The 243793-nt window shown below is 43.0% G+C and overlaps 3 protein-coding genes across 6 annotated transcripts; 1 reads left to right on the forward strand and 2 right to left on the reverse strand.

Moving 5' to 3' along the window:
* Positions 1-21715: 21715 nt before the first annotated feature.
* Positions 21716-38639, reverse strand: CSPG5 (chondroitin sulfate proteoglycan 5). 4 transcript variants are annotated; one of them, XM_031009779.3, is made up of 5 exons: positions 38032-38639; positions 36276-37374; positions 32142-32330; positions 28507-28663; positions 21716-22240 (listed from the first exon to the last, which is right to left on the reverse strand). In XM_031009779.3, exons 1-5 carry the CDS (start codon positions 38126-38128, stop codon positions 22079-22081), a joined length of 1704 nt encoding a protein of 567 aa, XP_030865639.2. In that variant the 5' UTR covers positions 38129-38639; the 3' UTR covers positions 21716-22078. The 4 variants fall into 4 exon arrangements, with proteins under 4 accessions (XP_030865639.2, XP_030865640.2, XP_055238218.2 ...); XM_031009780.3 differs by having other exon boundaries at positions 28588-28663; positions 38032-38335; XM_055382243.2 differs by lacking the exon at positions 38032-38639 and adding an exon at positions 37693-37751.
* Positions 38640-45457: 6818 nt separating this feature from the next.
* SMARCC1 (SWI/SNF related BAF chromatin remodeling complex subunit C1) lies at positions 45458-243040 on the reverse strand. The gene is made up of 28 exons (XM_031009168.3): positions 242720-243040; positions 233847-233966; positions 206364-206449; positions 198492-198573; positions 196495-196587; positions 189485-189554; positions 181134-181203; positions 174896-174971; positions 171081-171206; positions 166822-166943; positions 161700-161824; positions 153619-153678; positions 148174-148211; positions 144837-144958; positions 139857-139928; positions 137621-137734; positions 136051-136204; positions 134904-135017; positions 130064-130123; positions 121468-121726; positions 120430-120591; positions 98189-98244; positions 95510-95624; positions 94676-94830; positions 81719-81853; positions 69596-69857; positions 50121-50297; positions 45458-47746 (listed from the first exon to the last, which is right to left on the reverse strand). The coding sequence occupies exons 1-28, from the start codon at positions 242912-242914 to the stop codon at positions 47649-47651; spliced, it is 3318 nt and encodes a 1105-aa protein (XP_030865028.1). The 5' UTR covers positions 242915-243040; the 3' UTR covers positions 45458-47648.
* Positions 122109-124090, forward strand: LOC101136214 (HIG1 domain family member 2A, mitochondrial). The gene has a single exon (XM_055382244.2). It carries the CDS (start codon positions 122732-122734, stop codon positions 123050-123052), a length of 321 nt encoding a protein of 106 aa, XP_055238219.2. The 5' UTR covers positions 122109-122731; the 3' UTR covers positions 123053-124090.
* Positions 243041-243793: the final 753 nt, after the last annotated feature.

Below are 243793 nucleotides of genomic sequence, written 5' to 3' on the forward strand. Positions count from 1 at the left end.
CACCACCCCACCCCTCATCAGCTTGCTTTTAGCGCCACTGACACTGCACTCTGGGACCAACAAACACACAGGCAGAGAGGAGTGTGACACCAGGTGGAACAGCCAGGCTCTGGGACTGAGACTGGTGAAGGTCTTGGCTGGGGGTACAAAAGGCACACCCAACAAAGGTGCGCATGGCAGGTGGCACTTGTAGTTAGCTCAAAATTCTGGAGGACAGAATTGGAGCTCAAAAGAATTTCAACAGGTTAGAAATATGATACTCAGTTTTTACAAAGGCCAGGTCTGTCCTTGTGCCCCCAAACCCATCTGAACAAATGGAGTAGTACTTCTATCAGAAAAATGACATTGGGGACCAACTCAGGGTGACTAAACTGAGAGATGCATGTGTTAGCAAGTCACTGAGGTCCTCAGACCCGGGCAAGAAGGGCCGTGATCCTCCCCGTGGGGCAATGCTCCTCAGAGGCAAAGGACATGCCCACTCAAGCATACTCACACCATGCTTGGCACTGGGGATCCCAGAATCTCTTGCCCAAAAGGCTCCAAGCCCCTGCTCCCCTAGCGATGGGGTCTGAGAGGAGGCTAAGGGATTGTGAACAAAGCGGGAACATGTGGCCTCAGGGGGCCGCATGCGGATCCCTGAAATCCCCTGCATTACAGGTACAGCCCGGGATACAAGGAGAGGGACCAGGTTGGGGGCAGCAGGGCTCCTCCCCGGCCCCAGCACATTCTCAAACAGAACTCTGAGGAGTCCAAGAAATCTAAATTCAAACTTAGCGTTCCAAGTCATCATGAAGGTCAGAGTGGAGATTTGCTTATTGAATGGTTAGTTTGTACGATTACTCATAAACTTTCAGACATGGCCCTCTGTGTGTCCCCCAGTCCTGCCCTGTGAATGTTCATGTGTGCCTGGGCAAGGAGGCATGTGTGCTCCTCTGAGTTCAGGCAGCACCTAGAGAAGTGCAGCCCCTTCCGAACCCCCACAAATGTCCTAAGAAAAGCACCTGTGACATTGAGGGGCCAGGAGAGCTGTCACGTGAGGGTCAGCTGAGGGGACTAAAGACATTCAGCCAAGAGAAGGTTCAGGAGTGGCACTCTAGTTGTATTTTGTTCTTGGAAAGATGATGAAAGAAAAAGGAGGACTTACTCATTTATTCCAAGCGCTCAGAGAGGAGACTAGGTCCACAGTGTGACTCAGGGAGGCAGGAGGGCTCACTGAAAAAATGACCCATCTAACAAAAGGTGGGGAAGTGGTAGAAGAACAAAACAGGGAGTGAAGCACGGTGGGAAGTCATGAGGGCCTTTCTGCTGGAGGAAGTCCAACTGTGCGAGGTGCATGATCTTTGAAATTTTGCAGGGGTGATTTCAGCCACAGATGGAGGTCTGGGGCCAGCCGATGATCAAGCTCGTCCTGCCCCGAGAGTCTCTCTGAGTCTGCCTGGGGAAAGCATGTTGCAAGTCCCTCACAGACAAGCCTCCTCTGGTCCCTGACATTATGCATCTGAAACTCTTTCCATTTTCCAGGAAGGGTAAATCAAGGCACAGGGCAGGGAAGTCACATGGGTACCTGGTTACCAGCTTGTCCCGCTCCGTGTCAGAGGGGCCTGCAGTGTGCTCCTGCTGGTCATGCTCTCCTCCACTTTTTTGCAGGTTGGCAGGGTCTCTGGGGTGGGTGACAGTTCTCACATGGATAGTTCTCTATGAATGCCAGAAGCTAGAGTCCGGTGTCTGGCATTTGGCAGGGCCTGGGAAGCCAGGGGAGCCAAAGGGAGGTCTTTTTTCCTGTGGGAACTCATTCCAGTTGCCAGCAGAGTGAGGAGCAAAGCCATGGCACTTGGCTTTCTGGTGGTTACTCCTGGCAACCTTGTCGTGGCCTTGGACATGGACCCGGTCTGCCCCAGGGTTTCTGTTTCTCCATCTGTAGAACAAGGGTGAACTTCTGCCCTGGCTGGCCATAGAGCCGGCCGGACCAGGAAGCGTGCTGTCCTCCTTGAGAGGGCCAAGCAGTCACCAGAGTAAAGACAAGTGAGAATCAGGGCCTGCCGCCTCCCAGGAGAGGCCCAATTAGAGCAGCGAGTGGTTCCCACCAGAGGCTCTGGCCGGCCCTCAAAGCTAGCCGCGTGGGCAGGCAGCAGCAGGCTGTGTGATTAACGACGGCAGCTTGGGCCGCCTACTGGGCCTGGCCTCAGGAACTTCCAATGAGCACACATAGTGCCAAGGGGAAAGAGGGCCAGCTCCCTTTCTTCTGCAGCGAAGGGAGGAGGGAGCTGGCCGAGGGAGCACCCGGCAACCAGAGGGCAAACCCAAACAAAGGGCCACGCTTTTGAGGGCTCCTGAGACCTCGGCACAGGCCTCCCCAGGGGCCTCAGAGAGGGGTGGCATCGGGGTCCAGAGTTCAGCTCACTCTACAGGCCCCATCAATACATCCCAAGAAGGCTCAGCCCTCTTCCAAGCCCAGGGCCACGATGCAAACAAGAAACTGCTCCATCCTCAAGGAAACAGAGTCTACCACGCATTCATTCATCCATCCATCCATTCATTCAACAAAGACTACCACCTACTGAGTGCCCTGAGACCAGGTAGTGAACAAGACAATCAGGATCCCTGCTCTCAGAAATCTCTATTCTGACTCCTCAGGCAGAAAGCAAGTAAACCAATGCGGAAAAACTACACAGAGGCAAAGAATGGTTATGGGCACTGACTCCACAGGCTGAAGGCTCTGGGTTCAAAGCCCAGCCCTGGCTCCACCATCTGACCACTGGAAAGCTATTTAACCTCTGTGCCTGGGCCTCCTCCTCTGTAAGGTGGGATAATAAAAGTATCTATCACACAGGATAGCTCTAAGAATTAAAGGAGTTAATATATGTAAAGCACTTCAAACACTACCTGGCATATAGTAAACACCACAGAAATATTGTTTTTCATTTGTTTGTTTGTTTGTTTTGAGATGGAGTCTCGCTCTGTAACCCAGGCTGGAGTGCAGTGGCACGATCTCAGCTCACTGCAACCTCCACCTCCCAGGTTCAAGTGATTCTCCTGCCTCAGCCTCCCGAGTAGCTGGGATTACAGGTGCCTACCATCACACCCAGCTAATTTTTCATATTTTCAGTAGAGACAGGGTTTCATCATGTTGACCAGGCTGGTCTCGAACTCCTGACCTCAGGTGATCTGCCAGCCTTGGCCTCCCAAAGTGCTAGGATTACAGGCGTGAGCAACCACGCCTGGCCAAGTATTTGTTAAATGAAAAATAAAGTAGTTTCCAGTAGAGACATATACTCTGAAGAACCTGAGTGGGAGGGAATGTCGGGGGAGGTGTGGGGTGAGGAGAGCCACATCAGGGAAGGTAAAAATTAGACTGCTTTTGGCTTCAAGTAATAAGAAACCTGGAAACTGGGCAGCTCCAGAATTGGCCATTTCAGGGACTCACGGACATCTGTGAAGAACCAGGCACTTTGCTGCTCTCTGTTCTGTTACCTTCAGCCTTGGCCTCAGGCTGGCGCCCCTCGTAGCCACAAGATGGCTGCCACTGTGCCAAGGATTATATCTAAGGATGTAATGCATGTCAGAGGTCACTGGAGAAGAGATCGTCTATTCCTGGTGATAGAAAAACTTTCCTGGAATACACCCCAGTAAGCTTCACTTCACAACTCATTTACCAGAGCAGCGTCACATGTTCACGCTTAAAGCTGATCACCAAGGCTGAGCGCAGTGGCTCACACCTGTAGTCCCAGCACTTTGGGAGGCTGAGGTGGGCAAATCACTCGAGCCCAGGGGTTTGAGACCAGCCTGGGCACCATGGCAAGACCCTGTCTCTACAAAATTTTAAAAAATTAAAAATTAAGGGCTGGGCACTGTGGCTCACACCTGTAATCCCAGCACTTTGGGAGGCCGAGGTTGGTGGATCACCTGAGGTCAGGAGTTCGAGACCACCCTGGCCAACATGGTGAAACCCTGTCTCTACTAAAAATCCAAAAAATTACTGTGGCGGTGGGCACCTGTAATCCCAGCTACTCCGGAGGCTGAGGCAGGAGAACCGCAGGAACTCTGGAGGTGGAGGTTGCAGTGAGTCGAGATAGTGCCATTGCACTCCAGCCTGGGGAACAAGAGCAAAACTCCGTCTCAAAATAAATAAATAAATAAATAAAAATGTAAAAATAAAACCAATCACTGGCAAGGTGACAGAGATCACCTGGATTGGGTTACCAATTAGGACTCGCTCCTAAACACAGGGGCTCTCAGGGGAGGCATGGTAACGAAACAAAGACAAGGTCCTCAGGAAGGATCACCATATTGTTGTTGGGTAGGCAACCACCAAATTCTGCAACAGAGGGTCAGGGGAGGCCTCGTTGAGGACGTTGATCTGAGCAGGGATCTGAATGATGGGAAGGAGCCATCCATACAGCGATGTGAGGGAAAGACGTTCTCAGCAGAGGGAGCTGCACGTGCAAAGACTCTGAAGTGAGTCTTGTTATTCAAGGAACATAAGGAAGACCACAGTGGTCATAGGATGGATTGAACAAAAGGGAAACAAGACGATAATAGCTTTTGGAATTTTAAATATATAGTGAGAATTTAAAAATATTAACTGTAGCATATATATGAGGAGAGAAACAAATGAGTTAGTGCTCTAAGGTTCTTTAATTGCCTGGGAAGAAGATAACAATAATGTGAAAACCAGACATTGACAAGAAAGGGATGCAAGTTATAATTTCTACAACCATGCTATCTAATATAGTAGCCACCAGCCACGTGACATTGAGGGGCCAGGAGAGCTGTCACATGACGGTCAATTTACATTTAAATTAAGTAAAATTAAACAAAATTAAAAATTCAGTTTCTTAGTTGTATTAGCCACACTTCAAATGCTCAATAGCACATGTGGTTACCACACTGAACAGCAGCAACACCGAATATTTTCATTCAGTACAGAACGAAAAATTGGTCAAAACTCTTCTAGAGAAATTACTAAATGAATATAGAAAAAGTGAGTAACTTTCATTTCTTTTTTTTTTTTTTCTTTTTTTGAGACAGAGTTCTGCTCTATCACCCAGGCTGGAGGGCAGTGGCATGATCTCAGCTCACTGCAACCGCCACCTCCCAGGTTCAAGTGATTCTCCTGCCTCAGTCTCTCGAGTAGCTGGGATTACAGGTGTGCACCACCACGCCTGGAAAATTTTTGTATTTTTAGTAGAGACAGAGTTTCGCCATGTTGGCTAGGCTGGTCTCAAACTCTTGGCCTCAAGTGATCTGCCTGCCTCCGCCTCCCAAAGTGCCAGGACTACAGGCCTGAGCCACCACTACCAGCCTTGAAAAAAGCTAATAACTTTCAAACTGATAGTGGCAAAGCATAAAATGATAAAAATAATCATTTCTTATTTTGCAAACTGGGCAATGGTAATGAATAAAATTTGAAATTTTAATTTTACTCATGGATTTTCAAATGAGATTTTTTTTTTGAGACTGAGTCTTGCTCTGTTGCCCAGGCTGGAGTGCAGTGGCGTGATTTCGGCTCACTGCAGCCTCCGCCTCCTGATCTCAAGTGATCCTCCCACCTCAGCCTCCCGAGTAGTTGAGACCACAGGTGCCCGCCCCACGCCCTGCTAATTTTTGTATTTGTATTTTTAGCAGAGACAGGCTTTCGCCATGTTGGCCAGGCTGGCCTTGAACTCCTGATCTTAGGTGATCCGCCTACCTCAGCCTCCCAAAGTGTTGGGATTACAGGCGTGAGCCACTGCACCCAGCCGAGATATTTTTTAAAAAATATTTTATTAGGTATTAGATAGTAGTGCAGGTCAGGCATGGTGGCTCACACCTGCAAACCCAGCACTGTGGGAGGGCGAGGCGGGCAGATCGTTTGAGGTCAGGAGTTGGAGACCAGCCTGAGCAACATGGCGAAACCCTGTCTCTACAAAAAAAAAACTACAAAAACTAGCTGGGCATGGTGGCACGCATCTGTGGTCCTGGCTTTGCAGGAGGCTGAGGCGGGAGGATCGCTTGAGCCTGGGAGGTCAAGGCTCCGGTGAGCCAAGATCGTGCCACTGCGCTCCAGCCCAGGAGGCAGAGCAAGACCTTGTCTAAAAAAAAGAAAGAAAAATAGAAAAAAAATTCCACAATGTTCTACTAAACATTAAAGGAAGATATGGTGCCAATATACACAAACCCCTCAGGAAAATATAAAAAGGGGTACATTGGCCGGGCGCGGTGACTCATACCTGTAATCCCAGCACTTTGGGAGGCTGAGGTGGGCGGATCACGAGGTCAGGAGATCGATTCCATCCTGGCTAACACGGCGAAACCCCGTCTCTACTAAAAATACAAAAAAATTAGCTAGGCATGGTGTCAGGCGCCTGTGGTCCCAGCTACTCAGGAGGCTGAGGCAGGAGAATGGCGTGAACCTGGGAGGCAGAGCTTGCAGTGAGCCGAGATCGCGCCACTGCACTCCAGCCTGGGCGACAGAGTGAGACTCTGTCTCAAAAAAAAAAAAAAAAGAAGTACATTACCCAACACATCTTTTTTTTTTTTTTTTTTTTGAGATGGAGTCTTGCTCTGTCACCCAGGCTGGAGTGCAGTGGCGCGATCTTGGCTCACTGCAACCTCTGCCTCCTGGGTTCAAGCAATTCTCGTGCCTCACCCTCCCGACTACCTGGGATTACAGATACCCCCCCACCATGCCCAGCTAATTTTTGTATTTTTAGTAGAGACTGGGTTTTGCCATGTTGGCCAGGCTGGCTTTGAACTCCTGACCTCAGGTGATCTGCCTGCCTCCGCCTCCACACCCAGCTACTCAATATATTTTAGAAGGCTGACATAACCTTGATACCAAACACCCAACAAAGATAGGCAGGTTATAGGCCAATCTAACTCATTAACATATATGCAAATACTAAAAATACACTTTGGCAAATTTGATCTAATAATAATTTGAAAGGTTAATGTATCTGACCAAGTTAGGTTTATTCCAAAATTACAAGATTGGTTTAACATTTGAAAAATCAATGTAATTTTCTGTATTAAGCAAATAAGTTAGGAAAATTACATGATTAGCCTAATAGATGTGGAAAAGCTTTTGATAAAATTTAACATCCATTAAAATTAAAACTCTTCAAAACTATGAATAGAAGAGAACTTTAATGTGATAAAGGGTAGCTGCAAAAAAGGCTTACAGCAGGCAGTCTTAATGATGAAATGTTGAAGGCTTTTTTTCTCTTTGAGATTGGCAATGATATGAGGATGTCTGCTCTCACCATATGTATTCTTAAGGTACTGAAAGGTCCTGGCTAGTGTGATATCCAAGAAAGAGAATTAAAACGTGTAAGGATTGTAAAGGAAGAAACAAAGCTATTATTATATGCAGATTACATGATTTTATACATAGAAAATCCCAGTGCACTATGGGAAGCAGAGGAGGGAGGATTGCTTGAACTCAGCAGTTCGAGATCAGCCTGTTAACATAGCAAGACCTTGTCTCTACTAAAAACCAAAAAATGTAGCTGGGCATGGTGGTGGGCACCTGTAGTTCCACCTACTCAGGAGGCTAAGGTGAGAGAATCGCTTGAGCCCAGGAGATCAAGGCTGCAGTGAGCTGTGATTGCACCACTGCACTCTAGCCTGAGCAAAAGAGCAAGACCCTGTCTCAAAAAAAAAAAAAAAAAAAAAGAAGAAAAGAAATCCAAAAGAATGTACGGATGAATTTTTATAAGGGTATTTAGCAAAGTTTGCTGAATACCAAATCAATACTAAAAAATAATTGAGCTTCTTTACAAAAAGCAGTATGTATGTTTCAATATGAAAAGCAATATATAACTAAAAAATTAAAAACTAAAAAGTTGGCTGGTAGTGGTGGCTCATACCTGTAATCCCACCACTTTGGGAGGCTGAGGCAGGAGGATGGCTTAAGACCAGGAGTTCCAGCTTACAGTGTTATTTGTGTGTCACTGCAGTCCACCCTGGGTGACAGAGTGTGATCCTACCTGTAAAAAAAAAAAATTAAATTAAAAAAAAAAACCAAATCAGCCGGGCTCAGTGGCTCATGCCTGTAATCCCAGCACTTTGGGAGGCTGAGGTGGGCGGATCACCTGAGGTCAGGAGTTCGAGACCAGCCTGGCTAACATGGTGAAACCTCGTCTCTACTAAAAATACAAAAATTAGCTTGACGTGGTGGTGGGTGTCTGTAATCCCAGCTACTTGGGAGGCTGAGGCAGGAGGATCGCTTGAACCCGGGAGGTGGAGGTTGCAGTGAGCTGAGATATCCATGATATCTTTTTTTGAGACTGTGTCTCAAAACCAAACCAAACCAAACAAGAAACCCCAAATCATATGGTATGTGGCCTTTTGAGTCTGGCTGCCTCTGCTCAGCTTAAGGTTTTTGAGATTCACCCATTTGATGTAGCTCATACTTTTTTTTGTTGTTAAATAGTATTCCACTGTATGGCTGTACCACAGTTTATCCACCCACAGTTGGCATACTTTGGGTTATTTTTTGGTTTCGGTGATTATAAAGCTGCTAGCCCCATACATATGCAGGTCTTTGTAAGGACATGTTTTATTTCTGTTGACTAAATATTTAGAAATGCAATTACTGGGTTCTGTACATGTTTACCTTTATAAGAAACTGACAAATTGTTTCCCAGGGTGGCTATACCAACTTGCTTTCTAAGCCATGTTCCAGTGGCTCCTCCAGTCCTCTTCAGCACTTATATTCAGCATTTTTTTTTTTTTTTTTTTTTTTTGAGATGGAGTTTCGCTCTTGTTGCCCAGCCTGGAGTGCAATGATGCAATCTTGGCTTACTGCAACCTCCACCTCCCAGGTTCAAGCGATTCTCCTGCCTCAGTCTCCTGAGTAGCTGGGATTACAGGCGCATGCCACCATGCCTGGCTAATCTTTTGTATTTTTAGCAGAAATGGGGTTTCACCTTGTTAGCCAGTCTGGTCTCGAACTCCTGACCTCAGGTGATCTGCCCGCTTCAGCCTCCCAAAGTGCTCAGATTACAGGCGTGAGCCACTGTGCCCGGGCTATTTAGCCTTTTTAATTTGAGCAATTCTAGTAGGTAAGTAGTGGTATCTTACTGTAGTTTTTATTTGTATTTCCCTAAATACTAATGATATTGTGCATCTTTTCATGTGCTTATTTTCTATCCAAATAACAACTTCTTCCCCTTCCCCTTCCCCTTCCTCCTCCTCCTCCCCCTCCCACCTCCCCCTCTTCCTCTTCCTCTTCCTCTTCTTCTTCTTCTTCTCCTTCTCCTTCTTCTCCTTCTCCTTCTCCTTCCCTTCTCCTTCTTCTTCTTCATCATCCGGGTCTTGCTCTGTTCTCAAGGATGGAGTGCAGTGGCACAAAATAGGTTCACTGCAGCCTCAACCTCCGTGGCTCAAGCAATCCTCTCACCTCAACCTCCCTAGTACCTCAGACTACAGGTGCGCACCACTACACCCAGCGAATTTTTGTATTTTTTGTAGAGATGGGGTTTTGCCATGTTGCTCAGGCTGGTCTTGAACTCCTGAGCTCAAGCTATCTGCCTGCTTTGGTCTCCCAAAGTGCTGGGAATAACTTTTTTTTTTTTTTTTTTTTTAACAGGGTCTCACTCTGTTACCAGGCTGGAGTGCAGTGGCGCAATCTCGGCTCACTGCAACCTCTGCCTCCCGGGTTCAATCGATTCTCATGCCTCAGCCTCCTGAGTAGCTGGGATTATAGGTGTGCACCCAGCTAATTTTTGTATTTTTAGTAGTGACAGGGTTTCACCATGTTGGCCAAGGTAGGGAATAACTTCCATGGTGACTTTTTTGTTCAGATCTTTTGCTCATTTGAAATACCAGGTTGTCTTTTTTTTTTTTTTTTTTTTTTTAGGACAAGGTCTCTCTCTGTCTCCCAGGCTAGAGTGCAGTGGAGTGATCTCAGGTCACTGTAGCCTCGACCTCCTGTGCTCAAGTGATCCTCCCACCTCAGGAAACTGCCCCCAACCACCCTGTCCCCGTCTCCCACCAGTAGCTGGGACTATAGGTATTTGTATTTTTTTGTAGAGATGACATTTCGCCTTGTTTCCCAGGCTGGTCTCAAACTTCTAGGCTCAAATGATCTGCCTGCCACACCCTCCCAAAGGGCTGGGATTACAGGTGTGAACTACTGCACTTGGCCTGTTGTGTTTTTATTTTCATTCAGTTTGAAATATTTTCTTATTCTTCTTTAGGAATTACTGAGTGTTTGAACTATAGGTCTAAATGTGTTGTTTAATTTCCAAATGCTTTGAGGTGAAGGTTTCCAGATACCTTTGTCATTGATTTCTAGTTTACTTCTATTATAGTCAGAGAGCATGCTTTGTATGATTTAAATACATTTACATATATATACACAGTTTAAGAGACAGGGTCTCCCTCTGTTACCCCAGGCTAGAGTGCAATGGCATGATAACAGCTCACTGTAGCCTCGAACTCCTGGGCTCCAGTGATCCTCCTCCCTCAGCCTCCTGAATAGCTAGGACAACAGAAATATGCCACCACACCTGGCTCATTTAAATTTTTGAGGAATTATTTTATGGTCCAGAATATCATCTGTCTTAAGTAATGTTCTTTGTGCTCTTGAAAATAGTATGTATTGTGCTGCTGTAGGGAAGAGTGTTCTATAAATATTGATTAGATCATATTTGATTGTCTTAATTATGTCTTCTATATCTTTATTGATTTTTGGTTGCCATGTACTGAGGGAGGGTGTTGAAGACTCCAGTTGTAACTGTAGTTTAGCTATTTTTTTTTTTTTTTTTGAGACGGAGTCTCGCTCTGTCTCCCAGGCTGGAGTGCAGTGGTGTGATCTTGGCTCACTGCAAGCTCCACCTCCCGGGTTCACGCCATTCTCCTGCCTCACCCTCCCGGGTAGCTGGGACTACAGGCACGTGCCACCATGCCCAGCTAATTTTTTTTTTGTATTTTTTAGCAGAGACGGGGTTTTCACCGTGTTAGCCAGGATGGTCTCGATCTCCTGACCTCGTGATCCACCCGCCTCAGCCTCCCAAAGTGCTGGGATTACAGGCATGAGCCACCGCGCCTGGCCTTAGTTTAGCTATTTCTCCTTTCATTTTCATCAGTTTTCACTTTATATATTTTGAAGCTGTCAGGTGCATATACTTTTAGAATTGTCTTCTTGATGGACTGATCTTTTTATCACTACATAATGTCCCTCTTTATCCCTTGTTCTGAAGTCCATTTTGCTGTTGCTGCTGTTGTTGTTGCTGTTTTTGAGAGGGGGTCTCGCCCTGTTGTTGAGGCTGGAGTGCAATGGCATGATCATGGCTCACTGCAGCCTCTTTCTCCTAGGCTCAAGTGATCCTCTCACCTCAGCCCCACAAGGAGCTGGGACCACAGGTGCGTGCCACCACACTCAGCTAATTTTTAAAAATATTTAATAGAGATGAGGTCTCACTGTGTTGCCCAGGCTAGTCTCAAACTCCTAGGCTCAAGCAATCCTCTCACCTTGGCCTCCCAAAGTTCTGGAATTACAGGCGTGAATCACCACACTCGGCCTCTGAAATCTATTTTGTCCATTATTAATATAGTTGAAGGAATTCTTCATCTCCGATTTTGTGGTGGTCTTTTTGTTGTTGTCTATTTTTGGCGTTTTCATGACTCCTTTTTGTAGTTTCTGCCTCTGCTCAAGTTCCCCATCTTTTATGTGTTTCGTTCACCTTTTCCACTGGATCTTTAAACATATTAATTAGTCTCTGTGTGATAGTCCCATCATCTGGCTCATCTCTGGCTCTGATTGTTTTGTCTCCTTTATCACTTGATAAGTTCTTTCTTTTCAAAAAAAAAAAAAAACAATAGAGGCCTAATTAAATAGTATATATGCCCAGAGACAGATGTGTCTCTCTCTTTTTTTTAAGATGGAGTCTCATTCTGTCACCCAGGCTGGAGTGCAGTGGTGCGATCTCAGCTCACTGCAGCCTCTGCCTCCCGGGTTCAAGCAACTTTCTTGCCTCAGCCTCCTGAGCAGCTGGGACTACAGGCACATGCCACCTCGCCCAGCTAATTTTTGTATTTTTAGTAGAGACGGGGTTTCGCCATCTTGGCCAGGCTGGTCTCAAACTCCTAACTTCAGGTGATCCACCTGCCTTGGCCTCCAAAAGTGCTGGGATTACAAGTGTGAGCCACCACACCTGGCCGATAGATGGATATGTCTCTTTCTTCTGTTTTGCTTTCAGTGTAAGGGATTGAGTTGGTCCAGTTGGTACTAAATAGCAGAGCTGGGTTTGAATTTTGTTGTTCCTATAATTCCTCCAAACGTGCCAGGTGTGGTGGCTCACACCTGTAATCCCAGCACTTTGGGAGGCTGAGGTGAGAGGATCATTTGGGCCCAGGAGTTCAAGACCAGTCTGGAAAACATAGCAAGACTCTGTCTCTAAAAAAATAAAAAATAAATTAGCCAAGCATGGTGGGAGACATCTGTGGTCCCAGCTAATCGTACAGGCTGAGGCGGGAGGATCCCTTGAGCCCAGGAAATTGAAATTGAGGCTGCAGTGAGCTATGATCGCACCACTGCATTCCAGCCTAGGCAACAGAGCGAGACCCTGTCTCTAAAAAAGAAAAAACAAATGCCTCCACTGGTAGGCTACTTCTACCTTTTGATTAGCGTGAAGCCTGAGGTGCTGGAGCTTTCTGCTCAGTGTTTCTGCTCTGCCTACACTTTCAGCAGGCCCTGTATGCCTGCACCTCAGAGAAAGAGGCCTTCTCTTTATGCTTTTCCCACTCGTCCAGCTGTAAACTGTCGCTGCATGTTAATCAGGGCCAGTCCTGCGGTGGGAGCAGCTTTTCAGAGTTTTCCTGGTCCAGCTTCAGGCTTAGGCAGATGTTGTGCTCCTGAGTCTCAGGGTGGGACTCTCTTACCTTTTTTTCTTTTTCCTTTTTTTTTTTTTTGAGACAGAGTCTTGCTCTGTCACCCAGGCTGGAGTGCAGTGACGTGATCTCGGTTCACCGCAGTCTCTGCCTCCCGGGTTCAAGAGATTCTCCTGCCTCAGCCTCCCGAGTAGCTGGGACTACAGGCACGCAACACTGTGCCCAGCTAATTTTTGTATTTTTAGTAGAGATGGAGTTTCATCATGTTGGTCAGGCTGGTCTTGAACTCCTGACCTCAGGTGATCCACCTGCTTTGGCTTACCAAAGTGCTGGGATTACAGGCGTGAGCCACAATGCCTGGCCTTTTTTTTTTTTTTTTTTTTTTTTTTTTTGAGACAGAGTCTTGCTCTGTCGCCCAGGCTGGAATGCAATGGCACGATCTCAGCTCACTTCAATCCCCTCCTCTTGGGTTCAAGTGATTCTCCTGCTTCAGCCTCTGGAGCAGCTGGGATTACAGGTACACGCCACCACACCTGGCTAATTTTTGTATATTCAGTAGAGACGGGGTTTCACCATGTTGGTCAAGCTGGTCTCAAACTCCTGGGCTCAAGTGATCCACCCGCCTCGGCCTCCCAAAGTGCTGGGATTACAGGTGTGAACCACTGTGCCCGGCAGGGCTTTCTTGGCTTTCTTGCCCTTCCCTTCCTTGGCAGCCAAACTCTGGCTTGTATCCGTGGAGGGCTGGGTGGGAGAGTTTTCTGCCCCTGCCTCAGTGGTGGCCGGCTTCTGCTTTGTGTCAGGGCAGGGTTCTGGGCCCAGGAAGGTTTTCCCCACCTCCACCAGGTGGATATGTCTTTGCTTTGACCCCTGCCTCTGTGACAGTACCTTTGCTTGGAACTGATGGCAGGAGGGGTTCCTGCCCATCCCCCAACAGTTATTTGTGGCCAGGCTTGTAGTGGGGAGAGGGTTTTGCTGCACCCCTTCCAGAGGCAGTTGATTTTTCCAGGAGGGTTTCTTGTCCCTCCTTCGGCAGCTTAAGGCTTTTGCTTGGATTGCTAGAAGAGTCTGGAAAATGAGTGGGGTTTTCTTCCTGTGCACCTCTGACTGGTGTTCTCAAGTCTCAGACCCATTACCCAGTTTTTTTCTTTTTGTTTTTTGTATTTATTTTTCTTTTGAGAGGGGGCTTGCTGTCACCCAGGCTGGAGTGCAGTGGTGCAGTCATGGCTCACTGCAGCCTTGACTTCCTGGGATTAAGTGATCCTCCCGCATCAGCCTCCTGAGTAGCTGAGACCACAGGCACACGCCATCCCTGGCTAATTTTTTAATTTTTAATAGAGATGGGGTCTCACACTGTTGACCAGGCTAATCCCACCCAGTTTTTCCTGTGAGCACCAAACAGGCTTGTGGAAGAGGCTGTGCATGGCTGCACTCTCCTATCTGGAGCTCCAGGGATTCTGACTGTCCTACTCTTCACACTCCACCTTCACACATGCGCTCGCATCCTAACTGTCTTTCTTCCTGCTTTTGTGGTGTTGCGTCTTCCTCCTGGCTCCTGCCTTGGATAAAGCAGCCCCTGTGTCCTCTCTGGCTTTAGAGGGGCTTGTCATCCTTTGCAATTCAATGTATCTGGTTGCCTCGTGACCTCAACACTTTAATGGGCTTAAGAAGTTGTGATTGTGTAGGTTTTCTGACTTTTTTCTTGCTATTAGGGTACGAGTGACATTCTCATGTGACTTTCAGGTGGAAACAATGCTTCAGGAATGATTTTATAACCATAAAGGAAGATGGATAAATTTGACTACATAAAAACTAGCTTTAATATTAACCTAATAGTGTGAAATTAGGAGTCATAAATAGGAAAAAAATTTGCAACACATATAAAGAATAAAGGGGCTCATAAACAAGATATTTAAAGAATGCCCTTGAATCATTAAGAAGAAGATAACCTAAAAGAAAAATGGACTCAAGAGTTAAGAAAGTACTTCACAAAAGCAGAAATCCAGATTGCTAATAAACATATTAAAAGCTGTGCAACCCGGGTGCAGTAGCTCACACCTGTAATCCCAGCACATTGGGAGGCTGAGGCGGGAGGATCACTTGAGCCCAGGAGTTTGAGACCAACTTGAGCAACATAGGGAGATCCCCATCTCTACAAAAACTTAGAAAATTAGCCAAGTGTGGTGGCACATACCTATAGTCCCAGCTACTTGAGAGGCTAAGGTGGGAAAAGCCTGGCCTCAGGAGGTTGAGGTTGCAGTGAGCCATGATTGCACCACTGCACTCTAGCCTGTGCAACAGAGCAACACCCTGTCTCGAAAAAAAAAAAGCTGTGCAATCTCATTAATAATTAGAGAATGCGAATTAAAATCACTATTACTTGCCACTACATTTTAGCCAACAAGAATCGCTAAAATTGACAAAGTATAAAACTATCAAGCACTGCTATGGATGTGGAGCAAAAGCAGCTCATCTACTGTCGGTGGGAGTCATTCACTGATACAACCACTTTTTTTTTTTTTTTTTGAGACAGAGTCACACAGGCTGGAGTGCAGTGGCGTGAGTTCAGCTCACTGCAACCTCCATCTCCCGGGTTCAAGAGATTCTTCTGCCTCACCCTCCCAAGTAGCTGGGATTATAGATGTGTGCCACCGTGCCCAGCTAATTTTTCTATTTTTAGTAGATACAGGGGTTTCACCATGTTGGCCAGGCTGGTTTCGAACTCTTGACCTCAAATGCTCCTCCTGGCTTGGTCTCCCAAAGTGCTGGGATTACAGGCATGAACCACCATGCCCAGCCTGATACAACCACTTTTAACTATGATCTTGTAAAGGTGAAGATAAGTTAAATTCCACTCTAGCAATTCTGCTCCTAGGTATGTGCTCCAGAATTGCATGCACATGGGTACCAGGAGGTGAATGCCTCTGATCGTCACATTCTTCTTCTGGTTTTGATAAACCATTGGCCAGAGTGTTACTTAGTCTGGCTGGTCATCTGAGTCCTTAGGGTAACTCTGCAATCTTGTTCCTATGTACTTTGTGTCATCTCATGGTTATACACTCAGAAGACAGTATTATTTCCAAGCTTGCTTTAGAGGAGTTCCTCACTCTTTCCCCGTAGCTGGTTGTATGCCTGCAATGAACTCTTGGGCTGAGGAAAGAGCTTCTGCTGTAGCACCCAGCAAGGGCGGTATTCCCACACTCCCTGCTCCTGGACCAGTGAAGCTGCCCCTATTCCCCTGCTGGTACCCGCCCTTTCCCTTGGGCCTGGAAAATCCTGAATGAATTTCATGACACTGAGAAATACACTTCATAAGGCAAAGTTTTTGGTCTGTTTTCTTCATTGCTATATCCCTGATGCCTAGCTAGTCCTAGGAAAAGGCAAAGATTCTATAGATGAAAAGCCTTAAGTTCAGAAAGCACATGGCTCCTAAACAGAGAGAACTTCTAGCTCCAAGTTCAGTGTTTAGTGCTGCTTTCTGGAGCACAGATGAGACTTTTCATCAGGATAAATTATCTGAGAAAGGACAAGGTCTCCAGAGGACTCTTGCCAGGCCTGTGGATCACAATCATCAAGAAGCACAAACACTCTGGCAGGAAATAGGACAGGCACAGATGGAAATCAATATACCCTGTTCTAACACTTCAGCCCCTTCTTTGGGTCAAAGACTCTTGGCAACCTCCAGTAACTCTATTCCACAGGCCTACACCACCTCCTGCTCCCCTCCTGATCTGGGCGTTCCTATCCCTCCTGCATTGTGCTGGGTAGGTGAGACAGAGCCAAGGGCTTTGACACATATTTCATAACACTCTTGTGGCAGAAACAAAACAGAGCACAATACTAAAAAACCGTTATGTCTGGTTGGGATCTAGTATTTACAAAGCACTGTTTTTTGTTTTTTGGAGATGGAGTCTCGCTCTGTCGCCCAGGCTGGAGTGCAGTGGCTCAATCTCAGCTCACTGCAACCTCTGCCTCCCGGGTTCAAGCAATTCTCCTGTCTCAGCCTCCCAAGTGCTTTTTTTTTTTTTTTTTTTTTTTTTTTTTTTTTTTGAGACAGAGTTTCGCTCTTATAGCCCAGGCTGGAGTGCAATGGGGTGATCTCGGCTCACTGCAACCTCCACTTCCTGGGTTTAAGTGATTCTCCTGCCTCAGCCTCCCGAGTAGCTCAGATTACAGGCGTCTGCCACAATGCTTGGCTAATTTTGTATTTTTTCTTCGTAGAGACAGGGTTTCACCATGTTGGCCAGGCTGGTCTTGAACTCCTGACTTCAGGTGATCCGCCCGCCTTGGCCTCCCAAAGTGCTGGGATTACAGGCATGAGCCACCACGCCTGGCCTACAAAGTACTTTTTTTTTGAGACGGAATCTCGCTCTGTCGCCCAGGCTGGAGTGCAGTGGCGCGATCTCGGCTCACTGCAAGCTCCGCCTCCCGGGTTCACGCCATTCTCCTGCCTCAGCCTCCCGTGTAGCTGGGAATACAGGCGCCTGCCACCACGCCCGGCTAATTTTTTGTATTTTTTAGTAGAGACGGGGTTTCACTGTGTTAGCCAGGATGGTCTCGATCTCCTGACCTCGTGATCCGCCCGCCTCCGCCTCCCAAAGTGCTGGGATTACAGGTGTGAGCCACCGCGCCCGGCCCAACAAAGTACTTTTATATCCAGTCCCTCTTGATTGGGCCTTCTTATGAAAGGATCCAGAGGTACTTAACCATGAAAGACAGGTTCCCTAGTTAACAGAGTCCAGGAAGTCCTAAGCAGAACCAACGAGCTGTCCAAAGTGGGTAAGAGATATGGTTAGGAACCCATGACACACGTCCCAGTATGCAGCCCTATGCCACAGCAAAGAGCAGCCTGAGCTCATGGCGCCAGCTAAACACCATCTGGGTAAAAGGCCCAAGATGAAAACAGAGGACTTCTGTTGTTAGTAAATGGGAGGCTAGGTAAATTGTACCAGCTCTTGCACTAGGAGCCAAAACATTTGAAAAGCATCAAAAAGCTAACAAGATACTAAAGAATTACTAGGCTAACATCCCAGAGAGGACACGAATCCAGACAGGTGAGCCCAGCATTTGGGCCACTTGGGCCTGGAGGCAACTGCCCATTTAGCAGAGGCGATGGAGAGAACGGGTTGTGTTTCTGAAAGTTTTGTAGAGCTGGGAAGGGGAAGCTGGAGTACGGGGCCTACCAACGGTGGGATACTGGTAAACCACTGCCTGTTTTGAGGTGTGACCTGAGAGGATTATACCCTAGGGTTAAGGATAAACCAGAAGCAAACCAGCCCTTGCATAGTTTGACAGGTCTGTGGCTTGGTTTCAGTGGCTTAGAAAATCTCCAACCTTGAATCTGGATTACTGTGACCCCAGAATTCTAGAGCTCCTGGGTACCTGACAGAAGCAAATAAAATTCCTCTCTGGAGGGAGAAATCGTCCTAGGCTTCAAAATACTTTAATAAACAGGTTTTCAAATACAATGTCTAGCACAAAGTAAAAAATGAGGCACATGTGAACACACATCAGGGAGAACCAGCAGAAATTAGGTGACAGAAACACACAGGGATTCCAGTTATTGGAATGATCACAGATTGAACACAGGCAAAATGTTCAAGAAAACTCCTCCAATCGTTGGTAAGTCTGGCTATTTGAAATCTTCACTCTCTAATCCATCCCCATTCTACAAACCCCATCCTCAATCTGCCTTACCCACTGTCTCCAGAGTTGTCTTTACACAAAACAAATCTGACCATCCTTCAGCTCTGTGCTTAAATGGCATTCAAGGCTGTTTGTAATCTGTCCTAAATTGCCCTTTTCAGCCTCGTCATACACTCATCATATAGACTACTTTCCTGAGTATTCTACCTTTGCCTTTAATACCCTCATCTCCTATTTTATCCTGAAAAATGCCTCCTTATCCTTCAAAGTGCAATTTAAACCTCCTCTCTTTGAAGCCTTTCGGAAAAATATATATATGTGTGTATATATATGTATATGTATAAAATGTATATATGTGTGTGTGTGTGTACATATATACATATATATATATTTTTTTTTTTGAGACGGAGTCTTGCTCTGTTGCCCAGACTGAAGTGCAGTGGTGCGATCTCGGCTCACTGCAACCTTCGTCCCGAGTTCAAACAATTCTCCTACCTCAGCCTCTCGAGTAGCTGGGATTTCAGGTGCCCGTCACCATGCTCAGCTAATTTTTGCATTTTTAGTAGAGATGGAGTTTCATCACGTTGGCCAGGCTAGTCTCGAACTCCTGACCTCGGGTGATCCTCCCGCCTTGGCTTCCCAAAGTGCTGGGATTACAGGTGTGAGCCACTGCACCTGGCCGCTTTCTGAAATCTTTTTTTTTTCTTTTTTGAGACGGAGTCTTGCTCTGTCGCTCAGGCTGGAGTGCAGTGGCATGATCTCGGTTCACTGCAAGCTCCGCCTCCTGGGTTCACGCCATTCTCCTGCCTCAGCCTCCCGCTTAGCTGGGACTACAGGCACTCGCCACTACGCCCGGCTAATTTTTTGTATTTTTAGTAGAGACGGGGTTTCACCGTGTTAGCCAGGACGGTCTCGATCTCCTGACCTCGTGATCTGCCCGCCTTGGCCTCCCAAAGTGCTGGGAGTACAGGTGTGAGCCACGGCGCCCTGCCCTGAAATCTTAACTCCAACTCTCATAGCTTTCTACACACTGACACACTATTCTAATTATTTGTACTGACACACTATAATACTGACACACTGTTACAATTGCTTGTTTATGTCTGTTTCTCAAGCAGACTACTAACTTGTTGAGGTTTGGATCTATTTTATTCATTTAGTATTCCTAGCATCTAGCATAGTGCCTGGCTCAGAGTAAGTGCTTAATAAACATTATTTTAATTTTCAGAGGCAGGGTCTCAGCTGTGTTGCCCAGGCTGGAGTGCAGCGGCTATTCACAGGCTTAATCCCATTAATGATCACCACGGGAGTTTTGACCTTTTATGGTTCTGAACTGGGCTAGTTCGCCCCTCCTTAGGCAACCTGGTGGTCCCATGCTCCCAGGGGGACAAGATATTGTTACCAAACTTAGTGTGGACACCTGATCATCATAGTGCACTATAGCCCAGAACTCCTGGACTCAAGTGATCCTCCTGCCTCAGGCTCCAGAGTAGCTGGGACTATATGTGTGTGTCATGCTGCCCAGCTTACTAAGCATTTTTGAAAGAATGAAAGTGTATATATTTGTTTGAGACAGAGATTCACTCTGTCGCCCAGGCTGGGGTGCAGTGGTGCGATCTTGGCTCACTGCAGCCTCCGCACCCCAGGTTCAAGTGATTCTCCTGCCTCAGCCTCTTGAGTAGTTGGGACTACAGGTGCCCACCACCATGCCCGGCTACTATATATATATATATATATATATATATATATAGTTTTTTTAGTAGAGATGGGGTTTCGCCATGTTGACCAGGCAAGTCTCAAACTCCTGACTCAGGTGATCCCCCTGTGTCATCCCAAAGTGCTGGGATTACAGGTGTAAGCCACCATGCCTGGCCTGAAAGAGTTTTTTTGTTGTTGTTGTTGTTGAGACAGAGTCTCCCTCTGTCGCCAGGCTGGAGTGCAGTGGCACCATCTCAGCTCACTGCAACCTCTGCTTCCCGGGTTCAAGTGATTCTCCTGCCTCAGTCTCCCGAGTAGCTGGGACTACAGGCATGCGCCACCACGCCCAGCTAATTTTTGTATTTTTAATAGAGACGGGGTTTCACCATGTTGGCCAGGATGGTCTCAATCTCTTGACCTCGTGATCCACCCGCCTCGGCCTCCCAAAGTGCTGGGATTATAGGCGTGAGCCACTGCGGCCAGCCAGAGTATTCTTAATAATAGGTGATACAGACTGTTACAGGTTGAATTGTGTTCCCCCAAAATCCATATGTTGAAGCCCCAGTTTCCATTGTGACTGTATTTGAAGATAGGGCTTTTAATGGGCTAACTAAGATTAAAAAGGTGATAAAGGAGGGGCCCTAAACCAATAGGATTGGTGTCCTTGTAAGAACTGGAACTGACATCAAAGATCTTTCTCTTTCCACATGCATACAGAGAAAAAGCTGTGTGAGGACGCAATGAGAAGGCAGCTGTTTGCAAGCCAGGAAGAGAGGCTTCATAAGAAACCAACCCTATTGGGTTGATCTTGCACTTCCAGCCTCCAGAACCATGAGAAAATAAATTTGTGCTGTTTAAGCCACCCAGTCTGTGGTATTTTGTCGTGATAGCCTAAGCAGACAAACACACAGAACATTTCTGATATTTCAAACATGTTTAAATATACATCTTTGCCAGCCTGGCCAACACGGTGAAACCCCGTCTCTTCTAAACATACAAAAATTAGGCAGGCATGGTGGCACACACCTGTAGTCCCAGCTACTTGGGAGGCTGAGGCATGAGAATCGCTTGAACCCGGGAGGTGGAGGTTGCATTGAGTCGAGATCGCGCCACTGCACTCCAGCTTGGGCAACAGAGTAAGACTCTGTCTCAAAAAAATAAATAAACAAATAAATAAATATAAATAAATATACATCTTTGGCCAGGTGCAGTGGTTCACACTTGTAATTCCAGCACTTTGGGAGGCTGAGGAGACAGATTGCTTGAGCCCAGGAATTTGAGACCAGCCTGGGCAACATAGTGAGACCCTGCCTTTCCAAAAAAAATTTATAGATTAGCCAGGTGGGGTGGCTTGCACCTGTAGTCCCAGCTACTCAGAAGGCTGAGGTGGGAGGATCACTTGAGCTGGGGAGGTCAAGGATGCAGTGAGCCTTGCACTCCAGCCTGGGTGACAGAGCAAGATTCCATCTCAAAATAAATAAATAAATAAACAAACATCTTCAATGAAGGTTACTCAACTCAAACTTAAAGGAGTGGACACAATGACTAAGAAAATGAATAACTTTTTAAAAAGTTTTATTTCAAGAACTTTGTTTTTTACTGGTATTTCAAAAAAAGGTGGGTCAAAGTACAAAAAAAAGTCAGTTGAATAACAGCACAGGTTTAGAAATCACAGCAGCAGAAGCAATGTACAGACAGCACAGACAAAACAACCCAATGTATGCAATTCTGTTCAGTTTCTTTGCTTATTTTAAGTATTTTTTTTGCCTCCTGTACAAAATACATAAAAGCATGCCACGAGATCAGAAAAAGAAAAGAGTTTAACAAATGGTTACAAGAAATAGACTCTGTACAAGAGGAGATAATGTTTCTTCCCCTACCCCCCACCCACTACCCCCGCTTCCTCTCTTCTTGCTCTGCTTTAGGTTAAATTATTCTGAAGACAGTTCACATCCAAGTCAGCCTGGTCACCTTTGCCACCCTCAAGTTTGGGCGACATGGAGTTCTGGATGTTAAATGACTCCTCCTCTTTCAGGCAGGACTTGAGAGCCTCCTGGATTTTGTGGGGAGCACTAGGATCATCCTGGAAGAGGGAAAAAGTTGTGGGGGGGGAGACAATGCATACAGCAATCAAATAATAATATCAGGTTTTTCTATCTGGTTGAAGGAAGCATCACTGAAACAAGGAAAAAGCTCCAAGAGTTGAATGAACTAAAAGGAACCAAAGTAACTCATTAGCAGCAACTTTTTAGGAAAGTCATCCTTACAAGAAATGGCCAGGCAGAGAGGAAAACTTGACAGTAATCAGTTTACAAATAACTTTAATTTGGGCCATGTCCAAGGTTTTCTCTTGGACGGAGATTGGGGAGAAAGAGTCCCTTGGCCCAGGTGCCTCTATAGCCTCATGTGTTGATGAGCTCTGCGGGGCCTGCTGAGCCCGGCCTTCCTCTGGCCTTCCATCCTGTTGAGTTTTGCTTTCACAAAGATGTCTTGGTCAGGGAACATGTCTCATCAGTGTATACAGTGGGGTATGCATAGAACTGGTAAAGTGCAGAACTGCTCCTGGCTATGCTGGGGCCTCTCTCCTCACAGTAAGAGCATCTCCACTGACTAGAGGTCAAAGATGTGTCAGCCTCTCATTGTCACAAGTGAACCTGCTAAAAGATGCTAGCTAAAAAGGTATGTCCTCAATCCAAGCCCGAATGACCCTGGCTGCCTCAATGGCTTGCCACACTCTGCATCACATGATATTCGTACTGCTGATTCTAATGTAATAATCCATGTATATTGCCTACAGCCCTGTGACAAGCTCCCTCTGACAAACTCCTGAACCTGAGCTGAATTTGCATTTTATGTATTTATGTATTTATTGACGTATTTATTTATTTATTCTTGAGACGGAGTCTTGCTCTGTCGCCCAGGCCAGAGTACAGTAGTGTGATCTCGGCTCACTGCAATCTTGAACCTCTTGGGTTCAAGGGATTCTCGTGCCTCAGTCTCCCCAGAACCTGGGATTATAGGCGCTCGTGACCATGCCCGGCTAACTTGTATTTTCAGTAGAGATAGGGTTTCACCATGTTGGCCAGGCTGGTCTCGAACTCCTGGCCTCAAGGGATCCACCCACCTCGGCCTCCCAAAGTGCTGGGATTACAGGTGTGAGCCACCACGCCGGCCTGAATTTGCCTCTTAAAGGTTCTCAGGAAGCTCACACTAGCACATAGTCCTCCAGGTCTACATTCTGCACGTTCAGAGAACTTCTGTGGCAAATCTTGCTTTACTCATTTCCTTTAGGACCATCTAAGGGGAATATACCCAGTGCAATTCAGTGGGCCTCAGTTCTTTCTCTGGTGCCCCAAATAGCTGTTGTAAGTGCTTGGAACTCTGCTGATAGAAGACAGTGTGTAACCACTAAGGCAGATTCATGGATGACAAGAAGGTAGAGAGTGTCCTAATCTGACCAGCTAGCTAAGGCCATTCTTGCTTTAACCACTACCAAAATTCAAGATTACCATCATGCTTAAGGACCAGAGTGTTCTCCATAGAAGTCTGGTGAGCCCTCATCTGTGCTGCCTGCTACCGAGTTTGACCCATAACAGCACTAGGTTATGGGAGTGATGAGTTGGAAAGAAAGTAGGGAGAGACCCCGGGCTTTCCATGGTGCTTGTACACACAGGACACTGGGGCGTCCATGAGTTCTGTGCGTATGGAAATCACTGCCAGCTGCCCACTGCCCACAGCCTCACTCGGTGCTTCTCCAGAGGCCCAGATTAAGGAGGACAATTTAGTAGAGTTTCAAAGACTTCACACATGATTTATAGACAGGGGAACACATGTTTCTTGTTCCAATGAGACAAGAACAAGAAAATGAACTTCATAGAGTACTGAGGCAGATGTCAGGTAAGGCAGCTGCACCCAGCACGCGTGGCCAGTTGAATGGTCAATCACTGCTTAGAATCACAAAACACTGTGCAGTGACATAAATGTCCATCTCCTGAGACGGAAAGATCTCCATCATACACTGATAGAAAAAAAGTAAGGGGTAGAACATGTATAGCAAACTCTCATTTATGTTTTAAAAATATAGATATAGGTGTGTGTTTGTGTGTGTGTATATATATATATATATATATACACATGTGTGTACTTTACGGAGAGGGAGGTGGGGGTGAAGTAGAGCTGCACTTTTTTATTTCGTGTACTTCTGTACTGTTTGGGGGAAACCATGGGCATGAAAGCTGGAGAGCTGAGCTATAAGTATCCTAGGTAGGATGGACTTTGAATCACACTAAAATCTAGAACAGGACAAGAGGACTTATAATCACCTCTCCTCTTACAAGGATACAACTTGCTTTTATGTCTTTCAAGATAACCTCCCACCCTCAACTCCTTCATCACATATTCTCTGGGGGCATACCGGGGTACAGAAACATTCTCATGATGTGAAGAAAAGTGGACTAAGTGACTCCTCACAGACCCTGGTCTCAGAGCTCTGATGCCATGAAGGTGGGCTCCCAGATTAAACCTGAGCCCTCGAGGGCTCATGGGGTCCAGATTAGAAAACTGCCTTCTGAGCCAAGGGATGGAAGAAGCATATCCCAAAAGCAAGAGATATGCAAACAGTGCTATTAGACAAGCTGAATACCTCCAACAAACACAAGAGGCAAAGGAATGTGTACACCAAGATGGGGCTCTCCTAACTCAGGTGTTTGCTCCAGAACTTGATCCTATTAAGCCAAGGGTAGCTGAATTCCACAGCAGGTCCAACAGCCTTTGACTTAATAGAAGTACCTCATCACAAGGGAGCTGGATCAACATCTGGCATATGGGCACCCTTCAACCCAGGGGTCATGTGGGTTCAAGCCTGGCCAGAGGCAAACATCTATTGGAAGAGGGTGGGGCAGTCAGTGCTTTAACAAATACATGCAAGAGAAGAGTCTGGAGAGTAGGAAAGAGTTAAATAGGAAAAAAAAAAAAGCACAGGAACATCAATGGAGAAATCCTAGGAATAAACTGAAATCCCGGAAGGTCTGTCAAATCTTAGCACAACCCAAGTTACCCCCACGGTCTCGACAGCACCATTGTGAGGACCATCAGGGCAGCCCAGTGTTGGGGCAGCTGCCCTGGGTTTCTGGTGGCTTCATTCACGCAGTGTGCCTGGAGCACGGGCAGCTTCCTACATTCTCTGTGCCTCCTGACATACCCTTCAAGGCTGGTTGCTCAGCTATGCAAGACACTCACACAGACTCAGCCTAAGGCCCACCAGCTACAGAGCCGCACATCAGCCTGAGGGCAGAGAGGAGCAGAGGAGGGAAAGAGGCGCCACCGGCACAGATACCAGCCACTGACCCTTCCCTGTCACAGGCCCAAAGCCCCAGACTTTTTTGCTTGCAATCTTTTCCGAGTGTGGCTGGTAGAGGTGATTGCGACAGTGTAGGAAAATGACCTGCTCAATCTATTTTACGTATGTAAAAGAAATAACACCTCGATGCAAATAAATAAAACTCTCCAAAATTTTAGAGAAAACCAATACCAGCAAGGAGTTTGGGGGTGGGGAGAGAGGGGTGGGGAGAAGCCACGAGGCAGGCTGGACTCCGGCGCCCCCTTGTCTCTCCTCCCGTATCATCTGGAGGATCTCTCACTCTCCCCGGCTGCTGGCACCCCTTGCAGGCAGTGAGTGTGGCGGCTGTAGCAGTGAGCAGCGCTTCACTTCACAAACAAGTGGCAACCGTGTTCATCGTCAATGCCCACAAGATCTTGAATATGACTAAGTTTGACCTTTGGGTGAGGTGGAGAGAATTAGAGATGAAGGTAGAAAATCCACCACTACATTCCCTGCTGGATAGGAGAGTCACCCCTCACATCCACAGTGCTTTCAGAGAGGAGAGGATGATGACCCCTTGGGCACAAGCTGACGGAAAGACACCAGCCTCAATCTCCTTGAAGTCTGGGTATTTGGTTACAATAAAAAAAGGCACCAGCCTCAAGATCCAAGAGGAGCCAGGAGAGAACCAGAGCCAGATCTTGCTGCTTCCTAAGGGATGGCTTGAGTGCCGCCCTGGCCACCCCATCACCCTGTCTCAGGCAGAGCCCACTATGGCCGACCAGCCTCACCCGCCCCGTGGCTGACCCCCAAGCCCCATGCTAGATCACCACTGCCTGTGGCCAACCACCCACCGTGGCCGACCACCACCCTCCCGTGGCTGACCACCCCTTGCTCTGCTGTTTTCAGGGCTTGCCATCTTCTGAACTAAGGGTCAGTGGCAGCGTTCAGGTACAAAAGCCTCACTTTCCACAAAGCTGGATCAGCCAAGAACAAGAAACCTTCGCACCGGCTGTGTAGCCAAGCCCTCCAAGAGGAGCTCTTTCTTTTCCCCCTCTGGGAAGAAGAAAGGTGTCTGAAGCTGTGGTATCAGAAACACAAGGGTCAGAAACTTTCCTAAGGATGCTTGCACTCTGTCAAGCAGAGTGGGAGGACTCTGTCCAACCGTGGACAGTGAACATGCTGACTACACGAGCTCCTGTCCTGGCAGACCTGCTGCCATCTGCAGGATGGCAGATCAGCCAGTGGAACTGAGAGCCCCCATAGCCCGCCATCACTCACTAGTATTCAGCAAGTGGTAACTGTGTGCATGTTACTGCAGAGGGTGGGATAATGTGCTCACCGAGACTCTGTCCTGCCCTCTGTGGGTTGATGAACATGGTGACCAATTTTAGAGTTTATAAAACATAGTGTTTCCTTGGTTATAATGTTCATCTTGACCTTACTTGTTGTATCTTGGTACATACCAAGTGAAATAATCTGTTCTTTTTCTACCCTTTACATCAAAGACTTTAAAAAATTATCCTAAGTTTACCTCTTTCATTTCATATTTAAATTCACCATTTACTTCTCCTCTACCAGGCCAAAATTTCCTGTTTTGGGGTTTTGTGAATGAGGCCACACATTTACTCTTATTCTCTCTTCCCCCTTCTGGGGCTGCAATTTCCCCATCTATAAAAGGAAGAAGGCCAGGCATGGTAGCTCACACCTGTAATCCCAACACTTTGGGAGGCTGCGGCAGGAAGATCACTTGAGCCCAGGAGTTTGAGACCAGCCTGGGCAACATGGCAAAACCTCAACTTTACAAAAGTTAAAATAATTAGCCAGGTGTGGTGGCACATGCCTCTAGTCCTAGCAACTCAGGAGGCTGAGGCAGGGGTATCACTTGAGCCCAGGAGTCTAGGTCTGCACTGTGTAATGTGGTAGTTAAAAGAGCTCTACAGCCGCAAGTGGCTAGTGGCTGTTGTAGTAGACAGAGCAGATATAGAACACTTCCATTTCACAGAAAGTTCCACTGGACAGTATTGGTCTAGAGTGCTGAGGCCCCTGTGAGGTCTGACACTCTATGGTCCATGATTTCTAAGAACTTCTTCTAAATTTCCTCTTAAAGTCCATTGCTTCAGTCTGAAGTCTCAGTTTAACTTGCTTATCTGTGTAACAATCTGTGTAAAAATGCATTTATCTTGAAGTATGGAACCTGCATTATATAGAGAATTCTAGGATTTGGATGTGGCATGATTTGAGATTTGGATATGGTTTCTGCCTTGTTTTTGAAATTCTCTCTAGTATTTGACTGGTCAGTCTAATCCAGGCAATACACTAGGCCAGGGTCTTTAGAAAATGGTCTATTAGGATCTTTTGTTGGATTTCAACTGATATTTATAAGCCCATCCTCCTAAGAACAGGATTACTCCTGGACTGAAGGCTCTGCCAGTGTTTTGTATTCGGGCCTTGGCCTTAACCAGCTGTGTATAACCCTGCCAGTTCTTAGGATCCTCAAATAGCAGCAAGGACACAGAAGTCTTTCCACCCATCCCAAAGAGCAACCACTGTTTGCTTCACTGACCACCATGAAATTCCCCGGCAGTGAAAGCAGAGCCTTTCTCCCTGATATGGAAAATAAGACAATAATCAGACTTCTAAAGCATAGATGAAGCTAAAAATCATGAATAACCCTAGAAAAAGATCTTCTCAGCCAGGCAGGTGGCTCACACCTATAATCCTAGCACTTTAGGAGCCTGAGGCAGGAAGACCACTTGAGGCCAGGAGTTCGAGACCAGCCTGAGCAACACAGGGAGACCTCATCTCTACAAAAATTTTAAAAAGAAAAAGACCTTTTGTATCGAAAATTCTGCTTGTCAAATAAGTGATACACCATCAAGTGCTTATTCCCACCTTTGCTGCCCAACTCAGTTGCCCTAGGCTGACCTCCAGAGCTCTCTGGGGATTTCATACTCTGAAATAGACATCAGACATGGGCCAGGGGCCAAAGCATGCATAAGAGGAGAGATGTGAAGAAAACAAGTTACCTGACAGATAACGTTATCATAGTGAGCCAAGGCACGGGCATGGGGGGAGGAGGTACGGGGAGTGTTGCAAAGTTTCCTTACATTTGGGTGAGAGCCCTCGGCAATGGTGGAGAGGGAGAAGTTATCATTGTGGAGCTCAGATGGGGTCCGGAATTTGCTGGTTAGGAGAGAAGAGTGAAGGAAACATGTAAGTGAAATAATCACGGCAAAACATGACAATGTCTCAGCTTCTGGATCAAATACTGTATTTCGGCTGGGCGTGGTGGCTCGCGTCTGTAATCCTAGCACTTTGGGAGGCTATGGCGGGCAGATCACTCGAGATCAGGAGTTTCAGATTAGCTTGGCCAACATGGTGAAACCCCGTCTCTACTAAAAATACAAAAATTAGCTGGGCGTGGTGGCAGGCGCCTGTAATCCCAGCTACCTGGGAGGCTGAGGCAGGAGAATTGTTTGAACCCAGGAGGCGGAGGTTGCAGGGAGCCAAGATCGTGCCACTGCACTCCAGCCTGGCTGACAGAGCGAGACTCCATCTCCAAAAAAAAAAAAAAAAAAAAAAATTACAAAAAATCCCTACAAAAAACAAATACTGTATTTATTTCTTTATTAAAAAAAGTATTTTAAATTTTATTGGTAAGTACAGAACTGTACCTGGTGCTTGTTATCGGTTTTTAAAGGCTTTTTCTTTTTTCTTTTTCTTTTTTTTTTTGAGACAGGGTCTCTCTCTGTTGCCCAGGCTTGAGTGCAGTGGCACAATCACAGCTCACTGCAGCCTTGACCTCCTGGGCTCAAGTGATCTTTCCACCTCGGCCTCCCAAGTAGCTGGGACTACAGGTGCATGCCACCATGCCCAGGTAATTTTTGTATTTTTTGTAGAGATGGGGTTTGACCATGTTGCCCAGGCTGATCTTGAACCCCTGAGCTCAAGCAATCTGCTTGCCTCAGCCTTCCCAAAGTGTTAGCTTTGGGAAGCTAAGGGGTGAGCCACTGCGCCCAGCCAAATACTGTATTTCATCAAATGCCATGGATTGTCTTTTTTTTTTTAATTTTACTTTAAGTTCTGGGATGTAAGTGCAGAATATGTCGGTGTGTTATATAGGTATATGTGTGTCATGGTAGTTGGCTGCACCTATCAACCCGTCATCTAGGTTTTAAGCCCCACGTGCATTAGCTATTTGTCCTAATGCTCTCCCTTCCTTCTTCCAGATTATCTTAAAACAATTTTTTTTTTTTTTTTGTAAAGATGAGGTCTTTCTATGTTGCTCAGGCTGGACTCGAACCCTTGGGCTCAGGTGGTATTCCTGCTTTGGCCTCCCAAAGTCTTGGGATTACAGGCATGAGTCACAGCATCCAGCCAAATGCCATGGATTGTAATAAGATGCACCATTATTTGATGTACCATTAAGAAAAAATAAAAACACTTCCACCACTTAAACCATCATCCAATACTTTCTTATCACCTAGAGCTTTTTTTTTTTTTTGAGACAGAGTCTTGCTCTGTCACCCAGGCTGGAGTGTAGTGGCACAATCTCGGCTCACTGCAACCTCCACCTACTGGGTTCAAGCATTATCTGGCTCAGCCTCCCGAGTAGCTGGGATTACAAGTGGCTGCCACCATGCCCAGCTATTTTTTGTATTTTTAGTAGAGACGGGGTTTCACCATCTTGGCCAGGCTGGTCTTGAACTCCTGACCTCGTGATCCACCCATCGTGATCCACCTGCCTCGGCCTCCCAAAGTGCTGGGATTACAGGCGTGAGCCACCATGCCCAACTGAGCTTTTCTTATATACTTGAAGTAGCTCATTTAGACTTTAGATAAGGGACCGACAACAATAGGAACAGCTAGGAACCCATTTGTGCATGCCAGGGAATTACAACTACATCATAACTACCATATGGCCAACAGTGATCATAAGATGCCAGTGGCTGGGCACACTGGTGCATTCCTGTAGTCACAGTTATTTGGGAGGCTGAGGTGGAAGGATCACTTGAGCCCAGGAGTTCAAGACCACCCTGGGTAACATAGTGAGACCCTGTCTCAATTAAATTAAAAAAAAAAAAAGATGGCAGTGATTGTAAGACACAATCCAATTTCAGAGATGTTAATATGTGGGGAAAAAAGGTATATTTTAGAATAAATAAATTATGGCAGTATCTGCAGTGCACCAGGCACATGTCACACCATCAAAGCAGTAACCAGGCTTGGGAAAGAAAGAAGGCATGTGGAGAAACAAGAGGGCCATGCTCTGTGAAAAACACAGGGCTGGCTAGAGGAGGAGGCCCTAGAATAGGGTCCTGCACCTGGCCTCAGCTCTTGCTTCTCCACTCCCCTGGCTGTTGTTCCTTTCTCTCCCCCATCCTCATCAGCAGCTGCCGTGATTGAAGCAGTCCCATCTCCTGCCCCCTGGATACCCCTGCTCACCCACCCCCTTGGTGTAGGCATGAGAAGCCAGGGGTCCAGGACTGTGTCTTTCTGGAGTGATCACGTGTGTAGATGCAGCCCGCCTCAGTGCACAGGCACAATGGAGAGGCCGTACCAGCCCCGCAGCAGTTAGCTGAAAGGCTGCAGAGAGCTGCTGGCATCTGTACATTGCATGAGTCTACCCAGCAAAGGAGCAACAGATGGTGTTTTGTCCTTTTCCCAGGACCCAGGGAAAGTCCTTCAGTCACATTCTCTAGAGGGAGTCTCAGGTCAAGGGGAGGGGGATTAATGGGGCAACAGGTTGAAAGGGAAGTGGGGGCAGTTCTGCATAAATTGTCTCTGGGGTCCCAAGGAAGCTGAACTCCAATCTCCCTTTTGTGACTCCTGTGACACTTCCAAAAGGTTTTCTAACTTTACTTAGTAATAGGAGTAATTTTCTCATAGCGTATAAGGTCACATCCGAGTGTTCAAGGCATGGGCTTAAAGGCAAACACATGTTGATTCTCACATGCACACAACAGTCACTGCTTTGCCAAGGGAAGAGCTGAAATAAGATTCTACATCCCATATGGCCCTTAAAATCCACAGTAGAGGAAGTTAACCCTAGTTCTCCCCACATAATTCTACTCAGGAGAGGTAAAGAGGATTTTCTTAAGTTTCTTGCACTTCTGATTGGACACAGGCTTGACTAGCTTTCAAAAAGCAATGCAGTGTGGTGCTAAATAAACCCTTTCTCCTCAGTGTTCACCGAGGAGGAGCTGATTTTGGGTGACAGATGTGAAGGAGATGGAGTTCCTCCACGCAGAATTGTGAATGAAATCTCGCACTGGCCGCTGGCTGTCACAGTCCAGGGAAGAAGGGTCTATCAGTCAGGTGGGCAGACTGAGTAACTTACTTGGGGACTAGAGGAGGAGTAGCTACATGCTGGCTGCCTTTTTCAAAGCAGGCTCTCAGATGCCTAGGGCAGGGTTTTGGGAAAGCTGCTGGACAGTGGCAGTGTGCCACAGGGGCTTCACCTCTGCTGCAGCTCCAGCACATTTTGTGTAGGAACAGATGAGCCTGGGTGAATCTTTAGCACAGACAAAAAAGCTGGGAATGGAGCACAGGTGCCAGAAACCCTCACGACAAAGTCCCTGGATCAGTTGGAGGGGTGCAGCAGCGTCGGGGGGCCTCCCACACCCTGACCTGGGTGGATGGGTGAGTGACACAGACTCACTTGGTCCTACGCAGCTTGATATTCTCCGTCTTGAGCAGGTAGAGCTTCTTGGCAAAGAACACCGTCATCATGAAGAGCAGGAGCAGGACGAGGGCAGCCGAGCCCACGGCCACGCACATCACCTGGAAGTCGGTGATGATGGACTCGCAGCGCATCCCCTTGTGCCAGATGTAGTCCTGCGTGTTGCACCTGCAGCAGCGACATTGAGAAACCGTGGCGATGGAGCAGGCAGCCACGGCCACAGTAAGGGCCTAGGCCCTGACCCCAACTCCTATCTCCACAGCTTGTTCCGAAGGCCATCTAGAGGAACTGCAATGCTCCGAATCTGCACAGACCTCAGAGCTGGTGTGATCGCCCCTGCCTTTACAACCATTTTATGAAGTGGGCCAGGGAGCTCTGAGGTCTGTGATATAAATGAGGTAACCGAGGTGTAGAGAAACTGAGTGAACTGGTCAAAGTTCTCTGACTGCTAAGTGACCAAGGAGGGAAGGGAATCCTGGTCTTCTGCTCTGCAGCCTCAATGAAGACACCTACAGGATCCTCTCAGGCCTCTCCCTGCCCTGGGCTCTGGGTGAAAGAAAGATGAAAAACAAGAGGAATAAGAGCTACAGCCACAAAGTCCCAGGACCTGCCCTGCACATGCAAACCTATCTTGCTGCTTTGCAGTCCCACCTAGTTCACGTGGCTGAGAAGACACCTAAAAATAAGGAAGTGACAGACAAGGACAAATAGAAAGATGGATGTAGATTCTTCTATCTCTGCAGCCCCCCAAGTTCTGCCCCTAAAGCTCCCTATCCTAGTACTATGAGAACTGTCATGCAAGCACAGTGAGAATCAACCCTCTGGGTGGGTTTTAGTCTTTTTGTTGAGTGACTTTCTCCTGCCCTTGGGGACATTCCCAGGCTCCAACTCTTCCAATGACATTGCTGTTTCCATGGGAACCAGGCTGCTTCAAAGAGGAAAGATGTGGAAGGATACAGAGGCAGGCAAAGGAGAGAGGACATGAACCTCAGGGTGAATGACAGACAAGAGAAAGGGGTCCAGAAACGGGGAAATTATGCACCAGAAAACTGGCTACTCCACATCTAGAATAGGGTGGGGAGACATGGCTAGCAAGAAATTCTTCATTTTCCAGCTGAGCCTCTGCCATCATGGGGAGGCTATCTGTTTGAGGTTGCCAGGGAATGCAGACCCCTGTAAGTGGGGCCTCTACCCCAGTGTTCTAGAGAAGTTCCGCCACAGCTCTGCTCATTTCCCTGCAGTGGGTCAGGGTGACAGAGACAAAGGCACACTGCAGTCTGCAACCAACGGCTCAGCAGTCTCCTGTGAGTGGAATGCAAAAATAGTTTTCAAGCCGTGGCCAGGCCTGGGTGTACACAGCCAGGGGAGGAATCTGGTAGGGAGGCCCGAATGTGATCCTGGGATGGAAGTTAAGCAAGGGGAACTGGACTGGAGTGGACACGTGGAGAAGCCCTTGTGAGGCAGTGAGAGGCTGGTAGACCCATGCTGGCAGAGCCATGTAGCTTAGTGAGGAAGACAATCTTATTCTTCCACTTGGGAATTTTCTGAGAGTTCCAGGAGATTCTGGGGACTTTTACAGCTCTCTAGAGGCAGCAAGGGCTCCAAATTTCATACTATTATGGGGAGTTCACTTTGAAGGTGAAAATTCCAGGCCTCCAATAGGATGAAAGATGATGATTTTGCAGAGAGGTTGCACAGCCCCCAGGCTGAAATCATCACTATAGTCCCCCAAACTGAATTTTGAGGAGCAAAATCACAGGGTTTCCTCATATTTCTGGTAGCCCTTAATCAACTGGCAAGTTAGTTTATTGCCATATTTTCTTTTTAAAAATAAAATTGCTACAATTTCTTAATCATAGTACCTCCTTCTGGCAATGGCTGGACCACTCCAAGAACTGTGTGGTCACATCCTATGAGTGACCCTAATGTCATGACCATTAAAGAACTTCGGCCGGGCGCGGTGGCTCACGCCTGTAATCCCAGCACTTTGGGAGGCCAAGGAGGGCAGATCACGAGGTCAGGAGATTGAAACCATCCTGGCTAACACAGTGAAATCCCGTCTTTACTAAAAATACAAAAAATTAGCTGGGCGTGGTGGCGGACGCCTGCAGTCCCAGCTACTCCGGAGGCTGAGGCAGGAGAATGGCATGAACCTGGGAGGCGGAGCTTATAGTGAGTCGAGATTGCACCACTGCATTCCAGCCTGGACGACAGAGTGAGACTCCGTCTCAAAAAACAACAACAACAACAAAAGAACTTCATAGAAAGAAACTGGAACTTAAGTTACAACGCCAAGGACAAAATACTCATTGCTTTCTACATGTTATTCTCTGATATACTACATCAAGACCTAAGGAACTTGAATTCGTCATATACTTGCAGAACGAACAAGAACAAGAAGGATGGAGAATGACACTTGAAAAAGAGATACCCTGGCCGGGCGTGGTGGCTCACGCCTGTAATCCCAGCACTTTGAGAGGCTGAGGTGGGCGGATCACTTGAGGTCAGGAGTTTGAGACCAGCCTGGCCAATATGGTGAAACCCTATCTCTACTAAAAATAAAAAGAGACACACAGATGACAGAAATGCTCCACCTAGGACTAATGGAGACAACCCTCAAAGGAGTCTGAGGGCTCTACTCCACTTCTACAGCCTGTAAAGGAAGGAGACAAGCAAACCACCTGATCACCCCAACCTGGGATTCTTCCGGAATCAGGCTGCAAGCTCTCCAGCAAGTTAAATACCTCACTGTGAGGACAGTTCCTAAGAGTGAGGTGAGTAGGGTAATTACTGATGAGCTGCAGACAATGCCCTTAGGAAAACTAAACTCTGAGTCTTTAAAAGGATTATGGATTTGATATCCCAAGGTAGATAAACATCAAAGTAGAAAGAAAAAAGCCACCTCCCAAAGTCAAGAAACACCCGCACATCTGCAATGCGAAGACTCTCAGCTTGATTTTATCTGCGTGAGTGGCTGCATTTTGGGGTCTGTTTCCAAGAAAGTCCTCCCTTTTGAGTTTGCGTGCCTACCTCCCTTCCAGGGAACTGGCCCCTCCTCCCGCCGAGCACAAGGCATGGAGCGGCGTTCAACAGCTGTCTTTATCCCACAGAGTAGGTTTATGGGCCTACCCCTCTCACCAGTACCACCAGAACCCTCCAGCAAACACCCCTCAACCCAGCCCTTTTTCCAAAACTCTTAAAGAAGTCCCTTCATTTTGCCTTTTTTTTTTTTTTTTTTTTTTTTGAGACAGAGTTTCGCTCTTCTGCCCAGGCTAGAGTGCAATGGCGTGATCTCGGCTCACCGCAACGTCCACCTCCCGGGTTCAAGCAATTCTGCCTCAGCCTCCCGAGTAGCTGGGATTACAGGCATGTGCCACCACACCCGGCTAAATTTTTTATGTTTTTAGTAGAGACAGGGTTTCTCCATGTTGGTCAGGCTGGTCTCGAACTCCCAACCTCAGGTGATCTGCCCACCACGGCCTCCCAAAGTGCTGGGATTACAGGCGTGAGCCACCGCGCCCGGCCTCATTTTGCCTTTGTAATTGAGGGTTTGGGTAAGGACACAACACACAGAGGAAAGACATAATCTTATTTCTGAGGAACCTCTCCTAGTGATAAGGTCACAGGAAGTGCATTTTACCAAGTAATTCTGTAGAAGAAGCCTGAGTGAACATTTCTCCACCTGGGAATCCTGCGACTGTACAACCTCTTGCAAGTTGTGCCTGTCACGCTGCCCTCTGTTTTTTTTTTTTTTTTTGAGACGGAGTTTCACTTTGTCACCCAGGCTGGAGTGCAGTGGCATGATCTTGGCTCACTGCAACCTCCACCCTCCGGGTTCAAATGATTCTCCTTCCTCAGCCTCCTGAGTAGCTGGGACTACAGGCGCCTGCCACCGCGCCCAGCTAATTTTTTGTATTTTTAGTAGAGATGGGGTTTCACCAACTTGGCCAGGCTGGTCTTGAACTCCTGACCTTAGGAGATCCGCCTGCCTCAGCCTCCCAAAGTGCTGGGATTACAGGCGTGAGCCAACGCGCCCGGCTACGCTGCCCTCTGTTGAGTCGGCCTCACATACACTCTTCAGTGTCCCTATGCACCTGCCTGCCATGCCCTTACCTGCAGAAGGCCCCTATGTTCTCCACCAGGTAGCACTGGCCGCCATTGTGACAGTAACTTGGGAAGAGGTCGCACACTGACCGGCAGGAGCCGTTATGCCGCACAAAGCCACTGCGGCACTCAGTGCCATTTTCACTGGAGGCCAAGTCCCTGCCTGGCTCTCCTGGGCGGGGCCTGAGGGCGATGCTGCTGCCGGGGGGGACCGACCCCAGAGTGTGCTGTGGAGGGACAGCATGCCACCGACTGGTGGGCTGGCCTGTCCCGGGCCCCAGACCAGGCTTCCCAGTGGGCACTAGAAGCTCATTTTCATCTTCTAGGTCTCCACCTCCTACTGCATCTTTGTCATCCTCCTCTTCCTCCTCCTCTTCATCCAAGTCATCATAAAAGGATGTGGTGGGGTAGAAATCAGATTCATCGAAGGGGGTGAAATCATCGTATAAGTCAAGCAGGCTCCAGGAAGGGGTCTCTCCCTCAGTATCAGGGTGGTTCTCTGAGGTTCCTGGTGACCCTGGGAAGCTCCCCAGATCTGCGCCACGACCCTCACCATCCAGTCCTTCGAAGTAGTCGATGTCAATGATATCTGATGCCGGTTGGGGCTCCAGGGTGCCCTGAAATGGGTAAGTCAGCTCTGGCCCTTGAGGGTCCGGTGTGCTGCCCCCCAGGTTCAGCCAAACCTCCAAGGGGCTCTCCTCGGGGAGTTCAGAAGCTGGGCTCAGCTTGTCGCCGGGGGTGGGGGAGGGTGGCCCGCTGGCCTCTGTAGCCTCAGGAATGGCAGGGCGCATGATTGACTGCCCGAGGACCTCGTGGGGAGCCTGGAGCGTAGCTGGAAGGGCCTGGGCATCGCCGCTGCCCGCCTCTGCGGTCACTCCTCCCAGGCCTGGGCTGTCAGCCTCCAGCCAGGCGGTGCCGGTCACCGCAGCCGACTCCTGCAGCACCTCTTCTGGCCCGGCCAGCTCGCCACCGGGCGCCGTCCACGACGCCACATCTTCCCCAGCCGCTGGTGGGCCGGCTTCTTCCCGCGTGTCGTTGGCACGCGGCTCCCACGCCGGGCTGCCCTTCACCAGCTCTTCGGCCTCAACCGCGCTGCCCGCCTCACGCGCTGCGGGCGGGAGGGCAAGGGGCGGGGCGTCAGGGCGGCGCGCTGAGGAGCCCTGGAGCCCCGGCCCGCCCCGGTCAGGCCCGCTCGCCTAGACCTGGTCAACCCAGACCTCGCCACCCTCAGACCCCACCGCCCCAGTGTGACCCCAGCCACCCGGTACCTCTAAGCCCCGTCCCGGAGTCTGCCCCCAAGACCAGGATCACACCCCGCCCAACGCCTCGCGGCTCGGCCCCGCCCGACCTGCCCCGCCGTCTGAAGAGCCAGGCCAGGGCGGCCCCCAGCTCGGCCCACCCAGAAGTCTCACCCTCGGGAACCCACCCTGAGCCGAGTCCACAGGCGTCCTCCCTCAGCTCCAGGTCCCGCCCCGAAGTCTCACCCTCAGACCCCGCCCCGGCCCCGCCCCCGGCCCCGCCCCCAGTCCGCACCGCGGCCCGCGCGCTTGGGTCCCGGCTACCCCAACCGGGGTCGGCCCCTACGCGGGTCGGCCTTTCCCGGACCCCCACCGCCTCCTGGGACCATTCCGCCGCCCGGCCGCGGCCAGGCGGTGCCCCGCCCCCTTGCCACAGCTCACAGCTCCACCTGTCCCCGCCGCCAGCGGGACCCCTGCCCTGGGTGGGGCACGAGGGCCGCGGGGGTCCCGGGCGCAGTCATACCTACCCGGCACGGCCCCAGAGGCCAGGACCAGCGCGGCCCCCAGAAACAGCAGCAGTGGCGGCGGCCCCCGGCCCGGGCCCCCGCCCCCGGCTCGCCCCATGGCGCGGCGCCCCGACCGCTGTCCGCGGTCCGCCCGGCTGGCTGCGCCCTCGGCTTGCCCGGCCGCCGCGCCTCCCGCCCGTTCTGCGGCCGCCTCAGCCCACGATGGGCAGCCCGAGGAGCCGCATGCCGCCGCCGCCGTCCGCCGCTGTCCCCGGCGCGCCGCGCCTCCCCGCCTCCCGCGCCGCCGCTGCCGCCGCTGCGCTCAGCGCCGCCCTCACCCCGCCCGCCGCGCCGGCCCCGCCGCACGTAGCGGTGACGCCGGCCCCTTGGTCAGCCTGCCAGGGGAACAGACAGACCCCTCGCTGGGGACTAGGAGACACACGGACGGGGAGCGCGGGGCAGGCGGACGGGGAGCGCGGGGCAGGCGCACGGCGCGGCGCGCGGCGTTAGGCGGCAGGTGCACGGGCGGGAGACCTGTGGGATGGGGCCACAGTCCCGCCCCAGGTGAACAGGCGGCACGGGGCCCCGACCCGGAGGAACCCACCCGCCACGCGGCAAGCACGGAGGCGGGGACGTCGCGGGCCCAGTTACCGCAGGGTCGGGGCGGGGCTCAGAAGAGCCGCAGGGGGCGGAAGCACGAGCCCCCACTGTGGAAACAAGCCAGGCCCGGGGCGCATGGAGCCTCTCGGATTCTGCACCAATCCCGTGTTCCGGGCGGGAAGGCTCTCAGGGAGGTCTCCGGGTCTCCACGAGGGAGGGGCGGGCGTTGGCAGAGCCTGGCAAGGGGGCGAAGCCGACCGCCCAGGCTCTAATCGGATCAGATCTAATCCGTTCGCAGCCAAAGCCACTAGCCCAGATCTCGCACAGCCAGGCCCGCCATAACGCATCCCGGGAGCAAGGGGTAAGACCCTCCCTGGGACTGCGGCTACCTCGCCTTCCTTCTAGTCTCCGGGCAGCCTGGGGAGCGGCCTTTAATCCTGGTCCCTTCTCCGGGATACGTCGTCCCCCAGGTGTCTCAGACCACCAAAACTCAGGTTCCTGGGTAGACCAGGGGGGTCTAGATCCCCAGCCGGGCACACATGGATGCCTGGCTTTAGAGTGATCTGTGGGGCCCATTCACAGCTTCAGGGCTCACAGGGCAACCCAAGACCACGCACCAGGAGGTCTGCTTAGTCGGGAGGAGGAACCGCAACCTAGTTACTTAGTTTATTCCCCCAAACCGACCGTCTACCCCTTAATGTGTTACTCACCCAAATGACAGTTCAGGGTATCAGCCCAAGGAGATAGGACAACTCCGGTATTTAAGAGACGGTCCCATTTCTGTCTTAGAAGACCAAATAAGTGACCAAGATGGAGATTCTATCTCCTAATCTTTCTAATACATATCTCCAGATGGAGTTGCCTTGGTTCAAAACCTGTTTCTCAGCAGAACTATGGCTGCAGCCTATTTGCCTAGCCTAGCGTCTCCACCTCTCCTGCCTGGGTAAACTCCTCATGCCAGAAAAGCTCAGTTCTTATCACCTTTCCCTCTATGAAGCCTTCTCAGCAGTTACACTTAATGCCCATCATCTCATCTTATCTACAGTTATTCCTCACTGGACTGCAAGGCACTTGAGTGCACAGGGCTGGTAACAGAGGGAGGCTCCATATCAGACAGGCATAAATGAACGAATGGCAACCACCCACACCCATCCCAGAACTGTGGTCTGGAGAGCCTTGAAAAAAGGGGTAAGGCTCTTTCTTTCATAGTTTCATGCTGCCTCCGGGGACCAAGTAAAATATGTTTGAAACAATAGCCTTCTCTAAACAGGAGACCATGTAGGGCTTTACACTCACCTCAGCCACAGAGGCAGCAACACACCCTTAACTGCCTCCAACCCATCTCTGCTTCCCTTGTGTGCAGCTTAATTCCTGTCACCTTTTACTGTATGTAGACTCTCTGTGTTCCTTTGCTTGTTTCCTCAACTCGGGTTGTGGCTGTCAGAGCGGCCTACCTCCTCCTTCCCTTCCTGAGGCCAGTCTGTGTGGGAAGACCTCATGGATGGGTTCCTTGATGTCTGCGGCATGACAACCACTCACACGTTTTCAACAGGGTTTAATGGAGGAAGTTCTCCCACTCATTTTAAATATATTTTGTTAATTATTTAAGTATCTTCTTCTTCCCTTTCCTGGAGATGAAGTCTGCTAACACTTCCTTCAATTTGGAATTTTTTTTTTTTTTTTTTTTTTTTTGAGACAGAGTCTCACTCTGTCGCCCAGACTGGAGTGCAATGGTGTGATATTGACTCATGCAACCTCTGCCTCCTGGGTTCAAGTGATTCTCTGCCTCAGCCTCCCGAGTAGCTGGGATTACAGGCATGCCACGCCCGGCTAATTTGGTATTTTTTGTAGAGACGGGGTTTCTCCATGTTGGCTCAGGCTGGTCTCGAACTCCAGGCCTCAGGTGATCCGCCCACCTTGGCCTCCCAAAGTGCTGGGATTGCAGGCATGAGCCACCGTGCCCGGCCCAACTTGAGATTTTAAATCAATTGTTGCCACTCAGTTTCATTCTGATCTTCCCTAGTGGATCTCACTAGCAGTTTGAGAACTGAGCATAGCACACTTGGTTGGGTAACACCTCCACAAGATGAATGGGAAAACTCAGTCAGTGGAATGTGATGGGAAGGGCAGGATTCAGCTGCAGTGTGACTTTGAGTTAGCAACCTGTCTCTCATATGTGAAAGTGCTTGGTAACCAGAGCGTCAAATGAGTATTTCTTCTGAGCACAGGACTGTGGTAGGGTAGAGAAGAGATAGAAGATGTAGGAACCACAGAGTGAAAGAAAGGGAAACTGACATCCTTATATCCATGTCCCCATATTTATGTCTCTTGCACCTGGGCATCAGGGATGTTTTATGTGGCAAGTTTCTTCATGCCTCTGAGGTTCTTACTGGGTTGGCAGCCTGCCTCGAGCTCAGGTAGGCTCAAGGTCCATTGCCATGAATGCAGCCAGCCTCCAACTGCATGAAAAGCCCCCGGCTTGACCAGGGGGCTGCAGTCCAGAGGAGTGCTCCAGTTGCCATGGCTGGGGGCATAGCTGTGTGGACTGGAAATTCCTGGCTTTAAGTCCTCAGTATTAACCACTAACATTGATATGGTTTGGATGTTTTATTCCCTCCAAATCTCATGCTGAAATGTGACATCCAGTGTCGGACGTGGGCCTAGTGTGAGGTGTTTGGGTCATGGGGGTGGACTCCTCATGAATGGCTTGGTGCTCAAGGTAATGAGTTCTTGCTTCATGGGTTCATGTGAGATCTGGTTGTTTACATGAACCTAGTACTTTCTCTCTCTCTCACTCCTGCTCTCACCATGTGATGCTGGCTCCCCTTTGTCTTCCGCCAAGATTGTAAGCTTCCTGAGGCCCTGACTGGAAGCAGATGCTGGCTCTATGTTGTGTACAGCCTGCAGAACCGTTAGCCAAACACACCTTTCCTTATAAATTACCCAATCTCAGATATTCTTTATTCTTTTATAGCAACACAAACAGGCTAACACATATTAATGAGTTTTTAGTTTTCCTTGTGCTAATTTGCCTTATTCTTCACAATCACACTACAAATATCTTGTCAGTCCTATTTTACACATCTGCAAACTGAGAGAATTAGCAATTTTGTCCAAGAGTACGCTAATGAAGTGATAAGGACAGGATTTGAACTAAGACCCTGATTCCAAACCCTTTCGTTTTAATATGGAGGCTTTTCATTCCTGCTTGAGAAGAGGAATCAGGACACAGAGGTAGACTATTAATTGGCAGAACAGAGGACCTCCCGCCTCCCCTCCCCAACTCTCCCACCTTCACTTAGCCATTTAAGAAATAATGCCATGATCTCCTACCAGGGAACACAGCAACAAGACCAGACTCCTGGTTCTAGGCTGCATGGCAATCTGATCTGTGACCATTTTACGTGATGTGCCTCTTTACACCATCCCCCAGAAAGGGAAGGGCTAAGAGGTAGGGGGTCTGAGTTCTTTGTGCTGACCACCACCTCTGGACTGCAGAAAACTCTGGATTCTCAGTTGAGCAAGTGCTGTCATCTAAGGACATCACAACCTGAAGGTGGTAATCTTGTTCAGGCAATGGGTCTGCAAACAGATTGGAAAGGCCTCTTGAATTTCATTACCCCAAAGCCAAACCAGCTGGGAGAAAGCCACATAGCACAAGCAAACACAGGGCCTCACCATGTGGAGCAACTTTTTTTTTTTTTGGAGACAGAGTTTCGCTCTTGTTGCTCAGGCTGGAGTTTAATGGCATGATCTCGGCTCACTGCAACCTCCACCTCCAGGGTTCAAGTGATTTTCCTGCCTCAGGCTCCCGAGTAGCTGGGATTACAGGCATGCACCACCACACCGGCTAATTTTGTATTTTTAGTGGAGACAGGGTTTCGCCATGTTGACCAGGCTGGTCTTGAACTCCCGACCTCAGGTGATCTGCCCGGCTGGGCCTCCCAAAGTGCTGGGATTACAGGTGTGAGCCCACCGCACACGGCCAAGCAACTAAGTTTGTCTGCAGAAGAGACCTGCTGCCTCAGCAGGTGACCGAAGCACTTCTCGGGCATCCTGTAGCTACTGTGGAATAAGCTGACTGTAAACAGGGATGCCACAGGAAACTCATCCATGTCTGAACCAAACCAGACACATCAATCAGCCTGGGCCGATTTGGTTGGACCCACCTTCTATCACCTGCCCAGTTGTGAAACTGCTACAGAAATCTGCTAGGGAGGATCAGAATGAAACTGAGTGGCTATCACCATCCAAGACTGCTGCCACTTCCTTACATTCTTCTGGACCAACTGCCCCAAGAGGGCACCTTAGATGGTAGATTACCACAGAACCAGAGCAGGAGGCATTTTCCTTGTCACTTGTCTGAAGGTGGTTGTCACACTGTATTAAGGCATGGCCATTTTCCAGAGGGGCGGTGGGATTATCTCCCCTGAAGGGTAAAGTTGCTGTCAGAATTAGTCAACTGGCTGCCCTCTGTAGGTTAAAAGTGCATGGAAAGGCCTTTGGGGGCAGTGGTAGTAAAGATGACTACAATTCTGCATGGCAGGCAGGGGTTCCATAAGAATTGCAATAGGGCTGGAACAGGAATTGGTGGTCCTAGAGCTAGCTAGCTAGCTGCAGCTGGTTTTGGAACCTCTGTTTAGGTTGATTTATAGCACCTTCTCTATCCCTTTAGTCACCCTTTGGGTATGATAGTCTTGCCTCAACTTTGTCCCAAGGACTTCAGGATCACATGTTTCCTAATGGCCAGAGTGCTGGCATGCCTAAAAACAAACCACAGGGAAATGAAGCTGGGGGGGAGGAGCTGTTCACAAGGAGATCCAACAAAGGAGGTTTGGGCCTGAAGGCAGGTAGCACTTCCTTCAGGGATATACCTTTGCATCCCATTCTGAGACCACCTCCTTAAATGGAGATAATCCATCAACAGGGGATTGAGGGTGCTTTCACACTGTTTCCAGGAAGACATCCCCCTTTAACGGGAGCAAAAGAACTATGCTCTTGGAACTGTAGAAAGCAGGGGTTTTGTAATAGTCACAGGCAGAGCAGTTTGCAGAGTACTCTCACAAACTGGCATTATATAGACAAAAGGGTGCTCTGGGTATTCAGATGGATGTTTTTCTGGAATGAAGGTCAACCCCTCAGGCTACCATATCCAGCAGGACAGAAATCATGGGAGACCACCCAATTCACAGACTATCCACATTGTCCCCAGGAAACTCTTAATTGCATTGTTTCATTTTCTTCATGAACACTTGGATGTAAAATATTATTAACCATTTATGGTCTTGTACCCCACCCCATTAGAATAAGTGGCCTGGATGGCATGGGCCCTGCCTACTGTATTCACAACTGCAATTTCACTTTATTAGTGGATCAATGTCTGGCACATAGTAGCCCCTCAAATGTTTACTGTATGAAAGGTCTCATACAATAAACTGTAAGGAACTATAGGGATCTTGCTCTATCATACGACCTTCTTAACCACTGGTTCTCCAAGGGTGGTTCCTTGACCAGCTTCATCAGCATCCCCTGGGAACTTGTTAAAAATGCAAAATTTGGCTGGGCGTGGTGGCTCTTGCCTGTGATCCCAGCACTTTGGGAGGCTAAGGCGGGAGGATCACTAGAGTCCAGGAGGTTGAGTCTGCAGTGAGTTATGATCGTGCCACTGTACTCTAGCCTGGGTGACAGAGCAAAACCCCACCTCTAAAAAAATAAACTTAATTTTTTGAGATGGAGTCTCGCTATCACCCAGGCTGTAGTGCAGTGGCGTGATCTCAGCTCACTGCAACTTCCGCCTCCTGAGCAGCTGGGATTACAGGTGCGTGCCACCATGCCTGGCTAATTTTTTGTTTTTACTAGAGACAGGGTTTCACCATGTTGGCCAGGCTGGTCTTAAACTCCTGACCTCAGGTATCAGCCCACCTCGGCCTCCCAAAATGCAAGTGCTGGGATTACAGGCGTGAGCCACTGCACCCAGCCTAAACTATTCTTAATTGAATGTGGGGGAATTACTCCATGGTAAGGACCCAGGGAACCTATGTAAGACTGGTTGATCTTGCATGTCCTCCAATATTCTAAAAATAATTCACACACAAGTTTATAAACCAGTCTTTAGTTTGGATAAAGGATTAACCTCCCCCAACATCCTTGAGAAAGTATAGGAATCTGGTGAGACCCAGCTGGCTTTGGCTCTCTTTATTAGAGGCAGACCTTCGTGAAGAGCAGGGCGTTCATCTCATGGCAGACACAGAATCCTCTTCTTTTGCTTCACTTGATTTATAAGCATCCTGAAAACAATCACTTCTTTTTTTCTGCACAGGGTTTATATCTGTGAGTACCCAAAAGCTGTCCCCCAAGGTTCACAGAATCTTCTGCCCTCAAGGCCTGCCTCCAACTTGGGACTGTCTAAACTGCATCCTGACAAACATTATCCCATTCACCAAGCAAAGCTATTTCTCACACCTGGAGGTGCCAGGATGTTGGCCATCATTTTTGGAGAACTTCCACTCATTTTCACTTTGACCATGCAAATGAACAGTGGGTGAGGTACCCTCAAAATGTATGTTCCTTACACATCATGAAGGTGGGCAGTCGGGAAGGAAGCCCGAGTCACAGAATTTTAACTGCTGATCAAACCAAGACCAGGTGGGGCCAAATGTTTAGGTTCTTCATAGGATATATGAAGAAACTGGTGTATGAATGCAGAGAATGGGACTATAATCCAGAAATGGTGTTCCATTTATTCACTGAAAAAGAGAGAGATTAGGCCTTCTTCATTCATTTTCTCCATTCTTGCCAAACTCCCTCCCCTCATTTTTTCCAAAATAACAACACACTGAGAAACATGTTTGTACAAAAACCACGTATTATTCCCCCCCCTCACAAAATCAGGTGGCTGAATTACAGGAATAAAACCAGATCAAAGACATGAAAAGAAAAAGCCACCACTTATACTGAAATATAACAGTGTTAATAATTCAGGTATTTTGTAGAATTATTACTATAGTAAAAATATTTCCACCTGGATCTTTTAAATTTGAAAGTGATCACATTAAAGACCTGAGGTTACAAGGGACCACAGTATGAACCAGAATTCCATTTTCCTTCTCGGACTCCAGGGGAAAAAAGAAGTATTTGGAATGAGTTTCCTTTGGGAAAGACTGGCAGGAAGTAGGTAAAACCCTGGCCATTGTCAAAAGGCACTGGGGTCTTTCTGGAGCCAAATGCATTGGAACTAAGCTCCAGTAGGAATAAACTCATTCTCATTTCCACTCCCAAGAGTCCAGAACAAAAACAAAAGGACCAAGGTCTCCTCGGTTCCCGTATTCCAGTACTCTGATGGTGACCAGGAACACCTGGTTAGAGGCAAACCTGAGGGTTTGAAAGGCAAATCTCAATTGTGGTTTTATTTTTTTGCTTTCTGATATTAAGGAAAAAAGTTCTAAAGTGTTTTATAAACACCTCCCTATACCCTCTCATATGTAAAGCTTTAGAAAATATATAGAAAAAGATACCCAAAAGATGTCCACCTTGCATTCTAAATAATGAAACTGCCACTTGAGAATGTGAAGTGAGAAAGCCAGGCGCTTTGGAAACCAAGCTCTACCAAAAACACCCTTTCCCCACACATGGAAGGACAGAAGGGAGGGAAGGACAAGAGGAAAAAACCGGGAACTCTCAAGTCACTTATCAGCAGGGGTAAATACGAGCTCAAATTAAGGCATTTTTGTGGCTTGTCCTCTGGAATGGCATTCTACCCTCCCAGCCTGAGCACCCCAAACCTCAAAGCATGATGCTTTGACTGCCAAGTGAGTTCCCTGTTACCCTCAGCATCTCTTTGAAAACCCTGTGATAGATGGAATGTGAGATCTCAGAAATGGAAGGGAGAAGGTATAAGGAGCTAATATCCTGCTTCACTTTTCCTGTCCCATCCTAACCTTAAAAGTACCGGTTGACGAAATTCCACTCCCTGGCTACTGTAACAAGAGGTAGTTTGGGGACTTGTACCCCCAGCCATCCTAACCAAGTTTCATGAGCTAAAATATTTAGCACTATCTACTTTTTTTTTTCTTTTAAAGGGTTTTTTAAAGAGGGAGAAAAAAAATGCACACAAAGCAGTGAATAGTAGGCTAGACTCATTGGGGGGTAATTACCCTAGACTCCTAACTTTCCAGGCTAGTTGAGGAAACTAAGGAATGCCTCCCAATATTCCAACCCTCAAAGCTCACACTGCCCCCAGAAAAACAAAACACTCACCCCCAATCCAATGAATCATCTGCATAGAAAACCAGAGCCAGCAGGCCTAGGGAAGGAGTGGATGTTTGTGCCCTCCTCTAGCACATACTAGTTCAGTGGTATGTTCTGCCAGGCAGTGTGGAGGCCCTCAGAGGCCTCACTAGGGAATAAAATCACTGAGATTCTCCTTCCACATCTCGTTTAATTTTCACACATTTGTGTGTGGCAAAAGTCTCAAACTTTACCATCAGCACCATTCTTAGCTCAGAAAAGCAGAAATAAGGTCACTTATAATGCCTTAAGGTTTGTCCCCTGTGGCTATTCCCCCCCTTCTGCCCATCATTATTTTTTGGTTCCTATTAACTTAGGATGCTCTCCTTTAAAACAATAATAACAGAAAGATAAAAAGATAATGATTATATAGCATTATCCATAGAAGCATAAGACAAAGCAAAAAACTGCAAGAGAGCAAAAATGGTAAAGACATAGCATGCTAAAGTTGACAGGACCTGCAGAGAAACTGTCAGCTTACTCCCACACCAGGACAGGGGAGATGCAGGTTATTTTAAGGATGACCAGGGCACACTGTCACCACAGGTTTCCCCTTGAGTGTTGGCTGAGGACCCAACACAAAAAGTGTCAGAGAGAGGGGTGGTAAGAGGAGTGGGGAGGCACTGGACACGTGCTTGGAGTTGTGAGAAGAAAAATCCTGAAAGAAACCCAAGAAAGTTGAGGAACACAAGTCTTGTCATCCCCACTCCAGCTCATGGTGGTGGGCGTGGAGGTTCCCTGCATCTTCCAGGCTAAGGAGCAGCCGAGGCTGGCGGGCCAGGAGCAGGAGGCGGAGGGACCCCATCTGCAAGTGGTGGTGGCGGTGGCTGCTGCTGTGGTGGAGGGGGATCTGCAAACATATCCAAGAGTAACTCGTTATTGCTGGAAATACAAGAGACTCAGGAAAGAGCCTATTCAGTGAAAAAAAGACACAGAAGTCCTTTCCTTAGTGGCAGGCAACCAATGCACCCTGTGAGGCATTGATTCCACTGTGGTCTATGCAGGTCAATTCCTTCTGAACCTCTAGGGCACTGCTCAAGTTGCTTAGCCTAACCCTAGTGGCTGGGGAGTGGGAGGTGTCTGAATTTCCCCCACCCTCCTTCCAGGCCAACTCCTTCTAAGAATCGCTCCAGACCCTTTCAGAAGTTAATTTTGATTGCATTGTATTTCAATGGTTCTAATTTTATTTCTTCAGTTAAATAATAAGCTCCTTCCTGGGACAGTTCTATGTCTTGTTTTTCTTTCCCCCCCCTCCCCCCCACAGTCCCTAGCCTAGCTGGGCACAAAATAGATTATCAATAAATTCTTGCTATATAAATGTCTCCACCAGGGCCAGAGAGCTTCACTTGAGGCAGTTGCTGACAAACTGGATAGTCCAGGGAGGCCTCCACAGCTCCTGAACTGCAGTCCTTCGATTTTTGGCCCAAACTAGGTCATGTCCTAAAGGGAACAATTAGTATGAGTGTCTGGGACTCTTTCCTATTTCAACTTTACCTGCTTTAGTGTACAAAAGAACCTGAGAGATCATTTAATCCGGATTTTAAAAACCCCTAGATCTTGCCAGAATTGAAAACATATGAAATAAAGTGCAGCATTGCTCACCAATCAATTCACCCAACTCTATGCCCAAGAGGTTTCTACCAAACCCTTAAGACTCTTGAAAGCATTCTGAAGCTCACTGATCTAATCCCTTGTGTCATCTTTCAGTGGAGGAAATGAAGGGCTGAAGTGGAGAAGCAACTCATCCAGTGTGGCCTACCTAGTATCCTAGAACCAATTCACATGGTTCAGAATTCCCAGAGCACTGACTTATGGCAGGAACCAGGCAGCAGGTGGGAAGGTTCCACCTGAAACCCTCCACATTCTCAAGGAGCTCTACTGAGGTCCCTTTGGGAAGGAATCCTGAAGTACAAAACATGGGTGACCAGCAGGACATGACAGTGGTAAATTGGTAAAGACCAGTGGTAAAGACCAGTGATACTACCTCTGCAATAGGGATGGAAAACTGGTCAACTCTCTTGATAGGCGAGCTCATTTATGTATGGTCCACAGGGTGGGTTGGCAAACATTTTCTTGCCAAGAAAAAAGAGGTACCTACTGTACTACACAACCACTGACCACTAGCTTAAGGGAGGTAATTTAAAAAAAATTATTGTGATCTTATATACCTAGATAAATTAGTGTCTTTCTTCTGTGCACCTACTTCGTCCCAGACTCTGGGGGCCAGAGAAGAGTCAGACATGTCTCTGTCCATGAAGCCTCCCAGAGTATCAGAGTGTACTTAAGGCACATCACAGTCTCATGTAACCTTTGGTAAGTTCTATATGCCTTCATGTAACATTTGCTAAGTTCTATCCAAGTTTTCATTTCTTGTTTTCTCAACTAAAGCTCCTACAGAGCAAGAATTCTTATGCTTCCTATCTCTCTGAACTATAAATAGTAGCTAAACTTTTGGCCACACGTGAACTTCTACATGAACCTAAGATTACAGATGTGGCTGGGGTACCTGACCTACTACTGGCTGTATTTCAGCATCATCCTCACTGGGAAGGCCTTCTGGAGTAAAAGGCAGGCCAGGGTCTCAGAAACAACCCTCAGGCCAAGGCTGAAGCCGAGCAAGAGCCTATGGGAGAAATGACCTGGTCTCTAAACACAGCCTCAGACAAGTATCACTTAGCAGCACTAGTGTTGTCCTCATTGAGCTTGCTGGAACTTCGTATTTCCTCTCAACACAGCCCCTGAATACTACTTTCTTAGCCTACACAGCCACTACTAATGTATCAAAAATGGCTATAAGAAACATATTTGTTATTCCAGCTCTAAACTCACTTCTATTCTTTTCTTTACACACATCACTTTTGAACCCTGTATCCACAAAAGGCTGCTGTAGGGAAAACCACCACCAGTAGCTCCACATATCTGTTGAGAGTCATAACAAGACAGGCTTAAACAGGTGTGGGAGAGGAATATCTTTATGGCCCCAATGCTGACAGTGCATGCCATAAAGGCACAACCCTGATTAGAAGCATTTTGTCACCTGTGCACCTGCCCATCAGGGGTGCTGAAGAACACAGACTGAAAACTGGTCTTTGAGAAGCCACTGTCACAGACTGCATCATCCATGGACCTGCCAAATCTCGGGGAGAGAACAAAGCCTCCTTCCCTTATCTACAGCCCTCCAGAACGGAACCTGAGATAATGCATCCCCCCTCCATGTTACTTACACATGCCGTTAGGTGCTGTCAGGGGTACCCGGGGTCCTAAGATGTTTACTGGCATTGGCGGCATGCCAGGAGGGGTAGGGCCACTCCCAGAGGGGTGGATGTTGGCTGCAACAGTGGGAATCATGCGGCCTGGCATGTGCTGCCCAGGCATCATGGAACCTGGGCCTGGTATCTGACCTGTGGAGGGAGATTTAAAGTACTGTAAGTATACTAGAAAGGGGTGTAAGAAAGGGATCAACTTAAATCCAACTCCTAAATACAAATATCCAACCTTCCAAAGGATCTGAAATATCAACAGAGCAATAATCTGTAATAATCTCTGTTTAGCTTTTTGTATTCTGGGTTTTTTGGAAGAAGGGTGTTAATGGGGGTAGGTCTGTGGAATGACTGATTATTCTAAACACTGGCAAGAAGGTGGCTGTAAAAAGAAATGGCAAAGGTCCCCTAAAATAAAGCACTCACTCTGGTTAGTTTGGGTGAGCAGTAGATTGTCAGATGTCTTCCTAAGAATATACAATGCCAAGCACAGCCCACAGGGAATGAAGTGGACTTTAAAAGGAAGTCAGTAAGTAAAAGTCAGTAAAAGGACCACAATTCAGTCCAGATTGTGCTCCATGGCTTACAGGGAAGGTTTGCCTGAAAGGGTATTATTACTGTGAAATCACCATTAAAAGGGGATTCTGATTTGAATCCCCAATTCCTGTCCACAAATATTTCTCCCATTAAAAGCCTCATGTATGGTTCATTTAAAAAAAAAAAAAATCATTCCTTATAGAGCCCACTATGAAGCACTGGCCTGATAGACTCATAAGGGAAAACAAAGACAGCTCCATCTCTTCCTACTGTTTTCTCCCTTTCCTTTTCCCTTCCTTTCCTTTTGTTTGTTTGTTTGTTTTTTTTTTTTTTTTGACAGTCTCACTGTGTTGCCTAGGCTGGAGTGCAGTGGCGTGACCTTAGCTCATTGCAACCTCTGCCTCCTGGGTTCAAGCAATTTTCATGCCTCAGCCTCCCAAGTAGCTGGGATTACAGGTGCCCACCACCACGCCCAGCTAATTTTTTTGTATTTTTAGTAGAGATGGGGTTTTGCCATGTTGCCCAGGCTGGTCTTGAACTCCTGAGCTCAGGCAGTAAGACTGCCTCAGCCTCCCAAAGCGCTGGGATTACAGGCGTGAGCCACTCTTCCTATTGTTTTCTAATTAGTGACAGAAGACCCTACAGTATTCAATACTGTTGTTCAATACTGAGAGACATGAACACTAAAGGAATCATTTGAGAGATGAGAACCATATGAGAATCAATGTAGTTTTTTTCTTTAAATCCAGGGGCTTTACTATCTATGTAAGGACAACTGTATGAAACTGAATATAGGTTAGAACACAGTACCAAGACAGCTAGAAATAAGAATGCTTGATCTTGAAAAATGTGGAGATGGGACCATTTGATAGCTAACTGGCAATTAAAATACAGAAAGCAGTATTGAACACTGAAGAACACTAAAATACCTCCTGTATTCAGTTTCACAATGAGCCTTCTGACCCTTTAGAATGTTTAGCCAACTTTTTCTGTAAAGAGCCAGATAGTAAATATTTTAGTCTTTGCCAGCCATATGGTCTGTGTCACAACTATTCAACTCTGCAAAGTAAGCATGAAGGCAGTCACAGATGATACACAACAAATGGACGTGGCTGTGTTCTAATAAATACATCTTTATTTATGAACCCTAAAAGGTTAATTTCACAAATTTTTCATGAGACATAAAACAGTATTCTTCTTTTGATATCCTCCTCCAACCATTTAAACTATAAAAACCACTCTTAGCTTACAACCTGTATGAAAAACAATTGATGAGCCAGATTTCAACCTAGGCTGTAGGCGATCCCTGCTTTGGATATGATGGTAAACATTCACTAGTTCTTAAACCAAGTGATTTGGCTGCTGGGCTTGTTTTGTTTTGTTGAGACAGAGTCTCATTTTCTACTCAGTTTGGAGTGCAGTGGTGCAACCACAGCTCAGTTCACTGCAACCTCAACCACACAAACTCAAGTGATCCCCCTGCCTCAGTCTCTCAAGTAGCTGGAACTACAGGTGAGCACCACCATGCCTGGCTAATTTTTAAATTTTTTGTAGAGATGGGGTCTCACTACGTTTCCCAGGCTGGTAGTCTGGTTTTTTGTTTTTTTGTTTTTTTGTTTTTTTTTTTTTTTTTGAGACAGAGTCTAGCTCTGTCACCCAAGCTAGAGTGCAGTAACATGATTTCAGCTCACTGGAACCTCTGCTTCCTGGGTTCAAAGGATTCTCCTGACTCAGCCTCCTAAGTAGTTGGGACTACAGGTGTGCACCACCATGCCTGGCTCTTTTTTTTATTTTTTATTTTTAGTAGAGACGGGGTTTCACTATGTTGGCCAAGCTGATCTTGAACTCCTGACCTCAAGTGATCCACCCACCTCAGGCTCCCAAAGTGCTGGGTTTGCAGGTGTGAGCCACTGCACCTGGCTGTAGTCTTGGTTTTAAAGAGTAATAAATTAAGAAGAATAGTTTAATGGAAACAAGCAAGGCTTTAATTTTTTTTTTTTTTTTTTTTTTTTTTTTTTTTTTTTTTGAGACAGAATCTCGCTCTGTCGCGATCCTGGCTCACTGCAACCTCCGCCTCCTGGGTTCAAGCAATTCTTCTGCCTCAGTCGCCCGAGTAGCCGAGATTACAGATGTGCGCCACCATACCCGGATAATTTTTGCATTTTCTGTAGAGACAGGGTTGCACCATGTTGCCCAGGCTGGTATTGAACTCCTGACCTCAAGTGATCTGCCCGCCTCGGCTGCCCAAAGTGCTGGGATTACAGGCGTGAGCCACCGCGCCTGGCCTGAAATTTTTTTATGTAGGACAAATTATATTCTCTACAGAATAAGAAAAGAGAATCAATGTAGTTTTTCTTTAAATCTAGGGACTTTACTATCTATGTAAGGACAACTATGAAACTGAATATAGGTTAGAAGACAGTACTGAGACAGCTAGAAATAAGAATGCCTAATCTTGAAAAATTTGGAGATTGGACCAAATTACAATACACAAAGCAGTACTGAAGATAATTCAAATACAGACTCTCTGTCACTATAGAAAGAGGTCTATCTAAACAAAGACATACAAAGCTTCAAACCACACCCTGCCTATCTCCAGTGGCTGTTCCTTGATCTAAGAACCTGAGAGAGGAGCCCCTTACTTCAAGGGTGTCAATGAAGAGAACTACAATGAGGTATGAGAATTAGGAATAAGGGGCTGGGCACAGTGGCTCACACCTGTACTCCCAGCACTTTGCGAGGCCAAGGTGGGTGGATCACCTGAGGTCAGGAGTTCGTGACCAGCCTGACCAACATGGTGAAACCCCATTTCTACTAAAAATACAAAAATTAGCTGGGCATAGTGGCATGCACCTGTAATCTCAGCTACTTGAGAGGCTGAGGCAGGAGAACTGCTTGAACCCAGGAGGTGGAGGTTGCAGTGAGCCAAGATTGCATCATTACACGCTAGCCTGGGCAACAAGAATAAAACTCCAAAAAAAAAAAAAAAAAAAATAGGAATTAGGGTAGTCCAGTCTTCTAGGGACTACTTTTTAAAGCAAAGTACATCAACATTATGACCCAGAATGTACATAATAGAGAGTTTTGGGCCCTCTGGCCCATCTTTCTGCACTCTATAATGTAACGCAAAGCCTAGCAGAGGAGTCTCAGAGATCCGCTTGCTGGAAAATAACTTGGTCAAATCACTTTGGCAAAACCAAGAGCAGCTGCTGGATCTACTCCTATGTGAACACTGCCACTAGGACCAACTGACCATCACTAATTTTTGTCTTTTTGTGCTTGTGCCGTGTATCTAGGACAGAAATAGGCAGTGTTGAAGAGTCTGCCAATCTAGGGACTGATTCAGGATAAAAGGGACAAATGGCAAGAACACTAAAGGCATACGAGGGATGAGTGCACATAAAGGAGTGAAAGGCAAATCAAGGAAAAACTGTGGAAGGAGCAAGCCAAAAAAAAATGAAGACTTTCCAGCTGATCAATAAAAATTTGTGAGTAACTTGGAATTGTGGATGAGATGTAAGTAAAGTGAAGGAAAGGGATTACGGATAGGACTAATCCTAAAAACACCTGGGACAGCAGGGACCCAAGGACTCAGGCATCCTTGTGGTGGGACTGTGAGGCCACATGCTTGTAGATCCACAAACCAGTAAGAAATAACAGAAATCCTGGGTGCCTTGGCCCACCCCCAGGGGATATGCTGCAGCACAGCAGGTAGACCTTGATAAGATCTGCATACCTACATCCCTACAACCCATCCTGACTCCTGCAGCCACTCCTCTATTCTCCATCTCTGACCTGTTGTTGCAGGAATGTTACATAAGTGGAAGCACCATTTGCAACATTTTGGGATTGGGTTTTTTTCACTCCAGGTAATTTCCTGGAGAGTCACCGGTTCTGTATGCAGCCACAGGCTGTTCCTCTCAGTGCTGGGTGGTGCTCCCTGCTGTGGATGGACCACACAGCCTGAAGAGGACATCTGGCGGTTCTCACTTTTTGGCTACTATGAATAATCTGTTAGGAAAGTTTGTGTACGGGTTAAAAAAATTTTTTTTTAAACACACGGCCAAGCGGGCGCGATGGCTCACGCCTGTAATCCCAGTACTTTGGGAGGCCGAGGGAAGATCACCTGAGGTCAGGAGTTCGAGACCAGCCTGGCTAACATGTTGAAACCCCATCTCTACTAAAAATACAAAAAAATTAGCGAGATGCGGTGGTGGGCACCTGTAATCCCAGCAACTCGGGAGGCTGAGGCAGGAGAACTGCTTGAACCGGAGAGGTGGAGGTTGCAGTGAGCCGAGAATGAGCCATTGCACTCCAGCCTGGGCAACAAGAGTGAAATTCCGTCTCAAAATAAATAAATAAATAAAATAAAATAAACACACAGCCAAGCCTAAGTTAAAACAATCAGAAAATAATGTTAATGTCACTCCCATTATTACTGAGAGGTACCATTTATATGCAGCATCTATATAAATACCATACCCTTTTGTGGTACCTTACTATCTTTCATCTGTATTACACCGAGGCTTATAAAGGTTTCTTTTTCTTTTTTTTTTTTTTTTGAGACGGGAGTCTGACTCTATTGCCCAGGCTGGAGTGCAGTGGGGCGATCTCGACTCACTGCAACCTCCGCCTCCCTGGTTCAGGTGAGTCTCCTGCCTCAGCCTCCCGAATAGCTGAAACTACAGGCACGTGCCACCACGCCCAGCTAATTTTTTTTATTTTTAGTAGAGACTGAGTTTCACCATGTTGGCCAGGAAGGTCTCAATCTCTTGACCTCATGATCTGCCTGCTTTGGCCTCCCAAAGTGCTGGGATTACAGGTGTGAGCTACCAAGCCCGGCCAGGTTTTTTTTTTTTTTTTTTCCCCAAAACAAAAACAAAAACAAAAACAAAACAAAACTGCTGGGTCTGTCATGATTCAAAGGAAAAAGGGCTACATTAATTCAAAAAGGAGTCATGCATGTAGAATAAGGGGTGAGGACTTCAAAAGTAAGGCTACAGAGGACTTAGTGAAAGGTTCTGAAAAGAAGAGAAGCTTGAACCTAATTTTCTGTGGGATGGAAAGCAATTTTTAAGAAAATGTTTAAGAGATGGGGTCTTGGCTGGGCGTGGTGGCTCGCGCCTATAATCCCAGAACTTTGGGAGGGCAAGGCAGGTGGATCAAGAGGTCAGGAGTTCAAGACCAGCCCGGCCAAGATGGTGAAACCCCATCTCTACTAAAAATACAAAAATCAGCTGGGTGTGATGGTGGGCACCTGTAATCCTAGCTACTCGGGAGGCTGAGGCAGGGAATTGCTTGAACGTGGGAGGCGGAGGTTGCAGTGAGCCGAGATCATGCCACTGCACTCCAGCCTGGGCGACAGAGTCAGACTCCGTCTCAAAAAAAATAAAAAATAAAAATAAAAAAGAAGAAGAAGAAAAAAGATGGGGTCTTGCTACGTTGCCCAGGCTGGACTAGACCTCCTGGGCTCACGTGATTCTCCTGCCTCAGCCTCCTGTGTAGCTGGGGTTACAGGTGCATGCCACCATGCCCAGCTAGGATGGAAAGCTTTAAGAAGGGATGCAGAGGAGTTAGTTCCTAGAGCAGAGAAAAAGTGCCTTTGCAGAGAAGTATGGGCTGAATGTCAGGCTGATGAGACAGAAAGGAATAGGAGATGGAGATGGCACTCTGCAAGTTCCTTTTTTTTTTTTTTTTTTTTTTTTTTAAAGAGATGAGGTCTTGGCTAGGGGCAGTGGCTTATGCCTGTAATCCAGCACTTTGGGAGGCCGAGGCAGGCAGATGACGAGGTCAGGCATTTGAGACCAGCCTGACCAACATGATGAAAATAAAAAAATTAGCTGGGCGTGGTGGCACACACCTGTAATCCCAGCTACTAAGGAGGTTGAGGCAGGAGTTGCAGTGAGCTGAGATTGCATCACTGCACTCTAGCCTGGGCGACAGGGCGAGACTCAGTCTCAAAAAAAAAAAAAAAAAAAAAAAAGAGAGAGAGAGATGAGGTCTTGCTCTGTCACCCAGGCTGGAGTACAGTGGTATGGTCATAGCTCACTAAAGCAGTGAACTCCTGGGTTGAAGTGATGCCCCTGCCTCAACTTCCTGAGTAGCTAGGATTACAGGTGTGCACCACCACGTCAGCTAATTTATTTATTTATTTTATTTTTTATTTTTTAATTTTTTGAGACGGAGTCTCACTCTGTTGCCCAGGCTAGAGTGCAGTGGTGCAATCTCCGCCTCCCGGGTTCATGCCATTCTCCTGCCACAGCCTCCCGAGTAGCTAGGACTACAGGCACCCGCCACCACGCCCGGCTAATTTTTTGTATTTTTAGTAGAGACGGGGTTTCACCATGTTAGCCAGGATGGTCTCGATTTCCTGACCTCATGATCCGCCTGCCTCGGCCTCCCAAAGTGCTGGGATTACAGGCGTGAGCCACCGTGCCCGGCCCACGCCAGCTAATTTTTTATAGAGATGGGGCCTTGCTATGTTGCCCAGGCTGGTTTCAAACTCCTAGGCTCAATGATCCTCCTAACTCAGTCTCCTGAGTTGCTGGGACTATGGGTGTGAGCTATTGTGCCCAGCCGCAGGTTCTGTAAAAACAGGCATCCTCGGGATTGGAGACAGAGCAAGAAGGAAGGGCGAGCATGGAGCTGAGATGGAAAATGAATTTGGGTTTGGTATCTGACTGCTGGGAGTGTGAAGATGGGAGGACGTGAAGAGGACACAGAACTTTTTGCTTTGGGAACAGATGTAGGCTGGGCAGCCATATAGTGAAATACAGAGGTATGGGTGAAGGGAAGGTATAGAACTCCCAGAGTTTCAAATAGAGCAGTGGCAAACAGAGACTTACTATTCTAAGATTCTCCACAAACTGCCAAAGAGGCACCTTTGTTTTTAAGGTGGTACTGTCCCAGCTCCCTTTTGGAAGCCCTTTTTTTGTTCTCTTCCTACCCCACATCACCTGCTAGGCCATTAATAAAAGCAATGCTTTGTTTTCCACACTCTAAATCACTACTAATGATTCTCTAATGGTATTCTAGGTGGTGTGAAGGACAACAGGAGATGATTTTGTTGCTGCTGGAAACAGGAGGCCTACTTTTAAACTAAAAAGTACAATATTCTAGCCTGCAGACGAAAGAACACTCCTAATGGACTTGTTGTGACAAAGGGAAGCCATATACTAGGAGAAATAATGCTGCCCATGTTTATCAACAGGTACAGGTTGCTCGCTTCCACCAAGTCTGACCTGGACAGAGGCCTTAAACAAGTTAGGAAGAACATATTGCCGCCCTTCACAGGTCTCCTCCTCTCTCTCTCAATCCCTGAGCTTTGGTTTCCTGAGATTTTATTGATTAAAGCTATGTATGTGGCCCAGTGCAGTGGCTCATGCCTGTAATCCCAGTACTTTGGGAGGCTGAGGTGGGTGGATTACTTGAGGTCAGCAGATCAAGACCAGCCTGGCCAACATAGTGAAACCCCGTCTCTACTAAAAATATAAAAATCAGCTGTGTGTGGTGGTATATGTCTGTGGTCACAGCTACTTGGGAGGCTGAGGAGAAGATAGTTTCAACCTGGAAGGTGGAGGATGCAGTGAGCTGAGATCGCGCCACTGCACTCCAGCCTGGGCTACAGAGGGACTCTGTCTCAAAAAAAAAAAAAAAAAAAAAAAAAAGAGAGAGAGAGAGACACACACACACACATAAAGACAAAGACAGAGAGAGAAGAAGGTGATGTAAAGATGGAGCAAACAGAGACGTGGCCATAAGACAAGGAATGCTGCAAGCCACCGGAAGTTGGAAGAGACAAGGAACAGGATTCTTCCCTATATACCCTGGAAGGAGCATGGCTTTGCTGGATATTGGACCTGATTTCCCAGAGAGTAAGAATAAATTTCTCTTGTTTTAAGTTATTCTGACAGGCTGTGCGCAGTGGCTCACGCCTATAATCCCAGCACTTTGGGAGGCTGAGGAGGGCGGATCACCTGAGGTCAGGAGTTTGAGACCAGCCTGGCCAACATGGTGAAACCCTGTCTCTACTAATAATACAACAATTAGCCAGGAGTGCACATGCCTGTAATACCAGCTACTTGGGAAGCTGAGGCAAGAGAATCACTTGAACCCGGGAGGTAGAGGTTAGAGTGAGCAGAGATCACACCATTGCACTCCAGCCTGAGCGACAAAAGCAAACTCTGTCTCAAAAAAGTTATTATAGCAGCCTCAGGAAACTATGTAGGAAACATGTGCTATGCCTTAGGCACTATATTTAAGAGTTTTATAAATGTTAACTCATTCAATCCCCATAACAACACTATAAACCAGGCACTGTTATCTCTGTGGAAGAAAGGGAAGGACACAAAGATTAAGTAGCTTGCCCAATGTCATAAAGCATGTAAATGAGGGAGCTCAGATCTGATACAGGTACTCTGATTCTAGAGATGGTGCCTGCAGCCAGTGTGCACCCCTGACAATCAAGGTCTGGGGGAGAGGGGTCCAACAGGTGCTCAGAGACGACGTGATGCAAACCCTGGTGTCACCAAACTGATTGATCCATTATTTGCCCCATGCTCAGCTCCAGACAGAAATTACTTTCTGAACCAGCAATTCAGAATATATGTTCCAGCAGAGAAATCAACTATTCAAGAAACAATCTGGCAAAGAGGAGCATCACTGGCTGATTGACAAACACCCACGAAGTGATGTCTACCTATCATGCACTGGGAAATGCCTGCAGGCTCTTGCTCTTAGGCCCAGTAGTACTATTTCCAAAGCTATCTGCTCAGTGGCAGTGGCCCATTTACCTATTACCCTACATCTTTATGAATACAAGCTGGAATAGGGCAGCTTTAGGGTTTTCCAAGGCTGTTAGCCCAACAGCTAAAAAAACCTTTCTTTTCATTTATTATAAATTCTAAAGCCTTGTGAAAAAGATTCTTTATCCTATTGTCACAAACAAGGTCATAAAGCCACTGGGATACAGGTGTTCTGAGTATGAGAGGACAACGGCTCCTTGGCAGCAAAAATGAAGGTCTAGAGGAAAAGCAATTTACTTCTGCTTATGGCACCCTGCAAAAACAAACATCTCTCAGGAAAGCAAGAGGTACCTAAGAGTGAATGATGTCCCTTTGCCATTCAGAGGTTCCTTCTGTCAGATGCTAAGCAACTCAGCACTGGTGTACCTGGGGCAGTGGGTTTAGAGAAAAGACAGGAAAGGAGGTAAGAATAAGGTTGAGTAAGGGTTGACCATGCCAGGTGATTTGACAGTTATCTCTTTGAAGCCTCCAGGTTGTTAGGAAGATGATGTTAAGGGCCTAGTTTTGAGATAAGGAAACTAAGCCTCAGAGAAGCTATGTAATTTGGCGCAAAGTCACAATGAACAAGAGACTGAGCTGAGATTCAAATCCAGGTCTCTCTGACCCTGAGGTCCATTCTCTTTTCCTTTACCCCACCTTCCTTTCTAAGGAGTAACTTTCCCCTTAGAAAAGGTAACTTCCAAGGATGAATCTGAAATGGGGTAGAATTTAAGAAGACTCAGGAGAAGACAAAATCAATTTCGCATAAAGCAACCCTTGTCCTTAAGAAGTCTAAACATCTTTATGGTTTTTGTGGTGTCTGATATAGGTCTCACCACTTTTAAATGAACAACAGTGTCTGCATTTCCATTAATTCTTACTAACATTAAGAGATCTGGCCCACACAAATCTGAAATGCATAGGAACAGGCCTTAGCAAACAAAGTAAAGGATGTATGTCTTTTCCATTAAAAAAAAAAAAAAATCAGGTATTTTTTCCCAGCAGACAGGGAGAGGAAGAAAATGAGAGAGAGAGAGAGAGAGAGAGAGAGACATGGCATCAAAACAGCAGTATCAAAAGCTTAGAATGGTGGGAGTCTGACCTACATACAAGCTTTTTTTCTTTTCTTTTTTCTTTTAAACAGCAGGCATCTGAAGCCTGAAAAATTAAAAGCTTTGCTAAAATTAGGTTTAACTAGTAGAAAAATCCCTCATTCTCTCTCAGGTTTATTATATCTTTTACTAAAGCATTACACTCATGACACTTAATGGAATATTAGTAAAGGACCTTAATTTTATACTTCGGGTTGGGAAAGGAGGGTAGGAAAAGAAAGTGAATCTAGGAAAGGGAACCTGTGAATTTCCAGTCTTGAGCACATTTCATCAATCCATTTCTAACTGTCTATAGCACATCCTCTGGCTGAGTTCCCTGGAGAATGGAAATAACAAAATCAGGGCCAAGTGAGAGGAAGCCCAGGCTTCTCAGAGACTGTGCCTTCCCCACAGCAGCTTCCTGGGGATGCCTGTGACAGACTCTCTTTGTTGAAGACTGGGCCCTCACTGTTCTCTTTGTGAGGGTAACCTGCTACTCCGGAAAGTAGCATGGCTGCTCCGGAAAGTAGCATGGCTACTCCGGAAAGTAGCATGTAAGTAGGACCAAAGGCACCGCAGATAATAAAATCTTGGCTGATGTGATGGGCTACGGCTTTTTTTTTCTTTCTTTTTTTTTTTTTTTGAGATGGAGTCTCACTCTTGTTGCCCAGGCTGGAGTGGTGCAGTGGTGTGAACTTGGCTCACTGCAACCTCTGCCTCCTGGGTTCAAGCTATTCTCCTGCCTCAGCCTCCTGAGTAGCTAGGATTACAGTTGCCTGCCACCACACCCGGCTAATTTTTGTACTTTTAGTAGAGGTGGGGTTTTGCCATGTTGCCCAGGCTGGTCTCGAACTCCTGACCTCAGGTGATCCACCCACCTTGGCTTCCCCAAGTGCTAGGATTACAGGCGTGAGCCACCATGCCCAGCCATGCTATTGCTTTTCTTTTTCGGTGTGGGGTTGAGTCCAGGGGTGGGTTAGAAAGTGGTGATTGGTTGTAATCCTTTCCTGAGCTTTATTTCTCATGAGGTAGGGTTGTGTAAGTAGGTCTGAGGGGCTTAAAAAGCCAACTGCAGCTGGGTGTGGTAGCACATGCCTGTAGTCCCAGCTACTCAGGTGGCTGAGGTGAGAGGATTGCTTGAGCCCAGGAATTCGAGGCTGCAGTGGGCCATGACTGCACCACTGTACTCCAGGCTGGGCGACACAGCAAAACCCTGTCTCAAAAAAAAGTTCCAGTTTTTTTAAAAGACAGGGTCTTGCTCTATCGCCCAGGCTGGAGTGCGGTGGCACAATCTTGGCTAAATGCAGCCTTGACCCCCTGGGATCAAGTGATCCTTCTGCCTCAGCCTCCCAAGTAGTTGGGACCACAGGCACACGCCACCACACCAAGCAAATTTTTTTATTTTTGTAGAGAGAGGGTTTCACCATGTTGCCCAGGTTGGTCTCGAACTCCTGAGCTCAAGCAATCTGCCTGCTTTGGCCTCCCAAAGTGCTGGGATTACAGGCGTAAGCCATCATTTCCAGCCCATTCTAGTTTTATCATTAGAATACCATTGTATTATGTCTGAGTTCTCATCAAATCAGACCAATTCTATTCTGATTTTCTAGGCACTTCCAAAAATTCTTACACTATTAATAATGAGGAAACAATGAAAATATTTAAATCAAACATGTTCTTTCCCTCTGCTTTCACACATAAGAGTACACACGAAGGCTTCCCCAGTGCAGGCAGCTGACTTAAGATCCATGAGGCAGGAATATTCAAAGAGTGCCTCATTTATTACAAATGCCTAGGACGGGCTGGGCCTAGTGGCTCACTCCTATAGTCCCAGCACTTTGGGAGGCCAAGGCGAGAGGATCGCTTGAGCTCAAGAGTTTGAGACCAACCTGGGCAACATAGTGAGACCTTGTCTCTACTAAAATACATCCATGCCTATGGAGAGCAGAGCTTACCACTGTAATTATACACTAGATTTCTGTCATTTCCTTCTAACTTAATGATAGGTAATCTTCCTTTAAACATGCTGAAGTTCCTACAGTCCTGACCATCTCAACTTAAAGGAGATCCCGCCGAGTGCAGTGGCTCACACCTGTAATCCCAGCACTTTGGGAGGCTGAGGCGGGTGGATCACCTGAGGTCAGGAGCTCAAGACCAGCCTGGCCAACATGGTGAAACCCTGTCTCTACCAAAAATAAAAAAATTAGCTAGGCATGGTGGCAGGTGCCTGTAATCCCAGCTACTCGGGAGACTGAGGCAGGAGAATTGCTTTAACCTGGGAGGTAGAGGTTGAGGTGAGCCAAGACTACAAAATTGCACTCCAGCCTGAGTGACAAGAGCAAAACTGTGTCTAAAAAAAGAAAAAAAAAAGGAGATCCCAAGCAGTCAGAGGTGCCCTCCTGCTTGAGTAAGCAGCACACCTCAGCAAACAGCAGCCACCACCTAGGCCATTCTCCTCTGTGGTTCCCCATGTGCTTTCATATTAACAGATACCATGGCCCAGGGTGTGGTCAAGGGAATACCACACATGTGCTTAAGAATTGGTTTCTATTATGACTATTCACCTTTTGCCATCTGGAATGGCAGTCTTATAGGGAGAATCTTAATGTAGGCATCATTTGATACAATTTTATAGTTTAAATGAAAAGGAATGAAATGCAGTGCTGTGTATTTCATTAAGATCAACAAAACCTAAAGGTGGTCTAAGAACAGGTGGGGCCAACCTTTAGTTTCCATTTGCCAACTGGATACCAGAAACATTCTACTACAGATACTTCCCGTGCCTTTTTGTTTGGTAGGAAGAAACCAAGTTGGGACACTATAAGAGATAGGAACAAAATCTACCAAAAGTCAGAGTTATCAGGTGAGTTAGGAGTAGGACCAAATAATAAGAGCCAAGGAAGAGCAATAGAGGCATGCACGCAGTAGTCTCCAAACAAAAATTATAAGCATTTGATGAATCAAAGGTAGGGGACAGGGCAGAGGGGCTGAAGAACTTACAGAGGTATCGGTACAAACTAAATGGAATATGTACAGGTGCCAGCTTATACCAGCTACATTCATACCTAGGAGTCCGTAAGTGTTTAAGAGCCTAGCAGATTCATAATACCAAGCTGCTACTTTAACAGGCTCTACCACTAACTGATGGAGAGTTTTGTAGAGAAGAATTACATGTAACTTATCTGCATACTTATACAGAGGCCAGAGAGATGAAAAATTAACCACTCGGTAATAAATCTGCCTAGTCCCTCCTCTCAGCACTTCCCCAACCTTACTGGCATTCAGAAGCTGATTATTCCCATCATATATCATAAAGTCGAGCCAAATACCAAAGACAGCCAACTGACCCAAATAATCTTCAGCTCCCAATGTAAGCTGTGGCCTGTTAACTTTTCTGGAACTTAGGAATCATGAGTTGGAAGGACCTGCTCATAGTTCTTACCTTACCCTGTGGCAACTTGGAGACTAAAGCCATTCTGGCCCCAAAATGCTACGGACAATCTTACTTGCCCTGGTTTGAAAGTCCTTTTTAGCTGACCTTTAGAATATGGTCTATCAGACCTACGTGTTAGAACCAGCTTTTTCTGAACTGGTAACTTTAAAATAGTGGGTTTACTTTACTGTTGTTCTTTTTTTTTTTTTTTTTTTTTTTTTTTTTTTTTTGAGATAGGGTCTCTCACTCTGTTGCCCAGGCTGGAGTGCAGTGGCATGACCTCGGCTCACTGCAACTTCTGCCTCCTGGGTTCAAGCGATTCCCATGCCTTGGCCTCCTGAGTAGCTGGAATTACAGGCATGTGCCACCATACCCGGCTAATTTTCCTATTTTTAGTAGAGATGGGCTTTTGCCGTGTTGGCCAGGCACTGGTCTTGAATTCCTGGCCTCAAGTGGTCCACCTGCCTTGGCTTCCCAAAGTGTTGGGATTACAGGCGTAAGCCACCGCGCCCAGCCTAATGTGCTGTTGCTCTTAATTTTACTCTTTAACAGACTTGATTTTATATTCAAACTCCAAAGCAACCCAACAAAAGGGGTAATTTGGAAAAATTATTATCTTGAATTGCTGGAACTCTCACATACTGCTAGAGTGTAAACAGGCACCACCACTTTGCAAAAAGTTTGGCAGCATCTATTAATCTGAACATATGCATATCCTATGATCCACTCTTAGGTTCATAAATACTCAATTCTACACCTTAGGGATATATACAACAGAAATGTACATATATGTCTTATCAAAAGACGTGCTCATGTATTTCACAACAGCACAAACTATTCATAATAACTAAAATCCAGTAATCAGTCAAATGTCTAACAGAACAGACTAATAAATAGTACAGCCACAGAACACTGTATAGCAAACAGAAGGAACAAATGTACAACCACAAACAATAATGTGGACACATCTCAGATATACAGTGTTGAGTGGAAGAAGCCAGATGTGGCCGGGCATGGTGGCTCATGCTTGTAATCCTAACACTTTGGGAGGCGGAGGCGGGAGGACTGCTTGAGCCCAGGAGTTCAAGACCAGCCTGGGCAATATAGTGAGCCCATGTTTCTACAAAAAAATTTAAAAAGCAGTGGGGTGTCGTGGTGTGCACTTGCGGTCCCAGCTACTCAAGAGGCTGAGGTGGGAGGATGGCTTGAGCCTGGCAGGTTGAGGCTGCAGTGAGCCCTGATAATGTCACTGCACTCTAGCCTGGGTGACAGAGTAAGGCCCTGTCTGTCTCAAACAAAACAAAACAAGGAAAGCAGCCAGACATAACAAATATAATTGTGGTTACATTTAGATAACATTCAACCAGTCCAACTAGTCTACGGCGCTAGAAGTCAGGACAGTTGTTATCCTTGGAAGGGAAGGTGACTGAGTATGATGAGGGCCTCTGTGTGTTGGTTACACATGAATATTCTCTGTTAAAACTCATCAATTCTGCAAGTATAAAGGAAGTAAAAAAAAAAAACTCAGCTGAATATTTATGATTGTACATTATCCAAAATGTACATTTTATTTCAATAAAAAATCATGAGACTATCTTGTCATAGACTAAAAATAAAAAAAAAAACCTCTCATCATGCACTGCACTCAATAATTCTTTCCTTTACAAATTCACTTTAGAAAAGCCTATTTTTGTGAGAAAGTAAAAAGATTAAAATGACCTATTTCCCTTCCAAAGACTATTTTTATGAATTCTAGTTTGCGGAACTGCTTCACTAGAATAGCTGTATCTGAATCTGCTATAAATCCCCTTAGTCTTCTGTCACGGGAGGCAGCACTGTGGCACTGGCCTCACTTTGGAATCAGATGGAGCTCAGTGTGAATCCTGGCTCTACCATGCAGCAAAGCTATGCGGCCTTGCCATGCATCAGTTCTTCAACTGTAAGGTGAGAATGAGAAATAAGTGAAACAATGGGGGTGAGGGGCATGGCATACGAACACCTATTATCACCAAAATCTCATTTAGGGAAGAAAGTAGATGCACCTCTCTGCCCATCTTTTACAAAGTAAATGCAGATGCTAGCACTCCTTAGATGTTCTGTGAGCAGTTAATGTGAATATGATGCTTTAGCACCATCAAGAGCCAAATACCAAGTAGCTACAGTAAACTTCCTCATAAAAGTTTATCCCAGTATTTCAGAAACTGAATTTTTATTTATTTATTTATTTTTCAGAGACAGGGTCTCACTCTGTTGCCCAGGCTGGAGTGTAACGGTGCAGTGTCACAATCACAGCTCACTTGCAATCTCAAACTCCTGGGCTCAAGTGATCCTCCAGCCTCAGCCTCCTGAGTAGCTAGGACTACAGGTATGCAGTACCACCACACCTGGCTATTTTTTTTTTTTTTTTTTTGGTAGAGACAGCTTCTCTCTATATTGCCCAGGCTGGTCTCAAACTCCTGGGTTCAAGCAATCCTCAAGTCTTGGCCTCCCAAAGCACTGGGATTAATGGTGTGAGCCACCAAACCTGGCCTAGGAATTTAATTTTTAAATAACTATTGTTCTTGAAAAATTACTTTGAGATGTGAACTCTGTTAAGCATTTGTATCTTTTGAAAGCTTAACTCTGGAGAAAATCTGATTCCATACAGAGAATTTAAGATCCACTCAAGTAGACAGAAATAAGACTGAGAAAGAATGCATCTTGTTGTGAGCAGGGTAAACTTCTAAGGCTATCTCCACAAATGTCATTTAGTCTGACGATGGTAGTAAATCTCATGATTGCAAATTAATCCTGTGAGTGTGTGTAAACGAAAGCTTCCCAAAGTAAACTTAGCCCTGTTTTTCGGTAAAGTCAATAAAAACTACTAAAACTACAGCCTAAAATATATTTTGGGTTGTGAATAAGTGTGTTGATAATACCGTGACTTGGCCAGAGAATTTGCATCCCATCCCCAAAAGCACAAACTTCGGCTCTAAGCACTTGGTATATTACTGTGGATAAGCAAACTATAAAAATCTTACAAGATGACTTTCACTAGACTAACATAATACACAGCACACACCCATATATATTGCCCTCTAAGAAGAGAAGGAATGTGGGGTTTGGGGGGTGAACTGGAATTAAAAGTACATCTTAGGTTTTAATGATGCTGGCAGTTAAGCTTGAAGGAACTATGAGTTCAACTTCCAAAGTAGTTAAAATTTAGTAAATAATAGCCAACTCGAAACAGTTCTCACAAGCTACAAATGGGACAATTTTAGCATCAAAAAAAGCCAGGTACAGTGGAACGTGCCTATAATCCAGCTACTTCAGAAGCTGAGGCAGGGGGATTGCTTGAGCCCAGGAATTTGGGTCCAGTCTGGGCAACTCAGTGAGACCCAACCTCTTTTAAGAAGCAACAAGAAACACAAATAGTATCTATGATAGACTGAAACACACAAAATATTAAAAATTTTGTAATTTTACAATATTAAAAATATACACAAAAAAACCCTTCGCTGGTCACCTTTGGTTACTGGGGGGCAGCAACTCATTATACAGATAACCAACAGAGGAAAAATATGAAGCATTTATCCAGGCTTTCCTATAAGAACTGATTTTCAGGGTAACTAACTGAGACACAGTCTCGCTCTGTCACCCAGGCTGGAGTGCAATGGCGCAATCTTGGCTCACTGCAACCTCCGCCTCTAGGTTCAAGCAATACCCATGCCTCAGCCTCCTGAGTAGCTGGGACTGCAGATGCGCACCATTAGACCTGGCTAACTTTTGAATTTTCAGTAGACACGGGGTTTTGCCATTTTGTCCAAGCTGGTCTTGAACTCCTGACCTCAGGTGATCCGCCCACCTCGGCCTCCCAAAGTGCTGGAATTACAGGCATGAACCATTGCGCCCGGCCTAAAATAGCTAATTTAAGAAGCAATTCTGAACGCTCAATTCTAAAACAATTTAGTCGAATGGGGATTTTTATAATGGATGATCCGACTGACAACACCAGAACTATTGATCAATCTTAATTATCACAAAAAGAAAAACTGACATTACAAGAATGCCTGACCTCATAAGTGAATCTTGTCTGGGTGTGGTAGAGCTCATGCCTGTAATCCCAGCACTTTGGAAGGTCGAGGCGGGAGGATTGCTTGAGCCCAGAAGTTCAAGATCAGCCTGGGCTACAAGGCGAAACCCTATCTTTATAAAAACAAAACCAAAAATTAGCCAGGTGTGGTGGCATGCACCTGTAGTCACAGCTACACAGGAGGCTGAGATGGGAGGATTGATTGAGCCTGGGAGGTTGAGGCTGCAGTGAGCCATGGTCATGTCACTGCACTCCAGCCTAGACAACAGAGTGAGACAGTGTCTTTAAAAAAAAAAAAAAAAAAGTGTGAATTTGAACCTGAGCAATCCTCTGGTTTATAGGAAATGTGTGTTTGTGTGGGGGGGTTAGAAGGACATATGACATGACACTATGCACCTTTGGTGTACAATCAGGCACAGCCACATTGCGGAAAAACCCTGGTTTCTTCAACACATAAATGGCACAAAAAAGGGAAGGTGAATTATTACATAGATTTTTAAGAGACATGTCAACAAATGTGTGAATCTTAACTGAATACTGATTCAAACAAACTAAGCACTCAAAAGATATTTAACAAATGATATTAGGAATTATTATTACTTTTGTTTGATGGTGATGATAGTTATGTAAAGAATAAGACTCCCGGCCAGGCGCAGTGGCTCACGCCTATAATCCCAGCACTTTGGGAGGCCGAGGTGGGCGGATCACGAGGTCAGGAGATCGAGACCATCCTGGCGAACACGGTGAAACCCTGTCTCTACTAAAAATACAAAAAAATTAGCCAGGCGTGGTGGTGGGCGCCTGTAGTCCCAGCTACTAGGGAGGCTGAGGCAGGAGAATGGCGTGAACCCAGGAGGCGGAGCTTGCAGTGAGCCGAGATCGCGCCACTGCACTCCAGCCTGGGCGACAGAGCGAGACTCCGTCTCAAAAAAAAAAAAAAAAAAAAAAAAAAAAGACTCCCACTGGTTAGAGATACATTTGAAGTCTATCTCATTTCCCAAAGTGAGGAGGAAAAGATAAAAACAGACTCTAAAATGCTGATAATTTTGAAGCTGTCCAATAGGTACATGGGGGATTATCATACTATTCTCTCTACTTTATCTGTGGTTGAAGATTTCCGTAACAAAAAGTAAAAGTGGCAGAAAGATGATGGTTGTTGAAACCAGGTCATGGGAGTTTGCTGTGTTGTGTGTGTTTATCTTTGAAAATGTCTATAATTTTTTTTACAGTATCAATAATCCAAGATAAATTCTGAATGAACTCTGAGATATTACTGTCCAATCAGAGGCCGACCTACTCAACAAAAAGGCATCATACCAAGAGAAAAAGAACATGGAGAGAAAAAGAACATGGAAGGCTTCATGTGGCGATAACCCTAAATCTCACACGCCTACAATTTTCTAGATGACAATGAAAATTTTGAGCAGTCTTCATCAGAAAACACCAACTGTGTGGTTGGCCCCAATGATGCTCTGTGCCTCTGTAGTGACCATAAGCTTTTTCCAAGAGCAGGGCCTTCCTCTTACCTGGCTGGGGTGGATGAGGTGGTGGCATCTGGTGGTGCATCAGAGGGTAGGGAGGGGGCTGTTGATGAGGCATCATGCCAGGGTGCCCTGCTGCTCCAAGTGGGGCCAGGCCAGGTCCTCCTGAGTGCTGGTGTGCCTGTTGAGGGTTCTGGCCATGCTGCTGCTGTTCCATTTGCTGTCGTGCTCGTAATTCAGCATACTTCAGCTGTTCCATGTGGAAGTTTTGGCGTTCAGTAAGCAACTGCTGCCTCTGTTGTTCTAGCTGTAAGCAAAGGAAGTGGAAGAGAAATGACACCAGAAGAGGCTTTCAGGATTGGATAACACAAAGGACAACTACATAATGCCTGAATTCCCTCTATCCCATCACACTGACATCACCACCTCACTTCCTGCACCTTCTACAGTGAGAACAAAGGCATTATTTCTTGAGTAGCATATCCCCATTTGGACATCTGTTACCATGGTCAAAGTCTTCTCCATGTTGAGTCTAAGTCTTTCCTTGCAATCTTCCCGCAGTAGGACTACTGCTCTTTGGGCTCACTTGGACACATGTAATCCCCTCTATGTTTGGCAGGCCTTTAGATATCTAAAAATACTTTCTATGGCTGTCTGAGTCTTCCCCAGGTAAAACGAGCCTCTCTTGTCCTTGTAATAGTTCCTCAGATGTTAACATTTCAAGTTCACCCAACCTTCCTATGTGCTCTCTTTTGGATGTGATACTCTCATGGTTATTGTCTATTTTAGAACATAACACCAGAGTTAAATTGCTCTGCATGAGTTGACGTGGCCTTAGCTGCAAAGATATGCATTTCTCTATGTGGAAATCTGGCAGTGCCACTGCAAATCTTAGCTTTCAAGTACCCAAAATTATACTTGGTGACACATTCACGGAATATTTTAGTTGCCTATAAAAAAATTTACATGAATCTTAGTTTAACGACTACAAGCATTTCAATATTCAAGATAATCTTTCTGGCACCCAAATGAGAATAAAGAGAAATACAGTATTATATGTTTAGTTCAGAGAATGAAGCCTATCCTAAATTAATTTAATTCAGGGATGATAAAGAAAATCAACCTGAACATGCAGGAAAATGAAAATCCAGATCTCTGAAAGTAGTATAAAAATCATAAGCATAAGGAGGGTTAATAAACCCACTTCTTTTCAATAACATCTCCATCCCATCATTTTGATAGAAAAATCTAAGTCACTGGGAATCATTTTCTAGTGCTGTGTTGTCCAATACAGCAGTTAGAAGCCACACACAGCTACTGAGCACTTGAAGTGTGGCTAACATGAAATGAGATGTGCTGTCGGTGATGCACAGTAAAATTTGAAGACTTAATATGAAAAATTGTTCATATAAATTACATATAGAAACAATGTATATATGTAGGTTTTACATATACTGGATTATGTAAAACATCATTTCACCTGTTTTTAATTTGGCTACTAGAAAATTTTAGTTATATATATGGCTCACATATTTCTGTCCAATAGCACTATTCTGAGGCATTTAATAAGTTAGGGAAGTATAACATTTTTGCTTTTGGGGGCAGCAAGTTCTGTGGATAAACACTACACACTATTATTTGCAAAAACTAGATGGAATAAGCATGAGAATTAGCCTAAAAATCTGGGCCTTTGGCAGAGGGCCGACTGGGGAAAATCCCTGTGAAATTGAGTGAGAAGCATCACTGGTTATAGGAGTAGCAACTGGGGTACTTCCATGGACAGATGGGGTGTGGGAAGACAGGCCATGAACACAGTATGAAGAAAAGATGCATGAGCAGGCTAAGAGGAGAACAAATAAAGAGAGTAAACGGTATAGCTTATGTCCTGGATTTTGGTAACTGGCTTCTAGACTTTCCTTAGGGAGAGGGAGATTTTCTGAAACAAAACATTTTGAGAGAGGTTGAGGGTTACCAGGAACAAGCAAGACAGGGTTCTACCATGGTCCTAATAGTCTAGTGTGGGCTCTTCATTTTCTGGGAAAGGTAATCTGAAGAGGGTAAAGCCTGGCCTGGTTCAGTTTCCTGTGTGCATGATGAGAAGGGAGATGTAAGATGTAAACAGCAAGAGAATCTTCTGGAAGTCCAGTTCTGCAGGAAGACTAATCAGATTAGTAAGTAAGAGGCAAAATGATTGTAAAAGGTGGGGTGAGAAATCTAAATATTCTGGCTACAGATCCTTGGTTTTGCTTTCTTCTAATCATTCTTTCTAGGAATTTAGGACTCTGAATTTGCTTAAGAGGTGGCCAGAAAACATCCTCTTATCTGTTTTTGTTGAGTGACCACTGGTCTGAACAGCTTGGCTGTAGTCCTACCGTTATGTAAGAACTATGGAATTTAGGTCAAGATATGCTTTATAAGGAAGCTGAACTGCTACTGGAGGGAGCAGTGACTCTAAAAGGAAATTTTGGTCTCTGCATTACCTAGCTGAATTTTGGGTTCTGTTTTTAACCAAACTAGCCTTTCTTTGGGGGCTTACCTTAGTATCAAGGTATTAACCTTGGAAAGCAAAAAAGAATCTACCAATAAGAGGATGAGAGGGCCAAGCTGGGAAGAAAAATTTGCCCAATTTTCCTTGCCTACAACATGAGCTAGCCTGTATTATCCTCTTTATTTTCTGAGTTTCATCTGTCATTTTAAAACTTAGAAGGTAATTTAAAAAAAGTAATTAGAAGAATTAGAAAGGATAAGTGATTAAACACATACATAAACCTGAAAGAGAACCCAGTTTAAACCAAAAGTTCCAATGTGGGGCCAAACACGTCCTATGAGTTGAGAGCAATGCCCAAATAACAGGCTACCAGTTGGCTCCATAAGGGCCATCTCTGCTCTGCGGCAGATGCAGCAGAGCTTGCCACGATGTACTGGCCTCATCATGCAAATAAAATAACTTTTCTTGTTCTAGATACCTTATTTTTATTAAATCAAGTTGAAGACTGCATTCACTTTTGTGGCAATCAGAAAGAATGTTAACTAGGAATTTCTGAGAGAAAATTGCCAGTACTGGTCATATTTTAAATGCACTTAACCAATGACCCAGTGATTAGGCATCTGGAAATCTGTCCTAGAATACTGTATGTATGCATGTGTAAGGATGGTCATCAAGGCATTCTTTTTGATGTTCAGTTACATAAGATAACCTGAATGGGGGGAAAAACAAGTTGCAATATTTATAAGATAATCCAACTATATAAAAATGACTTTGTGATCATGTATAAACACACTTAAAATGTTCTGAAAGATACAAACTATTAACAGTGATCATCCACAGAAATGAAACTGGGAGTAGGAGAACTTTTCTCTTTTTTTTTTTTTTTGAGACGGAGTCTTGCTCTGTCGCCCAGGCTAGAGTGCAGTGGTCGCCTTCCGGGTTCAAGCAATTCTCCTCCCTCAGCCTCCCAAGTAGCTGGGATTACAGGTGCCCACTACCACGCCCAGCTAATTTTGTATTTTTAGTAGAGATGGGGTTTCACCATGTTGGCCAGACTGGTCTTGAACTCCTGACCTCAGGTGATCCGCCCGCCTCAGCCTCCTAAAGTGCACAGGCATGAGCCACTGCTCCTGGCCAGAACTTTTATGATTTGAAAATTTAAAATATCACACACATATGTTTAATAACAAAAAAATAGGCTCCAGCGAACCCAGTTTTTCATACAAGGCTGCCTATGGCCCTGCTCTGAAGACACATCCTGAGCCCCCACTTCCCCTGCTTTCAAAAACCCTGCCTTCCTCTCCCTCTTCACTGTGTATGTATAAAGCAGCCGTATCCAAGCGAAATCTAACACAACAGAGCACTTTTCAACACCAAGACACCAAACGCAGACACAGCTGCAAGTGCAGCTGAAGTTCACACAAAGCTCTTCTCCCTTCTATTTGCATAAAGCAGGGAGGGGGGTGGGAAAGAGTAAAAGACAGTGAGGGCCACAAAAATCTATCTACAAGGACTGAAATATCAGCTGAGACTTGAAGCCTCAGAGCTAAAGTAAATAATCACACCTTCCTTTTCAATGCTTTGTATCAGTGATGAGAAATTCACTGAAAAAACCCCAAATCCAAAACAGACATATCCATCCCTCTTTATACCTGAGGTAAAAGAAAACAATATAATTGCATTTTGCTACTTCCATGTGTACTTCTGGTAGCAGAAATCCAAAAAGGGAGCCTGCATCATTATTGTGACTCGTCATTTTATCTTTGTTGCAGTGTGCTTGCTTCAGGAGGCCACATGTGAAAGACATGTGCTTCAGAACTGAACCTGCTACTGGGTATGGCTTTCTAATTTCAAATAAAACTACCTTTAATGTAATAGCAAATGTTGAACAATAGATTCAATTGTATGACAGGCAGCACAGAAGATGAATTACTACAACTACACAGAAAACAAAGTTAAATATAATTACTCTGGGACACTATGAAATTCTTTTTTGCTGTTCTTTCTTCCTCAGTTTGTCATAAAATATAACAAATTTTTCTAAACTTACTATTTGTGAGGACAGCCCATTATCTCTATCTTCAAATTCCATCCAGAACTTCACCACTTCTCTTCACTTCCATGGCTGACACCATGGTCCAAGCCACCATATCTCACGTGCATTAACCTAACAGCCTCCACACCAAGTCTCCCTGATTCTGACCTTGCTGCCTTATAATTTACTCTCTCTAACACAGTAGACAGAGTGATCCCTGATAAACTGTAAGGAAGATCACTTCAGTCCTCAACTCAAGGTCCCACAATTATTTCACATTTCAGAGTAAAGCAAAAAGTCCTCTGGACGGCTTTCAAGAATTTCTGTGATTTGGTCACCATGATCATCTCTTTGACTTTATGCTCCTAACTCCCTTGACTCATTTATGCTCCAGCCCACCCACCTACTCCCTTGTTTCTGAACATGTCAGTCATACTCCTGCCTCAGGGCCTCTGCACTGGCTGTTTCCAGCACCTAGAAGTGCTTGCCCATCAACTGTCAGTTTCTCAATAAGGCCTAATCTGATGACACCACTCAAAACAGAAATCCCTTCCCTGCCACTCCTAATCCCCCCGACTCAGCCCATAACATACACACAAAGCTTGTATGTATACCTATATATATGCAGCATATAATACCTTATTACTTATAAAACTTCCTTAATTCACTCATGGTTTCTAATTATTTGAAATCCACCAAGGCAGAGATCTTTGTTGGGTTTTATCTACCACTGTATCCTCAGTAGCTGTATGCCTGGAGGACAGCAGATGCTCAGTGAGTATTTGGCAAATGAACAAATAAATCATTTTATCTACCACAAAAACTATCAAGGCAGGCTGACTCTCCAGTCTCCTAAGCAATCATTCTTTTCATATTTCAAGAGCTGGGCCTTTCTTACAAATCATTATCAATTCTCCTCCTCCAGGAATCTTACCTTGATAATCTGAGCTGACCATGACCTCCCCTTTCTCTGAATTTTCATAGCCCCATCATCTCATAGTATTTGGTTTCTTTGAGTCAATGTCTCATCCATCCTTTAACTTCCTTAAGTACAGGGTCTGGGTTTCTCACAGTTCCGAGTTCCCTAATAGTCCCTCTTTTTTGAAGGTACACAATTTCTTTCTTTTCTTTTCTTTTCTTTTTTTAAGACAGAGTTTTGCTCTTATTGCCCAGCCTAGAGTGCAATGGCGCCATCACGGCTCACTGCAACCTCTGCCTCCCGGGTTCAAGTGATTCTCCTGCTTCAGCCTCCTGAATAGCTGGAATTACAGGTGCCCACCACCACACCCGCCTAATTTTTGTATTTTTAGTAGAGACGGGGTTTCACAATGTTGGCCAGGCTGGTCTCGAACTCCTGACATCAGGTGATCCACCCGCCTCATCCTCCCAAAGTGATGGGATTACAGGCGTGAGCCACAGCACCCAGCCTCTGAAGGTATAAAATTTCTATACCTAGCCAAATGAACTTCAGAGAGACAGACAATATTTAGTCCAAAAGCTATAAATGGAATCAGCTCATAGATCCATTCTCAATGGCCTCAAAGTGTCTTTTAAAAAAACATTCAAATGTAAACGGCTTATGTGGGGCCCAGGCCCTTCAATTCTCTCCAGGTAGTTTAGTCTACAACACAACCCATGTCTGAAACCTGCTCTGTTGACTGCTGTGTGCTTCTGCCTAGCATCAAAAGCTACTCAGTCTACAGACACAATGAGTGGTAGACCCACTGGCAGCTCAACACCCTCCCCTGAACTGGAATGCTTTTCTCATGTCAATTCCCTGATATACTCTGTAACTTCCATAACTGCCTTTCCTTTAATATTAATGCTTTAAAATATGAGGGAGCTGGAATAGCTACTAATTATAGCTGAGTTCATAATACCCATAACAAATTCGATTTTTTTTTTTGAGACAGAGTTTCGCTATTGTCACCCAGGCTGGAGTACAATGGCATGATCTCTGCACGCTGCAACCTCTGCCTACCGGGTTCAAGTGGTTCTCCTGCCGCAGCCTCCCAAGTAGCTGGGATTACAGGCGCCCACCATCACGCCCAGCTAATTTTTGTATTTTTAGTAGAGACGGGGTTTCACTATGTTGGCCAGGCTGGTCTCAAACCCCTGACTTCAGGTGATCCTCCCGCCCTGGCCTCCCAAAGTGCTGGGATTACAGGTATGAGCCACCATGCCTGGCCCTGAAATTTTTATATGATTACATTTAATTACAATTACTTAAGACTAAAAAGAACATCTGGCTTTAAGTCATTAGAGAAAAAAAAAAAAGCTTTATATTTGATTTTGAGTCTTAATTTCTGAAACCTATTGCTATTTAAACCAAACCAAACGTTCTATTTTAAAAAATGTTATCCTAAAGCTACTGCTTACTAGGTTAAGATGAGCAAGAGTGCACTCTAAAATGAACTGAGGCAGTGGGGGAGGTGGAGAGTTGGGTGCCTCTACTCCTCGCTGATCTATTCACTATCTGGAGTATCAACTTTATTGATTCATAATAGGATGACAGAAGCTGCATATATATCTCAGAGTCCCTAGGTTAAAATGAAATAGCAAAAGCTCATTTCTTTATAAATTACGAAGTACTAGATAAATACAGAGAGCTGAACAAACAGGTTTGAGATCTGGCTCTGTCATTTCTGACCCATGTGATCTGAGGTACACAACCTACCAGGTTCAAGCTCCAGTCTGGAATGTAAGAAGGGCTAACAAAGAAGTGGCTTATGCTGTCATCCAACATCACTGCTGGATTCTTGAATAAGGGGATTCAAAGCAAACATTATTTTCTTGCTTATGGCTTCCTCACATAGTTTGCCAGGAAATAAAGTGAGTAAATCCATTTAAAGTGCTTTGGCATAGTAACTGACCCAATAAACGCTCACAAAGCCAACAATGGCTTATGAATCTTAAGAATTTTGTACATATTTGTTGATTACTGGTTTGCATAATGGGAGGCATATATTTACCAAACACTTACTATGTATGTGCTAGACACTGTGCCAGGCATATGCCATACTTCTCTCAATTTTCACAAGAATTCTGTGTGGAAATCATCAGTAGAAAAACATTCATAGCTTTGCTTCCCACAGGGAAGGATAGGATGCTAGTGCTAGAGTGAGAAAGAGGTTATGTCTTAATAATACACAAAATGAGTGGGTGGCATTTTGAAGTTCAAATGACCCATTTTGGTTGGTAAGAGAACAGGTCTCCAAGCTGGTTGCCAACGATCCTGCTTTCTAGTATTTACACCATTCCCACTGAAAACTATTCACCTAACCCAGATCCAAAGTTGGTCTGTGAGCAACAGGATGTGGCAGAAGGGATGTGACTCGCATGTTTACATTATAAAGAACATTATAGCTCCCATTTTGTGTGCTTTTTCATACTCTTACTTTTTTAAATCACTTACTCAGAAACCATGGCAATTTATAACTAATACAGTTGGGTTATTGACATTCATTCAGTAGGGGTAGGGACTGTCTCATACAAAGAATTTTCCTGCCACAAACAGCTGACACCAAATGCTGATTAAGAAAATAACAGTCTACCATGGAAGAATTCAAGCAGAGCAGCGTTGTGTATTGGGATGGAGTCCGGAGAGTATTTTCCCAACATTTTCAGCTGTGTTGTTTTATTCAGAAAATATTTATGAAATATTGTGTGTGATCTGATTAGAAAGTAACATTTTTTAAAAGTCAAAAAGCTGGACACAGCAGCTCATGCCTGTAATCCAAACCCTTTGGGAGGAGAAGGTGGGAGGACTGCTTGAGGCAAGGAGTTTGAGACCAGCCTGGGCAACATGGCAAGATCCTGTCAATATTTAAAAAAAAAAAAAAAATTAGCTGGGCACAGTGCCTCATGCCTGTAGTCTCAGCAGCTTGGGGAGGCTGAGGAGGGAGGATCACTTGAGCCCCAGGAGTTTGTGGCTGCAGTGAGCTATGACTGCACCACTGAACTCCAGCCTGGGCAACAGAGTGAGCCCTGTCCTCCCAGAAAAAAGTCAAAAGAGAAAAAATAGTGAAGTTATATAATTTAAGTAGTTATTTAAAAAATATACATCACACAAGGAAACTTCTGCAGGGCTGAGAGAAGAGGAGAGGTTATACACTGCCCCTTGGTGTCTGGGGGCCAGTAGACAGAAGTGGAAAGGAGATGCAAACTCTGCTATTCTTAGGGGACAGACAACAGGTCCATCAGAAGGTTTAAAAAACCGGGGGACCTGCAGGTTCATTCTTTGAAGAGAAAGCAAGTTAGTGCTGAGGAAAGAGCTCCTTGCCAAACTAGATATATTCTGTAAGCACTCAGGGTTGACTCAATATTCAAGGCTAATGGATCAGTTATGCTTTGCAAAAATGACAGCAAGACGTCTTACTGCCAGTGGGATCTACCCAACCATCATTTGAATCCCGCATATGCCAACAATCCACTCCACTATATTATAACCCCCTATTACTCCAGGCCCTCTAAGAAAATCTGTAAAATGTCAGATTTCTCTAATGTTTATTAGAGAAAAATAAACACAAAGACTCATCCCCTAAAGCTCCACCTGTAGGACGTTTTCTCTGATAACTTCTACCTCTCCCCACCTCCTGGGAATTCCTCCTTTCTGTTCCCATAGCAGCATCTGTACAACTGCTGTACTATACAAACATACTGTATTGTCGTTATTTGTTGACTGTTTCCCCCATTAAACTAAGTCTCTAAGGGTGGATTATCCTTTCCACTTTCCCAACTACGGCAACAATGCTGGCACACACTCATTTAAGTAAGGGCCTGTGATGTGCTACTTCTGTGTTAACAAAGACACCTGATTAAGTCCCTGCCCTCAAAAAGTATATACTCTGGTACAGAAATGCGAACCCATGAACTGGTGATTACAGTGCAATTAAGCGCTCTGTGAGGCTGCCACTGCAGTAAATGTGAAGGCCATGCCACCCACAGCTGAGGACTGCAGGAGGTAGGCAAAAAGTGGGGCAAAGGGCCTTCTTGGCCAGAGAAGCAGGATGCAAACAGGTGGCAAAGAGAGTAAGGCTGTGAAGAAGGCTGCATTTGGTCCAGCATACACAGAGGGTGACAGAGATGAAACCCAGGTCTCATGAGCTCCCGGGGCAGGAGACAATCAATGGTGTGAGAGATGCTTACAGAGACAGAAGCTCAATGACAGATGTAGAGCATGGAGTGAGAAGCACAGTAAGTCCCTGACTAGGCTGCTTCCTAATCAGGGAACTGAGGGTGGGGTGGTATAGAGTTGGGGTAGGAGAGCTACTGAAGCAGCCTCTTCCTACTTTTGGGGCCAGCTGGTCTTAGGACAAAATGGATATGGGCTATGGTGACAGGTACTGGGCTACTCATCATGAGGAGTTCAATAGAGGACTTGCTTGGACGGGCCACTAAGAAACACTTTAATGCAAGAAGATACTTAGGCAAATGTAAATCCTAAAATGATCAGTATTCTGGAATAATTTCTTTTTAAAGTTCTACCATTTGGAGTCAGAATCTCTCATGTAGATAAAAAAGTCAAAATCGTCAGAGGCAAAAAGTCCTAACTAAATGCTCAAATTTAGCCCATGCTTAGGGAGTCACTAATTCTTTCTCTAGTCAACTCATTACAAAAATTTATTTTTGGCCAGGTGCGGTGGCTCACGCCTGTAATCCTAGCACTTTGGGAGGCTGAGGCAGGCAGACTGCCTGAGCTCAGGATTTCGAGACGAGCCCAGGCAACACAGTGAAACCCTGTCTCTACAAAAAAAACAAAAAATTAGCTGGGCGTGGTGGCGCACACCTGTAATCCCAGCTACTCGGGAGACTGAGGCAGGAGAATCGCTTGAACCTGGGAGGCGGAGGTTGTGGTGAGCCGAGATCATGCCACTGCACTCCAGGCTGGGTGACAGAGTAAGACTCCGTTTCAGAAAAAAAAAAAAATTTTGTTTTTGTTTTTGTTTTTTTCCACTAAGAGCTTACTTAATCTCTTTTTCTCCAGAACTTCTCCCAAGATAACCAAATGTTTCTCTGCTTCTAAATTTCTTACTTTTTATGACTTCCACTCTCACTTTTGGCCCTTTTCATAATTCTCTTGGTCCCGTTTGGCCCATGACCTTATGTCAAAAGTTTCTGCTCCAGGGAATGCTACGTACAAGACTCAGGACGGGCCTACTTCCAGCTACCATTCAGTATAGGAGAGGGAAGAGAAGTGTGAGAAAGCCCAAGGATGGATCTGAGGGAGGATAACAGAAAACTAGGTTCCTAACTCAAGATGAGATTAAGTTCTCCTTTCTAGTATTTATTTTGAAGAAGTCAGGGAATCAAGAAAATCTCTGAACACTTATATAACTGCTGATAAGACTGTACATTAGTTCAGCCCCTGTGAAAAGCAGTTTGGAGGTTTCTCAAAGAAACAAAAATATAACTAATATTCAACCCAGTAATCCCATTACTGGGTATATACCCAAAAGAAAATAAATTGTTCGGCCGGGCATGGTGGCTCACGCCTGTAATCCCAGCCCTTCAGGAGGCTGAGGTGGGCAGATCATGAGGTCAAGAGATAGAGACCATCCTGGCCTACATGGTGAAACCCCGTCTCTACTAAAAACACAAAAATTAGCTGGGCGTGGTGGCGTGCGCCTGTAGTCCCAGCTACTTGGGAGGCTGAGGCAGGAGAACCACTTGAACCTGGGAGGCAGAGATTGCAGTGAGCTGAGACTGTGCCACTGCACTCCAGCCTGGCAACAGGGCGAGACTCCGTCTCAAAAAAAAAAAAAAAGAAAAGAAATCGTTCTGCCAAAAATGCACCTGCACATGCATGTTTATTGCAGCTCCATTCGCAACAGCGAAGACATGAAATCAAACTAGGTGCCCATCAATAGTGGACTGGATAAAGAAAATGTGGCACATATATACTATGAAATACTACACAGCAATAAAAAAAAGAATGAAATTATGTCCCTTGCACCACCATAGATGCAGCTGGAGGTCACTATTCTAAGTGAATTAACCCAGAAGCAAAAAATGCCGCATGTTCTCAGTTTTAAGTGGGAGCTAAACACTGCGTATACACAGACATAAACATGGAAACAATAGACACTGGTGACTCCGAAAGGGGAAGAGGAGAAAAGGGTGAAAGACTGAAAAGCTACATATTGGTACTATGTTAACTATTTGGGACACAGCTTCAATAGAAGCTTAAACCTAAGCATCATACAATATATCCATGTAACAAACCTGCACAAGTACCTCTGAATCTAAAATAAAAATTAAAACTTAAAAAAAAAGAAAGAAAGAAAATCCCTGACTCAAATAATAGAGTTATACAGTTTCTACTTTATTGGTAACAAGTAGGTAATGAAATAACTCTAAGTTTTGTAGAGTGAAGAATTTAATATCATCATGTATCTTCACAGCCAACATGCACAAGAAGCTGAGATTTAGATAATTCACTTTAGAGAGTTAACAGAGTGCCTTTTATTTAACATCACTGGCTAATAATCCTTTTGAAAGGGCAAATCAAACACAGAAAAAAGGACAGAAGTTAGCCATGGAGACCAAGAGAACAGGCTACCATTTATTTTATCTAACTTGTGTTTTGTGAAAAGTGACCAAGGTTTAATTGTGAAAAAGCCACTACAAAATTCCAAATACTTACAGCTTCTTTCTCTCTGTCCATGATAGTTTCCAGCTCTTCAAAATGTCGAAGTTTGATCTCTAGTTTCTTCATTTGTGTCTCAACCAAGAGAGCTACCAGGGACTTGATCTTTCTTTCTTCCACTGCAGCCAGGTGCTAAGGGTACAAGATCATTCAAGCTATTTAGGTAAACATTTGCTTAAAGAACATTAAGAAAATGCTGACAATATTCAAAGTAGAGATTATATAATTTACAATGGTACCCTATATGTCTCCTTTGTAACGTACAATCTAAAATAACTGTCTCTGAATTTCTGGTCCTTATAGAGATAAATCAACCCTTAAAAGATTAAAGGAAATGCCTCATGTGGTAAACTACTACCTTCAAAAGGGCTATCAAGAAGGAGAGGGCAAACCAGGACCCTGATGGGCCAAAGATGAGGACAGGAGTTACTTTGCCACCTACCACCCCATCCTGGCACTCGGTCTGTCCCCTCACTATCCTTTCCTCCCTAAAACTTTTCTAGGGGTGGGCAGGCAGGCAGGCTGCTGAGGACAGCACCCGACACTCTTATACAAAGCCTCTCCCTTCTCTTTGGTGAGCAGACCTCATGTGTGGAAACAAAGGGGAAAACAATATTTGACCTGTAATTCCAGGTCCAGGTCCATAGCTGGAAAAATAAATACAGTACTAAACAGAAAGGTACTCTGGAAGACTCACTCCTTTGCCACAAGACTGAAGGTGAATGCTTCCTGCCAACTCAACAGCACAAACAGGAAGATGCCACATTACTTATATCTGCTTAAGACCCTAACTGCTAGCTAGTAATCAATCCCACCCTCTACAGATGTCATCCAAGAACTTTCCCAACAAACTCCCAGCACCATTTTTCATTCACTTTTATTATGTCTGCTGAATTTATGTGTTTATCTTGCTTCTACACAAGGCTTTTTTTTTTTTTTTTTTTTTTTTTTTTAAAGAAGCAGGATTCTTCATAAAAAAAAAAAAAACCTATGTTGCCCAGGCTGGCCTCCAACTCCTGGGCTCAAGTGATCCTTCTGCCTAAGCCAACTGAGTAGCTGTGACACGCCACAGCTGTGTGTGTCACAGCACGCATCTTACCAAGGTCTTAAGAAATAGCATGGAGTGGCTATTTTACTGATCTCTTAATGATCTTAGGTTTCCCATAGAACCTAGGAGCAACCATGCAACTTAATACAGGCTTTTGGGAACTATGCTGAGACCTAACACTTAGACGAAAGCCTAATTTTTCATTCATTTACAGTTGAAAATAAAAACTGTAGTTTTACAAATATGGAGACCCATTTGCAACAAGATTCAGAAATGTAGACAAGAGGTGACAATGAGGTTTTATAGCTATTAATGATCATGTCTGCCACCCTAAACTACAATGAGCTATATCAATGACACCAAAACTTTAAATAAATATTATGTAATTTAAGGCATTATCATTGTACAATGTTATACAATTTATATTTTTGAACAAAAAAATTTATGCACACGATATAAACTGAAAAGTTACAAAGAGGTATAAAATAAAAAGTAAGTCTCCCCCTCACTTCTGTCAGCTATACATCAGTAACTCTTCCTTTGAAGATAATAATGTTATCAATTTCTGGTCTATTTTTATGAGAATATGACTCCTAGAACTCAGCTGGTTTGAAAGAGAATGTTTCTGGTATTTTTTTTTTTTTTGAGATTTATGCAGGAACTTGGTGGGGGGAGCGGTAGGTGGAAAGGGGGTCCTCAAGTGTTATTCAATAAAATAATACCAAATTTTTCCTTTTAAAACTGCAGGTCATTGGTCAGCCGTGGTGGCTCACGCCTGTAATCTCAGCACTTTTGGGAGGCCTAGGTGGGCAGATCACATGAGATCAGGAGTTCGAGACCAGCCTGGCCAACACAGCAAAAACCCTGTCTCTACTAAAAATTTAAAAATTAGCTGGGCGTGGTGGTGCACGTCTGTAATCCCAGCTACTCGGGAGGCTGAGGCATAAGAATCGCTTAAAGCCAGGAGGCAGAGGTTGCAGTGAGCCGAGATCCCTCCACTGCACTCCAGCCTAGTGACAGAACAAGAATCCATCTCAAAAAAAAAATAAAAAATAAAATAAAAGAGGCAGCAAGTATCAAAAAAATTAAAAAGATCCACAGCAAGAAACATTACTGAAATTTTAAGAACACAAGACATAGAAAATCCTACAAGCTTTCAGAAAGGCACCCTCCCAAAAAAACAAGTTACCCAAAAAATTGGACTGCATCAGACTTCTGAAAAGTAAAATGAGATGTTTGAAAACAATGGTAAAATGCCTTTCAACTCTGAGGGCTAATGAATTTCAAACTAGAATTTCCTGTATAGCAATCTGTAACACTGTGAATAGAGAACAGACATTCCTGAAATCAAGGACTAAAAAGTTCACTTCCTACACATGCTACTGAGGTATGTGTTCTAGCTCAAGTAATGTAATACCAGAAAAAGATAAAGACCTTAGATTCAAAAGTCACAGACCAAACCTAAGAAAGAAACTCTGAGTTTATAGGGCAAGCGATGATTCAAAAACAAATTGAGGCTGGGCACAGAAGCTCACGCCTACGCCTATAATTCCAGCACTTTGGGAAGGCGAGTGGATCACAGAAGGCCAGGAGTTCAAAACCAGCCTGGCCAACATAGTAAAACCCTGTCTGTACTAAAAATACAAAAAAAAAAAAAAAAAAAAAGGCTGGATGTGGTGGTACACGCCTGTGATCCCAGCTACTCAGGAGGCAGAGGCTGTGGTGAGCCAAGATTGCGCCACAGCACTCCAGCCTAGGTGACAGAGCAAGATGCTTTCTCAAAAAATAAAATAAATTGAGACAAATGAAACAAGACTGGTAAAAAGTTGATAACCAAAGCTAGATAATGTGCATGCAGAGACTATTTTACTACTTTGTCTACTTCTGTATATGTTGGAATTTTTTTTTTTTTTTTAAAGACAGAGTCTGGGCCGGCGCTGTGGCTCATGCCTGTAATCCCAGCACTTCAGGAAGCCGAGGTGGGTGGATCACTTGAGGCCAGGAGTTTGATACCAGCTTGGCCAACATGGCAAAATCCCTTCTTTATTTTTCTTTATTTTATTTTTACAATTTTAAAAAAAGAAAGACCAGCCTCCCAAGTAGCTGGGACTACAGGCACACACCACCACACCCAGTTAACTTTTGTATTTTTGGTAGAAACAGGGTTTTGCCAGGTTGCCCAGTCTAGTCTCAAACTCCTGAGCTCAAATGATCTGCCTGTCTTGGCCTCCCCAAGTGCTGGGATTACCGGCATGAGCCACCGTGCCCAGCCTACTTCTATATATATTCTAATACTTCCATAATAAAAGTTTAAAGGTGGGTTGGGGTAGGTCAACAAATGGAGCTGGGAAAACTGAATATCCAAATACAAAAGAATGAATTTGGACTCCTATCTCATACCACCCACAAAAATTAACTTAGTGGATCATAGATCTAAATATAAAAGTATGCACTAAAAAATTCTTAGAAGAAAAAACAAAGTATATCTAAATGATCTTAGCTTAAGCCAAAGATTTCAAGACATGTAAAAAGCACAAATGATAAAAGAGAAAATTAGGTTGGACCTCATCAAATTAAAAACATTTGTACCACCAAGAAGTCCACTGAAAAGAGGCCAGGTGCAGTTGCCTACCATCTGTAATTCCAGTGTTTTGGAAGGCTGAGGCAGGAGAATCGCTTGAGGCCAGGAGTTTGAGACCAGGGCAACATAATGAGACCCCGTTCTACAAAAAAACTTAAAAAATTAGCCAGGCGTGGTAGCACATTCCTATAGTCCCAGCTACTCAGGAGGCTGAGGAGGAAGGATCACGTGAGTCTGGGAGTTTGAGGCTGCAGTGAGCTGTGATCTTGCCACAGCATTTCCAGCCTGGGTGACAGAGCGAGGCCCCGTCCTTTTTTTTTTTTTTTGAGACAGAGTCTAGCTTTGTCGCCCAGGCTGGAGTACAGTAGCATGATCTCGGCTCACTGTAACCTCCGCCTTCCAGGTTCAAGTGACACTCCTGCTGCAGTCTCCTGAACAGCTGGGATTACAGGCGCCCACCACCAAGCCCGGCTAATTTTTGTATTTTTAGTAGAGACGGGGTTTCACCATGTTGGTCAGGCTGGTCTTAAATCCTGACCTCATGTGATCTGTCTGACTCAGCCTCCCAAAGTGATGGGATTACAGGTGTGAGCCACCGTGCCTGGCGAGACCCTGTCTTTAAAAAAAAAAAAAAGAAAAGAAAAAAAAGGAAAAAGAAAAAAGAGACGAGTAAATGGCAGAGCTGGAACTAAAAATTAAAATTCCAAACCCAAAGGCCCATTAGTTATTTTCCAATGCATCTTTGGAATAATTGATACTTGAGTGGATACTTTCCTGGGTAATTCTTAGAAGGGACTTGTGGTAGATTAAAGATAGCCACAAGTTCACTGGCCTTTATTTCATTAAGAAGCAGATCAAGACAGGCTCTCTGCCTTGCCCAATAAAAATTAGTGGTAGCCTTTTCTAAGCCCAGGCCTTACAATCCTGGAAACTTTCATGTCCTGTTTCTTGGAATGTTCTCTCTGGGAGTCTCAAGTTGCCATGTACAAAGTATGATCACCCTGCTGGAAAGACCACAAGGGGAAATTCTGAGACTACATGGAGTGGAAAAAAACTTCAGTTACCCCTGTCAAGGACTAGGATTCTAATGAAGCCGTCTCAGACCTTCTACATAAACCTACCTATGAAGTTAATACTACTAAACGACTCAATTGATACATGTAGCAGAATTGCCCAGCTGTTTGGTGTTAAAATTTAACAAAATTATGAGATTTAATAAAATTGTTATGTTTTAAACTACTCAATTTTGCTATTGTAAAATAATTTGGTATCTGGAAATGGGGAGCTTTTGTAACAGAAACCTAAAATGTTTCTCTTTGGCTTTGGGACCACATAGTGGGTGCAAGCTGAAAGGGCTTTAAGAAAACCATCATTAGGTAATAAAGTACAGAGAAGAAAATAGTACTGAAGGTTGAAGAAATAGATCTTTATTATCTAGTAGCACAACTTTTGGAAACACCATCATCTCTAGTCATGAGGAAATAGAAAGGGTAATTAATAAACTTGTGGATATGGCTGGGGCATTTCCAGGCCATGGAAAAATTCTTTTTCTATTTTATTGTAAGCAGCTAGAAGAGCAATGAAGTAAAGAAGCAACTATTAGGTTTTCAGGCAGAATTTAGAGGAAATACGAAAAATCGGGATTTGAATAAAACATTATTTCTCATCTCTGGTTCCTTCCAGCAAGAGTCTGAAGCTAAGAAATGGCTTTAGGAGAAAGATCCAATCCAGAGCACTACCAGCAAAGGATGACCTCAGGGTAAAGAGCTCGAGGTGTGGCTATAAAGCTTTTTGAATGGTATTTATAGTAGGACTTCTAAGAGTCTTGAGTATATGCCTTAGAGCTTTCTACTAGACATGAGGGCCTCTAAGCATCTTTTAGATGTTTGAGAGAGGATCTCACTGTTGTTCAGGATGAAGTGCACCGGTGAGATCACAGCTCACGGTAAACTCAAACTCCTCAGCTCAAGAGATCCTCCTGCCTCAGCCTCCCGAGTAGATAGGATTATAGGCATTACACCACCATGCCTGGCCAACTTTAAAAACTTTTTGTAGAGACAGGATCTCTCTCTGTTGCCCAGGTTGGTCTCTAACTCCTGGCCTCAAGCAATCCTCCTGCCTCAGCTTCCCAAAGTGCTGGGATTATGGTGTGAGCCACTGTGCTGGGTCTAAACATCTTTATAGCATGTCTCCTATATATATATATTTTTCTTTCATTGAGCTTCTTAGGTCTGTAAGTTAAAGTTTTCATCAAATTCAGAAAGTTTCCACACAGCCAATATTTATTTTTATTCTGCCTACAACACTCTTTCCTTTCTGAAGCCCCATGTTTGGACACTTACTTGTCCCACAATTTCCTAACCAAGCTCTTTATGACCTTTCAGGAATAACTGCCTCTGCTTTTGTTTTCTGCCTAGTTCATATCACTGTGCTGAAAGATTTGTTTCTAACCACTGTCCCTAGTTTTAAACTAGTTTTCTGTGTCACCTCTACAAGTTCACCTCTCAGCTTCTTTGCATCATCATTACTGAAGCTACAAATCTAAGATCCTTCCAACTAGACAAAAAGGGATCCAAAAATTAAGGGCTTTGTTCTCATAACATCTTAACTAAGACTAGGCAAAAACTGGGGGCTTTGTTCTCATAACATCTTAACTAAAACTAGGGCAAAAAGGGAACTATGTAGGCAAGAAAACATAGGTGTGGCTTTTGTCTAACGGGAATTACTTTTTTTTTGAGACAGAGTTTCACTCTGTCCCCAGGCTGGAATGCAGTGGCATGATCTCAGCTCACTGAAATCCCAGGTTCAAGTGATTCTCGTGCCTCAGCCTCCCAAGTAACTGGGCCTACAGGCACGTGCCACTATGACTGGCTTAATTTTTGTATTTTTAGTAGACATGGGGTTTCACCATGTTGGCCAGGCTGGTCTTGAACTCCTGACCTCCCTCAAATGATCCGCCCACCTCGGCCTCCCAAAGTGGGGATTACATTTTAAACACAGAAATCCCACAAAGTTCTTAAAAAATTACAACACCTTGAACTGAAGTAGAAAGAACATAAACTGGGCCTACAACAAGTAGAATGCAGGCCAAGACAGCCAATCAGTGCAAAACTCTGCTAATTTTTTAATGGAAAAGGAAAAAACTCAGAAGAAAAAACTGAAAGCCCAGAGGGCAAAGTCAAACTGTGGAGAACAATTCTGCGAGTAGGACTGGGCCCTGATGAAGGAATTGGAAATGTGTGCCTGGCTAGATTTCAAATTTGCCATCAACGATGACTGCTCTGTGTCTCCAATTCAAACCCTCCTTGAACAGAGTGCAGTTAACCTTGATGTGTCTCACCCCTGTTATACTAGTCCAGAAAATCTTCAAATTATAGTATCAGCATTCAAGAAGTTGTAAATAGGAACCACTCCTAAAGAGCCTCATCTGTATGTGGACCTGATTTACGTAAGATCCGAGACCTCCAACCTCAGCTTGATATCAATGAGATAAAGCCATGAGAGATCTATTTTTCAGTGGGGGAAAGGTATACAATTTATGACAAGAGAGTAGACTGTGGAGGGTTAAGGTGGCACACCTTCTACCTTGAGCTGTGCTCTGTGTCCCCTTACCTTGAATTTGGACAGAACATTTGACCAGTAGAGTAGGGCAGAAATTATGCTGTGTCAGTTTGGGGTTCCAAGTCATAAGACACTGGCAGATCCTCCTCCTTGCTGCTTGTGACATTCTTCTCTCAAAGTTCTAAGCTTTGTAAAAAGTCCAACTACTCCTGAGACTACCTCACACCAGCTTCTTAGAAAGGGTGTATAGAGAATGATGGTAGCCATCTCAGCCGAGGCATAGGCATATAAATGAAGTTGTCTCTGGCCCTCTATAATAGCCCAGCGATGAGGTAGTACTGAGTGACTCTAGTCAATGTGACATGGAGCACATTTTACCAGCTAAGCCTGCCCAAGTTCCTCACTGCAATATCATGACAGATAATAAAATGACTGAGGTTTTAAACGACTAACTTCAAGGGTAGTTACATCGTTACATAGCGATAAATAACTGAAACAGGAATATTGCTGATGCTCAGATTACAGATTCTTGAAAGGTCTGGCAACAGTGGTGACCAGGGTGTTCCAAGCAGAAGCTACAGGGAGAGGCCCAACCTTTCACATATTGGCTTTATAGAGCCTGAGAAGAATGATGAGGTCTGGGATGGTGCCACAGAAGATATACGGCAGCAGTCCCCAGCCTTTTTGGCAGCAGGCACCGGTTTCACGGAAGAGGATGGAAGACAATTTTTTCCACGGGGCCTGGGGCAGGGTGGAGGTGGGGGGTGGGGGGTGGTTTCAGGATGAAACTGTTACACTTCAGATCATCAGACATTAGATTCTCATATGAAGCACACAACCTAGATCCCTCGCATGCACAGTTCACAAAAGGGTTTGCACTCCTATGAGAATCTAATTCCACCACTGATCTGACAGGAGGCAAAACTCAGGCAGTAATGCTCGCTATCACTTGCCCTGTCACTCACCTCCTGTTGTGTGGCCTAGCTCCTAACAGGCCAGTGGGGTTGGGGACCCCTGATATATGGAACATAGGAGAAACAACCGGAGATAAATGATTAACAAGAAGCAATAATCCAGCTGGCATAGGGTTGAGGCCAATTTTGTGTTACAAAGCATGAATTCCAACGAGTAGAACAGAAGTAGTTTCTATGTAGTCATACAAAAATGAAACTGAACAGGACTAACTGTAGGCAAAATAATCAAATGGGCTATTTTTTCCTGACACACTGAGAGGATTATTAAGGTATGGTAACAACGATCAACCTGCTTAGTGTAAATCAATTTCAATCAACCCCTGTCCGTTAATACCTTGTGACTAAAGTATACAATGACAATTTTCACACCTGCAGAAAGAGTTTCATGCTGGAAGCAGTGGCTGACACCGGTAATCTCAGGACATTGGGAGACTGAGGTGGGCAGATTCCTTGGCACCAGGAGTTTGAGACCAGCCTGGGCAATATAAGGAGACCCCGTCTCTATAAAAAATTTTAAAATTAGCTGAGTGTGGTGGCACATGTCTGTGGAACCAGCTACTTGAGAGGCTGAGGTGAAAGGATCTCATTTGAGCCCAGGACATGGAGGCTACAGTGAGCTGTGATCACGTCACTGCATTCTAGCCTGGGCAATAGAGCAAGACCCTGACAAAGCAAGCAAGCAAGAGAGTGAGAGAAAGAAAAAGAGAGAGAAGGAGAGAGAAAGAGAAAAAAGCAAGAATGAATGAAAGAGAAAGAGAGAAGGAGAGAGAGAAAGAAAAGAATGAGAAATTGCAGAAACAATGCATCAAGTTATGAGACATTTCTGGGGGGTAAGAGTCTTCCCGTTGTCCCAGAGCTAATACCCAATTACCATGTTGCCACGAATACAAACCTACTTTCGCCATCTTGGAAAACGTGTATATGAGGTGGTTTGTAGAATAAATTCAAAGGAAATATCTGTGGTTTTAAGAAAATGTGATCTCTGCTTTCTTGGAAGAACTGAACCTACTACTGCTGACAAAAAGAGAACATGCTCTAATATGGGGGATTTATAGTTTATCCTGGCAATAGTTCTGGACCTTCCTTCTCCTCTAAGCCTAAAGACCCAGATAGAAAGGATCCAGAGCACCCAAACAATGGTACTTCTGCTTACACCCACACAGCACTCCTTTAGTTGAGACAATTCACAGCTTGTCAGCAGGTGCAATGAAAAAATGGACACGCTCTTGAAGAACCTTTCAGGGGACAATAACAGAAGCCATAAAGCATGCCACCTCATCTGTTTAGGAGATAGACCTAGAACCTCTAATTATCACTCCACGTCAGTATGACAAAAGATTCTTAAGGAAAACTTTTAATAACAAAGCTGTTTATAGACACAGAAGAAAATGAGAATAAGAGAAACTTGGATTGGCTACATAAGTTATATATTAATTATAGTAATTCAAGTGAATTCCTTACCCCCTTAATTACCACGTAGTATGAAAATGATCATGTGTGCTATCAAATTTATCAGATCCCAGCTGTAAGTGGCACTGAAGGGTTCACATGTGCCAAGTCGTGCAGCATGAGCATTTGTACACTTTCATAACTCAGAGGGAAACCTAGGTGTTTTGAGAATGAAGATACGAGCTCCTAGTAAATAGAAGGAAGAGTGACTGATGACGAGGGAGTGAAAGTTCAATGACCTGGAGAGAAATTCTTCTTTGGACACCTTTTAAATTTTGTATGGAATAGTGAAGGGGCAGGCCAAATGATCCATAAAAGTAGTTTCTCTGCAGTGAAGGAGTCAAGCTATTGTAAGATAATCAGTAGTGTATACCAGGCAAATCTTTGTGCCCAAAGTTGCACACAGTAACAGCTATGAGGCCAGAGGAAAACATCATGAAGCATTTGTGAAACTTAAAAGAAATTTTTTTTTTTTGTAGAGATAGAGTCTCACTATGCTGCCCAGGCTGGTCCTGAACTCCTGAGCAAAAGTGATCCTCCTGCCTTGGCCTCCTAAAGTGCTGCAATTACAGGTGTGAGCCACTGCACCCAGCCTCGTGAAACTTTTAAAAGGTAATCTACCATTTTAGTTCTTCCTATGGCAATATATACTGAAGCATAGCACAGTGGTATCAAGAGGAGAAACTGGCCAGGTGAGGTGGCTCATGCCTGTAATCCTGACACATTGAGAGGTCAAGGTGGGCAAATCTCTTGAGCCCAAGAGCTCCAGACCAGCCTGGGTAACATGGCAAAACCCAGTCTCTACAAAACAATTTAAAGAGGAGAAATAATAGGAAGAAAAAACCATGCTCTGTAAGAAAAGAATGCCCGAAAAAGCTTAGATAGAGATAAAAGAATAAATTCTGTTTGGCAGAACTACAAGAAACAGTTCAGGAAGGACAGGTAAGAAATAAGGGTTGAGAACTAAGTAGGGTCCTGATTATAGAAAAATCCTAAATTCTCTACTAAAGAGTTTGAAATTGCAGCCAGAGAGAGATAGGGAGGTTACTGAAGAAAGTAACATGTTCCTATTTGCATTTTTAAAGATTTCTGCACATAATATAGGATTCCATTTATATGAAGTTAAAAAAAAAAAAGGGAGAAACTAATCTACGGTGTAATGAGACAGACTAGTGATTACTCTCCAGGGAAGGCAAAGTAATTGGAATAAGAGGAAGCTTCTGGAGGGGCTGGTAATGTTGTTTATTGAAACGGATGCTTGTGACATAGGTGGGCCCAGTTTGTCAAAAATTCACAAAGGTGTAGGCTTAAGTATGTCCATTTATTTGAATATGAGTTATACTTAAGAACAAGTTAAAAAGCAAGAAGATTACATTGGCTGCGGGTTAGAGAATGGGACTGAGGAGACAGGCAAAAGATTAAGGGATGCTGACCTGAGTGAGCAGTTGAACATTAGCAGGTGATCTAAAGCACCATGAAGAATTTGCTGGCTGAATAGCTATGGAAAATGATGGAACCAGGAGTCAAAAATGAGCCGAGGTTGCAGGTTTGAAGACTGAGGAAGGGCACAAAGGAGAAAGCCCTCTCCACCTCTAGCTCCTCATTTATAATGCGAGAGGCCGGGCACGGTGTCTCATGCCTGTAATATCAGCACTTTGGTAGGCTGAGGCAGATGAATCACCTGAGGTCAGGAGTTCAAGACCAGCCTGACCAATATGGCGAAACCCTGTCTCTACTAAAAATACAAAAGTTAGCCGGGTATAGTGGTGGACGCCTGTAATCCCAGCTACTTGGGAGGCTGAGACAGGAGAATCGCTGGAATCCAGGAGGCGGAGGTTGCAGTGAGCCAAGATCACACCACTGCACTACAGCCTGGGAGACAGAGTGAGACTGTCTCAAAAAAAAAAAAAAAAAAAAGAAATATATACACACACACACACACACACACACACACACACACACACACACACATATACATAAAATGTGAGAGACTATGACCACGTTAATCCTTAAGGTCTCTAAAACACCTAATGACAGTATTACAGTAAGAACTTGAGCAGCTCAGAGACAAAGAGATGCCCAAACACTCCAGGGTAGCAGAAGACAGACTAAAAAAGATGTTTGCAATGAAAGAGCAAAACCGGACAAATGGTGAAAAAGAGTCAAGTTATATTAGCCGTCACTTAAGCAAGCATGTACCTCAAAACTTCCCAGAGGGGGATGTAGGGGAGATAGAATAACTAAAATTAGCTAAAGAATCAGACAGGAGATATCTTTCTGATTCTTTAGCTAATTTTAGTTATTAGGAAGTATTACCTAGTTTTAGTTATTAGGAAAAGGGCAGGTAGTATAAATTTGTAGGACTTCGAGTTAGTATAACAACAATGATCAGCCGGAGTAACTGTCTGGGTTGACTGAGCATTTGCTGCGGCCTGTAAACACCTCCCTAACCTCCATTATCTCTATCTATGTCAGATGGGTGGGCATTCAAACAGTAATCTTGTAGTTTGAATTGGTTCATCACATCAGATTAAACACTTAGAGAAGTAGTTCACAGTAGCTGAATGATCTGGGGAATTAAAGATCATGAAAAAGCATCTTTATTAAAAGATCAAAAACAGTTCAAAATAAAATGATTAGCAATGTTCTAGTAATCACTGTTTCTTGAAATGTGATATCCTATAATGGAAGGAAACTACTTCTGAAGTAGAATGAAGAACAGGGGAAAAGATTTTTAAAAACTTACATATTCATGTTTAGAATTACTTAAAATGCTAAATTAACACAGAGAGGAAAGTAACATTCTCATGTCTTCTTAAATATGCTCTGCAGCTAATACTATAAATAGAAAAAACCACCCCCAGAAAAGCTGGCAAATTCAAGAAGAAAAAGAGCTATTTTAGGGTCTCTCTCTCCTTTCAGTCTATAAGATCAGGGTGAAGTATTTAGGCAAGGAAACAGGTTTTTGTCTTAAAAATCATAAATATTTCAATCTGGTAGAAATTATTGGAACAATAGTCCAAGATAAGTTCTGCAGGCAAATTAAAAACAAAATGATAATCAGTTCCTTAAAGAGACTTTAAAATTTGCCTTCAATCTCTGCAGTCTTTACAAGGCTAAATGGTATAATGAATGGAATGAAAAAAGTCACCCTTTAGACTGCATCTACTATTTCTATAACCCTCCTCCTGCCTGTGGATTTCTTAACCTAGAAATGCCATTCAAGCAGTCATCTCCTATTGGGAGCAAAGCTCTTTATACTAAATGTTCCCAATTAACTAAAAACAATACGACCATTCATGCCTTAAGAGAGCACTGGAAAAGGGCTGTCAGGGGCAAACCTTGGCTTTGGTAGCCGCTGAGGCAAGAGCAGCTGCTGCGGCTGTGGCAACATTTCCTTCGGAAATTTCGTGTTCTACTTTCTTCTTCCCAGTATCACTTTCTCTTTCTTTACATGTATCAGTCAGTTCTTTGTTCTCTTCAGTCTCCTTTTCTTCTGAAAATATCAGAAAGCTTTGTTACTAGCGTGCCCACTCTCGAAAACCCATCTTTCTCCTTACCTCCACCACTATAGCAAACTAGGACTGATAATGACAAAGAGATGTCAATGCCTTTTTCTTCTTTTTAAGAGTTCTGTTGAGCCATTCCATGCATTTAGGTTTGCCTCTATTGGGGACATATTTTCTAAACAGCACACTTGTTTTCCTATCATTTTGCTAAGTTCTATGTGGAGGTCCCTTGGATATATATATTTAAAGGAACATTCAGGGGAACTAAGTCTAAGGCCAACATACTTGCTCATCAGTCAGCGAAATGCTCTAGGAACTCTAGTGTCTGTAGGAAATCAGAAGCTGAGAACAGACTACTTCTCTAAGCCTAACAGGCATGATGGGGTGTATCAGCAACTGACACAGAAAATGACATGGGAAGTCTGTGAGGTGACTTCAATACTGTTGAATAACTTTTTCTTCTACATATTAAAAGCACAGAGAAAAAGTGTAGCCACCAGCATTAGTATTAGCACCTATCTGAATGAAACTCAATTACATACTTATTGTTACATTAAGAAACAAACCCAAAATTAATGAGGAAATATTTCTATATAAACCACCTTCATTTCTCCAGTGCCTTTTACAGTTTTACATAATAATATCTAAGGAGTTTCCTCAAATTACCTGATTTGGTATCCTCACTCACTTCACTATCCTGTTCCTTTTCACTATTTTTTTCATTTTCTCCATCTTGTGCTTTATCTCCTTCATCCGTTTCATTTTCCACTTTATTTTCTGCCTGAAAGGGATATAAAACAAGAGGACAAGCAGTGAACAAAAAAACCCCAGACCTTTTTATGAGTAATTATCTTAGACTAGCAAAAGGTTCCAATATTTTTGGCAAGAAATAGACTAGATTCAAAAGTGACTTGTAGAGAACAGCTGGAAAAGAACTAATACATTCCGAGCAATACTTTCTACCACTTCAACACTTGAGTGCTCACAAGATGTTCCTCCAAAGCACAGTCGCTGCCCTCTCTGCACACTCTGCTATAAAGCAAGGGTTACAATGCCCAGAGGAATGTGAAGGGAATTAACTGATATTTTTGTTGATTAAAAACAGGCCGGGCCAGGTGCAGTAGCTCACGCCTGTAATCCCAGCAGTCTGGGAGGCTGAGGCAGGCAGATCACCTGAAGTCAGTAGTTTGAGATCAGCTGGCCAACACGGTGAAATCCTGTCTCTACTAAAAATACAAAAAAGAAATTAGCCGGGCATGGTGACGGGAACCTATAATCCCAGGTACTCAGGAGACTGAGGCAGGAGAATCCCTTGAACACCCGGGAGGCAGAGATTGCAGTGACCCAAGATCACACCATTGCACTCTAGCCTAGGCAGCAAGAGTGAGACTCCATCTCAAAAACAACAACAACCACAACAAAATATATATATGTGTGTGTGTGTGTGTGTGTGCGTACTTAATAATTACTGATTGATTTAAAGAATTAAGAGCATTTAAATGTCACACCATCAACAAAGAAGCAAGTTGAAATGCTGCTGGAAAAGTTGACAAAGTCTTTTAACACAGCCATCTGCTAATAATTTCAGGAAGAACCATGAGAGAACATCGGTGATCATGCTTTAGAAACTGAAAAAACCGCAACTGACTATCACTGACTTCATGAGGCTATATTGTTTGCTTACAGGCAGGGTCCCCCTATGTTGCCTAGGGTGGTTTCAAAGTCCTAGTATCAAGTGATCCTCCAGCCTCCCAAGTGATCCTACAACCTTCCAAGTAGCTGGGACTACAAGTATGAGACACCACACCCAGCTGAGACTCTTTTAGGAATTAAATGAAATAAAAAATGTGAAGTACAAATATCGTCTTTAGAATAATGCAGGAACTATAATCAATTTCATTATTACCCTCACCCTCCCCTTAACTATATACAATTTTAGAATACCACATATAATCAAGACCTTCAATCTTGGCTTATATATATTCACTCAAATAGTGACTGACTGCTCCCTTTGTGCAGTAACAGTATTAGGAACACAAAGGCCCAGAGGCTGGGCGTGGTGGCTCATACCTGTAATCCCAACACTTTGGGAAGCCAAGGTGGGTGGATCACCTGAGGTCAGGAGTTCCAGACCAGCCTGGCAAACATAGTGAAACCACGTCTCTCCTAAAAATACAAAAATTAGCTGGATGTGGTGGCGCATGGCTGTAATCCCAGCTACTTGGGAGGCTGAGGCAGGAGAATTGCTTGAACTCAGAAAACGGAGGTTGCAGTGAGCCAAGATTGCGCTGCTGCATTCCAGCCTGTGCGACAGAGTGAGACTCTGTCTCAAAAAAAAAAAAAGGAATACAAAGGCCCACATCCTGACCTTTGTAACCTCCTGTTCTGCCTCACCCATCATGCATTTACAGTCTCCTACAGAAGAGAGATTGAGCCACTAACACACTGGCTACTTTGAAGCTTTTACACACACTGGCTTTAGTGTCTCTCCTCCCCAACTAGTGGGAATCTTTGATTTTCTAACCTCTATTTCAATCTTTATAGTTCTACCTACTCTTTAAAACCTACCTCATATGTCATCTTCTCATTCTTTTCTAAAGATTCTTCTGCAGGCAGTTAGCCCTCATAGGAAATCACTTACTATTCTGTCATTCTCTCCTGGCACAAGAATAGGACTCAAACCTTAAAATTCGATATTCACAAGAACCACAACTTTTGTTGTTGTTGTTGAGACAGAGTCTCGCTCTGTCGCCCAGGATGGAGTGCAGTGGCGCGATCTCGGCTCACTGCAAGCTCCGTCTCTCCCGGGTTCATGCCATTCTCCTGCCTCAGCCTCCTGAGTAGCTGGGACTACAGGCACCCACCACCACGCCCGGCTAATTTTTTTGTATTTTTAGTAGAGATGGGGTTTCACCATGTTAGCCAGGATGGTCTCGATCTCTTGGCCTTGTAATCCGCCCACCACAGCCTCCCAAAGTGCTGGAATTATGGCGTGAGCCACCACGCCCAGCCAAGAACCATAACTTTTGTATTCATATTCCCAACTTGTGTATTCATATTCCCTCTTCTTTTGTGGGAAATTCATATTCCTTCTTCTTCTAATGCAATGAAATTAGATATTTAAAATATAAAAGAAGAGGACAGGGAGTGAATACACCTCCCCAGTGAACAAATGAAAAATGTCCTATATTATATCTTGTGAGAACTATACCTTAAACCAGCAAAGTCCAAGTAGCTGATAGAATTATTTAGAGTCCCCTAAGAGGGACTCAAAAACACCCAAAAAACAAACCATTATGGTCTGAAAGGCATGCTATCTGTGGTTTTACTGCTGTGAGACTTTACCTTTTCAGGCTGCTGACCATCAGGGTCGGCTTCCATTTTTTCCTCTTCAGCTCCTTCTACAAGTAAAAGAATAAGAACAAGTACTCCAATGTGGAAAAAAGGTAAAAGCTATTATTATACAGCTGTGAGAGTGTCTGAAATACAAATATATACAGTAATACATAACAAATATCATAGCCATACAGTTGACAAAAGAAGTCAGGCACAAAACAACACACACTGTATGATAAAGTTCAAAAACAGGTGAAAAGTAATCTATGGTGTCAGCACTCAGAACAGTGGTTAACAGGGGGAAGGGGTGAATTATACAGAAAGCAGATTCAATTGGGAAAGGGGAGGTCCTAGGGTGCTGGTAACGCTCTGTTTCTAGGTCTGGAATTTGTAGAAATGAACTAGGCTGTCTGCTTAGGATTTTCGATTTTCTGTATGTATTAAAATATAAAGTCAAAATAAAAATAATTCATTATTATTTAACAGATGCCTGACAAGTATATATTTTGACTCAGGTACTGGGGAAACACTATGACCCAGATATTCACTGAAATCTCAAGAGGATAACATTTTGGCTAGACAGGACACAAACCAGCACAGTATAACAGAGGCACATATCAATAAATTACATGAGAAAATTATTATTTCAAATATGAGAAAATTATTAATTTTCTACACTTTTAGGAACCTAATAAACTAATGTCAAACTGTGTAAGCAGCCAGGCATGGCCGCTCATGCCTGTAATCCCAGCACTTTGGGAGGCCAAGGTGGCTGCATCACAAGGTCAGGAGTTCGAGACCAGCCTGACCAACTTGGTGAAACCCTGTTTCTACTAAAAATACAAAAAAATTAGCCAGGTGCGGTGGTGTGCACCTATAGCCCTAGTTACTCAGGAGTCTGAGGCAGGAGAATCACTTGAACCAAGGAGGCGGAGGTTGCAGTGAGCCGAGATTGCACCACTGCACTCCAGCCTGGGAGACAGAGTGAGACTACATCTCAAAACCAACCAACCAACCAACCAACCAACCAACCAACCGTATAAGCAAAAACTGAGAGTGGCAGGGAAGAAACAAAGACAAACATCATCAAAAAGGATTTGAATACACCTCTCAATAAGATATAGAGCAGATATGAACACAGAAAGATGGTACAAATGTACACATGCTGAATTCTACATCCATCAATTAGGCAATAATACACATTAATTTCAAGCTCACACAACATTTTAAAAATAGTGATCATAAATTAGGTCACAAAGTGAGTCCTCACAAATTTCAAATAACCACTACCATACAGATCAATTTCTCCAACCACAATGCAATGAAATTAGATGTTTAAAATATAAAAATAAACTTCTCTATGCATGGAAACTTAATTGTGGGAAGTAAAAGTAGTAATTACAGAGAACGTAAAGCCTTAGGCTTAAATCAGAAAAGAAATAAAGGCTCAAAGTATATGAGCTCCATGTCCTTTATGAGATAGTGAAAAAAGAAAACAATATAGAAAGTAGGGATGGAAAAAAAGAAAATAGAAAAAAAAATACACTAGAAATTTAGAAAAATATACAAGAGAATTAATATTCCCAAACGTTGGTTCTTTCAAATGATGAATAAAAATGATAAATATAACTGATGAAGAAAAGAGAGAGACGACATAAACTATATGAGGAATGGATGAAAGATCATGACAGAACAAGGTCAAAAAGGAAGTGATAATATATTCTGAAAAACTTTATTCCAAGTAAAATTTAAAAATTAGATCAAATGGGAAAATTACTAAAAATTTATTTTTATCAAACTGATTCCAGAAGAAAAAGAAGTCCTGAATTGTCTTTATATTAGTCAGAAAAACTGAAATAACTATAAAACTTAAAAATACACAGGTCCAGATGTTTTATACTGGGAAATTCTACCAAACTCTTAGGGAAAAGATGATTACAATCTTACATAATATTTCCTAGAGAATAGAAAAAGAGGGAATTCCCCTCCCTCAGTCTATGATACCAGTATAACTTTGATTCACAAATAAAACAGGGACAACGGATAAGAAATATTAGACGACACTAGGCTAAATCTCATTTGTAATCACAAACGAAAAACTAAGCAAATTATATAAAAAAAAAGAATAGAGCAATATGTTAAACAAGAAAATATATACTAGACAGAGTAATATCAAGGATGACTTAATATTAGTACTCTACAAACCTATTTAATTAAATGCATTGAAAAGTATCTGACAAAACTCAGTACTGTCCATAAGCTCCTGGAAAATCAAGGCTACATGGAAGGTTCCTGATCTCCAAAAGGCTGTTCTCAAAAATCCTACAACAAATAACATTCTTCACTGAAAGATGCCAACAGTATTCTCTACATAAAATTAAGAGCAAGACAAGAATACAAATATTACTATTTCCCTTCAATATTATCATACAGGCCAAAGCCAACACAGTCAATTAAGAAAAAGAAATTAGGCTGGCCGTGGTGTCTCATGCCTGTAATCCCAGCACTTTGGGAGGCCAAGATGGGTGAATCACTTGAGTCAAGAAGTTTGAGACCAGCCTGGGCAACACTGTGAAACCCCGTGTCCACAAACTATACAAAAACGAGCCAGGCATGGTGATGAGCACCTGGTCTCAACTACTCAGGAGGCTGAGGGAGCAGGATCGCCTGAGCCTGGGAGGTCAAGACTGAAGTGAGCTGAGACCTTGCCACTGCACTCCAGCCTGGATGACAGAGTGATACCCTGTTTCAAAGGAAAAAAGAAGGAATAAAAGGAAAGCTGAAAAGAAAATAGTTAAAATGTGCACAGAGTAAAACTGTCTACATACAAAAATCTGCAGAAAATTTATTAGAAATAATGATAGGGTTTAGGAAGGTAGTGAGCTATAAAACTACCATATAAAACCAACTGCTACATTTTGATATGTTAACAAAAAAAATCTAGATAAAGACATGTGAAAAAATAAAACTTGAATGTTATCTTAAACAAGACACAAAAAGCATTTAGGATAAAAATGACAAACATCACTTTTTAAACATTACTTTTATGTATATTTTTAAGAGAAATGGTCTCTGTAATGCAGGTTGAAGTGCAGTGGCGAGATCATAGCTCACTGCAGCCTCAAACTCCTGGGCTCAACTGATCCACCCGCCTCAGCCTCTTGAGTAGCTGGGATTACAGGCGTGTACCACTGTGTCTGGCTAATTTTGTTTATTTTTTGATAGAGATGGTGGTTTCACTATAATGTTCAGGCTAGTCTTAACTTCTAGCCCTAAGCGATCCAGTCGCTTCTGCCTCTCAAAGTGCTGGGATTACAGATGTGAGCTATCGCATCCATTCCTGAAACATATAACTATTAAAATCAAGGACTTCTCCTCTTCATTAAAAGACTCCAAAAAAAAAGAAGAAGTAGCAAAATGGAAGAAAACATGTAGTGTAGTAACTTGCAAAAGATTAGTACATAAGATCTATAAAGAAAAAGGCAAATACTATACAAAAGTAAGCAAGTCAGGAAGAGTTGCTTTACAGAAGTACATATGACCAATAAATATAAGAAAAGATACTAGGTTTTGCCCGGTGCAGTGGCTCGGACCTGTAATCCCAACACTTTGGGAGGCCAAGGCACGTGGATCACTTGAGGTAAGGAGTTCGAGGCCAGCCTGGCCAACATGGTGAAACCCCGTCTCTACTAAAAGTACAAAAATTAGCTGGATGTGGTGGCACATGCTAGTAATCCCAGCTACTCAGGAGGCTGAGGCAGGAGAATGGCTTGAACCCGGGTGGTAGAGGTTGCAGTGAGCCGAGATTGTGCCACTGCACTCCAGCCTGGGCAAAAGGGCGAGACTTTGTCCCAAAAACAACAACAACAACAACAACAAAAACCTAATAGAAGACCACGATGAAATGTCATTTTACGCTTGGTAGATCAGCAGAGGGTCTAACACCAGGAAGGACTGGATCAAGTGGTGCTGCCTGGAATGTAAAATAGTACATATGCTTTGGGAAAAAAAACTGAAATTTCCAGGCCACGTGTGGTGGCTCATGCCTATAATCCCAGCAATTTGGGAGGCAGAGGCAGGAGGATCACCTGAGTCCAGGAGTTTGAGACCACTCTAGGCAACATTGTCAGACTCTGCCTCTATCAAAAAACAAACAAACAAACAAACAAACAAACAAACAAAAAACAATTAGCCATGCATGATGGTGCACGCCTGTAGTCCCAGCTACTCAGGAGGACTGCTGAGCCTGGGAAGTTGAGGCTGCAGAGAGCTTTGATCACACCACTGTACTTCAGTTTAGGTGGCAGAGTGAGACCCTGTCTGAAAGCAAGCAAAGAAATAAAAAACTGGAATTTCCTAAAATGTTGTTACTCGTAGAACCCGTCCACAACAAAATAAGGAGTTGAGCAAGAAGTGTTCAAAGTTCAATATTCAAGAATGTTCACTACTCTTCCTTCACGGACAAATTCATCTGAAGAAAAAGTGACAAATGATACAGACAGCAAGCTCAGTGATGCAAGCTCCTTATCTTGGCGTGTCGGCTGGTCGACCAATCACACTTTGAGTAGCAATGCATCTAAGGGAAATCCTGTGTATGTGCACTGTGAGGCACATACAAGACAGTACATGCATGTGCAACACAGAAACCACTGGATACAACCCAAACTGCTCATTCAATAATAGAATGGATAATTAAACTGGATTAGAATCACACAAGAGGATTTTATAGCAGTGAAAATAAATGGCTACATGCATAATGTAACCACATGAATAAATCTTAAAAACATAATATGGAGTGAACAAAAAAGAAAAAAAAAAGCAAGTCTCAGAAGTCTGACACGGTCATTTAGAGGTCCAAGAAAAAAATAAAGTCTGAATATACCATGTTTTATAAACTTTAAAAACAAAATTACATGTCACACAGTGCTTAAGTACATTTATGTTTGTGATAAAAGTTATTTTCACAGTATTTAGAATGATTCAAAATTCAAGATGCTTAGTGCTGGGAAAGGGAAAGTGAGAGAAGATACGGAAGGAACAGAATGATTCAAATTATTGGTAATGTTCTAATACTTGGTTCAAATGAAATACATAACCTGCATTAAGACACACTGTAATACAATAACGAAGAGAGCGGAACAAAAAACTAAACTAAATGCAGATGGGATTATAAAAAACCCCAAAATGCAAGGCATGGGAAGCTCACGCCTATAATCTCAGCACTCTGGAAGGCTGGTGTGGGAGGAATGCGGCCAGCAATTCAAGACCAGCCTGAGCAACAAAGCGAGATTCCATATCCACAAAAAAATTAAAAATTAGCTGGGCATTGTGATACGGTGGTCCTGGCTACTTGGGAGGCCGAGGAAAAGGGACTGCTTGAGCCTAGAAGTGCAAGGCTAAAATAAGAAATGATCACCACTGCATTCCAGCCTGGGTGACAGAGGGAGACCTTGTCTCTAAACAAATAAAAATTAAGGCTGGGTGCAGTGGCTCATGCCTGTAATGCCCAGTACTTTCGGAGGCAGGGGGTAGGAAGACAGCTTGAGGCCAAGAGTTCGAGACCAGCTTGGTCAATATAGTAAAAGCCCACCTCTACACAGACAAAAATTAAAATGAAAAACAAAATTAGCTGAGCACAGCGGCATACACCTGTAGTCCCAGGTACTTGGGAGGCTGAAGCAGGAGGATCACTTGGGCCTAGGTGTTTGAGACTGCAATAAGCTATTATTGTACCTCTGCACTCCCGCCTAGGTGACAGAACAAGACACTGTCTCAAAAGAAAAACTTTTTTTTGTTTGAGCTGGAGTCTCGCTATATCACCCAGGCAGGAGTGCAGTAACATGCTCCCAGCTCACTGCAACCTCTGTCTCCCAGGTTCAAGCGATTCTCGTGCCTCAGCCTCCTGAGTAGCTGGGATTACAGGTGTCAGCCACCAGGCCTGGTTAATTTTTGTATTTTTAGTAGAGACAGGGTTTCACCAGTTTGGCCAGGCTGGTCTCGAACTCCTGAGCTCAAGTGATCCGCCCGCCTCGGCCTTCAAAAGTGCTGGGATTATCAGCATGAGCCACCGTGCCCAGCCAAGAATAACTTTTTTAAAAACTAAAAATTTTAAAAGGTTGGTTTTATGCAAATAGGAAATGAGGATGAAAGATTAATTTCTGTATTTCTCAGTATCTTTATTAACTGTATCATCCTCTTGGTATTCCATGAAATAGCAAGGTGGGGGGAGTCAACCCAATCTTGACTTTCTTCACTCTCTCACCTTCCAATAGCAATTAGTCAGTAATTTCTATCAACTCTATCAATGAAAATATCTCAGGCTGGGTGTGGTGGTTCACTAGAGACTAGGAGTTTGAGAACAGCCTGCATAACAAAGTGAGACACTGTCTCTACAAAAAATTAGCTGGACGTGGTGGCGCATGCCTATGGTCCCAGCTACAAAGGAGGCTGTGAAAGAAGACTGCTTGATCCCAGAAGGTCTCTTGATCCTAGGTCAAGCCTGCACTGAGCTGTGTTCATGCCACTGCACTTTAGCCTGGGTGACAGAGCGAGACCCTGTCCCCCCCCTCCAAAAAAAAAAAAAAACCAACCCTCAAATATGCAACCCCACAGTGAGTATGAGCAGACATTAGATGAAGATAAAGGTTCAATCTTCTTAAAATGAGTAAAATTGAAGTTAAATAAAACTGAAATAAAAATTACAGGCTACCTGGCTGAGAAGGCAGGAGGATGGCTTGGGCCTAAGAGTTTGAGGGTACAGCGGGGTATCATTGTGCCACTGCCCTCCACATTGGGTGACAGAGTAAGACCTTGTTTATTAAAAACAAACAAAACCCGCAAACTTCAGGTTACTTTTAAAATTTCTTTCTAATCCCATGACAGATTAAGCACAAATTACGTGTAAATAAATATGAATTAGGTCACCTTAACTGAGTTGGCTCAGAGACTGAATAAGTATAATGTGGGAGAAACGCAATATGATTTTTTGTCTGGCAAAGATATCTGCTTTTGAAATGACTACACACCATCTGTAGGTCCACATTCCAAAAGGATAACACACCCACTTTCTGTATTGGTAAGGCAAGCCAAATTTGAAATCAATTCTTTAATTAGCTATGGTTCCAAGATGAAGTTACATAATATTAATATCTATATGATAATAGTACAGATAGAGACAGACTCTCTATAAGTGGAAAAATCCAGAGACAATGCTCAGGCATTTGTTTTTGTTTTTTAAGATGGGGTCCTGCTATGTTGCTCGGACCTGGCTCGGACTTTTAAGGTGATGTCTGTTAAGGATTTAATGATAGGGCCAGGTGTGGTGGCTCACACCTGTAACCCCAGCACTTTGGGAGGCCGAGGCGTGAGGATCACTTGAGCCCAGGAGTTCAAGAATAGCCTGGGCAACAGAGCAAGACCCTGTCTCTAAAAAAAATAAATAATTTAATAGTTTGTTGTGCATTTCTCAAGATGCTATGTCGAACAGTATGTAAAGCAATTTCTATTCCACAAAATATTTGTTTAAATCTCTTGTATCTCTTGAAAAAAGAAAAAGTCTCTCTTTGGTCTAAATTCTGGTCTGAATCATAAACCCTTAGGAGGCTGCAGCCTCTCCATGTATCTCATGTCATTTTGTTATTGTTGATAAACCAACAGGTTAAAAATCCTTCCCCAATAATGTGTAATCTGACCCATGTCTGCAGCGTTAAAAGAGGATTAAACGACTTAAACAAGAAGGCATATAACTTAAACTAGTGGGTCCCGTGCCAAAGACATTCTAGTAATAACATGGTCAGCAAAAACAGTATGAAGAAAGGTCTAGTAACTATTTCCTAACAGGCTGAAATAACTGGGAGAGGCATATTGGAGAAGAGATTTAAATGTTTGCCACATAGCTGCCTTTAATATAAGTGTGTAATAATCATGAATTATGACTATTTGGCAGGAACCACCCTCCATTTTCTGCACTTCATTTGTAAACTGCCAGCAGTTATTTTCAAAAACAGACTGAATCATGCTACTTCTATTTTCTGATGACTTCCCAATGTCTGCAAGGTAACAACCCTTCAAAATCAGTCCCCCAGCCATCTCCAGAGCTGCATGCACTTGACCAGAGTACCTGCTCCCCACAGACCTCTTGGCATTCATTCCAGAATATGCCACCTACCTTCATTTTTTCCTTATTTGTTCCTGTATAAAATGTCACATTCTTTGTGAAGACTTCCCTAATGGACCCAAGCAAAACTAACTGTGTTTCTTCTGCATGAGCCTCTACTTAAAGTCAAAACTATTTTCATAATAACACTAAGATGTTATTTGCCTTCTCATTCTCATTCTCACACAGATTTAGAGTCTGACACTTTAGAGGCTGCATGATGCACAATGAAATGATCGGTCAGACAGTGAAAAGAATGCACTCGTGAATTCTTTCAAAAGTTCCTCAGTCTTGATTTATATTACAGATGGCACCTGACTTACAGTGATTTGACTCATGGTATTTCAGCTTTACAATGGTGCAAAAGCGATGCATTCTGTTGAAACCATAATCTGAATATCCACATGATCATTCTGCTTTTCATTTTTGATGTAATATTCAATAGATTATATGAGATATTCAATACGTTAGCAAGCTTTGTGTTACACGATTTTGACCAACTGTAGGCTAACACAGATGTTCTGAGCATGTTGAAGGTAGACTAGGCTAAGTTACTTTTGGTAGGTTAGGTGTATTAAATGCATTTTCGACATATTTTCAACTTATAATGAGTTTATCAGAATGTAATCCCACTGAAAGCCAAGAACCATCTGTATAGCAAACATCAACAGACATAATCCACATAAACTAAAGCATCTGGGGTTCTCCTGGATATCTTTTAAGAGTATAAAGGAGTCCTGAGGCCAAAAACTTGGGAGAACATAGTCTCAGAGATTTCTGTCTTGTCAAGAACAGAATGAAGCACATGGCAGGAACCCAGTCAATACTTATGTGAGACTAATCACGTCATTCCCTATATTTAACTGCAAGGGTTCCATAAAGCCAGCAATACACAGCCCAAGCTCACAACCTTTGGCATCACAATCTCTATAATCTAGCTACAACCTACCTTTGTAGGCTATTCTTTCCATGTCCTTATTTGAACTTTGTATTGTGGCCAATCTAGTTTATTTCCCATTCTCTGAATAACTTTCCACTTCTGTTTCTGTGACTTCAATCACACTGCTTTACATAATCAAATACTTTCTTGAATCTGCTCACTGACATTCTAAACCTCTTTTACTTTTTTTTGAGACAGAGTCTCACTCTGTTGCCCAGGCTGGAATGCAGTGGCATGACCTCGGCTCAATGCAGTCTTTGCCTCCTGGGTTCAAGTGATTCTTATTCCTCAGCCTCCCAAACAGCTGAGATTACAGGGATGCGCCACCACACCCAGCTAATTTTTGTATTTTTAGCAGAGACGGGGTTTTACCATGTTGCGCAGGCTGGTCTCGAACCCCTGACTTGAGGTGATCTGTATGCCTCAGCCTCCCAAAGTGCTGGAATTACAGGCATGAGCCACCGCACCCGGCCTTATAAACCTCTTTTTCTATGTTCAGCTCAAATACTACTTTTTTTTGTGAAGCATTCCTCCATCAAAAATTACATGTCCCCTTGTAAGAATTCATTTTTTTATTTTTTAAGAGACAGAGTCTTGTTCTGTCACCCGGGCTGGAGTACAGTGGCAGAATCAGAACTCACTGCAGCCTCGAACTTCTGGGCTTAAGCGATCCTTCCATCTCTGCCTCCCAAGTAGCTGGGACAACAAGTGTGCATCACCATATCTGGCTAGGTTTTTTTTCTTTTTTGTAGAGACAAGGTCTCACTATAGTATGTTGCCCAGACTAGTCTCAGACTCCTTAGCCCAAATGATTCTCCCACCTCAGCTTCCCAAAGTGGTGGGATTACAGTCGTGAGCCACCACACCTGGCTCCTGTGTAATAATTCTTATAGCTCTTCCTGTGTAGAGTCTTCCATGAACAAATAATACTATGCTTCACTCTATTGCCAACGCACCAAATGCTAAAATTATTTTTTTCATGTATGTGTAGCACAAAAAATAGCTTCAATTAGTAGAGAGTATTAACTGCATGTCGCATGACATGACTTGCCCACAGCAAGGGGCATATCTCAAATATCCAAAATGCCTGATTTGATTAAACAATCCCCCAAAGGCAGACAGTTATATTTTGTAACAAAAGCCAATTTCTTCCTGAAAATATATATCCTACTACCTAATAAATATGAGCCATCAGGAAAGTCACGTAAACCCTAGTCAGTCCTTAGAAATTAAATGTCCAATTATGAGCTATTCAGAAGTTTGAGTCTATATTTCAATATGTTTTTACTATACTTGAAAGAGCCTTTTAAATGTAACAAAGAGAAAGAGAGAAGCCCATTCCACATGATGTAAGTCTGATGATCAAACATGGTTCCACATTTTTCTTACATGCATTGGCCTAGGGTGTTTTCACACATGGTGTTTTAGAAGTGCCTGACTTTAAAAATAATGTTATGGAAATCCTCATGGTGAGAAGAGCGAGGCTACTTATAAGCTATGAATAGCATCTGAGGCGAGAATTCTAACAGTCATTTCTGGGCTGTATGTTCTTAGAAAGTTACTTCTTCGGTATTATTTATTTCAGGATTATCTTAATTTCATAATGGTCTAGAAACTAGTTAGTCCTTAACCTTCTTAAAAACTAGGAACGATTAGTTGGACTCTTTAACACAGAGCTGTGACAACTGGCTCAAGATGTACTCATGGGAAACCTGTATTCCACAGGCTGTTAAGGAGCTCAGGAGACAATCTACTCATTGATATATTTTTTAAAACTCTTGATTATTCTATTTGTGATTAAATTTTACCAAAAGTCATCAACTTGTAAGGAAAACACTTCAATTAACTCAATCCCTCAAAACCTGTCCAAACCAGAATTGAGATGCAGACAGTAAATCCACTCAGCAGCAAAAGAAATGAAACTAATACTTGAGATCAGGAAATATAAATGAGGGTAACAATAAAAGATTTTTGACAAACCCTTGACTAGCCCTTGAATGTACAAGTACATTCCAACTCTCTTGAGGGAAAGGGCTGGTGTCCCAAAAAGGGACTAAAATTCATTGTATTAAATAACTGATGTAGGAAAATGTCCTTATCCTTAGGAAATACATGGTGGACTATTTAGGCTACAAAGAATCGTCGAATGTCTTCAACCTACTTTGAAATAATTCAGGCCGGGCTTGATGGCTCACGCCTGTAATCCCAGCACTTTGGGAGGCCGAGGCGGGCGGATCACGAGGTCAGGAGATCGAGATCATCCTGGCTAACACGGTGAAGCCCTGTCTCTACTAAAAATACAAAAAATTAGCCAGGCGTGGTGGTGGGCGCCTGTAGTCCCAGTTACTTGGGAGGCTGAGGCAGGAGAACGGCGAGAACCCCAGAGGCGGAGCTTGCAGTGAGCGGAGATCGTGCGACTGCACTCTAGCCTGGGTGACAGACCGAGACGCCATTTAAAATAATAATAATAATAATAATTATTATTATTATTATTCAAGAAAAAAATAAAAACATTTCTTTAGATAGCTAAATAAATATTGAAAAGTTGAACCTAACTAGTAGGTATACAAGATTTCACTGTGCTATACTACCAATGTTTGCTGTAAGTAAACAAACTACAAGATAGGCGATTTTGTTTAGTTTCCAAGTCATGTAAAAAAATATCTACCTGTAATCCTAGCAAAACACAAGCATAAAATGTGGCCTTGGGTTGAGTGCAGTGGCTCATGACTGTAATCCCAGCACTTTGAGAGGCCAAGGTGGGATGATGGCTTGAGCTCAGGAGTTTGAGACTAGTCTAAGCAACATAGTGAGACCCTGTCTCTACAATAACTAAAAGAATTAGCCAGGGATGGTGGTGCACACCTGTAGTCCCAGCTACTCGGAGGCAGAAGTGGGAGGATCACTTGAGCCCAGGAGGTCAAGGCTGTAGTGAATCATGATCATGCCACTGTATCCAGCCAGGGAGACATAGCAAGACCCTGTCTCTTTAAAAAATAAAAATAAAAAATAAATAAAGAAAAATGTAATAAAATCTTTATAGAGCTTTTTAATAAAAGCCTTAGTGATGCAATGAAGAAAATTTTCTTTGAAAATCAAATATGTTATCTGCATAATAAATCAATTTAACAACTTCTACATGGGGGTATATTCTCAATCGAACAGTTACAGTAAGACTTGAAAAAATATAGGTCAGACTCAGGCCAGGTGTGGTGGCTCACGTCTGTAATCCCAGCTCTTTGGGACGCTGAGGCAGGCAGATTGCTGGAGTCCAGGAGTTTGAGACCAGCCTAAGCAACATGGCAAAACCCTGCCTCTATAAAAAACACAAAAAAATCAAGGTGTGGTGATGCACCCCTGTGGTCCCAGCTACTGGGGAGGCTGAGGTGGGAGAATCACCTGAGCCCAGATTGCAGAGGTTGCAGTGAGCCAAGATTGTGCCACTGCACTCCAGTCCAGGCAACAGAGTGAAACCCTGTCTCAAATATATATGTCAGACTCTGACACTTTTTTGGTCAAACTGCTCCACTTGCTCCACTTTGCATAAAGACTTAAACATTAACATTTTACAACAGCCCACAAATTACCTTAACATCTCATATGACCTCCCCTCCCCCACCAATCGAGCTATTATAACTTTACATGAGCCTCCTTGCTGTTCTTCAAGTATGCCAGGTAGCTCCTGCCCAGGGGGCTTTACACTGGCTTCTCCCAATACTGGGAACACTCTTACACTGGATGTCTACATAGCAGTCTTGCTCACCTTATTTACATCTTTGCTCAAAAGTCACTTTCTCAATGAGACTTTCCCTGATCATTTAAAATTGTAATTCCCACACTTTACTCATATCCTTGCAACCCTGCTTTGCTTTTCACCATAGCACATCAGCCAACATACTCTTCATATATAATTACATCTATACACATTAAGTTTTACTTATTTGATTAGATTGCTGTCCATCTTACACTCTATAAATATAAAATATAAAGGGGAGAAATTTTGGTTTACTTTGTTTACCAGTATCCTAGCATCCAGAACACAAAGAAATGATGTGATTATATGATACACTGAGTTTGATTTTTTGTGATTATGTCCAAGAAAGCTTCTCTGGCACAGGCGCATGCACTGAATGACACTGACTGAATTTTGGTGTAAGGTTTTTGGTTTTTATTTGAGACATGGTCTCGCTTAGTCACCTAGGCTGGAATGCAGTAGTGTGGATCACAGCTCTCTGTAGCTTGGGCTCAGGTGATCCTCTCACCTTGTCTTCCTGAGTAGCTAGGACTACAGGTTTGCACCACCATGCTCAGCTAATTTTTTTATTTTTACTTTTTGTAGAGATGGGATCTTGCTATGTTGACCAGGCTGGTCTCGAAATCCTGGCCTAAAGCAATTCTCCTGCCTGCCAAAATGTTGGGATTACGAGCATGAGCCATAGCACCCAGCCTTCTGTGGGCTTTGTTGGCATTCAGTGGCATATAGAGGAAGTCAACCACAGCTGCTCTGCCTGATGCATTTGCCTATTTCAGGAGACAGGTGTTAAGTTCTCAAGAGGGCCTGGGCTCTTCAGCATTATATTTCCCATAGTATCTAAGACAGAATAGTATTTTGGAACTATTAAGCCTTTGAAGATGCTTGTTCAATGAATGAAAACCACACAGACACATCTACAAATTTTACTTCTGGCAGCCTGCTACAATGAAGAGAAGTAGAGCTTTGGGATTAGAGAGATTTAGGTTAAATTTCTGGTTCAGATACACACTTATGTAACCTCTCCATGCCTCAGTTTCCTTGCTTTTGCAAAAAAAAAAAAAAAAAAAGTTACTTCCTCCAAAGGATTCTCCTGAAAAGAAACTCAAATGGCCAATCAATGTATAGGATTTTTGAATCCCTATACAATGTGGACTAAATATGGGTACTCAGAAGTATTTTTTGTATGCCTAGAATGGTCCAGTCAATGAAAAACAAAAAATATATAAATGTACAGAAATTAATAGTTCTTGGTGAGTGACCATAGTTAAAAAGATGGACTGAAGAAGACCCTTCTCATAAGAAAACACTCATTTCCTAAATAATTCCTATGGGAAATCACTTAAAATATAAATGTAAGAGGTGTTTTGAGTGTTCATCCAGCTTTACTTTCATTTCACCATATACATCATATATTTCTTCTCTTATCCAAATTCACAATGAAATGTTAGATAGGTTAATGACAGGAACCCAAAACAAGTACTATATTTCTTAAGGAAGCTTATTTTCCCTATAGTATGATTTTACCATAGTTAATACCTATGTGTACACATTTGTAACATAGTAAATTATCACAATAAATAGTACCATGAACCCACCACCCAAGTACACTATTATCTTGCTAATAAGTAAAATCCTATATCACTCGGTTTCAAATCAGTGTGCTACGCAATAAGGCAGTATTTGTGACGTGAAACGTAAGAGATATACTGTTGACTTCCTACTACAATTTTGTTGAGCCAATTCCCAAGGGAGAAACATTTGCTGTTTTTCAATTTATTCCATTTGTCAGAATCCAATATAAATCATATTATCTATAATAGTCCAGCATAAGTTACAGGGACCTATTCTCAACTCATTTGAAATATTTATATTATGGTCTGTTTTCCTTACCCTTATTATAAGAGGACCCAAATTCTGTTGCTGCAATTAGTGAGTACAGAACACACTTGAAAGAAGTTAACTGGGAGGCTACTTCCAGATACTGTGAATGAATTTTACTGTTAATGTCACTCAAAGGTCAGCCCTTGTAGTCTCATGTGCCTCCTGTAGCAGTCTAAGCTCTGCATGCTCCACAAACCATAAATTCACTATTGAATCAGGAGAATCCAGCCCCAGGTTGCTAGATACTTCAGTCTTGTTTCAAAACCCACTAAACTAGAAATGGCTAAATTTGCAACCTATTTCATAGCCACTAATGCTCTATGGTATCATCTACCAAAATGTGTTTTCAAAACATACATGTAAAAACACATCCCTCATTTGGCAAAGTACACAAATCTCACTGAATCAAATAAGACTGCCAATGTTTTTTCAACTCCATAACCACAGAGAACCAAAAGACCCTACAAATGAACCAATACCAAAAACATTTAGGAAATTAAGACCCAGGCTTCATTAGCCCCAGGTTTTTCCAGCCTATGCTGGGTACTGTCTGGTGGTGCAGAATCAACATAGAAGAACAGAGACGTCACTTCGCCTGCTAATTTCAGTCTCCATATAAGAAAAAGAAAATAAGTTAATTTTCAAACTAAGAATTATAGATACTCTCAAATTGCTTTTAAATCAAACAGTTGGTACTCTAGGTGTAACCAACGTTAAGAAGAGTTAGAACAATAATTTGCGCAGAGGACTGGTATCTTAGTCCATTTTGTGCTGCTATAAAAGCCTATCTGAAACTAGATAACTTATAAAGAAAAAGGGTTTATTTAGCTCACAGTTCCACAGACTTAGAAGTTCAAGGGCATGGCCCCGATTCCTAGCAAAGGATTTTGTTCTGTGTCGCAACATGGCAGAGGAGGTCAAAGGAGACGCAGACAGGTGTAAAGAAGAGAAACCTGAGGAGGGTCCTGAAATTATAACAACCCACTCTGAGGGGAATGAATCCATTACTGGGAATAACTAATCCAATTCCCCAAGAGTGAGAGTGGAAACTCATTCACTACTACAAGAATAGCACCAAGCCATTTATGAAGGATAGGCCTCCACAACCCAAACACCTCCCAACACCATCACACTGGAGATCAAAGTTCAATATAAGTTTTGGTGAGGACAAAGAAACCATATCCAAACCCCAGCAGCAGGGATAAGAGGCTTCATTAATCTGAAAATGTTTCCATATAAGCAAAATGAGATGGCTAGACTGGCACTTAATTCAAACAAAGTAGAGAGAACAACAGGGGAAGGCCCTATGCAAACTCATAAAAAATGGTAAGATTTTAGGTTTGAAAGGACCTCACTGATATCCACTTGAACTGCCAAGAAGGGAGCACTAGGTGTTTATATGGTATGTTCTGTAGAGCACTAGCTAGCAATTTTAATTTTTACTTCCTATTATCTTTATTCTAAGAGTAAATGAAAAAGACAATAGCCAGCAATGGTGTCATGTGCCTGTAGTTCCAGCTACTCGGGAAGCTTAGGTGGGAGAATCACTTGAGCCTGGGAGGCAGACGTTGCGATGAGCTGTGATCACGCCACCGTACTCCAGCCTGGGTGACAAAGCGAGACACTGTCTCAAAAAACAATAATAATAGGCCAGGCACGGTGGCCCACGCCTATAATCCCAGCACTTTGGGAGGCTGAGGTGGGCAGATCACTGGAGGTCAGGAGTTGGAGACCAGCCTGCCCAATATGGTGAAACCCTGTCTCCACCAAAAATACAAAAATCAGCCAGGTGTCGTGGCACACACATGTAATCCCAACTACTTGGGAGGCTGAGACAGCAGAATCGCTTGAGCCTGGGAGGTGGAGGTTGCATGCAGTGAGTTGAGATCACACCACCATACTCCAGCCTGGGTGACAGAGCGAGACTCTGTCTCAAAACAAAAAATAATAATAATTAAAAAGACAAATGAAAATCACTGTATCTAAAGCACAGTGTATATAAATTTCATACCGGTGAGATAAAGATGGAAATAATTAGGCAGAATGACACCTATAGTTCTTTAATCACCAGACATACATAGTTTCATAAAGATAGAAAAATATTAATGAACAATGTAAAAAATGCTGGGAATATACTACAAATAATTACAGAGACAATAATGTTTTTAGGTTGGCTCACGCCTGTAATCCCAGCACTTTGGGAGGCCGAGACGGGCGGATCACGAGGTCAAGAGTTCGAGACCAGCCTGGCCAATATGCTAAATTCCCATCTCTACTAAAAATGCAAAAATTAGCTGGGCATGGTGGTGTGCACCTGTAGTGTCAGCTACTAGGGAGGCTGAGGCAGGAGAAGCGCTTGAACCTGGGAGGCGGAGGTTGCAGTGAGCCAAGATCACGCCACTGCACTCCAGCCTGGGTGACAGAGGAAGACTCCATTTCAAAAAAAAAGCCTCTTATGTAAGAGCACTTCCATTTGAGAAGCCGGTACTACGTATAATGCTGCTTTATTAATTTCACTCCTCTTTAAGACTGATTAAAGAGAAACAGGTAATTAAGTCCTTAATAGCAAAAATGTCTCCTTTCTAACATCATAAAACAGCACTAGTAAACAATACATTACTAGAAAGTATCTAATAATACCTATTCTTCTACAGATGAGATAATTCAGAGCTAACCAGCAAAGGTAAATTGCTTTTTAAAGCCCTATGGCTATGGAGGGTAGAAACAAAGGTAGAACCTAAGTCTCAACTTCTCAAATCCAATGATGACAATGCAGTCTACAAGAGAGACACTTTTCATACCAAGAAGCAAAGAGACTGAAAGTAACAAGATGGAAAAGTAAATCGATGTAAACAGAAACCAGGCCTGGCATGGTGGCTCATGCCTGTAATCCCAGCACTTTGGGAGGCAGACATGGGTGGATCACTTGAGCCAAGGAGTTCGAGACCAGCCAGGAAATATGGTGAAACCCCGTCTCTACTAAAAATACAAAAATTAGCAGGGCATGGCAGTGTGCGCCTGTAGTCCCAGCTACTCGAGAGGCTAAGGCAGGAGGATCACTTGAGCCCAGGAGGTGGAGGCTGAGGTTGCAGTAAGCCAAGAGCATGCCACTAAACTCTAGCCTGGGCAACAGAGTCAGACTCCATCTCAACAACAACAACAACAACAAAAGTAAACAGAAACCTAAAAACATCTGAAATGGCATGCTAATATCAGGTAAGATAGACTTTAAGACACAAAACGTTATATAAGACAAAAAGGACATTCTATAAAAGATCAAAGGTTCAATACATCAAAAAGATGTAACAATTATAAACATATAAGCAACAACAGAGTCTCTAAATATATAAAGCAAAAACAGAACTGAAGGAAGAAATAATTCAACAATAATAGTTGGAGATTTCAATACCCCACTTTCAATAAAGGAGAGAACTATGCAAAAGATAAACAAGGAAGCAGACAACTTGAACAACCCTATCCAATAAGAGCAGAAAACATATTTTTCTCAAATGCACAAAGAATGTTGTCTAGAATAGACCACATGTTAGGCAACAAAACAAGTCTTAATTTAAAAATACGGAAATCACACAAATTACCTTCTCTGATTACAACGAAGTGTAACTAAAAATCAGTAAAAGAAGAAAATCTTTAAAGTTCACAAATTTATGAAAATTCACAATAACATCCTCTTAAAATAGCCAGTGGGTCAAAGAAGAAATCACAACAGAAATTACAAAGTACAGGGGCTGGGCTCAGTGGCTCACGCCTGTACTCCCAGCACTTTGGGAGGCCAAGGTGGGTGGATCACCTGAGGTCAGGAGTTCCGAGACGAGCCTGGCCAACATAGTGAAACCCCATCTCTACTTAAAAACACACACACACACCAACAAAAATAAGCCAGGAGTGGTGGCGTGGCGGGTGCCTGTAATCCACGTACTCGGGAGGCTGAGGCAAGAGAATGGCTTGAACCTGGGAGGCAGAGGTTGCAGTAAGCCAAGATCACACCATTGCACTTCAGCCTAGGCAACAGAGAAACTCTGTCTCAAAAAAAAAAAAGAAATTACAAAGTACTTTGAGAAGAATGGAAACATAAATAAATATAGCAAAACTTATAGAATGTCGCAAAAGCAGTGCTGAGGGAAATTTATACAGCTGTAAACACCTAACATTACTAAATAAGATCTCAAATAACATACTCTACCTTAAAACAACCAGGAAAAAAAAGCAAATTTAACCCAAAGCAAGGAGAAGGAAAAAATGATGATTAGAGTGGAGAGAAATTATAGAACAGAAAAACAGAGAATCAATGAAACAAAAAAGCTGGTTCTTTGAAGAGACAAAATTGACAAGCCTTTATCTTGACTGACTTTAAAACAAGAAAAGCAAGTGGATGAAATTACTATAATCAGTAATGAAAATGAGGACATTACTATCAACAGTTATGAGAGAACACTGTGAACTTAAAAAAATAGCTTTGAGATATAATTCACATACTATAGAATTCACCCATTTATTGAGATGTAATTCACATAATATAAAACTCACCCATTGAAGGAGTACAAGTCAATTAAATTAAGTATATCAACAGATACGAGCAACCATCCCCATGGTAAAACTTAAAACATTTTCATTACTTCAAAGAGATATCCTTTTGCTATCAACCCCCAATCCTCCATTCCGCTTATGCAGAGCAACCATTAATCTACTTTGTTTTTATAGATTTCCCTCTTCAGGACATTTCTTATAAATGCAATCATATAATATATTGGCTATTTTCACTGGCTTTTCACTTACCAAATGTTTCAAAATTCATCCATCATGTGGCAAATGTAAATACTTCATTCCTTTTTATAGCCAAGTAATATTCCATTGTATGGATATACCACATTTTGTTTATCACATTATCAGATGATGGACATTCCAGTTGTTTCCCCTTTTTGTTGTTATAAATTTTTTGCCAACAAATTAGATAATCTACATGAAACGAATAAATTCCTATAAGACACAAACTACCAAAACTGACTCATTAAGAAATGTTTAAATCTTGGTAGAATTATAACAAGAGACAGAATGAGGGCTAGGTGCGGTGGCTTACACCTGTAATCCCAACACTTTGGCAGACCGAGGTGGGCGGATCACAAGGTCAGGAGTTCGAGACCAACCTGGCCAACACAGTGAAACCCCGTCTCTACTAAAAATACAAAAATTAGCTGGGTGTTGTGGCACAAGCCTGTAGTCCCAGCTACTCCAGGGGCTGAGCGGGGAGAATTGCTTGAACCCAGGAGGCGGAGGTTGCAGTGAGCTGAGACCACACCATTGCACTCCAGCCTGGGTGACAGAGTGAGACTCTGTCTCAAAAAAAAAAAAAGAGAGAGAGAGAGAGACAGAATCAGTAATCAAGAAAGTAAGAAAAGCCCAGGACATGATGGCTTTACCAGTGAATATTACCAAACACTTAAAGAATTAACTCCAATGCTCCTCAAACTTTTCTAAAAATTAAAAAAAAATTAATAAAAAATAAAAAAAAGAAAAAAAAAAGAACAATTCCTAACCTATTCTTTGAGGCTGGTTATTACCGTAATACCAAAACTAGACAAAGATAGCATAGGAAAAGAAAACTATAAACAATATATGAATACAGATGCAAAAATCTTCAACAAAAGACAAGCAAACCAAATCCGATAGCATGTTAAATGGATTATTTACAAAGGCCATGTCAGATTTATCAAAATAAAACCAAAAAACGAAAAGGGAGGGTGGTTCAACATGTTAGAATCAATTACAGAATAAACTAAAACTTTGGACTGTGGTTGATGATGATGTGTTAATTATGAACTATAACAAATGTACCACCCTGGTATTGATCATGGGGAAAACTGTGCATGTAGGGGTAGTCAGTCAGTATACAGGAACTCTGTAATGTCTACTGAATTTTGCTATGAACCTAAAACTGCTCTAAGACATAAAGTCTACTAAGAAAAAAAAGGGGGGGGGGGGCAAGAATCTGAGTAGGTATTTCCCAAGGCAGACATAAAAATGGCCAATAAACATATGATATTCAAGAGGATTAGTCATCAATGCAAATACAAACCCCAACATCAAACCACTAGATTGGCTATTAAAGGTAAAAATGGAAAATAAGTATTGAGAAGGACATGAAAAACTTAGAAATGTTATACATTACGGGTAAGAACATAAAATGGTATAGCCACTATCAAAAACAGGCTGGCAGTTTCTCAAAAAGGTAAACAAAATTACCATATAACTCAGCAATTCTACCCCTAGGTATACACCCAACCAAAAGAAGTGAAAATCCTCAGTTCACAAAAAAGCTTGCATATAAGTATTCATAGCAGCATTTTTCATAGTAGTATAAAAGTGGAAACAATAGGCCAGGTGCGGTGGCTTATGCTTATAATCCCAGCACTTTGGGAGGCCGAGGCGGGCAGATCACGAGGTCAGGAGATCAAGACCATCCTGGCTAACATGGTGAAACCCCGTCTCTACTAAAAATACAAAAAATCAGCTGGGCGTGGTGGCAGGCGCCTGTAGTCCCAGCTACTCGGGAGGCTGAGGCAGGAGAATGGCGTGAACCAGGGAGGCAGAGCTTGCAGTGAGCTGAGATCGCGCCACTGCACTCCAGCCTGGGCGACAGAGCGAGACTCTGTCTAAAAAAAAAAAAAAAAAAAAAAAGGTGGAAACAATAAAAATGTCCATGAACTGACAAATAAATATAATTGGGTATATCCACACAAAGAAATAGTCAGCACTGACAAGAATGAGATACTGATGCATGCTACAGCATGGAATAATCTTGAAAACATTACGCTAAGTCAAAGAAGCAGACACAAAAGGCCACATATTATATGATTCTGTTTATATTAAATGTCCAGAATAGGCAAACCCATAGAGACAGAAAGCAGATTGTTAGTGGGTACCACAGCTGAAGAGCAAAAGGAATGGGGAGTGACCACTTAATAAGTATGTGACTTCCTATTGGGATGAGGAAAATGTTCTGGAATTAGATAGTGGTGATAGACACACAGCATTGTAAATATAGCAGAAGCTACTAGGTTATATACTTTTAAGCAGTTAAAATGAGGAATTTTATGTTACAGGAATTTTTCCTCAGCTAAAAAAACCCCCAAAACAATGAATTTAAACCCACTCAGCAACATGTAAGTTAACATAATCATAAGTCCTTTCAGTATTCTTTTTTTTCACCTACAGTTCCATGCATCTTTCAGTATTCTTGTATCTGTCTATTCAAAACCTGGATCTACAAACAGCAACCAGATAATTCACAACTGTAATACCATTAACAGTTACAAGATAATTTTTTAGTTCTAGCTACCAAAAGAAACAGACAAGAGAAAAAAAATCATGTACTAATCTTAAAAGACAAGTTTATACTGATCATTGTACTCACTTTTTAGTGCAAGTAAACCCAATTATTTGAGTAAACTGACAGGAATACAAACATATATTAACCCTGTCCCTTAAAAGCAGCAGTGACTCACCAAGCTTCTCTGGCTCATCGGGCCCTGTGCCTGCAATGCAGCTGCTCTCCAGACCGTAGGTGGGATCCACTTTCCCAGAGGCTCGTGCTGCTTCTTGTACTTTCTTGACATGAGCTTCAACCAATTCCAGTGGTACCTCCTCCCGGACCCGAGAAAACTCCTCTGGTTCAAGAATAAAAATGGAACAGCAATCTAACTTTGCACAAAAATTTGCTTCAGTGTAAAACCACCACCAGGAAACCTAACACAGTATTATTGTCTTAGGTGTAGCAACCTCTTCAGGCTCTCAGTCCCTCTATACCAGAAAAATGAGAGGACTAAATGAGACAAAAAAATAATAATAATAATGAAATTCTATGGTTCTACATTTTCTCCTACACATCACAGAGCCTTGAAATAAGAGATCTTTCAACTTATGCCAGTAATAATCAAAACTGCTGTCCATATTTTAACTGCTTACTAGATTAATAAATCAAAAAAAAAAACAGCAAGGATTAAACATCCATAAAACCAAGAAAGAGTTCTATGATGTGACAAAGTTCTAGTTACAATTAATGTGTAACCCATGAATATTAAATGACTTCCTTTGCTAGTTACACCAAATTCTAAATTAATCACAAAATATACAATAAAAAACCTCTATCCCTCCAATTCCTAAAGCTCTTAATTTTAAGGTGCATTACTTAAAAATTTTGTAATACTTTTTTTTTTTTTTGAGACGGAGTCTTGCTCTATTGCCCAGGGGATGGAGTGCAGCGGCACGATCTCTGCTCACTGCAACCTCTGCCTCCTGGGTTCAAGCGATTCTCCCGCCTCAGCCTCCCAAATAGCTGGGACTACAGGCATGTGCCACCACACCCAGCTAATTTGGTGTCCAGCCAAATATTGTAATACTTTTATAAAGAATATGGTATCTTTCACAGGTAATATCTGATTTTTGTTATTTATATTAAAAGAAATGAATGTAACGGCTGGTAATATTTAAATTGGGATAAACTGAGTTTTTCTGTTGAGGAGATGGTTTAGGGAAGTCCATACCCAAAGCCGCTTTTGCTGCAGCAGATGCCACGCGAGGGTCCACCACAGATGCCAAAAAAGCAACAGTACTCATAACTGGATTTCCTGACTGACTGAAGGGGACAGGCTGGTAGGCCAAAGGCCCAAGGGAAGCATCTGAATTCTCAAGGTATGGGTCCTCAATGGGAAGTCTCAAAAAGTGGAGGATGCATTCATCCTGAGTACGACTTCCAACATGTTCCGACACTTTGTTCCAATCATCCTTGTACATCTCCAGGGCCTAAAACAGAAAAAACAGATGCTTTCATGTCAGGTAACAAGAAAGTAATGTGTAATATTAGAAGTTCTTTAGATAGCTTTTTTAAAAAAAATTAATGCAAATATTTATGCATAAATAGAAAGATTTGATGGTTTCCTTATATTATTTTCAATCAGGCAAGTAAAATAAATAAAAGACATGCATACTGTAAAGAAAGAAGTAGTCCAGGCACGGTGGCTCACGCGTATAATCTCAGCACTTTGGGAGGCAGAGGCGGGCAGATCACCTGAGGTCAGGAGTTTGAGAGCAGCCTGGCCAATAACATGGTGAAACCTCATCTCTACTAAAAATACAAAAATTAACTGGGCATGGTGGTGCGTGCCTGTAATCCCAGCTACTCAGGAGACTGAGGCACAAGAATCACTTGAACCCAGGAGGCAGAGGTTGCAGTGAGCCGAGATTGTGGCACTGCACTCCAGCCTAGGCGGCAAGAGTGATAGACAGAAAGAAAAGAAGAAACAAAACAAAAGAGGGAGGGAGGGAAGGAAGGAAGGGAGGGAGAGATGGATGGAGGGAGGGAGGGAGGGAGGAAGGAAAGGAGGGAGGGAGGGGAGGGGAGGGGAGAGGAGGGGGGAGGGGAGGGGAGGAAGGAAGGAAGGAAGGAAGGAAGGAAGGAAGGGCTTTTTTACTAATACAGACAGACATGACTGTTTATGTAGAAAATTCTAAGGAAGTTATAAAAAAAAGTACTAAAACTAAATAGCTGAGCAAAGTCACAGGATAAAAGGGCAATAGAGAAACTGAACTGTATTTCCATACATAATAGCAATGAACAATTTTAAATAGGAAGAAAAAAGTATTTAAAATAACATAAAAGCTGGGTGTAGTGGCACACACCTGTACTCCCAGCTACTCAGGGGGCTGAGGCGAGAGGATCTCTTGAGCCCAGGGGTTCAAGGCCAGCCTGACAAACACAGCAAGACCCTGTCTTAGGTCGCGATTTTCTCCTGCTGCTGTGGCCCGGACATGGCGACTCCCGGCCCTGTGATTCCAGAGGTCCCCTTTGAACCATCGAAGCCCCCAGTCATTGAGGGGCTTAGCCCCACTGTTTACAGCAATCCAGAGAGTTTCAAGGAAAAGTTCCTTCACAAGACCCACGAGAACCCGGTGGTACCCATAGGTTGCCTGGCCACGGCGGCCGCCCTCACCTACGGCCTCTACTCCTTCTACCGGGGCAACAGCCAGCGCTCTCAGCTCATGATGTGCACCTGGATCGCCGCCCAGGGTTTCACGGTCACAGCCATCTTGCTGGGTCTAGCTGTCACCGCTATGAAGTCTCAACCCTGAGCCCAGGGTCTGGCTTTGAAAGCTCCGCAGCAATGATTCCAAAACCCAGGAGCAACCACTGGCCCTACCATGGGACTTACTCCCTCCTCTCCTTTGAGAGGCCCATGCGTCGTTGGGGGAGGAAGTGACCCTTTGCGTAACCGTAACTGAAAGTTTTTTCAAAAATCCTAGATTCTGTTGTTTGAATGTTACATACTTCTATTTGTGCCACATCTCCCCTCCACTCCCCTGCTTAATAAACTCTAAAAAAAAAAAAAAAAAGACCCTGTCTTAAATAGCATAATGAAATACTTAGGAGGAATAAACATAACAATGTATAAGAGCAACAGACTAGAATGAGTAAAACATGAGAGAACTCAAAGACCCAAATAAAGGAAGAGATATATTGTGTTCATTCATTAGAAGTCTCAGTATTAAGATGTAAGTTCTTTCCAAGTTGAACTACAGATTCAATACAATTCCAGTCAAACTCCAAGTAGGCTTCTTTTTAGTAGAAATTGATAAACTGATTCTAAAATTTATAAACTACATACATTTCTAGTTTTATAATTTATTATTTTTTCAGAGAAAATCCTGAAAGAAACCAACAAAAAGAGTAAAAGGAGTCTCCGAGGGAAAAACGGATAGAACAGTAGAAAGAAAACCACAACTATGTGGTGCTAAGAATGTTGAGGAATTAATTGGATAAAAAGAATTTATTTAGTGGCATACTGAAGTTGCTGCTCTCACACCATTCTCTCCAGGACCATGGTTCTCAATGAAGGGTAATTTTTGCCCCCTTGAGGACACTGGCAATGTCTGCAGACATTTTTGGTTGACCCAACTGGGGAAGTGCTGCTGGTATCTAACAGCAAGGAGGGGCCATGTATGCTGTAAAACATATATGAACCCTCCACCCCAACAACAAAAAAATCTGGCCCAAATGTCAATATTGAATGCTCCAACTGAAAAACCTTGCATTAGAGCCTAATTTGATGCTCTACATTGTGAGATTGAGCTTTCTATAACAATAGTTGTCTCCATGTTTACTTTTTCAGTTAATTATTTTACTTCAAAGATTTTTTTTTCTTAATTTTTAGAGACATGTTCTCACTGTATTGCCCAGGATGGTCACGGACTTCTGAACTCAAGGAATCCTCCCGCCTCAGCCTCCCAAAGTGCTGAGATTACAGGTGTGAAACACTGCACCTGGCCATCAATTAATTCTTAACTCTGGGTTCCAACTGCTGCTCAGGCTTTCATTTCTGCTGGAATGGTAGAGGACTTCTCAAAACCCAAGCCAGCAAATGGCCTGACACATTAAATCCCTTGAAAAACTAGGCTAATTCTGGGTTTCCTCTAGATATTCAGTAACCTCAGGTAGTTCGAGAAGGAATTACTTTTTGAAAGATCCAGATTGTAAGAAAAAAGAAAAATAAATCTCACTCGGGTCCACGGAAGTAGAAATATATCTACTGGGGCTGTATTATGTTTCTAATTATAAATAGCGATTTTCTAGACATGCTCTATCATGCCCTTTTCCAATGAAATTTTTAATTAAAAAATATTTTTTCATGTTCCTTTCGCCAGGGAACAATAAGAAAGTTCATCAAGTTTTTTTTCCAGAATAAAGGTGGAGTTGGGGAAACTTCTGAGATACAAAATCCAAGCAAGACTCAGTATCCAGAAGAGCACAGAGTTGAGAATCTGTAAATGTCTGAGCCTAGGAACTGACAATAATGTTAATAAGAGAGGCAAATTAAAGTGATGTTTTGAAAAGAGAATAATGCGGTGACACACTGGCCAGGAAGGAGGATGATTCAATGAAAGTTTTTAGTAAGTATCTTATAATGCTACAAAACAGCTTCATTCATCCTGCCATAACCCAGGTTCAGGTCTTCATCATTACTTAACCTGGATACGCTCACTCACTCTCTTTTTTTTTTTTTTGTGAGACACGGTCTTGCTATGTTGCCCAAGCTGCTGTCCAATTCCTGGCCTCAAGCAATCCTTCCATCTCAGCCTCATAAATCGATTATTATAATTACCTTTCTATAGTAATTTCATCCTTCTCCACGCTGCTAGAGTGAAATATGTTTTACATAAAACACTCTCTCCTGCCTAAAACTATTTTATTATGTGTCATTATCTTATGAAACTAAGCCAAACATGATCAGGACACTGCCTACTTCTCCCACCCTATTCCCTACTCTTCATGTTTCAAGAATACACAGGCCCCACTGATCTATTCCTACTAGGTATTGTGCCTATGAACCATTTGTTCTGCACTGGAAACATCATGTTTTAGGACCAACACAGCTACACCATTCCCAGAAGCCTGTTCATTATGTCTTATCTACCTGGCTTGTTTGCAAAGCAACTCCTCTGTACAGCTCTTGTGCTCTGGACATACCTCTAATCATAAAGCTGGGAACTCCGCATTCAAGCTTTGTGTTTTATCTTTCTCTGTCACTTAAGCAGACTATGAATTCCTTAAAGGTACAGATTGTGTTCTACAGACCTCAACCTGCAGTGTCTGTCATAGTGTCCAAAACACAATACCTAATGAAGTTTACTGAACTCAAACCACAGGAAACTGAACTAAACCAAGAAATAAATCTGACTTTGCTATGGCTCTCAAATGTAAAAAGGCAGACTGTTTTCCTAATTTAAAAAAAAAAAAAAAAAGGTTCTCTTAGCTAAACCAAGCTTGTCCAACCTGTGGCCTGCAGCCTACATGTGGCCCAGGATGGCGCTGAATGTGGCCCATATTAATTCATAAACTTTCTTAAAACACTATGAGATTTTTTTGGGGATTTTTTTTTTTAAGCTCATCAGCTATTGTTAGTGTTAGTGTATTTTATGTGTGGCCCAATGTGGCCCAGGGAAGCCAAAGATTGGACATCTCTGTCCTTAAGAAAAGTTTTTTAATAGAAGATTTACTATGCATCTTAGTGTAGTTCAAAAGTACATAGAATGATACATTTCCTGGGGTTTGTATCAAGAAAAAGTATGTAAAGTGTATGCACACTGTGAGGAAATCTTTCATGTTGGTTACTGAATATCTTCTAATGCTATGTTTCCTATTATTTAGCTGGCATAAAAAATGAGAGAAACTCGGGCCAGGCACGGTGGCTCACGCCTGTAATCCCAGCACTTTGGGATGCTGAGGTGGGCCTATCACGAGGTCAGGAGATCGAGACCATCCTGGCTAACATGGTGAAACCCCGTCTCTACTAAAAACACAAAAAAATTAGCCGGGCATGGTGGCAGGTACTTGGGAGGCTACTTGGGAGGCTGAGGCAGGAGAATAGCGTGAACCCGGGAGGCGGAGCTTGCAGTGAGCCGAGATCACGCCACTGCACTCCAGCCTGGGTGACAGAGCGAGACTCCGTCTCAAAAAAAAAAAAAAGAGAGAGAGAAACTCTTACAGTGATAAATAAATGTTAATAAATTACAAGTTTTCTTTGCAGGCATAGCCTTTATGTCTATTAATTATCTAAGGGAAAATAAATAGCATGAGAAAGCAAAGCATACATGACAAACACTAGAGCTATCACGGGAGAATCAGTGAGCTCACAAATTCAAGTCTTATCACTTTCAAGCCCAAGAATAATTATAAATGAACAGGAAGAATACTGCAATCAGTTGTGGACTTAAAAGAAATTGTGAAGGCCAAGCACGGTGGCTTGTGCCTGTAATCCCAGCACTCTGAGAGGTTGAGGCGGGCAGATCACGAGGTCAAGAGATCGAGACCATCCTGGCCAACATGGTGAAACCCCGTGTCTTCTGAAAATACAAAAATTAGCTGGGCATGGTGGCGTGTCCCTGTAGTCCCAACTACTCGGGAGGCTGAGGCAGAAGAATTGCGTGAACCCAGGAGGCAGAGGTTGCAGTGATCTGAGATCATGTCACTGCACTCCAGCCTGGTGACAGAGTGAGACTCCTTCTCAAAGAAAAAAGAAACTGTGAACCCAGTACAGTGGCTCACGTCTGTAATCCAAGCACTCTGGGAGGCTGAGGCAGGAGGATCACTAGAGACCAGGAGTTCAAGACCAGCATGGACAGCATAGCAAAACCCTGCCTCTATATTAAATAAATAAATATGTGCATATATATATAGATATGCATGTACATATATATTAACTTGAAAAAAAATTCTTTAGTCACTGTGGAATAGAGTGGCTCCATTATCTCTCTTTCATTCTGGTGCCCTGATTATATCAACAGAATTTCAAACTTCCATAAAGACTGTCATGGCCTTTTATAGCTACTTATTCTTGTTGTGCTGTTTTGTTTTTTTACCTCACACTTTAGACTTTACAGGCCTACTCATTCTAATGACATATTTTCAAGTAGAAATTCCCCACACCTTTTTACAACTGAAGTCTTATTCAAACAGGCCATCATCATCTTGATCTTACAGAGTAATTTCTTTTTAAAACGTTAATATAAAACCTTACGTTATCCTTCATTTCTACCGATTAAAGATTTTTCTTTTTCAAACTGCATTCCTTCATCTATCGTATACATTCCACTTTGACTATTTCCAAAATTGAAATGTTGCCTCCAATATTTACAATAAGATAACACGGAAATGAACATGACCAGATATTAACCTTCAGCATTTACCCAAAAGCTGTGCTTTGATAAAAGACTTTATGAAACAAGGTCTTTTAAAAATCAAAGGGGTGTGCTCAAGAATACGAGAAATATTTGGAATGCTGCCTGTGTGGTATATTTGTTTAATAAAATAGTATGCCAGCCTGAGCAACATGGTGAAACCCCATCTCTATTAAAAATACAAAAAAACTAGCCAGGCATGGTGGTGCACACCTGTAGTCCCAGCTACTCAAGTGGCTGAGCTGGGAGGATCGCCTGAGCTCGGGAAATTGAGGCTGCAGTGGACTGAGACTGCGCTACTGCACACTAGCATGGGGGAAGGGAGAAAAACCCTGTCTTAAAAAAAAAAAAAAAAAAGGTACGATGCTATTTTGAAAACAGCAAACCCCAATGAGTCTACCAGATTTATCGATTTATTAGAAAGACTATATTTGATTATAAATCCATTTAAAAATACTCATCTGACTTCATATTCTTAAGCTATTAAGTATCTCTAAATAAACTATATAAATCGAAGATGTTAGTGGTAAACATTGATGTGGAGAAGTCTTTTTTTTTTTTTTTTTTTTTTTTTTTTGAGATGGAGTCTTGCTTTGTCGCCCAGGCTGGAGTGCAGTGGCGCGATCTCGGCTCACTGCAAGCTCCACCTCCCGGGTTCACGCCATTCTCCTGCCTCAGCCTCCTGAGTAGCTGGGACTACAGGCGCACACTACCACGCCCGGCTAATTTTTTGTATTTTTAGTAGAGACGGGGTTTCACCGTGTTAGCCAGGATGGTCTCGATCTCCTGACCTCGTGATCCGCCCGCCTCGGCCTCCCAAAGTGCTGGGATTACAGGCGTGAGCCACCGCGCCCGGCCGAGAAGTCTTTTATTTCTCTTTGTGTTATTGCAAACAATTCCTGTTGACTGAATTGCAAGTTTAAAAGAAAAATCAAACACTTCACAGATTCCACCTGAAGGAGAGAAAATACTGTGGTTTTCTTGGATGTCTTTAGTGTCAACAGTAGCTCAGTCATTCTTACCTCACTTTTACTACCTACTAATCTTAAATGTGAAAAAGGAGAAAAGTTCCAGCATCAATGTGCAGCAGGAAAAAGAACAACTGTTGCTCGTCATTGTTATACAACTTACTTTCTCTCCAGAGCCCAAAGATTCCAAAATAGCAATACGAAAGTGTGTTTATAGTCACCCACAAGTACTGAAAACACAATTCATTTTAATTAATATTAAAATCTAGTAGATATGGCTATACAAAATAGTCCTGAAATTGAAAGTGAGTCAGTCAGTACCATAGGAAAGATAAATAAATAAGTAAAAAGTGAGTCAGCAAAGCTCTCTGCGTATCACTGATACTGAATGGGCATATGAGAATATATTAAAATAGAGGCAAAAAAACACAAAACAAGGGATTGTTTTGATTTTGATCACAACAGAGAAAGGTAAGGTTGGGGGGAGAACCAGAAAACAGCAAGAAAAAGTAAAAGAGGAATACAAAAAAGAAATGGAAATAGTTTGATGATGCACCAATGATACTTCTACAGTAATTACAACTATTGGAACAACCTGAAAAACCATCAAAGCAGTACAGCAACCAAAATGTCACCAAGTCCACTCTATGTGGTCTGGGAACCCAGAGGGCACCAGGCTCTTTTAGGAGGACTGCGATGTCAAACAATTTCCTTGATAATACTAAGACACTACTGCCTTTTTCATTATGTTGACATTTGCATTCATGGTGCAAAAGGAGCAGCCACATCTTAGGATAAATCCAGGCAATGACACCAATTGTCTTAGTAGTCACTTTATTTCTAATTGTCACACATTCACAACTTATTTTGTGATTAGGAATTAGCTTCACTTAAACATCCTCAATGAATCTACAAAAATTATCAATTTAATCATCTCAATACCTAACTACATGGAGACACAGAAAAGGATTTAAGTATCAACTATCAAAGCATGATGGCTGTTCTAAAGGAAAACACATTTGTGATTGAGTTTTGAGCTCCAGTGGACACTTTTTAAAACAGAATACTATAGGTGAGTTTAAAATGCTAGTCACAGGCCAGGCACAGTGGTTCATGCCAGAACTTTGGGAGGCCAAGGTGGGAGGATTGCTTGAGTCCAGGAGTTTGAGACCAGCCTGGACAACATGGTGAAAGCCCATTGCTACAAAAAATACAAAAATTAGCCAGGCACGGTGGCACATGCCCTTAGTCCCAGCTATTCAGGACTGAAGGTAAGAGGATCGCCTGAGCCTGGGAGGTAGAGGCTGCACTGAGCTACCATCAGGCCACTGCACTCCAGCCTGGGTGACACAGCGAGACCCTGCCTCTAAATAAAACAAAACAAAATAAAATGCTAGTCAAAGAATCTTAGCACACATCCCATATGCATTAATCTGCTTACCTCCAGGAGTAGAAGGGTCTCCTGTTCAGTCCATTCTCTTCCAGCACTAGCACCTTTACTCTAAGGAAACAAAATCAGAAATTATTTGCTCATTTTTAAATGCTGAAGATGGAGCTCAGTAGAATTCCTTTCCAAGCTCAGGGGACTGTGTTACGCAAACTATCAAGGTAAGTCTTTGACTAACAGGAATAAAACACTTTAAGGAGCCTAAACTTCTATAAGAAATGCTGGTTTATTTCAAAGACTGGCCAGGCGTGGTAGCTCCTGCCTGTAATCTCAGCACTTGGGAGGGCAAGGTGGGTGGATCACTTGAGGTCAGGAGTTCTAGACAAGCCTGGACAACACGGTGAAACTCCATCTCTACTAAAAATACAAAAATTAGCCGAGAGTGGTGGCTCAAGCCTATAGTCCCAGCTGCTCCAGTGACTGAGGCAAGAGAACCCAGGAGGCAGAGGTTGCAGTGAGCCAAGACCGCACCATTGCACTCCAGCCTGGGCAACAGAGCGAGACTATCTCAAAAAAAAAAAAAAAAAAACCACACAAAAACAAAAACCAAAAAAGACTTCCTGCTGTCAAACAAGGACCCATAACTATTTGGATATGTTATTTCTATTATTTTGATACTTAACAGTATCTTTGGCAAGCTAAAAAGGCATATTGTTTTACTGCATACCATAAATCAGCTGTAATATCACAAACATAGTACACATCTTGGTAATAACTTGAAGAAACTACTTCTTCCACGATTCAAGGATCAGATGTACTACACACGTAAAACACTGACAGGTTCTTGATTCCAACTGCAATAAGCCCATATTATCTCATTTTAAAACATTTCTCAATTATAAAAGAATCTCCAAGTGAGTCCCTAAACTCAAAATCACCTTTTTCCATGTGAGTCCCTTATAGTTTATGATTCATGTGACGATGTGAGTATAACAGAAGTGAGACTGGCTTGTGTAAAAACTAAAATTTAATTGATTAATTCATACTTCTTTATCTGCAGACCCTGCTGCATTCGCTCATCTTCAGGGGACTTGATTTGTAGTATAGCTGATACTATCATGCAGCTATAAACATTACTAATTCAAAATATACATTCTAACATATTTCCCTCTCTCAAAACTCTATTTTGAGAGATTATCATTTAATAAATAAACATTTCTACAATCTGTGACTTTCCTGTATATGTCAATAAAGTTTCTCAGTTTAGATAATTAAAACTCTCAGTGCATTAGTGCTACACACTGCATGAAAAAAATTACATTCTGTATGAAGGAAGAAAGAAAAAACAAAAATAAAACAACAACAAAATTAAACCCTGATTTGCTACATCTCTGGGGCATTCAATTCATAGCATTCTGACATACGCTGTTCACTTGCACAAAAAAAAATAATGCATCAAAAATAAGTAGTCTTTGAACTAAAGAATAAAAACAGTTGACCTAAGCATTGCAGAATTAAGAATTAAACTCCTACAGTATGGCTTTGTGAGAAAGAAAAGATGCCTGTATCTATAACGCAGAATATACAGCTCAGGTCCCCAAGGATTACTTTTCTTTTTTTTTTTTTGAGATGGAGTCTCGCTCTGTCGCCCAGGCTGGAGTGCAGTGGCGCGATCTTGGCTAACCGCAAGCTCCGCCTCCCGGGTTCACACCATTCTCCTGCCTCAGCCTCCTGAGTAGCTGGGACTACAGGCACCCGCCACCACGCCCGGCTAATTTTTTTGTATTTTTAGTAGAGACAGGGTTTCACCGTGTTAGCCAGGATGGTCTCGATCTCCTGACCTCGTGATCCGCATGCCTCGGCCTCCCAAAGTGCTGAGATTACAGGTGTGAGCCACCACGTCCAGCCCCGCAAGGATTACTTTAAGATAACCAAAGGTTCTTTTAAAAAACCAAAATCAGAGGTAATCACCAATCAGATGTGGAGCCCCAAGAAGAACAAAATTCATTAACATTTAATCTAAATTCTGAAGAAACAAAACCTGAGCAAATATAAGGAAGATCTCTACAACCTAGACACAGACATTTATAGGGTAGGTCCTCAACAACCATTTCTCCACTTCTCAGCCACAAAGTGTAGAAAGAATTTTTTCTGCCCCACAGACTTAAGTCAATGTTTCTTCTTCTTCTTTTTTAGATGGAGTCTTGCTCTGTCACCCAGGCTGGAGTGCAGTGGCATGATCTCGGCTCACTGCAACCTCTTCCTCCTGGGTTCAAGCGACTCTTGAGCTTCAGCCTCCTGAGTAGCTGGAATTACAGGCAGCCGCCACCATGTCTGGCTAGTTTTAGTATTTTTTTTTTTTTTTAGTAGAGACAGGGTTTCACCATGCCCAGCCCGTTTCCTCTCTTGATAACAATTGGCTCTACAATATAAGCCTCATTAGAGCCCACAAAATGACTGCTGAAGCTTTCATATCATTTTAAAATATTTTTTTCTTGTATTAGGCTGAGCATGGTGGTTCATGCTTGTAATCCTAGCACTCTGAAAGGTCAAAAAAGGTCGATCACTGGAGCTCAGGAGTTCAAGACCAACCAGGACAACACAGTGAGATGTTCTCTCTTTAAAAAAATAAAAATAAAAAAAAAGCCGGGTGTGGTGGCTCACACCTGTAATCCCAGCACTTTGGGAGGCTGAGGCAGGAGAACTGGTTGAACCCGGGAGGCAGAGGTTGCAGGGGAGACTGCGCCACTGCACTCCAGCTTGGGCGACAGAGCAAGACTCTGCCTCAAAAAAAAAAAAAAAAAAAAGGGGGGGGGGGGGGGAGGGCCAGGCCCAGTGGCTCAGGCCTGTAATCAGAGCACACTGGGAAGCCAACGTGGGTGGATAACCTAAGGTCAGGAGTTCAAAGACCAGCCTAGTCAACATGGAGAAACCCTGTCTCTACTAAAAATACAAAAATTAGCCAGGCGTGGTGGCACACGCCTGTAATCCCAGCTATTTGGGAGGCTAAGGCAGGAGAATCACTTGAACCGTGGAGGTGGAGGTTGCAGTGAGCCAACATCGCGCCACTTCACTCCAGCCTGGGAGAAAAGGGCAAACTCAGTCTCAAAAAAAAAAATTCTTTTGTATTTCTGGAGGTATGATACACACACAATAAAATACACAAATTAGTATAAAACTTGACACAATTTAACTTATATGACAATGTAATAATACTCAAATCAAAACCCAAAAGGCTCCCTCCTTTAAAACTCAATTGATAGCCACTCACAAAAGTATATACTAGTCTGACTTCTGTAACCATAGGTTAGTTTTTCTTGGATCTGAATTTTGTATTAACAAAAACAGGTGTGAGCCACTGTGCCTGGCCAGAAGATGTCTTTTATACTGACTCACATGTTGACCTTTTTTCTATCACTCTTTATTCTTCCATTAGATCCAGTCAGGTCCCAAAATGTTGTGTCAAATTATAGTTTACCCTGAATCAAGACTTTTGTCATGTTTCTAAATAATGTAAACTTTGTAACAGTTTATTCAATTTAATCTCCTTCTGCCTTTCTGCCATTCTTGTAATTTCTACACGTTATAAATCCCAAACATTATTGTTTAAACAACCTGTATTACTTTATATTTAACCACACAGATTACCCTTTTCTCTGCTCCATATTCCTTCATGGAGTCATGTGCTTTCATCTGGGATCATTATCCTTCATGCTGAAGACATTCCTTTACTTTTCTTATACTGTGTGCTAGCGATAACTTCTGTACATTGTGAATGCCTACAAACGTCTTTATTTCACCTTCAATTTTGAAAGTAATGTCTACTGGATAGAGAATTCCAGATAGATAGTTTTTCTTTTCCAATTTAAAAATGTCCTTTGGCTTTGATCATTTTTGTTGAAAAGTCAGCTATCAGTTTTATTATTGTTCTTTTGAATGTAATATGTTCTTCTCTACCCTCACCCCCACCCTCCATGTCTGCTTTTAAGATGTTAGTTTTTAAGAAATTAAGCATAATGTACCCGAGTGTGGTTTTCTCTATATATAAATTTGGATCTGTTCTTTTTATGTGTGTGTTTTTCAGTAGAGGCAAGGCTGCTCTTGAACTCCTGGCCTCAGGCAACCCTACTGCCCTGGCCTCCCAAAGTGTTGAGCTTGGCCTGGCTCTGTCTTTCTTGTTTTGTGAGTTGTTATCTTTTTATTTGTTCTGAAGTCTTTTTAGCCATTATATATTCAAGTATCACTCCTCCTCCATTCATTCTCTTACGGGTTTCTAATGAGAAACATTAATTCTTTGGACTGTATCATTCATTTTTCTTTTTCTTCTTTTAATAATAGAGACACAGTCTTGCTATGTTGTCCAGGCTGGTCTCAAACTCTGGGGCTCCAGTGATCCTCCTGCCTTGGCCTCCCAAAGTGCTGAAATTACAGGTGTGAGCCACCATGTCCAGCCTGAACTCTATCTCACATATCTGTTCCACTCTCCTCTCTTTGTCCTGGCCCCTCCCTACCTCAATCCAATTTTTTCTCTTGGTATTTTAGTTTCAATATATCTACTAATTTGTCTCTGAGTTCACTAACCTGTCTTCTGCTGTATGCAGTCTGTTATTTAACCTATCAAATAATTTCAAGTATACTTTTCAGTTCTAAAATGTTCATGATTCTTTTTACAGATTCTAATTCTCTCTTCAAATTCTCCATTTTCCTCTCGAATTTCTCTAATAGTGTTATTTTTAAAATACCTATCTACTAAGTCATATAGGAATATAAAAGGTAAGATAAATCATAATTGTTTTTAAAAATACCATCAGATTTGAGTAGAAAGCTCATTAGATGTATCTTAGAAGGACTAAGATGTGCTGGATTGCAGCCCATGTGTGATTAGAAAAATTACCTTTGCTAATGTTTTCCTGGAGTAAATGTCAGTACGGAGACCAAAGTTCTGCAAATCAACTGGTTTTTCCTTGTTTTTCTCAGGAAAATTTAGCATCTGTTGAGCAGCAGGAACCTGAGTCAAATAAATGATAAATGGCTGAGTTAGCCTCTTTAAAGTCAAGAGGGTAAATGTTTTTTAAAATTTGTTTGGGCCAGGCACCGTGGCTCACACCTATAATCCCAGCACTTTGGGAGGCCGAGGCAGGCGGATCACAAGGTCAGGAGTTCAAGACCAGCCTGACCAACGTGGTGAAACCCGTCTCTACTAAAAATACAAAAATTAGCCGGGCGTGGTGGCACGCGCCTATAATCTCAGCTACTCAGGAGGCTGAGGCAGTAGAATTGCTTATAACCCAGAGGCGGAAGTTGCAGCGAACCAAGATCATGCCACTGCACTCCAGTCGGGGGAACAGTGCAAGATTCCGTCTCAAAAAAAAAAAAGTTTAATATTGGCACTTAAACCACTCTTGGTGGATTTCCTACAAAAAACAATAAATACCCACGCTTCTACACTATACTTCTAACAAAAATTCAACATATAAGTCACATTTTGGTGTCCCTTTAAATCCCAGAAAGGATAACAAATTTTCATTGCTATCTTCTATTTCACGATGGGAGAAAATTTATACCTTAGGTTCCTGTGAATCCAACTTAATGCTATATATAATTTGTTTGACATAATCTGTTTGATAATGTATATATGGATATCCACTTTACAAATCTTAGGACAAGTTATAAAGATTTCTTTGCTTCACATTTCTAGAACACAGATTGAAGGAAGGGAAAGAAGATTTTGCATCATCTGCTTACTTATGAGTCTTTTTGATGACCGAAGGATAAAGGGAGTTATGCATATAAAAGTAAATTAATAATTTGACAGAGTAAGGCATTCGGTCTTGGGATTGGTGGGACGGCATTAACTTAAACACTATACATTCTTTTGGACTGTAATATTTACAGTACACCAAAATACACACACAAGCAAGGATCAAAGAAATAGCACTAATAATAGCATTATAGTATAATAATAATTGTTTCTAAATAGATATGCTATAAATGGCCATTTGTTACTATCCAGGTCTGATGAAAAGTCAACATTAATTTACCTGAGGTGATCGAAGATGCAGAGGCACAAGCCCAGAGGGGGTATCAGCTAATACATTAAAATGAGGAGTAGGAGGAGGTCCCATTGCCATGGGTCTACTTTCCGGGTCAACTTGGTAATTAACGAGTCCCCACTGCTCTAAAAAGGCATGGACCCTAAAGAATAAAGCTTGGAAAGTTAAAATCTAAAGAATCAACTTCATGTGCTTTTACTATCATCATCATGCCATTAAAAAACAGAAACAATAAAACCAGTAAATGTGCTCAGCAGGCTGTCAAACATCACAAACTACTTGACAGATTTTGTTTGTTATGTGACGAACAATTTCTACAAGCCACAAGTAATGTTGATAACACAGCACCCCCAAACCTATTACAAAGCCTAATCATTTCAATCACAGACATGAGAGCACGAATACGCATTTAGGTCCATGGCAATAAAAGAACTTACACATAGACCAAATACACACATAAAAAAAATCCGCATTTTTCGTGACAGAGTTTCGCTCTGTCTCTAAGGCTGGAGTGCAATGGTGCGATCTCAGCTCACTGCAACCTCCTCCGCATCCTTGGTTCAAGAGATTCTCCTGCCTCAGCCTCCCAAGTAGCTGGGATTACAGGTGACCGTCACCATGCGCAGCTAATTTTTTGTATTTTTAGTAGAAATGGGTTTTCGCCATGTTGGCCAGGCTGGTCTCGAACTCCTGACCTCAGGTGATCTACCCACCTAGGCCTCCCAAAGTGCTGGGATTACAGGTGTGAGCCACCATGCCTGGCCATTTTTTTTTTTTTTTAATTTTGGCAGAGCTAGGGCGCAGAGCTTATCCACTCCCAACCTGAATCCACTCCATCCCTGGTTATTTTATGATTTGACTAAAAAATTTAAAATGTGAACTGTAAAATCTAGAAGGCTAAATTAAATATTTTATTTTATTTTATTTTTTGAGACACAATCTTGCTCTGTTGCGCAGGCTGGAATGCAGTGGGACGATCTCAGCTCACTGCAATCTCTGTCTCCTGAGTTCTCCTGCCTCAGCCTCCCCAATAGCTAAGATTACAGTCATGTGCCACCACGCTTGGCTAATTTTTATATTTTTAGTAGAGATGGGGTTTCGCCATGTTGGCCAGGCTCGAACTCCTGACCTCGGGTGATCCGCCCACCTTGGCTTCTTGAAGTGCTGGGAATACAGGTGTAAGCCACTGCACCCAGCCTAAATTAAATATTTAAAAATTTCAACCTCTAATGCTGAACATAGTGCTCATGCCTGCAATCACAATACTTCGGGAGGCTGAGGCAGGAGAATCGCTTGAGGCCAGGAGATCGAGACCAGCCTTGGCAACACTGTGAAACCCCATCTCGACAATAAAATTAAATTAATAAAATAGAATAAAAATAAAATAATTAAATTGAATGAAATGAAAGGAAACAAAATATAATCAACCCCTAAATGACATAACTAAAATTAGATGTTTTACCCAGTTGAAACAACCAGTTTAATCAAGCAAACATTAGACAGCATGGATAAGTAAATTCCTACAGTTAAATGTCTCAGAAAAAGTCAAACAGTTTACCTCATCACAGCACACACATCTCCAGTCAAGTTCCTCCGACAAGCAGTGCTAGTTAAATACTCTTGGGGGTTTAGACGATACGTGTCAATCATAAAATTTCGATATGCCAAGTATCTAAAAAGCAATGGCAAAATTCATTAGGTGGACACGTATCCTCTCAGAAACAATGTTACTCAGAAACTCAAAAATCTTCAGATTCCTTAAAAATACAACAACAAATTAAGACAAGAGCATAAAAAACATTGATATTATATTGCGCATTTAAAGTTATGAGTGAATTTAAAACCACAAATATGCAAAACAACTGTTTATTAACGTATAACAACAAGTAATCTAATGACATTAATGTGAAGTAACATAAATTCAAACTTGGTCATGGTGGTAGTTAACTGCAGAATTGGAAACTAACACGTGGTTATATAGGCTATCTGCCTCACTACCACATATCTATACTTTACTGTGTGCAGGGCACTGTTATAAGCAATGTATGTCTGACAACTGAATCCTCATAATTGCTCTATATTGCAGGTAGGGTCTGCTATCATCCCATTTATGGGTGAGGAAACAAACACTGAGTTGTTAGAGAATATGTCCTAGCCACAGGGTTGGTAACTGATGGGAGCCAGAATTCAATGCTGCCAGTGTGGTGGCTCTTCAATCTATGCTCTCAACCTCTGCTGCCTATCACTTCTGTATTTCACACGTCATGTGGATTTGGCTCTGCAAATAGCTATGTAATTTCTCACAGCAGTTCTTTAAGAGAGATCATGGCTGGGCAATAAGTAGAATCCATGAGACCAAATTCAGAAAAGAACACACAAAAATGGAGAGAGAAATTGAGATTCTGTTACAGCAGATACTAAGGACTTCTGTCACAAAATATAGTACTTAAAAACAAGAGTGTTAAGGACTTTGAGACCTAGCAACAGTTCTTGGCACACAAAGAAAACAAAACTCAGGCAGCCAAGATCACACCACTGAACTCCAGCCTGCATGACGGAATGACTTTGTCTCAAAAAAAAAAAAAGTAACAGATTAATACCCTGATTAATACATGGGAGGGTATTTACAGTATTGACAGGTATGTACTTATATATAGGGACAAGGGTTCCAGAAGTATATACTGATGAATCACCAGGGAAAGACAAAAAGTACTTCCGGCCAAACTTCTTCCTTCCAATAAGAGTTTTTCTATTTCCAATGCAAAACCACGAAAATCCTTTATGCAATTAAGCTCAATTCACATGCAGCTATATCATCATATCTCTCTTTTAATTACCAGTCATACATCAGGAAGATAAAGATTCTATTTTCTCCTGGATGAATAGAAACAATCCAAAACATACATGCACACACAAGTTGAATGCTGTTAGGACAGGCCGGGCTTGGTGGCTCACGCCTGTAATCCTAGCACTTTGAGAGGCCGAGGCAAGTGGATCACTTGAGGTCAGGAGTTCGAGACAAGCCTGGCCAACACGGTGAAACCCAATCTCTACTAAAAATACAAAACTTAGCCAGGTGTGGTGGTGCATGCCTGTAGTCTCAACTACTTAGGAGGCTGAGGCAGGAGAATAGCTTGAACCCAGGAGGCGGAGGCTGCAGTTAGCTGAGATTGCAACACTGCACTCCAGTCTGAGTGACAGAGCGAGACTCCATCTCAAAAAAAAAAAAAAAAAAAGGAAGAAAGAAAAAGATTGTGAGGATAGACCTGAATTCATTATAGTAAAAATTGGTTTAAAATCCATACTTTAACTCTAAGAGTTGATGTGCATATAGTTCAAGGTTTAGAAATAAAAGAATACTCTAGGCAACATGGTGAAACCCCTGTCTCCACCAAAAAATAAACAGATAGATAGATAAATAAACATCAGCCAAGTGTGGTGACATGTGCCTGTAGTCCCAGCTACTTCAAGAGGCAGAGATGGGAGGATCCTTTGAGTTCAGGAGGCAGAGATTTGAGTTCATGAGCCAAGATCATGACACCGCACAACAGCCTGGGCAACAGAGTGAGACCCTGTCTCAAACAAACACCAAAAAAAACCACCCAAAACAAAAAACGAAACTAGATACAATTTCCTGTGTAACATGGAATGCTATGCAAGTGAGCTATGAACACTGTTCTGAAAGGAGTATTTGCAAACTTCCAAGAATCAGCAATAAGGAACTCAGGTGGATGCTTGAAGAGCCCCTACCGCACACAGGCAAATAAACAAGTTTTCTAAAACACTAGCCTCACATTTCTGGAGTCTTGGATTTGTTTTTTCCATTGAAGAACTCAGGAAGAGCACGCCGTTCAATCACATGAATACTGAAAAGAAGAAGAAGAAAAAAAGATTTAGGAGTGTTCTTTTTAAAAGAATAAAATCATCAAATATTCTAAGTAAAAGTGATAAATCCAAAACCTGAGTACTGCTTGCCAAAATTAATTGGCTTACACTAGTTTCTATGTATTAACAGCATACAAAAAAGTTAAGGAAAGCTTTCTCTTTCTCACTCCCAATACTTACTGTAGTTTTTCTATTCCCATAACCAAACTAAAAAACTACTATCAACACACTGAAAACTATACATTTTATTATTTTTTGGGATAATACAACATAACTAGATAAGAAGCCATAAGATATGAAGAATTCTTTGAAAAATGGTGACAAAAACAAAGGAGCTGGCATGGCATGGCAACAAACTGATGAAACAAATGACCAGAGTAGAGACAATGAATTTGCTAGTCTCAGCTTCTCAGGCTGTTAACATAAATGAGCCTTTGTCCAGCCCTCAGAAACACTGTGATAAATTAATAACTTTTTAGTTTTTATTTTTGGTGGAGGTGCTGGGGAGATATATTACTTTTTTAAAAATTTCAGTATCAATTGCTTTTAATAATATCACAGAAGTACATTTTAACAATATATGCAAACGCTAATAATTTTATGAAATGTTACAGGTCATAAGCAGAGATCAGGTAAAATGATCAGGCCTAACAGTAAAAAAAGAACAAAATGTATACATAGCACGAAGTTTCTGCTGCTAATATAAGTGTGTGTTTCTTCCTGATGACATTTTAGTTTCTCAGTGACTTTCCAGATATGCAACATGTTAAGTAGTGGTTGCATGGCAAAGAGCAAATCAATGGTCTGGGAATATAATTCAAATTATTCACTTTTTGAGTATTTGGTAACATTTAAATTAAATTGGATTGGTAGGGTCAAATACTATAAATACAATGAATTACCTGCAAACTTCTAGAAAGATAATTTCTAAGTGGATTAATGCTATATAAATATATATAATGACTTTTAAAAGAATAACCGTAAGGAACTAATTACATAATTCTAATATAACTCCTAATGTTTTCATTGTTACAGGTTAGGAAAGGCCCACTTTTAAAAAAAATTCTGTATCATAACTAATATTTCTATTATTTAACTGCATGTAATGTGACATGCAAAGATGATCAGGCAAATGAAAACGTTTCTGTAAACTATAATCTTACATAGTTATTTACTGTAATGATGCTTCCATTTTCTAATTTTATTTTTTAATTAAAAAGAAATTCACACACACACTTTTTTTTTTTAAGACACAGGGTCTCATCCTGGGTAGCATGGTGAAACCCCGTCTCTACTAAAACTACAAAAAATTAGCCGGGCATGGTGTTGGGTGCCTGTATTCCCAGCTACTCAGGAGGCTGAGACGGGAGAATGGCGTGAACCCGGAAGGCGGAGCTTGCAGTGAGCCGAGATCGCGCCACTGCACTCCAGCCTGGGGGACAGAGCAAGACTCCGTCTCAAAAAACAAACAAACAACAACTGGAGTTCAGTGACAAGATCATAGCTAGCTCACTGTAACCTGGAACTCCTAAGCTCAGGCAATCTTTCTGCCCCAGCCTCCAGGATAGCCAGGACTACAGGCATGTGCCATCACGCGGGGTTAATTAAAAAAATTTTTTGTAGAGATGGGTATCACTACGTTTGGGCTCAAGCGACCCACGAGCCTCAGCCTCTCAAAGTGCTGTGATTACAGACAAGAGCCATAGCACCCAGCCCCCTTTATCTAATTTTAGAGAAAAAGAATGCCGGTTTCTCATGTGTGTCCTCTCAGGCCATTGTACTAACGAGTTTTAAAGTTTGTCAATTTTAACAGAACAACTCACTATTTTGGAATAATTAAAACAGCAAAAATATCTAAAGATAGAATATGTTTTTTAAAAGTAATTTACTGTTTACTATTTAGTATGTCATATATTAATAATTGTTTATGATATAAAAATTGGTGTCAGCTGACAAAAAGCTACATTAAAAGTACATAAACATAATTTTATTGTGAGCCAAAAGTAAAATTGTGAATGTTTAAAAATTCTGAATGTTAAACACATAATTGCAAAGATAACAAGACTGAGACACTTCCAAATGTTTAAAAATAATTAAAGATAGTAACAAATGTAATGAAGACTGATGTTCAAAGATATGCACTTATTCTGTTCCAGGTTGTATTTACTGAAAACATCCAGAAATAGCATTCGTTTTTTGTTTTGTTTTGTTTTTGTTTTTTTGTTTTGAGACGGAGTCTCGCTCTGTCGCCCAGGCTAGAGTGCAGTGGCGCGATCTCAGCTTACTGCAAGGTCCACCTCCCGGGTTCACGCCATTCTCCTGCCTCAGCCTCCTGAGTAGCTGGGAATACACGCGCCCGCCACCACGCCCAGCTCATTTCTTTTTTCGTATTTTTAGCAGAGACGGGGTTTCACCGTGTTAGCCAGAATGGTCTCAATCTCCTGACCTCGTGATCCACCCGCCTTGGTCTCCAAAAGTGCTGGGATTGCAGGTGTGAGCCATCGCGCCCGGCCTATTCAGTTGGTTTTAAATGTACTCAGGAAAGTCTCAATATCTGAGCCACAGAATGATGTCAGACAAAAATAACGCATATCAAGTGGATCACTGACTATATTGTTTTAAATTGTCTCCAAAAAGACTTCTGGACATACATGGATTTTAAAAATCACATTCATCCTTTAAAAATAACACGGTAATCATTGAGAGCAGGCAAAAGGTATAAAAAGTACCCCAAGATTGGCCGGACGCAGTGGCTCACACCTGTAATCCCAGCACTTTGGGAGGCCAAGGTGGGTGGATCACCTGAGCTCAGGAGTTCGAGACCAGCCTGGTGGTGAGCCGAGATTGCGCCGCTGCACTCCAGCCTGGGCGACAGAGTGAGACTCCGTCTCAAAAAAACAAAAACAAAAAAACCCAAGATTTTGAGTAATGGCAGCATCAGCAATGTAGACAACTTTCCTGTAAAGGTACCTTAAAGATGCTAACATCTATTTGGAGTGGTAAGTTCTGGTACTTATGTTTTTAAAAAAACAACAACAAAACAGTCGAGGCACAGACAAAAAGACAAACAAAAATCATTCTGATATGAAATAGTCACATCTCATAAGCAATCAATAAAAAAGACAGTACTCCAGTTACATCCAACTATGCTCGAAGCATGCCACAGTGCTTGCTGTAAAAATCAGAGACGATGCTAAGGAGGTCTGTTTTCTTAAACATTTTTACATGCCAGGATTTATATTTTAAAAGCCTCCTGATGTTAAAATATTTCCTATTAAAATAAAGCTATTATTGGGTAGTAATTTTTTTTTTTGGGAGACAGAGTATTGCTCTTGTCGCCCAGGCTGGAGTACAATGGCTTGATCTCGGCTCAATGCAACCTCTGCCTCCTGGGTTCAAGCGATTCTCCTGCCTCAACCTCCCAAGTAGATGGGATTACAGGCACCCACCACCACGCCTGGCTAATTTTTTTGTATTTTTAATAGAGACAGGGTTTTGCCATTTTGGCCAGGCTATTCTTGAACTGCTGACCTCAGGTGATCTGCCCACCTCGGCCTCCCAAAGTGCTGGGATTACAGGCATAAGCCACCATGCTGGGTAATTTTTTTCCTTTATATAAAGTAGTCCCTTCATATCTGTGGAGTTTGTGTTCCAAGACCCCCAATGGATGCCTGAAACTGTGGACAGGGCCATTAAGTTTTTTCCTACGTATACATATAAACACACACATACCTATGATAAAGTTTAATTTATAAATTAGACACAGGACTAGATTAACAAAAACCAGTAATAAAAAAGAACAATTATAACAATTTATTATACACAATTTCATGAACAGAAGATTTGTTCTTATCATAGATCTTAGCAAGCTCAGCACACAATTCTTTTAAAGTCGGAAACATTCACCTTTTCACTTAAAGGAAGCGCTTTATACGTTCATTTTGGCGTATCTGAACTATCACCATCACTACTTCTATGCATTGGGGCCACTAACTAAAATAGGGGTTCCTTGAACAGAAGCACTGAAATCCCTTGACAGCTAGTCTAATAACTGATACGGATACTAAATGACTAACAGGTGGGTAGCATGTACAGTGTGTCTACATTGAAAAAAAAGGATGATTCATACTCCTGGCATGAAACTGCAGGATTTCATCCCACTACTCAGAATAACACACAACGTAAAATTATGAATTGTTTACTTCTGGAAATTTTCAGTTAGTATTTTTAATCGAGTTAATTTCAAGTAACTAAAAACTTTTTATAATTTAAAACATTTTATACTACTACTCAAGTATTTGCTTGTTTGAATTATAGCTGATTCTAAATGAGTTAGATTCAAGCTTACAAAATTTTACAAACCTAAATTACAACAAAATCTAGTTTCAATCCCTGAATTGTTTTTCTTTAAAAAAAAAAAAAAAAATTCAAGCCAGGCGCGGTGGCTCACGCCTCTCTGGGAGGCTGAGGCAGGTGGATCACGAGGTCAGGAGTTCAAAACCACCCTGGCCAAGATGGTGAAACCCATCTCTACTAAAAATACAAAAATTAGCCTGGCACGGCAGCGGGAACCTGTAATCCCAGCTACTCGGGAGGCTGAAGCAAGAGAATCACTTGAAACCCAGAGGCAGAGGTTGCAGTGAGCCGAGATCATACCACTGCATTCTAGCCAGGGTGACAAAGCAAGACTCTGTCTCAACAACAACAAAACAAACAAACAAACAAAAAACACAAACACATTCCAAAGATAAAAATCACTCTCCATCTCCCTTCATCCAAAGTGATAGTAGTTTCTGATAAGGAACATGGGCAGAAAGGCACAACCTGATTTCAAGGAAAGTTCTTGTACTGCTCAGTACCATGCTCACAGATGGAAGTGGTCCACTCACCAGTTATAATCAAACCATGATGCATAACTAGGAATAATAATGTGATTGGTCTGCTCTGTCACATTATCTTCCCCAGGGTCAACTGATCGACTCTGATCACCTTTGGCAGGATCTTCATCTTCCTATAGAAAAGAAGACAAAGTTCAAAGAAAGAAAGAACTACAGAGAGATATATATATAACATCTCTTACACTTCAGTTAGGTTAAATAAAATGAAGCTCCCCGATTCGATCAGATATCTGAAAAACAAATTTCAAGTAAAAACAACCTTTCACAGTATTTAAGGTACAAGGTAGCCAGCTGATAGATAAGGTTTTGTTGCTCATTTATGATGATGAGGGAATCAATGCAGAGAAGGTAGGTCTCTCATAAGATTAACAAGTTGATTGAAGAAAGTCTGTTTCAACGCACAGGACTTCAGACTAAACAAATAACTCATAACCCAGATCTCGTTCCATAATAGCTTGCTTCTTCCTTGTCCAGTTTTACTTAATCTGAAGTAAATGTTTACTTGATACACATTTTTATTGCATACATTTAAAAGTATTTTAAATACTTTTTGATATTGAAATGTTTTACAATTTTCTCTCTGTGGTGATTTTATTATTTGTAACCTAATGAAAGTATTTTCTATTAAGAAACCAAATTATGGGCTGGGCAAGGTGTCTCATGCCTGTAATTCCAACACTTGGGAGGCTGAGGCAGGAGGATCACTTGAGACCAAAAGTTCAGGACCAGCCTGGGCAACATAGTCAGACTTTGTCTCTACTAAAAATTTAGAAATTAGCTGGACATAGTGGTACGTGCCTGTAGTCCCAGCTACTTTAGAGGCTGAAGTCAGCAAGATTGCTTGAGCATGGGAGGTCAAGGCTACAGTGAGCTGTGTTTCCACCACTGCCCTGCACTCCAGTCTAGGCAAGACCCTGCCTCAAAAAAAAAATAAAATAAGCAAAACCCCAAATTTTGAATGTTTTCTTTTACAATGGTTCCACAATTTAATTTCTACCTTTTTCTTAATTCAACCTAAATTTCCTGTTACAGTATTTGAAGTGACGATCTAGTGTTACTACCTATAACAGTTTCTATAAGAATAGTAAAAAGGAATAAATTTAAAGCATGAAAACACCAAGGACTCTAGTTATTACTTAAATGATATTGAATACAAATGTGATAATAACGATGACAAGGGTAACAAATTTTATTTCCCAAATCACAGAAGCTAGCAAAAAATATTCTCAATGTTGACCTGTTTTTATTTTGGCTTTAGTTAATACATTTTTGTGTTATAGACTTTACAAATCATTTAGGAGACAAAAAATTTCCCTTATTCAGAAAAAACAGGAAGAGGCTGGCATTGCAATTAATGAAGGCCAACAGTATAAGTTTTAATGACTTCAATCAGAAAACAACAAGATGATGTGGGAGACAGCTTTACAGACACTACCTCTAATCCTTTTAAGATATATAAACGACTGGTATATGGCTTCAAATCCTCTTATCTTTGGCATTAAAACGAAGGAATTTGACTTTCCTTTTTAGCTGGGACCATAGGCAGGTGCCACCACACCAAGCTAATTTTTTAAGTTTTTGTTGATGCAGGGTATCCTTGTGTTGTGCTGGCTGGTTTTGAACTCCTGGGCTAAAAGTGATTCTCCCACCTGGGCCTCTCAAAATACTGGGATTACAGACGTAAGCCACTGCACTCAGCACTTTTTATTTAAAAAAGAGTGTCTTGCACTGTCACCCAGGCTAGAGCACAGTGGCAGGATTTTGGCTCACGCCAGCATAGAATTCCTAACCTCAAGCAATCCTCCCATCTCAGCTTTCCAAAATGCTGACGTCATAGGTGCCAATCTCTATTTACTCTAAATAATGACATATTTTTACACAGGTAATGTTCATTAATAAGTGGCTCTTGGCTGGGTGTGTTGGCTCACACCTGTAATCCCAGCACTTTGGGAGGCCGAGGCGGGTGGATCATCTAAGGTCGGGAGTTCGAGACCAGCCTGACCAACATGGTGAAACTCTTGTCTCTACTAAAAATACAAAAATTAGCTGGGCGTGGTGGCGCATGCCTGTAATCCCAGCTACTCAGGAGGCTGAGGCAGGAGAATCGCTAGAACCCGGGAGGCGGAGGTTGTGGTGAGCTTAGATAATGCCATTGCACTCCAGCCTGGGCAACAAGAGTGAAACTCCATCTCAAAAAACAAAACAAAACAAAACAAAAAGAAGTGGCTCTTTGACTAAATAACTTTGATTTTTTTTTTTTAAATCATAAGAACAATACAGGTGAAGAGTCATAAGAAAAGAGTTTGTTGAAATACTTTTCCGGAAATCCTGTCATGCATATGTTCATCCTTGAATGTATACAACAATGATAAGGATCATCTTAGGGAATTTCTTTGCAAATGAAAAAAAAAATCTATATTCAGCAAGTTAAGGAAATTATTTCAAGAAGATTGGGGGTTAATCACACAGTCAAACATGATAGCCTGAGTAAACAAGACGCCATTTATTTTTAAAAAGTTAAATCCTACCTTAAATCTAACATGTTCCAAAAGCATAATGATTGAGGTATCGCTACAGCAGAATTCATAAAGCAGGAAGTAGCTCGCAGTAAGGCTCAAGAAAGGTCAAAGTATGATTCAAAGTCTACACTGCATCAATAGAAATGGCAGTGAGAAAAATCAAGACAACACATGGCCCCTGCTCATCTGCACTGTCGGATAACATCTGAAATACTGTGGTCAGCACTGAATATTATCTTGCAACCAGGGGAGCATGAAACTAGAAATTACAGCACATGAGGGACACTAGCAGGGAGGATGAAAATTTCCTCTAAGTAAAATCTTGGGGTCCAAGAAAGTCAAGTATTTTGCCGAGCGCAGTGGTTGACACCTGTAATGCCATCACTTTGGGAGGCTGAGGCAGACAGATTGCTTGAGCCCAGGAGTTCGCAACCAGCCTGGGCAACATAAAAAACTCCATCTCTACAAAAAAATAAAAAAATTAGTTGGGTGTAGTGGTGCACACAAGTAGTCTCAGCTACTCGGGAGGCTGAGGTGGGAGGGGGATCACCTGAGCCCAGGAGGTCAAGGTTACAATGAGAGCCGACAGCCTGTCTCAAAAGAAAAAACTAACAAAAACACCTTCCAGAAATGGTTCTTATAGTGTATTTGTTTTCCTTAGGGGAAAAACTAAAAACAAAAAAAAAATTCAAAAACCAGATGGGCTTCATAGTCCAAAAATTGGGTTATGTCCAATTCAGTGCTTCTACTGTTCGGTACACAGGACCCTTAGAGAAGCTCTCTCACACCAGGCTTAACTGAATTGTTACCTTTCCTCCTGCTGTGACTGTTTCTTCATCCTGCTCATCTGCAAAACCAAAACACACAATTCATTTTAAAAACAGGTAAATGTTCTTTGGGTTATTTGGAAAATTAATGGTCTAAGAACTGATACTGGACAGAGAAAAGGAATGAAATAGCGCATTATTAAAGCAAAATCACTCTGAATAATTCACTAAATTAGAATTTTACACAGAAGCACAGAGGTAATTAGAAATTCAAAGCAAAGATCATTAAAAATTTCAAACAGTGGGGAATTTACAATTAATTACTACTTGAGCTAATATCATAGTCATGATCTTAATAACAGATACAGGACTTGATTACGATTCTTGTCTCCTGAGTTTTGCTAAAATAACAACATTTTGGGTTCCAGAAGAAGTGAGTAAAGAATGATGAGTAAAAAAACGGGTGATAACCAATCCCTTACTAATCTTAGTAAGACAATGCCTTCTGAGGATAGAGGGCTTAGCATGAAAGAAAGCCCAGGTAAAATTTGTAAACCAGACAGTTGATTTCCACAATGAAAAGTAAAACTGCCAGTACAGAATAGGAAAGAGGTAGTATTAAAGAACAACAAGTTACATTATTATATGCCTGTAATATTTAAGCTTTTTATCATTACTGTGACTGCTGGCACTAGGTAACGCATGATGAAGTTCAAAAAGAAAATGGGATGCTGGGTGCAGCAGTGCACATCTACAGTCCCAGATACTCTGGAGACTGAAGTGGGAGACTCACTCAAGGCAAGGAGTCGAAGTCCAGCCTGGGCAACAGGGCAAGATCTTGTCTCTTATTAAAAAAAAAAAAAGAAAAGAAAAAGGGTTGGGTGCAGTCGCTCACACCTATAATACCAACACTTTTGGTGGCTGGTACGGGATATAGCAAAAATGAACAGAAATTTATCAGATTTTGAAAAATGCTACACAAAGAATAAACATAAACATATTAGAGAGGAAGTGGGTAGGTGGACACTTCAGAGCAAGTAAACTGGTATCTCTGAAAAGGTGGCCTTTAAGCTGAAATGTTAAGAGATGAGAAAGACAAGGTAATTATTCCACAAAAAGTAAGAAACCAAATCAAAGGGCCTCCAGTTGGATTGGCTTGGTAACTTCACAAAACAGAAAGCCACTATGAACATGAATAAAGGCTGAGCAAAATAGACAAACCACAACAGCCAAGTGCAGTGATACAAAGCATTGGCAGGAAAGTAAGACCAGTACCCAAATCGGGGTTCTGCAAAATATTTGGAAAGAGCTCTCCCTCCCCCTCCCCCCCCTCTCCCCACGGTCTCCCTCTGATGCCGAGCCGAAGCTGGACTGTACTGCTGCCATCTCGGCTCACTGCAACCTCCCTGCCTGATTCTCCTGCCTCAGCCTGCCGGGTGCCTGTGATTGCAGGCGCGCGCCGCCACGCCTGACCGGTTTTCGTATTTTTTTGGTGGAGACGGGGTTTCGCTGTGTTGGCCGGGCTGGTCTCCAGCTCCTAACCGCGAGTGATCCGCCAGCCTCGGCCTCCCGAGGTGCCGGGATTGCAGACGGAGTCTGGTTCACTCAGTGCTCAATGGTGCCCAGGCTGGAGTGCAGTGGTGTGATCTCGGCTCACTACAACCTCCACCTCCCAGCAGCCTGCCTTGGCCTCCCAAAGTGCCGAGATTGCAGCCTCTGCCCGGCTGCCACCCCGTCTGGGAAGTGAGGAGCGTCTCTGCCTGGCCACCCATCGTCTGGGATGTGAGGAGCCCCTCTGCCTGGCTGCCCAGTCTGGGAAGTGAGGAGCGCCTCTTCCTGGCCGCCATCCCATGTACGAAGTGAGGAGCGTCTCTGCCCGGCCGCCCCGTCTGAGAAGTGAGGAGCCCCTCCACCCGGCAGCCACCCTGTCTGAGAAGTGAGGAGCCCCTCCGCCCGGCAGCCACCCCATCCGGGAGGGAGGTGGGGGTCAGCCCCCACCCAGCCAGCTGCCCCACCCGGGAGGGAGGTGGGGGTCAGCCCCCGCCTGGCCAGCCACCCCGTCTGGGAGGGAGGTGGGGGTCAGCCCCCGCCCGGCCAGCCGCCCCGTCCTGGAGGGAGATGGGGGGTCAGCCCCCGCCCGGCCAGCCGCCCCGTCCGGGAGGGAGGTGGGGGGTCAGCCCCCGCCCGGCCAGCCGCCCCGTCCGGGAGGGAGGTGGGGGGGGGGCGCCTCCGTCCGGCCAGCCGCCCTGTCCGGGAGGTGGGGGGGCGCCTCTATCCGGCCGCCCCTTCTGGGAAGTGAGGAGCCCCTCTGCCCGGCCACCACCCCGTCTGGGAGGTGTACCCAGCAGCTCATTGAGAACGGGCGATGATGACGATGGCGGTTTTGTGGAATAGAAAAGGGGGAAAGGTGGGGAAAAGATTGAGAAATCGGATGGTTGCTGTGTCTGTGTAGAAAGAAGTACACATGGGAGACTTTTCATTTTGTTCTGTACTAAGAAAAATTCTTCTGCCTTGGGATCCTCTTGATCTATGACCTTACCCCCAACCCTGTGCTCTCTGAAACATGTGCTGTGTCCACTCGGGGTTAAATGGATTAAGGGCGGTGCAAGATGTGCTTTGTTAAACAGATGCTTGAAGGCAGCATGCTCCTTAAGAGTCATCACCACTCCCTAATCTCAAGTACCCAGGGACACAAACACTGCGGAAGGCCGCAGGGCCCTCTGCCTAGGAAAACCAGAGACCTTTGTTCACTTGTTTATCTGCTGACCTTCCCTCCACTATTGTCCTATGACCCTGCCAAATCCCCCTCTGCGAGAAACACCCAAGAATGATCAATTAAAAAAAAAAAAAAAAAAACTCTAAAAAAAAAAAAAATTTGGAAAAAGGTTACTGAACCCTTTAAATCTCCATTTCCTCATCAATAAAACAAAACAGTTTAATAGTGAAGTGCAAACACATGTAGAACAAGACCTGACAACTACTCATGCCACCCAGAGATGGACATGGTGGCTTAATGTGTGAGTTAGTCACAAATACTTGCTAACAAGGAATAGGTGATTCTGGATGTGAAATAATATGGTATTAATTACCAGTAGGAGTTCTGCAGCTCTGCATAGTGACTATTTTTATGTAGGAAGTAACTAACAGAAAGAAATCTAGGTAAGGCTGCCAAAAACAAACACTTGGTCCGTTGGACAATGGTAAACCATAGCATAACCAACCTCTTACTAGAAACTGTCAGTTTGACTTAATAATCTCTCCCATTACTCAAATTACACATTTTTAGTCTGACGAATTTCATTCCCCAAAGTAGTCTTGGTACTCAATGGGAAGATACTTCTGATAATATTAAATTAGCTGATCCCTAATATTAATATCCCTAATATTATTGAATGGTAATATTCAATAAATGTTCTCTTCCTCCTTTCAGATGTGAGAAAATATGCTCCACACCAAACACCTGAATCTCCTTCAGAGACCTGAAGAATGAAACAAAGACCTATATTTGATGAGGTAGCATATAAGGCAGAATATAGAGCAGTTAAAACAACAGCTCTGGTCAGGTATGGTGGCTCACGCCTGTAATCCCAGTACTTTGGGAGGCCGAGGTGGGTGGGTCGCCTGAGGTCAGAATTTCAAGACCAATCTGGCCAACATGGTGAAACTGTGTCTCTACTAAAAATACAAAAATTAGCCGGGAGTGGTGGCAGGCGCCTGTAATCCCAGCTACTTGGGAGGCTGAGGTAAGAGAATTGCTTGAACCTGGGAAGTGGAGGTTGCAGTGAGCCAAGATCACACTATTGCACTCCAGCCTGGGTGACAAGAGCGAGACTTTGTCTCAAAACAAAAAACAAAATACAACAGCTCTGAGAACAAAAATTTACAGTTGATGGATCACTCTCCAAAATACCCACTCGTATCTGCCATCAATAATAACTGTAATTGCCAGGCCCGAAAGCTCACGCCTGTAATCCCAGCACTTTGGGAGGCTGAGGTGGGTGGATCAACTGAGGTCAGGAGTTCGAGATCAGCCTGGCCAACCCGGTAAAACCCCATCTCTACTAATAATACAAAAATTAGCTGGGCGTGGTGGCACGTGCCTGTAGTCCCAGCTACTCAGGGGGCTGAGGCAGGAGAATTGCTTGAACCCGGGAGGAGGAGGTTGCAGTAACCAAGATCGTGCCACTGTACTCCAGCCTGGGTAACAGACCGAGGCTCCGTCTCAAAAAATAATAATGACTGCAATTTATTCAAATACAGAATTCCTTAATTAGAAGATAGAACTGACATCTCATTTTCTAAAAAAGGAGATCTTGAAAATCCCTTTCAGGTTTAAAGTTCAGTAAAGTCAAAATTTTAGTAAATACTGAAAACAATAGGTTCTCCTTTACAAGTGAAGAAAAGAAATCAAGCCTAACGTCTCATCTACAACTCTCCAGAACAAAGATGTTTAAAACTACCCCTATTTAATTTTTAAGGAGAACAAGTGATTATACTCTTTTCTATTCTCCTGCAAAATCACTCAAGAATTATACCTTACTTGTGAAAATGTACTCTAAGACTTGGAAATACTAGGAAAGGATGATGTCATTCTCATTTTATACTGCTTAGAAACTTTAATTTGGCTTACAAAGTATTAACACTCCACAGATTTTTGTTCTAACAATACAGTATCATTTTGCATACTGTTACAAAAACAATTCTTTCAGTGACATTTGAAAAAGTACTTTAATTAGAACTATTTCCTTAAAACTCATATTCTTATTCAATTATATTATTACCACCTTCGCTAGTTTGTAGAAAAATATTATGCTCCAAGAGGGGGAGATCACTAAGAATGGCAACAATGGATCACAGGAAATTAACTCTCCTACAACAGTAGCAAACCAAATCATAATGGCACTAAGAATAAGCCACAGCTAATATCCTGTAGTGGCTAAGCACAAGTCTCACTTAAGAAAGGAGTATCGGCCAGTCACGGTGGCTCACGCCTGTAATCCCAGCACTTTGGGAGGCCGAGACAGGAGGATCACGAGGTCAGGAGTTCGAGACAGGCCTGACCAACATGGTGAAACCCCGTCTCTACTAAAAATACAAAAATTAGCTGCGCGTGGTAGCGCAAGCCTGTAATCCTAGCTACTCAGGAGGCTGAGACAGGAGAATCACTTAAACCCAGGAGGCAGAGGTTGCAGTGAGCCCTGGGTGACAGAGCAAGATTCCGTCTCAAAAAAAAAAAAAAAAAAGAAAAAAGAAAAGAAGGAGTGTATCAAGCTGGGCATGGTGGTGTGTGCCTATAATCCGAACTACTTGGAAGACTAAGGTAGGAAAATCGCTGGAGCCCAGAAGTTTAAAGCTGTGGTGAGCTATATTACACCACTGCACTCCAGCCTGACCAATAGAACAACACCTTGGAAGAATACACTATCAAAGGAGATGACATATTCAAGACAGAAAGCACAGACCAGTGTATAGATTTTAGGTGCTTACCTAGATCCGCTACAGTTCCTCCTTTAACAGGTGTATTTTCACTATCTTTCTTTAGGTTCACTAGAAAAAAGAAAAAAAAGAGTTATGTTTATGTGGGAAAAGTTGTACTTCTTTTTAGAAAGAAAACAGAATAGGACATGATTAAATGACATGCATCTCACTACAACTGCAACACCATTCAATACACTTTCAGGTAAAAATCATAAGCCCAGCTATGAAATATTTAACAGACTATATTATAATTACCCAAGCACCATATAGTTTCATCATAAAAGTAAACAATACAAAATACTCAACAAAACATGAAAATAATCTTTCAATCCCTTCCACAAAAGTTTTTTTATTAAAGTTTATGATGCATTTGTTTTGATTCTCACTTCTAATCCATTCATTCTTTTAAAAAAAATTAAGGAAGAACTAATACCTTTTTAGTTTGTTTTCAGACAGGGACTCAGTCTGTCGCCCAGACTTGAGTGCAGTGGTGCGATCATGGCTCACTGCAGCCTTGACCTCCCAGGCTCAAGCGATCCTTTGATCTCAGGCTCCCAAATAATTGGGACTATGGGCGCATGCCACCACACCTAGTTAATTTTTGTATTTTTTATAGAAACATGGTTTTGCCATGTTGCCCAGGCTGGTCTCGAACTCCTGAGCTCATGCAATCTACTCGCATCAGCCTCCCAAAATGCCGGGATCACAGACATGAGCCACTGCGTCCGGCCAAACGAATATCTTTTATACATCCACATGGATGTCAAAATATATCCTGAGAGTTCTTTAACTCTATGTAAATGTTATCAATACTGTGCTTAGTTCTTAGCATGGACCTTCTTTCCATGTAAGAACTTTGAATTACATTACATTTCGTTCATTTTTACAAGTCCACTGTGTCCATAGGTGGACTGTAAGTTAACCAGCCCTACACTGATGGAAACCATGTTTATTTTGAATATTTCACTGTTCAAAAACATTCTTTTGTAATTATCTTTGTGGGCGCATGCAATTATTTAAGATAAACTCTAAAAATAAAACACTGCAACTAGAGGTACACATTTTAAAATTTTAAAAACACAGCCAAGGCCAGGTGAGGTGGCTCATGCCTGTAATCCCAGCACTTTGGGAGGTTGAGGCAGGTGTATCACTTGAGGTCAGGAGTCTTAGACCAGCCCGGCCAACATGGAGAAATTCCGTCTGTACTAAAATACAAAAACTAGCTGGGCATGGTGGTGCGCATCTGTGTAATCCCAGCTACTCGGGAGGCTAAGGCAAGAGAATCACTTGAACCCGGGAGGTGGAAGTTGCAATGAGCTGAGATCACACCACTGCATTCCAGCCTGGAGAATAGAGCGAGACTCAGTCTCAAAAACAACAACAAAAAACCACAGCCAAATTGCATTAAATGTCTTCATTAATTTACACTTTCATCAACAGCATTTGATAGTACTCATTCCTCAAAACTTTCACACTTTTCCATCTACCTTTTAGGTTTTGAAAATCTTATAGATGAAAATAGTGATTTGAAGAACTTGCATATTCTTAAGTGAGGTTGACCATCTGTTCACACACTTCTTGGCCATGTATTTATTCCTAACAAATTACCAATCTGACATAATCAACGGTAAATACTATGTAATTTAGTCTAAGGGGTTCAGATTCTTTATACATTTTTAGGATTCTAGTCCTTTGTTAAATGGTAAATACTTTCTCCCCCTACAAAAAAAACCTGTTTAAAGTGCTAAATTTCTTACATTTTAACCTCAATTATGTAACAGTGATTCTAAACATATTTGATGAGCTAAACACATAGTAACGGGGAAAATGTGTGCTCACAAAATTCGTATGTTGAAACCCAACTGTAGTGTCCTGGTATTTAGAAGTGAGGCCTTTGGAAAATAATTAAGTCAGGAGAATAGGCCCCTCAAGAACAGGATTAATGCCCTTATAACTGGGTGTAGTGGCTCATGCCTGTAAGTCCTAGCTACCAGGGATGCTGAGGCACAAGAAACGCTTGAGCCTAGGAGGTGAAGGCTGCAGTGAGTTATGATCGCATAGCTGTTATTCCAGTCTGGGTGACAATGCAAGTATGTACTTTACAATAATTAATTTAATGTTATGTGAAGTATGTCTCAATTAAAACAATGCTATATTATGCATAAAATCATACACTGGAAAACTGAATGCCTGTTTTCTACTTCACCCTCAGCATCTGTCCCTGTAGTGGTTGAATAAAAGTTACTTTGTCATCCAGGCGTGGTGGCTCATGCTTGTAATCGCAGAACTTTGGAAGGACAAGGCAGGCGGATCATCTAAGGTCAGGAGTTCAAGACCAGCCTGGCCAACGTGGTGAAACCCTGTCTCTACTAAAAATACAAAAATTAGTAGGGCATGGTGGAAGGCACCTGTAATCCCAGCTACTAGGGAGGCTGAAGCAGAAGAATCACACGAACCCGGCGGAGGTTGCAGTGAGCAGAGATCATGCCAATGCACTCCAGCCTGGGCAACAGAGCAAGACTCTGTCTCAAAAAAAAAAAAAAAAAAAAAGGTGGACGCAGTGTGGCTCACGCCTGTAATCCCAGCACTTTAGGCAGCTGAGGTGGGCAGATCACTTGAGGTCAGGAGTTCAAGACCAGCCTGGGCAACACACTGAAACCCTATTTCTAATAAAAATACAAAAATTAGCCAGACAGAGTGGTGCACATCTGTAATCCCAGCTACTCGGGAGGCTGAGGCATGAGAATCACTTGAACTCAAGAGGCGGAGGTTGCAGTGAGCCGAGATTATGCCACGGCACTCCAGCCTGGGTGACTGAGCAAGACGCCGTCTCAAAAAAAAAAGGGGGGGGGGAGGGAAAGGGGGGGGGCCAGGCGAGGTGGCTCATGCCTGTAATCCTAGCACTTTGGGAGGCCGAGGCAGGTGGATCACCTGAGATCAGAAGTTCGAGACCAGCCTGGCCAATATGGCAAAACCCCATCTCTACTAAAAATACAAAAAAAATTAGCCAGGTGTGGTGGCGGGCGCCTATAATCTCAGCTACTCAGGAGGCTGAGGCAGGACAATGACTAGAATCCTGGGCGCTAAGGTTGCAGTGAGCTGAGATTGCACCACTGCACTCCAACCTCGGCAACAGAGCGAGACTCTGTCTCAGAAACAAAACAAAACAAAAAAACAAAACAAAACACAAACAAACAAATTTATACAACACTAGACTCAAAAACGGCACAACACATGTCCTTTTCAAGTAGTATAAGCAAAGGTTCACCAAAATAGACTATATGCTGTGTAATAAAACAAGTGTGAATAATTTTTTTTTTTTTTTTAAACAGAGCTTCACTCGTCGCCCAGGCTGGAGTGCAATGGTGCAATCTCAGCTCACTGCAACCTCTGCCTCCTGGGTTCAAGTGATTCTCCTGCCTCAGCCTCCTGAGTAGCTGGGATTACAGGCACCCACCACCACACCCGGCTAATTTTTTTTTGTATTTTTAGTAGAGACAGGGTTTCACCATGTTGTCCAGGCTGGTCTTGAACTCTTGACCTCAGGTGATCCACCCGCCTTGACCTCCCAAAGTGGTGGGATTACAGGCATGAGCCACCGCGCCCAGCCAAGTGTGAATAAATTTCAAAAGACTAGATTTTCAGTCAATGATTTTGGGTTTTTTTTAATCGGGGTCTCACTCCTTAGCCCAGGCTGCAGTGCAGTGATGCAATCATGGCTCACTGAAGCCTCAATGTCCTTGGTTTCCAGCAAATCCTCTCACTGAATAGCTAGGACTACAGGGAAAGGCCACCATGTCCAGCTCTGCCATAGATTTTAATTAGGAATTAACTACAAAATAAGCCAGACATGGTAGCTTGCAATTTGGGAGGCTGAGGAGGGTAGATTGCTTGAGCTCAGGAGTTTGAGACCAGCCTGGGCGGTATGGCAAGACCGTGTCTCTACAATGAATAAAAATTAAGCAAATGTGGTGGTGAGCACCTGTATCCCAGCTGAAACGAGAGGCTGAGGTGGGAGGATCACTTGAGTGAGCAGTAAGACGTGACTGCCAATGCACTCCAGCCTGGGCAAAAGAGCAAGAGATCCTGACTTTTTTTTTTTTTTTTTTTTTTTTAGATGGAGTCTGGCTCTGTCGCCCAGGCTGGAGTGCCCTGGCATGATCATGGCTCACTGCAACCTCCACCTCCCGGGTTCAAGCGATTCTTTTGCCTCAGCCTCCCGAGTAGCCTGGGACTACAGGTATGCGCCACCACGCCAGGCTAATTTTTGTATTTTTAGTAGAGATCTGGTTTCAACTTGTTGGCCAGGCTAGTCTTGAACTCCTGACCTCAAGTGATCCTCCCGCCTCAGCCTACCCAAATGCTGGGATTACAGGTGTGAGCCACTGCACCTGGCCTTGACCCTGACTCTTAAGGGGAAAAAAAAAAAAAATTCCAAACTCATTTTATGAGGCCAGCATAACCATGACAGCAAAACCTGATGAGAAAATGCTAAGAACAGAAAGTTAAAGATCAATATCTGGCCGGGCACAGTGGCTCACACCTGTAATCCCAGCACTTTGGGAGGCCAAGGCGGGCCGATCACGAGGTCAGGAGATCAAGACCATCCTGGCTAACATGGTGAAACCCCGTCACTACTAAAAATACAAAAAAATTAGCCAGGCGTGGTAGTGGGCACCTGTATTCCCAGCTACTCAGGAGGCTGAGGCAGGAGAACGGCATGAACCCGGGAGGTAGAGCGTGCAGTGAGTCAAGATCGCGCCACTGCACTCCAGCCTGGGCGACAGCGAGACTCCGCCTCAAAAACAAAAACAAACAAACAAAAAAAAGATCAATATCCTCCACAAATACAGACTAAAATAATCCTTTTAAAGTATATTAAACAATCAAATATAGCCAACACATTAAAAAAAAATACAATGTCATCAAATGAGGTAAATTCCAGGAATGCAAAGTTGATTCAACCACTACAAAAATCTTACAATTAAATAATATTAACTGATTAAAAGGAGAAATATCATTACATCAGCGGATACTAAAGAACGGTACCAAAATTTGGCATTCATTCATAAAAACTCAGAAAAATCCAGGAAGAAAGCTTCCTGAAATTGATGAAACATCTATTGTGTGATATCACAGACCATGGTAAAATATAAATGTGTTCTTTCGAAGACAGAGAAAAAAGCAAAAATGTCTGCTTTCTAAACCACTATTAAAAATTACAGTGGAAGTATAATATAATTGGAGGTTTGTGTAATAGAAAATCCTAAGAAATCTACAAAAAAGTGCCAGAATACATGATTTTTAAAAAAGCAATAGAATACACGGCCAAAAATTAAGGAATATTAATTCTCTTTCCACATACTAGGAAAAAATAAGTGGAAAAATTTACACTGTCAGTAACAAAAAAAAATGAGATATAAATTTAACAAAATGTGAAAGACCTCTAATAAACATACAAAACACAGAAGAGGAAAAATTACATTAAATGCTGGTGCTAAAACTTACATGGAAAAGCTAAGAGCTATAATAGCAAAAACAATATTGAAAAATGTGAACAAAAGTTGAAGGAGTTTACTCAATTTCAATACTTACTAAAAAAAAAAAAACTATAATAACTCAGGCCCTGTGGTATTAAGTACAATGAGATGGTTAGAATAGAATACTGAATCTAAATGTAGACATGTGTGATGATTTTCAACAAAGGCAGCAAAATAGTTCAATGTGAGAAGTAGTGTCTTTTCAGCAAATGGTATACAAACAACTAAATACCTATGTGGGGAATAAAATTAACTTCAACCCTTAATTCATAACATCCTCAAAAACAACTTTAAATTGGGTCACAGACCTAACTATAAAAGCAGAAGGCATAAGCTTTCTACAAGAAAACACAGAAAAACACATTTGCAACACTAATATAGGCAAAAAATTTCTTAGGACACAAGAAAAGTTAAGAGCGCCTGTCCTCCAAAAAAAAAGTGTTAAGAAAATGAAAATCCAAGCAACTGTGAATAGGGGCTTGAACTGGTTATACTTAAATTCAGAAAAATCAAATGCTAAATTTATAAATTCACTAGAAAACAGAAAACCAATAAAAAGGACAAGTACTAATTCTCCTGCTTATTTTTTTTTTATCCTTTAATCCCTCCATCTGGAGTTCAAGAACTGCTTGGGACATTTTCCTTGCATCTTTGTCACCTTCAGCGTTAGTGCTTTAGCCTTCAACCAGACAACACACCATCAGCTGAGTGCAAAATACAGACAGACCAACGCTGATGAGTCTAGCTTCTCCTAGTATTCTTAACTGCCCTGTATGTATATACATATGTATATACATATATACATCCAGTGCCCATCTTATACATACGTATATTGCCCTATATGTCTATACATATGTATATTGCTCTATATGTCTATACATAGGTATATACATATGTATATTGCCCTACATGTATATATCTATGTATATACATATATATATATATACCCAGTGCCCATCTTAATTATCAATTGCTCTGTGTTTAGTGCCAGATAAATCATACAGACTTATCAATTGCTCTGTTTAGTGCCATATAAACCATATAGTCTTCTCCTATTTTTAACTGTATACTTCCTGAGTTTTAGTAACTCATCTTACTTTTAGATCCAGATAGCTTCCTATATTTTACAAATTTCTCAATAATGAAAAATAATGTTCTGGTTTTCCTAGGCTTTTTTTTAATACTCTTTTCTGTCTGTCACTGTACAAGTTTAGGGCAGGAGAGATAGTTATATGCTTCATATACATCTTAATCTAAATCCTAGATTTTTTTCCTCTACTTTTTCATTATTTTTCATGCTCACAGAATAGTAAAATAAAAAAGAGATATAATTTACTATAATCCTTCATCTTAGGCTGTTTTGAAGAACTGTAATTCATCTTCTAATAACCAGAAAAGGTTCTAATTCCTCCTGTTATTTCATTTCAATAAAGTATATTAAAAAAAAAAAACCTACCAATAACTTTAATGACTTAGTTTCTAGTCCCCAAATTTTAAATCTCTACTTTCTAGATTTCAGTGAAATTCTATAAACTTGGATGATTAGTATGAGAGCTGTAATTCACCAACTGATATATATAGTCTCTTATTTACAAGCTGCTCCCACAAAGATGAGTGAAGAAGGCTAATAAATCATAAAATGCCTATCATAGGTCTTTACTTTTCGAAGTATGCTAGAGCTTATTTTTTGAAAATGTGATCACTGGCTCACTGAGGACACAAACATTTAATGGTCAATAAAAAATACCTTATCAATATTTAAAGAACATTTTGGGTTTTTTTTTTTGTTTTTTTGTTTTTGTTTTTGTTTTTGAGACTGAGTCTCACTCTGTCGCCCAGGCTGGAGTGCAGTGGTATGATCTCAGCTCACTGCAACCTCCGCCTCCTGCAACCTCCTTCAAATGAATTCTTCTGCCTCAGCCTCCGGAGTAGCTGGAATTACAGGCACGCACCACCATGCCTGGCTAATTTCTATATTTTTAGTAGAGATGGGGTTTCACCACATTGGCCAGGCTGGTCTTGAACTCCTGACCTCAAGTGATCTGTCTGCTTTGGTCTCCCCAAGTGCTGGGGTTACAGGTATAAGCCACCACCAGCCCACTTTGAATTTAATTACATTGAATAGAAGTTAGGCCAGAATTTACATAACTGGTAACTAAGGTTCATCACACTTAGAAGAAATTCATTACCGGAGAACTTCAAACTTGCATTCACATAAAGCATTCCCTAGAGATTTCAATAAGTTAAACTATATATAGGTACGTATTCTACTTTTTCATATGAATGTGATTCTGTTGCAATTTAAAAACCATTAATTTTAAAACATTACTAAATTAAAGATGTTTTTGGTCGCTGTAAGTTTTCTCGATAAACAAAGAGTAAAACTACTCAAATGATTAAAGAAAATTTTAAAAAGATATCCATAAAAGGGACAATCTATTCATACTTGAAGTCGAGAACTGTGGGCCCACAGCAAGCAATGAATCATCCCATGGTATTGCTGAGAATGACTAAATTAAATCTAACACTCTCATGCAGAAGAATACAAACCATTTTTGGGAAGTACTACTTCTTCTATATTGGGTACAGGTGTTGGGTCTTCCATATCCTTGGTTAGATCTTCTTGCTCATCTTCCTCTTTCTGACTTCTGCGCTTCCCATAAAGGCTAGCTTGGCTAAAACATACAAGTATATGAAATATAAACAAGACTGATTATAGCTACTGATAGCAAACAGTTTCTGAGGTTGTACACCTTCATTATTTGTAGAATATATGCTCAAGATAACTTTAAAAGACAAACAGTAGGTCGGTCGCGGTGGTTCATGCCTGTAATCCAAGCACTTTGGGAGGCCGAGGCAGGTGGATCACTAAGGTCAGGAGTTTGAGACCAGCCTGACCAACATGGCGAATCCCCGTCTCTACTGAAAATACAAAAATAAGCCGGGCATGGTGGCAGGCGCCTGTAATCCCATCTGCTCAGCAGGCTGAGGCAGGAGAATCGCTTGAACCCAGAAGGTGGAGGTTGGAGTGAGCTGAAATGGCGCCAGTGCACTCCTGCCTGGGTGACAGAGAGACTCCATCTAAAAGAATTTTTAAAAATAAAAAAGGCAAACATTAAAAAGAAAAAATTAGATAACTTCCCCCAAATTACATCTAACCAGCCAATAAAACAAAAATAAAAGTTAACAGGCATAAAAAATGGGCAAAAAATCCTACTAGACAATTGCGGGCAGTATCACAAAAGGGACCTAAATTAGTGTAATAAAAGAACAACTGCTAAGGAAATATGATATATTCTAAGATTATAAGCAATCACATATGTGATCGAAGATACGTACCATTGTGTTTTAATGGCCCTTTTATCATCCAAATATCAGGAACTACAAGTAGAATCCCTAAATATAGTACTAATTCTTTTGTATAAAATCTTCCACTGCTCTTGCACCAAAAATTCAATCAAATCATTATTAATTTTAAAACTAATAAATGTCAGGGGGCTCAAAAAAAAAAAAAAAAAAACCCAGTAATGATTCTTTACCTTTAGGGATTACAAGGGATATAGGACAGAAATCTTTACCTCACATAACATGATTCATACAGAGAGAAATACGATAGAAGTATTATATTTCAGTGCAGAGAAACGAATAAAAGTACCAAGAAAATACATCATAGAGAGATTGTAAGGACTGAAGGTCAGAGTTAAGCTGAACCTTGAGAATTGTTTAACAATTCACTAAGAGGTAAGGGCTGGGTGTGGTGGCTCATGCCTGTAATCCCAGAACATTGGAAGGGCAAGGCAGAAGAATTGCTCGAGGCCAGGAGTTCGAGACCAGCCTCGGAAACAGGGCGAGACCCCATCGCTACCAAAAAACAAAAAATTTAAATTTTAAGACAGGGTCTCACTCTGTTGTCCAAGCTGGAATGCAGTGGTGCAATCACAGGTCACTGCATCCTTGAACTCCTCAGCTCAAGTGATCCTCCTGCCTCAGGCTCCTGAGTAGCTGAGACTATAGGTGCACACCATCATGCCCAGACTATTTTTCTTTCTCTAATTTATTCTAGATACAGGGTTTCACTATGTTGCCTCAGGTGATCTCAAACTTAAGCCATCCTCCTACCTTGGCCTCCCAAAGTGCTGGGATTGCAGGCATGAGCCACTGGCTCCTGGCCCAAAAAGTTTTGTTTTCTTTTCTTTTGTTTTGGTGGGGGCGGGGGTAGGAGACAGTCTTGCTCTGTTGCCCAGGCTGGAGAGAAGTGGCACTATCTCAGCTCACTGCAATCTTTTCCTTCCCAGGTTCAAGCAATTCTCATGCCTCAGCCTCCCCAGTAGCTGGGATTACAAGGGCGCTCAATCACGCACCGGCTAATTTTTTTTTTGTATTTTTAGTAGAGACGGGGTTTCACCATGCTGCCCAGGCTGGTCTCTAACTCCTGAGCTCAGGCAGTCTGCCCACCTCAGCCTCCCAAAGTGCTAGGATTACAGGCATGGGCCATCACGCCCGGCCTCCAAAAAGTTTTTAATGCTAAGCCGGGCATGGTGGCATGCACCTGTAGTCCTAGCCACTGAGGAGGACGGCTTGACCTCAGGGTTTTAAGGTTACATGACTGCACCACTGCCCTCCAGCCTTTATTCTGCATCCTGAAGCACTGTCTTGTTTTAATTATTATTTTTATTCATTTATTCCTCAGCAGATGTTATTATACTAATTTAAACCCCTAATTTATCTGTTATCATTTTTTATTTTTTTCTGCCAAAGAGCAAGATCTTGTCTGGCAAAAATAATATAGAAAGACAATGTTTCAGGATGTAGAATAATGGCCAAAAGGTATAAGAAAAGAAAAACACACTTGCTTTGGGAAGTACTGGGTAGCAATCTAAACTGCACTGTGAAGTGAGAGTGGAAATGGAGGAAAAGCTATCTGAAACAGCATGCTGGGCCAGCCTGAGTTCTACAGTGCAGAGCGAATGCTCAAAGTTCCCTTTGAGGGATGACATATTGGCTTAGGTTGAATAGGATACATAAAGTAAAATTTTTTTCCAAATAAAAATCGCATGATGAGTTTTGTTTTTGTTTTTGAGATAGAGTCTTCCTCTGTCACCCAGGCTAGAGTGCAGTGGCGCGATCTCAGCTCACTGCAAGCTCCGCCTCCTGGGTTCATGCCATTCTACTGCCTCAGCCTCTTGAGTAGCTGGGACTACAGGCACCTGCCACCACACCCAGCTAATTTTTTTTTGTATTTTTAGTAGAGACAGGGTTTCACCGTGTTAGCCAGCATGGTCTCGATCTCCTGACCTCGTGATCCGCCCGTCTCGGCCTCCCAAAGTGCTGGGATTACAGGCGTGAGCCACCGCACCCGGCCTTTATTTATTTATTTTTTAAACAAAAGGAAGGAGAGTACGCTTGGAAGAGGGCCAAGCAGGCAACTTGAAAGACAAGTGCTGCATGATGATTTTTTAAAAGCCTATAAACCTAAAGGCAGCAGAGAGATAAAATACTTAAAGGGGAAGAAAACATACAGTGCAGATGAATGAAACAAAAGTTGGGAAAACAGATTTCAAAATATTTTCTAAGTATATTTTCAACATAACTCTAAGGAGAAATGTAAAATGAGAAAAGGCGTGGTCATTACAAGGCAAATGTATTCCATTAAAGTACATGCATACATATATTTTAGAGAACTCAATCTGGTATGCGTTATATTCAGAGTAGAGGGTACATGTCACCACTGTGAGCCTCATGCCTCCTAGAGATCACATCTTGGTTCAATAACCACTGGTGTCCTGGCACCCCATTTTATCTCATTATAGTTGACAGTGCGCTCCCTGCAAAGATCTCATGTAGCTCCAAAATCTCTGAACAGCAACAACAATATTCAGATTAGAAATGTAAGAAACAGGTCAGGTGTGGTGGCTCACGCAAATCATCCCAACACTTTGGGAGGCCGAGGTGGAAGAATTGCTTGAGACCAGGAGTTGGAGACCAGTGTGGGTAACAAGACAAGACACTATCTCTACAAAAAATACAAAAATTAGCTGGGTGTGGTATTGCGCACCTGTAGTCTCAGCTACTCCAGAGGCTGAGGTAGGAGAATCGCCTGAGCCCAGGAGATGGAGGCTGCAATGGGCCAAGATTGCACCACTGTGCTCCAGTCTGGGCAACAGAGCAAGACCCTGTCTCAAAAAAAAGATGAAATGTTAAATATATATAAAAAGAATGTAGGCCAGGCACGGTGGCTCATGACCCTGTCTCAAAAAAAAAAAAAGATGAAATGTTAAACATATATAAAAGGAATGTATGCCAGGCACAGTGGCTCACGCCTGTAATCCCAGCACTTTGGGAGGCCGAGGCAGGTGGATCACGAGGTCAGGAGATTGAGACCATCCTGACCAACGTGGTGAAACCCCGTCTCTACTAAAAATACAAAAAAAATTAGCTGGGCATGGTGGCACGAGCCTGTAGTCCCAGCCACTAGGGAGGCTGAGGCAGGACAATCGCTTGAACATGGGAGGCAGAGGTTGCAGTGAGCTGAGATTGTGCCACTGCACTCCAGCCTGGCAACAGAGCGAGACTCCGTCTCAGGAAAAAAAAAAAAAAAAAAAAAAAAAAGGAACTGTAAAAAATAGTTACCCCATAAACAGCTAACGAAAAATCTATTTTTATAATTTCAATTTTCATGTCATAATATGTGTGGGCTCAAAAACTAAGTTTTTAAAGGTTTTTTGATGAGTGTAACTTGCTTAATAATATATGAAACTAAGAGGTTTTTAAATGTCCCTAAAGACTTCTATTAGTAAGAGTGTTGTCATAACTACCCTTCAGGAAATAATACGATTCAAGGCATGTTCTGGGAACAGAAATGCCAACTAGGGTAGAGAGGAAAGTCTATATAAGGAAGCTGCAGGAGAGATGTCAATTGTATCTTTACACTTCAATCAACATCCAAAAAGTTGACTATCACATGAAAATAATCAATTTACAAACCGTAATTGTCTTGCTAAGTCTAAACAATAAAAATTATAATGAAAATATTTTAAGCTAGGCAAACCAGAAATTATGTATCTTAATATATACCAATTAATTATTAAGTACTATTTACCATTTATTAAGTGTGTATTTAAAGGCAGGCAATGTGCAAAGGCTTTAAAGTCTCATTTAACCCTCAAAACAATCTATTCAGTAGAAATCGTAATCCTCATTCAACCAAAGCTCACTAAGTACAAAAGTGTAGCCCTGAACCAGGCGTTGTACTGCCATGCTTTGCAGAACATCAAGCAGCCACATACTCATCTCTTCTATGAGCTTATTTGATCACAAATGGGACAAGTGGTAAAATCAGAAAAGGAGACACTAAACATGGTGAATATAATCTCTTCAACTTCTTACCAGTCATGCTTCTCAATACATACTTAGATACAAAAAAAAAAAAAATCCAAGTGATTCTCCAGCCTCAGCCTCCCAAGTAGCTGGGATGACAGGCGCGCACCACCGTGCCCAGCTAATTTTTATATTTTTAGTAGAGACGAGGTTTCACCATGTTGGCCAGGCTGGATTTGAACTCCTGACCTCAGCTGATCTGCCCACCTCAGCCTCCCAAAGTGCTGGGATTATAAGTGTAAGCCACCGCGTCCGGCCTGTTTTAATGCCCTTTGAATCATGTAATAGTTCTTACCCTTTCTTCCCACTCTTCTTCCGTGATTCTGTTGGTGTCGGAGGGGGAGGCGAAGGCGAATGTTTCCTCTTTCGAGCATTAGCTGATGCTTTTCTATCTCTTCTTTCTGGACTTCTGACTGGCTAGGAAGAAGTAAATGGAAATAAATATCAGGTATCTTTGCTCCTCAGTTTCTACAAATCCTTGGCAAAAGGTGAATCTCCACACACAAAGACAACAGCATATCCTTAGTTCAGAGCAAATAAAAAGAATATCATTAATCATCCAGGAACACCAGTAATCAAGAAACTTTCCCTGACCTTTCAGGTGATATATATCATCAATGGAAATATCGGCTATCAGTTATTCAAACTATGCTATAACAGACATGCTGAAACCCTGCACAACTAAAAACTGCTACTGTTCACATTCTGTTTTGAGGTGAGAAATGTATTTCAATAACTACTGGAAAAATGTGAAATACACTCTACTAAACTGACAAAATACAAAGACAGGCCAAACGATCCTGTGAAAATGTAGCATTATAGGAATTTTTCTTAATCTCTAAAATAAACAGAAGATAACTTTATGTCATAAGAAATGTTAAGCAAGATGGCAACATGATTTAAAAGTCAATGTCTAGGCCGGGTGCCAGGGCTCATGCCTGTAATCTCAGCACTTTGGGAAGCCGAGGCGGGAAGATCACTTGAGGCAAGGAGTTCAAGACCAACCTCTCCAACACAGGGAAAGCCCATCTCTACTAAAAATACAAAAAATTAGCTGGGTATGGTGGAGCATGCTTGTACTCCCAGCTACTCAGGAGGCTGAGACATGAGAACTGCTTGAACCCGGTAGGCAAAGGTTGCACTGAATCATGATCATGTCACTGCACTCCAGCCTAGGTGACAGAGTAAGACTCCGTCTCAAAGAAGGAAAAAAAAAAAAAGTCAACCTTTATAAGTAAAAACTATCCCGGCTTGCAGATGATACAATTTTATACATAAAAAAAGCTTCCAGACCTAATGAACAAGTTCAGGAAAGTTGCAAGACATTGAGATCAACAAACAAAAGTAAGCCTGCATACAGTAACTACCAATTTAATAAAATAGACTATCATAAAGAAAAAAACACCTAAATGATCAGTACTAGATTAGGTAAAAGCATCAGAGGCATAAGTAAATAATCTAAAATTAAAACATCAATTAGGCTGGTCATGGTGGCTCACACCTGTAATCCCAGCACTTTGGGAGGCCGAGGCAGGGGGAATGCTTGAGCCCAGAAGTTCAAGACCAGCCTGGGAAACATAGTAAGACCTTGTCTCTACAAAAACAAACAAAAAGAAGTTAGCTGGATGTAGGGGTGTGCGTCTGTGGCCCGAATTACTCAGAATACTGAGCCGGGAGGATAGCTTGTGCTCAGGTCAAGGTGACAATGTGCTATGATGGCAACACCGCACTTCAGCCTAGGCAATAGAATGAGATTCTGTCTCGTGCTAAAATGAAAAAATCCATGAATTAAACATTAATTTTCTCTGTTGCCATCCTATTCCTTACAACTGTATTTCCATTCAGAAGCTCCATAGCATCAAACTGAGAAGCTTAAACACCTTATGAGTATGTAATAGCAGCAGTTTGAAAAAAATCTAAAGGATATACACCTTTGAATGATACAGTAAATCTGAAGTTGAATTTTTTTCTTTTTTTTCTTTTTTTTTTGAGACAGGGTCTCACTCTGACACCCAGGCTGGAGTGCAGTGGCGCGATCTCAGCTCACTGCAACCTCCACTACCTGAGTTCGAGTGATTACGGATCACTGCAGCCTTAACCTCCTGGGCTGAATTGATCCCCCTCACCTCAGCTTCCCATGCAGCTGGGACTACAGTTGCGCACCACCATGCCCAGCTAATTTTTGTATTTCTTGCAGAGACAGCGTATTGCCATGTTGCCCAGGCTAGTCTCGGACTCCTGGGCTCAAGCACTCCACCTACCCTGGCCTCCCAAAGTACTGGAATTACAGGCTTGAGCCACCATGCCCAACCCTTAATTTTTTTAAAAAAATCCATTTCTATATAACCTCCTAAAAATAAATGAATAAACAAACAAACTAAATCTGAACAGAAATGTGTATGAACTGGCCAGTTAAATAATGTAATGTAGAAATTGGAATATTCCTAATGACAAAAAAGCCTTGGATTAAAATATATTCAGGGAAAGCAAATATGTAAGTATATCTTCTGGAAAGGTTAAAATAAGAGAATATGAAGAGTCCTCAGCACCATAAGACAGTGGTGGAAAAAAAAATTTTGAATAGTCCAATTCCAAAACAAACAACAACCAACTGCAAGTAAAAAGGTATGACAAAGACTCAACTGTAAAACATTTTTCTTTTCTTTTTTTTCTCTAAATTTTTTATCAGTTGAAGAGACGAGGTCTTGCTACATTGCCCAGGCTGGTCTCAAATTTCTGGGCTCAAACTATCCTCCCACCTTGGCCTCCGAAAGTGCTGGGATTACAGGTGTGAGCCACTGGGCCCAGTCATTTAATATTTTTGTTTCCTAATATTTTTCCTAAAAATTGGCAAGGCATGGTGGCTCATACCTGTAATCCCAGCATTTTGGGAAGCCAAGGCGGGTGGATCAACTGAGGTCAGAAGTTCAAGATCAGCCTGGCCAACATAGTGAAACCCCATCTCTACTGAAAATAAAAAAATTAGCCAGGTGTGGTGGCACGTGCCTGTAATCCCAGGTACTTGGGAAGCTGAGGCAGGAGAATTACTTGAACCCAGGAGGCAGACATTGCATTCAGCCAAAATCATTCCACTGCACTCCAGCCTGTGCAATAGAACGAGACCCCTTGTCAAGGGGGAAAAAAATTAATGTGAAAAACAGTAAGGTTTTCATAGTAAAGTCACAGCACTGAAATAGGTATGAAAGTACTGTACTCTGCATGTCAGTGGTTCAAAGAATATCCATCTCTAAGATTTTTCAATAAAGTAAAACAGGCCAGGCGCGGTGGCTCATGCCTGTAATCCCAGCACTTTGGGAGGTCGAGGCAGTCAGATCACCTGAGGTTAAGAGTTCAAGACCAGCCTGGCCAACATGGTGAAATCCCATTTCTACTAAAAATACAAAAATTAGCCAGATGTGGTGGCACGTGCCTGTAGTCCCAACTACTTGGGAGGCTGAGGCAGGAGGATAGCTTGAACCCAGCAGGTGGAGGTTGCAGTGAGCCGAGATCGCGCCACTGCACTCCAGCCTGGGCAACAGAGTGAGAATCTGTCTCAAAAAATAAATAAATAAATAAAAAATAAAAGTAAAACAACACCCCAGGAAAAGGAACCAGAAGTCTCTAAAAGCTATCACAAACCCAATACTAACACACCTTCTTCTCAGTGTCAAGTCGTCTTCTAGTGACACCTACCACACAAGTTGTGCCTTCCACAAGTTGTGCCTTACAAGGAATCATGGGTAAATATCTAAGCAATTGAACCTCTTAAAAGATTAAATGATATAAAATGTCAAGTCCTCCACCCTCAGAAAAGTGGACTGAACTATAACTGTTAAGATGTTTAAGGCCTATACTTTACACTAACTACCATCTGTGGATTAACAGTTATTTAAGAATATTAAACAGGTTGGGTGTGGCGGCTCATGCCTGTAATCCCAGCACTTTGAGAGGCCAAGGCAGGCTGATCACCTGAGGTCAGGAGTTCGAGACCAACCTGGCCAACATGGAGAAACCCTGTCTCTACTAAAAATGCAAAAATTAGCCAGGTATGGTGGCAAGCGCCTATAATCCCAGCTACTCGGGAGGCTTGAGGCAGGAGAATCGCTTCAACCCAAGAGGCAGAGGTTGCAGTGAGCCGAGATTGTGCCACTGTACTCCAGCCTGGGCTACAGAGCAAGACTCTGTCTCAAAAAATATATATACATACTAAACAAAATGAGTTTTGCATAGGAAAACCAACAGCTACATTAAATTCTGCTGTGATATTACACTTCAGATCTAGTGGGCAAAATCAGCTATACCACTACCCTTCTGCATGGGCCACTTTAAATCTTAAAAAACTTTTAAGATTTTCATACCACTTTTTGGGAGGTTATTGCTTCTGAGATGGCTGTTACAGCCACTTTGGAATTTTCACCTGAGGGCACATCAGCCATCAGGTAGATGTGAAAGTTCCTAAAGTGGTTTGTATATGACAGCTTACTGATGAAGACTTAATAACATTTAGGCCAAGAAGACAGACTTAATGATGAGAAACCGTGCCAAAGAAAATACCTCTTCATTCTTGGTTGAAATCCGCTGACGAAAACTCACAGGCTTCCTATTTTCATCCACCTCATAATCCTCCTCATTCATCCATTCATTGAAAATATCAGTGTCCAAAATCCATTTCACATGAACCTAAAACCATATCAAAGCATCAATATCTACATAAATAACAAAATCACTCAAGGTTTTACAGTATTGAGAAGGAAACAAGCTGATTTATTTTCAAAGCCTCAAATGCATAAAACACTAATAATGTAATACTACTAATGATATGAGTTGTAATTTAATCATCTCAATTTTTATTCCATATTAAAGAGAACAAGAAAGCATCAATAATTTATACTAGACCCAGATTTTAATATTCCATATTAAAGAGAACAAGAAAGCATCAATAATTTATACTAGACCCAGATTTTGATAGCAAGGTCCCTCAAATTTGTTTTGCTTAATCATTTCATCCTTATGTTCATGAAAATCACTGATAAAAACATTCAACAGCACAGAGCCAAAATCAGTCATTGCTTTAGGCACGAAGGATGTCTTTGGGTTTATCAACAACACTTAAGTGTTGATGACACAGCACATTCGCAGAGGCCGATCACCTGCCCCATCATGTACACATGGTGCTCTATAGAGATCTTTCAGGGATAGCCAAGGCTGAGGTAGGAATGGAAAAGTGACAGTCAGATGGTGGGTTCTTCCTAGTCCTTTATATGGCCACCTCCCTTGTTTAATTTCATGCTTCTGAGTAAGAATAAAATGAAAGGTTGTGTGGACGTTGTACAAATGTAGATGTATATATACATATAGATAGATACTTAAACCACAGGCATAACCCATATAACATTCCATATTATCCAACAGTATTTCTCAATGGGGGCACAACTGGAATTTGACACTAGAAAATTCTTCCTTGTACAGAAAAACTCAAGTCATGGTGGAGGTTTGAGTTGGAGTAGTGTTGGTTGAAATGAACATGTTCAGTCAAGAACAGATTACAATTATGAAGCCTTTCTAGAACACTGTAAAAACAAGATACACTGTGGCAATGACTAGAAAACAATATGAACTTCCTAGTAATTTGTCAATCTAAACTCCCTGTTTTCAAAGAGCTACTAAACTGGTTATTTGGGATATGCCTTTCAAGTACCTTGAGTTAAGAATGATACCCATCTGACTACACGCCTCCTCTCCCTTGAAAACTATAGTTACACAGTAATATACACAAACACCAAATTAACAGCCTGTCCAAGACAAATAAAGCCTCCAATAATGTAACCTGAAAAGACTCCTAAATGGACAAATTATGGGAAGAGTGTATAAACAGAGCAGTATAAATAGAGCAGTATAAATAGAGTGTATAGGCCGGGCGTGGTGGCTCATGCCTGTAATCCCAGCACTTTGGGAGGCTGAGGCGGGCAGATCACCCGAGGTCAGGAGTTCAAGACCAGCCTGACCAACAAGGAGAAACCCCGTTTCTACTAAAAATACAAAAATTAGTTAGGGTGGTGGCGCATGCCTGTAATCCCAGCTACTCGGGAGGCTGAGGCAGGAGAATCACTTGAACCCAGGAGGCGGAGGTTGCGGTGAGCCAAGATCACGCCATTGCACTCCAGCCTGGGCAACAAGAATGAAGTTCCGTTTCAAAATAAATAAATAATTAAATAAATAAATAAATAGAGTATATAAATAGAGGCTTAAGCTAGTTAGAAAAAAAAATAGGACTGTGCTAAATAAAAGGGTTAATTAACTGATAGTTTAGAAAATAAATGTCAAAATAGTGTTTTCCAAAGTGTGAGAAACATGTGTATACATTGCTTCCTTTTTTTTTTTTAAAAGAGCTGAATTTTCACACTGATAATCCTTTAACTACTGAGAAATCCTTGAAAGAAATCTCCTGAGAAAGAATGTTAGAAGAGTATGTGACAGCTAACAACTGTTTGTGTCAGGCACTATGCTGAACATCTTACGCGTATAATCTCATTTAACTCTCCTAAGCACAGTGAAATAATGCAGGTATTATACTCTCTGGCTTTCCAAATCAGAAAACTGGGGCAAACAGTTTTAGTAAGCTGACTATTTACACTCCTAATGAGAGGCAAAGCTTGGATTTGCACTAAGTTCTCCCTGAGCTCTCAAGTCCTATGCTTTATTATCTCTCTCATAAAAAATACCTTCATGTCAAAATAATACAAAAGTCCATGTGTCCTTGGGTAAAACTACTTAACTTCTGGAGCCTAGTTTCCTTCCTAATAATGTGATACCATAGTTAAGTAATCATTCCCAGTTCTGATACTATAATCTACAGGGAAATAGATGTCTAAAAATCCTTCAGTAGTACTTCACAACACTACATGGCTCATGAGTCATATGGCTTACTCCTTTACTATTAGATGATAGTATAATTTCAACATTTAATTTCCAAAAATAGTTAAAAACAGAAAAATCTGGGCCAGGTGCGGTGGCTCACGCTTGTAATCCCAACACTTTGGGAGGTCCAGGCGGGCAGATCACAAGGTCAGGAGATTGAGACCATCCTGGCTAACACAGTGAAACCCCATCTCTACTAAAAAAAAAAAGAAAAGAAAAATTAGCCGGGCGTGGTGGCGGGCGCCTGTAATCCCAGTTACTCAGAAGGCTGAGGTAGAATGGCGTGAACCCGGGAGGTGGAGCTTGTCGTGAGCCAAAATCGCGCCACTGCACTCCAGCCTGGGCGACAGAGCCAGACTCCGTCTCAAAATAAATAAATAAATTAATTAATTAATAAAAGATAAATCTGGAAGAAGGGTACCAAGTAGTGCTTTGTTTTGTACTACTCTTGCAACTTGTAAAATTAATTTTTTTGTTTTGAGACAGGGTCTTAACTTGTTACAAAGGCTGGAGTGAAGTGGTTGCAGTCATGGCTCACTGCAGCATCAACCTCCTCAGCTCAAGCAATCCTCCTGCCTCAGCCTTCCAAGTATGTAGCTAGGACTATAGGGCACTTGACATTATGCTCAGATAATTTTTTTTTTTGGTAGCTCAGGCTGGTCAAGCAATCCTCCTGCCTTAGCCTCCCAAAGTGTTGTTATTACAGGTGTGAGCCACCATGCCCCATAAACTTTATTTCCACATCAAAAGTTGATTAAAAGTCAATGTATGGACTCTTATTACATTATGGTAGAAATGATTAATAAAGTAAGTCTGTATAATTCTAAAAGTCACACAGGCATTGCTTCCAAGCTTCCCAAATGACATCATCAGTGATGTTCAACTCTACTCCTCACACTCCTCTCTCACAAACCACAATCTGACCTGCCTTTGGATTCTCCTCAAACATCAAGCACTGCAGACATTTCATCTAAGACCTAGATAATAAAGTCTTCATGGCCGTACGTATCTTGTAAATGGATGACAGGAAAGGGAAACCAACATTCTGTATCTCCTTAGAGAGACTGCTGTAGAAAACAGCTGAGAAGAGCTATTAGATTATTGTAAGAATTTTTTTGGCCAGGCACGATGGCTTACACCTGTAATCCCAGCACTTTGGGAGGCTGAGGCAGGCCAATCACCCGAGGTCGGGAGGCTGAGGCCAGCCTGACCAACCCAGTAAAACTCCGTCTCTACTAAAAATACAAAAATTAGCCTAACGTGGTGGCGTGTGCCTATAGTCCCAGCTACCTGGGAGGCTAATGCAAATGAATCACTTGAACCCAGGAGGCGGAGGTCGCAGTAAGCCAAGATCGCACCACTCCACTCTAGCCTGGGCGACAGAGTGAGACGCCATCTCAAAAAAAATTTAAAAAAGATTATTATAAGATTTTTTTTGTTAAATCATTTACCTTCCATGGTTTTTCTGGAATTGGTGGATCTTCAATTTCAGCATCAACATCATTACTATGGACCCAAGTATCATAGCTATAAAGGAATCAAAATGAGAAAAACAAATTAGAGTCAAAGGTAATTCATTAGAGAGACTTTTACAAATAATAAGAACATGTTTTAGAAATACTACTAAAATCCCAGCCTGGTCAACATGGTGAAACCGCGTCTCTACCAAAAAATACAAAAATTAGCCGGGCATGGTGGGATGTGATTGTAGTCCCCATTACCCAGGAAGCTGAGGTGGAAGAATCGTTTGAACCCAGGAGGCAGAGGTTGCAGTGAACTGAGATCACGCCACTGCACTTCAGTCTAGGCAACAGAGTGATACCCTATCTCGAAACAAAACAAAACAAAACAAAAAACTAAAAGAAATACTACTAAAATCTATTAATAGAAACTTATCAGACACTTTTGTCCTTACTATTCTGCCAAGAAAGCTCCTCTGTAGAGGTCACCAGTAACGTATATATTGCTAAACCTGAAGTTCAAGACTAAGATCAAAAAATTTTAAACAGCTGCTTCCTCTTTCCTCAAAGCATTTCCCTCACTTGGCCACCAAGAAAGTACTATCACCTGATAGTCCTTATATTCACCAGCCTCTCTTCAGTTTCCATGTCAGTTTCTGGTCTTAGTCCCAAATGTCTTCAACCTCCAAAAGTTCCTGGGTTCAGTTTTTGGAAAAATCCTTCTCCCTTGCTAATTTCATTTATTCCTATAACTCCAAATATACGCTGATGACTTCAAATTTTATATCAGCACTCTCCCATGTATTCTGAACTCATAAATCCAACAGCCAACTCCACATCTCCTTGTGTAGAACGTCTAACAAGCATTCCAAACCTAACACTCAAAGCTCAACTTGCAATGCTACCCTGGCCCCAGCGATGTACTCTAGCCAATCATTTCCATTTCAGTAATGACAACTTTATCCTTCCTGCTGTTCAGGCCAAAATCCTTGGAAACAGCCTTGATTCCATTCTCAAGCACATCCTGTAATCAAACCAACTGCAAATGTGACCAGCTCTAACTTCAAAAGTATGTCTAGAATCTATCTAATTCTTACCCCTCCACTCTGCTCACTGGTTTTCCTGCTTCTGCCATTGGTCTCTTGGTCTCTCAAGAGTTAATTTTTCACATAGCAACCATTGTGATCTTTTTGAAAACTAAGTCAGTCCACATCACTCCACTGATTCAACACTTCCAACAGCCCTCACCCTATCAGAGTGGAAGTAAAAAACCTAACGATGGCTTGCCATGGCTTCAAGATCTAATTATCTGACAGAGACTCTGACCCCATTTCCTGCTCTTCTGTCCTTACTCATGTTATATTTGAGCCTCACAGGCTTTGATAACATTATTCCAACATGCCCTACTAAGCCTGCATACACTCTACACAGATTGCTCCCTCACTGTCCAGATATCCATATAGCTTACTCTCTTATTTCTTCACATCTCTTTGCTCAAGGAGCCTCTTTATCAACAAGAACTCACTGACATAAATCAGACAACCTACTCCAACAAAATCATAAAATAGGCACAAAATTTTTACCAAAATAAAACACTGTGAATATCACTATACTGACCAGTAAACTATGAAACCAAATGACATCTAGTATGATGACAAGTATTGGCTTCCTTTTAGTCACCATTCAGAGGTCAGTTCAAAAGAATATGGAACCTGGCCAGGCACAGTGACTCACGCCTGTAATTCCAGCACTTTGGGAGGCCAAGGCAGTGGACCACCTGAAGTATAAGGAGTTCAAGGCCAGCCTGGCCAACACGGTGAAATCCCGTTTCTATTAAAAAATACAAAAATTAGCGGGGCGTTGTAGTGTGCACCTGTAATCTCAGCTACTTGGGAGGCTGAGGCAGGAGAATCGCATGAACCTGGGAGGTGGAGTTTGCAGTGAGCTTAGATCGCACCACTGCACTCCAGCCTGGGTGAGAGTGAGGCTCCATCTCAAAAACCAAACAAACAAACAAAAAAAACCCAACCTTATACTCTTCCAGTCTTGATTAGAAATTGAAATGTGGGGAGAAGTGAGGGCACAGGCCATAGTTAATTTTTAAAAAGTGAATTAACAAGACCCCTTAAGACAAAACCTGAGCCAGCTGCCACATCTTATTCGATACATAAGGAAAAAGTGAGCAAACAGGCTATGGTCTTAAAATGTGTTATTTTGGAACTTATACCAACTCTATACTTATGTAGCTTGTCATCATAAATTTAAGTTTCCATTGAAGGGTTTCAAAGGGCAAACCTTTTCCTATATAGTTGATGAAATATTAAAAGGTGTTTTTGGATGCAAGGACTACTGACTCGAAGCCTTTAGACTGGGAGTGCTTTACAGAAAGAACTTATTCAAATGATGTTTTAAAAATAAGCTGGGCCTAGTGACATGTACTTGTAGTCCCAGTTAGTAAGGAGGCAGAAGAATCACATGAGCCCAGGAATTTGAGGCCAGTCTGGGCAACATATTTTTTAAAAGTAAAAAACTAATCCTTAGGGGAGGGGAAGTTATTCACTTAAATTTGTCAATTATGGTTCACATGAGACTGATTACAAAGCTGACTTGATTTAGTTGTAATTAACTCGAACTACATAAAAAGATTGTATATACTCTTAAAATGTTGAATGAATCTAAAGACAAACTTCCTTCTTTTAAAAATATAATTACAAGTAAAATAAACTTAAATAGACTAACAAAAACAATGCAAAACCTGATGTTTTATGTTTACTGATAAAGAATACACATATATGCAATAGTCTTGTTCCTCCCCAATCAAAATGGAATCTGACTAACCTTAGATCCGGCTACCAATTTAAGGGAAATACAGAGAACAGAGTAATCTGTTCAAATAAACCATAGTGCTGCCATCGAAAAACTCCATACTGTGGTAAACGAAACATGACAAACCAACTGGTTTCTTAAAACCAGTAAGGTTTTAAGAAAGGGGAGGTCATAAAGACAGAGGAAGAACCTATAAAACTATAAATCAGAAAAGTACTTAAATATACCAACTAATCCCAACAGGTAGATTTTATCTAAATTCTAATTCAAACAACTATCAATCAATCAAGTGTGTCATTTAACTGACAACATTGACTGGATTTTTATTTTTATTTTTTTGAGACAGGGTCTCACTCTGTTGCCCAGGCTGGAGTGCAGTGGCACGGTCTCAGGTCACTAGCAGCCTCAACCTCTGGGGCTCAAGTAATCCTCCTGCCTCAGCCCCATCCCAAGTATCTGGGACTACAGGCACGTGTCATCATGACTGGCTAATTTTTGTATTTTTTGTAGAGACAAGGTTTCACCACGTTGCCCAAGGTGGTCTAGAACTCCTGGCCTCAAGTGATCCACCCACCTCAGCCTCCCAAAGTGCTGGGATTACAGGCATGAGCCATCATGCCCAGCCATGATATTTTATATTAAGGAACTGTTTGGGTTTTTTTAAGATGACAATGGTATTATTACTTTGAACAGTTTGAGGCCAGGAGGTTGAAACCAGCCTGAACAACATACAGAGCATCCCCCCTGCCCCCGCCAACAAAAAATTAAAAAATAAGGCACCTATGGGTGGCACGTGCCTGTAGTGCCAGCCCCCAGGGAGGCTGAGGTTGGAGGATCACTTGAGCTGTCTTCATGCCACTGCACTGCAGCCTGGGTAACAGAGCAAGACCTTGTCTCAAAAAAAAAAAAAAAAGGCCAGGCACGGTGGCTCACACCTATAATCCCAGCACTTTGGGAGGCCAAGGTGGGTGGATCACCTGAGGTCAGGAGTTTGAAACCAGCCTGGCCAACATGGCAAAATCTCATCTCTACTAAAAATACAAAAATTAGCCAGGTGTGGTGGCATGCGCCTATAATCCCAGCTACTCAGGAGGCTAAGGCATGAGAATCACTAGAACCAGGGAGGTGGAGCTGAGGTTGCGCCACTGCACTCCAGCCTGGGAGATAGAGTAAGACTCCATCTGAAAAAAATTAAAAAGAGAGAATGTATTTCTTTTTAAATACATACTAAAACACTTATGATTCAAATGGTGTTTGGGATTTGCTATAAATAATATAAGAAGACGAGAAGTAGATAGAGGTTAAAAAAAAATGGGGGTAGGGGCAAGGGATAAAAGACTACAAATAAGGTGCAGTGTATACTGCTCAGGTGATGGGTGTACCAAATCACCATTAAAGAATTTACTCATGTAACCACATATCACCTGTACCCCAATAACTTATGAAAAAATAAAATAAAAAAAATAAAAAAAGTAGGTGAAAGAAGACTGACTAGACCTGTAGAAACCACAATGAAAATCTCCACTTTACATGACAAGAATGAAATAAATACTAAAACTGCTCTACTATAGGTTTAGAAAAATATAGTACAAACAATGTTATCCCTATTCCATGTGCACTATGCAGGCATTAATATTAATTATTTAATAAATTAAAAAAAAATTTTTTTTTTGAGATGGAGTCTCTGTCACCCAGGCTGGATTGCAGTGGCGCAATCTCGGCTCACGGCAAGTTCCGCCCCTGGGGTTCATGCCATTCTCCTGCCTCAGCCTCCCAAGTAGCTGGGACTACAGGCGCCCACCACCATGCCCAATTTTTTTGTATTTTTAGTAGAGACGGGGGTTTCACCGTGTTAGCCAGGATGGTCTCAGTCTCCTGACCTCGTGATCCGCCCGCCTTGGCCTCCCAAAGTACTGGGATTACAGGCGTGAGCCACCACGCCCGGCCCCACTATTTTCACTAATATCTAGCTCTTGTTTATAATACTCGTTATTCATACTGTAGATACTGAAACTAGTATGGGTTATAACATGTAAAGCCACAATAGTACTAGGCAAATAAATTTCTGATGAGAAGAAAAACTCAATTTTCAACATAAATTAATTTCATCCTTAGTGGTTTCGCATGAGTAGTTTTTGAAAAAAGCAAACTGATCAGGCTGGACGCGGTAGCTCACACCTGTAATCCCAGCACTTTTTGAAGCCAAGGCGGGTGGATCACCTGAGGTCAGGAGTGCAAGACCAGCCTGACCAGCATGGTGAAACCCTGTCTCTACTAAAAATACAAAAATTAGCCAGGCATGGTTGGGGGGCATCTGTAATCCCAGCTACTAGGAAGGATGGAGGCAGGAGAATCACTTGAACCCGGGAGGTGGAGGTTGCAGTGAGTCGAGACTGTGCCACTGTAATCCAGCCTGGGCGACAAAGCGGGACTCTGTCTCCAAAAAATCTGATCAGTAATAAACACTAGAAAAAAAATTATTTATTTTTTGAAGACAGAGTGAGACTCTGTCACCAAGGATGGAGTGTATTGGCATGATCTCGGCTCACTGCAACCTCCGCTTCCCAGGTTCAAGTGATTCTCATGCCTCAGACACCTGAGTAGCTGGGATTACAGGCGTGCGCCACCATGTCTGGTTAACTTTTTATAGTTTTAGTAGAGATGGAGTTTCACCATGTTGGCCAGGCTGGTCTTGAACTCCTGACCTCATGTGATCCACCCACCTCGGCCTCTCCAAGTGCTGCGATTACAGGCATGAGCCACTGTGCCCGGCAAAATTCATTTCTTAAAAGAAACAAATATAAATTAGCAACCTAATACCACACAGACTTTTTTGGCAACTACATAAAAGATATGAGGTTTTGTTTTTGGTTTTTTTTGAGACAGAGTCTCACTCCGTCGCCCAGGCTGGAGGGCAACGGCGCAATCTCGGCTCACTGCAACCTCCACCTCCCGGGTTCAAGGGATTCTCCTGCCTTAGCTTCCCGAGTAGCTGGAATTACAGGCACCTGCCACCACGTCTGGCTAATTTTTTTTATTTTTAGTAGAGATGGGGTTTCACTATGTTGACCAGGCTGGTCTTGAGCTCCTGACCTCATGATCCACTGCCTCAGCCTCCCAAAGTGCTGGGATTACAGGAATGAGCCACTGTACCCAGCCTTGATATCAGTTTTTTTTAAAGCTAAATAAAGCCATTTATGGCTTATTCATTCACCATTTAATGGTGACCTCATTAAATTTTGTACCTTAAATAAGAAAACAGTCAATAAAAGACTCCATAAGTGAGAAAAATGACTAAACACAAAGCAACAAATTGTCACTATTCAGAAAATAAAACTATAAATAAATGTGCCTTCCTTTCACAGAAATCTTTATACCAGGTCTCACAGCATATGAACATTACCTGTCTGGGTAAAAGCCCCAATGCACTAACACTTGCTTCTCTTTTCTCATCACCGGTCTCAACCATTCTTCTGGAAGAGAAAAAGAAACAACTTTACTCAAACTGACAAAATAATAAAGAAACTATGATTTTTAGCCTTTTTACTAAGATGTTTTAGTTTGCTAATGAACATTTTTCGAACATGCTGTTGCTGGTTTGGAAAGAAAAAGTTTTCAAATTGAGTACTATCTACCAGATTAAAGGGAAATTTCTCAGTCTTTCTGACTTTCCAAACTGTAGGTCTACTATCCATCACTCTTGACAAAACCAATTATCCACTGTGGTAAAATACTCCCATCCCATTCACCCACCAGCCTCCCCTCTCTCTTCTACCCAAATAATAATCACCATATTATTTAATGTTTCACTTCCCATGGTGAACCTCTCATCCCTCTTTCTGTGAGGCTTAGCAATTATTACACATCTTTCAAGATGTAAACCGTACTTCATCTCATTGATGAAAGTTTTACTAACTACTCTGCTTCCTCTAGATTCCCTTTTTCTGATGTCCTATAAGCTGTAAAGTGCTACATCAAAGCTTTTACCAAAAATACTATTTTTACTATTCTTTCACTGCCTCATACCTGTTAGCCCTCCCAACAAGAGTGTAAGCAATGTGATTACATATTGTAGACTTTTTTTCAAAAATTTTTTCCAAAGATAAGTGCAAATTATATAATAAAGTGATTCTTAGTATTATAATCACAGTTAAATTACCTCCACATTTCAGCACTGGTAATCATGTGCTTCTTTGGTAGTCTGAATTTAGCTTAGAAAATGTATGCCTAATAGTAAGAGAGAAGTTCTGAAGTAAGCCCCCTTAAAGCCCACAGCAAACAAACAAACAAACAAACAAACAGATCTAAGTAAATCAACCAAGTAAAAATTACTTTCCAGTGCAGATTTTAACAAGATATAGCCTCATTTTCACTGAATAAAGCCATGAAGCCCTCATACCTGTGCTGTTTTTGAAGTATACAATGACTCACCTAACTATCTTAAAAGAAAGTGAAAGGGGGCCAGGTGTGGTGGTTCACGCCTGTAATCCCAGCACTTTTGGAGGCAGGGGCAGGAAGATCACTTGAGCCCAGGAGTTCAAGACCACCCTGGGCAACAAAGTGAGATTCAGTCTCTTAAAAAATTTTAAAAATAAAAGTAAATAGCTAGGCATGGTGGTGTGCATCTATACTCCCAGCTACTCAGGAGGCTAGGGCAGGAAGATCACGAGCATTATAGTTTGAGGCTGCAATGGGCTATTAATAAGTACACTCTTGCACTTCAGGCTGGGCAAAAATGAGTCTCCATCTCAAAACAAAAGGTGAAAATGACAGAATCAGGCCCTGTTCCCTAACATGGTAACTCAACATGGCAGAGGAAAAAAGAAAAGGGGCCAGAGGATCTTTCTAAATCCCGACTACCTAAACTAACCTGTCCTGTCCTGTTAAGTGTGTCTTGGTGGTGTTCTAACTAGTAAAAGCTGCCTTTCAGAATACTGAGTCCATTATCAAAGACTATGTACCTTTATGAAAAAGAAGAAAAGGTATCTTTCCTAACCACAGCTGACTTTGATACAAATTTTGATTTTTTTTTTTTTTTTTTTTTTTTTTTTTGAGACAGAATTTCACTCTTGTTGCCCAGGTTGGAATGCAATGGTGCGATCTCGGCTCACCACAACCTCTGCCTCCCGGGTTCAAGTGATTTTCCTGCCTCAGCCTCCCAAGTAGCTGGGATTACAGGCATGCGCCACCATGCCTAATTTTTTGTATTTTTAGTAGAGACGGGGTTTCTCCATTTTGATCAGGCTCATCTCAAACTCCTGACCTCAGGTGATCTACCACCTCGGCCTCCCAAAGTGCTGGGATTACAGGCATGAGCCACTGTGCCTGGCCAAAAAAATTTTTGATTTTTATCAAGACAATTTTTTTAATTATTTGAAATATTTCCCAATAGCAGAAACAACAAAAGGTGTGAGATATAAGCTCGCTCTCTTCCCAGGTATTATAAATTTATACCCAAGAATGAATTTATAGAAGTATGGCTGAATGACAAAAGAGTAAGGCCAATGCCATTGAAAGATGAATTACTTATATATCCCAAAAGAAGGAAAATAACATACCATGCAGAGCCACTGCAGAGGCATCACAATAGTCAAGAGGTAGAAGACAGGAACAAGGGGAAGCCTAAGCCAAAGCCTGCATTGGGGTTTCCACAGAAAAGGTAACACAGGGCAGAGTAACAGTTTAAGGTGGGGATGACTGAATAATTGCAAGAAACACTGGGGTACAGAGGTTGTCTCTAATTGCCTGGTACCTCGCCCTGGAATGATTTAGAAAAGGGGAAATACTGGTTTGGTGTGTGAGAGTTAGATAAGGAGATGGTTACAGCTACATACTCAGATTGCTTGGTTTACATATGAAAGATGTGCTCCTAGGGAAGTTATCTTCAGAAATTAGCTAGCCCTCAAAAGGGCAATCTCTCCCCAGGTCATCAAATGCCAGAGCAACAAGAACATAGCAAATAAAAATACACAGTTAATATAATAACTAGTATAATATAAAATACAGTTAATAATTAGCATATCATACAGTTAATATAATAATTAATTGAAATTAGCTTAGATAGAAGAACAGAATTGGGTTTTTTTGTTGGGTTTTTTTTTTTTTTTTTTTTGAGACAGAGTCTCACTCTGTTGCCCAGGCTGGAGTGCAGTGGCACGATCTCAGCTCACTGCAACCAGCCAGGGTGATGGAATGAAATTCTGTCTTAAAAAAAAAAAAAAAATTTAAAAGGCCTACAACTGAACAACAACAAACAATTTAAAAAGGAGGCCAGGCGTGGTGGCTCACACCTGTAACCCCAGCACTTTGGGAGGTCGAGGCGGCAGATCACCTGAGGTCAGTAGTTTGAGACCAGCCTGGCCAACATGATGAAACCTTGTCTCTACTAAAACTACAAAAATTAGCTGGGCATGGTGGCAGGGGCCTGTAATCCCAGCTACTTGAGTGGCTGAGGCAGAAATGCTTGAACCTGGGAGGTGGAGGTTGCAGCGAGCGGAGACCACACCACTGCACTTTAGGCCTGGGCAACAAGAGTGAAACTCCGTCTCAAAAAATTAAAAAATAAAAATAAAAAATAAAAACGAAAAAAGTACTTGAGTAGGTATTTCTCCAAAGATGATATACAAATGACCAATAAGCATATGAAAAGATACTCAATGTCACTAATCATCAAGACAATGAAAATCAAAACAATGATATATCAGCTTTTTATCTGTTAGGATGACCATTATAACAAAACAGAAAATAACAAGTGTTAACAAAAATACAGAGAAACTGGAACCATTGTGCACCGTTGGTGAGTATGTAAAATGATGCAGCAGCTATGAAAGGGTCCTCAAAACAATTAAAAACAGTATTACCATACGATCTAGCAATTCCACTTCTGGATATATGCCCAAAAGAAAGTAGGATGAAAGTAGGATGCTGAAGAGATACTTGCACACCCATGTTCATTAGAGCAGTATTCACAATAGCCAAAATGCAAAAGCAACCTAAATGTCCATCTATGTATGAATACATAAAAAATGGTATACAAACATAATGGAATACAGGCACATGCTATGACATGAATGAACAATAAGGACACTGTACCAAGTAAAATAGGCCAGTCACAATAATACAAATACTAAATGATTCCACTTATATTAGGTATCTAGAGTAGTCGAACTCTTAGAAAGCAGAATGGTAGTCAAAAGCAGTAGCACAAACTTGTCCAACCCAAGACCCATGGGCTACGTGCAGCCAAGGATGGCTTTGAATGTAGCCCAACACAAATTCATAAGTTTTCTTAGAACATTATGGTTTTTATGGGTGTGTTTTAAGTTCATCCACTATTGCTGGCATTACTGTATTTTATGTGTGGCCCAAAACAATTATTATTCTTCCAATGTGGCCCAGGGAAGCCAAGACTGGACATCCCTGTGCTAGGGGAAAGAGAAAAAGAGATGTTTAACGGGTACAGAGTATCAGTTCTGCCAGATGAAAAAGTTCTAAAGATCTCTTGCACGTGACCGTGCACAGTGGCTCACGCCTGTAATCCCAAAACACTGGGAGGCTAAGTGAGGCAGGAGGATCACTTGAGCCCAGGAGTTTGAAACCAGCCTTGGCAACATATCTCTACAAAAATTGTTTTTAAATTAGCCACATGTGGTGTTGTGCACCACCAGTCCCAGCTACTTGGGAAGCTGGGGTGGGAGGACAAGGCTACATGGAGCCATGATCGCACCACTGCACTCCAGCCTAGGTAACAGAAAAAGACTGTCTCCACACACACACACAAAAAAAATCTATTGCACGACAAGATGTTTATACTTAACACTACTATACTGTATATGTAAAAATGATTAAGATAAATGTTATGTGTTTTTTACAATAAAAAAGGAATACCATATCAAACAGATTCACCTTGAAAATATTATGCTAAATGAAAAGAATGAGACATAAGAGATCGTATGTCATTATGCTTTCATTTCTACAAAATGTCCTGAACAAATATATCTATACAGCAAGAGAGTAGACTGCTGGTTGTCAAGGACTAACATGGGAGAAGGGAAAGTGACTGCTAACAGGTATGGGTTTATTTTTAAAGTGATGAAAACATTTTGAAATTAACAGTGATGGCTGCACAACTGTAAATATACTAAAAAATTTTCAATTGTGCACTTTATTATTATTTTATATATATATATATATATATATATATTTTTGGAGATGGAGTCTCACTCTGTTGTACAGGCTGGAGCGCAGTGATGCCATCTTGGCTCACTGCAACCTCCGCCTCCTGGGTTTGAGCAATTCTCCCACCTCAGCCTCCCAAGTAGCTGGAATGACAGGGGCCTGCCACCATGCCCAGCTATTTTATTGTGTTTTTAGTAGAGACGGGGTTTCACCATGTTGGCCAGGCTGGTCTCAAAATCCTGGCCTCAGGTGATCCGCCTGCCTCAGCATCCCAAAGTGCTGGGATTATAGGCATGAGCCATCGGGCCCAGCCCAACTGTGCATTTTAAAATGGTGAATTTTGCTAGGCGCAGTGACTCATGCCCGTAATCCCAACACTTTGGGAGGCTGGGTCGGGTGAATCAGCTGAGGTCAGGAGTTCAAGACAAGCCTGGCCAACATGGTGAAACCCCGTCTCTACTAAAAATACAAAAATTAGCTGGGTGTCGTGGTGGATGCCTGTAATCCCAGCTACTCAGGAGGCTGAGGCAGGAGAATCGCTTTAACCTGGGAGGCGGAAGCTGCAGTGAGCCAAGATCACGCCACTGCACTCCAGCCTGGGTAGAAGAGTGAGAGAGACTCTGTCTCAAAAAAAAAAAAAAAAAAAAAGGTGAACTTTATGGTATGTGGATTATATCTCAATTAGCCTGTTATTAAAAAATAATAAACAACATTACTTGGGAGGCTGAGGTGGGAGGACTGCTTGACACCAGGAGTTCAACACCAGCCTAGGAAATATAGTGAGACACCCATCTCTAATATATTTAATAATGATGTAAAATAATTAAAAAAATAAAAATAAAGAGAGAACATGGCCCAGTCAGGAAGCTGAAAGGCAACCAATATGTATGGATATAGAAAACAAACAGGAAAACAGTGGAAACAACAATTTAGCTCTACATGGTGGAACGCTTTTAAAGAGTTTAACTCTATTTGGATTGCTTCATCATTATTATTGTTATTGCCAATGCTTTATTCTATTAATTAGTGTTTTGTTTGCTTTCTGTTAAGACGGTAAACATAAAATTTACCATTTTAACCATTTTATAAGTAAGCAGTTCAGTACTGTTAGGTACACCCAGTGTTGCATGTCCAATCTCCAGATCTCTCTGCACATTATGAAACTAAAACCCTACACCCAATGAACAGCAACTCCCTGATGGAGCATTAGCCAGGCTTAAAAAGGAAATTCTAGCACATGCTGTAACATGAATAAACTTTGAAGACATTACACTAAGCAAAACAAATTAATCATAAAAACACAAATTCTGTATGATTTCATCTAAGGTAGTCAAATTCTTAGTCTCTGATAACAACCATGTTACACTCAGTATCAATGAATTTCACTACTTCGAGTACTTCATAAAATTGGAATCATATGGTATTTCTCCATGTTATTAGCATGTGTTAAAATTTCCTTCTTTTTTCAAGGCTGAATAATATTCCACTGTGTGGGGCCAGGAGTGGTGACTCACGCCTCTAATCCCAGCACTTTGGGAGGCTGAGGCGTTTGGATCACCTGAGGTCAGGAGTTTGAGACAAGCCTGTCCAACATGGTGAAACCCTGTCTCTGCTAAAAATACAAAAAAAATTAGCTGGGTGTGGTGGTGCACTCCTGTAGTCCCAGCTACTCGGGAGGCTGAGGCAGGAGAATCGCTTGAACCCAGGAGGCGGAGGCTGCAGTGCGCCAAGATGACGCCACTACACTCCATTCTGGGTGACACAGCCAAGACTCCGTCTTAAAACAAAAAAACTGGCCGGGCACGGTGGCTAACGCCTATAATCCCAGCACTTTGGGAGGCCGAGGCAGGTGGATCATGAGATCAGGAGTTCGAGACCAACCTGGCCAAGACGGTGAAACCCCATCTCTACTAAAAATACAAAAATTAGCTGGGCATGATGGTGGGCACCTGTAATCCCAGCTACTTAGGAGGCTGAGGCAGGAGAGATCACTCGAACCCAGGAGGCGGAGGTTGCAGTGAGCCGAGATCACAGGACTGCACTCTAGCCTGGGTGACAGAGCAAAGACTCCATCTAAAAAAAAATAATTGTACTGTGTGTACATACCACAATTTGTTTATCCATTCACCTAATTATTTTAACCTAGGTTTTGGCTATTTTCCTCTTTTACCAATAGGTATCTTTTTTTTTTTTTTTAGGTAAGACAGAGTTTCGCTCTTCTTGCCCGGGCTAGAGCGCAGTGGTGCAATCTCAGCTCACTGCAACCTCCACCTCCCAGGTTCAAGCGATTCTCCTGCCTCAGCCTCCCGAGTAGCTAGGATTACAGATACCTGCCACCACTCTTGGTTAAATTTCGCCATGTTGGTCAGGCTGGTCTCAAACTCCTGACCTCAGGTGATCCACCCGCCTTGGCCTCCCAGAGTGCTGGGATTACAGGCCTGAGCCACAGCGCCAGGCCTTGTTTTTTAAGACATGAGATTTCACTATGTTGCCCAGGTTGGAGTGCAATGGCTACGCAAAGGCACAATTATCACATGCCACAGTCTCAAACTCCTGACCTCAAGTGATCCTCCCACCTCAGCCTCCAGAGGAGCTGGAATACAGGCACATATCACCACACCTGGATTTAACCACCTTATTAGTCCCTTTTTTTTTTTTTTGAGATGGAGTCTCCTGTCGCCCAGGCTGGAGTGCAGTGGCAAGATCCTGACTCACTGCACCCTCCACATCCCAGGTTCAAGCGATTCTCCTGCCTCAGCCTCCCAAGTAGCTGGGGTTACAAATGGGTGCCAGCACACCCGGCTAATTTTTGGTATTTTTAGTAGAGATGGGGTTTCACCATTTTGGTCAGGCTGATCTCAAACTCCTGGCCTCAAGTGATCCACCCACCTCGGCCTTCCAAACTGCTGGGATTACAGGCGTGAGACACCAGGTCCAGCCCTCATTAGTCTAAGAACCACCTGACATTGCTGAATATCTCACTAATGTGTACTTTCTACATCATTAATTTTTGCTTTTATTATTTCCTTTTTCGTTAGGTTTAATTTGGTGTTGTTTTTCTAATTTCTTGAGAAAGATGTTTGGACCACTGATTTCTAACCTTTCTCCTTTCCTAATATAAAGAAATAAATGTTCCTCTAGGCACAGCTTCTACTACATCTTTTAAAAGTTAATGTTGGCTGGGCGCAGTGGCTCACACCTGTAAACCCAGCACTTTGGGAGGCCAAGGTGGGCAGATCGCGAGGTCAAGAGATTAAAACCACCATCCTGGCCAACATGGTGAAACTCTGTCTCTACTAAAAATACAAATATTAGAGCTGGGCATGGTGGTGGGCGCCTATATTCCCAGCTACTCAGGAGGCTGAGTCAGGAGAATCTCTTGAACCCGGGAGGTGGAGGTGGCAGTGAGCTGAGATCGCACCACTGCACTCCAGCCTGGGCGACAGACTCCATCTTCAAAACAAAACAAAAACAAATAAAAAGCTGGTTATTCTGTTTAAGTCTTTGAGGGTATGACATAAAATCCATTTGGTACGATATATGAGCTTATCTGTTCACAACGCAAAACTAACTTACCATCGTCTTGTGAGGAAGAACATGGGTAAATGTGGTGGGAAGCTTTTGACTTCTCATCCGTAAATGTTCCCTGGAAAGCAAATGAACAAAAACCACAAAAATAAAGCACATGGCAATGAACTACGAGATCCCAGATACAAATTCCATACAAATTCTAAAAGCATGGTTTTACTTATAGACTTTATATAAAAAAGACTTGCTTCTTTTTAGTCAAATAAAAAAAGTGATTAACAACAATAAACCAAAAAATTGTCCACACTGTTTAGACTGCTGTATAGAAAAGTAATTCAAGCACCTATTAGCTAGTTCTCTACAGATCTCTCTCTCTGGGTATCCATATCAGTAATATGGGTACTACTAATTCTTTTTTTTCCTGAAATGGAGTCTTGCTCTGTCACCCAGGCTATAGTGTGGCAGCACAATCTTGGCTCACTGCAACCTCCTCCGTCTCCTGGGTTCAAACGATTCTCCTGCCTCAGCCTCCTGAGTAGCTGGGATTACAGGCACCCACCAGCACGCCTGGCTAATTTTTCTATTTTTAGTAGAGATGGGGTTTCACCATGTTGGTCAGGCTGGTCTTGAACTCACCTTAGGTGAGCTGCCTGCCTCGGCCTTCCAAAGTTCTGGGATTAAAGGTGTGAGCCACTGTGTTCAGTCAGGTACTATTACTTCTTAAAATTACTTCCAAAGTCATCACAAATTATCATTACTTCAAGTGAATCAATGCCATTCCTGGCCTTGAGCCATAAGCTAGGACTATGTGCAAGCATAACACAGATATATCGTCAAGTTCAGTTTCAGACCACCGTAACAAAGCATTACAAAATTAGTTGCACAAATTTAGTTTCCTGATGCATATAAAAGTTACATTTATGGCCAGGTGTGGTGGCTCATGCCTGTAATCCTAGCAATTTGGGAGCCAGGTGGATCATTTGAGGTCAGGAGTTCGAGACCAGCGTGGCCAACACGGTGAAACCCCATCTCTACTAAAAATATAAAAATTAGCTGGGCGTGGTGGCACACATCTGTAATCTCAGCTATTCCGGAGGCTGAGGCAGAAGAATCACTGGAGCCCAGGAGGCAGAGTTTGCAGTGAGCCGAGATGGCACCACTAGCTTGGGGGACAGAGTGAGACTCCGTCTCAAAAAAATAAAAAATAAAAAATAAGTTACATTTAGGCCAGGTGCAGCTGCTCACACCTGTAATCCCAGCACTTTGGAAGGCTGAGGTGAAAGGATCACTTGAGCCTAGGAGTTCAAGACTAGTCTGGGCAACACAGTGAGACCTTGTCTCAAATTAAAAAAGAAATTAGCCCGGCACTTTTGTGCCTGTAGTCCCAGCTACTCAGGAGGTGAGGTGGGAGGATCATTTGAGCCCAAGAGTTCAAGGTTGCAGTGAACTATGAGTATGCCAGTGTACGTTAGCCTGGGCAATACAGTGAGAGAGACCCTGTCTCTCAAAACAAAAATCAAAAGTTAAGTTTACACAGTTTTAGAAAACAGTGTACATACCTTAATTTAAAAATATTTTATTGCTAGAAAATGCTAACAATAGCGGCTGGGTCCAGTGGCTCACGCCTGTAATCCCAGCACTTTGGGAGGTCAAGGTGGGTGGATCACCTGAGGTCAGAAGTTCGAGACCAGCCTAGCCAACATGGTGAAACGCGTGTCTATTAAAAATACAAAAATTAGCCAAGTGTGGTGGCAGACGCCCATAATCCCAGCCACTCAGGAGACTGAGGCAGGAGAATCCCCTGAACCCCAGAGGCAGAGGCCACAGTGAGCCGAGATCGCGCCATTGCACTCCAGCCTGGACAACAAGAGCAAAATGCCATCTCAAAAAAAAAAAAAAATGCCAACAATCATCTGAGACTTAAGCAAATCGGTCTTCTTGCTGCTGGAGGACACTGCCTCAATGATGCTGGCAGCTGACTGATCAGGGTGTTGGTTGTTGAAGGTTAAGGTGGCTGTGGCAATTTCTTAAGATAAGTCAATGGTAAAAGTTTGTCACATTGATTGACTCCTTTCACAAATGATTTCTCTGTAGCATGAGATGCTGACAGCATTTTACACACAGCAGAATTTCTTTCAAAACCCTGCTGCTTGCTTTATCAACTAAATATATGTAATATTTAAAATCCTTTGTTCTCATTTCAACAATGTTAACAGCGACTGTGCCAGGAGTAGATTCCATGTCAAGAAAGCACTTTGTTCATCCGTAAGAAACAACTCTTCCATCTGTTCAAGTTCTGTCATGAGATCGCGGCAATTCAGTCACATGTCCCAGCTTCACTTCAAATTCTAGTTCTCTTATTTGAACCACGTCTGTAGTTACTTCCTCTACTAAAGTCTTTAACCCCTCAAAGTCAACCATGAGGGTCACAATCCACGTCTTCCAAACTTCTGTTACTGTTGATATTTTGACCTCTGATGAATCGCATGTGTTCTTAGTGGCATCTAGAATGATGAATCTGTTCCAGAAGATTTTCAATTTACTTTGCCCAGATCCATCATAAGAACCACTAACTATAGCAGCTCTATCTTTACAAAATGTATTTCTTAAATAACAAGACTTGAAAGTCGAAATACTCCTTAAAACATGGCTGCAGAATGGAAGTTGTGTTACTATGCATGGAAATAACATTAATTTCCTTGTACATCTGCAACAGAGTGACTAGGTGACTGTCAATGAGCAGTAATATTTCAAAAGAAATTGTTTTTCCTGAGCAGTAGGTCTCTACAGTGGGCTTAAAGTATTCAGTAAACCATACTGTAAACAGATGTGCTGTCATCTAGGCTTTGCTGTTTTGTTATGGAGCACAGGCAAAATAGATGTAGCATAATCTGTAAGGCCTTATGATTGTCAGAATGGCAAACGACCATTGGCTTCAACTTACAGTCACCAACTGCATTAAGCCCCAAAATAGCCTGGCTGAAGCTTTTAAGCCAGGCATTGACTTCTCTAACTATGACAGTCCTAAATAGCATCTTATTTTAATAGAAGACTATTTCATTTACATTGAACATCTGTTGTTTGGTGTAACCAGCTTCACCAATTATCTTTACTAAATCTTCTGGATAACTTGCTGCAGCTTCTACATTAGCACTTGCTGCTTCAACTTGCATTTTTATGTTCTGAAAACAGCTTCTTTCCTCAAACCTCATTAGGCAACCTCTGCTGGCTTCAAACATTCCTTCTGCAGCTTCCTCACCTCTCTCAGCCTTCACAGAATTGAAGAGAGTTAGGCCTTTGTTCTGGATTAGAATTTAGCTTAAGGAAATGTTGGGCTGCTTTGATCTCCTAACCAGACCACTGAAACTTTCTCAGTATCAGCAATAAGCATGTTTTGCATCCTATCATTTGCATGTTCACTACAGTCCCACTTTTAATTTCCCTCAAAAACTTTTCCTTTGCACCAAAAACCTGGCTGTTTGACTTAAGAAGCCAAGTTCTCAGCTTATCTTGGCTTTTGTCATGCCTTCCTCACTAAACTAAATCACTACTAGCTTTTGATTTAAAGTGAGAGATAAGCAACTCTTCCTTTGACTTGACCAGCTAGAGGCCATTGTAGGGTTATTAATTGGCCTAATTTTAATACTTGTGGGTCTCAGGGAATAGGCAGGCTAGACGAGAGGTAGAGAGATAGAGAAGTGGCCAGTCAGTGAAGAAGTCAGAACACATACATTTATCAATTAACTTCACCATCTTCTATGGGTGTTGTGCTAAACCAAAGCAATTAAAATAATATCAAATAGCGCCTATCACAGATCACTATAACATGTATAATAATACTAAAAAAGTAAGCCAGGCGCAGTGGCTCACACCTGTAATCCCAGCACTTTGGGAGGCCGAGGGGTGTGGATCACGAGGTCAGGAGTTCAAGACCAGCCTGGCCAACACAGTGAAACCCCGTCTCTACTAAAAATACAAAAATTAGCCAGACGTGGTGGCAGGTGCCTGTAATCCCAGCTACTCAGGAGGCTGAGGCAGAGAACTGCTTAAAACCGGGAGGTGGAGGATGCAGTGAGCTGAGATCACACCATTGCGCTCCAGCCTGGGCGACAGAGAAAGACTTCATCTCAAAAAAAAAACAAATAAACAAGCAAAAAACTAAAAAAGTTTGAAATACTGTGAGAATTACCAAAATGTGATACACAGACATAATGTAAGCACATGCTGTTGGGAAAATGGCACCAACAGACTTGCTTGACACAGTTTCCACAAACCTTCCATTTAAAAACAGGAGCAGGGCGGCTGGGGGGTGGTGCTGCAGGGCGGGTTCCGCGGCTCATGCCTGCAATCCCAGCACTTTGGGAGGCCGAGGCAGCAGGGGGAATCTCTTGAGGCCAGGAGCTTGAGACGAGCCTAGGGAAGACCCTGTCTCTTCAAAAATAAAAATAAAATAGCCAGGGGCAGTGGAGCACATCTGTTGTTAAAAAAAGAACAACAAGAGGGCCGGGCAAGGTGGCTCATGACTGTAATCTCAGCACTTTGGGCAGATCATGAAGTCAGGAATTCAAGACCAGCCTTTCCAATATGGTGAAACCCCGTCTCTACTAAAAAATAAAAAATTAGCAGCGCAAGGGCCGGGTGCGGTGGCTCACGCCTGTAATCCCAGCACTTTGGGAGGCCGAGGCGGGCGGATCACAAGGTCAAGAGATCGAAACCCCGTCTCTACTAAAAATACAAAAAAATTAGCAAGGCGTGGTGGTGGGCGCCTGTAGTCCCAGCTACTCGGGAGGCTGAGGCAAGAGAATGGTGTGAACCCAGGAGGCAGAGCTTGCAGTGAGCCAAGATCACGCCATGGCACTCCAGCCTGGGTGACACAGCGAGACTCTGTCTCAAGAAAAAAAAAAAAACTATATATACACGTATATATATACACACATATGTGCGTGTATATACATATATACAAGCACATATATACATGTATATACACATATATGTACGTGTGTGTCTATACATATGTATATATACATATATGTATACACATATGTATATACAGACACACACACACGTATGTAATAGCTAAATATTCAGCATAAACTGTAGGCAATATATAAAATGTTTCCAGTATGACCCGGTGACAAAAAGAGTAGGTAATTTCAGCTTCAAGGCAAGAAACAGCAGGTTAATTTGTTCTACTTCTGCCCTGGTAACATTCCACATATACTTTAAACTGCATTTGACAATCAATCCAATAAAAAGACATTCCAAAAGAGAGAAGTTTAAGGAATCTGTTCAAAGCCATGATACTAGTGAAAAAAGGAACTGGACTTCAGATTGCCCAATATGATAAAATAATTATATTACCTTACACTTTGAGAGAGATGTCATATATAAGAGGAAGAATGTACTCAATCTATAATTGTACGCAGTATTAGAAACATTAACTTTCAGAACATGCAAGATATTTTACTAAATGCTAAAACATAATACAATTGGTAATCTCTTTTGCAGCAGGAAAAAAAGACATTTCATGAGGCTTCTCAACCAATTCTAAGGATCCATAAAACTCAGTCACATAAAGAATGTTTCAGAAAATTATATTCTACATAAGTCTCCTCAGCTAGCTTACTATGTGATGGGCTTAATTACAGTTTAGTCACATGTAATCATAAACTTACATGTAGTAAATACCCAAAGTCTCAGCCTAAAATGAAGTCAGAAGAAGAAGGCTAAGATGTCAGAACACAGTACTAGTACATGTGTATCAAGACAAAGCAAGCTTGAGGGGGCAGAATTTTTCTGAGACGGAGTCTCGCTCTGTCACCAGGAGCACAGTGGCGCCATCTCAGCTCACTGCAACCTCCACTTCCTGGGTTCGAGTGATTCTCCTGACTCAGCCTCCCCAGTAGCTGGGACTACAGTGGTGTGCCACCATCCCCAGCTAATTTTATATTTTTAGTAGAGACAGAGTTTCACCATGTTGGCCAGGATGGTCTCGATCTCTTGACCTCATGATCCGCCCGCCTTGGCCTCTCAAAGTGCTGGGATTACAGGCATGAGCCACCACGCCCGGCCTTCAATTGTTTTTTTAAAATCATATATGTAACAGAATACATAAGATGGGGGATTAGGGAAGACAGGATTACTTGAAAGTAATATTTCATTTCTTCTTACCAACAATTATGTTACCAACTCTATTTGACTTTACAATCTCTGTGATACAGGGTTCTGTGATATATAATACACTGGTTTCCTTAGGTCTATGTAAGCACACTTTACAATAAGACTAATGACTCCATAGCAATGACTTTATTAAATGCTACTCTAGGCTAAAAGCTAAAGATGAGGGGAGAGAAAAAAACACTGGTACTTTAAGAACTCAAAAAGAGGCCAGGTATCGTGGCTCACACCTATAATCAATCCTAATACTTTGGGAGGGCGAGGCTGGAGGATGACTTGAAGCCAGGAATTCAAGACCAGCCTGGGAACATAGTGAGAAACCATTGTGGCCGGGCACAGTGGCTCATGCCTGTAATCCCAGCACTTTGGGAGGCTGAGGTGGGGAGATCACTTGAGGTCAGGAGTTCGAGACCAGGCTCACCAACATGGCAAAACCCCACCTCTACGAAAAATACAATTAGCCGGGTGTGGTGGCACACACCAGTAGTCCCAGCAATTTCGGAGGCTGAGGCACGAGAATCACTTGAACCTCGGAGGCAGAGGATGCAATGAACCGGGACTGCACCACTGCACTCCAGCCTGGGCGACAGCGCGAGACTCTCTCAACAACAGCAACAACAAAACCGGAAGATCTCTTGAGCCCGGGAGTCCAAAGCTACAGTAAGCAAGGATGCTAGGATAGTGCCATTGCACTCCAGCCTGGGCAACAAAGTGACACCTCATCTCTAAAAAGAAAAAAAAAAACTCAAGAAAAAAATTTCTTTTGATGCAAATATATCAAAAAATCCAAAACATTACTATGGTTGTCATTTATTAGAGGCTTACAACTACAAAATGAAGTGATCGTGTCTATTATTATCTGAAGTGATTGTGTCTATTACCTGATGTCGTTTGATGATATCTTTCAATTTGTTAGCCAACTTCAGATCAATGTCTGGAATGAGGTAGATGTTGGGTCTGGTCAAACAATTGTTCTGAGGATGAAAAGAACAGACTTTCAAATTCTCTTAGTTTTGAAATAATATCATATTATTTATGCAATATACAAACCACCCCCAGATAACCTTTTCTGCCACAAAAAATATTGAGAAGCATGACCTAAAGAAATTCAGCAACTTTTTCATTAAGATACCATACCAGATTGCCAGATTAATCTTCCTCCCCAATTTTACCCAAATTTACTTTAATGGTCTAATGTAGTGTTTTTAGCTACGGAAGGGATTACAGTTAATCTTAAAAATAGCAATGGCAAGTGGCTCACGCCTGTAATCCCAGCACTTTGGGAGGCCGAGATGGGCGGATGATGAGGTCAGGAGATCAAGACCATCCTGGCTAACACGGTGAAACCCTGTCTCTACTAAAAATACCAAAAAATTAGCCAGGCGTGGTGGTGGGCGCCTGTAGTCCCAGCTACTCGGGAGGCTGAGGCAGGAGAATGGCGTGAACCCGGGAGGTTGGAGCTTGCAGTGAGCCGAGATCACACCACTGAACTCCAGCCTGGGTGACAGAGTGAGACTCCATCTCAAAAAATAAATATATAAAATCAAATAAAAAAATAAAAAAAAATAAAAAATAGCAATGGCAAAACATGTATGTTAACTCCCCAAATCATGAAGAAAACTCTCACCCAACAAACAAAACATATCCAATTGTTTCCCTAGCTAAGAATCTGTGGGACAAACAACTTTCACATATTAAGTTAACAATAATATCTAACTGAATTTTTGCCAGCTACCTCTCCCCAGGAAGGTTAATTTAGTGATCACCATAAATTATCAAACAATAAACATATTAGGAAACACAAATAAGGACATTAAGCATTCTCTTTTCCAGGTTATAATACATTTAGAGAAATAATATGTATATTTATGGTACAACCATGGAACAAATCCAAAGAAAATATTCAATCAAGTGAACAGTAGGATGGAAGAGTGCTTATACTAAATAAAATGAAGGCAGGCCGGACTCTGTGGTTCATGCCTGTAATCCCAGAACTTTGGGAGGCCAAGCAAGCAAATCGCTTGAATTCATGAATTTGAGGCCAGCCTGGCCAACATGGCAAAACCCCATTTCTACAAAAGATATAAAAAAATTAGCCAGGTGTGATGGTGTGTGCCTGTAGTCCCAGCTACAGGGGAAGCTGAGGTGGGAGGATCACTTGAGCCCGAGAGTTCAAAGCTGCAGTGAGCCTAGCTCTGACTGCACCACTGCACTCCAGTCTGCGTGACAGAGTGAGACCCTGTCTCAAAGAAAATAAAAATAAAATAAAATAAAGACAACTCAAACAATACATTAGGTAAAATTAATGAAGAAAATTACCATAAATTATCTCACCATAAATTTTAATACTCTTAAAGACAAGATTAATCATAGCTCTAATCCCCAAACACCCATAAAAATAATAAAACAATACCTTTCAGAACATTTTCTTCCTTTGTTCTTTTGGCAATCCAATGAAGCCAATCTGTGGTTTTTTTTTTGTTTTTTTGAGAGCCAATCTTTTTTTTGTTTTTGTTTTTTTGAGACGGAGTCTCGCTCTGTTGCCCAGGCTGGAGTGCAGGGGCGCAATCTCGGCTCACTGCAAGCTCCGCCTCCCAGGTTCACACCATTCTCTTGCCTCAGCCACCAGAGTAGCTGGGACTACGGGTACCCGGAACCACGTGCGGCTAATTTTTTTGTTTTTTTTTTTTTTAAGTAGAGACGGGGTTTCACCGTGTTAGCCAGGATGGTCTCGATCTCCTGACCTCGTGATCTGCCTTGCCTCGGCCTCCCAAAGTGCTGGGATTACAGGCGTGAGCCACCGTGCCTGGCCAGCCAATCTTAAAACTGAAAATATATTAAAGGTAAACTTTTTAAATAACCTAAGTTTCCAAGTTACCTGCACCAATGTTTTTTCAATGTTCATAAACATTTCCACATTACGATCCATTCGAGATGGGTTCTGTAGGTCAAACCTTCGCCTAAAAAAAAAGAAAAACCCTAGTTAATTTGTCTCCCAGCTTAAACACAAATGAAAACTTGGTTTTAGAATTCGATGCAAATGAGTTAGAAAGATTTGAAAATTAAAATAACTCTACAAAATGTGTGAGATATTCTCTCAGTAACATAAGAATACATAGTATCAACACCCTTATAAAAGAGATATTAAGATCCACCTCAGTGAAAATGAAGTATCAATTCCATGACATATCTATCTAATTTTCCTTAAATCTAAGACATCTTACATCTTATAGAAAAGTAGTCCACAGATCCAGGCTGAGCGCAGTGGCTGACGCCTGTAATCCCAGCACTTTGGGAGGCCGAGGCGGGTGGATCAAGAGATCAGGAGTTCAAGACCAGCCTGGCCAAAGTGGTGAAACCCCATCTCTACTAAAAATACAAAAATCAGCTGGGCATGGTGGTGCACACCTGTAATCCCAGCTACTCAGGAGGCTGAGGCAGGAGAATCACTTGAACCTGAGAGGCGGAGGTTGCAGTGAGCCGGGATCACGCCACTGTACTCTAGCCTGGTGACAGAGCAAGACTCCGTCTCAAAAAAAAAAAAAATCACTTGTTCAAATTCAGCAGTATCTGTGTTCTCTTAGATAAAGGAAAGCATCTTGGGTATTTAATTCTAATACAGCTGTAAGACTTGTGATTTAAACAGACAAGTTTTCTCCAAATAAAATTTTTAACTGGCCACAGTAGCAGTCAAGAGCAGAGATTATCCCTTAATCTGAAATCACTTGACAGCTGGGGGTATCCCAAACCCACAAGTATGAATAACAAGTACTGTTTTCCTAAATGTGGTAACATTGATCTATTTACCTTTACTTGAAACTCTTCTCCAATGTCTCTTTACATTAAGTTCCCAAGCATGTCATCTCCATTTAGTAAAATCTTTACAAAGTCTAATGCCTGTTTCTCCTTACTTTTTATTCAATACCTACTTTGTTTTTGCTCTGTTTTAATTCTTTTAACACTAACATCCAGGAGAGGAGTACAGCTTAGTGACTGAAAGTAAGGATTGTGGAAAACTACATTAGTCTTGAGCAATTTGTTAACCCAAGGATCCACTGCTTCATAAATATAACAGCCTACTGTGGGCTTTTGTGAAGGTTAAATGAGGTATATATTAGAACAGCGCTTAAGTTTAATATAAAGTAACTGATCAATAAATGTTAGCTACAGTTATAATTTTTGTTTTTTGGGGCAGAGTCTCACTGTGTCACCTAGGCTGGAATGCTCTGGTGCAGTAAGAGCTCCCTGTAACCTTGAACTCCTGGGCTCAGGGGATACTCCCACCTCAACCTCAGCCTTGAGTAGCTGGGTCCATAGGCACCAGCCATCACACTCAGGTAACTGTTCTTTATTTTTATTTTTGTAAAGCCAAAGGTCTCACTATGTTGGTCCAGACTGGTCTCAAATTCCTGAGCTCAAGCAATCCTCCCACCTCAGCCTCCCAAAGTGCTGACATTACAGGGGTGAGCCAACACGCCTGGTCCAGTTATAATTTTCTTAATCATTACCAGGTACTACCTAGCATTAGGCAGTCTGAGTCCAGAGCTCATACTTTTAACTCACATGTCATGCTATTTTATTCTGGAGATGTTCCCCACACTTCCAATCTTTCTTTTTAAACTCTATAGCCTTTCCAGGTTACCCACTACCCACTCAATGGGCCTGACACTATCACTTCCAGAATCAGTCCCCAAGTCACTTGCTCTATAAAGCTAAGCCTATCTCCTTTCATGTTGTTGTTGTTTTAAATGGAGTCCCACTCTATTGCCCAGGCTGGAGTGCAGTGGTGTGATCTCGATTCACCACAACCTCCGCTTCCTGGATTCAAGCGATTCTCCTACCTCAGCCTCCTGATTAGCTGGGATTACAGGTGTGCTCCACGACACCCAGGTATTTAATAAGTAGAGACAGGGTTTCACCATGTTGGCCAGGCTGGACTCGAACTCCTGACCTCAGGTGATCGCACGCCTCAGTCTCTCAAAGAGCTGGGATTACAGATTACAGATGTGAGCCACCACGCCCAGCCATCTTTTTTTTTTTTTTTTTTTTTTTTTTTAAAGACAGACTCTCGCCCTGTCGTCCAGACTGGAGTGCAATGGGGTGATCTCAGCTTACTGCAACCTCCGCCTTCTGGGTTCAAGCGATTCTCCTGCCTCAGCCTCCCGGGTAGCTGGGATTACAGGCGTGCACCACCACACCCTGCTAATCTTTTGTATCTTTAGTAGAGACGGGGTTTCATCATATTGGCCAGGCTGATCTCAAACTCCTGACCTCGAGATCCGCCCACCTCGGCCTCCCAAAGCGCTGTGATTACAGGTGTGAGCCACTATGCCTGGCCCACACCCGGCTAATTTTTTTATTTTTAGTAGAAATGGAGTTTCACCATGTGGGCCAGGCAGGTCTTGAACTCCTGACCTCGTGATCCACCCACCTCAGCCTCCCAAAGTGCTGGGATTATAGGCATGAGCCAGTGCGCTGGCCTTTCATGTTCTTAATACATCCTGTGCACAATGCTGATACAGCCCCATCAAAGAACTATCTTGTTAGTGAGACATCTCATTAGATACCTTGAGGACAATGGCCAGGTTTTCAAAACTTTTCCTTTACAGCCCTACTGGCTAGAAGAATGTGCAGCTTTACAGAGCAAACTATAAACTGCACTCCAGCCTGGGCGACAGAGGGAGACTCTGACTCAAAAAAAAAAAAAAACCTACAATCTAATTTTCAAAATTAGAATATTGTGACTTTGTAAAGTTGTAATGAAATGACTCTAGGCAGTGAACATCAATGTCTGCCCATTACACACATAAACAACCAGATATTGTACACCTCCAGATAGAAGAATAAAACATTATCTATGATTATTATTGTTGCCAAAAAAAATAAGGAGCCAAATCAGACTAAGCTTCTACCACCAGTTTACAAGAAATTTAGAAGACCATGTTAAATGATAAACTGGAGGCATAAAAGCAAAATCTAATAAAACATGGACAATCCTACGAGACAACTGTTTCAGTAGAGCGGGAGGTACTTGTGAGGAAAAGAGACAGAAGAGATAGAAAACTTTAACTTTTTCGAAGAGAGTTAGTCATATCAACCAAAGGCAATGTCTGCACTGCACCTTGTTTGAATATTAATTCAAATAAGATATAAAAATCATTTATGAGATAAGGGAAATTTGAACACTCAATGATTTAATATTAAAAATTATTGCTAATTTTCATATCTGTAATAATGGTAGTGTTATTATACTTTCTAAAATCCTATTTGAGAAATAAATACATGGCAAAATATCTAAACTTGACCCTTAAACAACATAGGCAGGAAATGAGGTCTATTCATATGTGGATTTTCTTCTACCTCTACCATCCAAGAAAGCAAGAACAGCCTTTCTCTTTTCTCTTACTCCAACTACTCAACGTGAAGACAAGGATGAGTATCTTTACGATACACTTCCATTTAATGAATAACAAATATATTTTCCTTTCCTTATTCTTCAATTCTTCACCCCTCATTCTTCATACTTGTATACCTGTTTTCAGAGCTCTAATTGCCTCCAGGATATCTATTTATTTTACTATTATTTTAAAAAATAGAGATGGGGTCTTGCTATGTTGCCCAGGTTAGTCTTGAACTCCTGGACTTGAGTGATTCTTCTGCCTCAACCTCCCAAAGTGCTGGGATTATAGGTGTGACTTACCACACCTGGCACCACTACGATGTTTGCCACCCTTTTGGGGTATGGCATACTAGACCATCCTGTGGGGATGGTCTCCAGGGTATTATAGCTTGCTGTCATCATACAAAGCTCCTTATTTGAGGCCAGCTTTTGTCACTTCCCCACAAAACTGTTTGGTTCTATTGTTGTCTTGCCTTTGGCTCAGTGCATTTTTGTTTTTCCTTTTAGAAGTTTGCTTCTGATGCCCTTTTACAGGCATAAGCCACCACACCAGCCTAATGATTATAGTTCTAATTTGCATTCCTCTTTCGGGTTGAAGCTTGAACATCTTTCTGTATTATTAGAAAGCAAAACTTAATATAAACATTCTCAAGATAGGGTTCCAGCCTGCTGGGTGACAGAGCAAGACTCCGTCTCAAAAAAGAAAAAAAAAAAAACAACATGTAACAATCTCTTTAGAACTGTAGGAAAAAATAAACAACGTCCTAATCTCTGGGCATGTGGGCACTAACAGTCAATTCTCTATTACTTAATTGAACTTGGTATTTAATCAGTCCTTTGGGAGATCCGTTTGGATTTCCATGAATAGGTCAAACTTGTTATCCTTCAGTTACATATAACTATACTTCAACTCTATACAAAGTTTTATCCTTCAGGAGAAAAACCATAAATAAGACACTCATTGATTTTGCCTATTTAGAAACATCCAGAAAGATCAAACTTAACATTTCAATTCTGTAATCTCTCTTTCTGTTTTTGACACAGGGTCTCTGTCACCCAGGCTGGAGTGCAGTGGTGCAATCTTGGTTCACTGCAGCCTCTACATCCTGAACTCAAGTGATCCTCCCACCTCAGCATCCCGAGTAGCTGGGACTATAGGCATGCACCACCACACCCAGCTAATTTTCCTATTTTTTGTAGAGGCTGAGTTTTCCCACATTGCCTGGGCTGGGTTCAAACTCCTGGGCTCAAGCAATCCGCTGACCTCAGCCTCCCAAAGTGCTGGGATTACAGGCATGAGCCACCACAGCTGGCCAATTCTGTAATATTCATCTGTACAGTCTCTTCACAAATATGCTAGTAATTACCAGGTATTCCCATTCAACCTCATATGCATGACATTAGAGCTTCGTGTCATTAGAGACTAAAACAAAGACTACTGAGAAGTCAGTAAGAAAGCAGAACCACAATGAAATAAGAAGAAAATAGTGCTTGCCATAATAACAAAACCAGCAAACTTTGGACCTAAAGCCAGAAATGCAACCTAGACTGTGAGGTTCAATTAAAGAACACAGACAAAGTTCTGAGAGGCATGTTAGGCATGGGGCAAGAATGACAGGTCAGTATTCAGATATCCAAACAGAGTGGGAAGTTACTAAAATATGCACTCACTTCAAGTGCGCGAGGCACAAGAGATGAGAGAAGGTGCACACTGAAACTGGATACATAACTATACCTGAAAGGAAATAATTCTGGCACAATCTGCATAAAAGACTTGGAAAAATTCTTATTCCTGACAATGCTAACCCTATCCTTTACGTCTTTTTTAGTCCCACTTTTAATTTTAAGAAAACCGTATTACATATATCTTTCTTTTTATTTGAGACAAGCCACTGCACCCGGCCTGTATTACACGTATCTTTCTAAACTACTGCAAGTGATTTCAGATAAAAATATTTCACTGTGGCCGGGCACAGTGACTCATGCCTGTAATCCCAGCACTTTGGGAGGCCGAGTCTGGCGGGTCACTTGAGGTCAGGAGTTCAAGACCAGCCTGGCCAACATGGGGAAACCTGGTCTCTACTAAAAATACAAAAATTAGCCATGTGTGGTGGCAGGCACCTGTAATCCCAGCTACTCAGGAGGGTGAGGCAGGAGAATTGCTTGAACCTGGGAGGTAGAGGTTGCAGTGAGCCGAGATTACACCACTGCACTCCGGCCTGGGTGACAGAGCGAGACTATGTCTCAAAAAAAAAAAAAAAAAAAAAATTTCATTGTGCAGAAACTACAGACACAAAGCAAGTTCCACAATATGTGACCTAGGAAAAATCATATCACTTTGGTATTCTATCCTCAAGTGTCCAGGTTAGGACTTGCGATAAAAGCTAAACAAGAACCAAGGACAGAAAAGAGTTCCAACTGGGAACCCAGAGTTAACAGTAGGGTACAAACCATCTCTACAAGTACAGAGACATGCCGTTGCTCCTAGATAGGGAATACCATCGTGAGAGGTCCAACATCAGAGCTAGACACAGAACTGGAAAACAGAGAGCCACCTCTGATAACAAAAACAAACAAGTCTCATGCTATTTTAGTCAATATCTTTTTTTTTTGGAGACAGCCCAGGCAGGAGTGCAGTGGTGCAATCTCAGCTCACTGCAACCTCCGTCTCCCGGGTTCAAGCAATTCTCCTGTCTCAGCCTCCTGAGTACCTGGGATTACAAGTGCCTGCCACCAAGTCTGGCTAATTTTTTTTGTATTTTTAGTAGAGACAGGGTTTCGCCATGATGGCCAGTCTGGACTCGAACTCCTGACCTCAAGTGATCCAAATCAATATCTATTAAACACCATCCATATATAAAAAGTTTCAGTAAATACACATGTAAGTTTGTATCTCCTACTATTTACTATATAAATAATTTATTTAATTACACACTTGTCCTTATTGTTGATCTAAATATTTATTTGCACTTCCCAACCATAAAGTATTGGGTTAGCTTAACTTTTAAAGTAAAATATATAAATTACATGTGTATTCTCCTGGAAAGATGCTAAGGTTGTAACTGTGCACAGCTAACTCAACTGAAAATACCAAACAATTTCAGGACAATATATTCCACTCCCCCAACCCTACCCTGTGAACTATGTCCCTGACAACCCCACAGCTCAGGACATCACTAGTCCCAGTAACTGATGGAAACTCCAGAGTTCAAGAGAAAAAAAAGAAATAGTACCAAGAGAGACAGCTAGAAAAGGGGAAAAGACTGAAGGGAGCAAAATGGCAGGAATATCTGCAGGGATTCTCAATCTATCTCCAACACTGACCTAGGCAAAGATTTGTATTTCTCCTTTTATCACTGTCCTGAGGATAGCAAAATGGAATACTCTTGAAGGCCTAGATAACTTGATCTCTTAAAACTGCTATCTGGCCAGGCACGGTGGCTCACACCTGTAATCCTAACACCTTGGAAGGTCAAGGCAGGTAGATCGCCTAAGGTCAGGAGTTCGAGACCAGCCTGGCCAACATGGTGAAACCCCATCTCTACTAAAAATGCAAAAATTAGCTGGGCACGTGGTGGCAGGTGCCTGTAATCCCAGTTACTCAGGAGGCTGAGGCAGGAGAATCACTGGAAGGTTGCAGTGAGCTGAGATCGAGATCGCGCCACTTCACTCCAGCCTGGGCGAAAAAGCGCAACTAAGTCTCAAAAAAACAAAACAAACAAACAAAAATACTATCTATCCACTTCAAATATAATGTATGAGTTCATTATACACACGCATTTCATGGCAAGCCTACCTTCTAATTTGCTAACAATGTACACCTGTTACTATAAAACTCAAATATAAGAAATCACTTCCCTAATACTTGGTTGTGGCTGGGTGCGGTGGCTCACGCCTGTAATCCCAGCACTTTGGGAGGCTGAGATGGGTGGAGTGCTTGAGGCCAGGAGTTTGAGAGCAGCCTGACCAACATGACAAAACCCTATTTCTACTAAAAATAGAAAAATTAGCCAGGCATGGTGGTGCACGCCTACAGTCCCAGCTACTCAGGAGGCTGGGGCATGAGAATTGCTTGAATCTGAGGCGCGGGATGCAGTGACCTGAGATTGCACCACTGCACTTCTAGCCTTGCCAACAGCCTTGGTTGGTCCTATTTTTAAGACCCTGTCTCAAAAATAAATAAATACGTGGTTGCTTGATATTTTTCTTGGATGTAGAAACAAGGTAAATTAGGGCTCTTGGTAAAACACATTAATCATAATGTGCTTACAGGATTTTCTAACACAAGGAAACAGGACTTAAAAGTAAATAACTTAAGATCAAAACATGCAAACAAATACAAAAACTTACCATCCCTGTTCATTTTTATACTTGTAAGCAGCCCCAAGAATGTGACATAAGGTGCCTCCAGCTTTGAAATCCATGAAACACTTTGCCTAAAAATGATACAAATTACACATGAGAAAAATAAAGCTTCTGACAAAATTACTCATGTCTGAATTCTAAGTTTTATAAATTCAAATATATAAACAAATACTAATTAAACAACCTCCTTAAACATCTTCTTGAATAAACTGAGGAATCAATACATTTTTCTAAAAGTAGATTAGGCTGGGTATGGTGGCTCATGCCTGTAATCCCAACACTCTGGGAGCGTAAAACAGGAGGATCACTTAAGCCCATGAGTTCAAGACCAGTCTGGGCAACACAGGGAGATCCAGTCTCTAGAAAAAAATTTAAAAATTAGCTGTGCATTGTGGCACACACCTGCAATCCTATCCAGGAGGCTGGGGTGGGAGGATCACTTCAGCCTGAGAGGTTGAGCCTGCGGTGAGCCCTGATAGCCCTACTGCACTCTAGCCTGGATGACAGAGTGAGATGCTGTCTCAAGAAAAATCAAATGAAATAAACTGAACTGAAACTACTTTCTTGTAGCCAGTACAGTGGCTCACATCTATAGTCGCAGCTACTTGGGAGGCTGAGATGAAAGAATCACTTGAACACAGAAATTCAAAACCAGCCTGGACGATATAGCAAGACCCCATACCCCTCCCCAAAAGAATTCCTTTTAAATTCCATAAACATATTATAATTTGAGTAAATAGTCTGTCAAAAGAAAGATTTTAAAAAGCTAAATATAGGACAGGAGCAGTGGCTCACATCAGTAATTTTTTTTTTTTTTTTTTTTTTGAGATAGAGTTTTGCTTTTGTTGCCCAGGCTGGAGTGCAATGGTGCTATCTCGGCTCACTGCAACCTACGCCCCCCAGGTTCAAGTGATTCTCCTGCCTCAGCCTCCTAAGTAGCTGGGATTATAGGCATGCATGACCACGCCCGGCTAATTTTGCATTTTTAGTAGAGACAGGGTTTCTCTATGTTGGCCAGGCTGGTCTCGAACTCCCAACCTCAGGTGATCTACCCACCTCAACCTCCCAAAGTGCTGTGATTACAGGCACGAGCCATCGCGCCTGGCTACACACCAGTAATTCTAACATTTTGAGACACCAAGGTGAAAGAATCACTTGAGGCCAGGAGTCTGAGACCAGCTTGGGCAACACAGTGAGATCCTACCTCTACAAAAAATTTAAAAATTAGGCCAGGTGCAGGAGTGGCTCACACCTGTAATCCCAGCATTTGGCAGGCCGAAGCGGGCAGATGGCTTGAGCACAGGAGTTCAAGACCAGCCTGGGCAACATAGTGAAACCCCGTCTCAACAAAAAATGCAAAAGAAATTAGCCAGGCATGGGGGGAGTGTGCCTGTAGCCCCAGCTACTGGGAGGCTGAGGTAGGAGGATGGCTTGAACCTGGGAGGCAAAGGTTGCAGTGAGCTGAGACCATGCCACTATACTCTAGCCTGGGCAATAAAACCAGAATTTGTCTCAAAAAAATATAAATATAAATATAAATATAAATGTAAATATAAAAATTAGCCAGGCATGGTGGCACATGCCTGTAGTCCCACCTACTCAGGAGGCTGAGGTAGGAGGATTGCATGAGCATGGGAGTCAAGCTGTAGTGAACTGTGATGGTGACAAATCCAGCCTGGGTGACAGAGCATGACCTTATCTCAAAAAACAAATTTTTTTTATAAAAAAGATAAATCAAAATGGTTCCAAAGAAAATGTCTGTAACCCCAGTACTCTGGTTGAGAAAGAAGGCAGGGAGGAAGGGAGGACTGCTTGAAGCCAAGAGTTTGAGGCCAGCTTGGGCAAGGAAGTGAAACTTTGTCACAAAGAAACAAAAGAAAAAAGAAAAAAAGAAATATAAGGATAGTGGACTTCTTCCCCTTATAAATTCTTGACTATAAATATACAAAAATTAGGCCAGGCGTGGTGGCTCATGCCTGTAATCCCAGCACTTTGGAAGGCCAAAGCGGGTGGATCATGTGAGGTGAGGAGTTTGCCACCAGCATGGCCAACATGGTGAAGCCCCATCTCTACTAAAAATACAAAAATTAGCCAGGCATGGTGGCGGGCGCATGTAATCCCAGCTACTCGGGAGGCTGAGGCAGGAGAATCGCTTGAACCCAGGGGCAGAGGTTGCCAAGATCACGCCACTGCTCTCCAGCCTGGGCGACACAGTGAGACTGTCTCAACAAAAAAAATAAAAATAAAAATAAAAACATAAATTATGCAAAAATTGTTAAGTGAACACTTTTATTATACTTTTTTATCTTTTTGAAACAGGGTCTCACTGTGTTGCTCAGGCTGAAGTACAGCTGGGTGATCATGGCTCACTGTAGCCTCTGCCTTCCGGGTTCAAGGAATTCTCATATCTCAGCCTCCCAAGTAGTTGGGATTACAAGCAAGTGCCAATACGCCTGGCTAATTTTTTTTCTGTTTTTTGCATATCTAAAAGACAAACTTTTGCCATATTGGCCAAGCTGATCTGAAACTCTTGATCTCAAGTGGTCCGCCCACCTTGGCCTCCCAAAGTGCTGGGATTACAGGCATGAGCCACCGCACCCGGCCTATTATAATATTTTAATTAGCATAAAAATGTGGTGTAACTATATAAAACTCTAATAGCTAAAATCTATGCCACAATTCAAGAGATCTGTGCTTTACAGATTAAAAATATAGCTCAAATTAAACGAAATGGTGAATAATTTCCACATTATGAAGGTAAAAACAATATAAACTGAGCATCAAATAGGCTAAATAAGATGAAGTGTTATTAGAAACACCCATGCATTTTTTTCTCTAAAAACTATGACTACAAAATAATATACTGGAAAGAACCACATAGGTGGCAACCATTAAAAAGACAAAAAGCAGAATGGTGGTTGCCAAGGAAAGAGGGACAAGGAATGAAAGTTATTGTTTAATAGATACAGAAGTGAGCATAGTTTCTCCATCCCATAATCCCAAACCTTTGGGAGGCTGAGGCAGGAGGATCACTTGGGCCCAAGAGTAGAAGACCAACCTGGTCAACATAGTGAGACCTCATCTGTTTAAAAAAAAAATAGTAATAAATAAAAATAAAAAGTATCCTGTAATCCCAGCACTTTGGGAGGCCGAGTTGGGTGGATCACTTGAGGTCAGAAGTTTGGGGCAAGCCTGGCCAACATGGTGAAATCCCATCTCTACCAAAAAATACAAAAATTAGCCGGGCGTGGTGGAACGCACCTGCAGTCCCAGCTACTTGGGAGGCTGAGGTGGGAGGATCACTTGAACCTGGGAGGCGGAGGTTGAAGTGAGCTGATGTCATGCCACTGTAACAGAGTGAGACCCTATCTCAAACAACAAATAAAAATCATTTAAATGGCATATTTTGTTACAGATATTCTAACATAATTAAATATACATAAAATTTTAAAAAATAAATAGGCCAGGCACAGTGGCTCACGCCTATAAAACCAGCACTTTGGGAGGCCAACGAGGCAGGATCATATGAGACCAGGAGTTCAAGACCATCCTGGGCAACATAGCGAAACCTCATCTATAAAATAAATTATGAAACAAAAATGAGCCGTGTATAGAGCATATACATGCCTGTGGTCCCAGCAACTCAGGAGGCTGAGGTAAATGGATTGCTTGAGCTTGGGAAGTTGAGGCTACAGTGAGCTGTGACCACACCACCGCACTCCAGCCTGGATGACAAAGTGAGACCCTCTAAATTAAACACACACACACACACACACACAAAGTGAGACCCTCTAAATTAAACACACACACACACACACACACACACACAGAGAAAGAGACAGAGAGAGAGAGAGAGAGAGAGGTGGCGGGGAGAGGGATAGAGGGAGGGGGCAGGCAAATAAAAGAGGTGGCTCATGCCTATAATCTGAGCACTTTGGGAGGCCGAGGCGGGTGGATCACGAGGTCAGGAGATCGAGACCATCCTGGCTAACATGGTGAAACCCCGTCTCTACTAAAAATACAAAAACTTAGCCGGGCGTGGTGGCAGGCGCCTGTAGTCCCAACTACTCAGGAGGCTGAGGCAGAAGAATAGCATGAACCCGGGACGTGGAGCTTGCAGTGAGCCAAGATCGTGCCACTGCACTCCAGCCTGGGCGACAGAGCAAGAGTCCGTCTCAAAAAAAAAAAAAAGAAAGAAAGAAAATGCACGAGTCATTATAATTCTGTAGTGCTGACATCTTAAAATAGACTAATGTAGGCTGGGCGCGGTGGCTCACGCCAATAATCCTAACACTTTGGGAGGCCAAGGTGGACGGATCACAAGGTCAAGAGATCAAGACCATCCTGGCCAACATGGTGAAACCACGTCTCTACTAAAAATACAAAAATTAGCTGGGTGTGGTGGTGCACACCTGTAGTCCCAGCTACTTGGGAGGCTCAGGCAGGAGAATCACTTGAACCCGAGAGGCAGAGGATGCAGTGAGCCGGGATCGCGCCAGGGCACTCCAGCCTGGCGACAGAACGAAACTCCATCTCAAAAATAAATAAATAAATAAATAAATAGACTAATGTAATAGGTGGGTATCTACTACAGTAGAATGAGACTTACTTCTCCTACAGAAAGCCTTCCCTAAATCCCCAGATTGGTCTAAAATGTTCTCCTCAAACCATGCATGTAATCAGTATTGCACTTCAGCATAATACTGACATGACTGACTCATATATTTTATGTGGAATATGAATTCCTTGTGGACAGGAACAGTGCTTATTCAAATCTATCACCAATATTCAGCAATGTGCCACCTGACAACATAGGTAATCTGAATTTTCTCAACGGTTCAACTATATTGACACCACTTAAAATTAGAGATCCACGCTACTCAGAAATATATACTGAGCTGGCCATAACAATAAAACATCTATATAAATAATATAAGGTCGATTTCTCAACAGATATTAAATTTGAAAAATGAAATCATTACCAAATATAGGCTTAAGACAAAGTAATTTTTTTTTTTTTGAGCCAGAGTCTCACTCTTGTCACCCAGGCTGGAGTGCAGTGGCGCAATCTCGGCTCACTGCAACCTCTGCCTCCCGGGTTCAAGTGACTGTCCTGCCTCAGCCTCCTGAGTAGCTGGGATTACAGACACGTGCCACCACGCCAGGCTTATTTTTGTATTTTTAGTAGAGACAGGGTTTCACCAGGTTGGCCAGGCTGGTCTTGAATTCCTGACCTTAGGTGATCCGCCCGCCTCAGCCTCCCAAAGTGCTGGGATTACTAGCGTGAGCCACCGCGCCTGGCCGACAAAGTAACTTTTATTCAGCCACTACAGGGACAGATGATGAGAATGAAGTAGAAAACAGATGGCCAGGAGTGGTGGTTCATGCCTATAATCCCAACACTTTGGAAGGCCAAGGCAGGCTGATCACGAGGTAAGGAGTTCAAGACCAGCCTGGCCAATATGAGGAAACCCTGTCTCTACCAAAAATACAAAAATTAGCTGGGCATGGTGGCAGGCACCTGTAGTCCCAGCTACTTGGGAGGCTGAGGCAGAAGAATCGCTTGAATCCAGGAGGCGGAAGTTGCAGTGAGCTGAGATCACGCCACTGCACTCCAGCCTGGGCAACAGAGCAAGACTCTGTCTCAAAAAAAAAAAAAAAAGAAAAGAAAACTGACATTCAATTTTCCAATGGTAAAATATACATAAAAGTAGTTAATCCCAGCACTTTGGGAGGCCACAGTAGGAAGATCTCTTGAGCCCAGGAGTTCGAGACCCGCCTGGGTAACATAGGGAGACCTTGTCTATATTATTTAAAAATAAAAATAAATAAAAAGGAATAGAGGGAACTCATGAACCTATCAAAGGTACTAGTTCCAATAATGAAGTTCAACGAGATAAAAACCTTGGCCAGGTACAGTAGCTCACGCCTGTAACCCTAGCACTTTGGGAGGCAGAGGAGGGTGGATCACGAGGTCAGGAGTTCAAGATCAGCCTGACCAACATGGTGAAACTCCATTACTACTAAAAATACAAAAAAATTAGCAGGACGTGGTGGCACACATCTGTGATCCCAGCTACTCAGGAGGCTAAGGCAGGAGAATCACTTGAACCCGGGAGGCAGAGGTTGCAATGAACTGAGATTGTGCCACTGTACTCCAGCCTGGGTGACAGAGCGAGACTTCATCTCAAAAACAACAACAACAACAAACCTCTACAGATGTGGCAGAATAAAATGGTACTGGCAGGGGCAAGGCCTATCCATACATCAAGGATTCTTATGGCTTGCACACAAATGGATTTGGGACAGAAACGGACTTGGGATTGGCTCAAAAAAGCTCAGTAGCACAATCACCCAAATGAAAACATGAGAAATCAAAGTCAGGTAATAGAAAGCTGGAGATAGGAACAAGAAACTTCTTAGAGACATTCACTGAACCTTGACTGTATCTCCCATTCCAGCCCCATCCTATAAACCCCCATGCCGAAGAGGCCCTGCCCTAATTCAAAATGAGTATAGTTCTTAAACATTCCCTGAATAAAAAGCACAGGATGTTAGAGCAAATACTTGTTAATTCGTATTGGAAAACCTAAAGAATAAAAAGGCAGCCGGATGCAGCGGCTCGCACCTGTAATTCTAACACGTTGAGAGGCCGGGACAAGAGGATCACTTCAGGCCAGGAGTACAAGAACACCCTGAGCAACATAACAGAGCGAAACCCTGTCTCTAGAAAATAATTAAAATAAAATTAGCCCGGCATGGTAGGATGTACCTCCCAGCTACCCAGTAGGCTGAGTCAGGAGGGCTAGTTGAGCCTAGGAGGCCGAAGCTGCAGTGACCCATGATCACAGTCCTGTCTGAAAAAAACAAACAAAAAAAAGTAGCAAAAACTGAAATTTCTAGAGCCAACAAAATGATGCCTTACATGAGTATTTCAACAGCTGAACACTCCAATTAGAGACTCTGGGGGTCAAAGTCAACTCTAACAGGCTGCCTCTACTCTCAACTGTGTGACCCAATTGCTTTTAATAAACAATTCTATCCCTGGCTGACTCTATTGGAAATTTAATCTGATCTTATCCTGGGTATATATAAGTGGTCTCACCCTACTTATTTATAGCCCACCTAAAATCTTGCTGAGCTGAATGAAACTTAGAATAAATCTAGGCCGGGCACTATGGCTCACGCCTGTAATCTCAGCACTTTGGGAGTCCAAGGGGGGCGGATCACGAGGTGAGGAGTCTGAGACAATCCTGGCCAACATGGTAAAACCCTATCTTAGTCGGACGTGGTGGGACACGTCTGTAGTCCCAGCTACTCAGGAGGATGAGACAGGAGAATCACTTGAACCCGGGAGGTGGAGGTAGCAGTGAGCTGAGAACGCGCCACTGCACTCCAGCCTGGGCAACAGAGCGAGACTCCATCTCCAAAAAAAAAAAAAAAAAAGAAGAAAAGAGAAGATAAATCTACTACAATAATTTGTGCCATGGATTCCTTATTTCTTTATTCCTTTATTTATTCATAAAAGACAAAGTAAGCTGGGTGCGATGGCTCATGCCTGTAATCTGAGCACTTTGGGAGGCCGAGGCGGGCGGATCACCTGAGGTCAGGAGTTCAAGACCTGCCTGGCCTAGGTGAAACCCAGTCTCTACTAAAAATACAAAAAAAAATCAGCTGGGCGTGGTGGTGCATGCCTGTAATCCCAGCTACTCGAGAGGCTGAGGCAGGAATCGCTTGAATTTGGGAGGCGGAGGTTGCAGTGAGCTGAGATTGCGCCACTGTACTCCAGTCTGGGCAACAAGAGCAAAACTCCATCTCAAAAAAAAAAAAAAAAAAAAAGACAAAGTAGTGCTAACAATTGGTAAAAAGAAATGTGTTTCTATCAAAGGAGTATTCACATTTCTAACACTATGTTTAGGTCTATCAGTCAATAAATGACTGTGCCAGAAAAGGGATGTGAAGTAGTAAATAAGCAGAGAATGTGTCCAAGAAACCAAGAAAGTTCACAAGAAATCACAAAGTCATCCTCACACCTTGAAAATGGTTGAAAGAGAAAAAAATACATCATTTAAATTCCAGAATTCTTATACCTCACAAAATAAAATGACACACGTCAAAAATTCCATACATTTACTTATCTATTAAACTTATTTGGAATTTGTATTATCAGCACCTCTAATGATAGGTCACTGCTACCGTAATAGTCTTGGAGACAACAAAAAGTATTAGCATTGACACCAATCACTGAGAATTTATCATGAAGCACTTTTGACTTATTTCCTCATTTACTTGTCACAACAAGCATATGAACTTTACTCTTTCTTTTTTGAGACTGAGTCTCGCTCTGTCGCCAGGCTGGAGTGCAGTGGTGCAATTTCAGCTGACTGCAACCTCCGCCTCCCAGGTTGGTTCAAGCAATTCTCCTGCCTGAGCCTCCTGAGTAGCTGGGACTTCAGGCACGCGCCACCACGCCCAGCTAATTTTTGTATTTTTAGTAGAGACAGGGTTTCACCATGTTGGCTAGGATGGTCTCGATCTCTTGACCTCGTGATCCACCCACCTCGGCCTCCCAAAGTGTTGGGATTACAGGTGTGAGCCACGGCTCCTGGCCTGAACTTTACTCTTTTACACCCATTTTACAGATGAGAAAAGTGTTGCTGGCTCCAGCAATATTGTACACTAAAGAACTATTACACTCTACCACTATAAACATGTAGAAATGTTGGGTAAAAGTAACACGCATTATTTTAAATGAGCAGCTGAATTCCTAGAAAGAAAGCAAATCCCCAGGTGCAAAAATCAAAGGGAGGGAAAAAAAAGAAACAACTAAAAGTCAAAGTGGTAATCATGCGAGGTAAAAAATACAACCCTAGGCTAGGCACAGTGCCCCACGTCTGTAATGCCAGAACTTTGGGAGGCCAAAACAAGCAAACCACTGTAAGTCAGGAGTTCGAGACCAGCCTAGCCAACATGGTGAAACCCTGTCTCTACTAAAAATAGAAAAATTAGTCAGGCATGGTGGCAGGCACTTGTAATCCCAGCTACTTGGGAAACTGAGACAGGAGAATCGCTTGAACCCAGGAGGCACAGGCTGCAGTGAGCTGAGATCGTGCCACTGCACTCCAGCCTGGATGACAGAGCAAGACTCTGTCTCAAAAATAAATAAATAAATAAATAAAAATTATCCGGGCACAGTTATGCACATCTGTAATCCCAGCTACTCGCGAGGCTGAGGCAGGAAAACTGGTTGAAACCAGAAGGTGGAGGCTGCAGTGAGCCAAGATCGCACCACTGCACTTCAGTCTGAGTGAGAGTCTGTCTCAAAAACTAAATTAATCAAGGCCGGGCACGGTGGCTCATGACTGTAACCGCAGCATTTTTGGAGGCTGAGGCGGGCTGATCATGAGGTCAGGAGATCGAGACCATCCTGGCTAACAAGGTGAAACCCCGTCTAAAAAAAATACAAAAATTAGACAGGCACGGTGGCAGCCTGTAGTCCCAACTACTTGGGAGGCTGAGGCAGGAGAATGGCGTGAACCCGGGAGGCAGAGCTTGCAGTGAGCTGAGATCGCGCCACTGCACTCCAGCCTGGGCAACAGAGCAAGACTCTGTCTCAAAAAAAAAAAAGAAAAGAAAAACTAATTAAATAAAAAGTGAATTTTTTTTAAAAAAAGAATTATAAGTTTAAAATGTAAAACAGGCCAGGCACGGTGGCTCATGCCTGTAATCCCAGCACTTTGGGTGGTCAAGGCGGGCGGATCATGAGGTCAGGAGTTCGAGACCACCCTAGCCAACATGGTTAAACTCCGTCTCTACTAAGAATACAAAAAATAGGCCAGGCCCAGTGGCTCATGCCTGTAATCCCAGCACTTTGGGAGGCCGAGGTGGGCCCATCACAAGGTCAGGAGTTCGAGACCAGCCTGACCAACATGGTGAAACATGTCTCTACTAAAAATACAAAAAGTAGCCAGGGGTGGTGGCAGGCACCTGTAATCCCAGCTACTCTGAAGGCTGAGGCAAGGGAATCGCTTGAATCCAGGAGGCGGAGGTTGCGGTGAGCTGAGATGGTGCCACTGCACTCCAGCCTGGGTGACAGAGCCAGGCTTCATCTTAAAAAAAAAAAAAAATGCTGGGCGTGGTGGCGGGCGCCTGTAATCCCAGCTACAGCCACTCGGGAAGCTGAGGCAGCAGAACCATTTGAACCCAGGAGGCAGAGGTTGCAGGGAGCCAAGATCGCACCATTGCACTCCAGCCTGGGCTACAGGGCAATACTGCATCTCAAAATAAATAAATAAAGCTTCTTGAAGAAAATACAGTAGAATATATACATGACTTTAGAAAAGGCAAAGATTTCCGTCCAGGCGTGGTGGCTCATGCCTGTAATCCTACCACTTTGGGAGGCCCAGGCAAGCAGATCACCTGAGGTCAGGAGTTCGAGACCAGCCTGACCAACATGGAGAAACCCTGTCTCTACTAAAAATACAAAACCAGCCAGGCGTGGTGGCGCATGACTGTAATTCCAGCTACTCAAGAGGCTGAGGCAGGAGAATCGCTTGAACCCGGGAGGCGGAGGTTGCAGTGAGCTGAGATCCGCCATTGCGCTCCAGCCTGGGCAACAAGAGCGAAACTCCATCTCAAAAAAAAAAAAGGCAAAGATTTCTATAAGAACACAAAAAGTATTAACAACACAGAAAAATTTTACTAAATTGTTCTGTATCAGGAAATGGCAAATAATGGTCCACGGGTCAAATGTAGCCCACTCTTGTTTTTGTAAAGTTTTACTGAAGCAAATTCACATTCATTTATTTCTTGTGGCTACTTTCACACAATAGCAGCAAAAGCAAGTACTTGCATCACAAACCATATGACCCAAAAAGCCCAAAATATCTGGTATTTTACAGAAAAAGTTTACCGTTTCCTGCTGTATATGACAATTACAAACCTCTGCTCATCAAAGGACATCATTATGAGAGTAAAAACATAAACTATTAAGTGGGAGAAGAGATCTGGAATAAATATTTCTGACCAATGAACCATATCCAGAATACCTAAGAAAAATTCAGCCAGGTATGGTGACTCACGCCTGTAATCCCAGCACTTTGGGACGCTGAGCTGGGAGAATCACTTGAGCCCAGGAGTTTGAGATCAGCCTGGGCAATCAGGCGAGACTGTCTCTACAAAAAAACAGAAAAAATTATCCGGGTGTGGTGGTGTGGACTGGTAGTCCCAGCTGCTTGAGAGGCTGAGGTGGGAAGATCCTCTGAGCCCAGGCGTTTGAGGCCGCAGTGAGCTATGATCAAGCCAATGTACTCCAGCCTGGGTGATTAGGCCAAACCCCGTTTCAAAAAAGAAAAGAAAAAAAGAGAGAGAGAAAGACCAATGTGCAAATTTTTAAACAGGCAAAAGATTTAAACAGGTACTTCTCAAAAAAGGATAGCCAAGTGGCCAATAAATAAAGTTGCTCACATTAATTATTAGCAACTAGAAAATAATGCATTATAACCACAAATCTACTAAATAACCAAAATGTAAAAGACAAAAAGATTCCAAGGATTGGTGAGAAAGTAGAAAATCAACGCTCAGCCAGGTGTGGTGGCTCATGCCTGTAATCTCAGCACTTTCGGAGGCCGAGGCAGGTGGATCACAAGGTCAGGAGATCGAGACCATCCTGGCTAACACGTGAAACTGGTGAACCCCTATCTCTACTAAAAATACAAAAACTTAGCCGGGCATGGCAGCATGCATCTGTAGTCCCAGCTACTTGGGAGGCTGAGGGAGGAGAATGGCATGAAACAGGGAGGCGGAGCTTGCAGTGAGCCGAGATCCCGCCACTGCACTCCAGCCTGGGCGACAAAGCGAGGCTCCGTATCAGAAAAAAAGAAAGAAAGAAAGAAAGAAAATCAGAATGCTCATACACTGTTTGTGGGAGTATAAATTGGTAGAACTGCTGTGGAAACCTGTTTAGCAACATCTACTAAAGTTGACCAACCTATGACATAGCAAGTAAACTCTTAAGAACATAACCAAAAGAAACATCTAAGTTGAGCAAAAGAAATATATAAAAATATTCACAACAGCACTATTTATAATAGCTCTAAGCTGCAAATTACCCCAAAAGCCTATCAATGACAAAATGAATAAAAAAAATTGTGGTGTATTCCCACAACGGAATACTATACAGCAACTGTTGGCAAATTATGAAACAGCTATCGAAAAACAACAAGGGTCTCACTGTGTCACCCAGGCTGGAGTGCAGTGGAATGATCACTATTCACTGCAGCCTCCAACTCCTGGGCTCAAGTGATCCTCACACCTCAACCTCCTAAGTAGCTCCAACCACAGGAGTTTGCCAACATGCTAACGCTAATATTTTAATATTCTGTAGAGATGTGGTCTCACTATCTAACCCAGGCTGGTTTTGAACTCCTGGGCTCAAGCAATCTTCCCACTTCAGCCTCGCAAAAAAAAAAACAAAACTAGCCACACGTGGTAGTATATGCCTAGGCTAAGACAAGAGGATTGCTTAAGCCCTAGAGGTCAAGGCTGCAGTGAGCTGTGTTCATTCAGGACACCACTCCAACCTGGTAACACAACAGGGTACCACCTCAAAAAAATCAAAATTAAAGTTTTACCAGTACACAGCCATACTTATTATGTACTGCATATACATACACTCATTTACGTATTGTATATAGCTGCTTTCATACTACACTGAGTGGCTGTAACAGAGTCCACAGAGCCTACAGGCCTAAAATATTTACTATCTAAAATATTTACTATCTGTCCCTTTAATTAATTAATTAATTTATTTATTTAGAAACAAGGTGTTGGCCGGGCGTGGTGGCTCACGCCTGTAATCCTACGTTTTGGGAGGCCGAGGTGGGTGGATGACCTGAGGTCAGGAGTTTGAGACCAGCCTGGCCAACATAAACACAAACACAAAATTAGCCAGGCGTGGTAGTGCATGCCTGTAATCCCAGCTACTCAGGAGGCTGAGGCAGGAGAATCACTTGAACCAGGGAGGCGGTGGTGGCGGTGAGCTGAGATCACACCATTGCACTCCAGCCGGGGCAACAAGAGCGAAACTCTGACCCAAAAAAAAAAAAAGAGGAGAAACAGGGTGTCACTTTCATCCAGGCCATAGTGCAGAGGTGCAATCTCAGCTCACTACAACCTTTGCCACCTGGCTCAAGCAATCCTCCCACCTCAGCCTCCCAAATAGCTGGGACGACAGGGGCCCTCCCAAACGCCTGGCTAATTTTGGTATTTTTTTGTAGAGACCAGCTTTTGCCATGTTGTCCAGGCTGGTCTTGAACTCCTGGACTCAAGTGATCCACCCACCTCAGCCTCCCAAAATGCTTGGATTATGGGAGTGAGCCACAGCATGCAGTACACTCTGTCCCTTTAGCAAATAATTTAGGCTGGGCGTGGTGGCTCATACCTGTAATCCCAGCACTTTGGGAGGCTGAGGCGGGCAGATCACAAGGTCAGGAGTTCAAGACCAGCCTGGCCAACATGGTGAAACCCCGTCTCTACTAAAAATACAAAAATTAGCCGAGCATGGTAGGGCATGCCTGTAATCCCAGCTACTCGGGAGGCTGAGGCAGGAGAATAGCTTGAACCCGGGAGGCGGAGATTGCAGTGAGCCAAGATCCCACCACTGCACTCCAGCCTGGGACAGAGCTAGACTCCGTCTCAAAAAAAAAAAAAAAAAGAAAGAAGAAAAAATTTAGCCAGGTGCAGTGGCTCATGCCCAAAATCCCAGCACTTTGGGAGGCTGAGGCAGGCGGATCACCTGAGGTCAGGAGTTCAAGACCAGCCTGGCCAACATGGTGAAACCTCATCTCTACTAAAAATACAAAAAAACTAGCTGGGTGTGGTGGCGGGTGCCTGTAATTCCAGCTACTTGGGAGGCTGACGCAGGAGAATCACTTGAACTTGGGAGGCTGAGGTTGCAGTGAGCTGAGATCATGTCATTGCACTCCAGCCTGGGCAACAAAAGCGAGACTCCGTCTCAAAAAAAAAAAAAAAAAAAAAAAAGAAAAAGAAAAAATGTATCAGCCCGTACACAGCAATGACAATAAACAAATTACAACTATAAGCAATAACACAAAAAAATTTGAGGCCAGGTATGGTGGCTCACGCCTGAAATCCCACCACTCTGGGAGGCCGAGACGGGCGGATCACTTGAGGCCAGGAGTTTGAGACCAGCATGGCTAACATGGTGAAACCCCATCTCTACCAAAAATACAAAATATCAGCTGGGAATGGTGGTGCACACCTGTTAATCAGCTACTTTAGAGGCTGAGGCATGAGAATCGCATGAACCCAGGAGGCAGACTGCAGTGAGCCAGGATCATACCACTGCATTCCAGCCTGGGCAACAGAGAGAGGCTGTCTCAAAAAAAAAAAAAAAAATTAAAAAAAAGAAATTTTTACAAATGTAACATTTGTCTGCATGCTTCAAAAATGTTAAGTCATGGGCCAGAGGGAGTGGCTCATGCCTGTAATCTCAGCACTTTGGGAGGCCAAGGCTGACAGTTACCTGAGGTCAGGAGTTGGAGACCAGCCTGGCCAACATGGTGAAACCCAGTTTCTACTAAAAATACAAACATTAGCTGGGCGTTGTGGCGCATGCCTGTAATCCCAGCTACTGGGGAGGCTGAGGCAGGAGAATCATTTGAACCTGGTGGGGGAGGAGATTGCAGTGAGCCAAGATCGTGCTACTGCACTCCAGCCTGGGCAACTGAGCAAGACTCTGTCTCAAAAAACAACAACAAAAATGTAAGTCATAACAAACAAATGTCAATCAGCTGTGCATGGTAGCTCAAAGCAGCAATCCCAGTACTTTGGAAGCCCAAGGCAGAAGGACTTCTTCAGTCCAAGAGTTCAAAACCAGCCTGGGTAACACAGTGAGACCCTATCTCTATCAAATTAAAAATTAAAAAATTTGGCCAGGCGCTGTGGCTCACACCTGTAATCCCAGCACTTTGGGAGGCCAAGGCAGGCGGATCACTTGAGGTCAGTAGTTAGAGACCAGCCTAGCCAACATGGTGAAACCCCATCTCTACTAAAAATACAAAAATTAGCTGGGTGTAGTGGTGCACACCTGTAATCCCAGCTACTCAGGAGGCTAAGACAGGACAATGGCTTGAACCCGGGAAGGGGAGGCTGCAGTGAGCTGAGATCACACTACCACACTCTAGACTGGGTAACAGAGCAAGACTCTGTCTAAAAAAAAAAAAAAAAGGAAAGAAAAGAAAAACCAGGCATGGTGGAATGTGTCTGTGGTCTCAGCCACTCAGGAGGCTGAGGCAGGTGGATCAGTTGATCCCTGGAGGTCAAGGCTGCAGTGAGCTATGACCATACCACTGTACTTTAGCCTGGGTGACAGAGCAAGGCAGTATCTCAGAAAAAAAAAAAGACAAGCTGAATTATCTCAAATTAAATAAGACTAAAAATATATAACTAAATAAAATATGTGGTGTTGGTGTGGATCTTATAAAGGACATTTTTGAGACAACTGGTGAAATGTGAAGATAGATTATATGGTAAATAATGGTATTATATCAAAGCCAATCTCCTAAATTTGATCACTGTATTTGCCAGGATAAATCCCATGTTCTACAGAGATCTGTGCCTCAGTCTCAAGTCTCTCAAGCTATTCCCTCCCTGCTAGATTGGACCTGATGGATGATGACAACTCAAGTGACTACGACTGCTGATTTCTTTTACGTAAGTCCATCCTTTTATTCTTGCTTCCAAGACCTATATGCTAATCTCTGTTTTCTCCCTCATCCATTCCACAAAGTCCTAGAATCAGCATGATTTTGGCAAAAGAATACCATTCTCACATACGGATCATAAAATGTTCAGTAAGAGAGATCATAACATTTGCCAAATTCAATAGTTTTCTCCTATTTCATTTTTTTCTTTTTGAGACACAGTCTCACTCTGTTGCCCAGGCTGGAGTGCAGTGGCACAATCTTGGCTCACTGCAACCTCTGCCTCTCAGGTTCAAGCGATTCTCCTGCCTCAGCCTCCTGAATAACTGGGATTTTTTTTGTATTTTTAGTAGAAACAGGATCTCAAAAGGTTGACCAGCCTGGTCCAGAACTCCTGATTTCAGGTAATCCGCCCGCCTCAGCCTCCCAAAGTGCTGGGATTACAGGCGTGAGCTACCACGCCCAGCTTGCTTTCTCCTATTCCTTTGCCACAGAACATTTTTAGAAACTCAGAGAGAGGTCTATTAGGAAAAATTGTTCAAAGTGAAACTTGAAGACAACAGATTCTTCTTAGCCCTCTGCATTTACTCCTCCCCTCCCTCTTCTCAGATGCTACAAGTACTCCCCAGGAAATAATTATAAAACCAGTGATCAAGTCCAACTCCAACTGTAAGCCCCTTCTTATTAACTTCATGTTCCAAATGGTTTATTCAATCAAATGAAAACAGACTGTTAAAGTGACAGTCCTCCAACTCCCACCCTTTCCATTACACCAGACTGATCCAGTTGGTGAGAATTCCTGCCATGAGGTCAGTCATACTTACTGGGAAGAAATTCAAAGGTGTCAGAAAGAGATAGCTTATGAACTGTGACTCATCTAAAACATCCCAAAATAGTATTATCCAGTTGAATCACACCACCACATTTGTTAGAACTGGCTATGACAACATTTTATGCTCAACGTATTTACAGGTGTTCCACCAAATCACATAACAATTGAAAATAAATTTAGAAAACGTTGAATGAAGCTAGGCACAGTGGCTCACACCTGTAATCCCAGCACTTTTGGAGGCCGAGATGGGAGAATCACCTGAGGTCAGGAGTTTGAGATCAGCCTGGCCAACATGGTGAAACCCTGTTGCTACTAAAAATGTAAGAATTAGCCAGGTGTGGCTGGGTGCAGTCGCTCACACCTGTAATCCCAGCACTTTGGGAGGCCGAGGCGGGCGGATCACGAGGTCAGGAGATCGAGACCATCCTGGCTAACACGGTGAAACCCCGTCTCTACTAAAAATACAAAAAATTAGCCAGGTGTGGTGGCAGGCACCTGTAGTCCCAGCTACTCGGGAGGCTGAGGCAGGAGAATTGCTTGAACCCAGGAGGCGGAGGTTGCAGTGAGCCGAGATCACGCCACTACACTCCAGCCTGGGCGACACAGCGAGACTCCATCTCAAAAAAAAAAAAAAAAAAGAGAGAAAACGTTGAATGACAGTTCCCTTAAAATAGGTGTATCCATCTCCTCAATGCATCTCCTTCTTCAACAGTAATAATCTTTCTTTTCCTCTTTTTTATTTTTCAATCTTTTTTAGAGACAGGGTCTCACTTTGTTGCCCAGGCTAGTCTCGAGTTCCTGGGCTCAAGTGATCCTCCTGCCTCAGCCTCCCAAAAACGTTAGGATTACAGGCATGAGCCACCACACCCAGCCCTTTTGGGTCAACACTTTCAGAGGACAAGGCAGGAGGATAGCTTGAGCCCAGGAGTTTGGGACCAGCCTGGGCAACAATAGCGAGACTCCAGCTCTAAAAAAAAAAAAAAATTATAAAAACATAATAATTTTTTCAGTGAGTTCTGACAACTGCTTTAAAATACGTCAGTATTACACTTTACATTTTTGTAGATATATTAAGAAAAGCTCAATTTCACAAGATTGTTGCTCAGGCTAGTCTCAAACTCTTGAGCTCAGAGGACCCACTCACCTAGGCCTCCCAAAGTGTCGGGATTATAGATAGGCATGAGCCACAGTGCCCAGCTGAGATTTTTTTTTTTAAGAAAAAAATATATATATACAGTATTCTGTTTTATGTTTACACTCTATTTTCACAACACAAAATACTTCAGTTAGGTTTTTTTTCTCAAACAGGGACTCACTGTCGCCTAGGCTGGAGTGCAGTGGCATGATTATAGCCCACTGCAGCCTCAACCTCCTGGGCTCAAGAGATCCTCCTACCTCAGCCTCCCAAGTAGCTGGGACCACAGGCATGCACCACCACACCAAGCTAATTTTTTTTTATTTTTTGTAGACGAGGGCTCTCACCATGTTGTCCAGGCTGGTCTCAAACTCCTGGGCTCAAGGACTCCTCTAGCCTCAGCCACCCAAAATGCTAAGATTATAAGCATGAACCACTGCACTCAGCCTTTCTCTTTAGGAGAAAAAAAAAGAGAATGAGATACTGATGGGATTTCGCTCTATCACTCAGGCTAGAGTGCAGCAGTAGTACTACTATAACTCATGGCAGCCTCTAACTCCTGGGATCAAGTGATCCTCCTGGGTCAGCTCCCAAGTAGTTGGGACTACAATCACACACCACCATGCACGACTAATTTTTAGTTTTTCTGATAAATAGGGTCTCAATATGTTGCTCAAGCTGGTCTCAAACTCCTTGCCTCATGTGACCCTCCTACTTCAGTCTCCCAAGTAGTCTGGATTACAGGCATGAGCCAGTGTGCCCAGCTAAATATGTACTGTTCACTGTACATTGGCCATACTTCAGCAAAGCTGGAGGACACATTACAGGGAGAGAGAGAAAGATGAAAAAAGTAAAAATATGGAAAAAAATAAATAAATGAAACATCAATCAAATAAATAAGTACAATGTCAGTGAACTCAGGTTTCTACCTACGAATCCACATGGTACCCTACAAGCCTGCACTGAAGTTGATCATATAGCTTTCCAGAGCCTTGCCCACCACCTGGTCCAGCATGCCCTCTGCCTGGAATACTAGTCCATGTCTCCAGCTCAGCAGCCCGTATTTTGCAGCCTACTGAGCTCTATCTAACTGGTCATGCTACATCATGTAGGCTCACTGCCCTTGCACATGAATTATAAAGGCCAGAGGCTAGCTAACTAGATTTTTCAGATTTAACTATTCTTCTACAGTAATTTGTTTTATCCACACGTATGTGGCTGAGCAGTTCAGTTAGACTATTTGTTTTCTCCACGTTGGCAAATTATTTCCTACATGGCCCCCAAGTTACAAGAATATCTATGAGTTCATTAGTACAAAATTCAAAAACAAGCAAAACATAATACTATATTATTCAGGGATGCACACTAACACAGTGATACCTATAAAGAAAAGCAAGGAGGCCAGGCGAGGTGGCTCACGCCTGTAATCCCAGCACTTTGGGAGGCTGAGGCAGGCAGACCACCTGAGGTCGGGAGTTCAAGACCAGCCTGAACAACATGGAGAAACCCTGTCTCTACCAAAAATGCAAAATTAGCCGGGCGTGGTGGTGCATGCCTGTAATCCCAGCTAGTCGGGAGGCTGAAGCAAGAGAATCGCTTGAACTCGGGAGGCGGAGGTTGCAGTACGCCGAGATCGTGCCATTGCATGCCAGCCTGAGCAACAAGAGAGAAACTCCGTCTCAAAAACAAAAACATACAAAAAAAAAAGGCAAGGAAAAGATTATCTGTGGGGAAAAAGAGGAGTTTATGGTTGGGGAAGGAACACATACGTTTGTTAGGGTTGTTAGCAATTTCTGACCTGGACTGTGGTTAAATGGATGTTCTCTTTATAATTATTTAAGTCAAAATTTATTTTACTCACTTTCTATATATTTTGCAATAGGAAGTCGTTTAAAAAAAAAAAAAGAAAGAAACTAAACCATTATTCCACAAGTAAATTTCCTACACTATTTTGCTTAAACAGGTGCTTATATTCCACTTTCATCAGACAGAGTTCTAAGCTACAAACTCAAATGCTCACTTCAAATATATATACAACACTTACGGTCTCCTTCCTAGTCCCATGTTCCCAAAGATAGTCTCTCCATTCTGAAATTCATACAACAGCAGAGTGAAATCAGTTCAGGAATATAATATTCTACATTTTTTCCTCCAGTTGCAAATTAATTCTTTTTTTTTTTTTTTTTGAGATGGAGTCTCACTCTGTCGCCCAGGCTGGAGTACAGTGGCATGATCTTGGCTCACTGCAACCTCCGCCTCCTGGGGTCTAGCAGTTCTCCTGCCTCAGCCTCCCGAGTAGCTGGGATTACAGGTGCCTGCCACCACGCCCGGGTAATTTTTGTATTTTTAGTAGAGACAGCGCTTCACCATGTTGGCCAGGCTGGTTTCGAACTCCTGACCTCACGTGATCCACCTACCTCAGCCTCCCAAACTACTGGGATTACAGGCGTGAGCCACTGCCCCCAGCCTAAATGATTTTTTTAAGTGCAATGACAGGTTTATAATTTTGGGCATAAGGGTACATGTTCTCAAGATCTCCTGGAGCTGTGTCACGTAAAAAAGAAAACAAAATCTTGGATATCTCCCAAACTCAATTAAAATCCAGTTACTTGAGACTCTCACTTAACCTTCTACATTTCTTACTCTCAGAGCTTTCCTGTTTTTTTAAACACAGATGCTTATAATCCATTTTAAAATGCAGAATAAAAAAACAGCTCTAGGCCGGGCACTGTGGCTCATGTCTGTAAACCCAGGACTTTGGGGGGCCAAGGCGGGAAGACTGCCTGAGCCCAGGAGTTCGAGAACAGTCTGGGCAACAGGGCAAAACCCTGTCTCTACAAAAAAAAATACAAAAATTAGCAGGGTGTAGTGGTGCATGCTTGTCCCAACTACTCAGGAGGGTGAGGTGGGAGGATCTACCTGAGTCTGGAAAGTCGTGGTCGAATATGCAGTGAGTTGAGATCATGCCACTGCACTCCAGCCTGAGTGACAGAGTGAGAGAGACCCTGTCTCAAAAATAGAAGAACAGCTCTATCCTATTATTACAATTATGTTTACATTCTGTATGCACACGTACTAAAGCCTTGGAGGGCTTGTGGGAAAATTAGAAACTTTACTTGTAGTGAAGGTAAAATATATTTTTCTTTTTTGTTTTATACCCACATCTTCTTAGCAATTTTTTTTGTTTCAAATCATGTGTTTGGTAATGCAATATACCTTTAGCCTTAGCCTCATGAAATGCTTGGTTCTTTCTAAATCTCTCAGCATTTGATAGAACAAGAGCCAGCTGTCCAACATCCAGCATGACTTGGGAAGTTACTATATAAAGTTCCACTCTAGCTGGGCATGGTGGCTCACGCCTGTAATCCCAGCACTTTGGGAAGCCAAGGCAGGCGGATCACGAGGTCAGATCAAGACCATCCTGGCTAACACAGTGAAACCCCGTCTCTACTAAAATACAAAAAAAAATTAGCCAGGCGTGGTGGCGGGCGCCTGTAGTCCCAGCTACTTGGGAGGCTGAGGCAGGAGAATCGCCTGAACCCAGGAGGCGGAGGTTGCAGTGAGCCGAGATCACACCACTGCACTCCAGCCTGGGCAACAGAGCATGATTCTGTCTCCAAAAAAAAAAAGGTTCCACTCTGATTTTTTTTCTTTTCCTTTTCCTTTTTTTTTTTTTTTGAGATGGAGTTTCGCTCTTGTTGCCCAGGCTGGAGTGCAATGGGCACAATCTCGGCTCACTATAACCTCCACCTCCCGGGTTCAAGTGATTCTCCTGCCTCGGCCTCCTGAGTAGCTGGGATTACAGGCATGTACCACCACACTTGGCTAATTTTTTATTTTTAGTAGACATGGAGTTTCTCCATGTTGGTCAGGCTGGTCTCGAACTCTCAACCTGAGGTGATCCACCCACTTCAGCCTCCCAAAGTGCTGGGATTACAAGGTGTGAGCCACCGCACCCAGCCTCCACTCTGATTTAAAAAAAAAAAAAAAAAAAAGTCCAAATAGTGAACTCGGCCGGGTGCGGTGGCTCACGCCTGTAATCCCAGCACCTTGGGAGGCCGAGGCGGGTGGATCACAAATTCAGGAGTTCGAGACCAGCTTGGCCAACATGGAGAAACCCCGTCTATACTAAAAATACAAAAATTAGCTGGGTGTGGTCGTGGGCGCCTGTAATCCCACCTCCTCGGGAGGCTGAGGCAGGAGAATAGTTTGAACCCGGGAGGCAGAGGTTGCAGTAAGCCAAGATTGTGCCACCGCACTCCAGCCTGGACAATGACAACAACAACAAAAAAACAGTGAACTCTTTTTTTTTTTAAGACAGAGTCTCAGCTCACTGCAATCTCTGTCTCCCAGGCTCAAGTGATCCTCCCACCTCACCCTCCCAAGTAGCTGGGCCTACAAGCGTGCAGGCACCACCACACCCAGATAATTTTTCTTGTATTTCTTTGTAGAGACGGGGCCTATGTTGCCCAGGCTAGTTTCAAACTCCTGGGCTCAAGAGTTTTAACCACCTTGGCCTCCCAAAGTGCTGAGATTACAGGTGTGAGCCATGCCCAGCATAAACTCTTATACCATACTGATTACTCACGGAAAAAACTTTTTAAAGCATGTGATTTATATGTCTCACTGAAACATTCTTTGCTTTGTTAATTATTTATCTCATCAAATTTTGTTTTATACCATTATGGATTGTATCAATCCCTTTCATCTGGGAAAGTGCTGAACACCATTTTGAGAGGAAGGCAAGTACATTGGTTCCCAGTGGCACTAAACCAGGAATTGTTTTTAATTACGGCTTCTGCCTAAAAATATTCTTCCCTAATATTTTAAAATCTGGAACTAAATAATGGTTTAGTTCCCAGGAGTCAAATAGCCTACATATAACACTCTCTGAAAACACCATTTTTGAAAAGATTCATACATTCCTAATTAAGAATCCCAATATAATTTCAATCGTATTATGTAAAATACTTTATATAATGTAATCTGTAATTTTACTCTAAATTATGTTACAATTAATAAAGTGCAATCAATATGTACTATATTATAGTGAATTAAACTATTGAAAACCTCAATCAATAGCTAATTTGATAATTCTAGCCCAGTTCATAATGTAAGAGAACAGGAAATGAATACTTTAGCTGTAAAGGAACATGGAACTTTCAAATTTTTCACACATAAAATACATAACACACACACATCCCACAGAAAATGATAATGATAAAGCAAATGGGTAAAATGTTAACTGTAGATTCTGAGTGAAGAGAAAATAAAAGTTCTTCATACTAATCTTGTAATCTTTTACTTTTAAGTATGTTTAAATTTTTGTTATAAAAAACATCAAGCAGCTAGCTGGGAGCGGTGGCTCACATCTGTAATCCCAGCACTTTGGGAGGCAGAGGTGGGCAGATCACCTGAGGTCAGGAGTTCAAGACCAGGAGTGGCCAACCTGGTGAAACCTTGTCTCTACTAAAAATACAAAAATGAGCCAGGCATGGTGGCAGGTACCTGTAGTCCCAGCTACTGGGGAGGCTGAGGCATGAGAATCGCTTGAACCCAGGAGGCGGAGGCTGCAGTGAGCCAAGATCGCACCACTGTACTCCAGCCTGGATGACAGAGCGAGACTCCGTCTCAAAAAAAAAAAAAAAAAAAAAAAAAAAGGGCCGGGCACAGTGGCTCATGCCTGTAATCCCAGCACTTTGAGAGGCAGAGGTGGCTGGATCATGAGGTCAGGAGTTTGAGACCAGCCTGGCCAAGATGGTGAAACTCTGTGTCTACTAGAAAATACAAAAATTAGCCGGGCGCAGTGGCAGGTGCCTGTAATCCCAGCTACTCCGGAGGGTGAGGCAGGAGAATTGCCTGAACCAAGGAGGCAGAGGTTGCAGTGAGTAGAGATCACACCACTGCACTCCAGCCTGGGCGACAAAGCAAGACTCCGTCATAAATACATACATACATACACACACATACATATATACATAAACACCAAAATTGACTAAGCCACCTTCTACTTCCCCCTATGATGTGGTTTCCCATCACCTTCAAGATAAAATGCACACTTCTAGCACAGTAAACCAGTCCTTTTACGACTGACTCTGGCCTACCTCTCTGCTGATTGCCCTCTACCTACCCTCAGCTCTAAATGTGCTGAACTATGTGCAACTACCTGTAAGTACCACATTTTCTCAGACCATAACGCTTTTTTTTTTGAGACGGAGTCACTCTGTCACCCAGGCTGGAGTGCAGTGGCGCGATCTCGGCTCACTGCAAGCTCTGCCTCCCGGGTTCACGCCATTCTCCTGCCTCAGCTTCCCGAGTAGCTGGGACTACAGGCGCCCGCCACCATGCCTGGCTAATTTTTGTATTTTTAGTAGAGACGGGGTTTCACCTTGTTAGCCAGGATGGTCTCGATCTCCTGACCTCGTGATCCGCCCTCCTCAGCCTCCCAAAGTGCTGGGATTACAGGCATGAGCCACCGCACTCCGCCAACCATAACACTTTCATGTGTTGCTACCACTGCCTGAAAATCCCATCCTCCCCTACTTAGCTGAAGAACTCACACTCAACTTTCAAGACACAATTCAAATGTCCTTTTCCACAGAAACATTTCCTGACATCACCAAGTAAGTCAAAGGCTCTACTCACACAGCTCATTAGACTGTGAGTCCCCTGAGGACAAATAATATAAAGTATTTGTTTGTATTCTTAGGACCCTGCACCTAATCAAATTCTTAACATTTGCTGAGCTCCAATCAGTGGAGAAAAGGAGCCCTTTTAAATAAACTTTTCTGGAATAACCAGAAAACCATAAGGAAAAACAGAAAAATGGATCTGCCATTTCCCACACTAACTACCAGGGCAAATCCTAAATGGATAAGAGAGTGACATGTAAAAATAAGGCTGGGGCCGGGCGCAGTGGCTCACGCCTGTAATCCCAGCACTTTGGGAGGCTGAGGCAGGCAGATCACGAGGTCAGGAGATTGAGGCCATCCTAGCTAACACAGTGAAACCCCATCTCTACTAAAAATACAAAAAAAAAATCAGCCAGTGTGGTGGTGGGCGCCTGTAGTCCCAGCTACTCGGGAGGCTGAGGCAGGAGAATGGCATGAACCCGGTAGGCAGAGCTTGCAGTGAGCTGAGATTGTACCACTGCACTCTAGCCTGGGTGACAGAGTGAGACTGTCTCAAAAAAAAAATAAATAGTAAGGCTGGGCATGGTTACTCATACCAGTAATCCCAGGACTTTGCAAAGCCAAGGCAGGAAGATCACTTGAGCCCAGGAGTTCAAGACCAGCCTGGGACCAGGCACAGTGGCTCACACCTATAATCCCAGCACTTTGGGAGGCTGAGGCGGGTGGATCACCTGAGACCAGGAGTTCAACACCAGCCTGGTCAACATGGTGAAACCCCGTCTCTACTAAAAACACAAAAAAATTAACCAGGCGTGGTGGCAGGTGCCTGAATTCCCAGCTACTCGGGAGGCTGAGGTACAAGACTCACTTGAACCTGGGAAGCAGAGGTCGTGGTGAGCTCAAATTGCACCACTGCACTGCAGCCTGGGCGACACAGCAAGACTTTGACTCCAAAAAAAATATCAGCCAAGGCAACACAGAAAGACCCTGTCTCTATCTTTATAAATTAAAATAAAAAAAAGGTAAAAAATGAAATCATACAAGTACTAAAAGAACACATTGCTGAATTCCTTTATAACCTAGGAATGATAAAAGCTTCCCAATTATAATTCAAAATGAGAAAAGTAACCACATCAATATATTTAACTAAATTTCTTTAACTTTTTGGATAATAAAAACATCACAGACAAACACATTTACAGCAAGATCACCGAAACAATACTATTTTTTTTAATTTTATTTATTTATGTATTTTTTTGAGATGGAGTCTCGCTCTGTCGCCCAGGCTGGAGTGCAGTGGCACAATCTCGGCTCACTGCAAGCTCTGCCTCCCGGGTTCATGCCATTCTCCTGCCTCAGCCTCCCAAGGAGCTGGGACCACAGGCACCCGCCACCACGCCCGGCTAATTTTTGTACTTTTAGTAGAGATGGGGTTTCACCTTGTTAGACAGGATGTTCTCAATCTCCTGACCTCGTGATCCGCCCACCTCAGCCTCCCAAAGTGCTGGGATTACAGGCGTGAGCCACCACGCCCCGCCTATTATTTCTTATTCTCAATTATATTTGAAAGATCAGTAAGTTGTTAAACGATTTAGTGATCAAGAACAGTCCCCACAAAAAAGGTCTACTGATCATAGATTCATACAGGCAGCTAACAGCATGCTAGAAACAACGAAAACCAAAATGAATTAAAAGACAAAAATTATGATGAAAGATATGATAGACAATTCCTAAAAAGCTAATATTTGTAAAATCAGAGTTCGAAAATATAAATAAAGGAGTATAAGATAGCAGAGGCTGGGCACAGTGGCTCCCACTTGTAATCCCAGTGCTCTGGGAGGCCGAGGTAGGGAAATCACTTGAGTTCAAGACCAGCGGGGCCAACACAGTGAAACCCCATATCTACTAAAAATACAAAAATTAGCCAGGTGCGGTGGGTGGTGCATGCCTGTAGTCCCAGCTACTCAGGAGGCTGAGGCAGGAGAATTGCTTGAACCCGGGAGGCAGAGGTTGCAGGGAGCTGAGATCACTCCACTGCACTCCAGCCTGGGTGACAGAACAAGACTGTATCTCAAAAAATAACATAATATAATATAACATAACATATCATAACATAAAAATAAAGGCTGGGTGTGGTGGCTCACACCTGTACTCCCAGCACTTTGGGAGGCCGAGGTGGGTGGATCACTTGAGGCTGCGAGGTCAAGACCAGCCTGGCCAACATGGTGAAACCATGTGTCTACTAAAAATACAAAAATTAGCTGGGTGTGGCGGCGCGCACCTGTAATCCTAGCTATTCAGGAGTCTTGAGGCACAAGAATCGCTGCAGAGGTTGCAGTGAGCCGAAATCACACCACTGCACTCTAGCCTGGGTAACAGAGTGAGACTCCGTCTCATAAATAAATTAATTAAATAAAATAAAGATAGCAGAGAAGGGCTGGTGTGGTGGCTCGCACCAGTAATCAAAGAGCTTTCAGAGGCCAATGCAGGAGGATCGCCTTCCCGCCAAAAATTTGAGACCAGCCTGGGCAACACAGCAAGATCCCATCACTACAGAAATTTAAAAGTCACCCATATGCGCGTGGTAGCACGTGCTAGTAGTCCCAGCCTCTTGGGAACCTGAGGTGGGAAGATGGCTAGAGCCGGGAGATCAAGGCTGCAGTGCGCTGTGATCAAACCACTGCACTCCAGCCTGGGCAACAGAACAAGATCCTGTCTGTAAAAACAAAAATAAAACACACAATTGCAAGGACACCAAAATTATATTCTCACACAAGTTCAGAAGGTATCTCACCCACAAAATGTAAAAAATTCCATAAATTCTATTTATGGCACAAGACCTGCATCAGGAGAAAGCATGGAGAAGACTCGGTACAGCGAGAGGATAGGGAACTGCAACATAGTAAAATATTGTTAGGTCTTCGCAATGACTGCTGCAATATTTAATGCAAATGTTAAATGCCTCTTCAAAAAGCAGCTTCCTACAGTTAAAAAATAGTAATATTCTATAACTAAAATTTGTTTTTTGCTTTTTTTTTTTTAAATTCTACACGCTAGCAGCAGCAAAGGAAAAAAGCTGGATGCTACACCTAAAAGTATACAGAAACTGAGGATGCCCAAATAATAGTAAGCTGATGTACTTACAGGGAGTTTGGTGAAGGCCGGGTTGGTGACATGCTTCCCAAAGGCATCTTCCTGGAACTGAAGAAGCTGCACCACCAGCCCAGCCAGTGTTTTATTGGTAGGAGCATCCGCATGAACATACTGCAAGATAAAGACAGGCATTCAAAAACTAGTACAATTTTTGCAGGAGAAAATGTTGGCTTACTTCCTAGTACCTACTAAGTACTTACGTTATGGGAAATTTATAGATGTCTGAGACACGCTCTGTGCTATAAAGGAGCTTACAAAAACAAATATGTGTGTGCATTTAAAAATGGTTAAGACGGTTAATTTTTTTTTTTCTTTTCTTTGAGACGGAGTTTTGTTCTTGTCACCCAGGCTGGAGTGCAGCGGTGCGATCTCGGCTCACTGCAACCTCTGCCTCCCGGGTTCAAGCCATTCTCCTGCCTCAGTCTCCCGAGTAGCTGGGATTACAGGCATGAGCCACTACCCCCAACTACTTTTGTATTTTTAGTAGAGATGGGGTTTCACCACAATGGATAGGCTAGCCTCAAACTCCTGACCTCATGTGACCTGCCCCTGCCTCGACCTCACAAAGATAAATCTCCTGTGTTTTTTACCAAAAAAAAAAAAAAAAAGTGAAATATTATCCATATTAATGTAAAGAATGTCAAAAGCCCAAACCAGTAGTAGACACATCAGCTAGGAAGCTTCACAGCAAGGAAAAATAATGGGTAACACAACAAGAAAAGAATAAATTAGTGAGTTAAATGTAAAAGTTTTATTTGGCAATTACATGTTCAATATCACTTTGAGTAGCCAATACACTCAAAAAAATTTTTTTCTTTTTTTTGAGACAGAATCTTGCTCTTTCACCCAGGTTGGAGTGCAATGGCATCATCTCAGCTCACTGCAACCTCCGCCTCCAGAGTTCAAGCGATTCTCCTCCCTCAGCCTCCCTAGTAGCTGGGACTACAGGCGCGCAACCACCATGCCCGGCTAATTTTGTTTGTATTTTTAGTAGAGACCGGGTTTCACTATGTTGACCAGGCTGGTCTTTAACTTCTGACCTCATGATCCGCCCACTTCAGCCACCCAAAGCGCTAGGATTACAGGCGTGAGTCACCACACTCGGCCTCAAAAAGTATTTTTAAATCTCCAATTCCAAGCAAGAAAAACATCTATACCTGCCTTTCAGTTGGACGAGAGAATTTTTATTTTTATTTTTGCCGGAGCTAACTTTCGAACTACCATCCAACATTTCAAGGTTAATGTGGTATGTCTCTATTACAATAAATATTTTTTAGATGAGTGGTGTATGGTCAAAATTACATCAACTGCAAAGTCTACAATTATTATGCATAGGACAAAGGGCACACAATTTCTGCTACTACCATTGAAACTTACTTACAGCATATAAAAAGGCAATCATTTACTTTTTTTTTTTTTTTTTTGAGATGGGGTCTTCTTCCATCACTTAGCCTGAAATGACGAAACCCCGTCTCCACTAAAAAACAAATACAAAAAATTAGCTGGGTGTGGTGGCACACACCTGTCCCCAGCTACCTGGAAGGCTGAGGCAGGAGAATCGCTTGAACCTGGGAGGTGGAGGTTGCAGTGAACCGAGATTCATGCACTCCAGCCTGGGTGACAGAGCCAGACTCCATCTCAAATAATTAATTTTAAAAACTTTGTGTGTGTGTGTGTTTTTGGAGTCTCGTTCTGTCACCCAGGCTGGAGCGCAGTGGTGCAATCTCTGCTCAGCGCAAGCTCTGCCTTCTGGGTTCACATCATTCTCCTGCCTCAGCCTCCCAATAAACTGGGACTACAGGCACCCACCACCATTCCCGGCTAATTTTTTGTATTTTTAGTAGAGACGGGGTTTCACCATGTTAGCCAGGATGGTCTCAATCTCCTGACCTCGTGATCCACCCGCCTCAGCCTCCCAAAGTGCTGGGATTACAGGTGTGAGCTACTGTGCCCGGCCAATTTTAAAAACCTTAAAAACTACATACTACTTTCTCCTTCCTTATACTATATTGATAATTTGCAACAAAAACTAGCAAGCCTAGTTTTTGAAGGACCATATACTTTTTTTTTTCAAGACAGTGGTTTCTTGCTGTCTCCCAGGATGGAATACAGTGGTGTAATGACAGCCACCGCAGCCTCAATCTCCTGGGCTCAAGTGATCCTCCTCCTCCACCTCCTGGAGAGCTAGGACTACAGAGGCGTGCCAACACATCTGGCTAATTTTTTAATTTTCTGTACAGAACCGTTTTCACCAACTTCTCTGGGCTAGTCTAGAACTCCTGGGTTCAAGTGATTCTCTCACTTTGGCCTCCCAAAAAGTACTGGGATTAGAGGCATAAGGTACTGCACCTGGCCCATATACTTTCAAGTGAAAATTTGAAGTCAGTTTTTCTCCAATATACTCAACATAGTACTTTTTTTTTTTTTTTTTTTTTTGAGACAGTCTCACTCTGTTGCCCAGGCTGGAGTGCAGTGGTGCGATCTTGGCTCACTGCAAGCTCTGCCTCCCAGGTTCACAACATTCTCCTATCTCAGCCTCCTGAGTAGCTGGGACTACAGGCACCCATCACCACGCCTGGCTAATTTTTTGTATTTTTAGTAGAGACGGGGTTTCACCGTGTTAGTCAGGATGGTCTCGATCTCCTGACCTCGTGATTCGCCTGCCTCGGCCTCCCAAAGTGCTGGGATTACAGGTGTGAGCCACCGCGCCCAGCCCCGTAAATTTTTAATAAACGGTATTCAAGGGCCAGGCGCGGTGGTGGCTCACACCTGTAATCCCAGCACTTTGGGAGGCTGAGGCGGGCGAATCACAAGGTCAGGAGATCAAGACCAACCTGGCTAACGCAGTGAAACCCCGTCTCTACTAAAAATACAAAAACTAGCCGTGCATGGTGGCACTTGCCTGTAGTCCCAGCTACTCAGGAGGCTGAGGGAGGAGAACCGCTTGAACCCGGGAGGCGCAGGTTGTAGTGAACCCAGATCGCAATTGTGCCACCACACTCCAGCCTGGGTGCACTCCAGCCTGGGTGACAGAGCAAGACTCACTCTCAAAAAATAAAAAATAAAAAATAAAATAAAATAAACTTCGAAATAGACCTGCTATGTACCCACAAAAATTAAAAATTAAAACTCTGGCCGGATGCAGTGACTCATGCCTGTAATCCCAGCACTTTAGGAGGGCAAGGTGGACAGATCACTTGAGGTCAGGAGTTCAAGACCAGCCTGGCCAACATAGTGAAACCCCGTCTCTACTAAAAATACAAAAATTAGCCAGGCATGGTGGTGCATGCCTATAATCCCAGCTGCTTGGGAGGCTGAGGCAGGAGAATGGCTTGAATCCGGGAGGCGGAGATTGCAGTGAGCCGAAAGTGCGCCACTGCACTCAAGCCTGGGTGACAAAGCAAGACTCCGTCTCAAACAACAAAAAGAAAAATACTTCAAGTATATCTTACAAAACTGACAAAATACATTGTACATATCCGCAAGATAACTTCATAATCTTTAATAAGCACAGGTTTCCTAAAGGAGTCATATAATGTACTGCACTTTTTTTGTACACGGTAAAGCAACATAAAAAAATAATGACCGGCCGTGCAACGTGGATCACACCCATAATCTCAGAACTTTGGGAGGCCGCGGCGGGTGGACCACTTGAGGTCAGGAGTTTGAGACGAGCCTGGCCAACATGGCCAAACTCCATCTCTACTAAAAAAACACAAAAACTAGCCAGGCAGAGTGGCACACACCTGTAATTCCAGCTACTCAGGAGGCTGAGAGGCAGGAAAATTGCTTGAACCCAGGAGACAGAGGTTGCAGCAAGCCAAGAGCGTGCCACTGCACTCCAGCCTGGGTGACACAGTGAGACTGTCTCAAAAATAATAACTACAATCTGTATTTTACAGATTAACTAAACAATGCCAAACTATAGCTGAAAAAGACAATGTCCTTGAAAAAGGCTGTTCAGATGGAACCAAATCAACATTTCAGGTAAATATACATATATATGTAAACATATATGTAAATATATAAATGTAAATATATTTTTTTTTCTTTTTTTTAAACCGAGTTTTGATCTTGTTGCCCAGGCTGAAGTAAAATGGCGCGATCTCAGCTCAGCACAACCTCCGCCTCCCGGGTTCAAGCAATTCTCCTCCCTCAGCCTACCGAGTACCTGGGATTACAGGCATGCGTCACCACATCTGGCTAATTTTGTATTTTTAGTAGAGATGGGGTTTCTCCATGTTGGCCAGGCTGGTCTCGAACTCCCAACCTCAGATGATCCGCCTGCCTCGGTCTCCCAAAGTGCTGGGATTACAGGCGTGAGCCACTACACCTGGCCTCAGGTAAATATTTCTTTTTTTTTTTTTGAGACAGAGTCTTGCTCTGTCACCTAGGCTGGAGTGCAGTGGCGTAATCTCGGCTCACTTGCAGCCTCTGCCCACAGGGTTCCAGCGATTCTCCTGCCTCAGCCTCCTGGGTAGCTGGGATTACAGGCGCACGCCACCACGCCTGGCTAACTTTTGTATTTTTGGTAGAGACGGGGTTGCACCATGTTGGCCAGGCTGGTCTCAAACTCCCGACCTCAGGTGATCTGCCCGCCTTGGCCTCCCAAAGTGCTGGGATTATAGGCATGAGCCACCATGCCTGGCCTATATTTTTAATAACTATAGTGAATATAGGCCGGGTGCAGTGGCTCATGACTGTAATCCCAGTACTTTGGGAGGACGAGGTTAGAGGACTACTTTGAGTCCAGAAATTTGAGACCAGTCTGGGCAACACAGTAAGACCCTGTCTCTATTTATGTATTTATTTTTTGAGACACTTTCGCTCTGTAGCCTAGGCTGGAGTGCAGTGGCCCGATCTCAGCTCACTACAACCTCCACCTCCCAGGTTTGAGTGATTCTCCTGCCTCAGTCTCCTGAGTAGATGGGACTACAGTCATGTGCCACCACACCTGGCTAATTTTTGCATTTTTAGTAGAGCAGAAGTTTCACCACATTGGCCAGGCTGGTCTCGAACTCCTGACCTCAGGTGATCCACCGGCCTCGGTCTCCCAAAGTGCTGGGATTACAGGTGTGAGCCACAGCCCCCAGTCTCAGTCCAATTTTTAATAAACTATAGAATATTTAATTCTGATTAGATTTTTTTTTTCAAATCATCCTACCAAATTACCAAACATGAAAATGCATGTAGGCCAGGCACAGTGGCTCATGCCTGTAATCCCAGTACTTTGGGAGGCTGAGGCTGGCGGATCACCTGAGGTCAGGAGTTCAAGCCCAGCCTGGCCAACATGGTGAAACCCCAGCTTTACTAAAAATAACAAAAATTAGCAGAGCGTGGTGGCGGGTGCCTGTAATCCCAGCTACTCGAGGCTGGGGTAGAAGAATCACTTCAACTTGGGAGGCCGAGGTCACACCACTGCACTCCAGCTTGGGCAGAAGAGCAAGACTCCATCTCAAAAAAAAAAACACTGACTCCTAATTAAGAAATTTTAATTTCTATGTCATAAACAATTAATCTGGTTTTTTTTTGTTTTTGTTTTTTGTTTTTTTTTGTTTTGTTTTGAGACAAGGTCTCGCTCTGTTGCCCAGGCTGGAGTGCAATGGTGCCAACACAGTTCACCGCAGCCTCAACCTCCTAGGCTCAAGTGATCCTCCATGGACCCTGCCTCAGCCAAGTAGCTGGGACTACACGTGCATGCCACCACAACTGATGTATTTTTTTGTTTTATTTTGTTTTGAGACAGGGTCTCATCATGTTGCCCAAGCTGGTCTCCAAATCCTGGGCTCAAATGAACCTCCCACCTGGAATTCCCAAGTGCTGGGATTACGGACGCAAGCCACTGCACCTGGCCCAATTAATCTTTTGATCAAAAAAAGTCTATCATATTTTATTTAAGAAAACAAAAATTTATTAGTCTCAAAATATTTCAAGTAAGAGTCAGTGTGGGCCAAGTGTGGTGGCTCACACTTGTAAGCCCTGCACTTTGGGAGGCTGAGGCAGGCAGAGAGCCCAGGAGTTCGAGACCAGCCTGGGCAACACTGCAAAACCCTGCCTCTACTGATAATACAAAAAATTAACCAGGTGTGGTGGTTCGTGCCTGTAGTCCCAGGTACTCAGGAGGCTGAGGTGGGAGAATCACCTGAGCCCAGGAGGTTGAGGCTGCAGTGTGCTATGATCTCACCACTGCACTCCAGCCTGGGCAACACAGCAAGACCGTGTCTCAAAAAAAAAGAAAATTCCTAAATGAAGTCTCAGGTATCTTCCATTTGAAAAAGAAGGTAAATAATATCTATCATTTAGGACTGCTGTGAGGATTTTAAGTGAGTTATACTTTAAGTACCTGGCACATGGTAAATGCTCAGTTGTTCACTGAATGCATGAGCTGAACGCAAGAGTTTGAGGTTGCAGTGAGCTATGATCACACCACTGTACTCCAGCCTGGGCAACACAGAAAGACCCTGTCTCAAAAAAATAAAGTAAAATAAAAATAAATAAAAAACGACACTAGCAAAATCATGTTTACTGAGGCTGAAACTGTTGTCTGCTCTGAAAATGCAGTATTAAATGCACTAGAAACGGTTAGTTAAAACCAATGCATACACCAAATAGAAATGCACTGTGTAGAAAAGAAGCAAAGAACTTTGTGATAATATTTTCACCACTTCAACACTAACACCCAGAGACTGAAAAGATTCTGGCTGTCAGGCCTAAGGTATATAAGATTCTCAATCTCAGTAGACCCTAGAAATACACTCTGGCTTTACAAAGTCCTGAGAAGTCAAAGGTAACTTTGTCTATAAAGTCTTAGGGATAGTGAATCAACATTAGCCTAGTGGTCTCAACACTGCTGGGCAATTCCTCAAACTGCTTTGTAGCCACTTCCCTACCCACCCAAACAAATATCGAAGGATTATCCATGTCTAAAGCTTCTTGTAGTTGATCCCAAACTGATGCACACTTAACAGTGTGGAGAGGTAGAAATTACTGAAATTTGCCTTTTTCTACTCTCTTCCTTGATATTCAAAGGAATATGCCTGTAGATTATTTTTCTTTGTTAAAGCTTCACTGAATTTAAGACCCAAAGCATTGGCTAAAAGGAATGTAATAAAAAAGAATTAACCAATATTTTCATAACATATTCAATTCCATTAGCCACTTCTGGAAGCTCTATTACTTACATTTAAAAAGTGACCAATTTATCACTGTGTAAGAAAGGGCAATATTACTAAAAATCTACAGTCTAAATGTAATTTCAGAGGGGGAAAAGTCCAGACACCTAAAAATATAATTACTGTCTCTCACTTCCTCAAACTTCAGATAAGAAATGTAATTTTTCTAGCTGACCTTCAAAAACAAGAAAGAAAGAAATGATCATTTCTGGGTCTTTGGTTTGTTTTTGTTTTTTTTGTTTGTTTGTTTGTTTGTTTTTTTGAGACAGTCTTACTCTATTACCCAGGCTGGAGTGCAATGCAGGCTGGAGTGCAATGGTGCAATCTCGGCTCACTGCAGCTTCTGCCTCCTGGGTTCAAGAGATTCTCCTGCCTCAGCCTCCCGAGTAGCTGGGATTACAGGCATGTGCTGCCACACCCGACTAATTTTGTATTTTTTTGGAAAGACGGGGTTTCACCATGTTGGTCAGGCTAGTCTCGAACTCCTGACCTCAGGTGATCCACCCGCCCGGCCTCCCAAGCCGCGCCCGGCCAGAAATGGTCATTTCTGAATGTACCACGTGTAATGCCAAAGGAACCCAAGATCCCTGCCCATGCCTAATAACTGCCAAACACTGACAGGCTTCACTGAGCTGTAGAGGCCAAAAAAATAGGTTCCTAAGCTAGTTTATATTTTCATTCATTCAACAAATACTTACTAAGCAGCTACTAAGGGTAAGGCACTAAGTATCAGCCACGTTCCTGGATACACTGCAGTGAACAAAGCCCTTGCTTCAGTGCTATGATTCTCAATAGGAGAAAGTACAGAACTAAAGAGGGTGATAGGAAAACTTCAGAGGCTGGGGAGCCTTTTCGGCTACCTGCTTCATTACACCCTTTAAAGGAGTCCTCCCGAATATTTACACAAAGGGGAAGTTGGAAAAAAAAAAAAACATTTGTTATAAACAAGGGATTAAGTCAAAACTTTGAAAACTACTGACTCGGCGGAACTTCCGTCCCAAAGGTAGGAGAAATAAGTAAATGAATAATTTCAAAATGTGGTAAACACTACGAAGAAAATAAAGGTGACACAAGAAAAGTGCTCTAATAAAAACTGGGTTCTTGGGGAAGGCCTCCCTTTAGAACACTTTACGTACAAGCGAACATTAACTCTCACGCCACACAGAACCAGAAGCACAATGAGGTAGAACCGTCGTTAATAGTTCTCATCCATCCTAGAATTCATATTGCCTGTTAGTAATTAACGAATACAATCATCCCAGTCGTTTAGCAATTCAACAACAGGTAGCAAACCCCCTCGAGATTTTGAATACGCTCTAAACAAAACTTGAAGCTGCTTTTACCACGCTTGCTCGGTCTTTAGGGATCATTGTTCACACACCTAAGGCAGCTGACAAAAGAGAGAGAGTCACACTCGCTTAGTGGCTGAGCTCGACCTGCTCTGGCACACGAGACTGAGCAGGGGCTTTCACCAGGGGTGCGTGGGCTCAGAGGAGAGAGCCCCGAACCCCAGTCAGGCCCCGGGATCGCGGGCGCCCAGAGCAGGCGGCGGGGGCGTGGCGGGCCTGGCGCCTGCCTTTGTTGTCCCTCGTGGCGTACGGGGGGGAGGGGCGGCCCGAGGCCCGCGAGGCCAGCTGCCGCCTCCGGTCCCGGTCGCGGGGTCTCCCGGCCCCCACGGGCGCGCGAACTCACCTTCTTGTAGTGCTTGCCCAGCCAGACCCGCACCGAATCCAGCTGGGACACCGTCTCCGGGCTCTCCCAAAACTTGGTGGCCGGGCCCCCATCCTTCCGCCGATAAACAGCTAGGCCTGCGGCTGCCGCCGCAATCCCCGAGCCCGTGGCGCCTACCGCTGTCCCCGGCCCGCCGCCGCCCGCCGCTGCGGCCATCGTCGCAGTCCGTCGTCCCCACAGCCTGGCCCACACCAGCCCTCGCGGTGTTTCCCGGTCGTTCCCGCGCGCACCCCAGCGCGCGCAGCCGCCACTGCCACTTCCTGGCCCCGCCCAGCCAACCCCCTTCCGGCGCGGACGCCCGGCCCCGCCCCATCTCGGAACTGGCCCTGTATCTGACGCAAGCCAGCGCACACGCATGCGCAGCACTCGTGCGGGCGCGCGTTGGACTAGCACGTCCTGCGGCCTCAGCCGCCTCTTCCGCCGTCCTCCGTAGGCTGCATTCTGCCCTAGTGAGCGCCGGTTTTTGAGCCTTGCTCTTCCCTCGCTACCGACGTCGAATCATTATGCGGTCAACAACCGCAGGCGGGTTATGTGTCATAGCCTGCCTCCGCTGGAGGGAAAAGGCCTGGTGCGAGAAGTGCCGAGGGGAAAGCCTGTCTAGGGTATCGAGTGCTGGCCGAGGGCCCTGCACCCGGACTGGGACTGCGCCGGGCCCCGCTTTCCCTCAGACCCTCCACCCCGGCGGCATTTGTGAACAGCCATCTGGGACTCCCACGCCTAGGCTTTTCGGCTTCACAGACCTTCCACTCCCTCAGGGGTCCAGCCACAGCGGCTCATTCCTGCCCCAGGGGCCCTTGCACTGGCTCTTCCGAGACCTCAGCAGGTCTTCCCTTCTGATTTGCACTTACGAGACGCGTTCAGATTCACTGCTTCAAAGGACTTCAGAAAGTAGTTGTCAGATCTTAACAATCTTGAACAACTGTTCACACCCATACACTTTCTGCATAGCGCTCACCACGACCCGGCGTTTCTAGTTTCTCATTTACCTTCCACATAAATTACATGAGAACCTATTCTTAACTTGTTCACAGGTGT

Source organism: Gorilla gorilla, chromosome 2 (assembly GCF_029281585.2).
Source record: "Gorilla gorilla gorilla isolate KB3781 chromosome 2, NHGRI_mGorGor1-v2.1_pri, whole genome shotgun sequence".
NCBI lineage: Eukaryota > Metazoa > Chordata > Mammalia > Primates > Hominidae > Gorilla > Gorilla gorilla.

Excerpts from the sequence above, each read along its gene's own strand:
- LOC101136214 (XM_055382244.2), top strand. The coding sequence starts at position 122,732 with ATGGCGACTCCCGGCCCTGTGATTCCAGAGGTCCCCTTTGAACCATCG.
- SMARCC1 (XM_031009168.3), bottom strand. The coding sequence starts at position 242,914 with ATGGCCGCAGCGGCGGGCGGCGGCGGGCCGGGGACAGCGGTAGGCGCC. Across the intron at positions 166,944-171,080 it reads TTTCAACCAAGAATGAAGAG|CCAGTCAGAAGTCCAGAAAG; the intron begins GTATTTTCTTTG and ends ACTTCTTCCTAG. Across the intron at positions 139,929-144,836 it reads TCATGGTTTGATTATAACTG|TATTCATGTGATTGAACGGC; the intron begins GTGAGTGGACCA and ends TCTTCTTTTCAG.
- CSPG5 (XM_031009779.3), bottom strand. The coding sequence starts at position 38,128 with ATGGGGCGAGCCGGGGGCGGGGGCCCGGGCCGGGGGCCGCCGCCACTG. Across the intron at positions 37,375-38,031 it reads GGCCTCTGGGGCCGTGCCGG|CGCGTGAGGCGGGCAGCGCG; the intron begins GTAGGTATGACT and ends TCCCGCCCGCAG. Across the intron at positions 28,664-32,141 it reads ATCAAGCTGCGTAGGACCAA|CAAATTCCGGACCCCATCTG; the intron begins GTGAGTCTGTGT and ends TCTCCTAACCAG.